Source organism: Equus quagga, chromosome 1 (assembly GCF_021613505.1).
Source record: "Equus quagga isolate Etosha38 chromosome 1, UCLA_HA_Equagga_1.0, whole genome shotgun sequence".
In the NCBI taxonomy this organism is placed as follows: Eukaryota; Metazoa; Chordata; class Mammalia; order Perissodactyla; family Equidae; genus Equus; species Equus quagga.
In genome coordinates, this window is record NC_060267.1 from 82,744,796 (window position 1) to 83,033,153 (window position 288,358).

Sequence of the window (288,358 nt, forward strand, 5' to 3'; positions counted from 1 at the left end):
ATCAGTCTCAGGAGCTAATTGCAGGCCCAAAACTGAGAACAAACTTTGACTTGATTTTTAAATTACTTTCAGGATGGATGAGACTTTCCAGATTGTGATTTTAAAATACTGAATTTCGCTTGTCCATGAAACTGGTGTATTCTGGTGTGGGGACCTGGAAATGGCCACTCCAAGATATGTCTCTTTGGCATGAGGATTATTTGAGGCTGATTGCTTTTGATAAACTGGTACAGGGAAGGAGGCTCTGAGGAGTGGAACTTGCCCTTTGTTAGGAGACATTTACATTTGTAAGGTAAATCTCTATCTGTAAAAGGTGCCTCCCTCTCTGTACCAGGAAGAAGAAAGGAGGTGACCTTCTCTCTAGAAACTCTTAGTCAATGCCAAAGGCAAGGACTTAAATCTGCATTTTATTGTACCTGTTTCTGGTGACCTCCTGTAGCTGTCTTCCCTCCCCCTCCCAATGTTGGCATTTCTTTAAGGATTAAGCATCTTTTCTTAGGCTAGGAACTGATTGCTCACCTGTGACCACCCAGCTCAAGACAATAGACTTGCCTCCTGCTACGCTCTCCAAGATAGCAGGCCACTATCTGCTATGTCCATCAAGTGCTGTGCTGACAGGGCAATCTTGTGACTATTGTGGGAGGGACATTTCAATCATATGTGAAACATCCTGTTTGGGGGTATATAACCACTCTGTGCACCCCACTTCTTCGGTGCCCTTTCTTCCTTCGGGAAGAAAGGCCCCGGGCCATGGTCCTCATAAAGCTTTGTTTAATTTTCTCTTGCTATTCTGTCTCATGTGAATTTAATTTGTTCTTCAGCCAGACGAACACACTTTGGATAGAGGAAATGTCTTCCTCCCCTACACTAGTAAACCTGGCTAAGATTGAAATGAATCTAATTAAGTAAATGGGTTTTATTTATTTATTTATTTTTTAAGGATTGGCACCTGGGCTAACAACTGTTGCCAATCTTTTTTTTTTTTTTTTCTGCTTTATGTCCCCGAACCTCCCCCCCACCCCCAGGTACATAGTTGTATATCTTAGTTGCAGGTCCTTCTAGTTGTGGGCTGTGGGATGCCGCCTCAATGTGGCCTGATGAGCAGTGCCATGTCCGCGCCCAGGATCTGAACCCTGGGCCGCCGCAGTGGAGCGAGTGAACTCAGCCACACGGTCGCGGAGCCAGCCCCAAGTAAATAGGTTTTAATATGAAAAAGTAAACTGGTACAAAAATTAGAATTTGGCTTTCTCTCTTAAAAGGATAATTTTCTTAAACTCTTAGTCTGCTCTTGATAAAGAGATTATAAAAGGCTTAGAAGATCTATGTTTGGTTAAGATAATCTCCTATGTGCAAAAAGACAAAGGTCCCTCTATTAAGTTTTTTTTTTACTGTTGTCACTTTGGTTAACTATTATGAAGCATTGTTTCAGTGACCCTTGTTTTACAATGACAAGATCAGCAACCTTTTGATCTTGTTTACTTAAGTGTTTTAAAACCTTTCAGTATTTTTGACAAGCTTCTCCCTCAAAAATATTCAAGTCCTGAATAAAGGCTTTCTTTTGACCTGGATGAAGGAAGAGAATTTCTCTGGGGATTTTCATAGGGTCCCTTGGACTTCACAGAGAAATTTGCTCTCTCTCTCTTCCTATAAGGTGGAAAATTCTAAACTAATTAGGCTTATTTGGTCTGTTAAATTATTTTGGAAGCATTGTCAGATAAGTGATGATAATCTTTCTTAAGTGGTATTATGTGGGTAAATGTTATTGATATAAGTGTTTTGAAAATTATATAACATTCCTAGAATTCTGATCTGTCCTGCCTATCAGCCATAATTCTAATTATTATTTTAAGGTGTTGTATATCAGAAATAATAAGTTTCTCTGTCAATTGTCATTTTTAAATCTTTTGTTGTTTATAGTTAGTTGTTTTACTCCGATGCTTTTTGCTTTTGCAAATATGTCTCATCTTCAGAGGGATTCATGGAAAGGACGCTGACACTTAGTCTGGAATACAAGTTTTCTGATAAACTTTCAGGTCATAAAACTGAACTGAGTAAGAAATTACAGAAATCTAATGGAGAAACTGATGACCCCATAAAACTGCTAACAGAAGATTAAGATCAAGAACTGATTATACAGAACTGAATGAACTGAGGATTATAATTTTTATGACTTTTATTTGAAATATTGTTGATTTTTTGATGTTTTGTTTTGTTTTCTCAGATTCAAGAAAATATTTTTCTCTTTTCTCTTATGCTAACTATGACTTATTATAGCAATTTGGTGAAAATTGTACCTTCATGAGCAAAACTGAAACATTTATCTTTTTCTCCCTACCTGATCCCTCCAGAGTTTGGAAACCTAGTAAGTGAGTGAGTATGGTTATTTCGTGGCAATGTAGTTATTTGCATAAGTTCAATAAGAATCTGTTCTCCTTATAACGGGACACATTTGGAAACATTGGTTATCTTGCCAAAGCTTTGACTGGAATGTCATATTTGAGAGAAACATACAGACTCAGATATGACAATACTGCCTTTGAGGAATAAGGTTGACTGTGGAAATAAGCCACTTGGAAATATGGGCCTGGTACCTTGCTTTACAGAGAGAGATTCCAGCAATCTTACCTGGTAAGTAAGGAAGCTTGCTTATCTGGCAGGTGCAAGGAACCTCAAAATATTTTGGGGAATCTCAAGAGAAGAGAGAAATCCACCCAAATCTAAGGTATTGCAGGCAAGGCCTGATGGCACAAACCCTTGGCTTAGCTTTCCTGGCCTCGAGAGGTCTTTAAAGTTCAATCTGAGATTCCTCATAAAAAATTCCAGCAAAGCAGATTTAAGAGCCTATATGATCAATTGCTATTCTTGCTGCACTTATGTAAATAATTGGGCCAAGTTTCTTGAAACTAAACTTATTTTGCAAACCAATTAGTCTTAATTTGGCTATCTTTGGTAAAAATGAGGGTGATTTTAGAGAGAAGAATTGTGTTTCAGTGAAAAACTATAATACACATTTGTGGATATTAGATCCTAGTTCTGTTAATTGTGTTTGAGGCTTTTTCTACTTGTGAACTGGACTGGACCCTGAATTCTTCTACTGAATCATCTGGTTACAAATCTGCAAACTAATGTTTTCAATTTTTTCCCTCATTTTCATTTGGAATCATGGAGAATTGAACCTGCTTTTTTCCCTGAAGCCTTGCAAACTGAAGCTGAACAACTTGATAGAAAATTAAGAGAGATTCCTGTCTGTTGCTTTGTAAGCTGCAAGCCACTCAGAAAGATACCTGAATGCCCGATGACATCATCAGAGACATTTCAAGCTGCTAAAGATGCTTCACTCTGACATCTAGAAGTCGTCTTGACTGGCTGCCTCCTGGACTGAGGAGCTAGTTTATAATTTGCTCCAACCGTTAACCTTGTTTTTCTTCTATTTCCGTAGAAATACTTATTAAATACCTGATTGCTTCCAAAATATAGGCCTAACTTTGGGAGCCCACCTGCATCGCCGCCTTCTAAAGTAACTTTAACTGGGCTGATCTATTACCAGGACTGAGAAATGTGTTCAGTGAGATGAAACAATCTACCACTCAGCTTCTGGACTGTGAAACTTTTTAGTTTCAAAGGCAGGACTGTGGGGACCTGGAAATGGCCACCCCAAGATATGTCTCTTTGGCGTGAGGATTATTTGAGGCTGATTGCTTTTGATAAACTGGGACAGGAAAGGAGGCTCTGAGGAGTGGAACTTGCTTTCCCTTTGTTAGGATACATTTACATTTGTAAGGTAAATCTCTATCTGTAAAAGGTGCCTCCCTCTCTGTACCAGGAAGAAGAAAGGAGGTGACCTTCTCTCTAGAAACTCTTAGTCAATGCCAAAGGCAAGGACTTAAATCTGCATTTTATTGTACCTGTTTCTGGTAACCTCCTGTAGCTGTCTTCCCTCCCCCTCCCAACGTTGGCATTTCTTTAAGGATTAAGCATCTTTCCTTAGGCTAGGAACTGATTGCTCACCTGTGACCACCCAGCTCAAGACAATAGACTTGCCTCCTGCTACACCCTCCGAGATAGCAGGCCACTATCTGCTGTGTCCATCAAGTGCTGTGCTGACAGGGCAATCTTGTGACTATTGTGGGAGGGACATTTCAATCATATGTGAAACATCCTGTTTGGGGGTATATAACCACTCTGTGCACCCCACTTCTTCGGTGCCCTTTCTTCCTTCGGGAAGAAAGTCCCCGGGCCATGGTTCCTCATAAAGCTTTGTTTAATTTTCTCTTGCTATTCTGTCTCATGTGAATTTAATTCATTCTCCGGCCAGATGAACCCACATTTAGGTAGAGGAAATGTCTTCCTCCCCTACACTGGCTTTCCCATGTACGTTCTGTATAAATGTATTGAATAAATATACTTTTAAAATAATTATTAGCATATTGTTTTCTTACTTTGGGGGAATTTCTAGACCTAAATTTTCTTCTAGTAATGATTAAAAGTTAGAATGGTTTTTGAGAACTTTATGCTTTAAACATGGAGACTTATTATATAAAATTACACATAATTTGAATCGAGAGAGAATTACTTAAAATCTTGTCACCTCTAACAGAACTACTATAATTTTGGTGAATTTTTCCTCTAGCTGTTATTTAGAGAATGTTTACATATAGTAAAATCAGAGTATATTTTCCACATTTCTTTTGTGTTTTATTTTGATGTTATTTCCCTAGCATATTCAGGGGACCAAATTACGTACTGATTGATGGTGATAGTGATGGCATTAAGACATGGAGATCAGGTCGAAGACAGACATGCACCATGAATCCGTAATTGAATAACTCAGAAGGAAATTTAATTAGTCTTTTTCCTGTGTCCACACAAGAAATGCTTTAATAAGAACAACAGGAAAGCCCTTATTTATTTTTTCTTGTTTTTTTAATTTGTGAGGAAGATTTGCCCTGAGCTAACACCCCTTGCCAATCCTCCAATTTTTTGCTTGAGAAAGATTAGCCCTGAGCCAACACTCATGCCAGTCTTCCTTTACTTTGTATGTGGGATGCTTCCACAGCATGGCTGATGAGTACAGTAGGTCTGCACCCAGGATCTGAACCCAGGAACCTGGGCTGCTGAAGCAGAGCATGTGGAGCTGTACCCATTTGGCCCCAGGGCAGGCCCCTATTTTTTTCCTTTAAATTGCAAATCCAGGCTTTTCTCAATGTCTTTAGTGAAATCAGCTAACCAGATACTTTTGGAAGAACAGCAATACAGCAAGTTACATCTGTCTGTTGCTTTTTCCCCATGATGGTATTAACAAGTTTTATCTGTTTCTCTATGTGGACTAGTTCACATTTATTGTATTACAGCAGCATTTTTTTGTCTTCTTAGCTCTTCTCTTCTTCAGGAAATTACTCCAGGAATTGAATCATAACAAGAGTTTCACCAGAAGATCTTATACATTTGGGCTGTGGCAGCAGACCAGTTACACCACAGCACTTGGTAAGAGCACGGGGACTGCAGGTTCTCAGGTATTTTGAAAATAAGACGCATTACTGAAACATTGGTGGTATTTAATAGAGTCACCTATGGGAAGAATTTTATTAACCTGCTTTATTTATTAGTTCACTTAGCAAATATTTATTGAACCCCTAAAATGTGCCAGACATTGTTCTAGGTGCTTGGGATACATCAATGAACAAAAAAGACAGCAATTCCTGCCCTTGTGGAGGTTACATTCTAGTATTCTTTTCACAAGTATTACTTTGCTAGGTCGTCCATAACAAAGTACCACAGACTGGATGGCTTAAACAATGCACGTTAATTTTTCTTACACTTCTGGAGGCAAAAAGGCTAAGACCAAGGTTCAGCAGAGTTGATTTCTTCTAAGGAGCCTGATGGAAGGATCTGTTTCAGGCCTCTGTCCTTGACTTGTCCATGGCCCTCTCTTCCTGTGTGTTCACATTGTCTTCTCTCTGTACGTGTCTGTGTCCAAATATCCTCTTCTTATAAGGGCGCCAGTCATATTGGATTAGGGCCAACCCTAATGACCTCATTTTAACTTAATTACCTCTTTAAAGAACCTATCTCCAAATAGAATCACATTGTGTGGTACTGGGGGTGCTGGATTAGGACTTCAATATATGAATTTTGTATGGGACACAATTCAGCCTATAATAGCATGTAGAACTATGGTATATCCAAATCTTTCCTGTTTTCTCATATCCCTATCTCTACGATATTCAAAGCTGTGTATGTTTCACTACAAAAGATGATCAGATAACCTATAATTATGAGCGATTATTTTTCTAGACATGATTTATTGTTAATAAATACAAAAAGGAAAGTTCTTGGTTAGGAAGCATTACTTTACTTGGAATGTTGCTCCATCTAGTGTCCACTATACTCTACTTTTGTCAAAGTTATGAAAACGAATAATAGGGAACTATGTTGGAGAAGGGGTTCTCTACTCAACAGGTTATTATTTGCAGGACACTAAGGACTCATGGTAAAAAATATTTTTTCAATCACTGTATGTGGAAGGAAAGAGGAGCCTATATAATGAAATTATTTGTAATAATTCAAGTAATGTTACCATTATTTGCCATCACCACCAACTACTATTTATTTTTATCCCATGAGAAAACTGAGACTGGGTTTAATCATTTGCCCAAAATCTCACAGATTATGAATGGTGTTTGCCCCAAGTCTATATGACTTCAGAGATTGAGCTCTTAATCACTCAGAATAAATAAAAAGAAAAAAAATACCTCAAACATTTCATAATGCATTCCTCAAAACTGACACATCTAAGCTTACACCTAAATGAGTACTCAAGTTTGCCTTCAATCTTGATATATACTTAACCTTTATCTTGAAATGATACTTTATTGTTCAGTGTTTGTATCGCTTTTGATATACTGTGTCAAAATGTGTCTGTCTTAGATACTGAATTTATAAAGGACATAATCTACAACCAGGTCAGTATTTTATGGTTTATTTTATTGTACATCTTTAATTACATTGAAAATTTAAAATAACTTTAAAAGTTTGGATTTTTTTTTAATTTTAAAGCATAATTTTTGTTTCCCTATCAAACAAGTTGAATGGGGCAGTTTAACCGCCTGTAGACATCAGAAAAGGCTTCTGTGGAAAACTGAGTTTAGTAGGATAAATACAAGTTATAAAAAGATGCTTTGGGAATACAGAAAAACCCTTGTAAATGCATATGAGGATGACAGAGCTCGCTATTTTTAGGGAAATGTAAGTAGTAAGATATGCAGGGATTGGGAGTGATAAGAGATGACAGTGGACTGAAAGGCATTTGCCAAACTTAGAAGGTGATTATGAAGCCACTGAAAGGTCTTAACACGCAGAGTAGAATGAATGTTTTGGACTTATCAAAAAATCATGTAATAGACAATCTGAATAGACCTATATCTATTGAAGAAATTGAGTTAATAATTAATAACCTTCCGAAACAGAAATCACCAGGCACAGATGGGTTCACTGGTGAATTCTGCCATATATTTAGGAAATTATAGCAATTCTCCACAACCTCTTCCAGAAGTTAGAAGCAAAAGGAATACTTTCTGACTCATTCAATGAGGTCATCATTACTCTAATACCAAAATCAGACAAAGACGTTACAAGAAAAGAAAACTACAGACCAGCATCTCTCGTGAACATAGGTGCAAAAGTTCTCAAGAAAATATCAACTTGATCCAACAATGTGTAAAAAGAATTACATATAAAATAGTTCACCATTTGAAAAATAGTCAATGTAATCCATCATATCAACAAAGTAAAGAAGAAAAATCGCATGATCATATCAATAGATGCAGAAAAAGCATTTGACAAAACCCAATACTCATTCCTCATAAAGCCTCTCCATAATCTTGAAATAGAGGAGAACTTTCTCAACTTGATAACATGTACAAAAAATGTACAGTGAACATCATACTTAATATTAAGAAACTTGAAGCTTTCCCACTAACATCAGGAGTAAGGCAGCGATGACCCCCCTTACCACTGCTTTTCAACATCATACTGAAAGTCCTAGCTAATGAAATAAGACAAGAAAAATAAGTAAAATGTATACAGATCAGGAAGGGAGAAAATAAAATTGTCTTTGTTTGCAGAAGACATGATTGTCTATGTAGAAAATCTGTACTTGTACTGTTATGTTATTACATAAGGAAGGAAAAGAAAGGAGGAAGTTACACAAATAAAAGACCTAGAACAAATAGTTTCACATTTAAAATGGTATTGTTAAGTTCACATGCTCCACTTCAGTGGCCCAGGGTTTCACTGGTTTGGATCCTGAGTGCAGACATGGCACTGCTCATTGGGCCATGCTGAGCTGGCATCCCACATGCCACAGCTAGGAGGACCTGCAACTAAAATATATGCAACTATGTACTGGGGGGATTTGGGGAGAAAAAGCAGAAAAAAAAAAAGAAGATTGGCAACAGTTGTTAGCTCAGATGCCAAGCTTTAAAAAAAAATGCCCCTCCTACTCTGCCTAGTGCACCAGCTTGGCCGGTCCCCTGCCAAAGCAATGGTCCTGCACCAGAGCGCTTGCGCATGTGTGTGTGACCTGCCAAGAGGCTGCAGCCAGTGGGCAAATGCAGAGGCGCTCTACCAGTACAACTTCCAACAGTCTCCATGGATTCATAAAACACAGCTCCTGTCCCCCATCAGAGGTGGCAGGTGGAATCTGTGACCAAATACTATTACAAATGCTTTAGCAAAGGATCACTTCATGAAACATCATGAGAAAAATACAGTAACACATCAGAGCAGAGGAAAAATGACAAGTTTCCAGAAACCAATCCAGAAGTCATAGAAATTTACAATCTAAGTGACACAGAATTCAAAATAGTAGTCATAAATAAACTCAGCAAGTTACAGGAAAACTCAGAAACTGACAGTTCAATGAGCTCAGGACTTAAATTAAGGAGCAGAAGGAATACTTCACCAAAGACCTTGAAACTCTTTAAAAAAAAAAAAAGCAAACAGAAATTCTGGATATGAAGAATACAATGAGATAAAAAAAAATCTAGAATCCTCAAAAAAAAAAAAAAACAGAGCTGACATTATGAAGGAAAAAATTAGTGCTTTAGAGGACAGAAATATAGAAATGCTTCAGATGGAGGAGGAAAGAGAACTAAGATTTTTAAAAATGAAGAAATTATTTGAGAAATATCTGACTCAATTAGGAAATGCAACATACAGATTATAGGTATTCAAGAGGGAGAAGTGAGGGTGAAAGAAGCAGAGAGCTTGTTCAAAGAAATAATAGCTGAGAACTTCCCAAACCTGGGGAAGAAACTGGATTTACAGGTACATAAAGCCAATAGAACTCCTAATTACATCAATGCAAAAAGACCTTCTCCAAGGTATATAATAGTAAAACTAGCAAAAGTCAGTGATGAAGAAAAACATTGAGGCCAGCAAGGCAGAAGAGAATAATCTACAAAGGAACCCCTATCAGGCTTTCAGCGGATTTCTCAACAGAAACCTTATAGGCTAGGAGAGAATGGAATGATATATTCAAAATACTGAAAGACAGAAAACTTTCAGCGAATAGTCTATCCAGTGAAACTATCCTTCAGATACAATGAAGAAATAAAAGATTTCCTGGATAAACAAAAGCTGAGGCAGTTCATCACCATTAGACCTCCCTTACAAGAAATTAACAAGGATGCTCTCATACCTAAAACAAAAAGGCAACAGTTTACAAAGCTTTGAGCAAGGAGATAAATAGACAAAACCAGAAAATTTCAGGTCTCTATCAGAATAGGCTAGCAAACAATTATAACAAAAGATAAATTGAAAGAAAACATCAAAAATAACTATAAACACTTCAATTTAGTTACAAACTCATAACACAAAACAATAATTTGTGACAACAATAACTCAGAAGGGGAAGAAGAAAGGGATGGAACCTGCTTAAGACAATGCAGATAAAAGACTATCAGAAAATGGACTATCTCATCTACGACATCTTTTATACAAGCCTCATGGTAACCACTAAACAAAAAATCAGAACAGACACAAATCATAAAGAGAAAATGGAGAAAACCATCACAGAAAAGCACCAAACTGAATTGGAAGTCAGAAATACAAGACAAGAGAAACAATGGAAATATAGAACAACCAGAAAACGAGATAAAGTAGTGATATTAAGCTCTCATATATCAATAAGCACTCTAAATGTAAATGGATTGAATTCTCCAATCAAAAGACACAGAGTGACTTGATGGATTAAGAAACAAGACCAACAATATGCTGCCTCCAGGAAACGCATCTCAGCTTTAAAGACAACACAGGCTCAGAGTGAAGGGATGTAAGATGATACTCCAAGCAAATGGCAAGCAAAAGAAAGCATATGTTGTCATACTTATATCAGACAAAGCAGACTTCAAGATAAAAAAGGCAATGAGAGGGAAAAAGGGGCAGTATATAATGATAAAAGGGACAGTCCATCAAGAGGACATAACACTTATGAATATCTATGTACCTAATACAGGAGCACCAGTATATAAAGCAACTTTAACAGACCTAAAAAGAGAAATTAACAGCAACACAATAATAAAAGGGGACCTCAACACCCCATTTACATCAATGGATCCATCATCCAGACAGAAAGTCAAAAGGTAATAGTGGACTTAAATGAAAAACTAGACCAGATGGGCGTAATAGATATATATAGAAGATTCCATCCAAAGTCAGCAGAATATACATTCTTCTCAAGTGCACATGGAACATTAACAAAGATAGACCTTATGTTGGGAACCAAGGCAATCTTCAACAAATTTAAGAAGATTGAAATCCTATCAAGCATCTTTTCTAATGCCAATGCTATGAAACTAGAAATCAACTACAAGAAAAAAGCTGGGAAGGTCACAAATGTGTGGAGACTAAAAAACATGCCATTGAACAACCATTGGATCAATGAAGAAATCAAAGGAGAAATAAAAAAATATCTGGAGAGGAAGATCGAAGATGGTGGCGTGAGTAGTCTTCTTTGTCTCTCTCCTTCGAATCTACAGCTAATTGGACATTCATCACTTAACAAAGGATATCCATATAGCATCTCAGGACGCCTGAGAGACCCATGCTGCTGTACATCGGAGGGCGGACGGACTTCCCTCTGGGGGAGGTGGAGATAGGTGAAAAGTCTCTGACCCCGACCCTGAACAGCTTAGTACCTGCAAGCGGCTTTCTTCCAGCGGATGCCCCCAGAACATGGACGCACACCTAGGGCAGGAGGGAGCACACACCAGAGGAGTGACGGTGGAAACAGGTGACCGGAGCCCTACCTAAGCCCCCTGCAATTACACCTAAGCCCAGAGGGAAGCTCAGGGGTTGCACACCTGAGTCAGCAGGGAGGACCTCTGCCCGCCATTAGCAGGCAGAGGCCCTGCCTAGTGTCCACAATGCCGGGAGGGTCCCGGAGAGAATCCCAGATGGCGCAGCGGCCCTCCAACTGCCGCCGCCAGCCCCACTGACTGCTGGGCGGGGCTCGGGACTACCGGAGATCTCCTGGGAGAGGACTGGGGCTGGGTGGAGCTCCAGCGACCGGCTCCGCAGCCTGGGGGGGAAGCTCTGGAGTTCCACCTGGGCAGCAGACAAAGTCTCTGCCTGCCATTAGCAGAGAGGCCCTTCCCAGCATCCACAACACTGGGAGGGTCCTGGAGAGGAGAATACCAGGCAGGGCAGCAGCCGGCCAGCTGCCACTGAACTCAAGATCTCCAGCTATCCCCAGACAGGGCAAGGTGCTCCCCAAGATCCTGGGGGAGAGGATTGGCGCTGGGTGGAGTTCCAGTGACCCAGCTCCATAGCCCAGGGGGAAACCCTACAGTCTCACAGCAGCCTCAGTGAAAGCCTCTGCACAGGGCTAGTAGAGCGCACCCATCCGGCAGCCACAAAGCTGGAAGACCCTGGGACAAAAGTAGCATAGCTAGGTGAGCTAACCACAGACTGCAGAAGATGCCCATAGCTCTGCTGTGACCCATAGTGGACAAGTGAGATTTTGTGGGTGCCGAGAGTGACGGAGCTGCAAATATAAGTGATCCTGCCCCTGGCCGCTGGAAAAGCCCATAACACTGCTGCAGACCCCAAGGAGGGAGCACGCCTAGGTGGTCTGCAACAGTAGGCACCAGCAGCCTGAAGCCCCCCTGCGATGGCCCCCACAGCTGAAGAGGGAACCCACAGGACCACTGTGGCTATGAGGAGGGGCCCAGGCCCAGTTACCAACAGCTGATAGGGTTCCTGGTTGGTGCAGTATAAACAGCTGCTCCCCCAGCACACCAGTAGAAACAAGTGGAAGCAGTAACTAAACTCTATCTGTATGAGAAGGCACAAATCTACAGTATCAAGCAATATGAAAAAATATATTAAATCTCCAGAACAGAAGGAAAAGAACAAATACACAGAAAACAATCCCAAAGAAAATGAAATATATAACTTAAATGACGATGACTTCAAAACAGCCATCATTAAAAAACTCAATGAGTTAAAAGAGAATTCAGATAGACAACTCAACGAGTTCAGGAGCTATGTCACAAAAGAGTTTGATACTATAAAGAAGAACCAAACGGAAATACTGGAAATGAAGAACACAAAAGAGGAGATTAAGAAAAATCTAGACGCACTGAACAGTTGGGCCGATAATATGGAGGAAAGAATTAGCAATTTGGAAGATAGGAATATAGAAATGCTGCAGGCAGAGGAGGAGAGAGAAGTAAGACTAAAAAGAAATGAAGAAACTCTCCGAGTATTATCAGACGCAATTAGGAGATGCAATGTAAGGATTATAGGTATACCAGAGGGAGAAGAGAGGGAGAAGGGGGCAGAAAGCCTATTCAAAGAAACAATGGCGGAGAACTTCCCAAACCTGGTGAGAGAGATGGAACTTCATGTGACAGAAGCCAATAGATCTCCAAACTTTATCAATGCAAGAAGACCAACCCCACAGCATATAGTAGTGAAGCTAGCAAAAGTCAACGGCAAGAAGAAAATCCTAAGGGCAGCCAGGCAGAAGAAATTAACCTACAAAGGAACACCCATCAGGCTATCAGCAGATTTCTCAGCAGAAACTTTACAGGCTAGAAGAGAGTAGAATGATATATTCAAAAATCTGAAGGACAAAAACCTAGAGCCAAGAATTCTCTACCCAGCGAAAATATCATTCAAATATGATGGAGAAATAAAAACTTTCCCAGATAAACAAAAATTAAGGGAGTTCATTGCCACAAAACCTCCTCTTCAGGAAATGCTCAGGAAAACCCTCATTCCTGAAAAAATCAAAAAGAGGAAAGGGGCTACAAAACCAAGAGCAAAGGAGATAAGTAGAAGGACAACAACAGAGAGTAGCAGCTCTCCATCAGAACAGATTAAACCATGGGACGAGAAACAAAAGAAATTGAAGAAAACCGGATAACAAGACATAAAATGGCAGTGGTAGGCCCCCACATTTCAATAATCACTCTAAATGTAAATGGATTGAACTCTCCAATCAAAAGACACAGAGTGGCAGGATAGATTAAATAACAAGACCCAACAATATGCTGCCTCCAGGAAACACACCTCAGCCCCAAAGACAAACACAGACTCAGAGTGAAGGGATGGAAGACAATACTCCAAGCTAATAATGAACAAAAGAAAGCAGGTGTCGCTATACTAATATCAGACAAAGTAGACTTCAAAGCAAAACAGATAAAGAAAAGCAAAGAGGAACAGTATATAATGATAAAAGGGACTCTCCACCAAGAAGACATAACACTTATAAATATATACTCACCCAACAGAGGAGCACCAAAATTTGTAAAGCAACTCTTAACAGAACTAAAAGAAGACATCAACAACAATACAATAATAGTAGGGGACCTCAACACACCATTAACACCAATGGACAGAACGTCCAGACAGAAAATCAACAAGGAAATTATAGAATTAAATAAAAAATTAGACCAGATGGACTTAATAGATATATATAGAACACTTCATCCAAAAACAGCAGGTTACACATTCTTCTCAAGTGCGCATGGAACATTCTCAAGGATAGACCATATTTTGGGAAACAAAGCAAGCATCAATAAATACAAGAGAGTTGAAATAATATCAAGCATCTTTTCTGATCATAATGCTATGAAACTAGAAATCAACTACAAGAATAAAGAAGAGAAAGGTGCAAAAATGTGGAGACTAAACAACACGCTTCTGAACAAACAATGGATTATTGAAGAAATTAAAGAAGAAATCAAATATCTGGAGACAAATGAAAATGAGAACATGACATACCAAATCATTTGGGATGCAGCAAAAGCAGTCCTAAGAGGGAAATTCATTACAAAACAGGCTCACCTCAATAAACAAGAAAAAGCTCACATAAGCAACCTCAAACGACACCTAACAGAATCAGAAAAAGAAGAACAAACAAAGCCCAGAGTCAGTAGAAGGAGGGAAATAATAAAAATAAGAGCAGAAATAAATGATATTGAAACAAAAAAGACAGTAGAAAGGATCAATGAAGCAAAGAGTTGGTTCTTCGAAAAAATTAACAAAATTGACAAACCCTTAGCCAGACTCACCAAGAAAAGAAGAGAGAAATCTCAAATAAATAAAATTAGGAATGAGAGAGGAGAAATCACAACAGATACCAATGAAATACAAGGGATCATAAGAGAATACTATGAAAAACTATATGCCAACAAATCGAACAACCTAGAAGAAATGGACAAATTCCTAGACTCCTACAACCTCCCCAAACTGAATCAGGAAGAAATGGAGAATCTGAATAGACCAATCACAAGTAAAGAAATAGAAACAGTAATCAAAAACCTCCTCAAAAATAAGAGTCCAGGACCAGACGGCTTCTCTGGAGAATTCTACCAAACATTCAAAGAAGATTTAATACCTATCCTTCTCAAACTATTCCAGAAAATTGAGGAAGATGGAGTACTCCCTAACACATTCTATGAAGCCAACATCACTCTGATCCCCAAACCTGACAAGGACAACACAAAGAAGGAGAACTACAGGCCGATATCACTGATGAACATAGAGGCAAAAATCCTCAACAAAATTCCAGCAAACCAAATACAGCAATACATCAAAAAGATTATACACCATGATCAAGTGGGATTTATACCGGGGACACAGGGATGGTTCAACATCTGCAAGTCAATCAACGTGATACACTACATTAACAAAATGAGAAACAAAAACCAAATGATCATCTCAATAGATGCAGAGAAAGCATTCGACAAGATCCAACATCCATTTATGATAAAAACCCTCAATAAAATGGATATAGAAGGAAAGTACCTCAACATAATAAAGGCCATATATGATAGACCCACAGCCAACATCATACTCAATGGACAAAAACTGAAAGCCATCCCTCTGAGGACAGGAACAAGACAAGGGTGCCCACTTTCACCACTCCTATTCAACATAGTGCTGGAAGTGTTGGCCAGAGCAATTTGGCAGGAAAAAGAAATAAAAGGAATCCAAATAGGTAATGAAGAAGTAAAACTCTCGCTGTTTGCAGACGACATGATCTTATATATAGAAACCCCCAAAGAATCCATAGAAAAACTATTAGAAACAATCAACAACTACAGCAAAGTAGCAGGGTATAAAATCAACATACATAAATCAGTAGCATTTCTATACACTAACAATGAACTAACAGAAAAAGAACTCAAGAACTCAATCCCATTCACAATCACAACGAAAAGAATAAAATACCTTGGGATAAATTTAACCAAGGAAGTGAAAGATTTATACAATGAAAACTACAAGATTTTCTTGAAAGAAATTGACGATGACATAAAGAGATGGAAAGACATTCCATGCACATGGATTGGAAGAATAAACATAGTTAAAATGTCCATACTACCTAAAGCAATATACAGATTCAACGCTATCCCAATCAGAATCCCAAGGACATTCTTTACAGAAATTGAACAAATAATCCTAAAATTCATATGGGGCAACAAAAGACCGTGAATTGCTAAAGCAATCCTGAGTAAAAAAAACAAAGCCAGAGGCATCACAATCCCCAACTTCAAAACATACTACAAAGCTACAGTGATCAAAACAGCATGGTACTGGTACAAAAACAGGTGCACAGATCAATGGAACAGAATTGAAAGCCCAGAGATAAAACCACACGTCTATGAACAGCTAATCTTCGACAAAGGAGTGGAGGGCCTACATTGGAGAAAAGAAAGTCTCTTTAACAAATGGTGCTGGGAAAACTGGACAGCCACATGCAAAAGATTAAAAATTGACCATTCTTTTTCACCACACACCAAAATAAACTCAAAATGGATCAAAGACCTAAAGATTAGGCCTGAAACAATAAGTCTTCTGGAAGAGAATATAGGCAGTACACTCTTTGACATCAGTTTCAAAAGAATCTTTTCGGACACTGTAACTCCTCAGTTGAGGGAAACAATAGAAAGAATAAACAAACGGGACTTCATCAGACTAAAGAGCTTCTTCAAGGCAAGGGAAAACAGGATTGAAACAAAAAAACAGCCCACTAATTGGGAAAAAATATTTACAAGCCACTTATCTGACAAAGGGTTAATCTCCATAATATGCAAAGAACTCACACAGCTTAACAACAAAAAAACAAACAACCCGATCAAAAAATGGGCAGAAGACATGAACAAACATTTCTCCAAAGAAGATATAAGTATGGCCAATAGACACATGAAAAGATGTTCATCATCGCTAATCATCAGGGAAATGCAAATCAAAACTACACTAAGATATCACCTTACACCCGTTAGGTTGGCAAAAATATCCAAAACCAAGAGTGACAAATGTTGGAGAGGTTGTGGAGAAAAAGGAACCCTCATACACTGTTGGTGGGAATGCAAACTAGTGCAGCCACTATGGAAAACAGTATGGAGATTTCTCAAAAAGTTAAAAATACAAATACCTTATGACCCAGCCATCCCACTACTGGGTATCTATCCTAAGAACCTGAAATCAGCAACCCCAAGAGTCCCTTGCACCCCTATGTTCATCACAGCATTATTAACAATAGCCAAGACGTGGAACCAACCTAAATGCCCAGAAACTGATGATTGGATAAAGAAGATGTGGTATATATACACAATGGAATACTACTCAGCCATAAAAAAGGACAAAATTATTCCATTCGCATCAACATGGATGGACCTCAAGGGTATTATGTTAAGCGAAATAAGCCAGACAGAGAAAGACAAACTCTATATGACTCCACTCATAGGTGGAAGTTAACATATAGACAAGGAGAACTGATCAGTAGTTACCAGGGAAAAGGCGAGGTGGGGGGAGGGCACAAAGGGTGAAGTGGTGTACCCACAACGTGACTAACAATAATGTACAACTGAAATCTCACAAGGTTGTAATCTATCATAATCTTAATAAAAAAAATTTAAAAAAATATCTGGAGACAAATGAAAATGAAAGTACAACATATCAACTCTTATGGGATGCAGCAAAAGCACTCCTAAGAGGGAAATTCATGGCAATAGAGGCCTACCTCAACAAACAACAAAAATCTCAAATAAGTAATCTTAAACCACACCTAATAGAACTAGAAAAAGAAGAACAAAACAAGCCTGAAGTCAGCATAAGGAGGGAAATAGTACAAATTTGAGCAGAAATAAATAAAATAAAGACCAAAAACACAGTAGAAAGGATCAATGAAACTAAGAGCTGATTCTTTGAGAAGATAAACAAAATTGACAAACCCTTAGCCAGACTCACTAAGAAAAAAGAGAGAAGGCTCGAATAAATAAAATTAGAAATGAAAGAGGAGAAGTTACAGTTGGTACCACAGAAATACAAAGGATTATAAGAGAATACTATGAAAAACTATATGCCAACAAATTTGATAACCTAGAAGAAATGGATAAATTCTTAGACTTGTACAACCTCCCAAAACTGAATCAAGAAGAAATAGAAAAAAATAGAGAATCTGAATAGACCAATCACAAGTAAACAGATTGAAACAGTAATCAAAAACTTCCTGCAAAACAAAAGTCGAGGACCAGATGGCTTCTCTGGAGAATTCTACCAAACATTCAAAGAGGATTTAATACTTATCTTTCTCAAACTATTCCAAAAAATTGAAGAAGATGGAACAGTTCCTATCTCATTCTGTGATGCCAACATCACCCTGATACCAAAACCAAACAAGGACAACACAAAGAAGGAAAATTGTAGGCCAATATCACTGATGAATGTAGATGCAAAAATCCCTAACAAAATAGTGGCAAACCAAATACAGCAATACATTAAAAAGATCATACACCATGATCAAGTTGGATTCATTCCAGCGACACAGGGATGGTTCAACATCCACAAATCAATCAATGTAATACACCACATGTACAAAATGAGGAATAAAAATCACATGATCATCTCAATAGATGGAGAGAAAGCATTTAAGATCCAACATCCATTTATGATAAAAACTCTCAATAAAATGCATATAGAAGAAAGTACCTCAACATAATAAAGGCCATATATGACAAGCCCACAGCCAACATCATACTTAACAGTGAAAATCTGAAGGCTATCCCTCTGACAACAAGAACAAGACAAGAGTGCCCACTCTTGCCACTCCTATTCAACATAGTATTGGAGATATTGGCCGCAGCAATTAGGCAAGAAAAAGAAATAAAAGGTATTCAAATTGGAAAGAAAAAAGTGAAACTCCTGCTGTTTTTGGATGACATGATTCTATATATAGAAATCCTGAAGAATCCACCAGATAACTATTAGAAATAATCAAGAGCTACAGCAAAGTTGCAGTGTACAAAATCAATTTATAAAAATCAGTTGCATTTCTATATACTAATAACAAACTAGCAGAAAGAGAATCAAGAATACAATCCCATTATAATCGCAACAAAAAGAATAAAATGTCTAGGAATAAATTTAACCAGAGGTGAAAGACCTATACACTGAAAACTATAAGACATTGAAAGAAATAAAAGAAAACATGAAGAAATTGAAAGATATCCATGCTTATGGACTGGAAGAATAAACATAGTTACAATGTCCATATTACCTAAAGCAATCTACAGATTCAATGCAATTCCAATCAGAATCCCAATGGTAATGAAAGACCCCGAATAGCTAAAGCAATCCTGAGAAAAAAGAACAAAGCTGGAGACATCACAATCCCTGTCTTCAAAATATACTGCAAAGCTATGATAATCAAAACAGCATGGTACTGGCACAAAAACAGACACACAGACCAATGGAACAGAATTGAAACCCAAGAAATAAAACAGCACATCTATGGATAGCTAATCTCCAAAGTAGCCAAGTACATGCAATGGAGAAAGGAAAGTCTCTTCAATAAATGCTGTTGGGAAAACAGGACAGGGACATGGAAAAGAATGAAAGTAGACCATTATCTTACACCATACACAAAAATTAACTCAAAATAGATTAAAGAGTTGAATGTAAGACCTGAATCAGAAAACTCCCAGAAGAAAATATAGGGAGTACACTCTTTGACTTCAGTTTTAGCAGCATATTTTCAAATACCGTGTCTACTCAGGCATGGGAAACAAGAGAAAAAATTAACAAATGGGACTCTGTTAGACTAAAAAGCTTCTGGAAGGCAAAGGAAACCAAGATCAAAATAAAAAGACAGCCCACCAACTGGGAGCCAATATTTGCAAATAATATATCTGACAAGGGGTTAATTTCCAAAATATATAAAGATCTCATACAACTCAACAATGAAAAAACAAACAACCCAATCAAAAAATGGGCAGATGTAATGAACAGACATTTTTTCAAAGAAGATTTATAGGGGCCAGCTCAGTGCTGCAGCAGTTAAGTATGCACATTCCACTTCGGTGGCCTGGGGTTCACTGGTTTGGATCCTGGGTGTGGACATGGCACTGCTTGGCAAGCCATGCTGTGGTAGGTGTCCACATATAAAGTGGAGGAAGATGGGCACGGATTTTAGCTCACGGGCAGTCTTCCTCAGCAAAACAGAGGAGGATTGGCAGCAGATGTTAGCTCAGGGCTAATCTTCCTCAAAAAAAGAAAAAAAAGATGTATAGATGGCCAACAGCCAGATGAAAAGATGTTCAACATCACTAATTTTTAGGGAAATGCAAATCAAAACTATAATGAGATATCACCTTACATCTGTCAGAATGGCTATAATCACCAAGACCAAAAATAACAAATGTTGGAGAGGTGTGGAGAAAAAGGAACCCTCATACACTGCTATTGAGAATGCAAACTGGTACAGCCATTATGGAAAACAGTGTGGAGATTTCTCAAAAAATTAAAAATAAAAATACCATAGGATCCAGCTATCCCACTACTGTGTATTTATCTAAGGAACTTGAAATCAACAATCCAAAGAGATGTATGCACCCTTATATTTATTGCAGCATTATTCACAATAGCCAAGATGTGAATGCAATCCAAGTGCCCATCAACTGATGAATAGATAAAGAAGTGGTATATATATACAATGGAGTACTACTCAGCCATAAAAAAGACACAATCATCCATCTTGCAACAGCATGGATGGACCTTGAGGGTATGATGTTAAGCAAAATAAGCCAAATGGAGAAAGACAAACACTGCATGCCTTCACTCATATGTGGAAAATAATCAAACAGATGGATAAAGAGAACAGATTGATGATTACCAGAGGGGAAGGATGTTGGGGTGTGTGCAAAAGAGGTAAAGGGTCATATATATGTAGTGACTGATAAAAATTAGACTATTGGTGGTGAACATGATGCAGTCTATACAGAAATTGATAAATAATAATGTATACCTGAAATCACACAATATTATAAAAAATTATGACCTCACTAAAATAAATTGAAAAAAAAAATAGCTACCATGTCTTAAATTTCTGTTATATGCCGGGAATCCTATTAATTGCTTTATCCAATTATCTCTTTTAAACCTCATAAAAACCCTGTCTGGCAGCTCTCAACCCCATTCTAAATTGTGGAAACAGATTCAAAGAGGTCACGTGATTTGGTCAAAGTCACACAGAGAGGCAGTGTAGAGTAGTGATTACAGGTTTTGTGGCTTTATTGCCTGCATTAAGATCCTTGTTCCACTATTTCCTAGCTTTGTGACCTTGGGGAAGTTATTTAACTTCTTTAAACTTCATTTTCTCATCTGTAAAATATAAGAGTAAGTGAAACAATCCATGCAAAGTGCTCAGCACAGTGCCTGGTACATAGTAAGTACTTCATAAATGTTAGTGGTTACTAAAAGTAATTGTATATTATACAGTCATTATATGCTATTTTTATTATTACAACAAGCAAGTGATACCACGGATTTAAACTTAGGTCTCTCTGACCCTAAATTTCCCTCATTTCCCTCTATTCAACACTGTGTTTGTAAATTTTTAGTTATTGATGAAGATAGGACCAATTCTCTTTTAATTGCTTAGACTCCGTGAAGAAAAGATTTGCCAGTTTATCAGTCAGAATAGAGTAGATTATGCTGCATTAATGAACAACTTTCATATTTCAATGATTTATCACAAAAAAAGTTTATTTCTTCCTCCCATTTCATGTCCTAACTGGGATGACAGAGGCTTTTTTTTAAATTATTATTATTAATGTTATGATAGATTACAACCTTGTGAGATTTCAGTTGTACTGACATTTTGATGACAGAGGCTTTTTATCATAGTCACCCAGGGACCTCAGCTGGTGGAGGCTCCATCTCGACACGTGCTTCCACCATCATCAAGGCAAGAAAAAAGGGGAGATGGTGACTTGTATACTGTGCCTTAAAGGCTTCTGCTTGGAAGTGACACATGCCACTGCTGCTCTCATTTCCTTGGCAACAGCCAGTAACACGGCCAGGTCTAACTTCAAACAAGCAGGGAAAGGGGCAGTTTTCTGGGTTTAGGAAAGAGGTGAGAACTAGACATCAGCGTGTAGCATTAATGACTACTGTACCAATAATTTCAACTTTTTTAGTTTCCTAAGTTGATGTTTATCTTTTTGATTTCTAAATCTGCCCCCATCCCTTATGCATATAGATTCTTCAAGTAAAAGCCTAAAAATAGTTTCAGAGAACACCTCTCTTTCAGAGAGGTATATCAGAGTTTTCTGGAGACTTTTTCAAAATCATGTGTTGAGGCCCCACCCAAGACCTAGTGAACTGAAGTACCTGATGGTCAGGCTCTGGGTATCTATATTTTGAAAAAGCTCCCCAGATGGTTCTGGTTTGCTCTCTGTCATTATTCTGCAATTGTAGACTCGCATTTGTTTTCAAGAGTTGCTCTTAAGACAGATGGGAGGAAACAGAGCTAAAAGGATCAGAAAGAGGAAAGCATGAGGGTAGAAATTATGACTCAAGTGCAGCAGGGTCATTTTTAGGCAAAGGAAACTCAGGATAAAGTGATGTATAGAGTTTGAAAGGCAGCGAGATGATGGTGGTGGCTCAGATTGAAAGAAAAATTCCAAAGATACTAGTTGACTAGTTAAGTGAACCAGGAGATCCCTGGGTATTTCATGACAGGCCTAACTAAGGAAGCTGAGCTCTGGCAGAAGTGGGCGTTGCATGGGTGGTTGAAGGACCAGTTTTCTGACCCACAAATATGGGTCATTTATTCAACATTTATTCAAGTCTTCTTTTATGCCTCTCAGTGCTGTGTGATTTTTTTAATGGTAAACACTGAGATTCAACTAAAGATAAATTAAATGTTTATTCCACATCTCCTAAAAAGTTAAAGTGGTCTAAATATAAGGTCTCTTTTAATCTGTACCGAACATAGGGGTTGTGGTTACTAAAAGCTAGTCAAACCATACATAGGAATTAAAAGAAATACTGAATCCTTTTTCCTTGCACTTTTGATGGTTTTTTGTGAAATATAAAAACAGTGACTTTTTGTCATCCCACATTTCCTCTAAACGTTGGTTTCTTGATGGAGAAGTGGAAACTGGAAGAAAAGAAGTGGAGAGCTATCGCTGTGTTTGTTCTACTTTATTATTTATTTACCAAATTTACATGGATTGAAAAGAAAATAAAAAGACAAGCTATGCACCAAATCATGGCAAACAGTCTATATTATCTGGATTTCATAAAACTAAGGGGTGATTTTACACAAATTTCATCAAAAAATAAAATTAAATTAGGCTTAGCATTCAACAAGGTGGTGGAAATTCAGTTAGTGGAACTATCATTTGTTTAAAGGTAAAGCTACCATGTTTTTATAGAGTGGCAATACGGTAATTAGTAAAAGCGTTTGTGTCGGTGATTTTTTTCCCTTGAGTGAAGTTAATCAGTTTTATGCAGTCTTTGAATCATTCTTACCTGTATTTCAGATTTTTATTCAGGTGGTGAAATCGGCACAAGTCTTTTCTGAGAATTCAGGACCTTCCAAAGTGGCAGAAAGTTAATTGTTCCCTCAACAGTACCAATAGGAGCATTGGGAAGGCACAGTTTTGTGACTGTAAGGAAAGTGAGCAGCACAGTGGTGGTATTTAGTGACGTTCACCTTGAAAAGAAGCTTCCTCTTAGAATCCTTCACGTAATCCTTAATTTAGAGCGGGTGAACCACAGTACTAACCAGAGAGCAAGGGGTGAAGTGCAGAAACGAGAGCGAAAGATGTGGTTCTGTGTCTTGAAGTGATCCTAGGCAGTTTGTAAATTGGGTACATTTTGTCCTTGGTATCCTTTCACTTCTCTTATCTGCTTCTCTTCTACTTCATAGTGCCAGGTGCTAATTACCCTGATTACCACATTGTCCCAATCCATCCAAGCATGTCTTCTCCCATCCAAGCTCTCTTTACACCAAAATTACCTACATTCCTCTCCTGCAGAGTCTCTTATATTAGAAAAAAAGTAACTTCATTGACTTGATTTGCCCTAAGGAGTACACGGTTTATTAACAGCCAACCTCTTAACATTTTCAGATATAATTGTTATTTTTAAGAAGCATGCCTGTTCACACCTAATTAATTTAAATTTGAAAGAATTTCTTTCATTATAAGGATGTAAAAAGAGATTCAGACAGTTTCAAAAGGGCATTTTTTTTTGATAGGGGTGAAAGTAGTTTGGTTATCTCCTGGAAGACCAGTTCTGCCTGTACTTAGCAACCTGAGCTGTTCCAGCTTTTCCACAGCTTTCCTCTCCTAAGCAGGTGAGCCTATAAATTCTTAAGCTCTCAATTATTTCACAGTGTCTCCTTTGAGGATGGTAGTAGGGCTGTTGGTTTTATTAGATGAGTTCTTTGAAAAGTCTTCTCTGTACCTTGGTTACTATGTTACTAGATATGTTGGTTATTAGGTTTCTGTCTCGAGAGAGTCAGGGAGGAGAAACAGATGAAGAAAAATATGTAATAAGCACTATAATAAAAAAGTTTCTTAGAGGAATTGACATTTGACTTTCTTAATTCATTCAGCAAATAATAACTTGGTGCTTACCATATACCAAGTACAGCCTAGGTGCTGGGGATACAGTGATTAATAAGATGGACATGGTCCCTGCCTCTATGGAGCTTCCTGTCTAGTGGTTCCAGACACATCCTCAGGGAAACAGTTATTACATAGAGATCAGGCAAAAGGCCAAGACTTCCTTTCATATCCCATGATAGTAAAGTAGCATTTCATACTATAAACTGGCAAAATAGCTGATCAAGTTATCTTGTAAGGTCATATGGGACTATATACGCACTGAGGAGGAAGCTGTGGGGAACCAGAAAGCTATTGCCATAAATCAATTTAAAGGGGAACAGGAGTGACTGATACATGATGGGCGCCTTTAATTACATGGGATAATTTAAAGCATGTAGGTAACATACTCAAATTGCAAAAGTGTTGCCTTAATGGAATGAAACCAAAGCCTTTATGGGATAGCAGTGGAAAAAATCTCTATTGGCTTGTAGTCATAGGGCTGAGGTAACTGAAAACCAAATTCAGAGATTGATTCTGTGGTTTCGTAAATTATATTAGTACATGGATTCACATACTTTGCCAAGTATTTTATATGAATGTTAGGTTAAGCTAGATTAGGGGAGAGTGAGGTCTTGACAAATGGAATAGCAATATATGAGAGAAATCAAGGCTTAGACAACCCCAAACTCCTAGATTTATCTAAAACAGAATTCTCAACTGTGGCACTACTAACACTTTGGACTGGATAATTTTTTGTTGCGGGGGGCGGGAAGGGGCACTGTCCTGTGCGTTGTAAGATGTTTAGCAGCATCCCTGGCCTCTACCTACCAGATGCCAGTAGCACCCCATCCTTGAGTCATGGCAATCAAAAACATCTCCAGATATTGCCAAATATCCCCCAGGTGAAGCAAGGGAGGAAATTGCCTCTGGTTTGAGAACTGTTGGCCTAAAGTGTTACCTTTTATGTAGTCTTTGCTTAAGGAAACCACGACTCATTGAGAAAGAAAACAAGGAAGTCATCTCATGCCCCATCTTTCACTATAGCTTATCTGGTAACCAGGATTAAAACTTAACATATCTCAGAAGGCAAAATATAGGATCAAAGTAGGAAAGATTAAGTGTTACATCCACAAGAGTTATAGGAATTTGCTAAATTATGTCATGAAAATATGGGGACTATTTGCAGAAATGGATTTGAGGGTGCTTGACCAAGGAAATGGAAATGGAATTTTTAGATGAAGCTGAATAATTGATAAGATTGCACTTGCCAGAGATTTGGCAGTCAGTGTGGTGGCCTGGGCAGCCAGCTGTGGTGCTAACAACGTACTGAGCTGGCTAATCCCAAATAGCGTTGAAAAGTCAGAAGAATTCGGCCTAAAAGAAGGAATAAAAAATTTTAGGGTAGAACATAGATGCAAAAATCCTCAACAAAATTTTGGCAAACCGATTACAGCAATACATCAAAAAGATTATACACCATGATCAAGTGGGATTTATACCAGGGACACAGGGATGGTTCAACATCTGCAAGTCAATCAACGTGATACACTACATCAACAAAATGAAAAACAAAAACCACATGATCATCTCAATAGATGCAGAGAAAGCATTTGACAAGATCCAACACCCATTTATGATAAAAGCCCTCAGTAAAATGGGTATAGAAGGAAAGTACCTCAACATAATAAAGGCCATATATGATAGACCCACAGCCAACATCATACTCAATGGACAAAAACTGAAAGCCATCCCTCTGAGGACAGGAACAAGACAAGGGTGCCCACTTTCACCACTCCTATTCAACATAGTACTGGAGGTGCTGGCCAGAGCAATTCGGCAGGAAAAAGAAATAAAAGGAATCCAAATAGGTAACGAAGAAGTAAAACTCTCGCTGTTTGCAGACGACATGATCTTATATATAGAAAACCCCAAAGAATCCACAGAAAAACTATTAGAAATAATCAACAACTACAGCAAAGTAGCAGGGTATAAAATTAACGTGCATAAATCAGTAGCATTTCTATACACTAACAATGAACTAACAGAAAAAGAACTCAAGAACTCAATCCCATTCACAATCACAACGAAAAGAATAAAATACCTTGGGATAAACTTAACCAAGGAAGTGAAGGATCTATACAATGAAAACTACAAGACTTTCTTGAAAGAAATTGACGATGACATAAAGAGATGGAAAGACATTCCTTGCACATGGATTGGAAGAATAAACATAGTTAAAATGTCCATACTACCTAAAGCAATATACAGATTCAATGCTATCCCAATCAGAATCCCAAGAACATTCTTCACAGATATTGAACAAACAATCCTAAAATTCATATGGGGCAACAAAAGACCGTGAATTGCTAAAGCAATCCTGAGCAAGAAAAACAAAGCCGGCGGAATCACAATCCCCGATTTCAAAACATACTACAAAGCTACAGTGATCAAAACAGCATGGTACTGGTACAAAAACAGGTGCACAGATCAATGGAACAGAATTGAAAGCCCAGAGATAAAACCACACGTCTATGAACAGCTAATCTTCGACAAAGGAGCAGAGGGCCTACAATGGAGAAAAGAAAGTCTCTTCAACAAATGGTGCTGGGAAAACTGGACAGCCACATGCAAAAGATTGAAAATTGACCAGTCTTTTTCACCACACACCAAAATAAACTCAAAATGGATCAAAGACCTAAAGATTAGGCCTGAGACAATAAGTCTTTTGGAAGAGAATATAGGCAGTACACTCTTTGACATCAGTTTCAAAAGAATCTTTTCGGACACTGTAACTCCTCAGTTGAGGGAAACAATAGAAAGAATAAACAAACGGGACTTCATCAGACTAAAGAGCTTCTTCAAGGCAAGGGAAAACAGGATTGAAACAAAAAAACAGCTCACTAATTGGGAAAAAATATTCACAAGCCACTTATCCGACAAAGGGTTAATCTCCATAATATACAAAGAACTCACACTGCTTAACAACAAAAAAACAAACAACCCGATCAAAAAATGGGCAGAGGACATGAACAGACATTTCTCAAAAGAAGATATGAATATGGCCAATAGACACATGAAAAGATGTTCATCATCGCTAATCATCGGGGAAATGCAAATCAAAACTACACTAAGATATCACCTTACACCCGTTAGATTGGCAAAAATATCCAAAACCAAGAGTGACAAATGTTGGAGAGGTTGTGGAGAAAAAGGAACCCTCATACACTGTTGGTGGGAATGCAAACTGGTACAGCCACTATGGAAAACAGTATGGAGATTTCTCAAAAAGTTAAAAATAGAAATACCCTATGACCCAGCCATCCCATTACTGGGTATCCATCCTAAGAACCTGATATCAGAAATCTCAAGAGTCCGTTGCACCCCTATGTTCATCGCAGCATTATTTTCAATAGCCAAGACGTGGAACCAGCCTACATGCCCAGAAACTGATGATTGGATAAAGAAGATGTGGTATATATACACAATGGAATACTACTCAGCCATAAAAAAAAGACAAAATTGGCCCATTCACAACAACGTGGATGGACCTCGAGGGTATTATGTTAAGCGAAATAAGCCAGTCAGAGAAAGACGAACTCTATATGACTCCACTCATAGGTGGAATTTAGTATATTGATAAGGAGATCTGATCGGTGGTTACCAGGGAAAAGGGGGGGGTGGGGGGAGGGCACAGAGGGGGAAGTGGTGTACCCACAACATGACTAACAAAAATGTACAACTGAAATCTCACAAGGTTGTAATCTATTATAACATTAATTAAAAAAAAATATTTTAATTATAAACTATTTCAAGTATGCTAAAATCTAGAATAAAACTACTTTGTTTTCAAGTGGCATGAAATAAAATACTACAAACACACACACACAAAAAAAATTTTAGGGTATAGGAGTGCAAGATTAGGTCTATCATGCAATCTGTCCATACACTCCTCGTATGTCCTCTGAGCTATTCCAGAAGACTATGTTTAGTTTTGCCACAAGGAGTGGATTAGTGAAGGAAGCATCAGAATCATTAAAAAGCACTGGCTGCCCTTTCTAGGCTGAGAATGCTGATGGGAAGGGCTGCATTTGAAATGAGAGTGCTAATTTCCATGGGGGTGTCAGAGTCCTATGACAGAAATGAACAAGTAGTGGGCATGATCACCAAATTGCTGGGTGAATGTGATCATCTAATCTCAGGGAGGTTTACTATTGTTAAATTAATTTATTAAAATTTCCTTTTGATTGTAGGAGTAATATGTGAATATTTCTTGTTGTTAAAAATTCAAGCAAAATAGATAAAGCAAACCCTCCCTAGACTCCCCTCCTCCAATCCATCTTGCTTTCATGAAAGGCTCACCAGAAATTCTCCATTGCGGAAGAGGCTCTTGATGTTAAGATGTTCATGATGGCCCCCTCTGTAAATGCCAATTCTCTTCTTCTCCAACCAGCCCAGTGCTTGCTGAATGGGTTTGTCAACACAGTGGCCATGATGTCAGTGATGAAGGCTATGCACGGGCTTCAACCTCATGGACTTCCCTTCTCCAAGGCTGCCTTGGGCATGCCATTGCTGAGGACCCAGTTTGCCAGCAACAGCAACCAATTCTGAGACCTAGACTTAGCATTCCACCTGTAGGCATCCAGCCAGTTCTGTTGGCAGATAGCTTACCGTGAATCCCTTCTGTTGTGGGGAGTGGGAGCAACAATTTCAGATCTTGTATAGTGACTTCCCTTATGATACATGAGGATTTATCTCTCATGCTGCCATCCTCTCTGCTTGCTTTCTTCATTCTCTCAACATAATTTTTGGCTGAGTAAATATTCAGTATTTACATTATACCTATGCATATGTTATTTGTAGCCAAACATCGTAATGTATTATGATCACATTTCTTATTTTTTGTTTTTCCTAAAGGTAAAAATTGCTTATTTTAAATTTTTTTTCTCGTTTTTCTTTGTACTGATTGCTGATTTAAATAGACTTTTATGTCCCAGGACAAATATTAATGGACCCCCCCACACACCACATGTCTAAATATTTAAAATTTATAAATCAAGCTACTAAATAAATTCTCTTGTCTTGATATACATACTTTCACAAAAAATCTGAAAGTTATCTGAAACCTGGGTTTTTATATGACTGAAAATCTGTGAATTATCAGACAACTGAATTTAATTTTTATTGCAAATCTCTGAGTTGGTGGTGTTTGGATGAGTAGTAAAGGCTTGCAAAACTAATAAATTATTATGTTCTTTTCCATAAATTTTATTTCCCTTGCTTTAATTTCAGCAAAATGTTACACTGAAACTTCATATGAATTTTGATTTATTGACAATAATGCTATATTAGACTTTTATTGTGTCATTGTAGACCTTACTTATTTTTCTTTTAAAACATTCAAAATTATCTATTATAATTAAAAGGCAAGATACAAATTATAATCAAAGAATAGAAAAATTTGAAAAATATTTAAAGCTGGAATTTTTAATGTAATATTTTAATTAAATCACATTAAACATTTTATAAAAGTAAAACTAATTACAATTCTAGAATCAGTATCCATCTGTCAGCGTAAAATATGAATATCTTTCTTTACATATATTACATCCAGACATATACACACACAGATTTAAGAGTAATATGAATTATTTAATATTACAAAATGTTTCTCAGCTGCCGTGTATAACAGCATCGAATAGTATGCTAATTAGTGAATATCACTGGATACTCCAACTGGAATCTGAAGTGAAGTAAAAAAAACGGACATTTGATGCTTTGAGACTTTAGTATACAAGTATCTATTTCATTCATGCTCTCAGAGAGGAAGGATTTGTTAAACTAATTAGTTTGTATTTTCTCTTACCAAAGTGCTTCTACTGTTCAAATTCTCTCCTTAGCAAAGTCTGGCTTTGAAGCAGAAGCACAACCCACACACCGACATAGGATTCAGGGACAGTCGCCTTGTATTTTGAGGAGAAAGGAGGACAAGAGCAAGTGATGTGTAGAAGCATCTCCCTGGAGCCTAAATGAAGTTAGTGTCACAAAAGGAAATATTTAAGGTTGTGGCCTGCACTGTGCCAGCATGAATTTATACATTTATTCTCTCTCTCTGATGTATAGAGCTCTTTAACATGTGGGGCCCAGGCCCAGCTCTAAGTTTGGTGTTGGGTCTTAGCATTCAGCATGCATGTGCGTAAATTCATGCTCCTGTTTCCAGTGGAGTACTTGTTCCCATAGCTGTTCTGCCATTCTGCGTTCACCAGTTCTAGTCTTCCGTGGGAGTAGTTACTCAATGTCACGAGAGAGGAGCTAGAGCTCTATCTCCTTTTCTCCTTTTTGTATTTTTTAATCTTTTTATTTAGAAATAATCTTAGATTTACAAAAAAAGTTGCAAAGATATTATGGAGTTCCTGTATACTCTTCCTCAAGCTTCCTCTAATGTTAACATCTTCCATAATCCAGCTGCATTACCAAAACTAAGAAATTAACATGAGTACAATACTGTTAACTAAATCACAGACTTTATATGGATTTCACCAGTTTTTCCACTGATGCCCTTTTTCTGTTTCAGGATATCACATTGCATTCGGTCATCATGTTCCCTTAGTCTCCAGTCTGTGACAATTGTGTGGTCTTTCCTTATCTTGCATACCCTGACAGTTTTGAAGAGTATTGGCCAGGTATTTTGTAGGCTGTTCCTCAATTTGGGTTTGTCATGATTACATTGGGAATATGGATTTTGGGGAAGACTACCCCAGAGGTGAACCGCCCTTTTCATTGCATCGCATCAGGGATATGTGCTATCAACATGACTTATGACTGGTGATGTTAACCTTCAGCACTTGGCTAAGACAGTGTCTTAGGTTTCTCTAGTTACAATTGCTCTCTGTCTATACCCTATTCTTTAGAAGAGAGTCATGAAGTCCAGCCCGCACTCCAGGGGCAGGGAATCTATTTTAAAACTGCATTCTGTCAATCCTTATGTAATATCCCTTTTTAAGCCCCCACTTCCAAAGGTCCACTTAGTTCCTGAGCCTTTGGAATATTCTTTGATATACATCAATTTAGTTTTTGGCTTTCCCCACCACATCCTAAGTCAATTTTCTGCATTCCAGCTTCCAAAATTTTGTTGCTATTGCCTCCTCTTCTATTCTCTCTATATTTATAGGTTTATAGGGTAAAAAAAAAAAAAATCCCTCGACTGTAGTTTTAGTGGTGTTTCAGAGGAATTGAAATTGAATTATTATGTTCAATCTGCCATCTTTGTCTGCAAGCCTTGAGACAAACACTTTTTATTATTTATATATTTATTTATTTGCTGAGGAAAATTCACCCTGAGCTAACATCTGTAGCCAAACTTCCTCTATTTTGTGTATGGGTCACCACCACAGCCTGGCTGCTGATGAGTGGTATAGGTCCATGCTGGGGAACCGAGCCTGGGCTCCGAAGCGGAGTGCACTGAACTTATCCACTAGGCCACAGGGCTGGCCCGAGACAAACATTTTTTAATCGTCAAAATTGACATTTAATTTGTGTTTGGATTTGCCATTTCTGTTTGTCATAATTCTACCATTGATATAATCCATGGAATGACTGAATGCTTTTTTTGTACCATTATTGTATTTCATAAAACATTGTGATCAGTCATGAAACTCAGTTCACAGCTAGAGAGGGAGGCTTCTAGTGTTGGTTGGTGTGATTACTCCTGATTATCAAAGATAATTTACCTTTGAAGCAACTTTGAAGTGAAGCAACATTTGAAGTGAAGCAACACAGCGATAGTAACAGCAGAAGAGCCCTTACCTGTAGCTTGGAGAGACAAAAGTAAGAAGGCTGTGTTACTGAATCCCAGAGCTGGGGGTCATCTGTTTGAGGCTAGGACCTCTAAGGACCTGTCTAGTGGGAGCTGGGGCCACTAAGGAGATGCAGTCACTGCCAGAGAAGTGCCTGAGATAGAAGAGAGAGGGAAAGAAATATCCTGGCTTATTCCTTCCCTCCCCGCTCCTCCAATCTTTCAGAATTCAGCTGATAGTGAGCCTGGGCATCACAGTTAACAGAGGTCAGCCCCCCTGCAGTACAGAGCAGAGCAGTGGAAGGGCAAAGAATGGATTTAGGACAAATGGCTCAGAATCTATATAGCTCACCCCTTTTGGTACTCTGCATTTAAATTGACCCTTCTACCCATGTTTAGTTCCTTCATACTTCTGCCTGTCATACACACAAAGACACTCTCCCCTTCTCCCCAAACAAGAAGAGAGACTCAAAGTCCCGTTAGTCATTGTATCCTTCTCAAGTTCAGGATCTATTGGTGATCCTCATTCCTCTCCAGCAGGTCCAGATGTGACTTTTTGTGGCCTGATGACCTATGAACTAAATTGTAAATTAAGTTCTACTAACACTCCATACAAAACTGTAGAAGAAGAGGAAGGGAAAAAAGTAGAAATCATTGATTAATACATACATAACAAAAATGTGTGTTAGTTCTACAGTCTTTGTTGCTGTAAAACGTGACAAAGTCATAGCTGATTTTTATCACTTCCTCTTCTACCACTTATTCCATATTTCCTTTGCCTTTAACTAGCACTGCATGTAGTTAGGATCCTTTACTTGACAGGGTGACTGTATCAGTCAGGATACATTCAGAACAACAGAAAACACACTTGGTATTTCAACAGAGAGAATCTAATATAAGGAATTGGTTAAGTAGTTTCAGAGAACTGAAAAAGAAAAAAGAGCATACTGAGCTAACCCAGAGATAGGAACTAGAGGATGAAGCTATTGCCCCTAGGGCTGAGGAGACAAAAAGAAGCTTGATGGAGAGGTCCCTCAGAGCTCTGTGGAGGGGCCACTGCCTAACTGTAGCTGTCTTTGATTAGGCATGATGAGGCTGGTTCTAGGAGTGCACCCCCACACACAAACTGAACACTATAATTGATAACCACTTGTCAAAGGAGTGTACATCTTCTCCCTTCTTCTACCTTGCAGAATCGAACAGGAAGTCAATTGGCAAAGCAGAAATATAATTCTGATAGTCCCAGCCCCAGCGTCACAAAGCAGAGTATAAAAAGCATGGGTTTGGACTGAGAGACAACGGCTAACCACTGGGACAGCTCATCACTTTGCCTACCTGATATCCACACACAACTTTCTACATATATTTCAACTTCCCATACAGCAATCACAAATTTCAGCTTTTCTTTAACAAGACACAACTACCCTTTGTAAAAATAGACACTCTCACCTTTTCCCCGAAAAGAAAAGGTCCCAAATGTCATTACATTTATCTCTGGGTGATGTTAATTACTCCTCAAGTTCGGAGTCCCTCTTGAATATTCTGTAACCTAAATATGGAATTGTAAAGTTAACCATTGCCATGAATTCTTAAAATTACAGTGGGAAAGGAGAAGAAAAAATAAGCTCATATATACTAAAATACATAAACACACACATATGTACACCTACATTAAGCAAATAAGAAAACAATGTTTAGGTATTTGTCCTTTTTTCTGTCTAGTCATGAGCCTGTAGCTGATATTTGTAACTTCCTTCTTCCCTACTCACTTCATGTTCCCTTTCCTCCAAGCCACCACCTCTAGCAGGTGCTGTGACCCAAAGCTTCATTCTTGAAGGCTCGGGATCTCCAGTGGTCCTATCTTTCCTTGGTTACTGTAGTTTTCCGCTAACTTTTACAGTGAGAATGTAGAGGAGGAAATGGATATGGGTGACACAAAGGAAGTAGAATCGACAGACTTGGTGACTGAAGCCATGTGGAGTGGGAGAAGAGAATAAAAAACCGAAACTCTATATGTGTGTTAAAAAGTTTACTCATGTGACACAGTTTTGGTTTAAGTTTGAGTGGCGTTCAGACAGATCTGGGCTTAACGTAGAATTACCAACTGTCCTGGTTTGCCCCAGACTGAGGGATTTCCTGGAACTGAGACTTCCTTTGCTAAACTGGGAAAGTTCCTGGCAAACTGGGACAAGTTGGTCACCCTAGACTAATGTGAACTGGTGGGGCGGATTAGTTGCATGTGTCAAAAATGAACTCAATATCTTTGTAACATAAAAGTAAGATGCATATTTGGTAGAATGTCTCCAGCTCACCTAAGATACTAGATAGATCAAATACTAGTTGAGGAGATAGATCACAAGCAATATATATCCCAACACTGAAAAACAAAGTAAATATTTGATGAGTAGTTGATAAATATTTATTTTTTCCCTTACATATATCCTTTGACATTTTGTGTGTGTGTGTCTGCCTATCTACCTACCTATCTATCTACCTACCTATCTAATCTATCTTTATTTTCTGAAGCAGTGCCTGGGTGTGTTTCTTCATAAAATATTCATTTTATGCTTCCAAAAGTATTTCCACATTGTTTATAATGTATAGATAATAACATCACCATGTATTAACATTAAATAATCCTCTACTTATTCTTAATCCAGCATAGGTAAATTTAGGTGGTTTAAAATTGCAAGAAGAAAAACAATTTATTTTGGAAAATTGCACATTTTTGTAAGTTTCTAAAACACTGAAAAATTTAATGTTTATGTTTGAGGAATTACTGTAACTCACTTATTAATCCATAAATGTAATGGTATAACCATCAAATCCTTTTTCACAGGCATGCTATCTTAACAAGTTTAACTTTTGGAAGAGTTCTAAAATTTGGATCCCAATTCTATAATTGTACTTCGGTGATAACAACTTAGTGGGTTTGTTGATTAAAAAAATGTTTGTTTAGGTGATGTGCATATATGCTGCTAAGTCCATTTTTGGTGGCAGATTAGTTGACAAGAGCAGATTATTAGCATGAGCACTGTCTCCTTTAGGGAGTGAGCAGTCAAGATTCCTTAAACTTGGCCCCACCTTTAGTGGTGCATGGACATGGTGATTCTTAATACTCCATGGTAGCTAGCGTTCAAATCCATCCCCAACCCTCGGAACCCATGGATCCAATGTGGGTTCTAGGGAGAAAGGAGGTTGGAAGTAAAATCTGTGACTCCCTCTAACAGAGTCTAATCCAGAGGGGACAGATTCTTTCTCACCACAGACCACCCCACAGCTCTGGAAGCTTGAGTGCTTTAGGGCATTGGTGGCTTCAGTTGCAGATAGGTTGGGGGGTTGCCAGGAGTGGGGAGGAGGAGCTTGATAACATGCACTGGCGCATGGAAGAACTGAAATACTTGGCAGGGTAGAAGAACGTTTATGCAGGTGGGGCATGAGTGATTGAAATTCGAGTTATTACAGCAAAGTTAACATCAACGGGCTGGGAGCGGGGAGGCCAGAGGAAACTTGGCGACACAGGCTTTTCTTGAAGCAGTTCCAGTCAGGAGGAAATGATGGGTTGATTAGGCTTACTTTCGTTGTAATCTTGCGCCATCTAGTGTTAATTCTCATGTACTTCTTTTGTCCTAGTTGATTAAACGAAGGCAGATGAATTAAGACTCTGAGGAGTTTCCAAAGTCATCAGTTATTTGTTTGTCCATTCGACAAATACTGATTGAATACCTTCTATATGCCAGTTGCTTTTCTGGACATTGGGATTACAGCTGTGAACAAAATGGAAAAACACTGAACTCATGGAAGCTTACATTCTTGTGCAGAGAAAGACTAAATAAGATAAATAAATTAAATATATAGTATGCTATATACTTATAAATGTTAAGGAGAAAAGATAAATCAACGAAGGGAGAATTAAGTTTAAAATTTTAGAGGGAGAGGAATGTCTACAATTTTAGATCAGGTGGTCAGGTTGGCCTCACTGAGAAGATGACTTCTGAGTGAAAAACAGTGAGGGAGCATTTCAGGCAGAGAAGATAATCAGTGCAAAGGCCTGGAGGTGGAAGTGTGCCTGGCAAGCCCAAGGAACAGCAAGGAGGAGTAGACTGAACTGGGGGGCCTTAGGGACCACAGTAAGGACTCTTGCATTTATTCTGAGTGAGATGGGGAATCATAACAGTTTTTTGTGGCAGAGGGGCGTGATCTTACATACAATTTAATATGATCACCCTGGCTGCTGTGTTGAGAGCAGATTGGAAGGAGGGAATGGCAGAAGCAGGGAGAGCAGAAAGAGGCTGTTTTCATGATCCAGATAAGAGAGTATAGCTTGAACCAGAGTGATGGCAATGGGGCAGGGCTGGGGGTAGTAAGAAGTTATTGATGCCTACTTTGCTCTGGCTTACCTCAAGGTTTCAGGGCTGAATTGTTCAGAAAAGGAAGGGAAGGAGGGCAGGGGCCACTTCTAGGTTTTAATTAGCCTGGAACTGGTTTCTGTGTATGGTGAGAGAAAGGGTACAGTTTCATTTTTTCCATAGGGATATTCTGTCTTCCCAGCACCATTTGCTGAAAAGATTATCTTTTTGGTTTTTAGGACCACGCACTGCTGTTACTGCCATATATAAAGTGTTCATTTATGTGTGTCATTGCATATCTTGGTTATGATCCATTGATTAATTTGTCAATTTCTGTGACAATCTTACATTGTCTCAATTTTTTACTTTATAATCAGTCTGAATATTTGATAGAGCAAGAACTCTCATCTTATTTTTTTTGAGTGTTTGGATATTCTTGGCCCTTAAGATTTCCGTAAAGTTTAAATTGGCTTGTCAAATTCTACATTAAAACCCCTCAAAACCAAAAAACTATACCTGTTGGGAATTTTAAGTAGGATTGAATCGGATTGGTGAATGGTTTTAGAGTGAATTGACATTTTTATCCTATTGAGTCTTCCAATTCTCCATTTATTTCAGTCTTCTTTAGTGTCTTTCAACAGACATAAAGGTCTTGCATATCTTTTGATAGATTTATTTCTAGATCCTTGTTTTTTTGTGCTATTGTAAAAGACATGTTTTAAAAATTTATTTGCTGACAATTTATGGCTGGAATTTGGAAATGCAACTGATTTTGGTATATTGATTCTTCATCTAGCAATTTTGCTAAACATTCCTATTAATTCCTATGGTTTATCTTTTTGCAGGGGGTTTCTACATACACAATATATCATCTGTAGGTAATTATACCTTTGATTTATTTTTCTTAAACTTCATGTACTGGCTGGAATCTCTAGCACAACATAGAATAAAAGTAGTGATATTCTACCCTTTAATTGTTCCTGATTGCAGAGGAAAAGCTTTAGACATTTAACCTTAAGCAAACCATAAGTTTGCTTTGGTTTTCTGTAGAAACTCTTAATCAGATTAAGGAAATTCTAATCTCTTCCCCCCTTTTTTGTGTGTGAAAGTTTAAATAAAATCATGAATGGATGTTAAATTCCATCAAATGTTTTTAAAATTTAGCATCTTGTGGAAATATGATTTTTCCTGCTTTAATCTTTTAATATGGTAAATTTCACTGTTTGATTTCCTAATGTTAAACCGACCTTAGATTCCTAAGATAAATCCAACTTGGCCATGATGAGTTATTAAAATATTAGAAATATTTTCTTTAACATTTTTTTGATTCATGTCTATGAGAGAGATTGACCTGTAATTTTCATTGTCTCTGTACATTTAAAGATGCCTGATAGCACTGTCAGGTTTTGGTGTCAGAGTTTGGCAGCCTTCTAAAGCTCTCTTTTTCTGTCATCCTAGAGTGTGTGTAATTTTGGATTTATTTTGCTGGAGAACCCATCAAAGCTTGGAGTTATTTTTAAAATTAATTAACATATCAAAGAGTTCACCTATTTCAAGCACATAATTCAATGGTTTTTTAGTATGGTGACAAATATGTGCAAGCTTCACCACAGTCAATTCTAGAACATTTTCAACACCACACAGAGAAACCAGGTACTCTTTAGCTGTCACCCTCCTATCCCTCTAGCCCCCTAGCCCTAATCTACCATGATCTACTTTCCATCTTATAGAATTGCCCATTCTGGACATCCCATGTAAATGGAATCACACAATATGTGGTCTTTTGTAACTGACTTTTTTCACTTACTATAACATTTTCAAGGTTCATCCATGTTGTAGCATGTATCAGTCCTTCATTCCTTTTTATGGCTGAATAGTATTCTGTGTGTGTGTGTGCACGCATGTATGTGTGTAAACCACATTTTGTTTATCCATTCGTGCATTGATGGACATTTGGATTGTTTCCACTTTTTGGCTTTTCTGAATAGCGCTGTTATGAATGTTCATGCGCAAGTTTTTGTTTGAACACCTGTTGTTATTTCTTTTGGGTGTATACCTAGGAGTGGAATTGCTGGGTTATATTGTAATTCTATGTTTAACTTTTTGAGGAACCACTATAAAGTTTTTCACAGTGGCTGCTCTATTTTACATTCTCACAGCAATGTACAAGGGTCCTAACTTCTCTACATCTTTTCCAACAATTGCCATTTTACATTTTTTTAAATTATAGCCATTCTAGTGGGTATGAAGTTCTATCTCAATGTAGTTTTGATGTTCATTTCCATAATGACTAATGTGTTTAGCATCTTTTCATGTGCTTCTTGGCTATTTGTATATATTTTTTAAGAAAAATGTCCATTCAATTCCTTTGCCCTTCTTTGACGTTGGTTGTTTGTCCTTTGTTGTTGAGTTGTAAGAATTATTTATATAGACAAGTCTAGATACTAGATTTATCAGATAAGTGATTTGCAAATATTTTCTCCTATTCAGTGGTTGTCTTTTCACTTTCTTGATTGTGTCCTTTGACACACAAAAGTTTAAATACAATTTATTTTTTCTTTTTCTTTTGTTTTTAGTGTCATATCTAAGAAACAATTGCCAAATCCAAGGTCATGATTTATCCCTGTTTTCCTCTAAGAATTTTATGGTTTTAGCTCGTTTAGACTTTTGATCTATTTTGAGTTAATTTTTGTAAATAGTATGAGGTAAGAGCCTAGAGTTATTTTTGTGGGAAGCTTTTTTTCCCCTCTGACTCAATTTCTTTAAGGTGCTCTATTTTTCAATTTCTTCCTGTCATTTGCAATTTTATATTTTTCTTTAAAGATTTCTCTTTCGTCTATATATTCAAATTTGTTGGAAATTTCTCTTCATAATATCCTTTTATTTTCTTTTAAATATCTATTCCATTGGTGATAATGTCTCCCCTTTTATTTACGATAGTGGTTGTTTGTGTTTTCTGTCTTTTTTCTTGTCGAATTTTGTGAGTGGTTTGTCAATTTTATTAATCTTTTTAGATAGAAACTACTATATAGGGGCCGGCTCCGTGGCCGAGTGGTTAAGTTCGTGCACTCTGCTGTGGCGGCCCAGGGTTCAGATCCTGGGCGCGGACATGGCACCGCTTGTCAGGCCACGTTGAGGCGGCGTCCCACATCCCACAACTGGAAGGACCTGCAGCTAGGATGTACAGCTGTGTACGGTGGGGGGGGGGGGGGGGGGGGGGGTGGCAGGGTTTGGGGAGATAAAGCAGAAAAAAAAAAAAGGAAGATTGGCAGCAGTTGTTAGCCCAGGTGCCAATCTTTAAAAAAAAAATTAAAAAAAAGAAACCACTATATAGCTGAAGAAATAGAACATTGGCAGTCATTCTTCTTTTTTAAGTACTGGTAACATTCTAGACCTTATCCTAGATAGTGATTTTACATGTATGTATTTTGTTTTTCTTTGAAATATTTTCATTTTGTACAGTCTTTGGTAGGGACAATAGATTTCATAATTTTAAAACTTTAAAAGTTAAAGCAAAAATTAACTATATTAAGCACTAATGCTTTGTTTAAGATACTGAGTGAAAAATTTCAAAGTACAAAAGACAGACATCACTTAGTAGAGTTTTTCAATAAAGTCATTTTTTGTTCTGAAATATTTCAGACATAAAAATGTAAAGGCTTTTATAATGAACACCCCAGTACTGACAACCAAGCTTAAGAAATAAAACATTTCACATATAGAAGAATACTGTGTGTCCATTTCTAACTGCATTTCCTTCCTATCACAGAGGTAACCACAATCACAAATTTGGTGATCATCCTTGCAATTCATATCTCTATGTTTTTGCCTATATGTATATATCCCTAAACAGTATGTGGTGTTACTTTGCATTTTATAAAGTAATATATAAATGGTAGGATATGGTGTGTGACCTTCCATAGATAGCTTTTGCTAAACGTTATTCAATAAATATTTTTGCTAAAGTTTTCCAATTTTTTGTTTTGAGATAATTTGGAATTTCTTGTTGGAGCTTTTTTTCATTGGCTGCTCTAGAATCCCTATTAGATAATTCCAGCATCTGATTTATCTCTATGTCGGTATCAGTTGATTGCCTTTTCTTGTTGGGACTGTGATTTTTCTGGTTCTTGGTATGATGAGTGATGTTTTAAATTGTAGTCTGGACATTTTGAAAATTAAATTTTGAGATTCAAGATGCTACTTAAATCTTTTATTTCAGAAGGTTATGTTTAGTGCATAGTCCCTGGCTTACTTTTTTGGGCTGTGGTTCCAATGACAGTATAGGTTTCAGAGCCTATAGAGCACTATTCTGGTCCACTTCATTCACCTGGCACCACCAGGGCTCCTGCTTGATCCTGCTGATGCTGTCTGCAGGGGCAGAGTGCACTTTCCCAGACTGGTCCTGCAGGATGGAGCGTGGGAGATGCTGGGCTATGGGGCAGTGAGTGCTTCCCTGAACCTGTTCTCTGGGCCACCCGGTGCCTGCCTGATCACTGCTGGTGTTGCCTGAGGGGTGGAAGGTGCTTCCCTGGGCTTCCCAGTGCCGCTAGGTGGTAGGTGCCAGATGCTGGGACAGAGAGTATCTCCTGTGGCCCTTTCTCTAGGTCACCTGGTGCCTATGGGCTTCTTACCCTATCTCTGCCAGTGCTGCTGAGGGAGGGAAGCATCACCCTGGGCCTCCTACTGCCTCTAGTGGGAGTGTTGGGAGTTACCCTTTGCTATTAGGTGGAGGCCCTGGAGATGCTAGACATGAGTCTTCCTCTACTGCTGAGGAGAGGGCCAGGAGACACAGGGTTCATTGGTCCTTCTGGGTGGAATTCTCTGCCTACTCTTTGCAGGTGCTGGTGGAGCAGGCAGAGCAGGTCAGGTATGGAGTGGAGATGGGGTTCCCCACCAGGTCTCTGCTGGGCTGCCTCTTCCCTGGGCCTTCAGCCAGAGAAAGCTCGCTTTTCCCAAAGCTCTTTTTGTCTATGCATTTTGGTGATTTTGAGTTGTGGGCCTCTTCAGTGCCCAGTCTGGGATGTACAGGAGACAAAGGGAAATGCCAGGGAACTTGCTGCCATGTTGTTCCTCAAGTCCTAAGGTCCCTAGCCAGTCTGCCTTTCTCTTTCCACGTTTCAGAGTCCTTTAATTGTTGTCTGTAATTATTTCCAGGATTTCTTAGTTGTAATTTGGGGGGAGTAACGGGAAAAGTGAGACTATGTCATCTTGTCCAGGACCAGAAGTCTCAAAGAAAGCAGGCTATTTTATTTAGTACTTCTTTCCTCAATCCATCTCTCTCCTATTTTATATAAACAGTAAGAAGAAAGCTTGGCAATCCTTTATCTACATGACCAAGCTCATCAGGTATGTGTTCTATTTTCTACAAAACTGGAGGAGGCACTGTTGTCACACTTTCTGTCACTACATAGCAAAGATCCTCCTTCTTCCAGCCTCCGATAATGTGTTCCTTGCTTTCCTTTGAGCTCTCACTGACAGTGTCCTCAAAGTCCAGATTTCTACTAACAGTCTGCTCAAAGCAGTTATCATGCTCCAAAAAATCTTCCTGGCTTCCATCCACTGCCCAGTTTCAAAGCCACTCCCAGTTTGAGGTATTTTTTATGGCATCACCCTGCTTTCAGGTACAAAAATCTCTATTAGTTGTCTATTGTTGCATAACAAATTACCCCCAAACTTAACGGCTTAAAACAACGCACATTTATTATCTCATACTTTCTGTGGTTCAGGACTCTAGGCGTGGTTTAGCTGGATCTTCTACTTCTGGGTCTCTCACAGGGCTGTAATTAAAGTTTGGCTGGAGGTAAGGTCTCATCTGAAGACTCAACTGGGGAAGGATCTACTTCCAGGCTCACTTACGTGGTTGTTGGCAGTATTCAGTTCCTTGAGCTTGTTGGACTGAGTGCCTCAGTTCCTTTCTGGCCTTTCTGGCTATTGGCTGATGACTGCCCTCAGATCCTTGCTATGAAGACCCCTCCAACACTTCAACTTACTTCACCAAAGGCAGCAAGAGAGTCTGCTAGTAAGATAGAAGTCACAATCTTACGTAACCTAACCATGAAAGTGACATCTCATCACCTTTGTCATATTCTATTGGTTGTAAGTAAGTCACTACATTCAGCTCACACTGAAGGTGGGCATTGGGGGGAGGGTGGGGACTGCACAAGGACATGAATACCAGGAGAGAAGGATCACTGGGAACCATAGGAGGTCTTCCTGCCACAGTCATTGTCAATATTCCTTATAATTCTAGTGTCTTACTAGCCAATAATCCTCACCTTTTATAGAATACTTACTAAGCCTCAGTTTTCCTCCCATAAGAGAGGATTAAAATAATAACTTATTGTGACTTTAGAACCTCCAGTTCTTCTGACTAATTTATGGAAACATAGTCCATATGACTACATAAAGATTCTTATGGAGGTGGTTACTCCCTTTCCTGAACCACTATGGCACTTTAGCCACGTCTTCCTTAGGAGTTTTAGCACTTTTAAACTTGCAAAAGAGATATTTGTGAATAGTTTTTTTTTTTAATGATTGACCTTAGGTTTATTCTGTAATTGATTTTGACTAGTTTTTGCTTTTCAGGCAATGGTTTTTTTTGTTTGTTTTGAGGAAGATTAGCCCTGAGCTGACATCTGCTGCCAATCCTCCTCTTTTTGCTGAGGAAGATTGGCCCTGATCTAACATCCATGCTCATCTTCCTCTACTTTATATGTGGAACGCCTGCCACAGCATGGCTTGATAAGCGGTGCGTAGGTCTGCACCCGGGATCTAAACTGGCAAACCCCAGGCCACCAAAGAGCGGAGTGTGCAAAAATTACCCAACCAGTGCACCTCCAAGCCAGCCCCTGAATGATTTTTTTTCTTAAGCTATGTTTTTTGGTGAGGCTCTGAGCTAACATCTGTTGCCAATCTTCCTCTTTTACTTTTTTCTCCCCAAAGCCCCAGCACATAGCTGTATGTTCTAGTTGTGAGTCATTCTAGTTCTTCCATGTGGGATGCCGCTTCGGCATGGCTTGATGAGTGCTTATAAGTCTGCGCCCAGGATCCGAACTGATGAACCCCAGGAAGCCAAAGCGGAGCACGCAAACTTAAGTACTCGGCCACGGGGCCAGCCCCTATGAATAGTTTTATCTCCCCTGCTACACTGTAGGCTGCTTGAGGACAAATTATTTATATATTTTTAACATTTTTCTATTCATGACTACACCTAGAAGAATATATTTACCATGGAGTTCAGTAGATATCTATTTTTTAAAAAATAAAATTCCTATAGCACTTATAAAAGATGAAAATATATTTGCAACATAAAAGTAAGATACATATTTGGTAGAATGTCTCTAGCTCACCTAGTTTCAATCAGATACTAGATAGATCAAATACCACTGAGGAGATTAATCACAAACAATATATATCCCAACAGTGAAAAACAAAGTAAATATTTGATGAATGTTTATTTTTTCCCTTATGTATATCCTTTGACATTTTGTACGTGTGTCTGCCTATCTATCTATCTATCTAATATATCTAATATATCTATTTTCATTTTCTGAACCAGTGTCTGGGTATGTTTCTTCATAAAATTTCATTTCATGCCTCCAGTATTTCCATACTATTTATAATGTATAGATAATAACATCACCATGTATTAACATTAAATATCCTCTATTTATTCTTAATCCAGCATAGGTAGATTTAGATGGTTTAAAATCGCAAGGAGAAAAACAATTTATTTTGGAAAATTGCACATTTTTGAAAGTTTCTAAAACACTGAAAAATTTAATGTTTTATATTTGAGTAATTATTGTAATTCACTTATTAATCCATAAATCTAATGATATAACCATCAAATCTTTTTTTGTAGCCATGCTACCTTAACAAGTTTAATCTGCGGAGGAGTTCTAAAATTTGGATCCCAATTGTATTCTGGTGATAACAACTTAGTGGGTTTATTGATAAGAAAGTATTTGTTTAGGTGATGTTCATATATGCTGCTAAGTCCATTTTTGCTGTCATCACTAACTCCCTTTCTATATCCTTCAATGAAGGTTAAAATCTTCTCGGGAGTGCCACCGAAAATTGCAGCATGGTAATAGAAATCTCCCTCTCCAAAAGGGATGAAAGCTGCCGATGCAGGTCTTCTCTCATAAGGGAAATCGTGAGCGTTTTTAAAATACCACCATGCATGAATTTGAGCTACAGATGTGCCCAGGGTTTCCACTCCAAAATCATTCTTGAAGATGTGGTTTACAGTCATACTAAAGAGAAAATCGACTTCATGCTGGATGTGTTCTATGACGTACATATATAAGTTCTTCATGTGTATGAAATTAAAGTCTTTCCACTCCTTCTCTTTGAATACAGCTAATAGTTTAAATGTACGAAGGGGACCTAACTCTATGCGAGGCAGCCTAGTGACATCATCAGTCATGATGTAAAAGATAACATTGTAGCCAATCATAAAGTGCTTATTAGCAGATTGGATGAACTTTTCCAGGTACTGAGCTGTAAACCTGTGAAACATGAACAAAAAATAGTGAAAACTTATTTTGCCAGAAATCATCAGGAGAATCCATGTCATTTACACATGCTATCTAATGAATGTGTCATTGTAGCTAAAGAACTACCGGTAGGTAAGGGTGGAGAAGTTGGACCTAGAGCTTAACTGTATTGGTGAGTGAAGGAGAGTGTAGTGAGAGCTTGGGGTTCTGAGAAGAGCCATAAAGTTTGTTCTGAAGAAAGGAAAAGGGAGCTAAATGGATGTTAATGAAAAGATGCCCAAGTAGTGTTAAGGACTCAGCACAGCTGGAGAAAATAACCACTCTAAATAATTATACAGGTCAGCCAGAAAGAATGATTAGGGCTAATTATGAGTAACTCTTTGAATGTAGAAAGTCCATGGATGCTTATCCACATTTTTCCAAAGTAAAAAAGGATTAATATTTGTAGCACCTACTTTCCAGTAGCACATACAGCCAAGCCTACGGTAATGTTCAGCCTTTTGTAATATTTTTCCAGCACCTGTCTGTTGTAAGTTCCTTCCCATATGACTGGAGCAAGCCAGTCAGTTGTTGTTATTACATCAGGACGTTTTCTGTTGAACAAACAAGAAACAAATTAAGCAGGTACCACTGTATTATGACAGCAGAAGTTGTCATCCAAGTGATAATAACTAATGATTATAAAGTACTTACGATGTGCCAGGCATGGTGATTAAGGTCTTTACATTACTCATTTAATCCTTGCAATGTGCTATAATATAGCTTCTATTATTACTCCTATTTTTCATATGAGAAAATTTAGGCACAGATTGATTGAGTAAATTGCTTAGTTTCACACAGCTGATAAATGGCAGAGTCAGGATTCAAGATCAGCCAGTTGGGCTTCAGAATCTATGCTTTAGTCATTACACCATACTGCCTTTTGAGCCCAAGGATTTTTTTCTTTGAGCTCTGACTGCAGCTAAAGTTAAGTAACCCAGTGTCTGAACATTTCTCTGATTATTGCGTGAAGCAGACAGCACCATTGTCTCCTTATGTCTTTCTTTTGTCTTCTCCTTTTGCTTTCCTCCATTCTCTTTTCCTAGAAGATCTAGAGTACTCTTTTCACCCTTGCCCTGATGCTTTAGGCCCATCACTGCAGCCTTGAAGAAAATGAGATTAGTCCAAAAAGGGAGAATGACATTAGATTTGCTTCTAATAATATCCAAATGACAGCAGAAGTAGCAGCATTAGTAATAATAAATAGTTTGGCTGGAGGTGGGGCATTAAACTATTAAAGCGAGTTAAGACCTTCATTTTGGAAGGAATTGAATTCAAAGTGAGAAGTCATTTTGCTATTGGTGATTGCAGGTTTTAGTGAAAAATCCAGACCCAGACAAGGGTAGGATTTGACAACCCTTAATAGTATATTAATGATAATATAGTAAAAAATTCTTCAAAAGTGCCACCTCTTACTTTTTTTAGAGATTTCATTAACTTATACATTTATATTTTTTTAAAGATTGGCGCCTGAGCTAACAACTGTTGCCAATGTTTTTTTCCCTGCCTTTTCTCCCCAATTTCCCCCCGTACATAGTTGTATATTTTAGTTGTGGTTCCTTCTAGTTGTAGCATGTGGGATGCTGCCTCAGCACGGCCTAATGAGTGGTGCTGTGTACGTGCCCAGGATCTGAACCGGCGAAACCCTGGGCCGTCAAAGCGGAGCGCGCAAACTTAACCACTGGTCAATGGGGCTGGCCCCTATACATTTATTTTTAAACTTTCCTTATACTTAGAATTTATGGTCTTACACTTGTATTTGACTCACAAGTCTCAAAATCTACCTTAAAACTGGCTAGATGTATCCTTGTCTCAGCCATGATGCTTAGAAATTAGGCAAACTACAGATAGAAATCAATATCTATTTGAGAAGATGAAAGGGTTTTAAGATTATCCCTCCTTCCTCATTAGATCAAAGACATGCTGCCAGAATGAAAGAAAAAGTCTCTGAAAGCAGAAGGCAATTAAAAACGTGTGTTTAGAAATTGTTTGATAAAAGGGAAGAGGAAGAAGTAGAAGACACTTACAGTCATTAGATTTATATGATAGGTATGAAACTCTTCACCTGGCAGGAAAATGCTGGGCAGAGGACATCCTCTGCAAAGGAGGCTCTCAGTAATCAGTTGGACAAGATAATCTACCCTCTGGGTGTCAGCCAAATGCCTTGCCTAGCCTCCCTTGTGGCTGGCTTAGTGTCTATGTACAAAGTGGCCCTCACTACTTGGAGTCCAATGGAGATTATGCAGGAGCTCAATGACATGGACATCCCTTACTAAGGTTGAACTACAACCAATACTGAGTGCCCAACAGCTGGGGCAAACTCTGAACCACAATATGACACCATTTCCCAGAGGGGCAAGCCAACGAACTGATGGCTGTTTGATTATATTAGACTCCATAAGGAAAGGGGTGGCAACTTTCTCATAGGGGAATGTTTCATCTTCTAGGTAGGGATTTGCTTTCTTTGCCTACAAATCTGCCAGCTTTGTTGACTTGCAGAATATCTTATGTGCCTCACTGTCCAGAGGCAGCTGGCCTGGTAGAAAGTGGAGTGGCCAGAGAAAATTTCAATTTCACTGTTAACTCACAGATAATTCCTTGAAAGGTTGAGGTTGCTTCTACCACTACTATCTAGTGCTGTCATTTCTATTAGACAAAAGTTTCATGTATTTATTTATTCTACAAATATTGAGCCTCTACTACATCTAGGCTTTTTCTAGGCACCTTCTAGTGAGAAAGGCAGATAATAAATGAATAGACAAGCAAATATATAGTATGTCAGATGTTGATGAGTGCAATGGAGAAAAAATAAAACAGGGTAAGGGAGAAAGGGAATAGGGGGTGCCGTTTTATATGGAATGGTAGGAGAAGGCTTCACTGATAAAATAACACTTGAAAGGAGTCTTGAAGGAAGCAAGAGAATGAGCCATTTTGCTATTTGGAAGATGAATGGTCCATGTATAAAGACTAGAAGGTGCAAAGGCCTTGAGGGGAGAGCATGATTGGTGTATCAGAGGAACATCAAGGAGGCCAGTGTGATTGGAGGGAATGAGGGAGACAGTTGAAGATGAGGGTGGAGATAGATGTTGGGCAGCCATTTTATCTGTAGTTTTTTTTTCATGTTTTAAACTCTTTGAACTCTTTGGAAAGGCATCTTACAAGAACACTGGTTCTTAATGTTCATAGTAGCAAAAACCTAGAAACAGTTCAAGTGCCATTAACAAGGCAGTACATGAAAAAACTGTAGTATATGTCCACAGTCAATTATTTTGCAACCATCAAAATGAATGACAATGTTATTCAATTTTTGGATGAATCTTAGCAATTTAATAATAATGGAAAAAATAAATCCCTGAAGATTACATATAGCAATGTATCCTCTTTATAAAGTTATAAACAACTAAAATTAAAAAATAGACTTTTTCCCAAATACATATGGAGGATATAAATATATATTTTAAAAAAAGAAAGCAAGGGGATGAAAAGCCAGGATTCATGATAGTGGTTGTCTCAGGGAGTGGGGAGAGAAGGCAGAGTTGGGTAATGGAAAGGACACAAAGCTAGACGTTGAAGTTATTGAAGGTTGTAATTTTTGTTTGATTAAAAATAAGCAAGCAAGGTAGTGATGTCAGCATCATGATGGAGTGAACTTGTCCAGGACTCTCTCTCCTCCAACCTACAGCAAAAAGGGGCAACCATACTCCAACAGAAGACATCCTAACAACACAAAAACTTCAGAGAGACACACAGCCACATGACTCCACAGAGGGTGGAGAGGCTGAAGCCACCCTCAGAGGAGCTGGAACAGGGTAAGAGAGAACTTTGCTCTGTCCCCTAAAGACTGCAATCTCGTGTGGGAGGATCCATGAAGGAAGGAATGGGGGAGGGGTCGCTCATTCGTGGAATCACCAAGGACTCCCTAGGGTCCTTTCAGCCTAGAGAGAAGACCTCTAATGGGGCAAAAGCTTTTGCAGGGGGTTATGTCATCAAGCCAACATCCCAGGAGACCAATGAGAGCTGTTTGAGAAAGCCCAGAGAGCATGCACAAGAAAGCACCCCTCCCCCAACCCACCTGCACCACACTACTCCACTGCCTGGGTTATCGGCAGAAAGTGGAGGGCTCAGAATGTGTGGCTCTTGACACCAACCCAGTGGCAATAGGCGAAAACTGCAACTGAGCAATAGAATGAGTAAGACCTGACCTTTCAACATCAGACACTACATCAAATCTCCAGACCAGAAGGAAAATGACAAGCACCCAGAGCTCAGTCCTGAGGACACAGAAATATGTAATCTAAATGACAAAGAATTCAAAATAGCTATCATCAAAAAACTCAACGAGGTAAAAGAGTATGTAGAGAAATAATGAGTTCAGGAGCTACTTCACAAAAGAGATTGAAACTATAGAGAAGAATCAATCAGAAATATTAGAGATGAAAGACACAATGGAAGAAATAAAACAAAATATGGATTCCCTGAATACTTGAGTGGACATCATAGAGGAACGTATCAGCATAACCAAAGATACACATGTTGAAATGCTCCAGATAGAGGAGGAGAGAGAACTAAGACTAAAAAGAAATGAAGAAAGTCTCTGAGAAATATCTGACTCAATGAGGAAATGCAACATGAGAATTATAGGTATTCAAGAAAGAGAAGAGAAGGAGAATGGAGCAGAAAGCTTGTTCAAAGAAATAACAGCAGAGAACTTCCCAAACTTAGGGAAAGAGAGGGAAATCCTGTGTGAAAGAGGCTTCCAGATCTCCTAGATGTGTCAGTGTAAAAAGACCTACTGCAAAGCATATAGTAGTAAAACTGGCAAAAATGAATGAAAAAGAAAGAATACTAAGAGCAGCAAGGAAGAAGAAAATAACCTACAAAGGAACCCCTATCAGACTTCAGCAGATTTCTCTGAAGAAACCTTACAAGCTAGGAGAGAATAGAATGACATACTCAAATCTTTAAAAGACAAATATCTTCAGCCAAGAATAGTCTATCCAGCAAAAATATCCTTCAGATATGAGGGAGAAATTAAAACTTTCCCAGACAAACAAAAGCTAAAGGACTTCGTAGCCACGAGACCCTCCCTACAAGAAATACTCAAGAAGGCCCTCATACCTGAAAAAAAAAAGGGGGGGGGGGAAGGAGACAATAAACACAGAGTAAGGAGATAAATTGGTAGACAGAACCAGAACGAGATAGCAAATATTTAACTATAGCATTAAGCTAGAGAGAAGGAAAACACCAAAAACAAAGATAATCCTGTCATTTTAACCACAAGCTTACAATACAAGATGGAATAAGATAGAAGAAAAACAACTTAGGAGGGGAAGAGGAAAGGGACTGAATCGGATTAGACTAAGGAAATAAGAGGCCATCAGAAAATGGACTATCTTATACATGAGATTCTGAATACAAACCTCAGGGTAACCACTAGTCAAAAAAGCAGAACAGAGACACAAAGAACAAATAAGGAGAAAACAAAGAAACACATCATAAAAAAAACCACATAACTCAATGGTTAGACCAAAACACACAGGACGAAAAGCAAAAGAAAAGCAGGAAAACTGGAAAACAAGTGATAGAATGATAGCATTAAGCATTGATAACACATCAATAATCACCCTAAATGTAAGTGGATTGAATTCTCCAACAAAAAGACACAGAGTGGCGAGATGGATTAAAGAACAAGATCCAACAATATGCTGCCTCCAGGAAACACATCTCAGCTCCAATGACAAACACAGGCTCAGAGTGAAGGGGTGGAAGACAATACTCCAAGCTAATGGCAAACAAAAGAAAGCAGGTGTCACAATACTTATATCAGAAAAAGTACACTTCAAGATAAGACAGGTAAAGAGAGACAAAGAGGGGCAATATATGATGATCAAAGGGACACTCCATCAAGAAGAAATAATGCTTGTAAGTATCTATGTACCCAACACAGGAGCACCAAAGTTCATAAAGTAACTATTAACAAACCTAAAAGAAGATATTAATAACAACACAATAATAGTAGGGGACCTCAAAACTCCACTCACATCAACGGATAGATGATCCAGACAGAAAATCAACAAGGAAACAGTGGAATTAAATGAAAAGTTAAACCAGTTGGACTTAATAGACATATATAGAACACTCCATCCAAAAACAGCAGAATACACATTCTTCCCAAGGGTGCATGGATCATTTGCAAGGACAGACCATATGTTGGAAAATAGGGTGAACCTCAATAAATTTAAGAAAATTGAAATAATAACAAGCATCTTTCTGATCATAATGCTATAAAACTAGACATTAATTACAAGAAAAAAGCTGACAAAGGGACAAAGAAGTGGAGACTAAACAACATGCTATCGAACAAGCAATGGATCATTGATGAAATTAAAGGAGAAATCAAAAAATATCTGGAGACAAATGAAAATGATAACCTACAATACCAACTCATATGGGATGAAGCAAAAGCCATATTTAGAGGGAAATTCATCACAATACAGGCTCACCTTAACAAACAAGAAAATTCCCAAATAAGCAATCTCAAATTACACCTAAGTGAATTAGAAAAAGAAGAACAAAAAAAAAAAAGCCCAAAGTCAGCAGAAGGAGAGAAATAATAAAAATCAGAGCATAAATAAATGCTATTGAAACAAAAAAAGGCAGTAGAAAGGATCAATGAAACAAAGAGCTGGTTCTTAGAGATGATAAATAAAATTGACAAACCCCTAGCCAGACTTACAAAGAAAAAAGGAGAGAAAGCTCAGATAAACAAAATCAGAAATGAGCGAGGAGAAATAACAACAGACTCTGCAGAAATACAACAGATTATAAGAGAATACTACAAAAAACTATATTTCAACAAAATGGATAATCTACAGCAAATGGATAAATTCTTAGACTCTTACAACCTCCCAAAGCTGAATCAAGAAGAAACAGACAATGTGAATAGACAAATCACAAGGAAAGAGATTGAAACAGTAATCAAAAGCATCCCAAAGAATAAAACCCCAGGACAAAATGGCTTCCCTGGGGAAATCTACAAAACTTTCAGAGAGGATTTAATACCTATCCTTCTCAAGCTATTCCAAAAAACTAGGGAAGATGGAACACTTCCTAACACATTCTATGAGGTCAACATCACTCTGATACCAAAGCCTGATAAGGACAGCACAAAAAAGGAAAACTATGGGCCAATATCATTGATGAACATAGATGCAAAAATCCTCAACAAAATTTTGGCAACCCGAATTCAGCAATACATCAAAAGGATCATATATCATGATCAAGTGGGATTTATACCAGGGTGACAAGGGTGGTTCCACATCCACAAATCAATCAATGTGATACACCATATCAACAAATTGAGGAATAAAACCCACATGATCATCTCAATAGATGCAGAGAAAGCATTTGACAAGATCCAACAGCCATTTATGATAAAAACTCTTAACAAAATGGGGATAGAAGGAAATTACCTCAATATAATAAAGGCCATATATGACAAACCCACAGCCAACATCATCCTCAATGAGGAAAAATTGAACACCATCCCCTGAGAACAGGAAAGAGACAAGGATGCTCACTATCACCACTCTTATTCAACATAGTAGTAGAGGTTTTGGCCAGAGCAATTAGGCAAGAGAAAGGAATAAAAGGAATCCAAATAGGGAGTGAAGAAGTGAAACTCTCACTGTTTGCAGATGATATGATATTATATATAGAAAACCCCAAAGAATCCATTGGAAAACTAATAGAAATTATTAACAATTACAGTAAAGTTGAAGGGTACAAAATCAACTTACAAAAACCAGTTGCTTTTCTATACTCCAATAATGAACTTACAGAAAGAGAACTCAAGAACATAATTCCATTTACAATCGCAACTAAAAAAATTAAGTACCTAGGAATAAATTTAAGCAAGGAGGTGAAGGATTTATACAATGAAAACTATAAGACATTACTGAAAGGAATTGATAATGACATAAAAAGATGGAAAGAGATTCCATGCACCTGGATTGGAAGAATAAACATAGTTAAAATGTCCATACTACCCAAAGCAATATACAGATTCAATGCAATCTCAATCAGAATCTCAATGACATTCTTCATGGAAATAGAGAAAAGAATCCTGAAATTCATATGGGGCAAAGACCCCGAATTGCTAAGGCAATCCTGAGAAAAAAGAACAAAGCTGGAAGCATCACAATCCCTGACTTCAAAATGTACTACAAAGCCATAGTGATCAAAATGGCATGGTACTGGTACAAAAACAGGCACACAGATCAATGGGACAGAACTGAAAGCCCAGAAATAAAATTGCATGTCTACAGACAGCTAATCTTTGACAAAGGTGCCAAGAAAATACAATGGAGAAAAGATAGTCTCTTCAGTAAATGATATTGGGAAAACTGGACAGCCACATGCAAAAGAATGAAAGTAGACCATTATCTCATGCCATACACAAAAATAAACTCAAAATGGATCAGAGATCTGAAGATAAGTCCTGAAGCTATAAAACTCCTGTAAGATAATATCGGTAGTACACTATTTGACATCGAACTAAAAAGGATCTTTTCGAGTACCATGTCTTCTCAGACAAGGGAAACAAAAGAAAAAATAGACAAGTGAGACTTCATCAGACTAAAGAGCTTCTGCAAGGCAAAAGGAACCAGAATCAAAACAAAGAGACAACCCACCAATTGGGAGAAAATATTTGCAAATCATATATCTGACAAGAGGTTAATCTCCATAATATATAAGAAATTCACACAACTCAACAATAAACAAACAACCCAATCAAAAAATGGGCAAAGGGTATGAACAGACATTTTTCCAAAGAAGATATACAGATGGCCAATAAACACATGAAAATATGTTCAGCATCATTAATCATCAGGGAAATGCAGATCAAAACTACACGAAGATACCACTTTATGCCTGTTAAAACGGCTATAATCACTAAGACTAAAAATAACAAATGTTGGAGAGGGTGTAGAGAAAAGTGAACCCTCATACACTGCTGGTGGGAATACAAACTGGTGCAGCCACTATGGATAACAATATGGAGATTCCTCAAAAAACTAAAAATAGAACTACCATACGACCCCGCTATCCCACTACTGGGTATCTACCCAAACAATTTGAAATCAACAATCCAAAGTAACATATGTACCCCTATGTTCATAGCAGCACTATTCACAATAGCCAAGACATGGAAACAATCCAAGTGGCCATCAACTGATGATTGGATAAAGAAGATGTGGTGTGTATATATATGTATACACACACACACACACACACACACACACACACACCAGAATACTACTTACCCAGAAAAAAAGACAAATTCATCTCATTTGCAATAACATGGAAGGACCTGGAGGGAATTATGCTAGGTGAAATAAGCCAGACTGAGAAAGACAAACACCAGATGATTTCACTCATATGTGGAACATAACATACACACAGACAAAGAAAATAGTTCAGTGGTTACCAGGGGCCCAGGAGCGGGGGGTGGGCACAGGGGATGAAGGGGAGCACTTTCATCCTGACAGACAAGAAACAACGTACAACTGAAATTTCACATTGATGCAAACTATTATGAACACAATTAAAAAAATATATATGTAAATAAATAAACATAAGCCAGCAAGAAAGCATACAAATAAGTAATATAAGTGGATTTGCATGAAATAAGATGAGAGTTAGTCATGAAGCAAAGATCATTATTAATCTAATTCTATCCACCTGAAGTCCATTTAAAAAATATAAATATGAAAAAGTTATTCACAGAAGATGAAATACAAATAAATAAACATATTAAAGATGCTCAAATTCAATAATCACAGAAATGCAAATTTAATTGAGATAGTTTAAGTAACAGTTTTGCCAATAAGAAAATATTTGATAATACTAGAATGAAATATAAATATACAAAACAAATAAAATGTTATTAACATTTATCCACTGTAGATTAGAAAATTAATAGTATAATTATTAAACGGCAATTTAGCAAGCTGAGTCGAAATTTAAAATGTCTGCATCCTCTTAAACTGATGATGCCATGACAGGAATTTATCTTATGGATAAATTCACACAACGGTGTAGAAATATATATGTACAAGGATATTCATTGAAACATTATTTACAATAGCCTCCAAATTGCAAACAATCAAAACCAATAGGGAATTGGCTAAATAAATTATAGTATACAGCCATAAAATAGAATACTAGGTAGTCATTATAAAGAATGAGATTCTCCCCCAAGTGTTAATGCTAAAATCAAGAGTAGTCATTAATGGCATTTTTGGGCTGCTACTGAAGAGATGTTTTCTCTCCCCTAATAAAATCAGGACTGTTAAACCAGATAACAGCTTTTCATTATGACCCTTAAATACCTAATTCTTGTTAAATAGACCCTAGGTTTATATATAAAAGCCTTAAAAGTAAAAACTCCAAGACCTGGAAACCTCTCAGGTTTCAATAGCTACAATTTGATGATGGAAAATAATTTTGCCTATTCAAATGGAGTTATATTATTATTATTTTATGAGCAGAATTTTTTGTTCTTACTTAGGATTAAACCAGTCTGAGAGCTGAGGTTCTTCTGCTTCATGATCCCTAGGTACAAGGAGAAAATCAAGTTAAGAGTAATCCATTTATTCAACAAATATATATTGTACCCTATAATATGACAGGCACTGTTTGCTGCTCGTTCTGTAACTATGAACATTTAGGTCAGCTCCTGCCCTCAGGAAGCTGACAGACTAGCAGGAAAGACAATATTAAATAGACAATATTAAATAGACAATTACAGTACAGATTGAGCAGTGCTAATAGAGAAAAACAGATTTCCATGGGAGCATATAAATGGAGCATCCAACCAGAATTTGGGGTTTAGGGAAACCATTTGGAGAAGAGCTATATAAACTGGGTCTAGAAGGATAAGGGCTAGTTCAGGAAAGAGGTGCAGAGGGTGAGGAGGTTGTGACCAAAGGCAGGAAGGCAAGGAACAGTATGATTCTTGAAGGGGGAATAAATTTTAAAAATTATAGCGCGAAAAATAATGTCTATTCAGTCAAAAACGCAGATTTAATTAATTCATTTATCAAACATTAGTAGCTTACTATGTGATAGATACCCTGTTACGTGTTGAAATAAAGGGGCTGAAGAAATGGTCCAGATGTTTGTCTTTGGTTTTCATTTAAAGATAGGACCCACCTAAGGTTTTGTTCTACTTTTAAGTTAATGGTTTAATTAACAAGGTTATGAGGGAACTTCTCTTTCATAAACCAGGAATGTTTTGTAAAAGAAGATAATTTTAGTGACTTGTACTTCCAGAAAGATGGAGTAGTACTAATTTTCCCTATTACTACTACAAGGTATAGCTGAAAACCCTGAACATTAAATATAAAGCAAGAAAAAGAAAACTCTGAAAGGTGGAAAGAAGGCTGATCAGGTAAACACCTTGACTCATGGATCAACATAGCAGTGAGTTCTCTGGGTTTCCTGCCACATACATCCCAGATTGAGTGCTGGAGAGGCCAGCAACCCAGGAATATCAATGGGTACAGATACAAAAAGAGCCCCAAGAGAAGCCTGCTTTTTATAGCTAAAGGACCAGGAAAAGGGCCACCTAGCAAGACAGAAACTTTTAGATACAACTCACTGTACTCCAGCCCAGTATCACAGAAAAACAGTGACCCCATGTCCATCCCTCTGGCAAAGGTTGAAGGGAGAGCCTAGACTTTTACCCTCGCCAGACTATAATGAGGCTCCTCTCCCCTCCTCACTGATGTGGAGTTAGAGGAGGTTAGTGGGGGGTAGAACTTTCACCACTGTTCAGCAATTGTGGCCATCCCCCTGAGGTCAGTGTCGATGGAGGGCACATGGGGAGCCTGAACTACCATCCCTACTCATTAGTAACAAGGAGCCCCTCCCCACGAGTTTCAATGGAGGCAGAGTCAAGAACCTGAAATTTCACCACTCAACTGAGAGTAACGAGGACATGCCACTTCATTTCTTAGCTGGAGCAGTGTCAGAGGATGCCTGGGAGAATACAAGATAAGTTCTAGAGTCTCATATTACCCAAAATGTCCAGGTTTCAATAAAAAAACACTTGGCATTCCAAGAATCAGGAAGATCTCAACTTGAAAGAGGAAGAACAATCTACGGATGTCCTGATAACACAAATATTAGAATTACTGGACAAGAGTTTTAAAGCAGCCATTGTAAAAATGCTGCAATGAGCAATTACAAACACTTGAAACATGAAAAAATAGAAAGTCACAGTAAAGATATAGAAAGTTTAATCAAAGTAGTAGAAGATATAAAGAAGAACTAAATAGAAATTTTACAACTTAAAAATACAATAACTGAGATAAAAACTCAATGGACAGGCTTAACAGCAGAGTGGAGAGGATGGAGAAAGAATCAGTGAACTTGAAGATAGAGCAATAGAAATCACTCAATCTGAACAACAGAGAGAAAAAAACTGAAAAAAAAATATGAACAGAGCCTCAAGGATATGTGAGACTATAACAAAAGATCTAATATTCATGTAATTGGAGTCCTAGAAGGAAAGAAAGAGGATAGGACTGAAAAAGTATTTAAAAAAATAGATGAGTACTCTCTCAAAATTTGGCAAAAGACATAAACATACCAATTCAAGAAGCTGAGTGAACCCTAAAAAAGGATAAACCTAAATAAATCCATGCTAAGTTATAGGATAGTCAAATTTCTGAAAGCTAAAGATGAAAATAATCTTGAAAGCAGTCAGAGAGAAATGATTCACCTATAGAGGAAAAACAATTTGAATGAAAGTGAATTTCTTATTGGAAACTATTTACCCAAAAAGGAAGTGGAACAATATTTTTCGGGTGATGTAAGAAAAGAACTGTTGACCAAAATGTTCTTCAGCAGGTGAATGGTTAAATAAACTTTAGTACATCCCTTCATGGAGTACTACAAAGCGATAGAAAGGAATGACCTATTGATGTACACAACAACCTGGCTGGATCTCAAGAGCATTACACTGAGTGAAAAGAGCTCATCTCAATAGATCATAGACTGTATGATTCCATTTATAAAACATTCTCAAAGTGACAAAATTATAGAGCTAAAAGTAGATTAGTGGTACTAGGAGTTAGATAGGGTCAGGGAGCGGACGTTGGGTGTGAGTAGAAATGGTAGCTCAGAGGAGATGTGGTGATGGAATAGTTTTGTATCTTGATTCCTGTGGTGGTTAGATGAATCTACACATGTGATAAAGTGTCGTATAATTAAACACATGCATTGTCCCAGCATCAATTTCTTGTTTTGCTATTGCATGAGAATTATGTAAGATGTGACATTGGGGAAAGTTGGGTGAAAGTTACCATGTGACCTCTCTGTACTATCTTTGCAACTTCCTGTGAATCTATAATTATTTCAAAATCAAATGTTAAAAAAAACTTTAAAGGTGCATTCCTTTTTGACATTTCAGAGGTGTTTTTAGCCAAAGATATTTCATTGTAGGATTGCCCAGGACTTGTGCTCTTTCAAAATCAAAATTGTCCATGCTTAACTTCATTAAAAATATATAGCGACAAACGGAGAAGTTAAAAAAAGTTCATTTTTTGGAGGATTGGTTTCACTAATTTCTCAAATCCTACACAATAAGTCAATGCTAGAAAACATGGTTAACCAAAGAGGCGTATGAATCTAAAGAAAAACCTCAACCTAGACAGCAATACTTAAACTAGAGGAAATGTCAAAAACTTGTTCTGATGTAAGCAGTTGAGGGTGTCAAATGAGCAAAATTTGGAGATGTACACATACACACGCCCATGCAAACTCATATACATGTATATGCACGTACATAGAATATTTCTGAACTGATATCCAAGAAATTAGTCAGTCGTTGCCCCTGGAGAATTCAGTCTAGTTTTCTGTTCTTTCTGACTGCGTCACCATTAAAACCCGCTTGACTCTAGCCAGTTTGCCCTCAATACAGTTTGTAGGATATTTGTAGAACAAAGAATCTTACCAGCAGAAGTTCATCTTCTGTAGGTGCTTCTTTATTCTTTAGATAAATGAAAAAGTCATTTTAGTGTTAAATTTGAATAAATGCCTATTGCTATTGGAATAGCAAATTTCTAGAATTCAGATCAATTCATTCACTCACTTGTTAGCCAAATAATTACTAACCACCTACCATAGGCCAGGCATAATGCTACAGTTCTGGAATACATGGCATCCAGTTCTGACGTGGCATTCCAGTTCTGGAACCCAGACCTGCAATAAGCTTGTGGTCTATTATTTACTTTTTGACCAAGCCCATTATTATCTTCAAAGAGATGATATTAATACTATTACAAGTGACCATGAATCCTTTCTATTAAGGTACAGCATCCCCAGAGGGTAAATAACACGTAAAACATAATACCAAAGCAATAAGGTTAACTTTAAAAGACATTCATTCCCACAATATAGCTGATTTTCAAATAGCATTCAGAAACATTGCATTGCTTATGGAAAAAGACCAAAAGGAGGAAGGCATGGAGGAGGTAAGAATTTGAATTTTTCCATGTGAGACAATTTTAACAGGTTAACAAGTTTGTTTCCCAGTACAGCTATGTTTCTACAGCAGGTGGCTTGGATCTTGTTCCTATTAAATGGAACTTAGATGTAGTTTTAAATGTATCCAAAATAGCCCCCAATACTCTCTATCATCTTATCTTGCCTTATTTCTTTCTTCGTAGCATTATTATATAAAAATACAATGCTCCTGACATTATATTATACATTTCTTTGCTTCTTGCACATCTTCTCCACCTAGAATGTAAAGCTTCATAAGAGCAGTCTCTTTGTTTAGGTTATTACTGTTTTCCTAGCACCTAGAACAGGGCCTGGCACCAAGAAAGTCCTCAATAAATATTTTAGAATGTTGAAAGAATATATTTATGATTTAATTTGTTCCCCAAAGAGGAGGTAATTTCTGATTAATTTTTTGGACAAAATTCAGCATTTTAGATCAATTCTGCCAATCATTAAAGATAATGATTCATCAACCTGTTATATTTACCGGAAATGATGCTTAATCAATGTCAGCGATAAAGCAAATGAAATCAATAACAGCATTTTCCGTTTAGAATTCATTCTCTGCTAGAAAAAAAGAGGAGAAAAAGAATTTTTTGGGAAGTAAAAACAACTCCCTTGCCACTTTCTAATAATGAATTTATTTATGAGAATTTGGCCACCAGTCCAAGTGTCTGATTCTAGAATGCTCAGCCTCAGGAAGAAGGCAGACTTGAGTCAGGGAAATCACCTATTCTGTTTGAAGTGCCTGCAGAAATCTCCCTTCGGGTGCCTACTGATCCTTTTAAAATTAGGTGCAGTGTCTTGACATTTCTTTTGTATTCCATTATCAAAGTCTGCCCTGACTGCATAAAGGAAATTCCATAAAACTCTAGCTCCATTTCACTCATGGTTCTGTCAAAATAAAATGAGGTACTTACGATGACGTGTTTACATATTGGACATACTCTGTCCCAAAGTTGATTTTTATATATTTTTTCCCTCACACAGATAGACTAATAATTTATTACAAAACTATAGGCCTAATAACCCAAAAATATAGACATTCTCTAAAAGGTATAACCTTCTAAACTGTGATTAAAATTCTAAATTGAAGGCATTAAGCTCTAAAATGTAATATTTGGCTCCAGCCAATGCACTGAGCTTGTGTTGATGGTGTTAGATAGGATTTCTGTTTACAACCATAAACTGGTTTTCAGTAGGCATCATTCGAGAACAGGTCTTGCTTTTGGGTTACGTCTTGAAGTAAAATGGAGATCTCTGATATTTACTTTTTTGAACACTTATTTAGTGAGCAAGATGTTTTAGATCTGTGCCTTACAATACGGAGGCCGCTAATGACAAGTGACTAGTGAGTACTTGAAATGTTGCTAGTCCAAACAGTGAAGTTTGAAGACTCAGTATGAAAAAATAATGTAAGATATTTCATTAATAATTGTTTATATTGACTACATGCTGAAGTGAAATTTTCGATATAGTGGGTTCATAGAAATACATTATTAAAATGAATTTCAGCTGTTTCTTTTCACCTTTTTGCAATGTGGCTCCTAGAATATTTAAAGTTACAAATGTGGCTTGCATTTTATTTCTATGGACACTTATTCTATAGATGATACCAGACTGGGAAGTCTTCAACTGGACAATTTTAGTGTTCCAGCAATGTGAAATGACCATCTTTAAAATTCAAGAACATTACAAATACATTTCTGAGGTATGACTCCATCTAGCCAGATTATTTTCTGACAATTTGTCCTCAATGACATTACTCTCAAAGGCCAATTATATGTTGATGTGTTACCTGTTTTGTACAATACACTTTTAAGGCCAAGGTTAGAAGATGGTCCCTACCTACCATTTTGCCAGACCATTCAAACTGTCATGCCGTCCTAAGAGCCTGCACTTTAGTTTCAGTGATGTGAAGAGAAGAAGTCCTAGGATGTTTTCCAAGCATCATATTTTTGGGACTTTGTAAAAAAAAAAAAAAAAAGTCAGATATCGTACAATACTCTCCTGGTATTTGAATCGTCTGCTAATGGTGATGTCACCAGACTCTTTTGATGATGAAAGCATTAGAAAGTCATAATGATATTGTCATAATGATACATCTGGTAGCAAGTTCTTCTCATTGCTGCCAGATAGTAGAACTTCATTTGAAAAATTAATGGATTTAAAGAATGTTTTGCTCTTAGTTTTCTTTGTTGAGCTTCCATGTTTTTCTTGATGACTGATTTTGACTTACAGAAATACATTTTGAATGGTGTGCTGTGTGTATATGAATAATGGAAAAGGTGCAACATCTTTTTCTTCATCCTTTATATTTCTCTTTCGGCAGCTATTTGGTAAGTACTGTTCCTACCCTCGGTAGTGAACATTCCTATCACTCACCACTCTCTAGTTCTCTCTTCCTCCCCAGGCAGATGGCAAACTCCACTTCCTAGCCCTTCTGCACTTGGCAGGGGCATGCAGTAAGTCCAGGCTGAAGCACTGAAAGGCCCCTGCGTCATTGTCTAATGTCTCTCTTCCCATGACATTGTGATTGGTAATATCACAGAGAGTGGACCCTCCATCATTCTGGGTCCCCAGGTGAAAATATGGAGAAGATTGCCTGGCTCCAACCAGCACTGGATATGTAGGGTGAGTGAGAAGCTTTTTTGTGTGTTAGGCCACAAGATTTGAGGGCTCAACTTTTCTACCCAACATGCAATTCCATAAATTCTTCCTCTGTTTAAATGAATCAGGATTGTTTTCAGTGCCCTGATACCAATTTCTAGGATTGGTAACAAAGAGAGAGGTTGTAGATAACATACACTCAGGGAAAATGGGAGGAATCTAGAATTGGTTATCAGGACTTGTTTGGGGCTAAAAGCAATTGAAAAATCACGTTAGTATTCAGAACTAGGTATCTGGCAGCCTGTGGAATATTGTAGTAAACAGCTAATTAAATTATCCCTGTGCTCCCATGAATGAGGTGCTCATCAAAGACAAACGCTTTGGGGAATAATAGTTCCTGCCATAAAAATATATGATGATGACGACAACGACTGATATAACACTGACTTATGTGCCAGACACTGTATTACTCAAATATATTAACGTTTTTAATGAAATGAAGGACATAAAGAAATTAAGGACCAACTGGCAGGTTAAATGGTGTGTCTAAAGGCACTAGAGCACGTAGAGAAAAAGCACAAAGCTCCACTTAAAGTCTCCTTTGTGATTCCAGCTTCCATCAGACCTAGCTGCGCCCTTCATCGTTGCAGGAGGTTCCAGCTCCCACTGATGGCCCTGGCTTGTTTGACCTCCTTCTTGTGCCCTTCTGGCTTTTGGAATGCTCACAGCTTCTCAGTGCCTCACCGTCCCATGTAGCTCCTTAGCAATTCCATCACCTGTGTAACCAATTCTTGAATTAAAATCCCTCATTTGAAATACTCAGATTTTTCTGACTGGATCCTGGTTGATATAGTTCCTGGTACTAGGAGTTCTCTTGTATCAATTAGCTTTTTCTGTATAACAGCACATCCCGAACTTTAACGGCTTAAAGCAACAGTGCTTTATTTTTGCTCGTGAGTCTATGGGTCTTTTGCTGCTGATGTGAGTCAAGCTCGGCTCATCTCAGCTGGGGGAGCTCCTGTATCTACAGCACTCTGGGGTTGTATGGCTGGTGGGGACTTGCTGTTCCATGTTCACATATCTGGCTGTTTGATAATGTCAGCCGGGGCAATGCAAAAAGGGCGTGGATACAGAGAAGGGATAATAACGTTCATTTTTGCCAACTCTCTACCAAAAACCCTAAGAAATTGTCTCTCAAAATGGAATTCTGGTATTGCGTTCCTCCCCTCTTTAAGGCTGACTACCATAAAACCTCCTTACAAGTAGAACCCTATTCTGCTTATGGGTTACTAGAAATCTGTGGCATGTAGTGGCATCACAATTATTTAAATTATCTTATCACCTGTTATAGCTTGGTAGGAAGTGTCAACCGAAGGGAAGACTGGGCCATGAAGTGCTTGCTGTACTCGCCATCACGGTTAAATGAGCGCAAGTTCTGTGCGATGGGATTGCTGCTTCTGACTGTTCTAGAGAGCTAACAGAAATAAAATAAGTCTAGAAATGTAAACTCTCAGCTCAAGGCACGGACACAGAACAAAATGGCTCTTACAGTGCCATTGTGTGTGCGTGTGTGCGCATGCTCATAAGGCATCTATGGCTGAGGATACAGCCTAAAATCTAATTGTGTGGTATACATAATTTAAATGTAACTCAAATATACAACTTCTAAAAGTTTTTTGTGTTAAAATTAGTGAATCAGGAAAGACTGGGACCCTTATATGTGGAATAAGAACATTTGGGTGGATTCTGATGGATCTGAGAACTTGTAATTCTAATCCTTCTGAGCTCCCCTCGTCAGTGGAAACAACTCCTCCTCTTCCTCTCTCTGAGGAGACAGGTCTTTTCCTGATTAAAGATGCTGTAATGATCCACCAAAATGGTTAATTTACAAGGTGATGCCTATTCTCATTGCCTTATACCTCGAGTCAGATACAGCATTCCCCAGGGAGAGGAGTCAGAGTCAGCTCCAGTAGGAGACAGCTACATTAAAAGAATTTCAAGCTGTTGCTAATTTATATTAGGGAAACATGTAAGAATGGATTCTAATGATGTTAGCTCAAGATGATTGGAATATAATATTAGATTGAGCTGAATCTATTGAAACAGGTACACTTACCCGAGATTCTGGATTTCCTATGTTGTCTTAGGCAGTTGTGTTTCTAAGAGTTTTCTTGGTTGTTAAACTAAAAATTGAATTCAGCGGTAGTCTAAAATCAATGACCTTACGATGTCATACCTGCCCTAGCATGATGTTGTAAAAGAAATCCAAAGGTTTAGGGAGACAGAAATGATGGAGTGAATTTATCACGTTCAAAACATTCCCTTGCCCCTAACTATGTTCCAGGGAGGAGGAGGAGGGGCTTGGAGGACACTTTCCCTCCAATAAGTCATTGAGAAACGAATCAGTGTGGGGAGATACTGACATTGAAATGGACTCTGATTTCAGTGAGAATTATGGGGTTTACATTACTAGAAAAACCCTAGGCCTATTGAGCAGAAACCTGACTTGAGTAGTCACAATAACAAATTATGGTGTCTTGCCATGTTCTACTCCTAAGCCAGTTTACAGAGCTGGAGTCCATTAATTGAAGGGGAGTCTATGTCACCTCGAGGGAGGACCTGTGATCATTTACTAAGATGACTGTGTCCTTGGGGGAAAATGTAAAATGGACACTAGCTCTGAGTTAACAATAATTTCTAGGGGCTAGAAATGGCATTGTGGTCTACTGAACAGAGTGAGGGCTTATGGATATTAGGGGATAAATTAAGTTCTGCCACAAGATTGTTTCACAGTGGTCCCAGCATATAAAGGAGCCACCCTACATTTTTTGAAGTGCTGAATTCATGTTGAAAATATTTATATTTAGCAACTGGTAGAATACTTACATCAGTGTCTGACCCATGGCATAAGGGCTATTGTGCTAAGAAGGGTCAAATGGAAGCCAAGGGAAAATGTTCTCCTACTTAAAATAGTAAATCAGAAGTAATAACACCTCCCTGTGGAGATTACAAAGATTAGTGCTACCATTAAGGACTTGAACATTGGAGGCTGTTGATTCCTATCACATCTTTGTTTAACTTTCTTTAACTGGCCAGTATAAAAGGCAGATGAATTTGGAGAATGCCTGTGAATCACTGAAGTTAATTAAGTGATGACTCCAATCACAGCTACTTTTCCAAGTGTTGTATCTTTGCTGGAGCGAATGAACACAGTCCCTGGTGTTTGATTTGCAGCTGACAGATGTTTTTTTTTATATCAATTAGTATGGATTATCAAAAGCAGTCTGTTTTCACCTGGCAGAGACATCAGTAAACCTCAGAGCAATGTGAACTCTCCTGCATTGTCATAATATAATCCACAGGGTCCTTGATCAACGACGTCTCACAGGAGATCATTGTTAGCATCATGCTGAGCATGTTGAGCAGAAAAGAGCAAGAATCCCAGATGTCATGCAAATACAAATGTATACCAGGAGGTGGAAGAAAAATCCCATAAAAATTCAGGGGCCTGACACATCAGTGACGTTTCTGAGGCACATATAGGGTTATATGCCCCAGACAAGTTCCTGCACCTTGCACCACTTACCACCAAATCAGAAGCATGAAGCTCAGTGGGACACTTTGGATATTGGAGGCAACATATATTGTATTTGAGTGTGCCACTCTGACCTATTTATTAAGAAACTGGTAACCCTGCCAATTTTGAGTGAGGCCTAGGGCAAGAGAAGGTTCTATGTAAGGCACAGTCTGCAGAGCAAGGTTCTGTGCCCCTTAGCAGATTCAAGTGGCAAATATAGATACTAGATGGAAGACTTTGCATAGTTCAGGTGGATAATGAACGCTAGACACGATGGATTCTAAATTTACTTGAGCTATGAGCTCTCCTACTCACCATGAACTTAATGCTATCTGATCCAACAAACTAAAAGCCTGGATATATGCAGCTGCAATCCATTATCAAACAGAAGTTATTTCTATGAGATTGGACTTGGGCAGATTGGAAAACTGGTGACAAAAGTCTGAGGTCCTTTATGGGCTTCTCAAATAGGCACAGAGTGTAAGGATTATGTGTATCCCTTGAAAATGCTCACCAAAGAGCAATCTCAGCAGAGGAGGCTCTCAAGAATCAAATAGAGAAGATCATCTGATCTGTGGTGTCAGCCAGCCTCTTTCTGTAGCCCATAGTTCTTGCTTGATGGGCCCATATACAAAGGGGCCTTAGTGGCAGGGATGGAGGTTATCCATGGGCTCAGTAAGAAAGACTTCCTCTATCAGTGAATATCTGGCTTTCTCTGCTGCTAAATGCCCAAGCACCCAACAGCAGAGGCCATCCTGAGGACCTCATATGGCACCTTTCTTCTGAGGAACCATCTGGCCACCAGTGGTATATTGGTTACCTTGGATCTTTCCTATCATGGAAGGGGAAGAAATCTGTCCCCAAACAAATATATTCTGGGTACAGGTTTACCTTCCTTTCCCACAGTCCTTCTGCCAGCATCATCACTTGTGGACTTATAGAATGCTTTATCTATTGTCTCTGAGAAGGAGGTAGATTTTACTGTCAAGTAAGTGCAGCAGTAGGCTTGTGCCTGTGGAGTTCACTGGCCTTACCATGTAACTCATGACCCAGAAGCAGCTAACTTTATGAAATGGCCTGCTGACGACTCAGCTAGAGTCTCAGCTGTAAGACAACACTCTGTGAGGTTGGAGTGCTGTCCTCAGTGTGGGATATGCCTTAACAAGTGGCCACTATATCATACTGTCTTCCTCACAGCCAGAATGCATCAGTCCTGGAACTAAGAGGTAGAGATGTGAGGCCCTCTTTTATAATTACACCAAATAACCCACTGGAATAATTTTTGCTTCCATCTCTGCAACCTTGGGCTCAGTGAGTTTAGAGGTCCTAGTGCACAAGAAAGGAATGTTTCTACCAGGATACACAGTGAAGATCCTGTTGAAATGGAACCTGAGACTTGCCCTGGCCATTTTGTATTCTCATCATGCTGAATCAACAGCCAGAGAAGGGGTCTCTCTGTACTGTGTGGGGGGACTGATCACAATTATCTAGATGAAAGTAGATCGCTACTACACAATAGTGGAATAAGGGTATACTTAGAACTCAAGGTGTTCCCTGGAAGCCTCTTAATACTACCTTATCTGACAGTCCTTGTTAAGGGAAAACTGTGGGAATCCAATAAATAAAGACCGCTAATGACTCAGATCCCACAGGGAAAATGTTTATGTCACCCAACTAGATGAAGAACCTTGTCCAGCTGAGCTTCTAGCAAAGGATAAGGAACATGGAATGGGTAGTGGAAGAAAGAAGAGATAAATATGAACTTGACCTTGTAGTCAGCTACAGAAATGAGGACTGCAGCAGGCATGCATGTTTTTCTTATATTTGTATTATAAAAATAAACATAAATATAAATACGTTATCTATAAGTGTATATCTTTATATGTTAACCAATTATTTTCCCTTTTTCCTTCTCCTACCACTTTTTTATGAAGTGTGTTAGTTGTTCTTTTCTTCAGAATTTAGATCAAACTGTGAAGAGCCACATACAGTCCTGAGGGAGAGGACCTAATATCATCTGGGGTTCCTGGACATGGTGAAGAAAATTATTTCAGATGGTGCTTTGTGTTTGACCTTTCTGGGAAGAAAGTGTTTATTTGTACAAAAGTTAGTTGACTTCTGTGAGGTGGAAACATGAAGTCGTTTTATGAGAGTTAGGCATGGGTAGAAGTGTGAGGATGGATGCTTTGTGGCAAAATGGGTGGACTGTGGTAGCCATTTGTCTGTTTACTCTTGGATCTCTCTCATTTTTCCCATGCTCTGCTTAATGTGGCAGGGACCTACCTACATTTCCCAGACTCCCTTGCATCTGACTATGGTATAGCACCAGCCAAGGGACAACACTGGCAGAAGAGAGCAGGATAGAAGGAGAAAAGCCTATCTATTTCTCTCTGTCTCTGTCTCCTTTGGGTGGCATCTCTAGCAGCGACTGGAACTCCACTCTCTGTTATCCCAGCTCATGCCAGGTAACTCATGCCAGGTGCTAGCTCTTTCTGGACCTACAATTTTTCCTCCAGCCCTAGAAGTGCTATTGCCTTCATTAAAAAAAAAATAGGTTTCCTCACTCTCCCTTCTGTGCTCCTCAGCTCTTTTATCACCTACATGTTGAATACCCTGTGTTGAATTCCCACTGTTTGAAATACCTAGAATAGTAGTTTCTATTTTCCTAATTGGACCCTGACTACTGATAAAATGTGTATGTGTGCATGCGTGTGATATAAGTGAATTTGTATAAAATATTATATAAGCACACGTGTGTGTGTCTGTGTATTCATGGGTGGGTATATAATTCATACAAAAGGAATATTGAGGGATAGGTTTTCCAAGGGAGAATAGAGGGGGGCTTTCAATTTTCTCTCTCTATTTATTTATTTTCTTTTAATTAGATTTTACGACAAGCAACTTTGTAGTTTTAAAACATATAGTTCGTTTTGAATGACTCAAAGTTTCCTAAGTAACTGTCTGCCCATCTGGCGGCAGCTTTAACGTCCTCACAGTTTTACATAGAAAGTATACTAGTATAGTTGCAGTGACTTTATCTATCCACACCTCTAGATAATCCCTCTCCTTAAACAATGTGAGAAATGTATATCTACTTGGATCAACAAAAATATTTCAGGTTTCATATTCTTGTGGCAGATTCTATTTTGTTTGGTGTGATCCAGCATGTTCTATTTCCTCAACATTCACACAGGATATAAAATCACTATATTTCCATCTGATGTCAATATATTCATTCTGCAACTGCTATATCCCATGTTATATGGTTCAAAATGAATGTGAGGAAAGTATGAGAATGCTGTGTTGGTGGGCTTGCCATTTTGTTAGTGCTAAAATTTGTCAACTGCTAATTTTCTAAGGAATAAGATTAAAAGGTGCTCTTAAATTCAGAAACATGAAGGAAGGGCTATAAAGTTATATTGTTGCTCTGACATATTTATAATTCTTAATAGCCCAATAGAGTTTGACAGACTTTATATCAGGATTTCGTTTTCTATCAAAATCCCAGCAATATTCTGGTGATAAGAGTTTAGTGGGTTTATGGAGAAAGAAATACTTGTTTAAGTGACTTTCATCATGCCACACTGCTTCAATGTTATTCCTCTTGTCAATCATGATTCCTTTGAAGCACTCCCTAGCAATATTGAGAACCTGAATGGGAGTGCCACCAAATACAGCAGCATGGTAATAAAAATCTCCCTGACCAATAGGTATATATGCTTCCGATAACTGACTTCTCTCATAAGGTACCTCCATAGGATTTGCGTTATACCAATAAGCATGTAATTGAGCTACTGACTCCCCCAGAGTCTCCAATCCATATTTTCTTAAGAAGATTTGATCCACGTCCATGCAGAAGAGGAAGTCAACTTCATATTGGATGTGATTTACAACATGTTCACTGATAGTCTTCATGCGCATCATACTGACATCTTGCCATCTCCTCTCTCGCTTAATTTCAAAAACTTTCATGGTATGGAGGGGACTCAGCTGTATCCATGGCATGTGGGAGAAGTCATCTGTCAGGACATAAATTATGACTTTCTGGCCAACCATAAAATGTTTATCAGCAGATGCTATAAATCTTCTCAAATAGCGCTCAAGGTATCTGTGAAGTAAATAAGAAATGATTAAGTTGCTCTTCTTATGTTTTAGTGGGACGCATCCTATTTAAACTATACTGACTGTAGTTAATCCAAAAATGCTACTAAGCAACCAAATATTCAATATGCTTCTTGAGGGGTATTTAAGTAGTATAAAATAAAGTGAAATTATCTGCCTTTACTCTCCCTGATGGGGGTCTATGGATCATAGGAGAGAAGAGGAGTTCTTCACGAGAGGGAATGAAACTTGAGTGAGATCAGGAAGCTGCACAGAGCCCAGTGCAAGATGAGAGCTAGTATTCAGGGTGATCAGAATGATGGGAACTTGCTTTGGAGGTTTCAGGCAAGGAAGGTCTTGGGTCATTGCAAGAGCAGTTATTGACATCTGTGGCTTGCTTTATGAGTAGTCAATTATGCATAAACGATCAGAGCGGGTATGATCAGTTCCCCACTTACCTGCACTGTCTTTCTTATTGTGCCTTATGGCCTTTAGTATGGTGGTAAACTTGCTGGATTAGGAAACAAAACTTTCTCATTTCCAGTCTCTCAAGCCAGTAAAAGATGCTCAGAGTAATAAATGGCTCCAGGTAAATTCAAAAAAGGAAAGGTAATCCTATGTGGCTCAGCTTCAAATAATGTGTATGTAATCATTAAAAATGAGTTCTGGATGTTGATCTAAGTGTTAAGAAATACAGCAGATGGGGTCAGGAGAAAACTAAAATTATTAGGTAAATTATGAAAAATATCACTTAAAGTATTCTACTGAGCTGGAAGCTAGTGACTCCAAAGAAATCCAATTTATCTACATTTCTTTTATGGTTAATGCTTTTGTCATGTTTCAGAAATGTTTGCCTCCTCAAGGTAGTGCATATTCTCCTACATTTTCTTCTAGTAGCTTTGTTTTGTCTTTCACATTTAAGTCTATCATTCATTTGAATTAATATTTGTGTATGGTGTGTTATAGGGCTGTTTTGCATTGGTCTCAGCCTATTGATATTGATGCTATTGGCTAGGAATGCCTGGGGACGCTCACCTGGGCTCCTACTACTTGTGGTGAGACCCCCACAGACCTTTCTCCTCTGCCAGACTCAGTGTTGTGGCTGGACTGTCCCTTGTGGGTCATCTTATGGTTTGCAAGATGCACCTCAGGCACAACCATTAGGGAACTCTGAAAAAATGAGGTTTATTACTCACAAGTCCAGGAGGGTATGGCATACTGGGGCCACATAACAAGGTGACAGGAAGAGAGAGAGAGAGGACTTGAGAGTTCTGTTTTATTGGGGTGGAGGGTGGGGTGTCTAGGGCTTCACCAGTTCATTCTTTATTGGCAAATTTAAAACATAAGAGCGGAAATTAAAGCATGGGAAAGGTTACCCAGGGCTTTCTAAAAGGGGAACTTCATGGATGGGGTGGCCTGACTCTTTATCTAGTGGTTTAGCTAGTAACTGTGTCCACAGCTGGCAACATGTTTATTCAAGATGGATGTCTTTGAAATAGATTCCTGGGCAATTAAAAGCTTCATGTCAGGCATTTACAATCAAACAAGCTTATTGTGAGGCACTTACGCTACAATGGGAAACAATTTTTTTTTCAGTTTTTAAAAACTTTCTATTTTGGAATGATATTAGATTTATAGTGAAGTTGCGAATATATTAGAGTTCCCATATCCATCTCCCCACCCTCCCCTAATGCTACTATCTTATGTAACCATGGTACATTTGTCAAAGCTAGAAAATTATCAGTGGTAAAATACTATTAACTAAGCCACAGGTTTTATTTGGATTTCACCAGTTTTCCCCCTAATGGCCTTTGTAGTTTCCAGGATCCAATCCAGGACACACATTGCATTTAGTCATTATGTCTCCTTATTCTCCTCTAGCCTGTGTCAGTTCCTCTCCTTGTTGTTCATGACCCTGATCATTTTGAAAAGAGCCCTGATCAAGTATTCTGCAGAATGGCTGCAATGTGGGTTTTTCTGAAGTTTTCTTAGGTAAAGTTAATTTTAATACAGTCACTTTTATCAGTCTTTTCCTTTATGATTAGTATTTCCTATGTCTTGATTAAGAAATCCTTTCCTAGCCTGAGTTCCTGAAGACATACTATAGTTTTTGCTTTTGCTTTTGGTCTTTAAACTACTTGGGAATTAATGTTTGTATACACTTGTATATGGTATGCTATAGAGGTACAATTTCAATCTTCTCATGTTGACATTGACTTTCTCCAGCATCATTTATGGAAGTCTTTCCCTAGAGATCTACAATATCATTGCTAATAAATATAAAGGCTTTAACATTTGCATGGGGCTTTCTATTTTGTTATATTGACTTATTTGTTTATCCCTGTAGCAAATATTTATATCTAAATGCTCCATAAAGATACTTTCAATCTATCCTCCTGTTTTCAGCTCCACCTATACCCCTAGTTTCAGACAAACTTGATGTCACTAATTCCTGAGACTTTCAGGGGTTCTTTAACACACAGAGGAGGTTTTATGGCGAAGTTAATGAGGCTTTGGTTTCAGTGCCTCTTCACTTACATAGGACCCTTCCAAGACTCAGTGCGTTCTATTGAGGGGATTGGGAAAGAAGCACAAGCTCCATATGTGTCCTGAAGGTAGGAGCACTGCCCCAGCATGGGGTCACTCTCTATGCCCTGTTACAGATCCTGGGGAAGCAACTGGGAGGGATCAGAATGGGTCTGGGGAAGAGGTACACAGGAAGCTTCTTCTGCAATTATTCCTCCCTCCCTTCCTTCCTCTTCCTTTACATTTTTTTTCTTTTTTAAGAATAAATTACGATCAGTATTTAATAATGAGTTACAATAAAGTTGATAAACTATAATTTTAATGGGTCATATGTACATTGTTCAACTTTACTCAATACTTTGTTGTACTTTCTATATATGATTTTGGTATCGGCAGCACTTGCTTCATTAAATGGATTGGGAAGTGTTTCCCTCTTCTTTTATTTTCCAAAAGATTGTGTATTATTGATGTTAATTCTTCTTTAAATATTTGGTATAATTCTCCAGTGAAACCATCTGGGCCTGGAGACTTTGGGAGTCTTTATAATTATGAATTCTATTTCCTCAATAGCTATAGGGCTATTCAAATGATCTATTTCATGTTGGGTGAGTTGTGGCAATTAGTACTTGTCAAGGTCCGTTTCATCTAAGGTGTCACATATATGTGCGTAGAGCATTTTGTAGTATTCCCTGATTATCCTTGTGATGTCTGCAAGGTCTGAGGTGACATACCCTGTTTCCTTCCTGATATTGGTAATTTGTGTCATTTTCTTTCTGTGCCAGACTTTCTGGATAGTTGTGAATTTTATTGATTTTTTCCAAAGAACCAGCTTTTTGTTTCATTGATTTTTCTCTATTGCTTTTCTGCTTTCAATTTCATGGATTTCTGCTCTCATCTTTATTATTTTCTTTCTTCTTCTTGCTTTGGCTTTATTTTGCTCTACTTTTTGCCAATTCTTGAGGTGGGATTAATGATAATCTCCCATTTTCTAGAATAAAAAGCCTGACTATAAAGGAAATTTGGCATTACCTACCTTCCCACAGCAAACACAGTCAACCCCACTGTAATTTTATGATTTGCATAATAATTTTCCAATATTCTTTCATTGTAAGTGCCATCCCACACAACCGGAGCTGACCAGTTGGTAGTAGTCAAGTTTTTGGATGCACTGTGAGAAAGATATAAGAGTTATGAACAAAACACCTTTTAGTAAAACTGCAGTAGATGTTACTAATATATAAAGCCTGTGTCTGATTGCAGCATTTTCTAACTCCTAAACCAAAGCCTTGATGGTTATGATAAACTAGAGAAACAACTTATCAGAAATGGCCAGTCATTAGAAAAGTACACATACAGATTAGTTATACTATGATTCCAAGACATTTGAGGTTACATAGTTGAAATGTCGCCCAAAGTCTAAAGTAATGATTTCCCTTATATTTGGACAAGATCTTCTGGTCTTAGCTTTTTGACATTGGTTATTTTCAGATACCATATTTTGAAAATTTAACATCCCAGTTTTCATAATCTAAAATGCTGCCAGTGCTAATATTACTGCATACCGCCAGAATCAACTTTGTCAGAATTCTGGAAGATAGACAAAGGTTTAAAGGAACCAAGCAAAAGTTAAATGAAGAAAAGGATGACTCAACAGGGTAGGAGTAGGAAAGCTTTATGGTATTTTAACTTAGCCTTGCACCAACTCCCTCCCCAGTGTGGCACTGGTATTGAAAACAGCAAGACGTGTTCTCAGTGTGGTAATCTGATTCTGGAGGGAGAAGTGGATCTGATTCCCAAGGAACTGTGTTTGTCCATTTTACCCATCTGAGAGTTCCTGGAAGGACTGACTCATAGTGCTTTCCTTTGTGTCACTTAACTCAGCACTCTCCCAGAATGGAAAAGTGGCTAAGCAGAGGGTGTTCCTTGAAAAGATTTTAAAAAGGAACACGTCCCTTTCACCTGAGGCAAAAGATTATAAAAGATTCCAAAAAAGTTGGAATAAACACTAAATATGATGAAAGCCTGGGAGGAAAAGTTTGAAAGAGGGTTTTTTTAGAAAGTAAGGGCTTTGACAAGATCCTGTGTATAACAAGGAATTGAGAAATCCATACACGTGCTCAGGGTAGGATGCATGCTCAGAAAAGATCTGTGAAGATCCTCAGCTTTCACCGCTGGGTGATATGTAGGCTCAGTGCAAGCCGGAAGTGAAGGCTAAGGCAGAGTTGTAAATAGCTGGGCTGTGTTGAAGGAGGACCCAAACACAGAGCCAATCTTCAAAGACTATGAGAGGTTTTTACTTTTTCTTTTCTTTTCTTCTGCTTTGGTTCTCCTCCTTCTCCTTCTTTTCCTCCTTCTCCTTCTCTCTCTTCCTCTTCTTCCTGTTCATCCTTTTCTTCCTCTTTCTCTTCCTCTTCTTCTCCTTCTTCTGCCTTCCAACAACCCCTCACCCCCTCAACCTCTGGCTCTAGGCATTTAAGGGAATCTCTGTCAAGCCACTAGCTGACCACAAACTAAATTAACAGAGGCCTCTTAGAACAAACAACAAAGAATACAGACTTTTAGAAAAGTCACTAAACAAACAGCTACAACCCACAGCAAGCAAGAACAACTCTGAGGAGGCGAAAGAATCCGATTTCCAGAATGACCGCATTGTAATATACAAAACCTCTAGTTTTCTACCAAACATTATGAGGCATGCAAAGAAACAAGAACATGTCACAGGAGAAAAAATAACAAAAACTGTACCTGGGGAAGCCCAGACATTGGACTTACTAGACAAAGACTTTAAATCAACCATTTTAAATATGCTGAAAGAGAAAAAGGAAAACATGGACAGAGAACTAAAGGTAATCAGGAGAACACTATCTCAGCAAAAAGAGAATATCCATAAAGAGAGAGAAATTATAAAAAGAAACCATACAGAAAGTCTGGAGCTGAGAAGTATAATAGCTGGAATGAAAAAACTCACTATAAGATCTCAGCAGCAGATTTGAGCAGACAGAAGAAAGAATCAAACATAGACATAACGCTTTAACCAAAAAATAATGGGGCCAGCCCTGGTGGCCTAGTGGTTGTTTGGCATGCTCTGTTTCGGCAGCTGGGGTTTGGTTTCTGGGTGTGGACCTATACCACTTATCTGTCAGTGGCCATGCTGTGGTGGCGGCTCTCATACGAAAAGAGGAAGATTGGCAGTGGATGTTAGGTCAGGGTGAATCTTCCTCAGCAAAAATAAATAAAGAAAGAATTTATTCCTCTCAAATACACATGGAACATTCTCCAGGATAGATTATATGTTAGGCCATAAAACAAATTTCAGTAAACTTAAAATGATTGGAAACATACAAACTATCTTTTCCATTGACAATGGAATGAAATTAGAAATCATTAACTGAAGTAAATCTGGAAAATTCACAAATATGTGGAAATTAAACCACACGCTCTTAACCAATGGGTCAAAGAAAAATCACAAGGGAAATTAGAAAATACATTGTGATGAATAAAAGTGAAAATACAACATACCAAGACTTAACGAGATGCAGTGAGCAGCAGTACTCAGAAGGAGACGTATGGGTGTAAACATCTATATTAAAAAAGAAGAAATATCTCATACCAATAACCTAATCTTCTACCTTAAGGAACTAGGAAAAAAGGAACAAACTAAACCCAAAGCAAGCAGAAGGAAGAAATAATAAAGATTGGAATAGAGACAACTGACATAGATAAAAAGATAAAATAGAATCAATGAAACCAAAAGTTGGTTGTTTGAAAAGATCAGAAAAATTGATAAACCTTTAATTAGACTGACCAAGAGCAAAACAGAGATGACTCAAATTATCAGGAATGGAAATGGGAACATTACTACAGACATTACAGATATAAAAAGGTTTATAAGAGAATACAATGAACAACTATACACCAACACATTAGATAAGCTAGATGAAATGGACAAATTCCTAATAATACACAAACTACCAAAACTGGTTTAAGGAAAAATAGAAAATCTTAATAGACATATAACAAGTAAAGAGATTCTATTGGTAATACAAAATCTTCCAAAAAAGAAAAACCCAGGTCCAGATGGCTTCACTGGTGAATTCTACCAAACATTTAAAGAATTAATGCCAATAATTCTCAAAGAATTATTTCTTCCAAAGAAATAGAAGAGGAGGGACCACTTTCTAACTCATTCTATGAGGCCAGTATTACTCTGATGCCAAAGCCAGACAAAGAGTTCTCAAGAAAAGAACGCTATAGACCCGATATTCATTATGAATATAGGTGCCAAAATCCTCAACAAAATATTAGCAAACTGAATCTGGCAGCATATTAAAATCCCACCATGACCAAGTGGAATTTATTCCAGGAATGCAAGGCTGGTTAAACATACAAATATCAATCAACGTAAAACACCATGTTAGTAAAATGAAAGAAAAACCACATAATCTTTTCTTTTTTTAAAGATTGGCACCTGAGCTAACATCTGTTGCCAATCTTTTTCTGTTTTTCTTCTTCTCCTGAAAACGCCCCAGTACATAGTTGTATATTCTGGTTGTAAATATTCTGGTTATGCTATGTGGGACACTGCCTCAGCATGGCCTGATGAGCAGTGCCATGTCCACACCTGGGATTCAAACTGGTGAAACCGCAGGCCACTGAAGTGGAGTGTGTGAACTTCACCACTCGGCCTTGGGGCCAGCCCCCACATGATCATTTTAATTGATACAGGAAAGGTCTTTGACAAAATCCCACACTCTTTCACCATAAAAATACCCAATAAACTAGAAATAGAAGGGAACTTCCTCAGCATGATAAAGGGCATCTATGTAAAACCCACAGCTGACATCATACTTATTGTTGAGAGACTAAAGCTTTTCCCCTGAAATCAGGAACAAGACAAGGATGTCTGTTTTATGCACTTCCATTCAACATTGTACTGGAAGTTTAGCCAGAGCAATTAGGCAAGAAAAAGAAATGAAAGACATCCAAATTGGAAATGAAGAAGTAAAACTATCTCTACTAGCAGAGAGAATTCTAAGAAATCTACAAAAAAATTATTAGAACTAATAAATATTTCAGGTACAAGATCAATGTGTAAAACTCATTTGTGTTTTCATACACTAGAAATGAACAATCCAAAAGTGAAATTAAGAAAACAATTTCATTTACAATAGGATCAAAAATAATAAAGCATTTAGGAACAACTGTAACCAAGGATGTACAAGATTTCTACAATGAAAACTATAAAACATTGTTGAAAGAGATTAAAGACGGCCTAAATAAATGGAAAGACATCCCACATTTATGGATTGGAAGGCTTAATATTGTTAAGATGACAAGACATCCCAAAGTGATCTACAGATTCAATGAAATTCTTACCTGTAGTGGGTTGAATAGTGCCCCCCAAAATTCAAATCCACTTGAAACTTCAGAATGTTACCTTATTTGGAAATAATGTGTTTTCAGATGTAATTAATTATGATGAGGTCATTCTGAATTAGGTTGGGCCCTAAATCCAATGACAAGTGTCCTTATGAGAAGATAAAAGGACACACAGAGCAGAGACACAGAGAAGAAGGCCACGTGAAGACAGAGGCAGAGATTGGGGTTATGCTACCACAAATGAAGGAACGCTTGGGGGCACCAGAAGCTGGAAGAGGCAGGAAGAATTCTTCCCTAGAGCTTTTAGAGGGAGCATGGCCCTGCTGACATTTTGATTTTGGATTTCTGGACTCTCGAACTGTAAGGAAATACATTTCTATTGTTTTAAGACACTCAGTTTTTGGTAACTAATACATTATCAATTTTCCAACTGCCTTTATTTATTTATTTATTTATTTTGCAAAAATGGAAGTTGAGCCTAAAATTCATAAAGAATTGCAGGAGATCCCAAACAACCAAAATAATCTTGACAAAGAACAAAGTTGGAGGTCTCACTTCCTGATTTTAAAACTTACTACAAAAAGATGGAGTGACGTCAGCATTATGGCAGAGTGAGCTTTCTCGGTAATCTCTCCCCTCCACCACACAAGGAAAAAGACATTCATACTCCAACAGAGGACATCCAAACACAACACAAAAGACATCTGAGAGACCCACACTACCAGACAATGGAGGGTGGGGAGGCAGGAGCCCCCCTCGGAGGAGGGGCGGGGTAAGAGAAAACCTCACTCCCTCCCCAAAAGACTGAGATCTAGGACCACCAGTGGCCTCTGAGAGGGAAGGAACGGGAGAGGGGACGTTCGTTCGTGGGAACATCAAAGATCCCTGAGGGCCCTTGCAGTCTAGGGGAAAGCTCCTACTGAGGTGAAAGCTAATGCAGGGGTGACCTAATCAAGCCAACACCCTAGGAAAGCAGATAGCAAGGGCAAAGCGAGAAAAGGCCATGAGCATGCAGAGGAAAGCAACCCTCCCCCACACCTTCCCAGTGTCAGCTCTAGTGCCTGTGATCTCAGTGGAATGCAGAAGGCTCAGAATATGCGGCTTTTGACCACCACCCAGTGGCCATAGGCAGTAACTGCGACCAAATAATACCACGATGCACAAAAACAGAGGCACGCCCTCTAGCAGTATCAAAAATTATATTAAATCTCCAAACCAGAGAGAAAATGACAGGTACCGAGAAATCAGTCCTGAGGACACAGAAATGTGTAACCTAAATGACAGAGAATTCAAAATAGCTATCATCAAAAAACTCAACGAGTTAAAAGAGAATGTAGAGAAACAATTCAACGACTTCAGGAGCTACTTCACAAAAGAGATTGAAACTATAAATAAGAATCAATAAAAATATTGGCAATGAAAGACACAATGGAAGAGATAAAACAAAATATGGATTCTGTGAATGTTCAAGTGGATGTCATAGAGGAACAAATCAGCATAATCAAGGATAGTCATGTTGAAATGCTCCAGATAGAGGAGGAGAGAGAACTAAGACTATAAAGAGATAAAGCCTCTGAGAAATATCCAACTCAATTAGGAAATGCAACATAAGAATTATAGGTATTCAAGAGGGAGAAGACAGGGAGAATGGAGCAGAAAACTTGTTCAAAGAAATAATATAGAACTTCCGAAACCTAGGAAGGAGATGGAAATCCATGTGGAAGAGTCTATCAGATCTCCTAAATATGTCAATGTGAAAAGACCTACTGGAAGGCATATAGTAGTGAAACTGGCAAAAGTGAATGACAAAGAAAGAATACTAAGGGCAGCAAGGCAGAAGAAAATAACCTACAAAGGAACCCCCATCAAGCTTTCAGTGGATTTCTCTGTAGAAACCTTAGAGGCCAGACGAGACTGGACTGACATATTCAAATCTTTGAAAGACAAAAACTTTCAGCCAAGAATACTCTATCCAGTGAAAATATCCTTCAGGTATGATGTAGAAACAAAAACTTTCCCAGACAAACATAAGCTAAGGGAGATCATAGCCACAAGACCCTCCCTACAGGAAACCCTCATGAAGGAGCTCATACCCAAAAAGAAAAAAGGGAGAAAGGGGTTACAAAGCACAGAGTAGGGAGATAAATAGGTAGACAAAATCAGAAAATCATAGCTATACATCAGAACAGGTTAGCAAATACTAAAGAATAGCATTAAAGATAAAGGGAAGGAAAACACCCAAACCAAACATAATCTTGTCATTTTAATCACAAACTCACAACACAAGATGGAATAAGATGTCAGCAAAACAACTTAGGAGGGGAAGACGAAAGGGACTGAATCGGTTTGGTCTAAGGAAATAAGAGGCCATCAGAAAATGGACTGTGTTATCTATGAGATTTTGAATACAAATCTCATGGTAACCACTAAACAGAAAAGCAGAATAGAGACACAAATAATAAATAAGGAGAAAATGAAGAAACACAACATAAAAAAAATACACAACTCAATTGGTAGACCAAAATACACAGTACGGGAAACAAAGGAAATGCTGGAGAACTGGAAAATGAGTGATAAAATGGCAGCATTAAGCCCTCATATATTGATAATCACCCTAAACATAAATGGATTGAATTTTCCAATAAAAAGACACAGAGTAGTAAGATGGATTAAAGAACAAGACCCAACAATATGCTGCCTCCAGAAAAGACATCTCAGCTCCAACAACAAACACAGGCTCAGAGTGAAGGGATGGAAGACAATACCCAAAACTAATGGCAAATAAAAGAAAGCAGGTGTCACAATGCTTATATCAGACAAAGCAAACTTCAAGGTAAGACAGGTAAAGAGAGACAAAGAGGGGCAGTATATAATGATCAAAGGGACACGCCATCAAGAAGAAATAACACTTATAAATATCTGTGCACTCAACACAGGAGCACAAAGTACATAAAGAAACTATTAACAAACCTAAAAGAAGATATTAATAATAATGCAATAATAGTAGGGACCTCAACACTGCACTCGCATCAATGGATAGACGATCCAGACAGAAAATCAACAAGGAAACAGTGGAATTAAATGAAAAGCTAGACCAGTTGGGCTTAATAAAACATATATTGAACACTCCATCCAAAAACAGCAGAATACACATTCTTCTCAAGGGCACACAGAACATTCTCAAGCATAGACAATATGTTGGGAAACAAGGCAAGCCTCAATAAATTTAAGAAGATTGAAATAATAAGAAGCATCTTTTCCAATCACAATGCTATGAAGCTAGAAATTAATTACAAGAAAAAGGCTGAGAAAGGGACAAAGATGTGGAGACTAAACAGCATGCTACTGAACAAACAATGAATCACTGAAGAAATTAAAGGAGAAATCAAAAAATATCTGTAGACAAATGAAAATGAAAACATACCATACCAACCCATGAGAGGCATCAAAAGCCATATTAAGAGGGAAATTCATTGCAATACAGGCTCACCTTAACAAATAAAAAAAAAATCCCAAATAAGCAACCTCAAACTACACCTAACTGAATTAGAAAAAGAAGAACAAAGCCCAAAGTCAGCAGAAGGAGAGAAATAATAAAAATCAGAGCAGAAATAAATTCTATTGAAACAAAAAAAGGCAGTAGAAAGGATCAATGAAACAAAGAGCTGGTTCTTTGAGAAGATAAACAAAATTAATAAACCCCTAGCCAGACTTACAAAGGAAAAAAGAGAGAAAGCTCAGATAAATAAAATTAGAAATGAAAGAGAAGAAATAACAGTGGATACCACAGAAATACAATAGATCATAAGAGAATACTACGAAAAGCTATATGCCAACAAAATGGACAATCTGGAAGAAACAGATAAATTCTTAGACTCTTACAACCTCCCAAAGTGGAAGCAATAATAGATAATCTGAATAGACCAATGACAAGTAAAGTGATTGAAACAGTAATCAAAAGCATCCCAAAAAATAAAACCCCAGGACCAGATTGCTTCCCTGAAGAGGATTTAATACCTACCCTTCTCAAGCTATTCCAAAAAATTAGGGAAGATGGAATGCTTCCTAACACATTCTATGAGGCCAACATCACTCTGATACCAAAGTCTGACAAGGACAACAAAAAAAGGAAAACTACAGGCCAATATTGCTGATGAACATAGACGCAAAAATCCTCAGCAACATATCGGCAACCCAAATACAGCAGTACATCAAAAAGATCATACATCATAACCAAGTGGGATTTATACCAGGGACACAGGGATGGTTCAACACCTGCAAATCAATCAATGTGATACACCACATTAACAAAATGAGGAGTGAAAACCACATGATCATCTCAGTGGATGCAGAGAAAGCATTTGACAAGATCCAACAGCCTTTTATGATAAAAAAAAAAAACCTCTTAACAAAATGGGGATAGAATGAAATTACCTCAATATAATAAAGGTCATATATGACAAACCCACAGCCAATATCATACTCAATGGGGAAAAACTGAACGCCATCCCTCTGAGAACAGGAACAAGACAAGGATGCCCATTATCACCACTCTTATTCAACATAGTACTGGAGGTTTTGGCCAGAGCAATTAGGCAAGAGAAAGCAATAAAAGGAATCCCAATACGTCGTGAAGAAGTGAAACTCTTGCTGTTTGCAGACAACATGATCTTATATATAGAAAACCCTAAAGAATCCATTGGAAAACTAATAGAAATTATTAACAACGTTAGTAAAGTTGCAGGGAACAAAACCAACTTACAAAAATCAGTTGCATTTCTATACCCTAGTAATGAACTTACAGAAAGAGAATTGAAGAATACAATTCCATTTACAATTGCAACAAAAAGAATAAATTATCTAGGAATAAATTTTACCAAGGAGGTGAAGGACTTATACCATGAAAACTATAAGATGTTATTGAAAGAAATAGATGATGACATAAAGAGAAGGAAAGAGATTCCCTGCACATGGATTGGAAGAATAAACATAGTTAAAATGTCCATACTACCCAAAGCAATCTACAGATTCAATGCAATCTCAATCAGAATTCCAGTGACATTCTTCACAGAAATGGAACAAAGAATCCTAAAATTCATATGGGGCAACCAAAGACCCCGAATTGCTAAGGCAATCCTGAGAAAAAAGAACAAAGCTGGAGGCATCACGATCCCTTACTTCAAAATGTACTACAAAGCCACAGTAATCGAAACAGCATAGTACTGGTACAAAAACAGGCACACAGATCAATGGAACGGAACTGAAAGCCCAGAAATAAAACCGCACATCTACGGACAGCTAATCTTTGACAAAGGTGCCAAGAACATACAATGGAGAAAAGATAGTCTCTTCAATAAATGGTGTTGGGAAAATTGGATAGCCACATGCAAAAGAATGAATGTAGACCATTATCTCACACCATACACAAAAATAAACTCAAAATGGATCAAAGATTTGAAGATAAGTCCTGAAACCATAAAACTCCTGGAAGATAATATAGGTAGTACACTCTTTGACATTGAACTAAAAAGGATCTTTTCAAATATCATGTCTTCTCAGACAAGGGAAACAAAAGAAAAAATAAACAACTGAGACTTCATGAGCCTAAAGAGCTTCTGCAAGGCAAAAGAAACTAGGATCAAAACAAAAAGACAACCCACCAATTGGGAGAAAATATTTGTAAATCATGTATCTGACAAAGGGTTAATCTCCATAATATATAAGGAACACATACAACTTAACAACAAAAAAACAAACAGCCAGATCAAAAAATGGGCAGACAATATGAACAGACATTATTCCAAAGAAGATATACAAATGGCCATTAAACAGATGAAAAGATGTTCAACATCACTAATCATCAGGGAAACGCAAATCAAAACTACACTAACATACCACCAGACACCTGTTAAAATGGCTATAATCACTAAGACTAAAAATAACAAATGTTGGACAGGGTGTGGAGAAAAGGGAACCCTCATGCACTGCTGGTGGGAATGCAAACTGGTGCAACAACTATGGAAAACAGTACGGAGATTCCTCAAAAAACTAAAAATAGAAATACCACATGACCCAGCTATCCTGGTACTGCATTTCTACCCAAACAAGGTGAAATCAACAATCCAAAGTAACATATGTACCCCTATGTTCATTTCAGGACTATTCACAATAGCTGAGACATAGAAACAATCCAAGTGGCCATCAACCGATGACTGGATAAAGCAGAAGTGGTATGTATATACAATGGAATACTACTCAGCCATAAAAAAGACAAAATCATCCCATTTGCAACAACATGGATGGACTTAGAGGGAATTATGCTAAGCGAAATAAATCAGACTGAGAAAGAAAAACACCATGTGATTTCACTCATATGTGGAATATAAACAAACATATGGACAAAGAAATAGTTCAGTGGCAGTGGTTACCAGGGGAAGGAGGGTGGGGGTGAGCACAGCGTGTGAAAGGGAACACTTATGTGGTGACAGACAAGAAATAATATACAACTGAAATTTCACAAGGCTGTAAACTATTATGAACTCAATAAAAAAACTTACTACAAAGATACAGTAATCAAAACAGTGTGGCATTGGCATAAGGGTGGACATAGAGATCAATGGAATAGAAATGAATCTGTAATAAACTCATATGACTATGATCAATTGATTTTAAATGAAGGTGTTAAGACCAGTCAATGGGGAAAGAACATCTTTTCAACAAATTGTGCTGGGACAACTGAATATCCATGACTATTCATGAAAAAAAAATGAAGTTGTACTCCTATCTCACACCATATACAAAAATTAACTAAAAATGTATCAAAGACCTAATGTAAGAGCACAGATTATAAAACTCTTAGAAGAAAACTGCAGTAAATTTTCAGGATCTTGGATTTGGTAATGATTTTTTAGATATGACGCCAAAAGCACAGGCATCAAAGGAAAAAAATAGATAAATTGGAATTCGTCAAAAAACAAAATTTTGCACATCAAAGGACACTAACACGAAAGTGAAAAGACAACCCACAGAATGGGAGGAAATATTTTAAATCATATATAAGAGTCTCATATCTAGAATATATAAAGAACTTTTATAACACAACATTAAAAAGTCAAACAACCCAATTTAACAATGAGCAAAGGATTTGAATAGACATTTCTATCTATATGCAAATGGCCAATAAGCACATGAAAAGATGCTTAACATCATTAGTCATTAGAAAAATGCAAATCAAAACTACAATGAGATACCATTTCCCACACTCTAGGATGGCCATAATAAAAACAAAACCCCCCAAAACATAAAGTAACACGTGTTGGAAAGGATGTGGAGAAATTCAAACCCTCGTACACTGTTGGTGGGAATGTAAATTGGTGCAGCTGCCATGGAAAACAGTTTGGTGGTTCTTCAAAAAGTTCCACATAGAATTACTATGTGACCCAGTAATTCCACTGATAGCCAAGAGAATTAAAAACACTCACTTAAATTAAAACCTGTTCACAGCACCATTAGTCATAATAGACAAAAAGTGGAAACAACCCACTGTCCATTAACTGATCAATACAATATGTCCACAAAATGGAGTATTATTCAGCTACAAAAGGGGATAAAGTACTGATATGTGCTACAACATAGATGAACCTTGAAAACATGCTAAATGAAGGAAGCCAGACATAAAAGGCCACATGTTAAACTCCTTTCATATGAAATGTCCAGAATAGGCAAATCCAGAGAGACAGGAAGCAGATGAGTGTTTTTCAGGGACCGGGCAGAGGGGAATGAGGAGTCAGGGCTTAATGGGTACAGGGTTTCTTTTTGGTGTGATGGGGATATTCTGGAATTGGATAGTGGTGATAGTTGCACAACATTGTGAAGATACTAAAAGCCACTGAATTGTACATTTTAAAATAGTTAAAATGGTGAATTTCATATTATGTGAATTTTATGTTAATAAAAAAATAGTAAACCACAGAGGCGAATATTCCATAATATATAAATAATGATGAGATTGTATCTAGAAGATAAAGAGAACCTCTTCATATCTATAAGAAAAAGAAAGACAATCCAATGGGGTGGCGGGGAGATATGAACCGGCATTTTACAAAAGTGAATATCCAAGTGGCCAATATTCATATGAAAAGGTGTTCAACCTTAATGGTCATCAAGGAAAAAAGATGAAAAATGCAATGGGAACTGAAGTGCTCTTGGAAGAAAAAGATTCTACTAACTATTTCAAACCCTGTTATGGACTGAATTGTGTCTCTCCCAAATTCATGTTGAAGCCCTAATCCCCAGTGTGACTATTTGGAGACAGGGCCTTTAGAGAGGTAATTAAGTTTAAATGAGGTCATACGGATGGGGTCCTAATCCAATAGGACTGGTGTCCTTACAAGAAGAGAAAGAGACACCAGGAGTGCATGAACACAGAGAAAAGGCCATGTGAGGACACAGCAAGAAGACAGCCACCTGCAAGTCAAGGAGAGAGGCCTTGGGAGAAACCAAACTTACTGACACCCTGATCTTTGACTTCCAGCCTTCAGAAGTGGGAGCAAATAAATTCTTGTTGTTTAAGCCAAAAAACCCCACAATGCTATGGGAACTGGATTTCATCAGTAGCCTATTTGGAGTCTATTTAAATGATGATATGGTTCTCTTCTTTGTTCAGTTGTTGGGATGAATCATCACCTTGAATTATGAAGACATGCCTTGCTTGTCTTGTTAGGGGGATTCTGTGTCAGTTATTAAGCTCTTGTCTTTCACAACTAAACCCACCACACTGTACTCTGCACTATTATGCTGAGCTGGACTCTGCAAACCACATCTCTCCTTTGACAGTGGGCACCCATTTTATAAAGTGTAATCAAAGTGCTCGCCAACCTTTGGAATGCCAGTTGTGGTATTGTTGTCATCTATTAGCTTCTATTGAGCAATCTATGGATCCACCTCACATGTGTTAGATTGGGAATTCTCACCTGGGAAGAAACCAGTCTGACAGCTTTAATTCTTCTGATTGAGTATCCACAGACCTACAGGAAAAATAATGCAGTCAGACTATATCTACTAGAGTTTGAGATAATCCAATGTCTATGAAATCATGGGCTGTTTTATAATAAGATGTAAAATGCAAAATAAGTATGAAGCATTAAGAAAAACGATGATGAACTTTGACGGTAGTGGTGTGGAAAATTCATGATTCCCAGCCTCAACTTAACTCTCTGTGCTGCCCAGAAATTTTTGCGTTTCCACAGTTCTCATTTCCCTTCTTCTAAAAAATAGCAGCCATTAGTGAAATCTCCCGCAACTTTCTACCACCTCACCTCCAAATTTACCTATAATGCTTAATTTTTTTGCTTCAATCACAATGGAACTATATTCCTACTTTTGTCAAAAGTTAGCCTTAAATACCCTGTCTGCTCAGGAGCCTTGGTTTGATAATTATTCTCAGAATCATTTCTCCTAGGCCTTCTATTTGATCAATTGATGCTCTTCTGGGCATTTCCCTGTGGCTTCAGATTTTTACGTCCAACTAGTCTTCTCCCAGGAATTTAAGACTCGTATATCCAACTGTGTTCTGAAGCCTTCTATTTGAAGTTTGCACAAACACCACACAGTGAAGATGTTTCCTGTTACAGTCTGTGTCTCTTCCCCGAAGTAGGTCCTCTTCATAGGTTGCCTTATCTCACGGGATCTGCTTGCATTGGCAAGGTAGAAATATGAGAGTCATTCTGCACTGACAGCACTCCCAAATCCCAACATCACATCCATCATTAAACCCCGCTGGTTTTACCTCCAAAACAGCTCCCAAATCCAGCCCCTATCTCCCTTCCCTGCTGCCACAGGACTTCCAGTCACCTTCATCTCTTGTCTGGGCTCCTGCAAGAGCCTCCTAATTGGTCTCACTCTTTGTTCACTTTAAAAAAGACTTAGTAGTATGAAAAATTTCAAAGGTACACAAATGTAAAGAAAATAATATAATGAACCTCCATATTCCCCTCCCCCCAGAATTAGCAACATGCTACCCTTTCTGCCTGTCTCTGCATTGCCCCTTTTCAACCCATTCTCCACATTTCCACTCTGCTTCCAGTGTTATGTTTCTGAAGCTCCAGTGTTAGCATGTCATTATTCTGTTTAACAGTGTGCAGTGGCTTCCCGCTGTCCTAAGGATCGTGTCCACATTCCTTATATGGGCATAATATTCTGCATGATCTGACCCTTCACACTGTTCCAGCCACTCCTACCTAGCCCCACGCTTATAGTTTTCCAGGTTCCCTGGCCATTTTTTATTTCCTTAAACATGCCACAACTTCAACCAGCTAATTCCCACATAGCCTTCAGGTCTCACTTTAAGTATTCCTTCCTAAGGGAAGTAGTCCCTAATCTGCTAGATGAGGTTGAATTCCCTTTGTTAATAGCTAATACATATTAACTACTTTCCTAAGGATCATCTAATTTAATCCACAGAGCACTCCTATGAGATAGGTACTATTCTTATTAATATTTTCCCATTTTACTAGATAAGGAAACTGAGGCACAAAGAGCTTTTATTGTGTTGCCCATCGTCACACAGTAGGTGGAAAGACAAGCAGGTGTACCTGAGTCCTTACTCCTCCGCCTTGTGATGTACTCTAATGGCACCCTGGCTAGGACACCTCTGGAGAGCTGATCCCAGGCTGAGCTAATGAGGGGATTGGGCAGCTCTGGAGCTGAGTTGTATGTCATGAGACTGTCTTTGTGCCTATGTACACAGACAGGAGTAACTGCAGTGTCAGGTGTGACTGAGATGTGGCATTCTACCCGGGCCCCCACTTCCGTTGACAGCGATGAGTCTAGATGACGAGTATTAGTATGTTAAAGCTATAGAGTTCCAATGCTAAGGAGGACTAATGTTACTAAGAGAACGATTGTTAGATTGTATTACATTGACTACTTTTTTGCCAGAAAACATGTAAATCCATTCCTTCTCCCAGCCTCTGCTGCAGCAGTCTTATCTTGAATGTTCCCACCTTTGCCTTGGGCTTTCCTGCTGTTTTCAGGTGGTTGAAAGTTACTGTCCCCTGTTAGCCATGGCCATATAGAGAGGAAACATACTCTGCCCAGTACATAACAACCTTCTTGTTTCGTTATTTTCAAGCATAGCACAGCTCGCCCAAGTATGGAGTCATGGTCTTAGTGGGGGTGTTGTAAATCATAGAACCGTCAGAGAGACAAGGCCCCTGAAAGCAACAAGCATCAGAAAGGGAGGTTGCTTTCACTGTACTATGTGGGTTCCCATGACTATAGGGAGAAACAGAAGAACATTTTATGATTTGGGATCTTGCACAATCTTTGGGGAAGTTTTCCTGTCTACACACATTCTGATGGCATGATTTTGTAGGTGGCATGTGGTTAATAAGTTTCTTGAGAGTCTTTTAGCAAAGACTTTACTCCTGTGTGTTTTCCCAGAGCCTTAAAAGGCCCACGGGCCCTGGAAGCTGGGTTCTGGCTCCTGTAACACGTTCCCCTAACCAGATCCCACTCCTCTATCAGAGACGGCACTCTGCCAGTCTGCTCTTTCTTTGACTCCTAGTACTCTGACCTTAAACAAATTTCTCTCTGACAAGCATCTGTAAAATTGCTTTGGTTTACTCTGCCTGCAGGAACTAAGGATTCACATGTACTCTATTGCCCTCCAATCAGGTTTGTTCTCAGGAAGGGATCATAACATATTTGTAAATAAAGACTTACCAGCACCGATACACCCTCTGTAGTTTCTTTGGGCTTAGGATAAATGAAAAGCATTATATTAGTTTTAAACTTATATAAAGAATTCCCACATTTAAGATGACTAGAGTTATATTCCATCAATCCATTCATTTTATTCCCTAATATTTAATGAACAGGTAATGTTGTGGAGGGAAAGTTTGTGTCCCCCTCAAATTCATATGTTGAAATCCTAACCCCTAATATGTTGGTATTAGGAGGTGGGACCTTTGGGAATGATTAAGTCATGAGGTTGGAGCCATCCTGAATGGGATTAACACCTTATAAAAGAGATCACAGGGCCAGCCTGGTGGCGTAGTGGTTAAGTGCGCACGTTCCGCTTTGGCAGCCCAGGGTTCGCCGGTTCGGATCCCGGGTGTGGACATGGCACCACTTGGCAAGCCATGCTATGGCAGGCATCCTACATATAAAGAAGAGGAAGATGGGCTTGGATGTTAGCTCAGGGCCAGTCCTCCTCAGCAAAAAGAGGAGGATTGGCAGCAGTTAGTTCAGGGCTAATCTTCCTCAAAAAAAAAAAAAAAAAAAGAGAGATCCCAGAAAGCTCCCTTGCCTCTTCTGTCATGTGAGGACACAGTGAGAAGATGGCCATCTATGAACCAGGAGGCTTCACCAGACGCCAGATCTGCCAATGCCTTGATCTTGGACTTCCCATCCTCCAGAATTATGAGAAATAAATTTTTGGTGTTCATAATCCAATGAGTCTACGGTATTTCGATATAGCATTTCAAACAGACTATGACACATGCTATGTGCCAAGCACATTGTTGGTTATAGAGATACAGTAATGAATATGATAAAAATCACTGCAGTTAAGGACCTCATATGCTATATCTTAAAACAAAAAACGAAAGACGATGAATTCTATGAGGTAGAAATGAAAGAGAAGCTTACTTAATATCATTACAACAATGAAATTAACTAATTGCCAATGAAATCTTTCTATTTGTCTCAAATATGTGGAGGGCGAATACATATATAGTGCCTGAAGCCACCAATATTAGGAACGTTTCTTAAAGAAGATGCCACCTATTTAAAAATGGCAGTTTCTCTGTAACATTTTCTAACATTACACTGCCATAATTACAAGGTTACTGTCTTGGTAGCTTCACATTGCTTCTCCTCACACACATGGGCCTACAAAAACTACACTTAGCTTTGATCCCATTAGAAACAAAGAATTTTTATGCTGAACCATAAAAATTTATGCTGATATATTTGGGTATCATTTGAGTATATTTGGGTCGATACATTTGATGCTGATTTATTCAAGCCTATCACCTTTCCGACATACCAGATCCTTACCAAACGCCAGAATAAAATATTCATTAATTTTTTTAAAGTTACCTGATATGACACTTTCTATGTAAGGCCCATAGAAACAATGAAAGCAATAACAGTTTAATTGTTTTTCTTTTGTATCTCATTCTTTTCTGAGAGGAAAAAAGAAACAGATAAAAGTAGATTAAATAAAGTACAACGTATACAAAGTAAGAAGTGTTGAATCCTGCCTCCCCATGACTTAAACTAGATGATTTAATAGATATTCGCTAGGATTGAAGGCACTTTTGGTCCTTGGATATCTCTCTATATGAAAACAGGGTTGAGGCGGTGGAGACACTGTTTATTTGAGCTATCTGCCCAAAGTCTTAGGACTCACGTGGTCTGAGCTGACCTTGACACAAGATGTCTCACAACCTTAATTTGTCTTTTCTAAGTACAAAGGGCTTTCCTTACCCAAACAAAAAATACAAATACCACTTCCCAGTCTAACTCACAGGGTGAGGTGTCAGAGAAAAGAGATAATTATGAACATACTTAAAGAATTGAATAGTTATGAAGGAACTTATTATTCTTAATTAAATAATATTATGCAGTTGCTCACTCCATGAAAGATGATATGACTGATAAGAGCATAAAATATATGTCCCTTCTCAAATGTATTTGAACATAAAATTGACTCAGAGCACTAACTGGAGGCTAAAGTATAACTTTTAGATTATTTGTGCATCGACCTTGGAATTTTAGCCATCAGGTTTATAAAACTCCTTTGTGGTATTTAATCTGTGCAATATGAAATTGTCTGTGTGCAGAAAAGGAATTGGATGTGGCTCACTTTTGATGAAATTCAGGACAAACTCTTACCTCTCGTTTTCCTAAGATCAGATAAGAATTTTATACAGCTTCTATCCTTGCAGATTTAACATTCATGGTACAGTGGTTTGGGAAGACGTGGAGAATCTCAAGAGGGCAGACAGTTTTCAAGCAGAACATTTTGAGACCTTTGAAAAATCACGAAGCAGATAACCTAGTGTTGGTTCTATGGCACTCTCTGGTTTGTGTGTTTATCACTTCAGGCTTCTGTGAATGATGTCATCAGATTCTCTTTTGATGATGAAAGAACTAGATACTTGCTATCATAACAATACATATGCCACTAGCTTCTCTTTGTCATTACCAGAGGACTAGATTTTGTCCCATTTAAAAAAAAATAGAGCCATTTAAATTCCTTTCTTGAGGATTTTTTTCAAGGTTTATAATCCTTTTCTTTTTTTTTTTTTTTTTTTTTGGTGAGGAAGATTGTGCCTGAGCTAAAATCTGTTGCCAATCTTCCTCTCTTTGCTTGAGGAAGATTGTTACTGAGCTAACATCTGTAGCAATCTTCCTCTATTTTGTATGTGGGATGCCACCATAGCATGGCTTGATGAGCTGTGTGCAGGTCCACGCCTGGGATCTGAACCTGTGAACCCCGGGCTGCTGAAGCGGAGCATGCAAACCCAACCACTCCACCACTAGGCCAGCTGTATAATACATTTTTAATTGAAGTATAATTTATATAAATTAAAACACATGCAATTAGGTGTATAGTTCATTGAGTTTGTTACCCATGTGCATATGTGTGTAAAACCGACTCTGATTAAGATATGGAACATTTCCATGACTCCAGTAACTTTTCTTGTGCCCCTTGAGTTACACTCTTTGCATTTGGCTTTTTTCACTCCAAGGTTTTGCAGCTCACTCAAGTTGTTGTGTTTCTCACACCATACAAAAAGTTAATACAAAATGACTTATAGGGGGCCAGCCCGGTGGCTCAGAGGTTAAGTTTGCACATTCCACTTTGGCAGCCTGGGGTTCACCGGTTCAGATCCCGGGTGCGGACATGGCACTGCTTGGCAAAGCCATGCTGTAGTAGGCGTCCCACATATAGAGGAAGATGGGCACTGATGTTAGCTCAGGGTCAGTCTTCCTCAGCAAAAATGAGGAAGATCAGCAGCAGATGTTGGCTCAGAGCTAATCTTCCTCAAAAAAAAAAAACAAAAAACAAAACCAAAATGAATTATAGATCTAAGCATAAAAGCTAAAGTCACAAGCTTTTAGACAAAAACATAGGAGGATATCTTTGTAACTTAGGGGTAAGATAAAGGTCTCTTAGGTAACAGAAAACAACTAAAAAATGATAAATTATACATCATCAAAACTAGAAAACTTTGGTTCATTAAAAGACACCTTTAAAAAAAATGAATAAGTAAGCCATTACTATTCACCAAAGATTTCAGTTACCTGAAATGATACATACCATACATGATCCATACAGGAAATAAAATCCATATCCATGTTAGAAATTTCCTATTGATTTCCATTCTTCCTAGAAAGAAAAAGGGAGATAATGAAGGAGGATAATTAAAATAAACTAATACAGAATTAGAGTCTGTTTTAGGTCACAGTAGAGTGGATTACACCAGACTAATGCTCTCATAGATGACAGTCATAAGCTCTGGATGAAATTTTTTAAAAAAAGGTTAAATAAAACTATTTGAAGGCCAAGGAGAGGGACCAAAAACAGGCTGTCTTTGAAGGTGGGAAGTGTGTTGGGTAAAATTCACGTTCATACAGCTTTTCCTTTGAGGTTATCCCCCCATTCACACAGAGCTGGGTGGCTAGAACTCACATAGAAATACTGGAGGAGTCAGAGGATGGAGTTGGTAGGTATAAAGGAGGCTGAAAAGTAATAGAGAAAATCCCAGAAAGATGGAGACACAGAGTGGGGTACCCCAAATCAGCATAGAAACTCTGACCAAAACCTTGGATAACAACATGCAGAGCAAAGACTGAAGTTTCCTCAGGAAACAGCAACTTCTGAAAGGCTATAAAAATGGAGCGATATCAGCTGATGCCCCCTACAGGAGAAATGGGGGTTGGAATTTGAGTCCAGCCCAGTTAACTATCTGTTCATACAAAAATCAGCACTTTTCAGAGGAAAATAAGAGAATCCATAGACTCTACAACATGTCATCCATAACGTCAGGGATTCATTTTGAAAAGTTACTAGACATGCAGAGAAACAGGAATATGTGACCCACAGTGAAGAGCAATGAACCCCAATGTAACTCAGATGTTGGAAGTGGTAAACAAGAACTTTAAAGCACCTATTATAAAAACGTTAGGATTTAATGTAGAACTTGGTCAAAATGAAGGAACAGATTGGAATTCTCAGCAAGAAAGGGAAGCTATTAAAAAATGGACATTCTAGAACTTTAGCTATATTTGAAATGAAAATGTTAGTAGATGGGCTTACAAACAGATTGCATACTGTAGAAGAAAAGGTCAGTGAAATGAAAGACAGATCAAGGTTATGTGAAAAAGAGAGGAAATAAAAATCTATTTACATTTAAACTGTAATCAGAAGCTACCTCAGCCACCCACGTGTGGAAGTTTCTACACTCTCTCCCATTGACAGTCTCTCCAAGTTGGGGGCCTTCTGGAGGAGGGAAAATGTAGGGGCACCCAAGGGATGTAACACTCCCTTAGACAAATAAGGTGGTGAGGCATGAACAGGCATAATAATATTTTAAAATCCGTTTTAAAGCCCATCTACTTTCAGGAAGTGTTTGAGATGGCTTATGGTTAAGAAGGTATGGTTACAATAAACAGAGAAACAATATGCAAGAATAAAAAAAAAGGAATAGAAAGAGAAACATTTATTTAGTCACTCAGGTATGTATTTTCACATGATCTTGGTCATCCCACCCACTCCATGAGAATAAAGATTTTACATTTATTTTTATTTACATTTAAAGTAATTACTGATAAGGAAGGACTTATCTCTGTCATTTTGCTATTTGTTTTCTATATGCCTTATAGCTTTTTTCATCCTTTATTTCCTGCATTACTGTCTTCTTTTGTGCTTAGTTGATATTTTTGTAGTGAAATATTTAAATTCCTGTCTTGAGGCCAGCCCTGTGGCATGGTGGTTAGGTTCAGCGTGTTTTGCTTCGGCAGCCTGGGTTTGTGGGTTTGGATCCTGGGTGTGGAGCTACACCACTCATCAGCTGCACTGTGGCAGCAACCCACAGAAAAAAGTAGAGGAGGATTGGCACAGATGTTAGCTCAAGGTTAATTGTCCTCAGCAAAAAATGAGAAAGATTAGCAACAGATGCTAGTGTGGATCTAATCTTCCTCAGCAAAAAAAAAAAAAAAAATCCAGTCTCATTTCCTTTTGTGCATATTCTTCTTCTTCTTTTTTTTTTTTTTTTTGAGGAAGATTAGCCCTGAGCTAACATCTGCTGCCAATCCTCATCTTTTTTTTTTTTTTCCTGAGGAAGACTGGCCCTGAGCTAACATCCATGCCCATCTTCCTCCACTTTATATGTGGGACGCCTACCACTGCATGGCTTGCCATGCAGTGCCATGTCTGCACCTGGGATCCGAACTGGTGAACCCCAGGCCACTGAAGCAGAACATACACACTTAACCACTGTGCCACTGGGCCAGCCCCCTTTTGTATATTCTATCGCTGTTTTCTTTGTGGTTATCATGGGAATTTCATTTATTATCCTGAAGTTATAACACTCAAATTAGAATTTATACCAGCTTAACTTCAATAACATACCAAAACTCTGTTCCTTTACAGCTGCAACCCCACCTCTTTTGGTTAGTCATGTTGCAAAAGTACCTCTGTATACATTGTGTGCCCAAAAACATAAACTAATAATTCTTTTAAATGCATTGATCTCTTAAACATGTGGAAGACAAAATTTGAAGTTACAAAGCAGAGTTATAATAGTATTAGCTTTTAGGCTAGTAATTTTTTTTAAAAAATGTATTAGTCTCTTAAATAATGTAGGAAAAAAAGTGGAGTTACAAACTGTTGTTACAATACTAGCTTTAATAATTGCTCATTTATTTACTTTCATTGAGATCTTTATTTCTCCATATTGTTTTGACTTACTGTCAAATATCTTTTCATTTCACCCTGCAAGACTCCCTTCTGGCCTCCAAAGTTTCTGAGGAGAAATTGCCTGTAATCTTATTTGCAACAGTGTATAGGATGAGTCACTTCCCTCTTGCTGCTTTCAAGATTCTCTCTTTGTCTCTATCTTTGTTTTTCAAAAGTTTGTTTATAATATTTCTTGTCTCGTGTGGGTCTCTTTGAGTTCATCTTACTTGGAGTTCATTGAGCTTCTTAGGTGTTTATAGTCATGTCTTTCATCAAACTTTGGAAGTTTTCAGGCATTATTTCTTCAAATATTCTCTCTCTCCCCTCTTTTCCTGGGACTCCCCCAGTGTGTATGTTGCTCAGCTTGGTGGTGTCCCATAAGTCTCTTAGGCTCTGTTCACTTTTCTTCAATCTTTTTTCTTTCTGTTCCTCAGACTCGATCATTTCCATTATCCTATCTTCACATTCAGTGATTCTTTCATCTGCCTGCTCAAATCTGCCTTTGAATCCCTCTAGAGAATTTTTCATTTCAATTATTGTAACTTTCAGTTCCAGAATTTCTTTTCTTTTCTTTTTTTTTAGGTTTTCTCTCTCTTCATTGATATTTCCACCTTGTTCATGTATCATTTTCCTGACTTTTTCCCCCCATGTCTTCCCTTAGTTCTTTGAGCATCTTTGATAGTTGTTTTAAAGTCTTTGTCTAGTGTATCTGCATCAGGACTTTTTCAGGAACAGTTTCTGTTTATTTATTTTTTCCTTTGAAAGGGCCATACTTTTCTGTTTCTTTGTATGCCTTGTGATTTTTTGTTGATAACTGGACATTTGAATCTAATATTGTGATAAATTTGGAAATTAGAGTATCTCCCTTCCCCAGGGTTAGCTATTTTTTGTTATTGTTTTCATTTACTGTTTTTGCTTTTTCAATTGTAGTAGCCTGTCTCTGTAGTGAGGATCAGCATAAGGGTGAGCTGAAGGTCTTCTGAGGTCTTTTCTGAGCCTTTTCCTGGGCGTGTGTGGTCATTTACTAATTTTCCCCATATTGCAGTTGTTTTTGAATATCTTAGTCTTTAATATGTGGTCCCAAAGGGGAGAAAAGGGAAAAATAAAGGGAAAGAAAAAGGGTACTGGCCTGTTAAATCCCCTGGAAGTCACTTCACCTGGAGGGGGAGGGGCTTGCAACAATGGGAGGAGATGCAACAGCAAAGGCTGCCTGCCTCTTTGTCCGCATCTCTGTGATCAGAAGCAGTAATCAGTGATCAGAGCACAGATTCCCAGTATTTGGAGGACAGGGTCCTTTTGCCAGCACAATTATTGTCTGGGTGGGGAGACAGATTCTTGGTGCTTCCTACTCTACCATACTCCCAGAATCCTCTTCACTTGGGAAGCATTTAAAAGCCTCCATGCCGGGTGGCCCGTGGCTGAGTGGTTAAGTTCCAACACTCAACTTTGAGAGCCCAGGGTTTCGCTGGGTGGGATCCTGGGCCCAAACATGGCACCACTCATTAGGCCATGCTGAGGTGACATCCCACATGCCACAACTAGAAGGATCACAACTAAAATATACAACAATGTACTGGGGGGATTTGGGGAGAAAAAGCAGGGGAAAAAAGGAAGATTGGCAACAGTTGTTAGCTCAGGTACAAACCTTTATAAAAAAAAAAGTCCCAATGCCCATCCCATGCCAACTGAATCAGAATCTCTGAGTTCAGAACCAGGCATCCATAATTAGCTCTCCAGGTGATTCCAGGATGCAGCCAAGTTTGAGAACCAGCGCTGTATGCCTCCTACAACTAAGAGACAGTCATGACTCCTAGGGGCTACTTCGGATTTTGGAGGCAGTGTCCCACACACGATGGTATCCAGCTGCCTCTCATTTGCCTGACAAGTGTAAAAGCAGTGAGCTTCCAGTGGGACCCTGAACAAGAGAAAGCTCTCCAGCTGGTCCAGGTTCCAGGCGAGCTGCTCTGCCACTGGACTCTTATGACCAATCGTATCTTACACCGTTCAAAGGGTCTGAAGTAGACTGAGATGGTGGATGAAGACTGTGGCTAGCCTTGATAGAAAACTTACCGCGGAGGCCCACGGAATTCCAGGGCAAGGAAGTACCCCTTGAGCAGGTAACCATCCTTTCCTCCTTTTAAATAGAAGTTACTATAATTCTTTCCCGTCTTCCTTCCTTATCTCTCACTACTGACTCTAGTGTGTTTGAGTGTGAGCTAAATGTGCCATTTCTTTACAGAGTACAGAATAGTCAGAAGGGCTTTCTAAGGGAGAAAGGAGAAATAATTATTATCTGGAGATGATTGACTCTGAGAAGCCTGGCCCTGTGACATTCTGTGGATTCTGTGGTCTACTATTAGGAGAGGGGGCTGTGCATAATGTTTTTGGACCATGGCAGCAGGGAATATTTTAGCTATGTGGAAAGAAGTGATTGACAGCCAGACAGCTATAAGTGGAATGTGGTAGACACCTTTGTCTTGCAACAATATGTCCTTCTCTGAGAACTGCCTCATAGTGTAACCCACCCTCCGATAAACCTACCCCATGGCACAGCTGCTGGGAGCATGAGTGGATGCTGTGCCATTTGGGTTTTCTTTTCCAGGAACTTAGAGTTTTGAAGGAAGAAACCCTGAGTCTGGAGTTGGTTGGAACTGGGTCATATTGGCAGACCTTTAGGGGAAGTTCACAATTTTCAGTTCTTGAAGCCCTTGAACTTCTCTGGCTGTTGATCATGGCCTGGTTGTGGTGATGTGCTGATAAATTTTTATACAACTAACTCGTAAAAAGGAAAGACAGAAAGGAAGGGAGAGGAAAAAGAGCCCTGATTTCTAGCATTCGCTGATTCCCATGGTGTAAATCCTCCCACCATGGCCGATATCAAGCTACCACAGTGAAGTTATTGAACAGGGAGTTGGGAAGTATTGTGTAGAGTAGGCTCTCACAAGCAGGATAAGCCAGCTTCAGGACACCACTGTCTGGTTGTCAGCTTGGCCTTGTATTCAGTGCAGCTCTCCAGTAGCCTCTCGATAATCTCCCTTTTGGTTTAGACAGCTCAACGGGATGTCTGCTCCTTGTAACCAAAATATCTTTAACTAAAACACCTGGCTAGCATGACCACCTTTCCTTCTGAACAGTTACAGTCAATTCACTAAAAGTGTGTTCCAACTGTGGCTGAGTTCTCACAGCCACATACTTTAAATATTTATAGCTATTTTCATCTATATGCAAAATTCCTATCTATTTATACAAATGTGCAGTCATCACCAGGTCTAAATAAGAATCTTTTTAATCCCTGCAGTTGCTTAGGGTAACAGCGTTGTTTGGGGACATTTCTTCCCTCTAGTGGCCGCTATAGGGAACTACTTTTGTTTTAACTCTGCAGGTTATGGGAGGACTAAGGCGAGGTGAGCTGGAGGCTCTTGATCCCCGTCAGGGATTATTCCCAGAGTACAGAAAGTGAGGATTATGCATATTGGCTCCCCCATGCTTCTTTCTTAATGAAGTCCAAGGGAATTTTACAGCAGGGTTTCTCAACCTCATCACTTGACATTTTGAGCCAGATAATTCTTTATTGTGGGGGCCGTCCTGTGCATCGTAGGATGTTTAACAGCATCCCTGGCCTCTACCCACTAGATGTGAGTAGCATCCCCACCCTGACTTGTGACAACCAACGATATTTTTAGACGTTGCCCAGCGTCCCTGGGGTCAGGGCAGGGGGGAGGGAGTGTGCAAAATCATCCTGGTTCCGAACGACTGCTCTACACTGACGAAGCCAGCGTGTCCCAGGCATCACTGGCCTTGAGCAGCACCGAGCCTGGGAGGTTATGGCACCAGGTTAGAGCCTGAAGCTCAGGCTGTGACTCCTGAGTTCCCATACCATGTACTACAGGAGGAAAACTTCCAGGGACCAGATATTAAGGCATCTGCTTTGTAATAGGACAGAGTCCACAATGAAAGTTAAAAATTTTTTAAATTCAAAAAAGCGCTTCTTATGAGGCATGATAAGAGTGGGTGTGATGATTGATTGATTCATTCATCTAGTAGATATTCCTTAAGCAGTGCCTCTGAGATAGGTGATGTAACACGTGCTGCAGCTGATGCAAAAGCAGACTATGGTCCTGCCTGTAAGGAGCTAACAATTCTAAAAGGGTTCAATGGGGATCTTTGCAGTTATAAGAGAAAGCTCAGCTCCAAATGGCTTAAACAATAACGGGACTTTATTGGCTCACACATTTGAAAAGGCGGCAGGCAGTGCAGGCCTTTGGTAAGGCCAGTGTCTCAGGGTTGTCATCAAGGACTAGGTTTCCTTCAGTGTCCCTGCTCTTCCTGTCCTATTGTCAGCTTCATCCTAAGGTTGACCTCCCTTGTGGTCACCAGAGGTGTTAGCAGCTCCCAATGTTACGTGCTTCCTCGCTTCCTGAGGGGACCTGAGATTCACCTTGATTGGAATAATAGTTTATGTCACCTGCCCACCCCCAAATCAATCACTGCCTCTGGGGATGGAAAGGGCTGACTGGCGTAGCCTGGGTCACTTGCTCCAACCATGGCACCAGAAGTGCACCACAGAAATCACATGGACTCCATAAAGGAGACCAGGCATAGCTGGGAGGGGAGAAAGAGAGCCACAAATGCTGGGCGAACGTGGAGTCCTCAACCAGCCAGAGCGCTCACTGGGTCTTTGCTGCTTTTCACACAGGCTCTGCCAGATGAGTTCATCCAGACCCAAGGCCTCAGCACCATTTGCGTGGGTCTCCAAGAGTCTTATTAAAGTCCTCTGTGCTTTACATCTGCTGCTTCTCCCTCCGAGACCTCATACCATCCGCACTCCTCACAGGGATCTCCTCTTCTTTCAAAGCTCAGTTCAGACCCAGCCCCTCTGAGGCCACTTCCACCTCCCCACACAGCCTTCCCTCCTCCATCCTCCCTCAGCCTGGAACTTCCCTGGACCTTGTATTGCTCAGGGTTCATTTGTCTGCTTCTCCAGCTTGGTTCTGTGATGGGTTTAGACCCACATTCTGCCTCTGAAGAGTTTTTGTTCTACTCAGTTCTCTCTTCAATGCCTAATAAAGGAATTGAGTTGTTTGGGGTGATTCCTTTGGTGTCCTCAAATTTGAAAAACAAGATGATTAAAGAGTGTGTGTGTGTGTGTGTGTGTGTGTGTGTGTGTGTAAGTAAACATATGTGAAAGAGAGTGAGAGAAGCAGACTAGATCTGTGGAAAGAGCAAAGGATTTAGAATGAGGCGACGGCCCTGGGTTTGAATCCTAGCTCTGCACCTTATAGATCTGAGGCTTTGACAGTGGGTCCCACTTAACCCTGTTTCCTCTCCAATAAAAAGTATGCATTGTATGTTAAGCACTCATGCTTTCTATGACATCTCACACTTGTGAGTATGCTCTCATGCCTGTGGTATTCACTTACATAGGTACCTTTTATAAAGAGTACATTTAATATATGTAAGTGTCGCCGTAGCTGTAGTACCCTCATTAGTAAATCACATGGTGACTTTGTCTGGGAGAGATTAAAGATGAGTTACTCCAAGAAGGACCAGAGAAATCAGGCCCTTCTAGCCTTAAAGAAACTTCTCCCCTTCCAGCTGCGTGTGACCCCTAGATTACAGGTGGGGTGGAAGGAGGAGGCATGGCTGCCCCTTCCACTCGCCCTCTCTGCCCAGTCAAGCCCTCCAAGGCACTGCCTTGGCGTAACAGCTCAGTGTGAGCCCATGGGGCTTATATAAGGCCTGCATGCACAATGTAAAGAATGATGACATTCTTTTATTCTTTTTACATGATCCATTTTAACTAATTACTTTGGAATAGGTTTAGTGCATAGAAAGCTGGAAATAATACAGGCCTGGGAACCTATCTAGTTTTTAAAATATTAATTCTGGGGGACTAATAACCCCCAGATATGGCTATGACATTGTTTTCTCCCTGTGCCCTGCTGCCCCACCCTAGGGCCTTTTCCCACTGGTAGTTAATTACTTCCGTGCATCATCACTTTGGAAAGCTCTACATAAGCATTTGTTGTTTTAAAAGTTTGGGAATCTCAACCATGTCCTTTCTTTGTAATAGTGGATACATTTATAGAAGGACATGAAGACTTTTTCGAGTCTTAAAATTTTAGATTCTATAGTGGACAATTCTGAGCATGTTTGGGAGAAATTGCACAATCCACGACCAGACCAGAATATACTGAAAAAATAATTTATTCAATTGTAAATCAGGAATTTTATTTCTTAAAGGTTTAAGAATAACTATTAATGAGATTTTGAGTTTGTCCATTTGGGATTTAAATTTAAAGGAATGAAAAAAAATCAAGACTCCACAAAAGCAAACACCAACCCTTTTTCTCTTTTCTTTCACGATAGATCATTTCTTTGGTTCAGGATCATTAACTCTCCCTACTCCAGAGTGGATCCCATAAAACTTGAGTTAAAAACTTTTATAAAGTCTATTTTTTGTCAGCATTTTCGTTGGTTTTGTTTTGTTGCTGGGTTGTGAGATTTCGGGGCAAGAATTGAGTAGGAGGCACAGTAAAGCGGTAGAGAAAATGTAGGTTTCATTTTATCAAGGAAGCTCATTGTGCTGAACATCAGGCCAGTGCAATGACTCTTCAAATAAATCGCTTGAAAATGGAAACAAATGTTCTAAATTGGAACACAAGCAAAATATAAATATACCTGCATATGTAAATGTTACCTCCTAACTTCCTTTACATTGAATTGCCTAACTTTAAATACTATGTAGGACTTCATAGCTTCTCTTAGAGAAGGGAACTGAATGTTAAGCTGTTCAGTCGTGAGGACTGGGTCTCCGACTGCCATCCCCTCTACTTGTGATAAAAAGTCAATTAACCATTTTATTGAATGCATCTGGTTGTTACACTGCAGTAGCGCAGATGGAGCAAGGAAAACCAAGAGGTCACTTGATGGGAGGGCTTTTCCTCCGCTGCTCTCTGTGATGTCAGCCCTCCAACTTGGGGCATGATGGGCTGAGGGACCCTGAGGGCTAGAGCAGGTGGTGTGGGACTTGCTGATGACTGATTGTCATGAAGCCCAGGTCAAGGAAATGTAACTCCTTGCAAGCCTCTTCAATCCACTGCAGTCCTTTGCCTTCCCTGATGCCATCCACTTCCTCTGGCCAAGGATCTGAAGACATAGGTTACAGACTTGGGCATACTGAATGTGACTTGAGCAAAAGAAGAAGCATCTTCCATTCATGTCGCCACTGCTCTGGGTGTTGTGGGGTCGAGGAGGCTGGAGAACACCTACACTGCCTCCCATTCAGCTCCTGGGACCATGCTGTGTTTAAGTGCCAGCCCCATACCCTGTGCCCCTCTGAGGTGGCATTGCGCCACCATGATCAGACCCTCTTTCCACTCTTTGATATTCCATGGCAAACTCAATTTGAGGCTGTGTTTTCACTTTATGCTGAGCACCCACTGGCTCATTCAGATTCCCTGTGACTCCAAAGATACACCACCATGGTATCCATTGGGAATCTCCACCAATCCTTCCCACAGAAACCAAACAACATCCTGATGAGAAAAGCACATGGACTACAAACGGCCTGCAGCAGTCTGCTACTGAAACCATTTGAGGCTTGCCAAGATGGACTGTGTCCTTACTGAGAGTTTTCCTGCTGCAAAGCAACTCTATGTTGCTTCAGACTCAGCAAAGACAGGAAGGTATTGAAATCAAGGGGAAAACCCTTGACAATTCTATCTTCTTGCCCAACACTTCCCTGAGCACCTTTTTCTCCAGTACATTATCTGGCACATGTAGAGTGTTTCTGGCTTTTCTTTGCCCGTGACAAATTCTTTTTGGCTCAGCTGATAGTATTTCCCCAAACCCAGAATAGATAAGAAATCACTGGGAATTTACATCTGATCACCATAGGTTCATTCTCCCATATTACAAGGCTCAAAGTTACAAGGAGGAATAGTATGTACTTGCCATGTTGGTGTTTTGTTAGTATGTTTCTTTAAGTTAAAATTAAGTGTTACTTTTCTGAGGAAGTAGCCAGAATGATACTCTCTCAAATTCAGACACCTACTGGCACGATTTAAAGTCAGACATTATTTCTAACCAAATTATACTCTTTTGTCTGCCAAGATATCTTGACAACCTTAATTTCTGAAGGCCGGCCTATATGATAATCCCAGCAATATTCCGGGGATAAGATTTTAGTGGGTTTGTTGAGAAGAAAATACTTGTTTAGGTGGCTTTCATCATGCCACTTGGCTTCTATATCATTTTCCTTGTCCTGGAGGATTCCCTTGAAGCACTCCTGGGTGATGTTTAGAACCTGAATGGGTGTTCCTCCAAAAATGGCTGCGTGGTAATAAAAATCCCCCTGGCCGAAGGGAATGTATGCTGCAGACTCCTTCCGCCTCTCGTAGGTAAACTCATCAGGATCTGCCTTGTACCACCACGCCTGTAGCTGAGCCACTGACTGGCCCAGCGTCTCCACCCCAAAGTTGCCTTGGAAGACCTGGTCTACATCCATGCAGAAGAGGAAGTCGACTTCATGCTGGATGTGGGCCACAATGTGGTCCCCAATAGTCTTCATGCGCATCATGCTGATGTCCTGCCACCTCTTCTCAGACTTGATCTCAAACACTTTAAAGGAACGCAGAGGACCCAGCTCTATGAAAGGCATCCTGGAGACATCGTCCACCATGATATAAAATATGACTTTGTGGCCAACCATGAAGTATTTATTAGCAGATGTTAAGAACTCCTCCAAGTAATGCTCAATGTATCTGAAACAAAGCAGAAGGGGATCAATGGAACCTCTGGGATTTCTGCAGGAGACTACGTGCTATTCTAATCATCTCATCTGCATTTTGCAGTTTAGGAGAGGAATGGTTTTTCCCCATCCCAGACATGTTTTCATGTGGAGGGACATCTGTTACTGTAACATTCCTGGCCGCTCTCCACAGAGTCACTCAACTTTGAGGAGTTGGAGTGATGACTCTGCTGATTTGGAAGGGTGACTGGGCACATACAATCCTGCCCAATTCTCTCTCACTCTCGGAAGCCGGCCAGTTGGAGAGAGTGTGTGTTCTCAACTGCTCTGGGCCTTACAGTGAGCTTAGTGGTACAGGCCCTACTCCCACGTCCAGAGGCCTGCAGTTTCTAGTGCTGTAGGTGCCTGGATGCCGAACTCTTTCTAATTCTGTGGTTCAGTATTAGGAGGCCCAGGGCCTCCAGCCTGCAGATATAAGCCACATTCTCCAATACCAGCTTTAAATGTAATGACGGTGATATTTACTATCATCTGCCTTACTTAGCCTCTTGTCTTATTTATCAGTTGTTTCAGACTTTGGGCAGGCAAAGAAGGGTGCTGTTTTTTCCTCAGCTTTCTTGAGTTATAATTGACCTATAACATCATGTAAGTTTAACGTATACAAAGTGTTGATTTGATACACTTACATATTACCAAATGATTACCATCATAGCATTAGCTAGCACCTCCATCACGTCACGTAAATGCCATTTCTTTTTTGTGGTGAGAACGCTTAAGATCTACTCTCTTAACAACTTTCAAGTATATAATACAGTATTATTAACTATAATCGCTAGGCCACATATTAGATCCCCAGAACTTACTCATCTTGTAACTGTAAGTTTTTACCCTTTGACCCACATCAGGGAGTGCTAGTTCTTGAGCCTCTCTCAAAAACCCCAACCTATTCCCTTAATGTTGCTACTGACCTATCAGATGCAAGGGTGACATGACCCTTGGATCCTTTGGGGATGCATTAAGCCTAACCATTGCCACTTTCTCCTCCTCTGGGACCCAGAGATTGGGTTATGGGACATGGATATCCTTCTGTATTACATAGTCACCCTGTTAGCCTCCCACTGGTCATGCAAAACACCAATCCATTGTCCGGACACCACCATTATAAGATCCATCCAAATACTAGGGCAAACAATCTCTGATTTAACCTTATTTTAACTATTTTTTCCCTTTTTTAAAAATAGATTTTATTTTTTAGGGCATTTTTAAGTTCACAGCAAAACTGAGCTGAAAGCACAGAGCTCCTGTATACTCCCTTGCTCCTTCCTGTGTCCCACAGCTTCCCCAACTATTGACATCCAGCACTAGGGTGGTACATGTGTTGCAATGGATAATCCTACACTGACACATCATTATCACCCCAAGTCCATAGTTCACATTAAGGTTCACTCTTGGTGTTGTACAGTCTATGGGTTTGGACATATGTATAGTGACATGTATCTATCATTATGTATGGTATTATACAGAGTATTTTCACTGCCCTAAACACCCTGTGTTCCACCTATTCATCCATTCTCCCACTCCTAACCCCTGGCAACTACTGATGTTTTTATTGTCTCTATACTTTTGCATTTTCTAGAATGTTATATAGTTTGAATCATACTATATATCTGTAGCCTTTTCAGATTGGTTTCTTTCACTTAGTGATATGCATTTAAGGTTCCTCTGTGTCTTTTCATGGCTTGATAGCTCATTTCTTTTTAGTGCTGATAATATTCTATTGTCTGGATATACCTCAGTTTATTTATCCACTCACTTACTGAAAGATATCTTGGTTGTTTCCAGGTTTTGAATTATGAATTCAATTACACGTAAACCTGCTATAAACATCTCTGTGCAGGTTTTTGTGTGGACATAAGTTCTCACCTCCTTTGGGTAAATACCAAGAAGTACAATTGCTGGATTGTATGGTAAGAGTATGCTGAGTTTTGTAAGAATCTGCCACACTGTTTTCCAAAGTGGGTGTTCCATTTTGTATTCCCACCAGCAATGAATGAGTGTTCCTGTTGCTCCACATTTTTGTCAGCATTTGGTGGTGTCAGTGTTTTGGGTTTTGTCCATTCTAAGAGGTGTATAGTGGTATTTTAGCTATTTATCTATTCCTTCAAAAACCATCACATTGCTGTCTTCTGTAACCCAAGCTACACACTATCTTGTAAAGCCATGGAGATCAGAGAAGAGGAAGGAGTAGTCAGATGGTTTAACACAACTCATACAAACTCCAGGCTCACGCTCAGGAATGTGGACTGAGTTTCATTTGCTGGTCACACTACTGGCCAATCATAAAGTTTTGTGAGTGATAATAACTGGCACTTCTTTTTGCTTGTTGGTAGCTGCTTGGATTCCCTTTCTTTACTACAGAAATAAAGTGTGCTTTTAATGTTGGCCTGTGGAAACCCAAGCATTTACAGTATTGATTCTTTAAATGGAGAGAATGTATCTGAGCAATATTAAGAGGGACTTAGACAAGACTCTGTGGCTGGTGGGCAGGAAATTCTTTGGTGCTCTGGAACTTTAAAACAATCTATTGTGCCCTGAAGCTTGGGAGACAATCCTGGGAGGAGCGGGGATGGGAGGTTTAACATTGTTTAGACATTACAGCACTGCTGTTGGCTCTGTGCCTTGTCAAGCAGAGCCAACATCACACGTCCGACGGGTCCAGATCCACTCCTGCGAGCATCTACTGCCGCTGAGCTCAGTCCTCTGCTGCCGCAGAGCTCAGGGCACAGGGTTTTCACCTGGACGCACGATTTACAGTTTAGCTCTGCGGAGCCGCAACTGGATGGCTGAAGCCAGTGTGCAGCAGGAGCCAAAGGTCTGTTCTTTTTGGAAACACCAGGATCAAATCAATCTGCAATGTGCTGGCTTGTCCCGTCTCGCGCCAAAGGATTAGGTGAGCTGAGCATCAGCTCCTGACTCATAACAGAACGGGTTCTTCTAGTAAAAACGTCAAAACCCCACAGTCACCCTTCTCCATTAGAGATGACACCTAAGCCTCTGGGATCAGTGCAGTCAGTGACATTAGGACTTGATTAGTATGGTGACAGCAATGACTTCTGGGCTCTGGGATGGAGAACGAGCTTAGGAGCTCATCAGATCTTCACAGAGCTCTCCTTTGGGCCCTACAGTGGGCAGAGCTCAAGCTCAGATCAACACGGGCTTTCAAGTCTCTTTGTACCTGCAAAGGGATCAGCTCTCTATGTGGCTTTCAGGAAAGATACAGATAGAAAGGCCCAAGGTGTGTAGGTGGGTGGGGGGAGCGATGAGGAAATAGGAAAATTGAACTTATGCATTGGTTTTGGGGAAAAAAAATTTAAAAATTCACCAAAAGAGCAAATTGGCTTATATTTTAAAATTAATATTACAGCTACTAATGTCAAGTAAGAATGATTGCAGTTTTGGGAGAAACGATCTGAACTAGGAAATGGAAGCTGAAAAAGGGACTTCTCCAACCTCTGGAAGAGACGGTTCTGGCCAGCCAGATCTCCGGGGGCCGAATCTTCCAGGAGAGATAGGTGGAAGGGGCCTGAGGACCCCATGGAGGAGTGGTCAGCCACGCTCCAACGTGGAAAGCCACTGCACTTAAGTCACCTTTGCCGAGAACCTGCTGTAAATCCTTCTGTCCTTGGTCCCGGGTCTTGGGAGCGTGGGAGAAAGAATGATGCACATTTGGGCTGTCTAATAGCTGGCATTTTTGGAATTTCCAGAGAAAACCATGGATCGCAGGGAGGGAAAGGTGATTACGGGTAGACACCGGGCTTGGCAGGTGCTGGTCCAGGCATTTTTCCTGCAACCTGGGACCCTCACTTCAAGGTGGGAAGGAGTCGACCCACCTACTATTGTTTTGTTCTCAGCCTTTGGGTTCTCAGCAGAAATGAGACTGAAATGGTTGCATTAAAACATTCTCCTATCTAATAATTCAGACAAGTCATAAGCACCCTCCTAAGCCAAGGGGGCCCCTCACAAACATTTTGACAGTGAAACAAGAAAAAGCTGAGGTCAGTTTTATTAGTGACACCTACCTTCCGACAGCAAACACCGTCAGACCCACGGTAATTTTCTGTTTGGCATAATAATTTTCTAAGATGGCACTGTTGTAAGTGCCTTCCCACACGACCGGCGCCTTCCATTCGGTCACTGTCACAACCTCTGGGCGTTCCCTGGTGATGAAACACAGAGAGCCCCATGAGTCGGGACAGCTTTGCTGAGGTTGGGCAGTGAGCATCTATGGAAAACGTGGGGTCAGCTACGATTCGCGGTGACTGCCCTTGCATCCTGATGGTAGCTTAACTCCAAGCATTGGCTGGGCAGTGTGACATCTGCAGGGGCAGCATATTCTGGATAAAGGACAGGAGTCTGTGGCCTAGGTGCCTCTGAGGGCTGCCTTGGGGCCCTTATGGGGACCTTGCATTTCATACTGTCTGTTCCCTTTCCTGATCTCTTCTTCCTCCTAAACCCCTCCCCCTATCTCCTAAGCCCCTTACTAAGCTGCCAGCGGCATCTTTGGGTGTTGTGTATCCCTCTGGGTGTCATCTGAGCCTAAAAAGGTCCTAATCCTTGACACATGGGGATGAGACAGTGACATTAGAACAGAAAGGGGAAAAGCTATTTTAATTTGCCTTTTGCCAGAAAGGGATGGCTGGGAAAGAATCTGGTTTCAGGGCCTGACTAAGGGGGTTCTGGTGTTATTATTCATTTTACAAACAAGGAGACAGAGTCACTCAGGAAAGAAGCAACTTGACAGAGGCCCACCAAGGCCAAGGCTGGAACATGGGCTTAGACCCTCTCCTCAACGTCCTTGCTTCTTTACTAGGACCACAGAGCGGGGAGGGGGAAGCCTGCCTCTGCACTCCCAGCGCTTGAAAGGGACTTGGCAAAGCCAATACAAACACAGGAAGCCACGGAAGAGCAACGACAAGCAACACACTATACAGGGCAAGTGCAGAAATGCTGAGGAGCAGCTGGGGCCAAAGAGAGGGTGGAACCCAAGCAGGAGGGCATGGTGGAGCCTCAGACCTGACCCTCATCTGCTCAGGAAGTGGGTGCATTTTCCCCTGTGGGATGCAGCAACTGAAACACTGTCATTTAGATTCAAAATCCAGCACACAGGGGCCTGGTCCCTGCTAGGCATTTGCTTGTACTTCATCCACTGCGGGAGAAGGCCAGACTGGGGCAAAGTCCTGGGGGTCCCCATTGGGTCCCTGCTGGCTGTACGCATGTGGCCCTAGTGAGGCTGCCTGGGAGATGTTGGCAAATAGATCAAGAGGGCAGGTTTTCACAAAGCTGCCCCTATACATCAGCAAAGCCCGGGTTTTCCACAGTGAGGCTGGGCAAGGCTGAATCAACCCCCACCTCACCCCAGCCCCAGCCCCAGAGTGGAAAAGAGCCTCAGTAGACTCGCCCTCATGCTTCCTGTCCCTCTGTCAAAGCTCTGCCTCCAGTTCTTGAGCTGGCTCTGCCCTCCTGCCCCAGCCCTGTGCTCAGTTTCCTGCCTGCTTCCTTCCCCGCACAGCTGGACTCATCTCCAGAGATGGGGAAGGCGGACCCTCTCAGGCTGCTCTCCTGGCCCTCCCCATCTTGTCTGGAGTCTCACACTGAGACTCAGCCCTGCCCTCACTCCCCAGATGTGCCGGCTGTACAGAGGACAGCTCTTGCTTTCCTTCAATCATGAAAGAAGCTGTTTTGGACTTTGCCCCAACCTGTGCAAGCCCCCTTCACCTACACTTTCTCACTTCGTCCTTGCAACAGCCCTGCCATGTATTATGTCCATTGTACAGGTGAGGAAACCAAGGCTCAGAAAGGCTTGTTAACTTGTCCAAGGCCACACAGCTGGCCACTGATGATGGTGACTAACATACAGTGAGCACTTCCTGTAGAACCACGCAGTCTGCTAAGGGCTTCGCCGTTCAGAGGTGCGGGCTATTTTGATTCCCATTTTATCAGTGAGGGAACTGCAGCACAGAGAGGTTAAATAACTTGTTGGAGGTCAAACAGCTTGTAAGGGGCAAAGCTGGGATTTGAACCCAGATAGTCTGACTCTGGAGTCCCTGCTCTGAGCCGCCATCCTTTATTGCTTCTTATATGAATATTTACTTGCTATGCTGACGAACCTGGGGTTAAAAACCAGGGTTGTCATCATTTCCACTCAACTCACCTACTTCGGTATTTTTATCAGGGCAGAATGAGAAATGATGATCTTGTATTTTGTTTTTAGAAGCTTATGTGATGCTTTAAGTCACATAAAACCCCCAGCTTTGTTGAATGACAGGATTTCAAAACCAAAAATCCACACACACACACACACACACACACACCCTGCTATTCTTCTATAACCAACGTTTCTGAACTCGAACTCTCCCATGTATTGTCGCCTCATTCACTGCAGTCCTTCGTTCTAGCCTGTGAAGGATCTCTTGGTAGTTTTGACCCAGCCCACTAAGTCAGCCTAGCTAAGTCACGCAGCTGGTTGGAGCTGGACATTTGGTAAGAAGGTAATATTATTTGAAAAAAAGGAAGAGGAAGAGGAGGAGGAAAGGAAGGGAATAGGTATATTATTTAATACCTACAGTGCGCAGGGCTAAGTACTTGACTCTCATTCTCTCTTTTAATCCTCACAACCATCGTAAAAAGTGGGTGCTACCATCACCTGCACTTTACAAATACAGAAAGTGGGAGCAGAGGGAAGGAGAAGCGAACTGTGTCTTCTGCCACTGAGTTTATAGGAAGGGCCAGCCCAGGGCCCTCCATCCCTCCGTGCACATTTGCTAAGTTCCTGCTCTGTACCAGGCCCAGTGCTGAGCATGGAGATCAGAGAAATGGGACCCCGTCCTACCCGTGAGAATCCCACAGTCCCCACAGGGGGTCAGCCTGCTCCACACTCCTCAAATGCACGACCACTCAGTCCACATCTTCTAGAAAGACTGAGTCAGAAAACCAGTGTCCAGTTTGGTTACTTGGCTGGGAAGATGCCTTCAAGCAGGAAAAAAAAAATAGCAATATCAAAAATTAATGTTTAATTAAAAATTAAAATGTTCTATTTCCCAGCTGTTAATTATCAAATTCCAGTGGCAATTCCAACATGTCAGCAACCTTGACTAAGAAGCCAGACGACAGTCTGAAAAAGCAGGTGGTGGGGACGAAGGGGTGGGGGCGGAGGATGAGATAGAGATCGGCTTCCTGCACGAACCTCTGCTCAAAACCCAGAAACCACTCCCCCCAAAAAGTGACAGAAAGCAGGCTGCACACGTGTAACGGCTAGCTGTTGCCAGTGTCAACTGCCAGAGATGTCCCAGGTCACCACAATGGGGCTCTAAAAGGAGGAGAAAGTGCCAGGAAAGACTTGAAGCTGCCCAAATGCCTTCCTTCTAAGCAAGACACCTACCGTGTTATGCTGGTCTGTGCAGCTCCACCAGCACAGGCCAAAGGCTTCCCACAAAATAAAAGGGCCTCCAGAACCAAAACACACACCTACCTAGGTTATTGGTGGCTTTTTAATTTTATGTACTTATTTATGGGTACATTGTGGTCCCCAAGGATTGGGTAGAGGAAGTGTTAAAATTCTGTGAGTCAGGGGCCAGCCCAGTGGCACAGCAGTTGAGTGTGCACATTCGGCTTCAGGCAGCCTGGGGTTTGCCGGTTCGGATCCCGGGTGCAGACATGGCACTGCTTGGCAAGCCATACTGTGGTAGGCATCCCACATATAAAGTGGAGGAAGATGGGCATTGACGTTAGCTCAGGGCCAGTCTTCCTCAGCAAAAAAGAGGAGGATTGGCAGCAGATGTTAGCTCAGGGCTGATCTTCCTCAAAATAAAATAAAATAAAATTCTGTGATTCATGCAGCAGGTCAAAAATGATGTGGAATACATACAACACTGTCTGATGTGGAATACAATAAAGATGTGGAATAGAATATTTACTGAACTCCTTCTGAGCAGCAGCATGCTAGACAGTGATCCAGCAAAGAGCTGATGACAACATGAACAAGGGTGGTGGCTGTGGAATGACGAGAAGGTGATAATGTGGGGAGAATCTTGGAGGAAGAGTGAACAGAACATGTTAATGAATTAGACTGTGGGGTGGATGGAGGAAAAGGATGAATCAGAGACGTCTCCCAGGCTCTGCCTTGAAAAGAGAAAGGAGAAGAACAAGAGTGGGGTGGAATGGAATCCATTTGGGTCATGTGAGATATGCAGAGATGTCAACCAGGCAGTTAGATACAAGTCAGGGCTGTGAGGAAATCTTTGGGCTAAAGATACAAATGTGGATGGTATCTAATACAATGGAAATGGATGAGAGCACATTGGAAGATGGTGTATAAAGAAAAGAGATGAGGATACTGGACTTAACCTCTGCAAATTCTAATATTTGATGGCTGGGAAGAGGGAGAGATACCTATCAAGGAGACCGAGAAGAGAGAATGGAAAAGTGGAAAGAAAATTCAGAGGATTTGGTGTTATAGAAGCTAAGGGATCTTGAGGTGGAAATGTGACACGATATACTGTAAAATGTTTTAGGTGGTTTACAAGAAAGGATACATTTATATAAATATATTTATTTGTTCATTCAATCATTTATCTAATCATTCATTTATGCAGGAAATATACTTTGGTGCCCTGAGAAGGTTTAGATTTGGTGCCGCTACAAACCAATATTCTTTAAATACCTGGTCACCATTTGTTTGGGGGAGAAGCTGAACCATGCATGAGGGAGAGTGGAGAAAGTGACAGCTGGTAGCTGTGATCTTTCTTCTCTGTCTCCAGTAATTCAGCCCTGGCCCCACCTCCTAAGTCCCTCTCAGCAAAGCACAAGTGTCACAGTAAAAGTGGGCCACCCTTCTTAGAAGGGAGCTTAGTGGAGAGGTGTCAAGATGGCGGCATAGGCAGACTCTGAACACACCTCCTCCCACAGACACAACAAATTTACAACTATTCTGGAAATAATTACCCCTGAGAGAGAACTGAAAACTGTATAAAAAGAACCCCCACAACAAGGGACAGTCCTGACTGAAGTGGAAGAGGCAGAAATTCCTTTCTGTGGAGAAAAAAAAAGCCACCTTCACAAGCCACAGTGCTTCACATCTGGCCGGGAGCAATCTTACAATATGCAGCATTCCCTGGAGGAGCAGGGGACCTGAGCAGGGCAGTGTTACCTCTATAAGCATCCTTTGGACTCAGCACAGCCGAGATGAGTGTCATAATGTCTGGCTTTGCTGAATACTAACAACAGTGGGGAATACCCCCAGAAGAGCTATCAGATAAGGGGAGAAAAGCCACTTCTTAAAGGGCCCACACACAAATTCATCTGTTTCAGAAAGCAACATAAATCACCAGAAAGAAAGGTGCACAGTCCTTTTGGTGAAAAGAGACTCACCTTATCTGCTCTGGATGTATCTCAGTGAGAGGTGAGACCTCTCCAGGGACTGAGACATTGGTGGCAGCCATTATTGTGAGCTACTACAGGCATGCTGACAGACACCAGTGGAGTTCTTCTCCTGGCCAGTTAGCCCAGGGGCTGCCCCACCCACCAGAGCACCAATTTAATCCAGCTCAGCCAGGCCAGGCGGCCTCCCCTAGGCCCACCCAACAGCAAACCCTCAGGCAACTTGTGGGCCTGCATAGACTGGGTGCCTGGATCCTCTTCAGCCGGGGAGTGGGTCTGCCTCTGTGGGACAGGGCATGCACAAGGAGCAGGTGGCATGTGTGGGGCATTGGTGAAGTGTGTGGGGCCTCTGCAGTGGGGTGACTGGGTCCACTTGAGGGGTTTGAGGCATGCACATAGGGCAGGACTGTGTTGACTGTGTGAGTAGCCCTGTGGGTGGTGTGGCTTGTCAGCTGCAGAAGACTTGTGTTTCTCAAACAGCCACATAGGGGATCAGTCCTACCTTCCAAAGCCTGAAACAATTGGGTGCTCCCATGCTTGGGGCCAGTCCCACTCACTTGCAGTCCTCAGACAGCTGACAACAGCCTTGCAGGCCAGAGGTCTACTGCAATTTTAAGCCCCTGAGCCTAGCAACCAGCCATGCTGGGGGCCTACTCACTTAACAGAAAAACTGCAACAGGAATGTGCTATTAGACCTTGCAGCCAACTGTGCTGGAGCTCGCCACACACAATAAAGTGACTGAAGGGTCCATAGCACCCACATGCATTACAGCCAGCCAGCTAGGAGGACAGCCTAGCCTCCCTGGGCACCTGAAGCAAGAGCAACCCTGCCACAACAGAAGGACACACATAGTCCACATAGGGGTCACTCCTGGAACACGTGGAACTGGTGATGAGAGGGAAGCACACTGCTGGGCCTCATAAGGCATCTCTTACATAAGGCCGCTTCTCCAAGATCAGGAGACATAGCTCAGCCACCTAATACATAGATATAAGCACAGAGAAAGAGAAAAAATGAAGAGGCAAAGGAATATGATACAAGTAAGGGAACAGGACAAAACCTCAGACAAAAAACTAAATGAAACAGAAATAAGCAATCTACCTGACAAACAGGTTCAAACCAAAAGTCATAAGGATGCTCACTGATCTTGGGAGAAGACTGGATGAATAGAATGAGAAAATCAAGAAAGAGTTGGAAAATATAAAAAAGAACCAATCAGAAATGAAGAATACAATACTGGAAGTGGAAAATTCACTAGAGGGACTCAATAACAGAGTCAATGATACAGAAGAATGGATCAGTGAGCTGGATGAAAGACTAGAGGAAATCACCCAAGCTGACCAACTGAAAGAAAAAAGCATTAAAAAGAACAAGAACAGTCTAAGGGACCTCTGGGACAACATCAAGTACACTAACATTTTATTATAGGTGTTTCAGAAGGAGAAGAGAGAGACAAAGGAGCAGAGAATCTACTTGAAGAAATAATAGCTGAAAATTTTCCTAACCTAAGGAAGGAAACAGACATTCAGGTACAGGAAGTACAGAGAACACCAAAGAAGATAAATCCAAAGAGGCCCACACCAAGACACATTATAAGTGACATCATAATTAAAATGTCAAGAATTAAAGATAAAAAGAGGATCCTAAAAGCCGCAAGAGAAAGGCAACAAGTTGCAAACAAAAGAAACCCCATAAGGCTATCAGCTGACTTCTCAGCAGAAACCTTACAGGATAGAAGGGAGTGGAACAATATATTTAAAGTGCTTAAAGGAACAAACCTAGAGCCAAGAATACTCTATATGGCAAGGTTATCATTCAGAATGGAAGGAGAGATAAAGAGTTTCCAAGACAAGGAAAAACTAAAGGAGTTTATCATTAAGAACCAGTTTTACAAGAAATGCTAAAGGGACATATTTAAGTGGGAAAGAGAAGGCCACAAATAGGAATAATAAAATTATCAAAAAAAAAGAAAAGGGAATAAACTCACTGGTAAAGGCAAATATACAGTAAAAGTAGCAGATCAACCACCTATGAAGCTAATATGAAGATCAAAAGACAAAAATACTAAAATTACCTATTTCTGTGATGAGAAGGCAACAGATACATACACACACACACACACACACAAAGGGTTAGATATGATATCAAAAACATAAAATGTGGGAGGAGGGGAGTAAAAGAGTAGAGCTTTTAGGAAGATGTCAAACTAAAGAGACTGTCAACTTAGTATAGATTGCTATGTATATATAGGTTATTATATATGAACCTCATGATAATCACAACCCAGAAACCTATAATAAATAGACAAAAATTAAGAGAAAGGGACCCAAACATAATACTAAAGAAAGCCATTAACCACAAAAGAAAAGGAGAAGAAAGGAACTGAGAAGAACTACTAAAACACCCATAAAAAAAGTAACAAAATGGCAACAAGTACCTACTTAGCAATAGCTACTTTAAGTATCAATAGATTAAATGCTCCAATCAAAAGGCATAGGGTGGCCGATTGGATAAAAAAAACAAGACCCATATATATGCTGCATACAAGAGAAACCCTTCAGATGTGAAGACAAAAACTGAAAGTGAAGGGATGGAAAAGATACTCCATGCAAATGGCAATGAAAAGAAAGCTAGCGTAGCAATACTTCTATCAGATAAAATAGACTTTAGAACAAAAACTGTGGGGCCAGCTCGGTGGCACAGTGGTTAAGTTCACACATTTGGCTTCGGCAGCCCGGGGTTCACCAGTTTGGACCCCAAGTGCGGACATGGTACTGCTCGGCAAGCCCTGCTGTGACAGATATCCCACATATAAAGTGGAAGAAGATGGGCACAGATGTGAGATCAGGGCCAGTCTTCCTCAGCAAAAAGATGAGGATTGGCAGCAGATGTTAGCTCAGGGCCAATCTTCCTCAGCAAAAAGAGGAGGATTGGCAGCAGATGTTAGCTCAGGGCCAATCTTCCTCAAAAAAAAAAAAAAAACTGTAACAAGAGACAAAGAAGGGCACTACATAATGATTAAGGGAAAAACCAACAAGAGGATGTAACACTTGTGAATATCTAGGCACCCAACATAGGAGCACCTAAATATAGAAAGCAATTATTAACAGACATAAAAGGAGAAATAGACAGTAACACAATAATAGTAGGGGACTTTAACACTCCTCTTACACCAATGGATAGATCATCCAAACAGAAGATCAATAAGGAAACACTGGCCTTAAATGACATATTAGATGAGATGGGCTCAGTAGATTTACACAGAACATCCCATCCCAAAACCGCAGAAGACACATTCTTTTCAAATGCATGTGGAACATTCTCTGGGATAGATCACATACTAGGCCACAAAACAAGTCTCAATAAATGTAAGAAGATTGAAATAATACCAAGCATCTTTTCTCCCCACAACAGTATGAATCTAGAAATCAACTACAAGAAGAAAATGACGAAAGCCACAGATATATGGAGATTCAACAAAACACTACTGAACAACAATTGGGTCAATGAAGAAATCAAGAGAGAAATCAAAAAATACCTGGAGACAAATGAAAATACAATGTGCCAAAATTTAGGGGATACAGCAAAAGCAGTTCTAAGAGGGAAGTTTATAGCAATACAGGCCTACCTCAACAAACAAAAAAACTCAACTAAACAATCTAACAGTGCACTTAAAGGAACTTGAAAAACAAGAACAAACAAAGCCTAAAATCAGAAGGAAGGAAATAAAAATCAGAACAGAAACAAATGAAACAGAGACTAAAAAGAAAATAGAAAAAAATCAATGAAACCAAGAGTTGGTTCTTTGAAAAGATAAACAAGGGGCTGGCCTGGTGGCACAGTGGTTAAGTTTGCACATTTCATTTCTGCGGCCCGTGGTTCACTGGTTCAGATCCCAGGTGCAGACCTACACATGACTTGTCAAGCCATGCTGTGGCAGGCATCCCACATATAAAGTAGAGGAAGATGGGCAAGGAATTAGCTCAGGGCCAATCTTCCTCAGCGAAAAGAAGAGGATTGGTGGTGGATGATAGCTCAGAGCTCTCTTCCTCAAAAAAAAAAAAAAAAAAAGATAAACAAAATTGGCAAAGCTTTAGCTAGACTAACCAAGAAAAAAGAGAGAAAGCTCAAACAAATAAAATCAGAAATGAAAGAGGAGAAATTACAACAGACACCTCAGAAATACAAAAGATTATAAGAGAATATTACAAAAAGCCATACGCCAACAAATTGGATAATCTAGAAGAAATGGATAAATTCTTAGAGTCATACAACCTTACAAAGCTGAATCAAGAAGAAATAGAGAACTTGACTAGACCAATCACCGGTAAGGAGTTTGAAACAGTAATCAAAAACCTTCCAAAAAATAAAAGTCCAGGACCAGACAGCTTCCCTGGTGAATTCTACCAAACATTTAAAGAAGTCTTAATACCTATAATTCTCAAACTCTTCCAAAAAATTGAAGAGGAAGGGAAGCTTCCTAAGTCATTCTATGAAGCCGACATTATCCTGATACTGAAACCAGAGAAGGACAACACAAAAAAAGAAAATTACAGGCCAGTATCACTGATGCTCATTGATGTAAAACTCCTCAACAAAATACTAGCAAATTGAATACAACAATACATTAAAAAGATCATACACCATGATCATGTGGGATTTATTCCAGGGATGCAGGGGTGGTTCAACATCTGCAAATCAATCAACATGATACACCACATTAACAAAATGAAGACTAAAAATCACATGATCATCTCAATAGATGCAGAGAAAGCATTTGACAAGATAAGGCATCCATTTATGGTCAAAACTCTGAATAAAATGGGTATAGAAGGAAAGTACCTCAACATAATAAAGGCCATATATGACAAACCCACAGCAAATATCATTCTCAATGGAGAAAAACTGAAAGCTATCCCTCTAAGAACAGGAACCAGACAAGGATGCCCACTGTCACCACGCTTATTTAACATAGTATTGGAAGTCAGAGCCAGAACAATCAGGCAAGAAAAAGAAATAAAAGGGATCCAAATTGGAAAGGAAGAAATGAAACTATCACTATTTGCAGATGACGTGATTTTATATATAGAAAACCCTAAAGAATCCACTAAAAATCTTTTAGAAATAATAAGGTCAAGTTGCAGGATACAAAATCAACATACAAAAATCTGTTGGGTTTCTATACACTAATAACGAAGTAGCCAAAAGAGAGATTAAGACTACAATCCCATTTACACTTGCAACAAAAAGAATACAATACCTGGGAATCAACTTAAGCAAAGAGGTAAAAGATCTGTATGCTGATATCTATAAAACATGGTTGAAAGAAACTGAAGACACCAAGAAATGGAAAGATATTCCATGCTCTGGGATTGGAAGAATTAACATAGTTAAAATGTCCGTACTTCCTAAAGCAATCTACGGATTCAACGCAATCCCTATCAAAGTTCCAACATTTTTCACAGAAACAGAACAAAGAATCCTAAAATTTATATGGAACAACAAAAGACCCCGAATAGCCAAAGGAATCCTGAGAAAAAAGAACAAAGCTGGAGGCATCACACTCCCTGATTTCAAAATATACTACAAAGCTATAGTAACCAAAACAGCATGGTACTGGCACAAAAACAGACATACAGATCAATGGGACAGAACTGAGAGCCCAGAAATAAACCCACACATCTAGGGGATGCTAATTTTCGACAAGGGTGCCAAGAACATATAATGGAGAAAGGAAAGTCTCTTCAATAAGTGGCGTTGGGAAAACTGGACAGCCACATGCAAAAGAATGAAAGTAGACCATTATCTTAGACCATACACAAAAATTAACTCAAAATGGATTAAAGCTTGAATGTAAGACCTGAAACCACAAAACTTCTAGAAGAAAACATAGGCCGTACGCTCTTCAACATCAGTCTTAGCAGCATATTTTCAAGTACCATTTCTGACCAGGCAAAGGAAACAATAGAAAAAATAATCAAATGGGACTACATCAAACTAAAAAGCTTCTGCACAGCAAAGGAAACCATCAACAAAATGAAAAGACAACAAAATGAAAAGACAACCTAACAATTGGGAGAAAATATTTGCAAACCATATATCAAATAAGGGGTTAATATCCAAAATATATAAGGAATTCACATATCTCAACGACAAAAAAACTAACAACCCAATTAAAAAATGGGCAAAAGGTCTGAACAGATATTTTTCCAAAGAAAATATACAGATGGCCAACAGGTACATGAAAAGATGTTCCACATCATTAACTATCAGGGAAATGCAAATCAAAACTACAGTGCGATATCACCTCACTCCTGTCAGAACGGCTAGAATTAACAAGACAGGAAATAAGTGTTGGAGAGGATGTGGAGAGAAGGGAACTCTCATACACTGCTGGTAGGAGTGCAAACTGGAGCAGCCACTATGGAAAACAGTATGGAGATTCCTCAAAAAATTAAAATTAGAACTATTATATGATCCAGCTATGCCATTGCTGAGTATTTATCCAAAGAACATGAAAACACAAATGCATAAAGATACATGCACACCTATGTTCATTGCAGCATTATTCACAATAAGCAAGAATGGATGCAATCTAGGTGCCCATCAAGGGACAAATGGGTAAAGAAGATGTGGTATATCAACGCAATGGAATACTCAGCCATAAGAAACAATGAAATCGGGCCACTTGTGACAACATGGATGGACCTTGAGGGTATTATGCTAAGTCAGAGGAAAAAAGTCAAATACCATATGATCTCACTCATAAGTAGAGGATAAAAACAACAACAAACAATCACATAGAGACAGAGATTGGATTGGTGGTTACCAGAGGGGAACCGGGGAGGGAGGAGGAAGAAAGGGGTGATGAGGCACATGTGTGTGGTGATGGATGGTAATCAGTCTTTGGGTGGTGAACATGATGTAATCTACACAGGAACTGAAATACTATGATGTACACCTGAAATTTATATGATGTTATAAAACAATGTTACCATGAAAAAAAGATTTTTTTTAAGTAAAAAGATTGAAAAGATTTAGAAAAAAAAAAACAAAAGGAAAGGAGCTTAGTGACCATCTCTGACTCATCCAGCCACCCCTTGGGCTATGATCTTCCATATTCTTACATCTCTAGTAATAGTTTAACATCTCATAGATGGCTACCCTGTTGTCCAGCTCATCAAATGACACATGAGGGGCCAAAATGCCCATCCTTCCACACTGGTGCAGATCCCCTATCCCAAACAATAAGAGAACTTGCCAGAACATATTCAGTCTTCCCAGAGCCCAAGATCCCTCACACCAGAATAGATGCTACTCACTCTCGATCCTCCTCCTACCTCTACAGCTGTTTCTCCTCCTTTTCACACTTCTCTTCCTCCGCCAGCCCTTTAAATGCTGATGTCAGACAGGGTTCGGGTCTACTCCTCTACCTCGGTGGCCTCATCCAGGCCTGCAGATCCCATTGCCACAGGTACTCTGAGGCTCCTCATCTCACATCTCCACCACACATCTTCTGCTGAGCTCACGGGCACTGCTATAGATGGAATGTTTGTGTCCCCCACAGCTTCATATGTTGAAACCCAATCCCCAATGTGATGGCGTTTGGAGGTGGGGACTTTGGGAGGTGATTAGGTCATGACAGTAAAGCCCTCAGGAACAGGATTAGTACCCTTAGAAAAGAGGTATTTTGTTATAGCAGCTGAAGGACTAAGACAAGGACTCTGTAAATCTCCTTACAGATGCCCCACAAGTACCTGACTCCACATACATCCCTAATCGAGTTCATCACCTCCCCCCCACTCCCAGACCTGCATCCCCTCCTCCAGTCCCTTTCCCGGTCAGTGGCACCAACACCCACCAGTCTCTCAGGCCTCACAGTCATCCTGGGAAGCTCCCACCTCCTTATTCCCCAAACCACATCCTTCTAAGTTAGGTTTCATACCTCCTTACCAATCTTGGTAATTGCTAGTTTCACATCTAGAACCCTTAGAAGACTGTGAACTACTTGACAGTGACCATATTGATCACCTTCTCCCGTCTCCTGTACCTAACACAACAGCTAGTATAGAATTTTTGACTACAACTCACAGTGAGAAATACACTTTACACCACACCAAACACATGCACGTACACATTTATACAGAAACCAAAATTCCACAAGTCCAGCATTGGTGGTATAGTGGTGAGCAAAGCTGCCTTCGGAAATTCCTCTAAACCATGTTTATCCTTACTTCATGGAAGGCCCTCTGATTTTCTATTCACTTTCAATTCTTTTTTAAAAAGCTGGTTTTGACCCATTATGCTAGTTTCTAGACATATTAATGGATACTAACCAGTAGTTTGAAAAACACCGGCTAGCATACCGTAGGTGTTTGATAAACATTTGTTGTGTGCTTGCTCAATGAATGCATGCATGGCCCGGTGAGATTTTTTATCATCATTGCCATCTTACAGATGAGTTAACTGAATCTCAGAGAGAATTTTCTTGCTCTGACTCTAGATCCTGTGGCTTTTCACAACACCCTGTGGCCTGGAAGACCCCATCCAGCCCCAGTATTTTGTGATTCATCTGCTACGATTAGCCACTTGCTGCCAGGATCACTGTGTTATTGTTCAAACATCTGAGTCAAAACATCCAGACTCAGTTTCTCATCTAATCTGTTGTTAAAGGTCTAACACGTGCTAAGACTATTTCTCCCCAGTCAGGAATGTTCTCAAGGGTGCTGTTGCCTACACAGCCCCGCCACCTCCTGCTGAACTGGTTTCCTGTACAGGGGGCAACACTTTTCTTACTGTGGATTAAACCAGTCAGAGAGCTGAAGCTCTTCTTCAACGTCTTCCTTTTCTTTGTCGATGTCTTCTTCTTGGTAACTGTGAGTCCTACGTACAAAGGGAAAGGAAGCTGAGTGAGGCAGGGAGAGCGATCTTCAGTGTCGGGACAGTTGGTGAATATCTCGTGAAAATGTGTGCCAAGGTGGAGAACACGTGTCCCAAGTGAATGTCTGGAGGAAGGTTCCTGATCCGAAACGTTTCCTCATAAAGACGTACGTTTGGCATAAAGGTGCGCCACTCACCCATCTTATTCTCCCTCCAGATCAGCATAGGTAGTAATTTACTGACCCAACAACCCTCAGGTTATTAGCTGGTTATTTAGCAAGGAAACTTGCTAAAACAGTCCTCATAAGAACATTTCAGCTTAAGATAGTCTTCCCTGCAATCTAACCTTCATTCCGAGCCCAAGTTAAATGGAAAAAACAAAAACAACAAAAAACCAAACTTAAATGTCCTAGTCCCAACCATGACATAGATTCCCTGTGTGATTTCAATCAGCCAGAAAGATGAGTGACTGAGAAGGTCATGGCTGTGAAATTGTCTTACTTGGGCTCTTTATGAGCATGGGATGGACAAACTGAGACGGCCGTCCCACCGCCTTACCCATTGTTAAACCAGCTCGGAAACCACCAGCCCTTCTGAGCGCTGCTGCCCCCAACTTCCGGGTTTCTAAGGAGTGAAAAAGAAGACAACCAATTTTAGAAAATGAGGCAGTCCCAAACTAGGGAGTTCCCAAACACTTCTGATGGCAGAAACCACTTAAAATTTTTTATTATTTTAAACTACCAGTTTGTAAAACAGACAGAAGTGAAGATACTGTAGTTGAATCAGAGAAGATGGACCTGACACTACCTGGACCTCCCCTCCCTTGAGTGGCCCCCAGAACGTAACTCATCATCCAGGGAGCCCTTGAAAAGAAAGAAGCAGCGAGAAAGAATGACAAGGTGGGGGCATTGAGACGTAAACTGAGCCCTGGGCTGCCACTTACTACTTGTGTGACCGGGATAGGACATTTTCCCTCTCTGAATCTCGATTTTCTGCTCTGAAACGTCAGATAATAATAATAATAATAAACCTACCATGAAGGTAGACTAAATGAAAAGGCCTGCATACATTCACAATTACTCTAACAAGTCGTAATCTTAATTAAAAAAAAATAAACCCAGTGCACATTTCCAAGAATGATCTCTTCTGCTAAACTAGGCAAACTCGGGGTGCTACAAAGGTCAGCAGTGACAGCCTCGGGAAATCTGAATGTCTCTGAACCAGAAACTCAGGAAACTGTAGTCAGAAGCCACCTTGGCTACCCACACACAGAAGTTTCCACGCTCTTTCAGTGTGAGAGTTTCTCCAAGGTCAAGGTGGGGGCATTCTGGAGGAGGAAAACACAAGGAACCCAGGAGATGCGACGCCCTCCGTTTGGACAAATAAGGCATGAACGGATGTAATAATACTAAGAAACCTGTTTTAAAGCCCCCTATACTTTTAGGAAGTAGTTGAGGTGGATGGTTTACTGTTACGGTGTGGTTACAATAAAGAGGGAAACGACACAAGAATAAACAAAAGGGGACAGAAAAAGAAACAGTCTCTCGGGTAGTTATTTTCATATGACCTTGTTCATCGCAGCCACTCATGAGAATAAAGGTTTTACCTTTATTTTCACTTATGGCTGAGATATTGACTGAGTGGGTTTGGACAAATCGCCAAGATCCCACGGCATTTTGCAAGCATAAAAGCCCAGATTTAACACCAGGGGATAAATTATATCAGAAATGAGGCTGGGGAAAGTACAAGCAGTTAAGCACAACACTTTGCTCTGGCAACCAAGCCAAAGATAGAAAAATGAAGGCTTATATAGTTCTCACTGCATTTAATAATTATAGTAATAACAATAATACACATACTGTTCATCAGGAGACCCAAATATTTTCATGACATGTCCTTTATCTCAAAGACAGTTCTTGCAAGGGTCTTTATACAACATGTACTGGGCAGCATAAAGGACAATATCTACCCTGATTCTTTTAATCAGCAAGGCAAGAATGTTCTCCAAATGACACCACTTAAAGAGACCCTTGATGAGAAGCAAGGACAAAGCACAAGTGGTGGTTCTATAAACACAGGTGTGGGGGCCAGGGGGATGTGGTCCAGATCTCTGGGAAGCCCCAACTTTGACCAGAGCTCCACCACCAGCTGCCACGTTAAGAATGGTCTGTAGGTGGGTAAGAGTGGATGTGGGACCATCCCATAGACATCTAGAATTCAAAGCACTTACTTTGAGTGATAGATCCACAAGAAAGAGCCTTCTGGGCTAAAAGGAAATGAGAAATGAAAACACATCATGTTACTGTTTGTTTGGAGAAAAGCTATTTGCAACCATTGTCATTGAAGCCCTGGGAAGAGTTGAGAGCCTGGGTTTTAGCTACCCCTGGGTTTCCACTTTCCTTTGAGACATAACCAGTGATATCAAGAGACTGGGAATTTCCACTTGCATTCACTTCAGGATTACCCAGACCAGGGGGTGGGAAGGAGGTCTCTGGAGACTCTCAAATGTTAGTTAAAAAAAAAAAAGATGCCAGCTCTCCACTGTCCAGCGGTGACTTCAGTGAGGGAGAGAAGCTCCAGAGATGGCTCACATACTCAGAAACACCACAACCCCGCCTTCCCTCACCAGGGATTTATCTTCCTCCAGAAAAGAAGACAGTGACTACAGAGCCTAGTACCACATCCAGCTCAGAGCCTTCTAGAGAGCAGCCTCAAAAGGCATTTCTTAAGCTAACAAAGGCAGTGAGACCATCTTAAGGCACCTATGGGGCTGCGCCAGTGACTATATGACCCCTCTAGTGGACCACTTCCATTCATTCAACAGAGACTTGCTGAGCGTGATGACACGTCAAATGCTGAGAGCCCATGTTGGCTAAGACAGACACAGCCCCTATTGTAACCATGGGCCCTCTAGGACCAGTTAAACGGAACTCATCTTATCCACAGAGTAATTAAGAGTGGTTTTTCAGGAACTGAGACCCCTTGTCCAGTTCAGGCCAGTTGAGACCATCAACCCATCAACTGGGCCTGTGCAAATGCCCAATAAGTGACCTTTTTGAAGTCAAAAGGTTGAAAACTCCACCCTCATATCATGGTAACACCACCATTTTGTGAATATGCGTCCTGAGAAGACCCATGAAGCTTGACCACGCTTGTGCAGGTCATCAGTTACCACACTTCTCCTTACCTCCAATCATCTATGGCCACACTTCAGACTGCCCTGCCCTGCCCCGCGTCCCATAAATTTTGCCCCAAGCCCTGGATTGGGGAGATAGATCTGAGCGCTGAGGCCTCCTGTCTCCTTGCAGATGGATCTAGCAATAAAGCTGATTTCTTTTCCCAAAAGCAGATGCTGTAATAATTGACTTTTTGTATGCCATCAGGTAGGAGAACCCCATTTTTGTGTGGTAACACTATGTGTCCTTGTGGCACACACAATCTAGCAGGGAAGGCAGACCTTACTGAGATAATCACACAGCTACAGGACTTCAAACTCCAAGAATGGCTACCAAAAAGAAAAAAATCATAAGTTTCTAGGAGCACCTAACAAAGTCCTGGAAGGCTTCCCAGAGGAGATGTTTTAGCCAAGTTCTGCAGGGTAAATAGGAGTTAAGCTGAAGAGAAAGTAGGAAGAAAGTTCCAAACAGAGTGGAAATATATGCAAAGGCCCTGAGGAAGGAAGGAGGCATTCAAATGTGCAAGAAAATAAAAGATAAGTAGCCAGAGGCCAGATCTTGCTGGGATCTGCTGGGGATTTTGCCTTTGAAGGGTTTTAAGCAGGGGAGGGAAGCAGTCTTATTTGCATCCAAAAAAGGTCACTGGAGAATAGATGACGTACACTGTGAGCCTCTTAGGAGGTGATGGCAGTGGTCCAGGCACAGATCAAGGCAGCCTTGGAGATGGAGGGAGAGAAGTGCCCTGACTTGAGAGACAGTTCTGGGGTAAAGTGACAGGATCTGTCATAGAGGATTACCCCACTGTCAGTGCAGGGAAGCTGTGCCCGAATGCTAAGGCTGACTTGCTCACTTCTCCGCCCTGTGAATAAAAGGGATGTAGCCTGGTAGAAAGAGTTCTGGAGTTCGGCTAAGGCACCTGCCCTGGCTCGGTCCCTGCTGGCCCCAGCTCTCTCATCTCTGAAAAAAATAAATGACCAATAGTTGTTTCAGACTCTGCCAAGGCTCTTTAACCTCTTATCCCTCCTCCTGCTGGGGGTTCAAATCTCCTTGTAGGAATAAAACATAAGCTGTTTCAGCACCTACGGTTTCCCCTCTGAGCTCAGCACTCATGGACCACGCTCTAAAGTTCCCTGTTTCTATATCGATTCTGACAATACTCATAATAGCTAACACTTGGCCAGGCACTATTCTAAGCAACTGACATGTATCAGCTCATTGAATCCTCACAACCATCAATGAAGTGGCTTCTATGCTTCCTCATCCTACAGAGGCTCAGAGGCATTAGGTGATTTGCCCAAGGTCACACTGCTAAGTGAGGAGCAGAACCAGTATTTGAACCTGAGGAATCTGACTCCAGATCCTACAAGTGGGGGAAGGGAGAAGGGAAAGAAGAGAAGGGGGAGGGTCCACCTCAACCCAGCACTCAGACCCCCACCTGGCACTCAGGGCACCAATTTGTAGGTTCACGCTCACCACCTTGTCACATCTCTTTAATAATCCCTCCTTTTTCTCCTCCCCCTCCTCTCCCGGAATCCTGCAACATCTCAGCCGTCAGAGCAATATCCACGCTGCAGTGTATGGCATTTAACATGTATTCATCCTTCAAGGCACAGCTCAAATGCTACCTCTGCTGTGCCTTCCTTGATCCGATCCTAACCCAGTGCCCGGCAGATAGTAGATGCTCAACAAATCTTCCTAAATGAAGGCAAAAATAGATCCCCCTCTAAGCCAAACGTCAAGTTTTACCTCCCGGAACTGTCACAGTTCCTTTTCTCTACCTCTGATACCCTCCCTCTACTTCGTATCATTGGTTATTTACACACACGTCTTCTTGCTCCATCTAGACCAGAACCCCTTGAGGGGAGGAGTTGTGCTTGGCTCCTATTGTATCCCTCACAGCACTCGGACAGACAAGTAGCGCGAGGAGTCCCGGGTGACGGATGAGAAGATGTGCGTTCTAGTTAGAACTTGCTCATAAATTCACTAAGTCACTTTACCTATTTGGTCTCCACTTCGTCACTTGAAAAATGGGAATCCCTTGACTAAAGGAAGGAGTGTGCAGTGGGTAAGTGAATGGGCTGCAGTCAGACAGCCCTGGACGTAAGTCCTCCTGAAAATGTGACCTTGAACATTAACACTGACATTGTGGAGACTCTGTTCCTCATCTAGAAACTTGGGCTAATATTTACATTGCCGGGCTATCGCAGAGCTGGAGGAATGCATGGTGCAGTTCCTGGCACCTGCCAACACTCAATAAGTAGTAGCTGCTAGCATCGTAATTGCCATCAACTTCATTATTATTTTATCAGAACTTTTAAAGTTTCCTCCAGCTCTAAATTTCTACGATTTTTTTTTTTGTATCCAGCCTCACAGCAAACACTGTCCTGGATGACATTCTTTAAGGACGCTCTTCTCACAACAGTTCTCTGTCCTCATCAGTTGATGTGTTTGATTGGGTTATTTAAAAATCCTTTTTAGCTCAGTGCTGTCTACCTGTCTAAGGTTTGTGCCCTTAGTTCACCTCAAACCATTACATGGCCAATGCACAAGGTGGCAAAGGGTCTGCTGCCTTTTTAAGCCTTTTGAAGACGTTCAAGTAGCTTCCTCATATTGAAGAATGATGTGGTCACAGTCTAAGTGCCAGACTATGGCCCCTAAGAGCAGCCCGAACCTGCTGTGGCTACTGTGCAGAGAGTGTGCCCAGCACTGCAGAATGACCCTCATTATGGGAGGTCAGTGCCAAAATGCACATCTGTGCCTTTGGCTCCCATATTTTAATTCTGTGACTACCCAAAATCTGGAAGTACAACCTTGGCTGAGATTCACAACACCAAGGTTATGCAGTCAAGCCTTCAGAGCTTGAAGGTTATCCACACAAGCATTTTAACTCAGGGCAGGAACCCCAAAGGGTGCTTCTTGCTCTTTTGGATTCTCCCCACTGCTAGAGCTCTTCCTTCTATTTACCCAAATTCCCTGTCCTGTTCTGCCCTCTGGGGCAGATGATGAGGTGACGATGCAGCTAGCATTTACTGAGAGCTCATTAAGTCTGAGGCTTTGCCCTAAGTGCTTCATACACCATAACTTACTTAATCCTCCCAACAACCCTATGAAGCAGGTACTATTACTATCTCCATCTTTAAAGATAGGGAAACTGAGGAACAGAGTGGTTGAGTAAGTTGCCCAAGGTCACAGAGGAGGTAAGTGGTAGCACAGGACCAGCCCCAGACAGCCTAGCTCCAGACTCCAGCAAGGAAATTTCCTCAGCCCTCAAGTACCAAAGGAAGACCCTGCACACAGCTCTGAGTCATCCATCTTTCCTTTGGACTAAATACCCTCGGTTTCCTCAGTTTGAAAGAGCTGGTTTCTAGACCTCTTTAACTTGGTCACACTCTAGCTGGCTGTGTTTTCTTAAAATGAGTTGTTCAGAATGCAACAGAATGACACTCTGGAAGTGGTTAGATCTATGCAGCACCCTAGGTAACAAGAGCCCCCATGTTGTAAAGAGTCCTCCTTCTATTGATGGACCAAAAGGTGCAGATCCTTTTTTAGTAGCCAGGATGGTCCTGCTGGGTCATCAAATCTCAGAATTTAAAAACTGAAAGAGATATTCAAATGTTAATCCAGGCCATCATCTTGCACTTGGGGGCTAGTAAAACACTTCACCATGAAAATATTAATGGTGCTGTAGGGGAGCAGAATTTGCCACTCCAAAATGTGTCCCCTTGGCTTGAGGATCATTTTGGCTGATCATTTTTAAGAACAAAGACTCAGGAAGAAAGTTTAACCTTCCCCTTAACTGCCTAGAAGAATTTAAGATGGAAGGCCTATTCCAAGAAGCATAGATAACCATAACATGACATGAACTAGGTGTGGAAGACAGGGAGGAACCTAGGAAGAACATTTGATCAAAGGCCTCTCTCTGTTCCTAGATGGCCCAATAAACATTTGTTTACCAAATATTAATTCTTTTCATCTTCCAGTAAATTGCCTCCTTTCCTTTGAAGGCCCAGCTCCCTGCCCCCTTCTCCTTAGTCCAGAACGATATGTATATCTCATTTTGCCCACCTCTGGAATTTCTCATGCTTATATGACATCTCCATGTGCACCTATTGAACTTTGTTTGATTTTTCTCCTGTTAACCTGCCTTATGTCATTTTAATTATTCAACCAGCCATAAGGCCTCTTGGTCTTGAACCAAGAGGACAAGAGGGGAATTTGCCCCTCCCCCGCAGTGCCGAGACAGGTCTCCCTGCCCAGAGTTGGACTTTTTGAACAAAAGGCTGAGCTGCACCAGCACCTTAAGTCAAAGGCATCATGCATCTTTTGTAGCTGCTTGCAAAGGTTTCTTTCTGTCAGAAGCCTCTCCAGCTGGAATCTCTGAGGCATTGTAGTTTCCAAAAGCACAGAAGCAGCTCTTGCATTTGGGGTGAATCACGGATGAATTTGAAAACTCAGAAATGTTTAATTCATTTTGCTTTCCAGAGTTAAAAAAACAAAACAAAACACCCCCAAGTTTTAGCCAGGCACAAATGAATCACCAGCAATTCAGTATACTTTGCAGCAAAAGTCAAGAACTTGAGTTGCTCCTTGAAACTCTGCAAATATCTTAGGATTGCAAAAAGCAGGGTGGATTTCTCATAGAATTCAGGGTGGCCTGAAATTTCTTCAGGTACTTTCCATGTCTGCTCATATGAATAATTTAAAATTACATTTTGGACTAAATATGATCTTCCTGTTTCTGGATCTAGCCTACCCAGAACTGCAAAGGTACAAAAATCAAGACATTAGGAACATGGCAGGAAGGAAGATAATTAATTAGCCAGGAGGTACTTGGAGAGCTAACCATTTTAAAGACAGTCTAAGACTCAGGGATACAGCAAGGGAGGAATCCCTTCTTTATGGTCTCAGCGAATCCTAATTTTAATTCAACCTGGTGACTTGGTGAATACCAAGAGATTAGAGTCAAAGCCATACTTTCATCAGCATCATTTCATCATGTTTCATAATTACCTGTTGATGTATTCCCAAAACACAACAATTACAGTTGAGACAACCAGCATTGACAGAATCATTTTTCCTTTGACGTTCATTATTTTCTCCTGGGAAAAAAAGAAGGAGGGGGAGAATAGATTAAATAAATCCAGAGCAAGATAATGGTTTGTAAGAAATAATTCTACCTATATTTTCTCTAAAAGGACACGTTTATAAATATTTAACTAGAGCTAAGCAGTGTTCTATCTTAAATTGCGGACATCTGCACTGGCAAATTAGGTCACTTCAAGGAATTCACAGGGCAGCCTGTGTTGGAAAGGATGCTGAGGCCACTTTGAGGCTCAGAAGGAAAGTATCCTGACTGATCATGAGGTCCACTATGGATGTGGGAGCATGAGGGAGTCACTGTAAATGGTTCCCATGGACCCCAGCTGCCTCCGACTCACATCGCCCCAGCTGTTGGCACGTGACAGAGGTGAACTATCCATTCCCCAGCTCTGCAGACCTCAATATACTGACTCCATGCCCCATCCTCAGACTGGAAAATGACCCCAGTCCTTTACAGTCTAGGCTCACCCACTTCCCAGCCCCATCCAGCTTTTCCCCACCCCACCCACAAGGAAACAGACAATTGGCACACAGTAGGTGAATGAATATTTCTTTTCTTTTTTTAAAAAATTTTTTATTGAATTAATGATAGGTTACAATCTTGTGAAATTTCAGTTGTACATTGTTGTCTGTCAGTCGTGTTGCAGGTGCAACCCTTCACCCTTTGTGCCCACCCCTCACCCCCCCTTTCCCCTGGTAGCCACTAATCTGTTCTCTTTGTCCACATGTTTAAATTCCTCATATGAGTGGAGTCATACAGAGATTGTCCTTCTCTATCTGGCTTATTTCACTTAACATAATTCCCTCAAGGTCCATCCATGTTGTTGCAAATGGGATGATTTTGTTCTTTTTTATGGCTGAGTAGTATTCCATTGTATATATATACCACATCTTTTTTATCCAATCATCAGTTGATGGGCACTTAGGTTGCTTCCATGTCTTGGCTATTGTAAATAATGCTGCAATGAACATTGGGGAGCATGGGACTTTTGGAATTGCTGACTTCATTCTCTTTGGGTAGATACCCAGTAGTGGGATAGCTGGATCGTATGGTAGTTCTATTTTTAATTTTTTGAGGAATCTCCATACTGTTTTCCATAGTGGCTGCACCAGTTTGCATTCCCACCGGCAGTGTATGAGGGTTCCTTTTTCTCCACAACCTCTCCAACATTTGTTACTATTTGTTTCAGTTATTTTTGTCATTCTAATGGGTATAAGGTGATATCTTAGTGTAGTTTTGATTTGCATTTCCCTGATGATCAGCGATGATGAACATCTTTTCATGTGCCTATTGGCCATCCATATATCTTCTTTGCTGATTTGGGATTTTTCTTGTTTGTTAAGATGTGCCTGAATTGCGTTGAATTTTCCTCTTAATACAGCTTTTGCTGTATCCCATATGAGTTGGTATGGCATGTTATCATTTTCATTTGTCTCCAGGTATTTTTTGATTTCTTCTTTAATTTCTTCAAGGATCCATTGCTTGTTCAATAGCATATTGTTTAGTCTCCACATCCTTGTGCCTTTCTCAGCTTTTTTCTTGTTATTAATTTCTAGCTTTATAGCATTATGATCAGAGAAGATGCTTGTTATTATTTCAATTTTTTTAAATTTGTAGAGGCTTGCCTTGTTTCCCAACATATGGTCTATCCTTGAGAATGTTCCATGCGTGCTTGAGAAGAATGTGTATTCGATTGTTTTTGGATGGACTGTTCTATATATGTCTATTAAGTCCAACTGTTTTAGCTTTTCGTTTAGCTCCATTGTTTCTCTGTTGATTTTCTGTCTGGATGAACTGTCCATTGATGTGAGTGGGGTGTTGAGGTCCCCTACTATTATTGTGTTATTTTTGATATCTTCTTTTAAGTTTGTTAATAGTTGCTTTATGAACTTTGGTGCTGCTGTGTTGGATGCGTAGATATTTATAACCGTTATTTCTTCTTGATGAAGTGTCCCTTTGATCATTATATATTGGCCCTCTATGTCTCTCTTTACCTGCCTTATCTTGAAGTCTGTTTTGTCTGATATAAGCATTGCGACACCTGCTTTCTTTGTTTGCCATTAGCTTGGAGTATTGTCTTCTACCCCTTCACTCTGAGCCTGTGTTTGTCCTTGGAGCTGAGGAGTGTTTCCTGGAGGCAACAAATTGTTGGATCTTATTGTTTAATCCATTTTGCCACTCTGTGTCTTTTTATTGGAGAGTTCAATCCATTTACATTGAGGGTGAGTATTGATGCCTGAGGGCTTAATGCTGTCATTCTGTTGCTCGTTTCCTGGTTTTCCTGTGTTTCCTTTGTTTCTCACCCTGTGTGTTTTAGCCTACCCATTGACTTCTGCAATTTCTTATGCTGGGTTTCTTAGACTTTTCCTTATTTATGTTTTGTGTCTCTGTTCTGTTTTTTAGTTTAGTGGCTACCCTGAAGTTTGTATTCAGAATCTCGTGTATAACATAGTCCATTTTCTGGTGGTCTGTTACTTCCTTAGCCTAGAGTGTTTCAGTCCCTTTCCTCCTCCCCTCCTAAATTATTATTTTCATCTCTTATTCCAACTTGTGTTGTGAGTTTGTGGTTAGAGTGATAAGATTGTCTTTGCTTTGGTGATTTCCTTCCCTTTATCCTAATGCTATAGTTGAATACTTGCTATCCTATTCAGATTCTATTTGTCTCCCTACTCTGTGTTTTGTGACCCCTTACTCCCTTTTTCTCTTTTTTCAGGTATGAGGATTTCTTGAGTGGCGATCTTGTGACTACAAAGTCCCTTAGCTTTTGTTTGTCTGGAAAAAATTTAATTTCTCCCTCATATCTGAAGGATATTTTTGCTGGATAGAGTATTCTTGGATGAAGATTTTTATCCTTTAAAGTTTTGAATATGTCACTCCAATCTCTCCCAGCTTGTAAGGTTTCTGTACAGAAATCCGCTGAAAGTCTGATGGGGGTTCCTTTGTAGGTTATTTTCTTCTGCCTTGCTGCCCTCAGTATCCTTTCTTTGTCACTCATTTTTGCCATTTTTACCACTGTATGCCTTGCAGTAGGTCTTTTTACATTGACAAACGTAGGAGATCTGAAAGCTTCCTCCACACACATTTCTCTCTCAATCCCTAGATTTGGGAAGTTCTCTTCTACTATTTCTTTGAGCACACTTTCTGCTCCATTTTCCTTTCCCACGCCCTCAGGAATTCTGATGATTCTTAAGTTGCATTTTCTCATTGACTCAGCTATTTCTCTGAGATTTTCTTCAGTTTTTTTAATTCTTAGTTCTCTTTCTTCCTCTGTCTGGAGCCATTCAGCCTGTTTATCTTCAATTATGCTAATTTTCTCCTCTATGGTGTGTGTACGGGCATTCAGGGAATCTGTATTCTGTGTTATCTGATCCATTGTATTTTTCAGCTCTAGTATTTCTAATTGATTCTTGTTTATAATTTCAATCTCTTTTGTAAAGTAACTCCAGAACTCATTGACTTATTTTTCTCTATTTCCCTTTACCTCATTGAATATTTTGAGGATAGCTGTTTTGAACTCCTCTTCACTTAGTTTACCCATTTCCAAGCCCTCTGGACCTACTTCTGTATTTTTATTGTTTTCCTTGTGGACTGGAGCTTTTATAAACTGCTAGATGGTAGAGGAGTGGGTTTTGCACATGCTGCTATTATTCGGCTGCAGTTACAGCCTGTCGCCACTAGATGGGGGTCTAGAGCCACACGTGCTGAGCTCTGCGCCTTCAGCCACAATGGCGGCTCGCAGCGTGGGTGGAGGGAGGAGGGACACTTTCACTCACGCCAACCTGGATTGGATCAGCTCTGGGGCCCTGGCTTGCTGGGGCTCCCCCACGCGAAAGCTTTCCCCTATTAGAGGGTTTCTGCTGCTCTGGCAGTGGGAGTCCTGGACATCTCTGGATGGCGGCCCCTCCCCCGCTCCTTCCCGCACCCTCTGCAGCGATCCCAGTCTCTAGGGGCGCGAGTGCAGTTCTCTCCTACCCCGTTCCAGCTCCTCCGAGGGCAGCTCCAGCCTCTCCACCTTCCGTCCTTTGGCTGCTGTGGGTCTCTTATGATTTCTGTTATTAGGATTTTGTTTTGGTTGGAAAGCAGTTGCTCTTTTTGGTTGCAATTTGGAGGGGAGAGAGTCCCGGATAAGCTCACGCCGCCATGTTGCTGACGTCCTGAACGAACATTTCTTGATTGCTGCATGAAATTGTGGTTGAAGGGGGAGGGATACTGGGTGGGGAATAACAGGTTGGGAAACACTGTAACTTGGGTGGGCGGGGAAGGCCTTGCTGGGGAGGTGACTTTCAAGCTTCCCCAGGGATGAAGACTGGAGGGAAAAGGATGAAAAGCACTGTGACAAGAGACAAGAATATTTCGGGAACAGCATTGTAACAGGCTGACAGGAGGGAAAGCTTCTTATGTTTGGGGGAAAAAAATCTGAACAAGAAAAAAATACTGAAATTCTCTCACCTCAGTGTGGCTGGATTAAGGGAGGGGTGGTGGTGGTCTGCAGTCAGAGGGTGGGCAGGGGCAGACAGCCTGGAAAGGCGTGGAAAGAGGGGTGGGGAGTCACAGAGGCATCTGAAGCTGGAGAATCATCTGATCCAACTTCATTCACAGAGACTAACCTGGGTGCTGAGGTGCGGAGAGTGGAAAAGGGGACAAGGGCAGACATGAGGAGGTGAGGCAGCAGACTATTCTAGTGGCCAAAAAGAGGGGATGGCCTGTGCTAAGAAGGTAGTTTAATTCAAAATATACTTTGGAGAGAGGATTTGGCTGGTAATTTTTTTTTTTTTTGAGAAAGATTAGCCCTGAGCTAACCTTTGCTGCCATCCTCCTCTTTTTGCTGAGGAAGACTGGCCCTGAGCTAACATCCATGGCCATCTTCCTCTATTTTATATGTGAGACACCTACCACAGCATGTCTTGCCAAGTGGTACCATGTCCACACCCGGGATCCGAACCGGCAAACCCTGGGCTGCCGAAGCTGAACATGCAAACTTAACCACTGCGCCACCAGGCTGGCCCCTGGCTGGTAATTTTGACATCAGGGATGAGGGAGGGAAAGAAGCAAGGTTTCTGTTCAAGTGGGTAGGCTGTAGCATTTCCGCAGATGGAGTGGAGGGAGAGCAGGTTTGGGGCATAAGAATCATGAATTCCCTGCTGGACATGTTAAGGTCGAGGAGTGTGTGAACCCCTAAATGGAGATGATGAGCAGGCAAGGGGACATTCAAGTCTGAAGTTCATTGGAGAGGTGTGGGCGGGGCATGCAATTGAAGGCATTGTCTGTGGACCATGGACAGTATTTAACGTGAAGGGGATGAATTCTATTGCTTAGGGAGAGAATGTAGAGAAAGGAAAAAAAAAAAGGGAAGAGGGCCCTCGGCTGAAGAAAACATGCAGAGGTAGGCTAGAGGAGGAGAGGGGAAGGAGAGGTCCAGGAGGTGGGAGGAAAACCAAGAACATGGACACCTGGAAGCCAAGAGGGGAGAATGGCCAGCTGTGCCATTCATCAAATGCCATTGCCTTTGTGAAGCCATTTCCCACCCTACCCTCACCACCAGTGAAGCATCCCTTCTCTCCTTGGGGTACCCCATCACTCTGTTCACACTGCGATACACATCGCTTTGGGAGGTGGCTCACATGGGAACATCTGCATATGGCTCTCCTCTACTGGTTAATTTGAGCTTCCTGAAGGAAGGAGGGATGTCCTATTCAACCCTGGACCACTCGTGCCCCACACAGAGCAGGTGAAGCCCTCCATAAATGTTTGGTGAGTGAATGAAATAAGATGAGAATGACACTGGAATTTGTCCCTTCAGGGGACAGATTATTTTCCAATTCTTTTCAAAGAACCTTCTTAGATTGAGTCTAGTCTTGGATCTCATGTGCTACATTGCTTTTTATTATTAAATCCAGTTAAAGAAGAGAAAGGACAGGATTATCAGCATTGACACTCTATTCCTCCTTACCTAGAAAGTGAGCTCTGTTTGGAACTGGAAAAGCCACGGCTGAACTCAGTTTCATAACTCAACCTCCAGCTTTTGGATACAACTATGACGGGGGTACTCCAGAGACCTCAAGAAGATGGGCCTGCTGGACCCCATGTAAATCTCAGTCTCAAGCTTCTCTGTGAATACCTCCTGAGCCGGCACATGTGGCCCGGGGCCCATGACAAAGTCAAAATATGCGGATGGCTGCATGCAGCTCGGCCCCACTGCTGGAAAAGCCACCATAGTGCTATGTCAATAGCACTAGCATTGAGTGCTAGAAAAGTCCCGGTTTGGGAGCAAATAGATCTGTATGGAGACCACAGCCACCTCTCCACGCTGGTGTCTTTACTCCCAGGGAAGTGTGGATGGTGATAAAACACATGATCTTTGGAATGAGGTGGGAATTTTAGTCCCAACTCTGACACACACAAAACTGGGTAACTCCGAACGTGTGGCACTTCCTCAGGCCCTCATCTGAGACTCCAAAAAGCTCTGAAAACTGAAAGACTTTTTGTAACTCAGTTAACATCAAAGCCCTAAATGACATGAGGCTATTTATAATCTTTATCCCACTTAGTGAGACTGTTTCAACGTTTCTTTGCATAAATATTGATGTATTTTATTATGTGGTGCTGCTGCACTGGGGGTGTTACATAATATATGATGTATAATCTGCATCCAAAAAACTCTGAATTCCAACCTTTCAGGCCCCTAGGGTTTCAGAAAAGGGACTGTGGAGCTGTAATAAATCTTATTAGGGGCTGGCCCGTGGCCAAGTGGTTAAGTTCACCCACTCCGCTTCAGCGGCCCAGGGTTTTGCTGGTTCTGATCCTGGGCGGGGACATGGCACCATTCATCAAGCCATGCTGAGGTGGCATCCCACATGCCACAGCTAGAAGGACCCACAATAAAAAATATAGAACTGTGTACCAAGGGGCTTTGGGGAGAAAAAGGAAAAATAAAATCTTTTTTTAAAAAAATCCTATTAAATTGGTTTCCTTGTCTTTAATATGGGCATAAAAATGGTGATAATTGCAAGAGATAAAGCCCATAAAATACTTACCATTGTGCCTGGCACTTTGTAACCGCTCAAAAAATGCTAGTTCTTATTACTGGTATCCATCAAATGGGATGTTGGTATCCAATGAGATAGTACAGTGCCTGGTACTTAGCAAGTGCTCAAAACCTATTTGTGGGAAAGAAAGGAGGGTTTGGAATAAGAACATGTTATACAATGAAGTGCAAATAGATGCAAATTAGGGACTCTACAGGTTTCCCCATGTGTTCTGTGCTGCAGCCTGATTAAGAGCTTCTCCGAAGTGGGATGAGACTTTGATCAAGCCCAGCCCTGCTACAATACCCTGTGTGTCCTGAGGAGGTGACAGCACTGCCAGATGTGTGTCCCAAGCTTTATCAACCCCACCGGCTGAGGATCAAATGCAAATTGTTTCCCAGCATAAAAAATGTTAAAGGGAGAAACAGGCAAATTCTCATAGTGGAGAACACTAAGGCTGACATCAGGGAAAGCCAAAGTCAGACACACCTCCTAATCCCCTCTCCAAATATGTTTATGATTTCTTAATTTCAGAAGTTAGCATCAGAGGCAACTCCTGAAGCCCATTTCTTTCTGACTTCACAGATTGCTTGAATCTGCTTACTTTTTGCTGTGTCGGTTGTCTTTCTTGTTGGAGACTTACAATTGGAAGCTGCCCAAATGAGCCAATATCGCATCTGTTAGCAAAGCACTAGAAATGGGTGCGTACATGCTTCCTGGAATCTGGAATCCAGGTCTCCAGGGAAGGATGGGTTGGCAGGTGGCCAATGGATCTTTGAAAACATTTAAATTTTTCTCTCTGGACAAAAATGAGGCCTTGGCCGCCAATGTGGGCTAAAAGTCCTTCTCTTATGTGTTTGTCTCTCAGAATTTTCAAAACTATATAATTCTGAAGATTGGTGGTTGACTATCTTACCCACCATGTATGAAACAAGAAATTGCTTCTTTTTATTCTTTTATTACAGTAATATTGGATTATAACATTATATAACTTTCAGGTGTCCATCATAATATATTTTGAATTCTGTGTAGATTACATCGTGTTCACCACCCAAAGACCAATTACCATCCATCACCACACCCATGTGCCTAATCACCCTTTCACCCTCCTCCGTCCCCCCTCACCTCTGGTAACCACTAATCCAATCTCCGTTGCTATGTATTTGTTTGTCGTTGTTTTCATCTTCTGCTCATGAGTGAGATCATATGGTATTTGACTTTCTCCCTCTGACTTATTTCACTTAGCATAGTACCCCCAAGGTCCATCCATGTTGTCACAAATGGCCAGATTTCATCATTTCTTATGGTTGAGTAGTATTCCATTGTGTATATATACCACATTTTCTTTATCCATTCGTCCCTTGATGGGCACGTAGGTTGCTTCCAAGTCTGGGCTATTGTGAACAATGCGGCAATGAACATAGGGATGCATGTATCTTTATGCATTTGTGTTTTCAAGTTCTTTGGATAAATATCCAGCTGTGGAATAGCTGGATCATATGGTAGATCTATTCTGAATTTTCTGAGGATATTCCATACTGCTTTCCATAGTGGATGCACCAGTTTGCACTCCCACCAGCAGTGTATGAGGCTTCCCTTCTCTCCATATCCTCTCCAACTCTTGTTGTTTTCTGTCTTGTTAATTACAACCATTCTGATTGGAGTGAGGTGATGTCTCATTGTAGTTTTGATTTGCATTTCCCTGATAGCTAATGATGTTGAGCATCTTTTCATGTGCCTGTTGGCCATCTGTATACTTTTTTTGGAAAAATCTCTGTTCAGACCTTTTGTCCATTTTTTAAATTGGTTGTTGGTTTTTTCGTTGTTGAGATGTATGAATTCTCTGTATATTTTGGATATTAACCCCTTATCTGATATATGGTTTGCAAATATCTTCTCCCAGTTGTTAGGTTGTCTTTTCGTTTGTTGATGGTTTCCTTTGCTGTGCGGAAGCTTTTTAGTTTGATGTAGTCCCATTTGTTTATTTTTTCTATTGTTTCTCTTGCCTGGTCAGACATGGTATTTGAAAAATATGCTGCTAAGACCAATGTTAAAGGACATACTGCCTATGTTTTCTTCTAGAATTTTCGTGGTTTTCAGGTCTTACATTAAAGTCTTTAATCCATTTTGAGTTAATTTTTGTGCATGGTCTAAGATAATGGTCTACTTTCATTCTTTTGCATGTGGCTGTCCAGTTTTCCCAACGCCATTTGTTGAAGAGACTCTCCTTTCTCCATTGTATGTTCTTGGCTCCCTTGTCAAAAATTAGTTGTCCATTTATGTGTGGGTTTATTTCTGGGCTCTCAATTCTCTCCCATTGATCTGTATGTCTGTTTTTGTGCCAGTACCATGCTGTTTTGGTTACTATAGCTTTGTAGTATATTGTGAAATCAGGGAGTGTGATACCTCCAGCTTTGATCTTTTTTCTCAGGATTCCTTTGGCTATTCGGGGTCTTTTGTTGTTCCATATAAATTTTAGGATTCTTTGTTCTGTTTCTGTGAAAAATGTTGTTGGAACTTTGATAGGGATTGTGTTGAACCTATAGATTGCTTTAGGAAGTATGGACATTTTAACTATGTTAATTCTTCCAATCCAAGAGCATGGAATATCTTTCCATTTCTTTGTGTCTTCTTCAATTTCTTTCAACAATGTTTTATAGTTTTCAGTGTACAGATCTTTCACCTCTTTGGTTAAGTTTATTCCTAGGTATTTTATCCTTTTTGTTGCAATTGTAAACGGGATCGTATTCTTAATTTCTCTTTCTGCTACTTCATTTTTAGTGTTTAGAAACCCAACATATTTTTGCATGTTGATTTTGTATCCTGCAACTTGACTGTATTCATTTATTATTTCTAAAAGTGTTTTAGTGGATTCTCTGGGGTTTTCTATATATAACATCACATCATCTGCAAATAGTGACAGTTTCACTTCTTCTTTTCCAGTTTGGATCCCTTTTATTTCTTTTTCTTGCCTGATTGCTCTGGCTACGTATGAAGTTGCTTCTAAATTCCCCATTTAAGGGGTAGAGCACAGAATAAGGCCCTGCCGAATATTAACACCATGTCTCATGCAGGAAAATGTAACTCCAGGTAACCTGGGGCCCACTCCTCAGAGGACCTGGTGAACGTAGCCAGGTTTGGTTCCATGGGAGCCCTCCCACCATCTCTCAGGCCCTCTTATCATGGGGCTTGTGGTTTCTCTCTGAATCCATCCTACCAACCCCAGGGGATGCTCCTGGGCCACTCCCACAACTCAGCCCCTGTAACAGTTCCCAGGTGAAACCACTCGCACACCCCTCCAGGACCGTGTGCAGATTGTGCTAACAATCTGGGGCATTTTGCAAGGCAGGGTCACCTTCCTGCTCTACCCTCCCTCTCCACTTTTTCTGCTTCTGTTTCCTTGGAGTGTCAGACAGACATCCATGTGGCTCAGAAATTAATTCTTCCTTACCCCCCCTACCTGTCCCACACAGAACAGTACACACACATCCTTCAGAGAATCTCATAGTTCCACCCCAACTGGGCTAAGACAAGGTGTTCCTTCCAAACAGAATTCCTCTCTGAAAGGAATTCTAGTGGCCCTTGTTTTCTCCATCTCATGTCAGGAAAAAAGGTGAACGTCTCAGCTGAATAACAGAGCACTCAGGAGCCCTGGAAAAGCCATTATCTCGGGAGAACGGGAATCGGGCAGGGGGAAAGCAGTGGCAGAGGAAACCAAGCCTTCCAGCAGCCTAAAGAATCCTCCTGCTAGCCTGTGATTCCTCCCCCAGGCCCTGGACTCTGTCCCTTCCTCCCCGCAGAGCTGGCCCTGCTGGCTCAAGCCTTGGTCACTTCTGGACTACTGAGGCGGGTCAAGGATACACAGGTGCTTCAAAGGAAAATAGCAGGTAAGAAGGCGGAGGAGGGCGCAGGAACTAACTGGGTGTTAATGACCTGAGACCAAGCTCTTATCTTTAGTCCTCCACCGTAATGTTTAGATCCAGTATTCCAGGTGGAAATTAGGCCAGCCCTAAGACCCTTAAAACAGCAGTCTAAGCTGTATGGCTGGGGCACATTCTCTGAGCCTCTATTTACACATGCAAAATGGCACTACAAACACCCTCCTCATAGGGTTCTTGAAAGGACAAAAGGACAGGGTGCTTCATTGCCCAGTGGTCAGTGAATGCTCCACACATGGCAGCCACATGATGATGATGCTTTTTCCCGGGAGAGACTCAGAAATTCAGGCTCTGAAGGCAGAGCTGTGGCTTCACCTGAGAGAAGACTCTCGGACCTCCAGGGCAGCATCACATGAAGAGTGGAGGGTGAGCCCACCCCCCACACTGTGACCGTGTGATACTCAGCTCCCCTCCCCACTGCTCCCAGCTCAGGGCCCAGCTGCTCATCACACTGGTCCCCACTGCCTGCTGCTCAAGGTGGGCAGGGAAGGAGGGTGAGGTTCACGGCTGTAGGAGACCTGCAGGTCGGCCCCAGCTCCCATACACAGCCGGCTTTCTAACCTGGGGGCACGGGTTTCTCTGGCCTCAGTCTCCCCGTCCGTGAAACAAGTCCTTCAGGCTTAACTTTCCCTGACAGGCTTTAATGATGGACCCGGGACATGGATGAAAACTCATCCACGGAGCTGGAGTCCCAGCTGACGAGGGCAGTGCACTCGGCCATGGGGGGCCCACATTGCTGCAATGGCCCGCGTGGGTTCCTGAAAGCGATGATCAAGTGATAGGACGACCAACCAATACCAGTTGAGCTGCGCCCAGAGGCCAACTTACACAGAAGCTAGTGCAGTCTAGGGTCAGGCCCCCTTGCAAGACTGGGCCTGATCTCACCATTGGGAGTGGGGGTGGGGTGGGGGTGGGGAGGGGGGTGCTGGATAAGACCCCAATGCTTCCCAGAGGCAAGGAGTGCTGTTGCCCCTGAGGGAATCACTCCAGCCTTGGTGCCTGTCCTGGGGCTGCAGGTGGGGCTGAGGGACTGACCCCGCTGCCTGCACACCCACCTGGGTCCCAGTAACAACCTGCCCCAGGTGGACCTTGTTAAGCACCCAAGAGTCTCCCGTTTGATCCCCAGGAGAAGGAGCTGAACTAGACGAAGCTCTGCTCCCTGCTTAGGGGTCATGATGACCCAGCCCTCACAGCCACCTCGTGCCCACATCCCCCACCCCATTCAGGACCAAAGAGCTGAGTTCTCCAGCCCTATGGCCAGAGCCACCTGAGCAAGAAACTGCCAAAAGATTTACAGATGTGGCATCGCCAATAACAAGTCGTGAAGCTGAAAGAACCCTTTCTAAACTCTCAGTAATAAAAAGTAACCGCTGATTAACCAGCTAGGGGTAAAACTGATTTTTCTTTCTTTTGTCTCCATTGAAAATGTTACTACAAAATCACTGTCAGATAAAGAGGCAGTCCAAGAGAAGGCAGCCAAAATGTGGCAGGTGCAGTAAACAGCTAAGTAATACTAATCAATTTCTTATTTCACATCCTTTTATTATCATGTTGTTTTCTGGATCTCCTACTGGGAGAATTCGTCAGTTTTTGTTATCTCTTGTGCCATCTCTTCTCATATTCTAAATATTCACTTCCACACCTAATACTGTATAGGCAACTTTGCATTCTTTTTCTTAAAGACGGTACTGAAAATTTAGTAAGCTTCAGGCCCTGCAACACCTGAATGTTCCCCAACTGAACCAGGTCAGGCCCGGGGCTAAACACAGCAGTCTCTCAGTTAACTCTCACAACGACCCTGCGAAGTCATTCTAGTATTATCCCCCTTTTACAGATAGGAAAACGGAGGCACAGAAAGGTTAAGTAACTTGCCCAATGTCACACGACATAAAGTGGTGGAGGTGGGATTCAGGTCCAGGGAGTCAGCCGCCAGTGCCCACCCTTTCAGGCACTCTGTTCTCAGTAAACATGAAGGCTTGTCCATGGACTAATCACCCAGGTCTCTTGGGCACATCTTCTCATTTTGCCTCTCACGATTATCACACAGAGACTGACCCAAAACTGGCCAATCACGGGGTGGACTCCCTGAGGGGCTAGCTTCTCCTTGGACCAGCTGACGAGCATTGGCTCAACCCCTCTGGTGTGCATGGTGTGGGCCTTTCTCACTCACCCCATCTCCGTCATCCCTCATCAGGGGCAGAGCAGTGGCTTTTCAGCTGAGGAAACTGAGCTTCAGCAAAGGCTGAAGTCACTGGGCTCAGAAGAAGGGGGGTCGAGTTTGAAAAGCAGACCCTCTGCCTCCCAGGCCCAGCTCTTGGCATGGGGAGGGTGCTGGGGTTGAGGAGGCAGAGTGCTGTGTTATCTTAAAACCTCTCTAAATGGGTCATTACAAGGAAATGCTCCCCCTTGAAAGAAACATGGAACAATTCCTGAAAAAAAAAAGTGCATGGAAGGCTGTTTCCGATTATGTTTTTCATTATGAGGGTCAGAGTAAACACAGATGAGGAGACCAAGAGACAAGTCTCAGACTAAATACAGGACTGTCTCTCCAGCCGTCACAATCGGAACAACCTGTTCTCGGAGGTACATCTCATCGGGCCTTTTCTTGAATCCCCTTCAGGAAATCTGAAGCCTGGATCCAGCCAGTTTTTCCTTGCGGCCTGGCCCAGAAATCACTGTGCAAGGCTTTTTCCAAGAGGAATAAGGTAAGGTAAATGAGGGGGCCGCACTGCCCTGAGAGGTCTCTGCAACCACCTGCACTGCCAGCCCCAGGCCCCAGGACTCGCCCTCCTGCCCCTGCACTGTCACTTTGAATCCTGCAGAGAAAACCTCAGGCCACAGCCAGGCTGGCCAAAGCCCTGTGAGGTCCTGCCAGGGGGAGCAAAATAAAGCAGAACTTTCAGTGGAACTACTGAGGGGACCACCAAGGGGTTAGGGGGACATCAAGCTTCCTCCCCTAGGGGATCCACACCACAGCCTGCTCTGGATCCCCCCCATGACCCTGACAACGCAGAAGTAAATCATTTCAACATTTCACATACCTCATCGTCTGCTCCTCTCCCCGCAGAGTAAAAGACAAAAGCAATTGCTATTGAGCTCCGGTCTGCAGAAGGAGGCAGGGCTGGGAGGAAGGGTAGGTGCTGTGTTCCAACTCCTGTCAAAAGAGTAAACAGCTGTTTCAGGAAGAGGGTAGACAGATCCCACAGCAGCCAAGGGCTTTGTTCCTTGATGGCCCCAGGATATGGGCTGGTTATCAGGCCTGTTGAATCAGAGCCGCAGGCCAAGGCAGACATGTTTCTCTCTGGGCCCATGAACAGCCCAGCTTCCCTCACCAAGCGAAACTACAGGTCCAAACTAGGCCTGGTGTCAGAGGAGGGAAGGCCACCACTCTTGAGAGGGACATACAGGCCGCCCATGTCACCCACTCCTTGGCAAAAATGGGAACTGTTCTGAACCCAAACAATCCCAAGTGACTACTAGCAAGAACAGCCAAAGGAGAAGTAAAAAACAAGAAAAAGGGGGGGGGGGGCCGGCCCCACGGCCGAGTGGTTAGGTTCCCACGCTCTGCTTCGGCAGCCCAGGGTTTTGCCAGTTCGGATCCTGGGCGCGGACCTGGCACAGCTCATCAGGCCATGCTGAGGCGGCGTCCCACATGCCACAGCTGGAAGGACCCACAACTAAAAATATACAACTATGTACTGGGGGGCTTTGGGGAGAAAAAGGAAAAATAAAATCTTAAAGAAAGAAAAAGGGGAGTGGGCTGGGTGGAGGGAGCCCTCAAGACTCTTGTTGAAATGCTACCCACGCGTTCCTCAAAGTTAAGCCTTTCCATGACATCCTTTAGGTTTCGGAAGTTGCTTTGTTTGAACACTATTTTTATAGAATGTTAGGAGATCTCCGGCATCACAGACCACGCTATGAGAACTTTAAAAGGTCACTGAGGTCCAACCCTGCCCTTTGGTTGAATAATGCTTAACCCTTCCCGAACTCGCCTCCTGCTCCCAAAATAGAATTTCCCAGCTGGAAGGGGGCTTCGAGCAGTGGATTTTCAAACGTCGAAACAGTGAAAACTTTTTCAAAAAGCACATGAAGTCATTCTCAGAACTCACTAGGTAGAACAGAGACCCCGAGTGTGTGGCTGAAGCAGGGAAATGAAGCTCGAAGTCCCCTACCCTGTCCCTCCCGAGCGGCCCCGACAACTCCCGGAAGTACAGTCTGGAAACCCCAGACTAAGGAGAGGGGACCAAAACCCAACAGAAAGGAGCCGAGGACTGCCCCCCACCCTCCAAATGATGCCCAATCTAGCCTCTTCTTCCTGTTCTCCAAAGGAGATTTTACAACCCCCTTCTGGGGCCACGTGGTAGTTGACTGCAATCTTTAGGTTCTGGAAGTCCTGCCCAACAACCTGCTTAAATTCTTCCTGCTGGTATCTACTCCAGCTGCACAAATGCCTACCTTGTGACCCAGTCATTCCACTCCTCGTCTAGAGACAAAGGAACATGTACATAATCTCAGTAAGAGACAGGGACTGGAGCATTCGGAGTGCACCCAAACCTGGACGACCCAAGGCCCATCATCAGAACAGATCAGCTGGGAACCAGCATGGGATCCTATATAAGAAATGAGAATGAACCAACCACAGCCACAAACGTCAACAGGATGAAGCTCACACACACAAACCTGAGCGAAAGAAGCCCTGGATGATTCCATCTACTTACAGTTCAGAGACAGGCGAAACCAATCTGGGGTGCTGGAAGTCAGGATGGGGGTGGCAGAGACTGGGAAGGGGCTCAGGGGAGTTCCTGCTAGTGGTTACACAGGTGTGTCCGCTTTGTGAACATGCATCACGAGTGTGCCTTTCCAGAGTGTATGTTAAGAACAAAAATGAACCGAAACCTTGCTGCCGGCTGACTTCTCTCAGGCCTTCTTTCCTCCCCTGACATTGGCTCCAGGGCCACAGGACCATGGACAGGCTCTGCTTTTTCCTTCTCTTGGGTCCCGGCCCCAATCGCGAGCACCACGGGGCATCTCCCCAGGGGCTCAGGGAAGCTCTGCTGCATCAAATGGTCCAGGAATCTGGACCTTTGGTCAATGTGGAAGGAAAGATAACAGAGGCTTGGAGCCTCCTGGGAGGCTATGGAGCCGGGCTAAGATAAACTGGTCCTTTCGACAAGCCAGCACTGATCACTGGTCACAGGGGTCTCCCACTCTACAGTTTACAAAGCAGCCTCTCCCGCTTATCTTGGGGATCCCAGGGCTCACCCACAAAGTTGTCAGGGAACAGAGGGAGGCTCTGGGGGCCTCAGTGACTCACTCAAGGTTGCCAGCCTGTGGGTCAGGGCTCCTCTTCCTCCCTGGCTGCCTCCAGGGGACACGCTACAGGTCAGCAGAATGAGAGGCCCCAGGCTGGTTAACCACAGCTTGACAGAGCATGCAAACCTGGAAGGCAGAAAATTTACCTTCCAGAGAGCCAAGGTGATCTTCCTCCCTCCTTAACACCCTCTCATGCTCACTCTCAAAACAAAGGAGCCAGGAATGTCGTGGTCATTCCTTCGTGAAGAGGCAGAGAACCCTGGCAAATGAGCCTCGGGCCAGCTAGCTCTGCTGACCAAAGGAGGCCAGAGGTCGCCCAGGTAGGAGGCTGGCCCACTGCCCAGCCGGGCGAACTAATCTCATCATTCCATGGTCACCAGGCCCCTTCCAGCCCTAAGAACCCATCGGAGAGCACCGGCATGCAGTACTTGTCCATCTGCACACCCAAGTCAGAGAGGGTGCGGCCAAGGTGGCTGCAGCCCAGGGACGGGGTGCCCTGGCTTCATACCACCTTCTGCTGGAGACATGAGCATCCAGATCCCCGCCCTGCTTATCTTTGTGGCAGGTGAGGATTAATGTTCTTGGCTAAGAATGCTGTAGACACAGAGGTTGCAGGTTGTCACAGTTTAATCCTAAATAGGTTTAGGGAAGTCACAAGAGGCTTTTTCGCCCGATGCTTGTGAGTGATGGAGCAATTTGGTTGGTGTCCTTTTCTCTGTAGAGAATGATCATAATCCCCACATCTCAGGGTGGATGAGGGGCTGAGAGCACGGTGGCTACAAGCATTCACCCTGGAGCTGAGCTGCCTGGGTTTGAGTCCTGCCTCTGCCCCTCATGCTGTGCAATCCTGGGCAATTTACTTAACTTCTCTGTGGCTCTGTTCCCACATCATAAAATGGGAATAACAGAAGTTAGATGGTAGCTGGCACATTACCTATCATCCATTCCTGCAAGAATTAAAGAGATGCTTCTTGAAAAGGACTCAGCACAGTGCTTGAGGTACTCAATCATTGTCAATCTCTGGTGTTCCATTAACCCAGTGTTGCTGTTCCCTCGATTTTACATTTGTGTATCAAATATACATTTTGACCATGTAGTCCTGCGGGTGGGGGAAGAAGAGGGAAGGAGGTTTCTCGAATGATGTTTCCACAACCATTAAGAAACGCCACAGACCCGAAAGTATCAGGTGAATGACCTTGGCGAAAGCCCGTCCAATAAAAGATTGCAGTCAGAGGAGTTTCACCTGTCAGTCTATTTCCTTGAGAAGACCTACAAACAGGAAATCACGATGACTCTTTCCAGGCAATACGTTGCGAACCATCTTGAGATCTGCCTCCGTCCCATCCCCCTCCAGGACAGACCCCACCAAAGCCATGCTACGGTGCCCCCTCTCCAGCCACAAGCTTCCATCCTGAGGCTTGGCCACCCTCCCTCACACCAGGAAGTCCCTCCCTGGGGCTAACCCCTGTTCTTCATGCTGTGGGTCAGACTCTTTCTAGAGAAGGAAGAGGATGGCCTTATGATAGCTTGGAAGATAATGAGGAGCTCCTAGTGAGGGGTGAGGTCTGGCCACAGATGACAGCCTGGGCTTGAGCGTCTCACACAGGTGGGTGGAGGATGTCCCCACCCAAGGAGTCTTTCCTCTCCTCCTGCCCTCCCTGGGGTCCTCTCCCCACTTCCTCAGGCTGATGACCCCAGATGGGTAAGAGGCACCTGGTTGTTCTTCTCACGGTCTGGCAGGGGTACCAGGGGGCGCCCTAGAACTTCTCCTCCCCTCCCCTGGGCGGAGAGAGTCTTGGGAAGCCATGTAGGCCAGCCCCCTGCCTTAGAGCAGAACTTCTTCTTGAACAGGTGAGAAGCTCAGTGTCCCTCAGGGTCACAATCGAGCCCTGTTTGGAGCCCACTGCTGTCTACAAGCACCATTTGACTTTCACACAACCCTTCAAGGGAAGTCAGATAAAGTACAGTCCAGGTGATAAAGGGAACTGAAGATAAGAACTTCGAAGTTGTATGGGCTGAGTCATCAACCCTGGAATGCAAGACAAGTTTGGGCTGTTTCCATGATTCCATCCCACCTTAACCTCTTTTACCCCGGGTGGTAGACAAGCCGGACCAAGCTAGGGATGATGTTAATAGATGCAGAACAAGACAGGGGCCATGAAGCACGTGCCACTAGAAGGCAAGCACTATCAGAGCAGAGGCACTCGACTTCCATCTTGGTCGCCACTGGGTTTTCCCAGCACCTGGAACAGTACCTGGCACCTATTAGATGCTCAATAGATATTTGATTGTTGAGTGAATGTTGAGGGAAAGCCTACAGGGGCCAAGCAGGTAGTGGAAGTGTGTGAATTTGACCAGGTATACTGCAATAGGGAGTGATGGGGTCTGTGGTAAACTGGGGCACTTCTGCCAAAATCAGATCAAAATCAGATTTTTAAAAAAAAAAAATGAAAAAAACAACTGTGTCCAAACAGCACTTCTCTGATTACAGGATGTGGTATATTGGGCATAGATGACTCCCCTTTTAGGGGAAATAGTTTTGTACTGAAAGCTTAAAGTACCATGTTTAAACCCCTGTTGTGCTGTCACTGCCTGTGTGATGTAGGCATGTTCAGTCCCCATCTCTGTGCCTCTGTTTTCTCATCTGAGGAGTGCAGGGTCCCTCCCAGCTCCACTGCCTGGGCCTGAGCCTGTGGATACAGCCATGAATCGGGCTCCTATAGGAATCTGACTGGGAGAATCTCAGAAGCCTTCATGGAGGAGGTGGCATGACTGGACCTTTACAAATGGGCATTGAACACTTCTCCTGCCTCCCAGGGACCTGTGTGTACCGGCCTCAATCTTTTCTCCCTTCGCAAGCTTCCTGAAGACAGGCTAGAAAACTAACCTGCTCTGGACGGTGAGGCAGCCCTGCCCTTCAGGAGTCATAAATCCTCTGCTGCTCAGGTCCCAGGAGGTCCTGCAGCCTCATCTGATGAACCAACCAGGTTTGGCCTTCAGTGAGGGACCAGATGCCGCAGACCTGACAGCCCACTCAGGAGTCCCTCGGAGCCCTCCCGAGGGAGGCCTCCAGCGCACCAGACAGAGAAAAGAGGAAGCAGAGACACCCAGCTGAGAAAGGGGAAACCAGCTTCCAGAGAGGGGACTTGGGTGTGGTAAAGCCACAGAGAACTTTCTCCCAGCCTGAGTCACTGCAGAGGCCAGGATGAGGACCCAAGCCATTGCAAAGATAATGAGGCAGGCAGCCCTGCCTGGGCCTCCCTCCCACCCAGCTCAGCCCGGGAAGCATTCCTTCCCTCGTCCAAAGAGCCTGCCGACAGGAGTGGTTTGCAGTTTAAAAACTTTTCTTAAAAATTAAGTCAATACTGTGGCTGGCCCCGTGGCTGAGTAGTTAAGTTCGTGCGCTCCGCTCCAGGCGGCCCAGTGTTTCGTTGATTCAAATTTGGGCGCGGACATGGCACTGCTCATCAAACCACGCTGAGGCAGCGTCCTACATGCCACAACTAGAAGGACCCACAACGAAGAATATACAACTATGTACCGGGGGGCTTTGGGAAGCAAAAGGAAAAAAATAAAAATCTTTAAAAAAAAATAAATAAGTCAATACTAATAATATGACTAGATCAAAGAAAGTCCAGCAAAGTGCTTTATGAATCCAATGACACAGTTCCACAGGCCACATGGCCTCAGGCAAGTCCTTTTCTCTGTCTGAGCCCCACCCCCACCATGTGGGCACTGACAGCGTTGAAGCAGAATGCTCCTCATGGCTCCTGGACTTGGCGGGGACCAATGTGGGCTCAACGGCTGTAAAGAGCCTGTTCTCACTTGCTCTGAAACCTAGCTGAAGAAGGTGTAGCCTTCAGAGCTCAATGCTACCTCCTCAGAGACCCACTTCCCGGCCAGAATGGGTTCTCTCCCCAGATTCCCGCAACCATTGTGTGGCGGCCCGTTTCATGGTGCCTGGAGCACAGGGAGCTGGGCATGTGTCCGTCTTGCCCTCCGCTCAAAGTTCTCAAGGGCAGCAGCGAGGTCTGATTTAACTCGAGGTGGCCGGTGGCTCTTCCACAGGGCCCGGTACAGTGGAGGTCCTGAGGAATGGTGGACAGGTGGACGGATGGACAGATGGAAGGTGTACTGGCTTGCTAGGGCCATGAAAACAGAGTACCACAAATTCGGTGGCTTACCACAACAGAAATCTATTCCCTCACAGTTCTGGAGGCCGGAAGTTCAACGTCAAGGTGTTGGCAGGGTTGGAAGCTTCTTAAGGTGGTGAAGGTGGATCCATGCCATGAGTCTCTCTTAGATTCTCGTGGTTGCCAGCAACCCTTGGCGTTGCTTGTGGCAGCATAATCCAACTCTGCCTGCATCCTCACATAGCGTCCTACTTGTGTGTCTGTGTCCCAGTCTTCCTCTTCTTATAAAGACACTAGTCATTGGACTGGAGCAGACACAAATCCAGTAGGAACTCGTCTTAACTCGATTATGTCTGCAAAGAACGTATTTCAAAAAAACTCAGATTCACAGGCACCGGGGGTTAGGGCTTGAACACATCTTTTTGGAAGACACACTTCTACCCACTAGAGACAATTATTGGCTATTGGTTGGGAACCTGTAAACTCTAGTGGAACCACATATGAGGGCCGAAACACTGGATACGATTGTGGAGTTGAAAGCAAAAGCGAGGGGAGAGAGGTTCCTGTGAAAGAGGAAGGTTGATGGCATCCCTAGGGCATCTCTATTTGACCAGGATTTTCTGGAAAGGGACTGAAGAAGAGAGGGGTTAAATAGGAAGAGGAGAAATGCCTTCCCTGGGACAGGTCCTATGCTAGGTGCATGCGCATCTCGGGAGCCTGTGGGATGTCCAGTAGAGATGCTGTAGGTCTGTCAAAACTCAGCTCTGGGCATCACAGAGATGTGAGTGGATGAGATCACCCTGGAAGGGGCAGGGTGTGAAGAGATGAGAGGCCCCCAGGACAGCTGGCATCAACAACCAATGGAAGCATGGAGCTGGGTGCCAGTAGGTCAAGGAATGAACCTCAGGTGATGTCAGTAAGTGTAGGGGCCTGTTTCCAGTAGCTTGCCTTGGGAAGGATTGGAGAGAGGGTGCCAGCCAGAGAGGCCATGGAGAAAAAGGGAAATACTCCTGAGTACACTGCTGACAGTGGGAAACCCTTGACGAGATAGAGCCAAGGAGAGAAAGAGTTTGAAGATTCAGAGAAGGGAGAAGACAGGTGCTGCAGAGCATCTCTGCTGGGGAGGGTGGGGTGTCCTTCCCCCTGCGGGGGAAGATGGAGGGTGCCCTAAGACAGGCAGATGGTGCTTCCCCTTGTGCAAAAGGGAAGGAGACGAGGATGGGTGGGTTGGTGATAAGTTTGGGGGACAAAGCGGGAAGTCAACATGTCCCAATCCAGAGCAGCTCAAGTGTGGAAGGCGAAGTGGGTGGCGGCGTGTGGGAAGCGGAGAAGCTGGAGAGCCCTGCAGAATCTTATCACCAGGAGCCTTGAATCTCCACTATGCCGAGGAGCCTGCATTTCATCCTGAAGTTATTGGGAGAATCCTTGAATGAATTAGGCAAAGGGAGTTACCCGATTTGCCTTGCGGAAGAATTACTTAGCTGCAGGGCGAGAGTGGGTGGGAGAAGGAAAATCTCCAGCCAGCGAGGCCAGCCAGGAGGCTGTGTGTGGCCGACATCCAGGTGAAAGTGGAGACCCAAACCAATGGAATGAGCTGGAAGACAAGAGAGCAGCAGCAGTTTGAGAGAAACGAAGGAAGGGGCCTTTGGAGACCTTGGGTTACATGAAATAAATTCTCTTTAAAACTCAGCTTAAATATCACCTTCTTGGTGAGACCTTCCAGGACGTAAAATGACTCTCTCTTTGTAGTTTACTTATTTATCTTTTAAAGTTCTTTCTTCCTCTACCAGAATGTCAGCTCTGTGGGGAGATGCTTTTCTATGTTTTGCACCAGTGTAAACAAACCTATTATAGCACTGAGTTCTCAGTACATCTTTGTAGGCTAAAACGCATGACTGGTAGAGTTCTTGGCACCTAAGCCTTCAATAAATGTTAAATATTTTAAAAATGGATGGCAATAATAATATCAATAATAATAGTGTGCAATGGGATGAAGGGAGTGAGACGGAGATGAGTCTAGACTAGTGCTACTTGTGTGGACTGCAAATGACCAGCAGTGTCAGCATCACTTGGGAGCTTGTTAGAAATGCAGAGCATCAGCCCTAACGAACTGGGATGTCCGGGGGGGGCTCGGGATGTGTGTCTGCTCAAGGACTCCAGGTGATCCAGACACCTGCTAAAGTATACTGAGCTCTGCTCTGGGCTGGTCCCCGGGTTTCTGGTTGAAGTAGGGGAGTGAATGGTGTTGCTGTTGACTGAAAAGTGTAAGGGGTTGGGAGTGGGGGAAGTTGGTGAGTTCTGTTCTAGAAGCATTGAGTTTGAAGAATCAGCTGAAGTCAGCTCAGTAATGGTGTCCAAGAGAGCCCAGGTGGAGGCTGATTTGGGAGTTGCCAGCATGCAGGCAAGAGCGGGCAGGTCTGATGTGTGCTGAGTTGGGGGGAAGCATTGAGGGCAAAGCGGCGCATCCTTACATCATGAATGCCAGGAGAAGACCACCATGCTGCCAAGGGAAGCTACACTTGAAGTCCAGTCCAGATTCTCAGCTTGCCTCCACCCACGGTGCTCTCCTATGACCACCTCTGGCCCCACTTGCCTCCAGAAGAGAGAAGGTCATAGACATGTGCCTGGGCAAGGTTGTTGCTACCTGAGAATCCCAAGGAATGCCAGGCAAACAAAGGTGTGGCAACCAGCAGGTCTGTTCCCTGTTCTGCCTCCAACTCTAGGCACCCCCCCTGCCCCCTCTGGCAGATGGAGAAGTTGGGCTAGTGTCTCTTACTCTGCATTGCATCCCAGCTCTGGGGGTTCCCAGCACCCCTCATGGCCAGCCACAGAGTCCGGGTGAAGACCCCCTGCACAGGAGCAGTTGGTGCTCTTAGAGCCGTGGGCACGTGATGAGGTTCCAGAGACCAGAGTCAGAAGGGGAGACCACAGCCTTTGGGTGGAGGAAGGGCGCTCCGGGGAGGAAGCCAGGAGCCAACAGGTGTGCCTAATCCAGGCTTTATCCGGCTGCCATCAGAGCTGCTGAGAGTTGAGTGCCAAACAAGCCGTCTCCTGCCTCAGCCAAAATGGGAGGCCCTCGAACCAGCAAGGGGGTGTTTCCCGTGGGAAGATGTGGAAGTTTTCAGGCGGGGCCCCTGCCTGTTTCCTGTTCTCTCTCCCAGAGGCAGATACCATCTCTCAAGGGGCCAGCTCCCAGTCTCAGCTTCGTTGCTGCCATGCACTCCCCTGGCTGGCTGAGGGCACAGTCTTCCAGGTGATGTGAGAGGAATAAACAAGGCATTCACATCTGCAGGATTTCAAGTCCCACAGATTTTTATGCCAGTGGTAATCAACTCTCCCAGTGTCCCACTAGCCTAGCCTCCCTCCCAAAGGTGGTCACTTCATTTACAGCATCCGTGCCAGACAGCCTCAGCTTGAAGCCTTCTAGTGATGGGAAACTCACCACCTCCCTGGGTAGGGTGTCATCTCTGGACTATTCTGATTGTAAGATACATCTTTTCAGTGTGGAGCTGAGCTCCACTTCCCGGAATGTTATTAGTAATAATAAAGGCTGCCATTCATTTACATACACCATCTCATTTAGCTCTTACTAGGATCAGTAACCATCCTCCCTGTTTCCCAGACAGGGAAACTGAAGCTCAGAGGTTAAGTAACACGGACAAGATCACAGAGCCAATAAGCTCTACCTGTCCATGTAGCCTTGCCTTCCCCATTGAACCTAACAGCTCCTCAGAGAGGGGGTCCCTGACTCCTTCCTCTCCGGGAAAAACACCATCTTCTCTGGCACACATCTGGAAAGCCATGTCCACAGGCATTTATTCCACCAAGAAACATTTTAGAGGGCATTTACTCAGTACCCAAGACTGTGTTGGGACTGGGGACAGGAATAAAACGCATCAGACTCCCTCCCTGTACTTTTCAAGTACAAGTCTGGTGACAGGGACACGTGTGCCCACAAACGCCAGATGCTATCTGCAGACCTGTTACTGCCGTCACGCAGCTCGGGCTGGGCTGGGCACAGAGCCCAGGCTGCGTAGGTGTCCGCTGTCAGAAGTCACCCCTCCTCTACCTCCGGGTCCCTTCTCCTGTTCTTATGTCTTGTTTTACCATCTTCCTGTTTTTGCTATTTGTGCTTTGCCTCTTCACAGCATCCGCCCCTCGGGGAAGGCTGTGTAAAATCAGGACGACCATATAAATTGCTTTCCCTAGGGCACTTCTGGTTTACACCTGTTGTGGATCCATTAACAGGTCAACATCTTAGTGTTCCCTTTCACTCGCAAAGGCATGCCGGTCTGGAGGATAAATCATAAGGTCACTCTGTGTAAAAACAGTTCAATAAAATTAAGAGGGTTCCATGAAGTTGTCTTCAAGATCCCTTCCGGCTCCGACGCTCTAGGATTCAGGGCTAGTGTTTACCACCTTAGGAAACCCCTCTTCAGCATGCAGAGCCTTCCCCACAGCTGCTCAGAGCAGGTACAAGCCCAGTCTCTCTGGATGTATTTCTGCCTCCACCCCCAGCTCCAGCTGTCCTCCTCAGTGCCTGCGGCTGGGAGCAGCTCAGCTCTCCCTGCTCCCTCTGTGCAGGCCGGGAGGTATTCAGTCTAAGAATTTACTGGAAAATCCTGAGATTGTTTGTCTTGGGTTTTTTTTTTTTTCCTCCACTAGATTTTCTTGGATCTCTTGTAATAAGTTGACTGGAGCATGAAAGTCCTTCCAAGAATTCATCTCTAAAGATGAGGTTCCCAGAAACCTAGACGTAAGCTAAACAAGACAAAACAAAATGACTCTCAGTGGAGTCCACCATGGAGATGGCTTTCTCTTCTCCTGTTCTTGGAGTGAGACGGGCCTGAGTTCAAATCCCAGCCCTCCTACTTTCATGCTGTGTGATCCTGGATAAGTCGCTTCACACTCTCTTAGCCTCAGTTTACTCATCTGTAAAATAGGGATAATAATTCCTTACTCCTTGGGTTGTTGGAAGGATGAACAATGACATGTGTAGAGTTCCTGGTAACTGGTAGGTACTTAGGAAAAGGCAACTTTTGTTGTCACTGGTCCCTAAGAGACAGGTACTGTTTCCACCTCATCACGGGGTCAGGAGGCACTATAGCATAGTGGTTACAGCTTGCATTTAAGTGACACAAGCCTGGGTGTTGACTAATTATGTGACCTTGGGCAAGTCACCTGAGCCTTCTGTGACTTGGTTTCTCTCCTCTGTAAAATGAGAATAACAATGCCTCTCTCTTAGACCATCAATTCTGATATTGGAGCAAGTGCCCAATAAATGGTAGCTCCTTAATTCCTAATAACGATTATTCCAGAACTCTCCACCTCACAGGTTCTGGCACCAACTGCTCTGTATCCCAAAGAGCACACCATGTTCCCATGTCCTAAAAACAACCAGCCCTTCCTTGGCACGAGATGTTTTCGAATCTTCCTGCCTGCTGGAGCCTCCACCGCCTGTGAGGCTGGATGGATGCTGCCCTCTCCCCCACTCTCCAGAGGAGGAGTCTGGTGATGTGCCCAAGGTGACTCAGCTGGTCCTGGAAACTGGGTTTGAGTGGAGTTAAGAATTTCTCCAACCTCCTCCTGCCCCATAGGAAGTCCGCAAGTCAATGATTCAAAGTTGAAGGGAGTTACGTGTTCACTTGTTTACTCATTCATTAAATAAATATTTAGTGCCACTACTGGCCCCTACTATCTGCCAGGCACTGTTCAGGCTGCTAGGTCTACAAGGATTAGCCAATATGGCTTCTCTCTCACAGAGCTCACTGTCTAGTGGGAAACCGAGCCCAGAATCCAACTATCATGCCACCGAATGCATTTCTGCAGCTGAGGTGAATGTCCTGATGTCCTGTGACAGCAGTGTCAAAGGGCACCCCCAACATTCAGTCACTCCTTTACTTTGAGCCCCATGGATGTCTGGAGGACTCAGAGAGCAATCTCAATGCCACCTTGCCCATGTGGCTATAGGAGTACCCTCACTACCCAGGTCCCTCTTCTCTCGAGCATGTTCCCAGTCTTCTGAGCTGCTTCATTTTACAGATGAGAAAATAGAAGCGCCAAGAAATGACTTACGCAGGGCCACCCAGCAATAAAGTGAGGAGGCCAGGGCTGGTACCCAGGTGTCTGGCATCTCTCCAGGGCAAGATGCCTCTTAACCTCAGCACAGGAGATTGGTGAGCTCGGGGAAGGGGCTAGGGGCTGCAGTCAACGGTCTTCTTCCTGAGTTTCCTTATCTGTGCCCAAGAAAACCCCAGAAGCCTCTGCCAGGGATGCCATATCACTTTGCATCCCTTCTCCCACACCTTCTGCCCTTGAATGATTTGGTGATGCCACGGTAGGCTTTCTGATGTGGGCATAGAAATGCCACAGGGAAACGGTGAGTATCGTGTGCGGACTGAAGATAAGTGAAACACCCAATTCAGAAAGCACATCCCTCACTCAAGCATAAACATAAAATAGCTCAGAAATGGGGTAAAAACGCCTAAATTTGTGCTCCACTTAGGAAACATTACATGGGTCTGTCATGAAGAATGTGGTTTGGAAACCCGAATTCGATCTCATTGCCCCTGCCTTCCCATGTGTTTGGCACCCAGAGTTCTTAGCAGGCATTACCTGCCCTCTTCATGGTTACTGCATTCTTCACCGAGCTTCTACCTCTCGTCCCCCAAGAGGGACCTTTTTGTCTCTCTGCTTAGCACTTGGGGCTGAAGTGGCATTCTCAGAAGGGGTTTTTCCTCTCTGGGTGTGGTTTCCCAGCACTCACAACGGAAAGCCCACAGGTTACTCTGTCTGTGCCCCGCAGGCTGCTTACCTCAGCTTGCTGAGCAGATGCTAGCACGCTAGGTACAGAAGGGACTCTCCCACCAGGGGTACCCATTAATGCTGTTCTACCAAGTATTTCCAGCTCTCCACCTTCATGGCAGGATTTCTTTCTTGGTCCACTTGTGGTTGGGTAGAGCCATGTGACAAGTCTGGCTAATAAGATACAAGTGAGTCCAAGCATTTAATTGCCAGTGCAAGACCCTCTAGGGCTCTCTTTCTCTGTGCCATGGAGTACATTCAGGAAGGTGACTGCTCCATCAGCCTGGCTCCTTGAATGAGGCACACAGCCCCTGGCTGACCCAAGATGCTCATATTAATAAGAGTAAGAAAGAAATCTTTATTGGTTTGGCCCCTAAGATTTAGGGGTTATTTGTTACTGCAGCATAACCTACTCCATCCTGATTGATACACTGCGCATCTCACACAAAGCAGGATATTCTCTAGATATTGGTCTAGCTCTTCCCTATAAAATCTTTACTCTCCTCATCAATGAGAGCCCTCAAGAAGAAAGTGAAGTGGAGGCAAGAACGCTTCTTCAATGTCCTGGAGAAATTTTTTTCTCCTTAAGTCCCAAAGACGGGTGAACGTTCAGCCAAATTTGAAAGGAGTGAAAAGGAAGTTCAGAGTGTTGTTCTGGGTGGTCTCCCTTTCCAGTGAAATAGGATGCTAGCTCACTGGATAAGAGCAAGTGAGGCTAGCAGCTTGAGAGCCCCCCAGGTGAGGAGCAGATGCCATGAGCACTGGGAGACACTAACCAGGAATGAGGACACAAGGTGCCAAGCAGCATGGCAACCCTGCTGGGGTTGTACCCGAGCCAGCCACATGGTCCCATTCACCAGCCCAGGGACAGTGGCAGAGATGGCAACTCGCTAGATTCATCTGCAGCTAGGGACTGACTGGTCAGGATGGTGGCCAAGAAAGACAAGGAACGGGATGTGGTTCAACACAACGATGGACACGTGATTTAACTGTCCCATGGGAGGGAAGCAGGCAGAGCTTACAGCATCCCTGTAAAGCAGATTCTATTATTATCCCCGATTTACGGAGAAGGAAACCGAGGTTCAGAGAGGTGATATCTCTTGCCCAAGCTCAGACAGCTGAGGATCAGAGTCAGAACTAAGCCAAGTCTAGCTCGCACAAAAGCTTAGCCATTACATGGTACCCCTTCAGCCGGAGCCAGCTGCCTCTTTAGTTCTACCTTTAATTACTGTCATCTATGTCCACGTCTATCTATATCTATATCTATTTCTGTATCTATAGCTATATTTATATCATCTCCTATTCCAGACTGTGAACTCCCGAAGAGCAGGAATCTGTACCTTATGTAGTAATAATCATAACAATAATCATAGCAAATGCTACTATTTATTGAATGCTTACAACATGCCAGGCCGTGTTCTAAGCACTTTCGCCTCTTTATTCAATTCTCACTAAACTCTGTGAAGTAGGCACCAGAACCACCTCCATTTTACGGATGAGGAAACATCTCAGTTTGAGCGGAAATTCAATTCCTAATATTAATATTTTAATAATGATACTTCAGTATGAGGCATTTCCTCTATAGTCCTATTTACTTTTTACATTGTAGAACATTCTCAGAAGGGATCTACAGGCCCCTCAGAGGCCCAAGGCGTTCATGGCACAAGAAAGGTTAAGGACCGCTGTGGAGGCAGGTGCCAGGAATCGAGAGGCAGGACTGTGTCCTGATCCATCCCACAGAACCCAGAGTTCCTGGCTGGTAGGGTGAGGGACCCCATACCATCTTCAAGCAAGAGTGGGGAGTGACTACTTTAGCCCACCCACACGTCATAAATACATATATATCATAAATACTTTCATTTCAGCAGTGCGAGCCCATTCATCATCATAACAAGACACTTGTTTCCCTAATTAAAAAAGAGCTTTAAGCATCCAGTGTGCTCACTAGAAAAGCATTAGCTGTCGGTCACAAGTTGGGATAAGAGGAGGGCTTGCAGCAGCTGCCTGTGGCTATCCCGCTGCCTGACCCCAGCCCCAGGTTATGCATCCTCGAGAGCAGACTGGCTGACCCTCCCCACTAGACTTGCTTTCTTAACACCTGCGCCCTGGCTCAGTCTATGTTGCACTAGCATAACACCGCATACCGTATATGCTGAAGTTTTAGAACGTAAATTCTGGTGTCCAAACAGGTCCGCTGAATCACAAACCAGGCAGAGCTCTCTGGATTTCAGAAAACCTGGGTTACTGTAGGCTCAGGAATAAGGCAGCCGAGGCCGGTGCTCCCTGCCCAGACCAGGCAGCTGCCCTCCTGCCAGCTGGCAGATGCCCAGGGCTGAGCCTCAGGACACCTGGGTGCCAGTCCTGACACTGCCCTGATGGCGTATATGACCTTCCGTAAGTTGCTGACTCTATTTAGGCCTCAGTTTTCTCATCCTCCAAATATGGGGGCTGTACTAGATTCAAGTCCAGTCAATACACAATCGCAAAGCACCCACTGTGTGCCTGGCACTGTGGGAAATGCAGAGATTACACAAGCTCCCTAAGGCCATGACATTCTAGTCAGGGATCCAGGTCTGGAAGCAATTAACTATTGTACATGACAGAAAGAAGTAAGGGTGAGTGGAGATAGAAGTCCCACGTTGTGACCTGGGGCCACAGAGGAAGGAGTAAGCCATCCAGCATGGGGCTGTGCAGCCAGCCTTCAAAGAGGAAGGGGCTACATTTGAACTGGGCCTCGAAGGGTGAGGAGGAGTTCCATGGGTGGGGAGGGGCATCCGGGGTCGAAGGACAAATATCTGCAAATGCAGGGAGGCTGGAATGGCAAGCATGCCACAGAGCCCAGTGTATACTGTGGAGCTGAGAGTTCCAATTCTGGTCTCCCCACAGCCACTGCTTGGGAGTGTGGAAGGAAGAGACCCATGACCTGTATTTTAAACAAGCTCCCTAAGTGATTCCAACATGCAGACAGTAGCTGCTGTGTGTTGAGAACAAAATGAATGAGAGGATATAAAAATGAACTTGACCTCAGGAAAGTCCCTTCCTCTCTCAAGATGTTTACCCTTCTGTAAAATAAAGGTGCAGCTTGGGGCCAGACTGTGGCCAAGTGGTTATGTTCGTATGCTCTCTGCTTTAGCAGCCTAGGGTTCGGAGGGTCAGATCCCGGGCATGGACCTCCACACAGCTCATCAGCCACACCGCAGTGGCACCCCACAAAGAACTAGAATGACCTACAACTCAGATATACAACTATGTGCTGGGGCTTTGGGGAGAAAATAAATAAATAAAGGTCCTGGGTCAGCCTGGTGGTTTTCAAACTGTGTTCCGGAGAACTGCAGAATCTCTCTCAAGTCCCTCAGAGACCACAGAGATGAGATGGGGAGGCGGAGAGAGCAGGACCCTGAGCCCCATCCACACCGTTTTAGATCATCTCTGCTTTTTTCTGCTTGCTAGTATGTGCTGCGCCTCTATCCACTATTTTGTTTCTAGTAAAGTTTCCTTGGCTACAAAGAACTTTTAAAACCACTGAATTGGATGATTCCCAAGAATCCCTAAGCAGATTTAAAAATTTCTTGAAGGCAGCAACCTATCTTTGTTGGGTATTTCTCAAACAAGTATGGATAGAGCATGAGGTCGTTTACCAGAAGCAAGTTACTTTATCGCTATAATTTAAAAGTCTTTGCTGTGGTCCAAAAATCAATGAGTAGAGGGGGAAAAATCTGGTATAGCAAAGCAATGGAATATTATGCAACCTTTAAAAGGTGATGTTTTTGAAGAATAGCTAATAAGATGGTAAAGTAAGTGAGAAAAGTCAGATACAAAATTGCACATAGACTGTGATCTCAACTATGGATCTTATACATCAAAATTACTGGACAAATATGGCAGCTCCTCAAAAAACTAAACAGAAATACCATATGACCCAGCAACCTTACTTCTAGGTATATACCCAAAAGAATTGGAAGCAAGGACTCAAAGAAATATTCGTACACCAACGTCTAAGCAGCATTATTCACAACAAGCAAAAAGGTAGAAACAACTCAAATGTCCATCGATAGATGGATGGATAAACAAAATGTGGTCTATACAACATACAACGGAATGTTATTCAGCCTTAACAAGGAATGAAATTCTGACACGCTTCAATGTGGATGAACCTTGAGGACATTATGCTAAATGAAATAAGCTGGACACAAAAGAACAAATATTATATGTTTCTACTTAGATGAGGTACCTAGAGTCGTCAAATGCACAGACAGAAAGTAGAACAGAGGTTACCAGGGGCTGGGGGCAGAAAGGAATGGGAAGGCCTTGCTTAACTGGCACAGAGTTTCTATTTGAGATGATGGAAGAGTTCTGGAGATGAACAATGGTGATGGTTGCACAGCAACGTGAATGTACTTAATGCTACTGAGTCATATACTCAAAAAGTGTTAAAATAGTAAAGTTTATGTTATATATATATTATCACCAAAAAATACTGGCCAGAACTACTGTCATGTGGTAACAGTGGTAAATTCTGTGCTATTTAATTAAATAGGTCTGATGGTTCTCTGACACTTTCCAGAAATGCATTGTTGTCTTTTATGTAAATGCAAGCAATACTTACTGTACTTACTTAGTAAAAGGAGCCAAGCTCAAGGATGCCAACTAAAGTGTACACCAAGCGCTCAGTCAAAATAAATGACAGGCACAGTGGTCCTCTTTTCTAAGAGTAGTTGTTCTCATCTATATTTAAATAAATTTCAAATAAAAATAGAACCAAAATAAATCCTGTAATGAGCCACCCAAGAAGCTGTCTGGCGTGGAACACTACAGAAAAGAGGGGAACAGCCAACGTTTTTTCAGGACATTAACTCCCTGCAGCTGGGAAAGCGACTTATCAGTGAATTTCTATCCCTTCTTCTTCTGGAAAACGTCCTTGTGTGGAAGGAATTCAGAATCCAGAAGAGACCCATCGTTTGTATTCACTGCAAATCCATTTCCTCCAGCACTCCCACCCCAGGTAACTGTTGAACAAATATTTCAAGAATATTGGTTTGAAGGGCAACCAATGCATCTGCCTGCCAGGGTGCCCTCCACCCCAGGCCACCTGGCTCCTGGTCCCTCTGCTCAGGGCTGGGTCAAGGGCAGACAGACAGGAACATAGGCTCCAGGATGAGGAGGAGGGGGTCTACTCCCAGAGTGGCCCCTCACTGGCTACGTGACCTCAACTAACCTTCAGTGTCCTTACCCAACCCAATGGGACGAACGGCACCTTGCAGGGTGGTAGTGAGGGTTAATGCTGCCGCCTGTGTAAAGTGTCAGACATACAGTAGGTGCCCATGAGCTTCCTCCTTTATTTCCTAGAAGTTCACTGTTCACGAGTCACTTGTGTCTGGGTGGGAGGTGGAGGGAAGTGGTACTAAATGTAGTTAACTCCGAGTGGCGGATTAAAGGATTACAATAAAACCATGGCATGGAGACAGGACCCCTCAGACCTGGGGTTCAGAGGCAGCCCTGGAGGAGCCTTGGAAGGGGGGCGGCCCAGCCTTGCCCTGGCTCTAGCTCCCACACTGACTGCTGAGCACAAAGCCCTTTTGCAGGAGTCTGTGTGAGATCCACAGAGCAGGAAGATGGGCTCCATTTTACAGATGAAGAAACAGAGGTTCCAGGAAGCTAACTGTCTTATTCAAGGAAATACCCATTTTTAGGATTTTCTAAAATTCCCTTGGCGTGCAGAGTGAGGGGGCTGGTCCCAGTAACCCCAGCTCTGCCACTAACTCTTTTTTCAGTTACTGGTTTACCTCCTGCCTCTTTCCTTTAAATAAGTTTTTTAAAAGGGAGGTGGGGAGAAGAAAGATGCTTTGAGATGCTAAACTGGATAGGTTTCCAATTTCTGGGCTTCAGTTTTTTCATCTATAAGATGAGGCACTTCCTACTTTGAGACCTTTGCACATGCCCTTCCCTCTGCCTGGGACGCCTTTCCCCACCACTCACGTCATCCACCTTGTCCCTTAGGTTTCAGCTACAACGTCACTTCCTAAGGGAAGTTTCCCCCACGTTGTTCTTATTCTCCTTTGTGGCATCCTGGTCTTTTGCTTTAGGGCGCCTACCACTATTTAGACACACACACGATTATTTCGTTAATATATGCCTCCCCACCAGATGGAAAACTCCTCGTTAACCAGCATCTGGCAGAGAGGTGGCATTCCACGGTGTTTGTTGTGTGCTGCTTCAACAAAACGAGTTCTCCTCAGGGCTCTGCCAGCAGTCAGTTCTATGATCTTAGAAGAAGCCCCCTCCTGTACCCCCACCTCCACCCAGGTCCCTGGTTCTCATCCGTGCGACACAGGGAGGTGGGCAGAGGCACCCATTTGATTTCTGCCAGCTCAGGTATTCTATGATTTTATCATCTTGAAAAAAATCAATCCAAACCAAAACCCAAACCCAAAACCATTGTGATTCCAGCGCGCTCTGTGAATAACAACAGGTTCTTACCTTCTGGAGACCTCAATTTCCCCATCCGCAAAATGAAGCATTTAGGCACAGTCCTCTGGGCTCTTTTCACCCCAGCCATCGTAATTCCCTTAGGGAAGGCTCCACCCTCCCCTTGTCCTTCACGAGCTGTTCCCCAGCCCAGCCACACAAACAGGAAATGGGGCATCCAGGAGCGGATGAGCAGCTCATTTCTCTGCAGCAAGGGTGAGCTGACTAGGAAACAAAGAGTTTCTGAACTTTCCAGCTAAAGCCAGTACTCCATGCCTAAGATCCTTCTCAAACAGTAAGGGCGGAGGACGCTGGTGGTCTGGGGCTGGGCCTCCCATGCCACCCCCACCTCGGTGTATTCACGGGGCGCCCCACAGCACAGAATTAGCAGATCGGCTGTCTGAGGATGTTACCTTGTGACTGTTCCTCTGATGCTTGACCAAGGTGGTAAAACCCCAAGACAGTACAGGACTCCTGGGCTCAGCCAGGCCCTGTGTGACCTTAGGGAAGCCCCACCCCTCTCTGGGCTGTACTTGGGGCTGTGCCAGCTCCCTGCTCTCCCTGATGTTTTCTTTCTGAAAGCAGTATGGTGCGCGATGAAGGGCACCATCTCCTTGCCCATGTCTGAGTCCCAAATCTCTCCCTTATCATGTGGCCCTGGGAAATTTCTTAATTTTTCTGAGTCTCAGCTTCCTTATTTGTAAAACTGGAGTTTCTGGATGATGAAAAGGCAGGCCTTCTGGGAAGCGCCTAGAACAGCGTCTGGAGTGAGTAAATGCCCGGTAGGCACGAGCCGTGATTGTTTTGACTCTGGTTTCTGCATCTGCCCTTTCCCAGATTGCCCATCTTTCGAATGGGCAGGCAGAACCCTGTTGGCCCTGCAGACCATGTCCCAGCCCCATTCCTCAGAGGAAGCAAATGTGAATCTCAGTTTGAGCCAAACACTGCAGGGAAAAGGAAACTGTAGAGGGAAAGGCAGAACATCCTCTGATGCTGACCCGATGCAGATGGATTTGGGCGTCAGCTGCTGCCCCAGGTTGCTGGGCACCAGGGAAGGGCTCTGGCTGCACCAGATTCAGTAGCGGCGGGAGGGTCCCCAGCCTATCCCCAGCTTGCCCTGGAGAAGACCACCTTTGGAGATGAGAGCAATGAGATGCAGCCGAAGATGCTGGGCCTGGGTTTATCTCTGTTCCTACCTCTGCCCTAAAGCTCGTGGGTAGAGAGGAGGCTGGACTCAATCGTCTCACCCTGAGAAGAAAGGAGAATGGATGACTGTCTGACAGGACTGTTGGTCTCTCACCTCCGGGGTCATGGAGGTGTGGGCGGCACCACCTCCCTCTACTTCTCACAGGAAGGGTCCAGAACCCCACCTCAGTGTTCTCACCTGTGAAGGGAGGAGACTCAAGTACCTACTCCTGCCAGCCTCTGTAACAAGGAAAGGAGCAGTGACAATGGCCCCCAGGGTAGTGGCTCTCAAACTGTGGCCTGCAGATGTTTCCTCCTGTTTGCTCTCTGCTTGCTGCCCCACGAGGAGGCATAGAAATGGACAGTAATTCATCTTTGCTGTATTTTACCAAAGTATCAGTCCACAGAGGATTAGAAATAAAGAAAGAAAAAACCACTAGTCTTCTATCACACTGTCCTAAGATGCAAAGAATGACGCAAGAGCGAGGGAGGGCCATCGTTCTGCCTCCTGGGGCTGCCCCTCCCTTTGGCTCGATGGGCTCTGTGTTCAAGGTGGAGTCACCGGGCCCTGTCTTGCTGGAATGACTCACCCAGGCAGATCTCCCTCCTTGACCCGAGAGCATTTCACCCAGGGGCCAATGCAACAGGCCTCGAAATGTCTGCTGCCACTGCACACAGTGGGCCCGGCACTCTCTCAGCACAGACCAGGAGGCTGGGCTGGGACCAGTTATGGACGCTTAGGGAAGCCACTTTACACTCAGCATTAAAAGGCTGTCCACAGAGGCAAAGAATAAAACCGACAGTCCTAAGAACTGGTGCACTAGCGTCCACCTGGAAGGTGCTCAGCTGAGAACCCTGCCGCATGTGCGGAAGGGATGTCTCTATCACGTAGAGAGAATTTTACAGCTGAAGGGAAACTTAGGGGTCTCTGCTCAAACCTTTTTCTTTTACAGATGAAGAAAGAAACCTTTTCTAAAGGAAAGAGGCCCCTCCTAGCAGAGGCAGGATTCGAACCCCCGAAGGCTCCTTGCCTTACCTCCATTCGTTCGCTCAATCCCTGGTTATTGAGGGCCCACCATGAGCACGCTGTGCTCTAAGCACTGGGGACTGGGCGGTGAACCAAAGAGGTGAATATTCTGTTCTCACAGACTTTCATTCTGGTTGGTGAATAAATGAAATTAATAATTACAGTTCACAAATAATTAATTAAGGACATAATTTCAGGTGGTGAAAAGGGTTTTAAGCAAATAAAAGACATTGACATGTTAGAGAGTGACTGGCGGCGGGCAGAAGGTCCTGTTGGGGGGCAAACTCTTTGTGCTGGCCTCTCTTTCGGGTCCCCAAGGACCTCCGAGGCCAGCAGCATGTTGGAGTTGGCTATGCTGGTCTGCAAGAGCCAATGGTTAAATTTTCAGGAATTTGGCAAGCAAATTGTTAACTACAGCCATTATTAAATTATATAAATTTACATTACGTTACATATATAATTACATTAAATTATATAAGCTTGCAACTAAAGGACTTCTATTCAGAACAAAGGTAATCATCAAAACTCATCACTTGCTGATTGTCTTACTACCTGTTCTACTCTTGAGGCTACTGACACCTATTGTACCAGACATAGCGGAAAATACCATATAACAGTATGCTCCCACTTCCACAAGTGGTAGCTTGAAACTGGTCATAGTGGAAATATTTAGACTATAGAAATTGGCAAATACCATATACCAGGGCTTTCATTTTTCAAAGGGTGAGTGATGAAAGAGTTATCATCAGCACACCACGGCCTCAGCTCTAATCCAGGCCTTCTGTGTTTGTGGGAGTCTGTGTTCTTCCAGCCAGGGGTTGGTGATGCACAGCCCAACTCTCCTGGGGATGCAGGGGAGGAAAAGTGGGGTCCAGTCACGTGGGCATGAACTTTCCTCTTCCTTTTTTAAGGCTTCCACCAGGAGGAAGCAAGTCTGAGATCTCTAAACTGATCTGTCTATTCCTGCAAAAGAACTCCTCTCTCAACACTATTTATCAAGGGTCTGCAAGATGGTGATTCATTCATTTAGTTGTTTGTTTATTTACTTTTGATAAATTAACTCCTATCATAACTATCCCAAGCAGGTAAAAATTTAAAGGAACCCTGCAGAGACTCTCTTTATAAATGTGTATGGTCACTTCTAAATTCCTCTAGATTCTCATATGTTGGGTTTCCTTCCTTCGAGAACATAACTGTTCTGATAACAGCTGAGTAAAGTGACGATCATTTCTACTTCTAATGATGACAACAGTAGCTGCCATTTAATAGTCCCACATGTCAGGCGCTAGATACTGATATTATCTCTAAAATCCATACCAACCCATTTTACACATGAGAATGCTGAGGTTCAGAGATTCAATAACTTGACCAAGGCCAGGCTGTCCCTCTGAGAGTTCCCAGAAGACTTTCCTCTCCTGCAGGTGTGGCCATGTGACCCTCCTCAGAGCTGCAGGATTTTGTGGCACCACAAGGCCCCCATCTCTGGTGGCTCAATGGCCTTTGTGGCTACTCAACTTAGTGGCCGGAACCCCCTCCCACCACTAGAGTAGAACAAACCAGATGCACCTGGAATGCAGGAGCGTGACCCAGGATGGCCCGTTAGCAGCTTTGCATCCTAAAGAAGTGACACTGAGTGAAATGTTAGAGCAGCTCCAGTGGTGACAAGAAGTAGCTAGAATTAGCTCCCGTGCAAGACCCTGTGTTGACTATTGCCTGACCTCTACTGATTCTAGCCAGCTTGTTTTTCCAGCCTCCCAAGGGAGGAAGAGGGTCTATGAGCAAGAAAAAAAATCCTTCCAGTGCACGCCTCTTCTGCCTCAGTGAGCTGAATCCCCATCTGTTGCTTGCAGCCATGATTTCCGACTGGTACAGCTTTTCATGTGCTATTCAATATCTCAGGCCCAAATATTTACTGCGTATTTTCATGCCAGGGAATGAATTCCTGAGCACTCAATTAAATTTTCACATAGGAATATTAATTCTTCCTTCCTTTGCCCAGCTCTGGCTAACATATGAAAATAGGATTTACTATACAAAATACCAGTTTAGAGACAACCATAGATTTAGTCAGCCGAGAGCAAACTTAGACCCAATCCTTGCTTCAGGAGCCATATCTTCCTTAAAGAAAACCCTGCCCCTGATTTGGAGAAGTGTCTTGGCTTTCCCACAGATGCTAAGCAAGCTCCTCTTGGGGACAGCTGGCTGGCCACTTGAGGACTCATGGTTTCCCTGAGGGAGAAGAGAGGAGGGCAGCTGCTCTGCACACAGACACTGCCAATTGCAACGTCACCCTCTGGGCAGCCGGCCCATTGCCCCAGGCTTGCTCCCTCCTGTGCATTCCTCTGTGCCCTTCCAGCCACCAAAGGTGGAGACATCCATCCTTCTTTCAAAGCCAAAACTTCTCATTCCTGCTCCTCTAGCACCTTGCTCTATTGGCCATCCCTTCCCTCTCCCGGACTGAATCCTTCCCGCGACCCTATATATCTCATTTGTCTTTTCCATGCTAAAATCCCCTCCTTTACCCTGTCTTCCTACAACGGCAGCTCAATCTCTCTCCTGACCTTCTCAAACAAGCTTCTTGAAAGAGTTGACTGTCCTCCCCATCTCCACTTCTCTCTCTCTCTCACCCATCAGCAGCCTAGCTTGCCTGCCTTCCACTCCACCCAAAACTGCTCTCAGTGTATTCCAGTAACCTCCAAATTGCCCAATGCATATTCCAGTCCTTATCTTCCTAAACTGCTCCACATCCCACATCATTAGCATAGAACTAAATTCTTTATCTCCCCCTCCACCTCCAACATTCCTTTTTACACATTCTGTCAGCTAGTGGCACCATCATTCATCCAGTGACCCATGACAGAAAGCTAAAATGAGATAATGAATTCTGTTCTGGACTTGTTAAGCTTACCGTGCCTTAGAGACTTCCAAGAAGAGATGCCCAATGGGCAGTTAAACATGAGGCCCCAAAACAGAGGTCTGAACTAGAGATAAAGATGATCGTTACAGAGGTAGCAGAATGAGTGAGCACGAATGAACCTGCCTAGTTTATAGAGTACAAGTCCTAGGTCTTTGAATCCCAGGTGGTACATAGAGAGCTCGCCTGAGCACAGAAATTTCTACTCCTAAGGTCACAATTCCCTCCACATTTGGTTCCTTCCTTCTCAAGTGCTGGCTCATAATGGCCTCCACACCACCATCTTATTCCACATTCTGCCCCTGCTCATGTCGTCTTCTCCAACAACTCTTAAAATTCCATCGTAAAAATAGGAGGTAGAAGGTACCGCTACCCAGTCACTAAAATGGCTAAAATCAAAAGACTGACAACACCAAATATTGTCAAGGATGTGGAATAATCATAAGTCTCGTATATTACTGTGGGAATGTAGAATGGTATACTGCAACAATTTCACTCCTAGGTAAAAAAAAAAAGTCCACAAAAGAATTCTACAAGAAATAATAGCCCAAACTGGAAATAAACCAAAAGTTCATCAACAGGAGAATAAACAAGCAAATTGTGACACATCCATACAATGGAATACTACTCAGCAATAAAAAAGAATAAACTACTCACATAAGCAACAATACAGATGAATTTAAAAAACACTATGTCGAGTGAAATAAGCCAGGCATGAAAGAGACATACAGTATGATTCTGTTTATGAGAAGTCCAAGAACAGGCAAAATTCATCAATGTGATAAAATCAGAAACCAGTCGCTTGGAAGAGCAGAAAGAAAATTAATCGGAAACGGGAACTTCTAGGATGATGCCAGTGTTTTATATCTCATTTTCGGTGGTGGTTATACAGGTGTAAACAACTGTCAAAACCTGTTGAACCAAACATTTAAGATCTGTGGGTTTTGTGGCATGTAAATTATACACTAATTAAAAATTAGAAAAATAAAATATTTTAAGTATCTATAAAATCAACCCTAAAATAAAAAGAAAATGCAAGGCAGAAAACACATTCATTTCAAATAAAATTATATTTATACTGTGGATGTACCAATATGAATGCCCAGTCCCTGACTTAACGCTGTCTCCTTTCAGCTGTTCTCCTCTCACCCTTGCCCCCAGCTTGATGACAACTGTCCATTAGCCATTTTCTAGCCATCATGAGAGATGATGTAATGGAAAGAGCACAAGCCTTAGAGCCAGGCAGAGCTGCGTTCAAATCCCAGCTGCGATTTAAGAGCTGAGTGCCCATGAGTGAGCTACTTGGCCTCTCTGAACCTTCATTCCTCAACTAGAAAATGGGTTAGTGATATCCACCCTACCCTGTTGGGCTGGGCTAAGAAAGGGGCAGTGTGCTGACCAGCTCCTGGGGAACCTAATTCTTTTTGACCTCAGCCTGTGAAACTAACTCATATCAGAGGGTCCCACGAAAGGCCTGGAAAAGCTCAGAGCATGAGGAGACTCACCAGCTTCTTCTCTCAGAAGGGTAAGGAGGTGGCCCTGGGGCCCTGGAGTTAGATCTAAGTGAGCTGGGGCTAAGAGCTGCAGAAATGTCTGCTCAGAGCCACCATGGCCAGGGTAGGGGGGTCTTGGCCTGTGACCTAGGATACAGGTGTCCTGGTAAGGTTCGGCTGCTAGAGGGTCTTGCCCAAATCACTTTGCACGCCTGACTCAGTTTCTCCACTGAAAATGATCAGATCAGCCTAGGTTTGAGGAATTGGATATCAAAAACAGTCTCTGGGGTTTCCCGATAAGTAGAAGAGATAAAGGCAGATCTGAACTGAAAGAAGGAGGGGAGGGTCAGAGCCCTGCCCCCAGGCTCCCCTCCCCCACCATGGTGGCCCCTGAGGCAGGATCCTGGGCCCCTCAGGGGCACAGTTTGAAATCTCCTGGACAAGGTAAACCTTAGGGACTCTTTCAGCTCTGCCTTCAGTCACTGACCACCTGTTACTTGTAACACTATCTGAGATCTGCACCTGCCCTCGCCCCCCCGCCCCCAATCTGGTAGAGGAGGCAAGGTGCTCAGAAATAAAACAAGAGAAAGCGCTTAGGGTAGCCAAGGTGGCACAAAAGTGCAACAGAATAACCATATCCTCTTCCGGCTGCACCCCCCCCACACACACACACACCCCCACACAAGCCCCTCCACACTTGGCATCTCCTTACCCTGAGCAGGATCCCTATTTCATAGTTGTGGAAACTGAGGCTCTGCCTGGGAATGTGTCTCCCAGCTAGGAGGCGGCCAGGCCAGGGCTCCCCGCCCCATCTCCTGCCTCCTGAGACACACCTATTTCCAGGTAAATGAAGGAGGCAAAGAGGACGGCTCAGGAGGCAGGAGGAGTGCAAAGGACCAGCAAAGCCACGCAAGCAATCGCCTGGGGCTGGGTTCCTTCCTGGGGGCGGAGGGGCGCTGACACCCTGCGCGCCTTCCCCCTCCCTCCCGCTGGCCAGCGAGATTAGGGAATCACAGGTCGCTCTGCTTTCTCTCCTCGCGCGCTGACATTTCTTCCCACTTTACTGTTTCTTGGACGCCTTTCAAGAGTTTGTGCAATCATGCTGTTTTTCTGCCATTTTCAAACACGGGTGGTGTCCTTTTCGAGTGGGAACGGGGTGGAGTGAAGAGTTGAGAGACACTTTCGCCTCCCATCACCCCAGTGCAGCAGGCCTTTTTGCCGCCAAAGTTACAGCGTCTGAAACTTTCCCCATGCCAGGTTTTTGGCTTGGTCCTCCGCTCTCCGAGCTCTGTGACCGCTCCCACTCTGTGCCCCTGCTCTCAGGGGTTCGTACGCCCCTCACTACACCCTCCCAGGCTCCTTCTTCCCAGAGGCATCCTGTTCCCATTTTGTCCTCAGGCGAGAGCCATTCCTCCGTCCTGCCCCACAGACGGGGACAGACCCCTCATTCCTTTTGAGACTTCCTTGCTGGGTCTTACCCCGTCCGCCCCCCCCCCTCCCCCCGCCCCCGAGCCTCCCGTCTCCTGCCCCCGCCCCACAGACCCCGAGGGGAGACCTCGGCCCGCAGCCTCAGGCCCGAGTCTGGAAGGCTGGGCAGAGGCAGTGACGGGGACAGGATGGGGACAGGGGCTGGGTCAGCTTTGAGCACAGATACAGCAACACGAACAAAAGCAGGGACACAGGCAGGGCAGCAACAGGGCAGGGCCGGGGTGATGGCCAGCTCCCCTGCCCCCCGCCATCCCTACCCCTCGCCCGCAGCCCCCGGGCCGGGGCCCCGCTCCTCGCGGCCTCCAGGGGTTCGGGCGGCGCCCCGCGGGACCCACCTGATCCGCAGAACCCGTGCGCGCTCGAGTCTGGACCGCGCCTCGGCTCCCGGCCCCGGCGGCGCCCTCGGCTGCCCGCACAGTGGCCGCGCCGCCTCCGCCCGAGCCCGGCGGTGCGTGCCGGGGCGGGGGTGCCGCTGCGCTCCCGCCGGCCGGCCGCCGGGCGCTCCTCCGGGGCAGCGGGCAGCGCGAGCGGGCACGGGCGCCAGGGAGCCGGCGAGCGCTCGACAGCCGGTGGCGCGCTCCCCGCTCTGCGCGGCCGGCGGGTGTTTGTGCAAAGGCGGTCCCGCCCCGGACACAGCCAGCGGGGAGGCCGGCCCGCGGGTGCGTGAGCGCGGGTGCGTGTGTGTGTGTGTGTGTCTGGTGGCGCGGAGGCGGACGGGATGTTTGTTTCATTTTCACTGAGGCAGAAAAAAGCCTGAAAGCAGCAAAAAAGAAAAGAAAATCCCTGGTGAGGGTAACTGGGCCTCTTTGCCTTCTCGGGCCTGCACGTGGTGGGGGTGGGGATGGGGGGGACCCGGAGCGTTGGAGGGTGGGGTGCGGTCTGTCACCCTGTACTGCAGGGAGGGGCCTCTGTGCCCTGGCGCACCGCCAGACACTCAGGAAGCGGAGAGCCTGGGAGGTCTTGATCCACCATTTGTTTCCTGGGGAAGGAAGACGCAGATGTAGACAGCGACCAGCCGGCGGGCTCCAGCCGCTCTGCCCCCAGCCCCGAAGTCCTGAGCTCCGGAAGTGAGGAGCTGGTCCCTGGGCACCTAGCGTGGGTCTTGCCCGTGCTTGTTCACAGACTTTGTGATCTTTGAGCCCGGAGTTTCTCAAACCGGATAACACACACCCCCTGGGGTTCCCTACTAAAATTCTTTAGAAGGGAACAACAACAACAAAAAAATCTGTTTCAGAGTTTGTGCTCCTGTGCCCAGGAGTTCGCTTCTGGTGAGCACATCCGGCTGCCCTCACTTAGCCTGTCCTACTCTGGTAACAACAGTCATGGCACTGCCACCCTTGGGCACAGGACCATCTATTTTGTCCGTGGAAATAAAATTTCCTTCTGCCAGGATCATTTGCCCTTGAATGTCAATTTCAGAGACTTAGAGATTAGCTTCTTAAGTATCTTAATGCATTGGAACTGTAATTTGACACCATGAAAATGGCACAGAACGCGGACCTGATATATAATTTTGTTTCTTGTGAGCAAGAAAAGAACAGAGGCCTGACTGAATACTTGAAGGATGCCCAGAGGCTGCAGGGCCGGCCAGGTGATGTTTGGAGCCTGGGAGAAGGAAGTTTTCCTGTGGGTCTAGTGGAATAAAGTGGTGGGAGCATTGAATCATCAGCCCCACACAGCCGCTCAGGAATGAGGAGGTCCATGGCAATGAGCACAATGGGGCCTTTGCTAGAACATAAATTGCGCCATTATTGTCTTGATGAACACACTTGTAGTCGTTCATGAGTAGTATTACAGTAAATACACAATGAGCAATGTTATTCTAAGCACATTATTTCCCATTTTTCATTATTGCATTGGAGAATGCGCTGTCTAAATTGCTGGGCCCATCTAACTGGATTATAAAGGAGTTTTGGTTGGTTGGTTGTTTTTTTTTAAGAAAACAATGACTGTAACTCTGACAATGGCTCAAGTGATGGCTGATCATGATCAAATCAGAAGATGCTGACACAGGAAACGGAAAACATGTAAACACATTACTCTGCTACCATTAAACCCGATGTCAGAGGTTTGAATTCAGCAACACGTCATCAGTCGCATTAATTTAATGTTGTTCATTTGATTTTATTGGGTTTGTGGTTGCATTTGTATTTACTTAGAAGATTTGTTTTGGTTTTATGGGTAGTTTATAGAGCTATGAGCGTGAGGAGTTCTTGCTTAATTTTAGGTTTATACCTATTTCAGTAGCAATAAAGTAAAAATAATTTAAGTCAGTACTGTGGGCCTGGAAGTTTTTTGGTTTTGCTTTCTTTAGTTCTCAAAATCTAACTAGCAATTCTATTGAATGAATGTCTCAGCTGGAAAACACCTTAAAGATTGTATATGTAAGATTGTGGGTCAGAAGTTCTAGATTTAAGGCCTTATATGAGTCATTCTTCCTCTTTGAGATTCATATGCAAAATGAGGATAAGATGACTAGCTCATGGGAGAGGTCGAATAAAAAGAGAGATAACTATTAATGAGAGGGCTTTGGAGCCTACAAGACCAAGGCAGGAGTGTAAGGCTGAATATTCATGGAGAGGCAGGGCAGGGCCAGTCAACACAGGCAACTCAGGCTGCTTTCCAGGCTTTGCTCCAAGTGCTTCACACACACCTGAGCTCATTTAATCCTTAGCATGCCCTGTCACATACCCATTTTCCAGGTCAGAAGGCTGGGGCACAGGCCAGTGGAGTAACTTTGTTCACCATCTCTCTAGGTATGGCCAAAGTGCTTCCGGGCCAGAACACCTTCCTTCCTATACTCTTTCATTCTTTTAGCAAGTATTTATTGGCACCCTCCTATCTGTCAGCCCCTGTTCCTCAAGCTGAGGACACCAAGGCAAACAAGCAAGACAGCATCATAGCCCTGAGGGAGTCTGCAGCCCAGATATGAAACCATGGACCAGCCAATTAATTATTTCAGGACAATGTGATCAGGGCTCTGAGGGAGAAAGACAGGGCGAAGAGGACCCTGAGACTGGAAGAAGGAGGAGTTCCTCGGTCAAGAGTTGAGGGAGAGTGACCCAAGCAGAGTCACGTGCATAAGTCTCGAGGTAGAAGGAAAAGGACCCATGTGTCTGCTGGAAAGCTTCAACATCATCAAGATAGCACTTCTCCTCAAATCAACCGATCAATTCAAAACAAAACCCAATGGAGTTTTTGTGCACTTGATGAGCTGCTCCTAAAATTCATATAGAAGGGCAAAGGGTCAAATTTAATCAAGAAGGTTTTGACAAAGCAGGAAGGGGAGAGTTGGACACTTGTTCCACCAGATATTGAGACGTCCCGTGAAGCTCTAACAATGAATGCAGGGTAGTGTTGGTGCCGGCATGGATTGTTAGGCCAAGGGAACAGAATAAGGAGCCTAGAAAGAGACCACACACGTGTGGAAACTGAGTGTCAGGCAGAGGTGGAACTGCAGATCATTCGGGGAAAGAACAGACTATTCAAAGACTTGCTAGACCCAAAAGAATTGAAAACAAGTGTGCAAACAAAAACTTATACAGGAATGATCCTAGCATCGCTATGTGCAATAGTGAAAAAGTAGAAACAACCCACATGTCCATCAACGATGAATGGGTGAACAAAATGTGGTACATCCATACAATGGAATATTATTTGATATAAAAAGGAATAAAATACTGATTTATGCTACAACATGGATGAACCTTGGAAATGTTATGCTAAGTGAAAGAAACCAGACACAAAAGGCCATATATTGCATGATTCAATTTATATAAAATATCCAAAATAAGCAAACTCATCGAGACGGAAAACAGCAAAGTGCTTGCCAGCGGATGGGGGAGGGGAATGGGATTGTTGTTTAATGGATACACGGTTTCCTTTTGGGGTGATGAGTAATGCTCTGAAACCAGACAGTGGTGATGGTTGCACGACACTGTGAATGTAACAAATGCCACTGACCCATGCACTTAAAAACAGCTTAAGTGTTTTAAATGTGAATTTTGTGTTCTATGAATTTTACCCCAGTTTTAAAAAGTGTTTCTGGGCAATTGGCTATCCATCCAAAAAGTAAAATAAAATTAGATTCCACACATCCACCCCACATCATAGATGGGTAAACGACCTAAAGGAAGAGAGCAACTTTAAACTTTTAGAGAAAAATATCATTATTACCTCAGAAGAGGTGAGGGTTTAGTTAAACACACAAAACACAGCACTGACCATAAAGAAAAACATGGATAAATTTGACTACATCAGAAGGCAAAACGAACAGGGAAGATATCACAACAAATTAATTGACCAACCAGGGAGCGGGAGAAGATGTCTGCAGCTTAGATAACTAAGAGAGGATTGGTTGTATAAGGAACTCTAGCAAATAAACAGGAAATCCAGAATATACAACGAATTCCTGCAAATAATTATTTGCAGGAAATATTATTCTTCCGTTTTCACACCTGACTAAACTCCTAGATGAAATGTCCCTGCGTCAAGGTTCCAGTATGCCCGTTTCAGGGCACTTATAACTTATAACCCTGTGGACATAACTTTTTGTTTAGCAGCATGCCCTGTAAGTCAATGGCCACATCTGTCCTGTCACGTCCCCAGCACATCCCTGGCACACAAGTGACATGCAATGTCTGTATGTTGACCAAATGGAGCAAAGGGTGTATCGATGGCTAAAGAACATGTAATGAGGTTCTTAATCTGCCTGCCTCATCTAGACGGTGAGCCAGCCTCCATCCTCTGGCCCCAACCTCCTCTCTGATCGAGGTCCCTTCTTCAAATCCTCCCTTGTCAGAAACACCGAGGCGAGGTGACCTCTGGCAGGCAGGGTTTGGAATGCGAATCCAGACGGCTCTTGGCAGGGAAAATTGCCTCCTTAAGGCCTTGGTGGGGAAGAGAAATGTCAACAAGGGTGGGCGAGGGGGGAGGGGGGGTGGCAACGGCAAGGTTCCCAGACTTTGATGAGCCTTTCCCACAGAAATACCAGATGACAGAAATGTGAAACTTTCCCAGAACTAGAAAAACACACAGCCCGGGAGCCCCGGGAGATGGCTAGTGGAAGCCCTCAATGTATGGATGAGGAAATGAGCTTCAGATGGGGAAGTGACTTCTTCAAAATCACCATCGAGGAATTTCCAGAGCTGGGTTTCATTCCCAGCTCTGTCACGTGCTCCTCAGCCCAACACAAGTGGAGAAACTCCCAGATCCAGAGGGGAAGGTATTTTAAAGTAGCGACCGGAAGTGGTAGAGTTAGTCAGGAAAGGCGGAAGGTGGATGTATGAGCTGAGTCTTGGAGGAAGTGGGGAGGAGAAGAGAGCAGCAGGAGGAGGGAGGGTTGGAGGTAACAGGTAGGGAGAGCTGCATGTGCAAAGGCACAGGGGAGCTGACAAGCAAGGGCCACACAGCAGGACGCTGGGCAATCAGCCCCAGGGCTCCAGGGGCCAAGCTGAGAGTCATAGCAGAGAAGATTTGAAGGGGAAGACCAGGGATTCACATTTTATCCTTTCCGCAGAAGGGAGCTTCCAGAGGATCCCCAGGAGGCAGGGTGGCCCGATGGAGGTTGTGTCTGAAGAGATGACTCCCAGCCCTTCGATCACGGTCACTAGGGAAACATGAAGTTGAGAGGGAAGGAAATAAGGAAGGGAGAGAGTGCGAGGAAGGAAGACAGGAAGGATGGAAGGAAGAGAGGGAGCAAGGGAGAGAGGGAGAGGGAGGAAGGAAGGAAGGGAGGGAGGGAGGAAGGAAGGGAGGGAGGGAGGGAGGAAGGGAGGAAGGGAGGAAGAAAGGGAGGGAGGAAGGGAGGGAGGGAGGAAGGGAGGGAGGAAGGGAGGGAGGAAGGGAGGGAGGAAGGGAGGGAGGAAGGGAGGGAGGGAGGGAGGGAGGGAGGGAGGGAGGGAGGGAGGGAGGAAGGGAGGGAGGAAGGGAGGGAGGGAGGGAGGAAGGAAGAGAGGGAAGGGAGGGAGGGAGGAAGGGAGGAAGAGAGGGAAGGAGGGAGGGAGGAGGGGAGGAGGGAGGAAGGAAGTGAGGAGAAAGGAAGGAAAGGCTTTCTGACTTGGGACTGGCGTCAGATAATTGCTTTTCTTCCAGCTTGACAATAAATAAGATGGGAGGAATTGACAAGCCCAGGAGACAAAAAGCTGCCTTGGCTCCTTAGAGGCTCATCAACTTCTCTTTTATTGAACCAAGGAAATGCTGTTAAAAATCTTCATTTCCAGGGGAGGAAATATCCTATCTTTTTACTTGGTTTTGTACTTGGAAGTCATTTGTTTTCTTATGATAATAAATCCCACCTCTGGCATTTACATATATCTAATTTTAAAAGGCAGAAATAGGGAGAGAGCCAAGTATTTTAATGCTCTTGGATTCACTTTTTAAAATCGTCAGTGCCGCCAGGGCCAAAGAATTCTGGCAGCTGAAATAAAATTTTACCTACGCAACCAAAACTTAGAAAGTTACATTCCTCCAATTTTAAAAGTGTGCTCCTTCCAAAATCTTTAAAAAAAGGTCATAGAGATAATCTGCTTGCATGGAGGAGAGGGGTGGGTGGGAAAGTTTCCCTGTAAACGCTTTTATAATTGGATTGTTGTTCTTTAAAAATGTCTTATCTATTTTTAAAATTAAGTACAGAAATAAAATAAAAACACAACTAAAAAAAGCCAACGTACTGGGTCTTCTCAAAAGTTCATATGCTGTTTTCTTGGCAAGAGAAATAAAATTTGTCATAGAAGAAGCCTGGGGTCAACCTGTGTAAAGGGGGTCTAAAATAAAATAAGACGCCAAATAAATGTGAGCTCCCACCATCAGTTACATAAAGAGATTCTCTGAATTCTTCAGTCACTAAACCCAGCAGGAATATGCCCCCCTACACACACACATCATGCTTTCTCTCTGCACCTGGTTACCCTCTCCTCACCCTGCAGATCTCAGCCCACACACAACTGGTTTCCTGGTCCCTCACCCACTCTTCCCTGCTTCCTGGCCTCCTTGGTGCTGTCTCTCAACCAGGTCAAGCACAGTCCAAACCTGGGCCTTTGCACCTGCCATTCCCTCTGCCTGAGATGCTTCCCCCACCCAGTCACTCCTCTACTTATTGTAAGTAGGTACTTCTCAGATGATTTTTATTAAAAACAAAACAAAACAAAAAGTCTTCTTTAACTAAGTCTATTAAAATCTGTTTCCATTAGTCCTGACTTCTCAGCTACGGAGCTGTCAATAATGCATGTGCTGCGAGCCTGGTTCATTTTTTTCTGCTTCGTAACCCTGTGGGGAGGTCCGTGCCTGGAGGCTCTGCGCCTGGGTCTGTATGCGCCCCATTCGGCAGCTTCATAGTTCCCCCCAAACCCCAGGGCTTCACCTTGTATTTTACCACCCCTCGTGCCCCCAGGCTCACACACCTGACTCCCTGGAGGTGTCCCACCAGAAAGCACCACGCCCCCTCATTTCTGGATGCAAAAGTCCCAGCCTGGAGGACCCCGAGTTATCAGTGGCAGTCCTAGTAAAGAGAGAAAGTCCTGAGTCTAAGAAAGCTGGGTCCCCATCTTGGCTTGACCATTACTAGCTGGGCTCTTTGGGCAAAATGCTCAGAACCTCAGTCTCTTTATTAGTATAAAGAGGAATCCTTCCTTGCAGGATCCAACAAGATGTGGTATGTGAGGCACCTGGCAGTAGATGATGGCTATGATTATTATCAGGACACTGAGGAATGGATCTCAAACGGCGGAATGTCAGGAATTGAGAAACGCAATTGGGAAGATATAGGGGGTGGATGAACATCTTCAACTATCTCAAATCATAACTCAGGGCAACAACCAACTTCTGGTACCCAAGAATCCAGTCCTGCGCCTCTCTTTGCACAGAAGGTGGGGGGACAGTCTCCATTTTGAATGCTCACTCTGGCACCCTGTACATTGCACATGCTAGGGTCCTGGACAAAAAATGAACTGCTGCCTTGACCACGGATCACTTCTAGAGGACGTCAATGCTTTTGTCCATCATATAGGTGACTATAACTATGCTTTTTACCTTCTGTAAAGTGGGCACAATTCATTGAGCACCTACTATGTGCCAGACTCGATGCCTGGGATACAAGTTCACACACCATGTGCAGAGTGTGGGCAATCTGCAAGTTGACAGCATATTGACCTCTTTCTGCAGCCCTTGGGCCCAGTCTCTCTTCTAGGACAGGAGAACCAGCACTACCTGAGCCCCTACTGAGTGCCCAACTTTATGCTATAAGTTTGGCAAGTAACGTTTCGTGTTAATTCTCTGACTGACTCCAGCTCCTAAGTCCAACCAAGCAAAACTTAGCCACATCTTCTTCTGTCTTGGAGAGCCCTGGCTTGATTGAATGTCAGCATAGGAGCTCTCTCTGGAAGGGACTCTGCCACATCTTGCTGTGTGACCTGAGCAAGTCCCTTCCCGTGGGCTCCAGATGCCCTATCTGTACAGTGATCAAGCAGGATGGAAGGGTCTCCCCAGGCCCTCTCTGCTCTGGCATCCTGCCTATGGGGCATCTATGAGTCAGGGTGTTATTATCTGTTATGTGATCTTGAGCTAGTGATGTCACCTCTCTCTGCCTCAGCTACCTCATCTGAAAAATGAGGATAATGGTTAACTAAGAGTTTAGAACAGAGCCTGGCATGAAGTAGGCACTATATGTGACTCATACCTTCATCACCACCCCAATACCACCATCATTACTATCATCACCGCTACAGCCACCATAATCATCATTATCATCACCATCACGGTCATCATCACCATCACCACCATCACCATCACCATTATCATTGCCATCATCATCATCACCATCACCACCACCATCACCACCAACACCACCATTATCATCACCATCACCACTACTACTACCACCATCTTCATCATCCAGCCCCCTTGGGCTGTGGGTTGATGTGGCTGGTGTGGGGAAGATTGCCCAGAACAGGACAGATAGATGCCTGGGGACAAGCCCTTAATCAAGCAAATTTCTACCTCTTCCCTCAGCTTTAATCCTTTCTTCCTAAAGTGAAAGGATTGGCCCTGATAGTTGGGGCAAGGAGGGTACCTTGTGACCAAAGACCAGACCCTTTCCTTGTCCCTCTAGCTTGCCAATCAAATTCTTCAAACTTTGGGTTCCAGAACAGATTTCACTCTTTTTTTCCAGGAGGTCATTAGTGTCTGGCCCCACCCTCAGTTAAAAGCAGTCAGATTAATATGAACAAAAAGAAAAAAGGTTGGAACAATGCAAGGCAAGAAAGAAGTCCAGGCCAACGGGATTTCAAGTTGAATTTCTTATAAATGTGTCAATGCAAATAATCCATAATCACTCTATAAATCAAAATTGGGGTGGGTTTATTATGAGCCAGGTTTGCTGACTACAGCCCAGGGCCTTCCATCCCCAAGGAAGCAAGGGCACCAAAGAAATGGGGTGTACAGAGTGGTTATATGCCATCTTGGAACAAAGAGCGTACATCACATATAACAGGAATATCTCTTTTACTGCTGTCACAAGATGCTTAGCTGGCACAGCAGGTCAGTGGTCATAAGATGAGCACAGCAGGTTGGTAATTAATCCTTAGTTCCCAGGAAGAGATGCTTATCCTCAAAGAAATGCTGATATGGGGGAACGTTACATCCCTATCTTTAAGGGGATCATTCTAGTCTTTGGGACATAGTAAACGCTTAAAGCAGATGTACAATGCATTCTCGACAGGCCACATCAGTCCCTTTTGGAAAGACAAAGTCAGGCTGATTTAGTTTTACACTCAATGGTTTCCTCATATACTCCAATATATCCTTTGCTTTTCATTTATTTACCAAATGTAACTCAGCATTGTAGCCACCCATCCCCTGAGAAAGATAGGAGACAGACAGGAGACAAGAGAAGAGGAGACAATAACAGGGAGGGGAGAGCAAGAAAAAGAGAAAGGATGTGGGAGGGGCCTGCAGGAAAAGGACCAAGGCAAGTGCTCTCTAGAAATGACATCCCTCCATCATCTTCGCTGACTGGGAAGTCAAGCTCTGTGTGGTCAATTATGTCTCAATAAAGCTGGGAAAAAATCCAAACTGGGTGTGTGCCTGGAGGGCAATTGTGTGTATTTGTTGTCTCCATGTGTGTGAGTGTGTGGGTTGTGTCTGTGTCTTTGTGATTGTGTGTATGCTTGCGTGTGCATCCATGTATGTAGGGAGATGTTTGAATGCATGTCTGTGTGTCCAAGTGTCTGCATGGCATGTCTAGACAGCTCCTGGCACATGTTAGGCACTCCATCAACATCTGATAATTGAATATGTATGAGAGCATATGTCCCCATGCCTGAGCGAATCTGTACAGTTATGCACATATGCGGTTGTGTGTGCATTCCTGTATCTTCAGCTGAATGTACCTGTTTGTGCCTTGTGGCGAGGGTGAGGCCCGGGTGCATACTGGTTTCTGGAGGTGTGTTGTAAATGTGTGTTCGCACCCATAGGTGTTGGGTGCATATGAAATGTGAGTGCACATTTCAGTGTGTGCGGCTTTGTGGTTGAGCATGAGGGAGAGGGCGCTTGTGTGCATTTGTGAGCTTGTCTGCAAGAGTGGCACAGGAGCGCCCCTTTGGGTGTGTGCTGTGAGGGTGTGTGCATGCACACGTGCCTGCATGTATGCTGTGAAGACATGGGCACCTGGGCACCTGCATGTGCGGGGATCCTGGCAGCCCTGGGTTTGTTTCCTATCCCCGAGTCGGGAAATGCTGTGGTTTGTAGGACTGGTCAGTTCCCCTTTCACTTCGATGGGGGCCATCAGGGCCCCGCCAGCCTCTCAGCAGTTCTCACCCTCCCCACCCCCATCCCCACTTATGTCTGCTTTCTTTGTGGGAACCAGAGGTGTGAGTTCTCAAGAGCTCAATTAAAACTGGTCGACCTGCCCTGACACTGAGGGTCTGGAGGAAAACTCCATGACTCCGGCCTCAAGGAGGGAACCCTGTTCTGCTCCCCTCCCACGGTGCTCCCAGCTCCCCTGCTGGGTGAACCTCGGCACCTGCAGCAGGAATGGACAGGGCATGAGAGACAGTCAGGTGTCCCCGAGGGCTGTGGGTTGGGGGGAGCTAGACTTGTGTAGGGAGGACAGAGAAGGCTTTCCTGGGCACGCGATGGCGGAGCTGGCTTCTGAAGGATGAGTGGGAAGTCACAAGGGGATGAGAGAGAGAAAAGCGTTAAGGAAAGAAGCAACAGAAAGTGCGAAGGCCTGTGGTAGGCAGCAAAGACGGACGGCACATATGTGGCACTCAAAGGAAGCTGATGAGGTGGGTTAGAAGACAGCCATGGGGACAGCAAGGTGGGATATGGCCGGGAGGTAGGAGGGGACCCAAATTTACTGCGACCCTGAGCGCAGTGGAGGCCTGAGGCTTTGGGGCAGGGCTCTCCTCATTCAGATTATCAGTCTCATCTTCCAACTCTTCTCATGCGAAATGAATGTCTACCTGGTTGCGACATCCTCTTTCCCACTGGGATTCCTCTGCATGCTCCAGCAGTCCCCCTACATGCTTTCCTCACCATCCCTAAGTGACTCAGAATGTAGGCATTTTAGGATCTCAAAGAGACACACCTAGAAATGACTGCTGGCACCTTACGCTGCATCAACATCCTGGGTCTCACCCACAGCCTAAAGGTGACCACGTGGCACAGGGCCCTGGAACAGACAGACACGTCTGAGAGTGAAGAGGACCCAGCTGAAAAGCCTGGGGTTCCCCTCTTGGGCACCCTGCCTGTCTCCCCACTCCCTACAAACAAAAATACCTCCTTCAGACCTGGGTTTTAATTCACCAGCCACGTGGCCCGCACTGGCCCTGCTCTAGGGTGTCTGGTCTCTGAGCAGGAGGAAGGGGACATAGCTGCTGAGGTTGCAGGGGAAGGCGGCCCTTTGGAAGCAAATGGGTCTGTGGAGCGCTCACCAGGAAAACCCCTACACGGCTCCACCTGCCCTGCTTGCTCCCAGTCCTCGCCTCCTGCCTTCCCACGGCCCAGGTGTGGAACGCAGACTCCTGGGCCACAGAGAGTGAACCCACCCATGTCTGCAGGGGAGCCCAGGAACTTGCATTGCAAGAAGATGTGGAAGCAGAATACTGGCCCCCCAAAGACATCCAGGCCCCAATCCCCAGAGCCTGTGAATATGTTACATTACACGGCAAAGCGAATTGAAGTGTTGGATGGAGTTAATGTTGCTAAACAGCTGACCTTAAACGTAAAATTTTAAAAGCTGGATTATCTGAATGAACCCAAGACAGGAGTCTTTAAAAGTGGAAGATGGAGGGAGGCAGAAGAGGAGTTCAAGAAGGAGGCAGAGGTTGGGGTGATGCAAGGCAAGGGCTCAACCCCTCATCACTGGCTTTGAGGATGAAAAGAGACCACAAGCCAAGGGATGCCGGCAGCCTCTAGAACTGGAATCAGCAAAGAAACAGCCTTTCTGCTAGGGTCTCTGAAAAGAACAAAGCCCTACTGACACCTTGGTTTTAGCCCCGTGAGCCCCAAGTCAGACTTCGGACCTCAGAGTGAGAAGATAATGAATGTGTGTGTTTTAAGTCACTAAGTGTCTGATAATTGTTTCAGCACAGAAGGAAACTAACGCACAAGGGCTTGGATAATTCTGGTGCAGTGGTCAGGAAAGTGCAGGCCCCCTGTCCAGCCCAGCCCCCGCTGTAGGACAGTGTGCCTCTAGCCCAAGCAGAGGCAGGACTGGGGAAAGAGGCGTCTGGTTTTGAAAAGACATTGCTCAGGGGGCCCTGAATGGACGTAGGCATGTTCCAGGAGTGCTTGCAGTCTGTTCGCGCACTGTCCACATCAGTGAGTGCTGGTGAGCGTTGATCGTCGCGTTGCCCTGAAGATTTGAGGAATGCAGTGATGAGCAAGCAAGGGCCTCAGCTTTTGAGGAGCTTCTGGGCAGGAAGAGAGACAGATGTGTGAACCAGTTGGGAATCAAAAACCCACTGAGACCCAGAATGATGGAGTCCTAATGGCAGATTATCAGACAATGGCACCGAACGCACAAAAGACCTTCCTGGCATCGGCATAAACTACATGGCCTGCTTTGAGACAGGAGTCCTGTCTGTCACTGGGTAGCTACGTGACCTGGGCAAGCTGCCTCCCTTCTTGGGGCCTGGATCTTGGATTCTCCCTCACCCTGCCCCGCCAGATACTATGGGCTGACCTCCAGCTGGAGTTGTTTTCGACACACGTTTTCAATTATTCCTCAAATTCCGTAAAGCAGTTAAGTGAAATAAGCTAGACATGGAGGATAAATATTGTAGGATTCCACTTATATGAAGTACCTAGGGTGGTCAAGTTCATAGTGACAGAAAGTAGAATGGCGGTAATCAGGGATGACAGGAGGGAGGATGGGGAGTCATTATTTAATGGGTACAGAGTCTTGGTTTGGGATGGTAAGAAAGTTCTGGAGATGGGTGGTGGTGATGGTTGCACAACAGTGTGAATGTACTAAGGCCACTGAATGGTACACTTAAGCAGGACCGAAGGGGGCGCTCACCTCTTCAAAGGCCATTTACAGCAATCCCTCCACTCTCCACCCTTCACACCACTCCCTTCCCTCTGACAGCCATGCTTTCCAAATTCCGAATTGCTCCCGCACGTTCACTTTCCACAGCGTTCCCAGCCAGCCCTGCTGCCCACTTCCTCCAGCCCTGCCAGCTAGAGCTACTCTCCCTCAACTTCCTGGATTTGCACATTGGAGCAAAATGGAACCAACACCCGCATGTGACACTGGTCTGACGAAAGTGGAAGTTCTGAAACAAGTTGGTACAAGCTTCACTCTCGGTCACCGACAATGTAGATGCCTAAATGCAAAGAATTCTGCATAAAAACAATTACATAACCATGAAATTACAAAAAGAAATAGATTTTAAAATATAAACACATTTTGGTATATTCTGCATATATCCTTTGGTTTTTTGAATTTGTATTACATACGTTCTACAGATAAAACTGTATGTCACACTGTGAAGTCATGAAGCTTTGTAGCGAAGCCAACATCTGCACTTCAACCACATGCCTTAGACTCCACCACGTGGAAGCCACCGATGTGGTCAAAGCCACCTGTGTTCCCCCATCCTGCCCCCTTGCCTCCTCCTCAGCTCTAACTGCCACCAAAAGTTGTGTTTCTAATTCCTTTGGTTTTCAAAACCGGTTTTAGCACAGATGTATCCATCCTAAACAACATTTTCTTTGGTTTTGCTTAATTTTGAAACTTGTATACTCATGGTGTCAAGCTGTATGCCTTCTGTGATTTGTCTTTTCCTCTTGATGTGGCATTTCTAAGGGTCATAGCGCTGTTGTTTCCAGTCCTGGTACCGTCCTGTTCACAACTTTGTAACAGTCCATTGTGTGAACAGAAACTGGATACATAAATTGTGATACAATCTTCTGGTTGTTTTTTCCCCCTTAGTATGTGGTTGATAAATCATCTCTCAGGAAGGGCTATGAGTATGCTCTTCCCTCCTTGCTTGGTGTTAAACTTATGTTGATACCCAGAATAATTTTTTAATTTAATTATACTGGTTCATGAGACTCAGAGCCTGGAGTCTGCTGGTCCTCAGTATCCCCATCATTTAGTCATCCACCTGCACTACAGTCCTGTGGGCCCAGATGCTCACTGTTTCCTGAAGGGTTCAGCTCTAGAAAGTTCTTCCTTGGGTTGAAGGGGGATCTGCCTCCCATGGCTTTCTCCCATTGGCCCCACTCCCTCCCCACTGCTCTGATGCTGTAGAATATGTCTGCCCCTTCTGCACTATGATAGCCCCACAGAAGAGGTGAATCGTTCTCTCCCACCCCCAGCATCACTCCATCCCCCGCCCCACCTATATCCGCTTCCCCTCCCGAGACTCCACCAATTCCTACATCCTCCCTTCACGTAAGACAAGATTTCTAGTTCTCTACTCACCCAATTGCTGTCCTTTCATCAGCTCCATCCTTACTTTGATGTAACCCAATGTTCCAGGTCTTGTAAACTGTGGATATGGATAATGTCCCGCTAACAGTTAACCTTCAGTTCTACAAGTTGGAAACCTTCCACGGTTCATACAAAAACTCCAGCCCCAAGGAGTATGACACAATCACTCATGAGTCAGTCCTGGCTGCCACTCCATGTCACGGCCTTGGCTAAGGCTCTCAGAGATAGAAAATGACTGAAGCCGATGGTGACACTGCTGCTAGCTGAGCAGGAGATATCATCTCATGCAACTCTCCCTCTGCCTCTCCAAGGCTCTGCCATCAAGATTCAGCCTGGAGCACTGCCACTGACACTCGTGCAGCCTGCAGGGCTGCCATGGCTTGTCATGCAGCTACAAAAGAGAAGGCTTCCTCCCTTCTGGGGAACACACTGTCTCGGAGCCCCCAGCAAGGTTGCTTAGGCACTAATGTGTTACAGAGTTTAGTAAGACAGCTCCTGCCATCCCCATGAGGACCACTAGGATGAGGGCAGGTTCCAACAGCATCACTAACCCCCGGGGTCCCCCTCCTTGGCCTTGTGGCTGAGTCTGCTTGGCCACACGGGAGCCCTTGCTCTCTGGAAGAAACCCTCGAGTGCCTTTCCAGCTGGCCCCTCTCTCCTCCTCCACCCCACTCTGCCACGCATCCCTGTGTATGTCCGAACCTTGGTCAGGGACACAGGTTTCCCTCCCAGGTAGCTCCAAGGCCCCGAGTAAATCAGTGGGTACAAATAGCATGAGGCTGGATGGAGGATGTTGCCTAACTGGGCACATGTCCAAAGGTGTCTGGATCCCACCTCTGAGCAGCCAGGACCCCCGGGACACAGGGATGACAGTCTCCGTGTCCCATCCCCTGCTAATAACCAGATTCACCCACATTTTTAGGTAAACGAAGACAAGAGGAAAAAAGTTTTTGGAACTCCTGTTTTGTTTAGTATAAGCCCCTAAGAGGTTTTTGCCTCCCTTTGATAAAAAGGGATGAGCATTTTCAAGTCAATCCAGGAAGCAACTGCCTTGGGAAGCGGAAGTACAGAAGAAATGTGGTTTAAGAAAGCCATATTCTAGCTGAGGAAATATACGATTTTGCCAGCTCTCCACCTGTGGTTCTGACCACTCGCTGCCTTCGAGTTCCTTCTTCACATAAGAGATTTAACTCATACATGCCTGTGAGCCTCAGAGGCTGGGGGGACCCATGTCTGACCCTCTCTGTATCTCTCCCAGGACCCAGTCTGGGGCTTGGCTCATAATAAACATAAAATGATAGGAATTAAGAATGTTAGAGAGGGAAGGAACATCCAGGATCTGGCTGTGTCACTTCCCTGCTCAAATATTTTCAATGGCTCCTCATTAACAGCAGGATAAATTGCAAGCCCCTTGGCCAGATATTAGTGACTTTCAGGTCCCGGGGCCCCAGCCCATCTCTCTGTCTTCACTCTGGTCACACACCCCCGTGTTCCCCGCTCTCCAGCCCCTAGTCGCACAGGACTCACTGTCCCCGTCGGGGTTCCTCTGGAGAGGCAGAATCCCTAGGAATGATAGCGAATCGGGATAAATGATAGGGAGTTGACTTTGCACAATTATAGGAGCATAACAGCCACATAGATGGTTTATGCACAGCTGTGGCCACTGCATCTGGTGCCAGGTCTGAGGTCAGCAGGGCAGGCAATAGAGAAGGACAATGGTCAGAAGTTGTGGAGAACAAGGGCAAGCTGGACCCCCCAAGAACAAAGTGGAACCCACACTGCTCTCTTACTATGTCTGAGCCTCTGGCTTCCATCATGCAGTTGACCTGGAGGAGAAGCTTGAGACTTTGTTAAAGAAATTGACCTAAGCGATGAAGAAATTGAAGAAAATCCAGTGGGAAGTGGCACAGGTGTGGGCCCGGCAGCTACATCACACCAAAAAAAAAGAAAAAAGAAAAAAAAAGAGCTGGTGGGTCTATGCCCATAAACATGAGTTGCAACAGTGTCTGTACTGATCGTCTGGGCATGTATATGCTGCGTTCACTTCCACTTTCCAGACCTCGTGCAGATTTCTCTGATGGCTGACTCTAAAGCGGAGGAAATTCCAGAAAAACTAATTCCAGCTTAGCTAAATTTGACCAGGCACAGACTTCCCCAGCCTGTTTCCTTTGCTAAGAATGTTTTTCCTCATTCTCCTCCTAAATAACTCCTACCCATCCATCAAGGCCCCACGCAAATGGCTCTTCATCCCTCAAGTGTCTCCTGTCGTCCTGGGCAGACTTCAGTCCTTCCCTGTGCCCCTGGGGCCACTCAGTACCAGTCTCCACCAGAATCTTCACTCGTCACGTTTCAGAGAGCTAACACCTATTTACATCCTCATGTGTGAGGCTGGATCGGTGTCATCTCTGTGACCTGAGGGACTGGAGTACTACACGTTATCTCAGTCAATCTTTACACCAACTCCTGAAGCAAAGTGATGTTATTATCTCCATTTTACAGCTGAGGAATCTGAGACCAGGAGAAGAAATTACTTGCCTGATGCTGCACAGCTGATCAGGGTTAGAAGCAGAACTCAGCTGTGGTCTGTCTGACTCTAGAGCCTGAATTCTTAATCACCAAGGAATTTTTAAGGCAGAAAATATTAAAAGTACAGTGAGAGTGGGGTGACCAACTGTCCCGGTTTGCCTAGGACCAAGGCGGGGGGGTCTTGGAATATTGGATTTTCGATTTTAAAACTGGGACGGTCCCAGGCAAACTGGGACAAGTTGGTGACCCTGGGAGAAAGTGCTCTCTGGCTGTTCAAAGGTGGGAGATGCGCTGCAGAGCCAGGGAGGGGCCGTCCTGAAGCTTTGAATTTGTGCCACTCCCTAAGACCAGAACAAGAGGGGAGTTTTCGGATTGTTTTATTATGCAATTTCTTCCTTCCTCAGGAACTCAGCCCTCTTGGTTATTTGTGAAGCAGTTTCAGGGCCTCATAATTCTATGGTTGCTGGCTGCACATGAAACTGGTGGGAGAAGATGTGGGGTAAGGATGGCAGGGAATGCGGTCTCCTTTCCTACAAAGCCCGTCATGAACCTGCAGACTGGGGCTCAAAACAGAGACTCACAGGGCCTGCAGGGGCTGGGGGCGCTTCTCTGGGTCCTGCCCACCCCCCCCCCCCCCCCCCCGAGATGGCTACAAAAGCCAGCAGGGTGATGGAAGTAGAATTCCAGCCTCCGAAACATCAGCCTTGGGAGGAACTGCTCAATGCATCCACTTCTGTTCAGCCCTCAGCAGGGATTTATCTAAGGCCACAAAGGCATCAGGAGCAGAGCTGGAGCTAAGACCTGGGTTTCCAGGCTTCTGCCCCCAAGTGGGGAGACTGCCTGGGGAAGGGAAGAGTGGCCTGGCACTCTGCTAACTTCAGGCCAGCTGCCTCTCTGTCTCTGATGCTCATTCTCTTTCTTTCTTTCTTTCTTTTTTGTTGCTGAGAAAGATTGCCCTGAGCTAACGTCAATGCCAATCTTCCTCTTTCTTTGCTTGAGGAGGATTAGCCCTGAGCTCACATCTGTGCCAATCAACCTCTATTTTTTGTATGTGGGACACCTCCACAGCATGGCTGCTGAGTGGAGTAGGTCCACACCTGGGATCCAAAGCCATGAACCCTGGCTGCCAAAGTGGAATGTGCAAAACTTGAACTACTTGGCCACTGGGCAAGGCCCTCTGATGCTCATTTTCTTTTCTTTTTTCTTTTCTTTTTTACTTTTTATTAAGATTATGATAGTTTACAACCTTGTGAAATTTCAGTTGTACATTATTGTCAGTCGTGTTGTAGGTGCACCACTTGACCCTCTGTGCCCTCCCCCCACCCCCCCCTTTCCCCTGGTAGCCACCAATCAGTTCTCTTTGTCTCCATGTTTAACTTCCACCTATGAGTGGAGTCATACGGAGTTCGTCTTTCTCTATCTGGCTTATTTCACTTAACATAATACCCTCAAGGTCCATCCAGGTTGTTGTGAATGGGACGCTCATTTTCTTTCTTAAATCAATCAGTCAATTAATGATTTATTGAAGTCACATTGGTTTATAACATTATGTAGTTTCAGGTGTATGTCATTAGGTTTTGACTGTAGGGACTGCATTGTTCAGCCCCAAAGTCTGGTTTCTATCGTCACCGTACACATGTGCCTTTTCTCCTTTTCCCCCTTCCGCTTCCCCTTCCCCTCTGGTAACCCCCAATCTGTTCTCCAAATCAGTGTGCTCGTCTTTTTGTTTATCTTCCACACATGAGTGGAATCATATGGTAATTGTCTTGGCAATTGTCATTCATTCTCCATCTGAGATTTTGCTTAGCATCATACCTACCCTCAAGGTCCATCCATGTTCTTGAAAATGGCATGGCTTTGTCTTTTTTTATGGCTGAGATTCTCATTTTCTTTATCTGTAAAATGGGGAGAACTTCTGGGTCAAATAAGAACCATCAACCCCTAGAACCACGCAGACCATCTAAGAAATATCAGTGCCCTTCTTCAGCCACACCTGGCCCACAGCCTGGCGTCCCAGAGCCCAGGCTATTGGCCAAGTCCACTCCATTACTTACGAGCTGTTTAATTAAGCAAGTTCTTTCCTTCTCTTAGTGTCAGTTTTCTGCTAAGTCAGGTGAGTAACAATGCCTACACCTGGGCTTACTGAGAATGTAAACAAAGAAAATTATCTTAACATCTAGCACCTCTTATTTTAACAGCTGGGAACTGTCTTTGGGGAAAACACCTTGATAAGCGTCTGGGAGGCTCACCAGGCTCCGTGGGCTGGGTGTGATAAGGTGAGCACCTCTTCAGCTGACACACCGGAAGGCTCTGTCTCGGGCTGGGGGCTCTGGAAAGGTAAGAGATGGAGGGGGAAGTGAGGGAGGGGGCAGGCAGAAGAGCCAGCAAGGTGGAGAGAGTCAGCCCCAGGGACAGGGCCAGCCAGACTTCCAGCGAGCCATGGGGTGAGCAAAGGAGAGTTTTAGAAAGATAATACATTGCCACTCTTCCCCAGAAGTGGTTTGTAACCCTACCCCATGCCCTCTCCACCCTTAAATCATTAGTAACATCTGCCAGTCCCACAAGTGCCTGACACAATAGAGTGAGTGTGTGTGTGTGTGTGTGTGTGTGTGTGTGTGTGTGACTCAAAGAGAGCTAAGTTTCCTGTTTGAGTCAAGGCAATTTGAAACGCAGACCACACATAAGGAAGAAAAAGCAGAGGATTAGAGAAAGCTGGGTTTGGCAGAGACCACCAGCTCTGTGTGGATCCATTCTCCCCCTTTCTGGGCTCACAGCTCTCTCCGTTCCCCAGCCCCGCCTTGCAGCTGGGTGTGGCTGAATGATGGAGCTGGAGCCAGTGGAATGTGTGTGGAAGCGATGGGTGCCATTTCCAGGCCTGACCCAGAGCACCTCCCACCCCAGCCCTGCTCCCGCTCGTCTCCTTCCTGCTTGTGGGATGGCTTCGGGAGCCATGTGTCGACGCACACACATCCACTGCCAGCCTGGGCCCCATCCCCACCTCAGCAAGCTGGAACCTCCTAGATCTTATTATGAGAGAAAAATAAACTTCTATGGTGTTCGCTCATTTCATTCTGGGTTTAATTGTTAAAGAAGTTTAGCTTACTCAAAACAATAAGCTTGCAGAAGGCTTTAGACTTCCAGGGACAATAAAATCAGGTTGGAGAGCCAGGCTAGCAGCTGCTGGGCACATTTCAGCAGATCTCCAGGATGGGCAGCGCCACTGTGCGGGAGTTACACAGGTGAAGTGTTTTGTATGCACTCGGCAAACGACGGCTGTTCTGATTACAGTGCTCTCATTATGGAAGAGCTGGTCTATCTCTAAAATGGACTCACATGCTCCACCTCTCATGGGGGCTGTGGATGTTGTCATTCGCATGAAGAGAGAACTTAACTGGAGTTTTGTTCTCTCCGTGCTGGGGAGCAAAGTCTTCACTGAGCTGACAGGAGCTGGTGTGTGTTGCAGGAGGAGAGATTTTGGCTCAGGAAAGAATGTTCTCACCCTCTGGGAGGCCCTGAGCACCCCCCTTATGAAGGAGAGTGTACAAGCCTGGTGTGTTTCTAAGTTCCTGGCCTTCCTGATAAGTCCTGAAGACCCACATCAGAAAAAGAGGTAAAACATGCCCTTAATGTTTCTAGAGAGTGGAAAGGAAAACCCCCTGCCTAAGGGTGGGCTCCTGGGGCTGGGGAGGGAGCTGCCATGGAGCAGGGTGCCAAGGGGTGCAACAGCCTGGACCCCTTCTTCCTGCCCCTGAGGCCGCCCCACTTTTGAAGTGTGGGCACCGAGCCCCTGGGGACTCGCACACCGGTGCCTGAGCTCGGCACGGTGGGGATGAAGTTGCCAGCTGAGTGTCTCCTCTTTGGAAGGGTTGCGGTGCCCTGAACCAGAAGCCGGGCAACATGAGGCAGCCACAGTGGACAGATGTCAAGGACCCGCGCCCAAGCAGAACCATGCAGCGGCACATTGACAGCAGTGACGAGCCAGCCGGCAGCATCCCCGAGTTCCTGGACAATCCAAGAGTGTGATCCAGGCTTCCTGTCAGTGTGGGCTGAGAGGGGGTGCGGCTGGTTTGAAGTGAACTTGAAGAATGGAGCTGGGATAAGATTTGCTGCCAGAGGGGGTGCAAGAGTCTCTATTTGTCACACCAGAACTTAGAAGAAGAGAGGGCTGCTGGTTCCTGGTGACACCTGGGGGAATCAGGGGCAGGTTGTGTCCACCCACCCAAGCCAAGCACCTTGTCCCCCACCCACTTCTGCTCCAAGCTGTGACTCTCAGCATCTCTCGACCTCTCAAGCCTCACAGGAAACTCCGAGACCTGACTCTGCATGAGCAAAGCAGACCCAGGCAAGGAGGAGGCCACGGGGCAGGGCTCAGCCCCCAATCAAGTGTCCTGGGGCTCTGGAGAAGCCACAGAGGTGGCAGGGAGCGGGAGGCTGTACAGAGAGCAGAAGGAAATGAGCTGCCAGCAGTCTGTGAAGACTCAAAATGACTTATGAAGGGAAGGTCCTGGCGGGGCTGGAACAGGGAGGGTGTGAACAGCATTGCCGAGACTAGAGGTTCAGAAGGCCACCAAGACTGTTCGTCTTGCAGACAGGCCGTTTCTCCCCACATTGGCGATGAGGAAGAGCAAGCAAAGATGTTAGGGGAGCCGGCCAAAGCTCTGTGCAGAGAAGCTTAGAGTGGAAATGTGTCACCTCTCCGGCTCACGGTTCCTCACCTTCTAGAAGCCAGTCAGCATTCTTGGTGACCTTGACTTCCAGGCCCCGTGTGGTTTCTGTCGCTAGAAGAACACAGACTCAGCAGTCAGGCCAGCGAGTGTCTGAGTCGCAGCTCCGTCACTTACTAGCACTGCTTGGGCAAATCACTTGAGCTCTCTGAGCCTCAGTTTCCCCATCTGTAAAACGGGGATTATAATATTTGCCAGATAGGGCTGTCGTGGAAGTCAACGGAAATAGAAAGTGAAAGCAATTTGTCATAATTGTCTCTGATCAAGACTTAAGGAATGAGCATTTGCTCTGTGCCAGCCCTGCTCCTGAATTATCTCATCCAGTTCTCTCTGTAGTCTCTCTTGACAGATGAGAGAGGCAGAGCCCAGAGAGGCAGAGTGATTTTCCCAGGGTTTCTCAGCTTTAAAGTGGCCGAGCCTGGCCTGAAACCCAGGCAGTCCAGCGTCCAGGTTCTGGATCTCTCCCTATACTTCGGATACAAAGCAGCTTGTCATTGGTGCCAAATGTGAGGCTGCAATCTACAGTGGGAATATGAAGAAAGGAAGCATCGTTTTGAGAAAGCTTCTTGGAAGGTACAGGATGTGAGCTGAAATTTTCCAAGGAAAAGCAGGATATCAGCAGGAGGAAGCGGGAAGGGGAGGCATTGCCAGGCAGCGGCTGCAGCTGGAGCAAAGCAGGGAAGTGGGGGCACAGAGGCAGACTGGAGAGTGACTGGTAGACCATGTGGCTGCAGCTCCGATCTCCAGGCGGAGAACTGAGCGGGAGCTTCACAGCTGGAGCTGTGTCCTCACAGAAAGGAGTGGTCCTTTTTCTCTCCATCCTCATTGCAAATCCATCAGACTGTAAGCTCCATGAGGACAAGGACCGGGTCGGTCTCCTCCCGTGCTGCAGCCCCAATGCCCAGCCTGGTGCCTGGCCTGTGGTAGACATCAGACAAGCATTTGCTGAAAGAACTGGAAGGGGGAGGGTATGTATTCTCATCCATCTCTTATTTTGGCAGAGCTACACCTCAATTACCATACAACCCCCTCTCCTCCTGCACAGGAACCAGACTGTAACTGGGGGGGATGGGGGCGGGAGGTTAGGGGAGAAATATGGATGGAGCCCGGCCCCACTGACAAGAGTTTATCTCAGGGTACTGACTCCAGGGAACAAAACCACAGCTGTCTCCTCTTTCCTGCTCCTGTTCACAAGGGTATTGTTGGGAGACGATTAGCTGTGAGTGTCTCAAATCTTGCAAACAGAGCCACTGACTGCCTTTTGTTCTAGACCATCTTTTCAAAGATGTTTGTATGGCCAACAGTCTTGGAAAATGGAAAGAGTCTCTCTGAATCAAAGGGCAGGGATGTTTAATGCCCACTATAAAAGTTTGAGTTCTCTAAGCTCAGGGCTCATCTCTTATATTACAACCCACTGCCTGTGAGGCATTCAGCTGGACCCATCTATGTCATGCTTGTGTAGAGCTGTCTATTAAAATATCGAACACCCAGTTAATTTTGAGTTTCAGATAAACAATGAATACTTTTTTAGTATAAGTATGTTCCATGCACTATTTGAGACATACTAAAAAAAGCGTACTCGTCATTTGTCTGAAATTCAAGATGAACTGGGTGCCCTATGTGTTAATTTCCTAAACGGGGCAACCCCACCCCCGGGAGACCTAAGGGTAAGAGGAACTGATGCAAATATGTGGTGCAGCCGTAAGGTGAGTCCCTTGTCTCTGACCCAAGAGTCTGTGTTTCCTGCCAGCATCTGTGAGGTTGCAGGTACAGCAAAATCTCGTATCCTTCCCAGTTCTTGCTGGGTTTTCCCAGCCTTAGCTTGGAATCTGGCATGGAGTTGGCAGCCCAAAATATCTGGGGTGTGAATGGTTGTCAATCCCTAGGAAGTGCTGCCAAGTGCACAGAATTCCTCTGGGATTTAGAGTTGGTTCCTGGTGGTTGGTGCAACAAGTTTACATTTCACCAACTCATTGTGGTTACTATGGTTACTGTAAGTACATAGGGCTTCACAGCCGGCAAAGAGCCTTTTCAGGCATTAGCCTATTCAATTTCCCAATGACTCACTGAAATATGCAGGATTATTCTTAATTTAGGGATTGGAAAGCTGAAGTTCAGGGTCAAGAAGCACATTGCACAAGGACACACAACCTGTAAGTGGCACAGCTGAGATCATTCAACCAAAGAGGATTTCCTAAGACCTACTATGTGCCTTGCACTGGGCTAAGCTCATTATATGCTTATCTAGTACAAATTTTGTAACTTCCTTATAATATGGGCTTAATCAGCCCCAAAGGGGCTTATATTTTATAATCCACCCAGATTCACATAGCTGAGGAGTGGCAGAGTTAAAGTGAGAATCCACTTTTGTTTAATGCCAAACTCTGAACAAAAAAGGTAGGAGGTCATAGGGGATGGGGGGAGAGCAGGGCCCAGCATTCCAAAACAGCATTCCAGGGAGTCACCATCTTTAGAGTGGTTTCTCAGCCAGTAGAAGGAGGTACAAGGCAGGGTGTAGGTCCCAGGGACCATAACTTGCAGTGACTAGACTGGTCAAATGTGCTGGAGTTTGAAACAATAGTCCCATTCTTGCTGGTAGCTGCAGCACTGGGTGGGGAAACTGAGGCATCTCAAGTATACAGGCTGGACCAGCTCAGCCACCACATATCCTAGGACTTCAACAAATACCACAGTTCATTCCAGGGCCCATGGACTGCTAGGCTGGGCTGCCCCAGGCTCTCAGAGATGGAACAATATTTTAAGCTGGGAGGTATAGGAGGGGAACTGAGATGTTTTCTATGTGTCCTTGGGAAAGTTGACTTTTTTGGTAAAACACGACCTTTTGCACCAGAGTTTCCCAAAGTGTGTTTCCTGAAACATCAGTTTCAAATAAGGGGAAAAGGAGATTCTGTAGTGAAATAAATTTGAGAAATGCCACAGCCCATCTCTCCCTCTTGGATTTACAGTCTTCAGTGTATTAAAGGCTCTGACAAGTCCTGCAGCAAAGGAGCCTGTTACATTTTACTTAATCTGGAATTTCCTGAAAATAGCCGATTGGAACATTTCTCTCTCTCTTTTTTACAATAACTTTTTTCAGTAATAAGTTTCTTTAAGGCCTTTTGAAAAATGCTGGAATTGAAAGAATTTGGAGACACAACGTTTCTTGAACTTCTCGCTTTTCCTTATTTTCAGTGGAATGAAGCTTTAATCTTTGGCTCAGGAAATGGAAAGAGGCAGCATCGGGCCACTGATCAGGGCACAATTTCAGGACTCCAGTGGAGAGCACTCAGAGTTCTCCATGTATGGTCTGTATCCTGGAGTTGTGTGAGGCAGCAGCGGAGAGCAGCATTTATCATCAAAAAGAGGTTATTCTGACAGAGGATCCGCATCTCTGCCACTTTTTGTAGATTTCCTGTAATGCCTTGCAGGGGACATTTTTTAATTCAAGGCATAAGTGAAACTATATTTAGCGCTTGCCTCTTGAGCTAGAGGAAATGCAGCTGAGGGCAAACCCCCGCTCTGTGTTAAAGGGGAAGGAACATGGTCTTGCCACTCCGAACCAGCTGCAGGAAGTCATGTGGACTGAGTCTGAAGTGCAGGGGGCCAGGCAGGTCCTCGTGCCCTTGCTTACTCTCCTGACAGCCCTTCCAGGATCCGAAGCTCCCCGTCAGAGCTACTCTTTTGGCTCACGAGTGGTTTCCAAGTTGTAGGGCTCCTAGGTGACAAGAGATTTTCACACATTGAGATGTATGGGGTAACTATTCGAGTTCAAAACTGATTGGGCTTGAACTGGAAAGCCTGACTTATAGCCTATCACCATACATTGTACAGCTGCTTATCCATTAAAGTGAGGAATCTCTCTTGAGATAAAGAATGCAGACTTCCCCTCCTACGCCCTGTTGGTAACAACACCCTATTGGTAAATAAGCCCGGAGTAGTCCCTTTCCTGGCGTGTTGCTCATGTTGACCTGCTAATTTCCAACTGAATATGTCTTTGAAAATGTAGCCTGGGTGTCTTTAATGTATCTTCTTTTTTTTTTTTCCTTTTTCTCCCTAAATCTCCCCAGTACATAGTTGCATATTTTAGTTGTGGGTCCTTCTAGTTGTGGCATGTGGGACGCCGCCTCAACATGGCCTGATGAGCAGTGCCATGTCCGCGCCCAGGATCTGAACTGGCAAAACCCTGGGCTGCCAAAGCAGAGCCCAAGAACTTAACCACTCCGGCCACCGGGCTGGCCCCTAATGTATCTCCTTTGTTCTAAAAAGATCTAAGACTGTGCTGAAATGCTCGCTTCTCTGGAATGCCTTCTAAGGCCTTCCCGGGTTATAATCTTCACTTTGGCTCATAATAAACTCACCCCAATTTTGATCATGGATTATTTGCCTCAACATAGGAAAATGTAATTACTCCAAGAAGAGAGACCCTCTTGGGTAACATTTTCCCTAAAAACCCAAGGGCAACATTAGTTAAGGTATGGCTCTGTAGGGGAGGAAGAGATTCTCCTCTACCTTCTAAGTTCTTCTGGCTGGTCTCAGAAGTAAATTGATGTGAGACAGAAGAACAGGAGAAAATCAAACCAAGTTAAACAACGTGTATATGTGGAGAGACCCAGGAAACCTGAGTAACTCAGCAAAATGGCTGAAGCCACCGCCCTAAACATCATCTTCAGCTAAAGAGAAAAGAGGATGTTGGGGGTAGTGGTTTGGGACTTCAAAGGGGAGGAAGGCAATTCACATGGAGATGGGAAAGCAAATGTTTAGTAAATAAATGTTTGTCACAGCCTGCAGAGGCAATGGGACACGGAGAGGACTTTGATCCAGGGGCCTTGCTGGGTTCCTCTCCGGCTATACTTAGTTCACATCGTATTATAGTCATCCATGGTGATAACGTCTTCCTGAAACAGGCCTTCTATCTTAAATTCTTTTAGGCAGTTAAGGGGAAGATTGAACTTTCTTCCTGAGTCTTTTGTTCTTAAAAGTAATCAGCCTGGGGCCAGCCTCGTGGCTGAGTGGTTGAATTCACACATTCCACTTCACTGGCCTGGGGGTTTCACTGGTTCAGATCCCAAGTACAGACAAGGCACAACTTATCGAGCCATGCAGCACAACCAGAGGTACTCACAACTAGAATGTACAGCTACGTACTGGGGGGGCTTTGGGGAGAAGAAGAAAATAAATAAAAATAAAAAATAATCAGCCCAAAATAACCCTCAAGCCAAAGAGACACATTTTGGGATGGCAAATTCTCCTCCCCTACAGCCCAAAGAAAACTAATACAAGGGATGTTAATGAATGTCATGAGAAAAAAATGTTTGCGTGCTCAGCTAAGATCAGGGAACTCAGCAATGTGTGGCCTTCTGTGGAAAGTCACAGAAGTTTGATTATTCGAGCATAGAACAGCTATTTCTTCGCCGGGCCAAGGGCAATGCTGTGTGGGACTCCACACAGCACACACTCCACAATTTAGAACCACACAGCCTTGGGCAAGTTAGTGAACCTCAAACGCTTCGAATTCTTCATCCATAAAATGGGAATAATAAAATTTCCTTCCACAGGTGGTTTTTGTAAGGATTAAATGAGATAATGTACGTGGCAAGTGTTCAATAAATAGATGTAGCTATTATTATTGTTGTTGATACTGTTTTTTGTTACTACTTATGGAGATAGAGTGGAGAGATAGATAGTAAGAAGTGGGGGGGAATCAAGAAAAATGAAAGGGGAAAAGGCCAAATATACATTTCACTGCCTTAGTCATGGCATCCTATAACATCAGAACTGGAAGAACCTTCCCTTGCCTACTGAAGTCCAGAGACACAAAGAGACTTTCCCCAAATCACACAGCAAGTTAGCTTCCAGCCAAGAATTCATTCATTCCTCAACTCTTTGCTACGTGGCAGCAATTTGCGTAATCTAAGAAATAAATACAGTGCACACCAGAAATCTCATGCTTGGAATTTACCTTATAGAAACTTTGGCAAAGTGTTTTCTTTTTTTTTTTTTTTTAAGATTGGCCCTGAGCTAACATCTGTTGCCGATCTTTTGGCATCTTTTTTGGGCAATCTTTTTCTTCTTCTCCCCAAAGCCCCCCAGTACATACTTGTATATTCTAGTTGTAGGTCCTTCTAGTTGTGCTGTGTGGGACGCCGCCTCCACGTGGCTTGATGAGTGGTGCTGGGGCCACGCCCAAGATCTGAACCGGTGAAGCACTGGGCCACTGAAGCAGAGCGTGCACTCAGCCGTGGGGCCAGCCCCTGTCAAATGTTCCCAAGAGAAGTGTAATTTTAAAAGGGACAGAAGAAAATAAACATGTATCTACTCTTTTGAGCAAAAGAAGTGCAGTAAGGATAAACCAGGAGCTAACAGGATGGGTTAACTACTGGGATAGGTGAGAAAAGGGTGGAGGGAAGGAGGATTGAGAACAGAGTAGGAGAAAGGAAGAGTGATATTTCTCTGAGTCTCCCTTCTGTGAGGCTCTGACTCTTAGAACCATGGTCACGCTTCACATACGCCAAAACTAAACAAATAGTAGCTGATGAGGATTTTTAGGCTGCTTAATTTTAAAACAGTTTATGATGAGGATTTTTAGGCTGGTTACTTTTAAAACTACAGATAAGAAGCAGGCTCCGAGGAGTGGAATTTGTTTGCCCTTTGATCAGAGACAATTGCATTTGTGAAGGAAATCTCCATGCCTCCCTCTCTGCGCCAGGAGGAAGGGGGGATGGCTTTATCTCTGGAAACTCTTAATGGGGAAGGCAAGAACTTAAGTTGTTTACTGTCTGGCAACCTCATGTAACTGACCCCCCACCCCAAAATCCTCCTTTGTCTTTAGCTGAAGATAATATTTGAGTGGTGACTTCTGCCATTTACTCAATCCGGTTTGATTCTTATCTAAAAGTTGTGGGACCGCCCAATGGCCGGACCCTACCGGCACTGGTACCATTTTAACTTTTTTTCCTTTGTCTTGTAAAGAGATGACTCACATACCTATGCCTTAAATTTAGCCCTAACCCTCAACTCGGGGCAGCAGCAGGAGCTCTGACTGCCCGTGGGTCCTGTCCCCACACACCAGCTCTGCCTGCCCATGGGTCCTGTCCCCATGCCAGCGGGGGCAGCAGAAGCGGTGGCAGCAGAAGCTCTGACTGCCCATGGGTCCTGTCCCCTTGCTATCCCACACTATTCTCTAAATAAAAGAGCACTACTGCCAGATCTTGAGAGTCTAAGAAATCTTTCTTTCGACTCCTCGGCTCACCGACCCCGCATCAGTAGCAACTAGGCTGTAGGGGGAACCCCAACTGGAACACCAACAGTGACAGATGACAAGTGAATTATATCACCACACTGAAGGCGGTGGGGAAGTAAAGAATTAACTTAAGCAACTTGGGAAAACAGTTGTTTTGACTGGGTATGTAAGACTGAAGACAAACAGAACCACACACAATTATTGTATTTCAGTGAGTAAATCTGATTTTCACAGGCGTGTGGGTTAGCAATTCAGAAACTACTGCATGTGTATCCTAAGACTGAGCCATTAAGTAAATTTACTGTGAATCTGCGAGCTGGGTTTCACTCTATTGGAGAAAGGAGTTGGAAATAAGTAAAGGAAGAAGGTTAGAATGAATTCTGTGGTGTTGGAGTGGAATTGGAGGTATGAGTACGAAAGCTTGGCCTTGTACGTGCATATACAGAGAGAGAAATACAGATGTGTGCATGTGTGGGTGCCTGTGAACATGTTTCCTAGCTCTGTCTGCCCAGAGGGACTAGAGTCATTGACACTCTGTCCTACTCTGTTTGGGCTGCAATAACAAAATATCATAGACTAAGTGGCTTATAAACAGCAGAAGTTTATTTCTCACTGTTAGGAAGTCCAAGATGAAGGCATCAGCAAATTTGGTGTCTGGTGAGAGCCCACTTCCTCGTTCATAGACAGCGCCTTCTTGCTGTGTCCTCATATGGTGGAAGGGGCATGGGAGCTCACTCAGGCCTCTTTTCTTTCTTTCTTTCTTTTTTTTTTTTTTGAGGAAGACTGGCCCTGAGCTAACATCCGTGCCCATCTTCCTCTACTTTATATGTAGGACGCCTGCCACAGCATGGGTTGCCAAGCAGCTCCATGTCTGCACCTGGGATCCAAACCAGCGAACCCTGGGCCAACGAAGTTGAACGTTCGCACTTAACGCCAGGCTGCCCTCACTCAGGCCTCTTTTCTAAAGGCACCAATCCCATTCATGAAGGCTCTGCCCTCATGACCTATTTACCTTCCCAAGGCCCCATCTCAAAATACCATCATATTGGGGGTTAGGATTTCAACATATGAATTTTAGGGGGGCACAAACATTCAGACCATAGCATACTCCAATAGAAATGAGGACACTTGGTGCCCAGATTTTAGCTTCTAAATCCTATTCTCCAGTAAAAGAAATCAGGCATCCTTGGAGAAATCATTGAGTCCAGGGAGGGGGCAGGGAAAATACAAGATGAGCCTGGAAAAGCGTGTGGCGCCAGAAAACAAAGGAGGACTCAAAGTTTGGGACATTTTGAGTAACAAAATAAATAATGATGCAAATAGATTATAACTCATAGAATAAAATAAATATTCATAAGTTTATGGTGCTAAATGATTGAATAAATAAACGAAGGAGAAGGGACAGCTTGTTCTTAGAGTAAAATTCCAATGAACAAATGTAGATGGAATAATGGAAATATGAAATAACTAATAGGCAAACACCGCAGTATTAACTGAGGTAGGCAAGAATCTTTGGTAGATGCTAAAATTAGTGGGCCAAAGTGTGATGAGAAACAGGATATTTGCATCATCTGAAAGTACCTCCCCATGAGACATTTACGAATGACAAATGATAAATAGTAATTTTCTGGGGGAAAAAACATGGCAGATGCCTCCTGACCCAGGTGAGCAAAGTTAACATCACCAGTAATACGGACATCGTGAGCACCTGATATGGAGGACACAAGATCACTCCTGTGGTATTCTTGCCCAAAATACACAATTCGACCAGGAGAAAACATCAGATAAGTGTAAATTGAGGTACATTCTGCAAAATAACTGACAAAACGTCTCCAAAGGTGTCACGGTCAGGAAAGACAAAGAAAGACTGAGGAATTATCACAGATTAGAGAAAACTAAGGTGGTGTGACAACTAAATGCAATGTGGCATCCTGGATTGGACCTTACTAGAAAAAGGGCATTCATGGGAAAACTACAGATTACTATTGTGTGTATGACGTTACTTTCCTGATTTTGGTAATGGTGCTGTGGCTATGCAATGTCAGCATCAGGAGAAGCTAGGTGAAAAGTGTACCATTTTTGGCAACTTTCCTACAAGTCTAAACTTACTTCAAAAGAAATCATTTTTAAAAAGATAAGGGCAGCCCCATGGCCGAGTGGTTAAGTCCTCGCGCTCTGCTTCAGTGGCCCAGGGTTTCGCCAGTTCAAATCCTGGGCACAGACATGGCACCACTCGTCAAGCCATGCTGAGGCGGCATCCCATATGCCACAACTAGAAGGACCCACAACTGAAAATGCACAACTATGTACCAGGGGGCTTTGGCGAGAAAAAGGAAAAATAAAATCTAAAAAAAAAAAAAAGATAAATGTATAAGAATGTTCTTTGCAGCTTAATTTGTAGCAGTATAAAACTGTAACCAAGAAAAGTGATCACCAGTAAGTAATCTTTATGTGCATAAAGCTTTTTTCTGGAAAGAATCACGAGAAACTAATAAAGAGAGAGAGATTGCTGGGAAGAGACTCAGTTTTCATTGTGTCACTGTCTGTATTGTGCATTTTCTAACTTTATTTATTTATTTATTTGGCTGGGAAAGATTTGCCCTGAGCTAACATCTGTTGCCAATTTCCCCCTTTTTTTTCCCTTCCCCAAAGGCCCAGTAGATAGTTATATATTCTAGTTGTAGGTCCTGCTAGTTCTTCTACATGAGCCACCGCCACAGCATGGCTATGGGAAGACAGACGGTGTGGCTCCACACATGGGAACCAAACCCGGGCCACTGAAGTGGAGTGGACCTAACAGTAACCACTGGACCATCAGGGCTGGCTGTAATTTTATTTTCTATTTTTGTTGAGGGAGATTAGCCCTGAGCTAACGTCTGCCACCAATCCTTCTCTTTTTTTGCTGAGGACAACTGGCCCTGTGCTAACATCCACACCCATCTTCCTCTACTTTATATGTGGCATGCCTGTCAAAGCACCGCTTGACAAGCGGTGCATAGGTCTGCACCCGGGATCCAAACCAGTGAACCCCAGGTCCCTGAAGCAGAACATGTGAACTTAACTTCTGTGCCACCAGGCCAGCCCCTAATTTTATTTTTTAAATATGATTTTAACATTGATTGTCTGGAAAACAAGTTTATAAGACATATTTGTTTTCTTCTTTATATTTCTTTGTATGTATTTTTTAAGTCTTCCCTTCTTTATCTGACTTCTCTGGTTTTAATTGAGCATTTAATATGGTTCCCTGGTCTCTCCTCTCTTAGTGTATCACTTATGCTATTTAAAAAGCATCTTTAGTGGTTACCCTAGAGTTTGCAACATACATTTACAACTAATCTAAGTTGGCTTTCAAGTAATACTATTTGAAACTACCTTATAACATTGTATCCCAATTCTTCCATCCCTTCCCTTACAATATTGCTGTCATTTTTTTTCACTTATCCGTATGCAACAATTACCCAACACGTTGTTGCTATTATTACTTAGGTTTCTTTTGTTTTGTTGTTTTTTATTGCAGTAACATTGGTTTATAACGTTACATAAATTTGAGGTGTACTTCATTACATTTTGATTCCTGTGTCGATTACATCATGTTCACCACCCAAAGACTAACTACATTCCATCACCACACATGTGCCTCATCACCCCTTTTGCCCTCCTCCCTCCCCGATTCCCCTCCAGTAACCACCAATCTAATCTTTATCTCTTTGTGATTGTTTGTTGTTTTTATCTTCTACTTATGAGTGAGATCATACGGTATTTGACTTTCTCCCTCTGAGTTATTTCACTTAGCATAATACCCTCAAGGTCCATCCATGTTGTTGCAAATGGCCGGATTTCATCATTTCTTATGGCTGAGTAGTATTCCATTGTGTATATATACCACATCTTCTTTATCCATTCGTCCCTTGATGGGCACCTGGGTTGCTTCCAAGTCTTGGCTGTTGTGAACAATGCTGCAATGAACATAGGAGTGTATGTATTTTTACGCACTCTTGTTTTCATGTTCTTTGGAAAAATACCCAGTGGAATAGCTGGGTTGTATGGTAGTTCAATTCTTAATTTTTTGAAGAGTCTCCATACTGTTTTCCGTAGTGGTTGCACAAGTCTGCACTCCTACCAGCAATATATGAGAGTTCCCTTCTCTCCACATCCTCTCCAACACTTGTTGTTTCCTGCCTTGTTAATTATAGCCATTCTGATGGGAGTGAGGTGATATCTCATTGTAGGTTTTTTTTTTTTTAAAGATTGGCACCTGAGATAACAACTGTTGCCAATCTTCCTTTGTTTTCTTTTTCTCCCCAAATCCCCCCAATACATAGTTGTATATTTTAGTCGTGGGTCCTTCTAGTTGTGGCATGTGGGATGTCGCCTCAATGTGGCCTGATGAGCAGTGCCATGTCCGAACCCAGGATCTGAACCAGTGAAACCCTGGGCCACCAAAGTGGAGCGTGAGAACTTAACCACTCAGCCACAGGGCCGGCCCCTCACTGTAGTTTTGATTTGCATTTCTCTGATAATTTATGATGTTGAACACCATTTCGTGTGCCTGTTGGCCATCTGTATATCTTTGGAGAAATGTCTGTGTAGATTTTTTGCCCACTTTTTAATTGGGTTGTTAGTTTTTTTGTTGTTGAGATATGTGAATTCCTTATATATTTTGGATATTAACCCTTTATCTGATATATGGTTTGCAAATATCTTCTCCCAATTGTTAGATTGTCTTTTAATTTTGTCGATGGTTTCCTTTGCTGTTCAGAAGATTTTTAGTTTGATGTAGTCCCATTTATTTATTTTTTTCTATTGTTTCCCTTGCCTGGTTAGAAATGGTACTTGAAAATATGCTGCAAAGACCAATGTCAAAGAGCATACTGCCTATGTTTTCTTCTAGAAGTTTCATGTCTTACATTTAAGTCTTTAATCCATTTTGAGTTAATTTTTGTGTATGGTTTAAGATAATGGTCTACTTTCATTCTTTTACATGTGGCTGTCTGGTTTTCCCAGCACCATTTATTGAAGAGACTTTCCTTTCTCCATTGTATATTCTTGGCTCTCTTGCTGAAAATTAGCTGTCCATAGATGCGTGGGTTTATTTCTGGGCTCTCAATTCTGTTTCATTGATTGTGTGTCTGCTTTTGTGCCAGTACCATGCTGTTTTGGTTACTATAGCTTTTCAGTATATTTTGAAATCCGGGAGTGTGATATCTCCAGCTTTGTTCTTTTTTCTCAGGAATCCTTTGGCTATTTGGGGTCTTTTGTTGTTCCATGTAAATTTTAGGATTCTTTGTTCTGTTTCTGTGAAAAATGTTGGAACTTTGATAGGGATTGCGTTGAATCCGTAGATTGCTTTAGGAAGTACGGACATTTTAACTATGTTAATTCTTCCAATCCCAGAGCATAGAATATCTTTCCATTTCTTGGTGTCTTCAGTTTCTTTCAACCATGTTTTATAGATATCAGCATACAGATCTTTTACCTCTTTGCTTAAGTTGATTCCCAGGTATTGTATTCTTTTTGTTGCAAGTGTAAATGGGATTGTAGTCTTAATCTCTCTTTTGGCTACTTCGTTATTAGTGTATAGAAACCCAACAGATTTTTGTATGTTGATTTTGTATCCTGCAACTTGACCTTATTATTTCTAAAAGATTTTTAGTGGATTCTTTAGGGTTTTCTATATATAAAATCACGTCATCTGCAAATAGTGATAGTTTCATTTCTTCCTTTCCAATTTGGATCCCTTTTATTTCTTTTTCTTGCCTGATTGTTCTGGCTCTGACTTCCAATACTATGTTAAATAAGCGTGGTGACAGTGGGCATCCTTGTCTGGTTCCTGTTCTTAGAGGGATAGCTTTCAGTTTTTCTCCATTGAGAATGATATTTGCTGTGGGTTTGTCATATATGGCCTTTATTATGTTGAAGTACTTTCCTTCTATACCCATTTTATTTAGAGTTTTTATCATAAATGGATGCCTTATCTTGTCAAATGCTTTCTCTGCATCTATTGAGATGATCATGTGATTTTTATTCTTCATTTTGTTAATGTGGTGTATAATGTTGATAGATTTGCAGATGTTGAACCATCCCTGCACCCCTGGAATGAAACCCACTTGATCATGGTGTATGATCTTTTTAATGTATTGTTGTATTTGATTTGCTAGTATTTTGTTGAGGATTTTTTCATTGATATTCATCAGTGGTATTGGCCTGGAGTTTTCTGTTTTTGTGTTGTCCTTGGCTGGTTTTGGTATCAGGGTAATGTTGGCTTCATAGAATGAGTTAGGAAGCCTCCCCTCCTCTTCAATATTTTGGAAGACTTTCAGAAGGATGGGTATTCAGTCTTCTTTGAATGTTTGGTAGAATTCACCAGGGAAGCCATCTGGTCCTGGACTTTTACTTTTGGGGAGGTTTTTGATTACTGTTTCAATCTCCTTACTGGTGATTGGTCTATTCAAATTCTCTATTTCTTCTTGACTCAGTTTTGGAAGATTGTATGATTCTAAGAATTTATCAATTTCTTCTAGATTATCCAACTTGTTGGCGTATAGTTTTTCATAGTATTCTCTTTTAATCTTTTGGTTTCTGATGTGTCCATTATAATTTCTCCTCTTTCATTTTTGACTTTATGTGAGCTTTCTCTCTTTTTTTCTTGGTTCGTCTAGCTAAAGGTTTGTCAATTTTCTTTATCTTTCCAAGAATCAGCTCTTGGTTTCATTTATTTTTTCAATTTTTTTTTAGTCTCAATTTCATTTATTTCTGCTCTGATTTTTATTATTTCCTTACTTCTACTGATTTTAGGCATTGTTTGTTCTTGGTTTTCCTGTTCTTTTAGGTGCACTGTTAGATTGTTTATTTGAGATTTTTCTTGTTTGTTGAAGTAGCTTGTATTGCTATAAACTTCCCTCTCAGAAGTGCTTGTGCAGTATCCCATAAATTTTGGCATGTTGTATTTTCATTGTCACGTGTCTCCAGGTATTTTTTTTTTTTAAAGATTTTATTTTTTCCTTTTTCTCCCCAAAGCCCCCCGGTACATAGTTGTATATTCTTCGTTGTGGGTCCTTCTAGTTGTGGCATGTGGGACGCTGTCTCAGCGTGGCTTGATGAGCAGTGCCATGTCCGCGCCCAGGATTCAAAGCAACGAAACACTGGGCCACCTGCAGCGGAGAGCGCAAACTTAACCACTTGGCCATGGGCCAGCCCCTCCAGGTATTTTTTTTAATCTCTCCTTTGATTTCTTCATTGACCCAATCGTTTTTCCATAGCATTTTGTTTAATCTCCACATTTTTGTGGTTTTTCTGATTTTCTTCCTGTAGTTGATTTCTAGTTTCATACCTTTGTGGTCAGAAAGATGCTTGGTATTATTTCAGCCTTCTTAAACTTATTGAGACTTGTTTTGTGGCTTAATATGTCATCAATCCTGGAGAATGTTCCAAGTATCTGTGAAAAGAATATGTATTCTGTGGTTTTAGGATGGAACGTTCTATATATCTATCTATCTATTAAGCCCATCTGGTGTAATGTGTCATTTAAAGCCAATGTTTCCTTATTGATCTTCTGTTTGGATGATCTATCCATTGGTGCAAGTGGAGTGTCAAAGTCCCCTAGTAGTATTGTGTACTGTTTATTTCTTCTTTTATGTCCGTTAATAATTGTTTTATATATTTAGGTGCTCCTATGTTGGGTGCATAGATATTTACAAGTGCTATATCCTCTTGTTGGATGGTTCCCTTTATCATGATGTAGTATCCTTCTTTGTCTCTTGTTACAGTTTTTGTTTTAAAGTCTATTTTGTCTGATATTAGTATTGCTACCCCAGCTTTCTTTTCATTGACATTTGCATGGAATATCTTTTTCCATCCCTTTGCTTTGAGTTTGTGAGTGCCTTTAAGTCTGAAGTATGTCTCTTGTATGCAGCATATATGTGCGTCTCATTTTTTTATCCAGTTGGCCACCCTATGCATTTTGATTGGAACATTTAGTCCATTGACATTTAATGTAGCTATTGATGAGTAGGTACTTGTTACCATTTTGTTACTTTTTTTCTGGGTGTTTTAGTAGTTCTCTGTTTCTTTCTTCTTCTCTTGCTCTCTTACCTAGTAGTTTGATGGCTTTCTTTACTATTATGTTTGGGTTCCTTTCTGTTAATTTTTTTGTGTATTTATATTATGTTTCTGGTTTGTGATTAGCAAGAGGTTCATACATAATATTCTATGTATTTGGCAATCTTTATTGAGTTGATGGTCTCTTTATTTTGACCTTTTTCTAAAAGCTCTACTCTTTTACTCCCTTCCTCCCTCATTTTATGTTTTTGATATCATATCTAACCTCTTTTGTGTGTGTGTGTGTGTGTATCAATTACCCTCTTATCATGGAAATAATTAATTTTAGTACTTTTGTCTTTTGACCTTCAGATTATCTTCATAGATGGTTGATCTGCATGCTTTACTGTATTTTTGCCTTTACAAGTAATTGTCTTGCCTTTTTATTTTTTTTTGGATAATTTTCTCATTCCTATTTGTGGTCTTCTCTTTCCCAGTTAAATAAATCCCTTTAGCATTTCTTGTAAAACTGGTTTCTTGGTGATAAACTCCTTTAATTTTTGCTTGTCTGAGAAAATCTTTATCTCTCCTTCCATTCTGAATGATAACCTTTCTGGGTAGAGTATTCTCGGCTGTAGGTTTTTTCCCTTTAGCTCTTTAAATATATCTTGCCACTCCCTTCTAACCTCTAAGGTTTCTGCTGAGAAGTCAGCTGATGGCCTTATGGGGTTTCCTTTGTATATACGTTGTTGCCTTTCTCTTGTGGCTTTTAGGATTCTTTCTTTATCTTTAATTCTTGACATTTTAATTATAATGTGTCTTAGTGTGGGCCTCTTTGGGTTTATCTTGTTTGGTGCTCTCTATGCTTCCTGTACCCAGATGTCTGTTTCCTTCCTTAGGTTAGGAAAGTTTTCAGCTGTTATTTCTTCAAGTAGAATCTCTGCCCCTTTGTCTCTCTCTTCTCCTTCTGGGACACCTATAATACAAATGTTAGTGCACTTGATATTGTCCCAGAGTTCCCTTAGACTGTTCTTATTCTGTCTAATTCTTTTTTCTTTTATCTGTTCAGCTTGAGTGATTTCCTCTAGTCTTTCATCCAGCTTGCTGATCCATTCTTCTTTATCATCTACTCTGCTATTGAGTCCCTCTAGTGAATTTTTCATTTCCAGTATTGTATTTTTCATCTCTCTCTTTTTTTTTAAAGATTGGCACCTGAGCTAACAACTGTTGCCAATCTTCTTTTTTTTACCTGCTTTTGTCTCCCCAAATCCCCCCAGTACATAGTTGTATATTTTAGTTCTGGGTCCCTCTAGTTGTGGCATGTGGGATGCTGCCTCAACATGGCCTAGCGAGCGGTGCCATGTCCGTGCCCAGGATCTGAACCCTGGGCCACTGAAGTGGAGTGCACGAACTTAACCACTTGGCCATGGGGCAGGCCCTCTGTATTCTTCATTTCTGATTGTTTCTTTTTCATATTTTCCAGTTCTTGGTTGACATTCTCGCTGTGTTCATCCAATCTTCTCCCAAGATTAGTGAGCATCCTTATGAATTTTTGTTTGAACTCCTTGTCAGGGAGATTGCTTATTTCTGTTTCATTTAGTTCTTTTTCTGGAATTTTGTCCTATTCTCTTACTTGGAACATATTCCTTTGTCTCTTCATTTTTTCTCTTTCTCTGTGCTTCTATCTATGTATTACCTGGCTGAGCTATGTCTCCTGATCTTGGAGAGGTAGCCTTATGTAAGAGATGCCTTATGAGGCCCAGCAGTGAGCTTTCCTCTTGTCACCGGTTCCACGTGTTCCTGGAGTGACCCCTGTGTGGGCGATGTGTGTCCTTCTGTTGTGGCAGGGTTGCTGTTACTGCAAGTGCCTGGGGAGGCTAGGCTGTCCCCGCAGCTGGCTTGTTGTAATGCTCAGCTGCATGGGGCTGTTATGTGCTCTTCAGTCACTTTATCAGGCATGGGGAGCCCTGGCCACAGTTGGCTGCAAGATCTAACAGCACATTCCTGTTGCAGTTTTCTGTTAAGTGAGTATGCCCCCAGTGTGGCTGGTTGCTAGGTTCAGGGGCTTACAATTGCAGTAGGCCTCTGGACTACAAGGCTCTCGTCAGCTCTCTCAGGATTGCAGTTGAGCGGGGCAGGCCCAAGACATGGGAGTAACCAATTGTTTCAGCTTTGGAAGGTGGGACTGATCCCCTATGTGGCTTTTTGAGAAGCACAAGTCTTCTGCAGCTGACAAGCCCCACTACCCTCAGGGTCACCCACACTGTCAACACAGTCCTGCCCTGTATGTGCGCCCTGACACCCTGAAGCATAGTCAGTCACCCCAGTGCAGAGGCCCCACACACTCCATCAAAGTCCTACACACACCCACTCCTCGCGCATGCCCTGCTCTGCAGAGGCAGACCCACTCCCCAGGTGCAGAGGATCCAGGCACCCAGCCTATGCAGGCCCACAAGTTGCCTGATGGCTTGCTGTTGGGTGGGGTCAGCCCCTAGGGCAGGCTCTCTGCCCTGGGTGAGCTGGATTAAATTAGTGCTCTAGTGGGCAGGGCAGCCCCTGGGTGACAGGCCAGGTGAAAAACTCCAATGGTGTCTGCCAGTGTCTGTGTCAGCACACCTGTACTAGGTCATGGTAATGGCTGCCGCCAATGTCTCAGTCCCTGGAGAGGTCTCACCTCTCACTGAGATGCACCCACAGCAGATCAGGCAAGTCTCTTTTTTACCAAAGGACAGCGCACCTTTTTTTCTGGTGATTTTAGGTTGTTTTCCAAAATGGGTAAATTTGTGTCTGGGCCCTTTAAGAGCTGGCTTTTTCCCCCTTATGTCTGATAGCTTTTCTGAGGGTATTCCCCATTGTTGTTAATAGCCAGCAAAGCTGGATATATCATGACACTTATCTCAGTTGTGTTTAGTCCAAAGGGTGTTTATAGTGGGAAGGCTCCCTTGCTCAGGTACCTCTCTCCTCCAGGGAAGACTGCGTACCTAGGATTGGTCCCGGTGAGCTGTGAAATGCCATGGCTTGCGAAGGTGGCTGTTTTCTCCCCAGAAAGGAATTTCTGCCTCTTTCACCTCAGTCAGGACTGTCCCTTGTTGCAGGGGTTCTTTTTATCCAGTTTTCAGTTCTCTCTTAGGGGTGATTGTTGGCTTTTTTCAAGATTTTCTCTGTCTCTGGTTTTCTGCAGTTTGAATATGACTTGCCTAGGTGTCAATTTTTTGGCATTTATCTGTTTGATGTTCTCTGAGCTTCCTGGATCTGTGGTTTGGAGTCTGTCATTAATTTTGGAAAATTCTCAGCCATTATTACTTCTAAAATTTCTTCTGTTCCTTTCTTTTTCTTCTAGTATTCCCATTACACACATGTTACACCTGTTGTAATTGTCCCACAGGTTTTGGATATCTTGTTCCCGCCTCCCCTTTTTTTTTCGTTCTTTTTTCTCTTTGCATTTCAGTTTGGAACATCTCTATTGATGTATCTTCAAGCTCACTGATTCTTTACTTGGCTGGGTCTAGTCTATTGGGGAGCCTATCAAAGGTATTTTTCATTTCTGTTACAGTGTTTTTGCTCTCTAACATTTCCTTATGATTCTTTCCTAGAGTTTCCATCTCTTCTCACATTACCCATCTGTTCTTGCGTGCTGCCTACTTTTTCCATTACAGCCCTTAACATATTAATCGTAATGATTTTAAATCCTTTATCTGATAATTCTAAAATCTGTATTATATCTGCCTCTTCTCCTGGTGCTTGCTTTGTCTCTTCACACTCTATTTGCGTGTGTTTGTGTGCGTTTAGCATTTCTTGTAATTTTTTGTGGAAAGCTGGCCATGATGTATGTGGTCCTAGGAAGTGAGGTAATCAGGCTTCAAGTGTGAGGTTTTGTGTTAATCTGGCTAGAAGCTGGACTGGCTGTAACACTTGCTGCAGCTGTCTTGCCAAAGGCTTCAGTTTCTTCTAGTACCTTGTTGGGTTTTCTCTCCTGCTGCCTTTGTTTTTTCCTAAGAATTCTTTCTTAAATAGCCTCTTTGGCCTGCAGCTCTCTCAATTGTAATCTACAGTTATTATACCTGTTGATGTGGTGGCAAGTGGTTAGGGAGGGGACATTTTATAACTCAGGATTAAATTATAATTCTTTTTTATTTTGTTTGTTTTTAGTGGGTCTGAGTCCCTGGGCTGTGACCTTTGGGAGCATTTCTTCGGTCTCCTCCCACCCCTGTGTGAGACAGGAAGGCTGGAGGAGGTTGGAGTTGTCCAACTGCACTTCACTCAGATCAGATAAAGCTCTGGTAAAGCATTTTTCCTGGGGCAGCCCTTCGTTCCAGACAAGGATCTGGGTGTATTTCAAAATGCTTACTCTTCCCCTCCCCCGCCCCCGTCATCATCCCGTCCCCCCCCCGCCCCCCCCCCCCACAGGAAACATAAAGTGATTTCTCTCCAGTCTTTTTGAGGAGAACCTGGCAGCCTTCTGGAGATGAAACCCACAAACATGTGGGGGCGCTGTAAGACTAGATCTGTGAGATAATGGAACATATATATTGGTCTTTGCCGCCGGTTCCTGGCACAGAGCTCCTAAAACCTTTGTAATTTCTTAAGCGATAAGAACTCTAGGAGCATCTTTTGTTCTGATATGGGTCTTTGACCTCTGTTCCTGGCACAGGGCTCTTGAAACCCTTGGAATTTCCTGGGTGATAGAAATGTCTTTTGTTCTAATGAGGCAACTCTGGATAAGCTTCCAGGATGGCTCCTGGATGACGGCTGGTTACTGGAAAGAGCAGGTCATGATTAGAAGCTTGGAATTTTCAGTCCCTGTCCTTTCTTTGTAGGGGAGAGGAGCTGGAAGTGGAGCTAATAATTGATCCTGCCTACGTGAGAAAACCTCCAAAAAATCCCAGCAGTATAGGGTTTGGAGAGCTTCTGGGTTGGTGAACATGTGGGGGGTGCCGAGAGAATGACACAACCAGAGAAGGCGTGGAAACTCCCCACCTCTCCCCACGCACCTTGCCCTATATACCTCTTCCATCTGGATATTCATCTGTATTCTGTATCATAGCCTTTATAATAAACAGGTAAACATATGTTAAATGTTTGAGTGCTGTGAGCCACTCTAGCAAATTAATCGAACCCAAGGAAGGGGTCCTGGGAATCTCTGATTCGTAGCCAGTTCTTTAGAAGTACAGATAACAACCTAGACTTGCGACTGATGTCTGAAGTCCAAGGAGGAGGTTAGTGGAACCCTCAATCTATAGCCGTATATACTCAGTCAGAGTACAAGTGGCAATCTGGGCTCGTGATTGACATCTGATGTAGGGGCGGGGCAGTCTTGTAGGACTGAGCCCTTAAGCTGTGGGATCTGATGCTATCTCTAGGTAGATAGCATGAGAATTGAGTTGAATTGTAGGACACCCAGCTGGTGTCAGGGAGAATTGCTTGGTGTGGGGAACAGCCTCCACACATTTGGTGACCAGAAGTGTCAGAAGTGAAGTGTTCTGTGTGAGTAGTAAAGGAGACACATGGGAAAGAAACACAGTTGGGAAGAACTGGGGTTTTCCTTTATAGGGCCCCTAGGAATTTTTAACTCTCAATCTAGTCCACACTGAACCTCCAGCAATCTATCAATTACCACCAGAAGCGTTCCTGCTGGTTACGACACCAGCGGCTCCAGCAGTTTCTGCTTCTGCCCCGACCCCACGGAAGCTAATGGGGCAGTTTCTCTGTAATCCCTGTAGCGCCGGTTTTTAGGGTGGGGTTTGCCCTGTGACCTCAATTCTCAAATGGATCTCAGATTTGCAGTTTACTCAGCTTTTTCTTATTATGAGAATGGAAGGGATGACTTCTGAGCTCTTTCCACGTCCAAGTTGGCACTGGAAGTCTGTTCGTATGTATATCATATTTTTTAAACACTTAGTAAATGTCATCCTAAACATTTTTGGTTACTGTTATTTGCAAACAGAGTGCCCTTGGAGCACTTACAGTTTGGAGGGCGAGGCAGAGACTAGACCGATCATTGCCTCAGTAAATAAATGCTATAAATGGTGAGAGGGGTCAAAATGCCCCAAGAATGTCTAGGAAGGAACCCAAGCCACCGAGCTGGGGGGTCAGCACAGCCTGCCCTGCGGCAGTGACAGTGCAGGGGGGCTGAAGGTGCTGGGGCAGAGAGGAGGGGTGGAGGGGCCGGCCTTGAGGAGGGGGGAGGCCCCAGCTTTTCCACGTCCTGGCCCAGTGCTCTCCTTCCTTTCTTTGTTTTGTCCCTATTAGTCATCTTCACCTTTAGCTTGACTTCTCAACTCGACTGCGTTCACCTGGGCTGCTGGGTGAGAGGTCGTTTTCACAGTGGAGATGCTGTCTGGAGCCTGTGCTGGGGGTGGAGAGTGGGGTCTGACAACCTCCTCCTCTCCTATCTGAATAAAGCTGCTTGGGCCTGGTTACGGATTCTGGAAGAAACCCACCAGGAGAGCTCTGGTCCCCAGGTTTTGCTACCACCAGCCTCCAGAAAGGCAAGCGAAGGTCAGAGCCAGCATTCTGTTGGCTGCTGTACACCCTTGATGTGTTAGGCACTCTTCTTTGATAGCACACCCTCTGAGATAAGCATTATCATCCCCATTTCACAGACAAGAAAACTGAGGTTCAAGAGGGGTGCTCATTTGCCCAGTCTCCAGGCAGCTAGAAAGATGCAGGGCTGGGATTCAAACCTAAGGGTCCTAACTTTAGGTCTGAGCTCCTCCCCTCTACCCCTTCCCCACAAAGACCAGGCCTCCCCAGTGTGAGAGAGCCATGCTCTGTGTGGCCTCAGCTGCCAGCATCTGTCCCCAGATGTACAGGCAGATGCTGTGGGGGATTTAGCGGCAGGCTTCATGGAAATTTGGCTGGGAGCCTCCATTGTCTCAGCATTTTGTAATCTGGCCCTGGGCAGGGGGCTAGGGGTGGAGGCCACTTTTCCTGGGAACTCAGGCGACGAGGGGGTGTGAAGCGTCAGACTGGGACCCAGGCCAAGAGAGCAAGAAGAAAGTTGGGCCTTGGCCAAGCTCTGGGCCCTTGGGAGCAGCCAGCTGGATGAAGCCACGCAGGCTGGGCCAGATGCGGGCCAGGGAAAGTTGCAGAGTTGCTGGCGACTCCTTGTCTGATGTGACAATACAGAGGGTGAAGTGATGCCATCTAGGGAAACACAGGGGCCTCTGGTCCCCAGGAAAGGAGCCCAATCCATTATGAGGGAGCACAGAGGCTTCTGGGAGGAGGGAGCCACTGTGTGCCGAGGCCAAAGAGATGAGCAGAAGTTGGCCAGGTCCTTCTGAGGAGGGAAAGCAGTAAGAAGAGCCTGTTGATGAGGAAATGTCTGATCCATTGTGGGGGTTTCAAGCTGTTCAGTTGGTCCCAAATGTCAGATGTGAAACATAGCATAGCAAGAAATGAGGCTGGGGTCCAGGTGGAAAGGTCCAGGTGTCAGATATAGCATGGGACATAGTTAAACCATAAAAAAAGATTCATTGATTATCTGAAATTCAAATTTCACTGGGCTTCCTGTATTTTTGTTTGCTAAATCTGGCAATTCCAGACTTGGGAGCAATTGGACTTAATTCCTAGGTAGTGGGGAGCCATCAGAGGCTTTGCAGAAGGGGGATGACATGATCATATTTACATTTTAACAGGAGGTGGGCACAGTGCGGACTGAACGGGGCAGGACTGAAGAAGGAAAGGAGACCAGCCAAGAGGGAAGCTATAGCGATGAAGAGTGGGTGGACAGATAGGGATTTATTAAAGAGGTAAGGTGATGGGCCTTGGTGATAAACTGAATGTGGAAATTGAGAAAACAGGGCATCAGGATGACATCCAACTTTCTGGGCAACTAGACAGACGGTGGTGACCTTTCCTGAGCTAGGAGCAAAGGGAGAGAGGCAGGTTTTGGAGGAGAGAGAAGCCAAGTCCAGCTTTTGACATGAGACCATCCTAGAAGAGATGTCCAGGAGATAGCTGGAGATGGGGGTCTGGAATTCAGCTGAGAGCCCAGGGCTGGAGGTCTGCATTTGGCAGTGGTAAGCTTTTGGAGCGAAACCACTGGAAGCTTGGGAATGGAAGAACGTGCTCAGGGAAAGAGTAGAAGGGAAGGAGACTGAGAATGAACCCTGAGAACTAGCAATAGCTTAGGGGAAGTGGAAGGAAGAGAAGCCAGCAAATTAGACACAGAGGCTGAGGCCAGAGGTTTGGAGAAACACAGGAAAGGTCTTCACGACACTGTGCCCCCCACCCCCACCCCCAGAAGCTAAGGCAGGACAGAGTGGGAAGAAAGAGAGAGAGTTCGAAGGCGTCAAGCACTAGCAAGACATCAAGTCATGTGAGGGCAAAAAGTAGCCTGGTGGATTTGGCTACTAGAGACCTGAGGAGGAGTGTTTCAGTGGAGTGGTGGGGGCAGAAGGCAGGTGGGAAGGGTCAATGAAACAGTGAGAGGTAGACACAACTCTTTCCTGGACTTTGGCTGTGAGCCACTGAGACATGGTTAATCCACCAGTCATCCTCTCCTTCCCCAGACCCCACCAAACTGACAGTGAAGGAATAAAGCAAGGATAAGCCAGCCCATGATGACAAAGATGCCAGGAGAGGAGGCACCAGCAGAAAAAAGATTTCAACAAATCTTTGGAAGATGAGATGCTAATAGAGAAGTGGCAAGCAAATTCATGGCTACAACCTCAAGTGTCTGCAGAGGGCATAAGGAGGAGGAGGGAGCCAGATGTGTCCTGAAGGATCCCCAAGAGGCCCAGGTCTTGGATGGACCAGGAATGGTTGGAAGTCTGGACACAGAGCAGTTGTTCCCCAGGTCTTATAGGTATAGATGACTATACCCACAAGTTTAAGGGCATCAGTTTCTTCTTGGAGGAAGAAACTAATCCCCAGAGTATGGACTTCCACTGATGATGATGACAGGTCTGCACATCCTTCAATCACCTTTCAGTGGAGCCCAACCATGAGCATCGAGCTTCCAATGTCCCCAGGGTCACTGGTGCCTGCCTCCTTCACCTGGGTTGGCTCCATTCTCCAGCTCTCTAGGGTGACCCCCAGTAGCTCCCATCACTTCAACACCAAGTCCAGTGGAAGGGACAGTGCTCTTCCTCTGTATCTCAAACCAAAATCCTGGCATCAAGCCCTATTGGTCCTGATTAGTCTGACTTAGGTCACGGGTCATCCCTGAACTGATCATGGCCAGAATCACGGAAAGTACTGATGGGTTCAGCCCAGATCACATGTTCCACCCCCCAAAAAGGAGATGGAGTTTGTGACTATGAAACACACGGGCTGGGGCACAAGTTCCCCCAAAGCCACATCAGGGTACTTTTGCCCCAGGAAGAGAGAAGATGCTGGGCAGCAAAAGTAACTAACATCTAGGTCTGCCACTGGGTCCTGATTCTGGGATCCCTGAATTCTGGGGACCCTTGCTTCGAGGCCCTCAATACATGTTTGTGGAATGGACAGAAGGACAGATGAACAAGGCGTCTGTCCAGCTCCCAGTGAGAATTAATTATTTCCCCTCTTGTGCCTCTTTTTTATTTACCTTTACCACCAGCCTAGCAGAAATTCATATCTTTGTCTTGTCCATTTCATATCCTTAGCACCCAGCACAGTGCCTGGCACAGAGCAAGGGCTCAGAGAATATCTGAATGAATGAAGAAACTCATCTACAGGCAGAGCTCCCAGTTTGGCCACTTACCCTCTGAGCCTCATTTTCCCCATCTGCAGCCAGTGGATGCTGCTCTGGAAATCAGGCAGCCATGACAACACGAACAGTGGCTCCATGAAGAGGAGCACTGAATGTGGATGTCACCAGTCCCAGCAGGAGCAGCCTCTCACATTGATCACTGACCTTACAGGACACTCCCAGCCCTGGCATGGAAGCAGTTAATTGCCCTCCTAAACTACAGGAAAACTGCAGCTGCACGCCACCTCCTCTTGTTTGCCAGATCCAGAATCTAATTTTGCTAAGGTTGGAGGACTAATCCATTTAGCAGAAGTCATGGGGGAGGGAAGTGAGAAGTTAGTGATGGCCCCCAGGAGATCGAGGTTTGGAATACGTTCAACTCTCGGCTGGAAAACTCTGGGAGATGAATCGTGGCCCTACGTAGAAAGGGCATTGTTGTGGCCAGAACTGAGCAGGGCTAGAAGGCGCAGGGCTCCTTCGGAGGTGGAGACTCCCCCATCACTGGAAGCATTCGTAGGGTACCCACTTAGAGAGGATGTTGTACATGGGATTAGAATGAATGCTTACTTCCCTACCCAGTTCTTAGGATTCCAAACCAGCCCACGGTGACAGGGCATCTTCTGGTTGCTGGCCACTGTCCCAGGGGCTGTACACCAGCTGGCTCCCTTAATCCTCCCAACAGTCCAGGAAGGGAGTTGTCCATAGATCCATTTTGCAAGTAAGAAAACCGAGGGGCCAAGTTGCTTTCATCTGGTCCCTCCAAGAAAGAGCAATAGTGATAGGCAGCATTGCTCAGAACTGGAGCCCAGGTGGCGGGCTGAGCACGTTACTCACATGAATTCACTGAATCTTCACAACTATTCTATGAGGTAGGCATCCTCTCCCCATTTTACAGATGTGGAAAACTGAGTCTTGGAGAGATTTATTTGCCCAACCTCAGAACATCAGTGAGCAGCAGCACCCAGATGCTAACTGAGGTCTGCCTGACACCAAAGTCTAGGATTTTAACCAGAGCAGTCATTGCAAACTGAGGTTTTCGGTTTCTGTCTGTTGTTTTTCTGCTGAGGCTCACTGCTGGGGATGGTGCAGGCTCCTGGCAAAGTGACCCTCATGCTGGCTTTCTCTTTGGGGAGAAGAACCAGAGACCAAGGGGAAGTGGGACCAGCTGCAGCTATTCCAACCTCCTCTTCCCACTCCCTGCATTGCACCATGGAAGAAGCAGCTACAACAGACAAGGCTCGGCCTTGTCCAGCAGGGCTCTGTCCTGCAGAGAGAGGGGCTCACAATGCCAGGGAAGAAACGCAGTGGTGGCAGCATGGTCCTGGGTTGGACCCCAGACCCTGGTCCTTTAAGGAACGAAGCTGCGCATTCCGCCAGGACAACATGGGGAAGGAGGGTCCCAATATTTCCTGAGCACCTACTGTGTGCCAGACATGGAGCACATTCCATCTATTCTCTCATTTATTCCTGACATTGACCTAGAATACTTATTCAACATTAATTAGCCCAGGAGGCCTGAGGATCCCTCCAGCCTGCGGGACTCTGATGCTGCCATTTCTTAGCTTCCTTCTGCCCTAGCCCCTTTCTCTACAGTCCCCAACGTCTCCATCTGTAGCTACTGTCCACCCACTACCTGAGGTCGCCCTGGCCCTGACCCTGGCATGACATTTGGGAGCATCCTAGTGCCACCTGCTGGCTGGTGCTGGAAGAACAAGGGGCCAGGGTGGAGAGTCCTGCAGCCTGGGTGTAGGCAGGCGGGTTGATTTGCTCACTGCCCTGCTGCAGAAAGCATCTCAGGCATTCCAAGGATGCGTAACATACAACCAGAGCAGAAAATAAGAGTGTGGAAAAAGAAGAAAGAAACACAAGGACGGGAGCACAAAGGAGCCAGGGATGAAGTTAAAGTATAGACTATAAGGATCTCCTGCAGTGGAAATTAGGAAATTTTGAAGATGCCTTTTATCATCTACTCAAGGCACAAAGAAATGAGGGGAGCATCCACGAGCCATGGCCAGCTGAGAACTCATGTTAGTTCTCACTCCATCAGTTTTACAGGTTATACACGGGTACAATGCACAATTTCACGCACGAAACGCACACACACACCCCTTCACCACCTCCTTCCAGAAATCGTGTTGGGATGTGCAAGGAGAGGGAAAGCCTTACCATGCAGACTTGAAAAGTGATTCAAGGCATACATTTTAGAAAGGAGAGTCACAATAAATAAGATAAGATATTCACAGGAAAAAAGATTCAGATATACATTTGAAAAGACAGTAATCTTTCAAAAAAAAAAAAACGGGAGTATAATTTTGAAGGAAAACCCATTAAGGATAATTCTGCTAGTTGGGTTTTTAACTTTTGGGATATAAGGTATGAAGTTCTCTTTTTTATTTTTAGGTATACTTTTTGGTGAGGCAGATTGGCCCTGAGCTAACATCAGCTGCCAATCCTCTTTTTTTTTCTTCCCAACGCCCCAAAGCCCTAAAGCCCTGGTACATATCCTGGTTCTATATCCTAGTTGTAGGTCCTTCTAGTTCTTCTATGTGGGACGCTGCCACAGCATGGCTTGATGAGTGGTGTGGAGGTCCATGCCCTGGATCTGAACCGGTGAGCCCCCAGCCGCTGAAGTGGAGTGCACAAACTTAACCACTATGCCATGGGGCCGGCCCCGAAGTTCTCTTAATGTGAGGGGGCTGGGTTCCCTTCCCACTATACTCTTGCTATGGAGGCCACACCTCAGCTCTAAGCCACCTTGCAGGTGGCACAAAAAGGGAAATGCAGCCATTTACACAATCCCCAAAGTCTACGAATGAAGACAAACCAATTATTCAGGAGAAGCATGACTTAGGTACTAAGATAAAAATAAGTTGCTCCCAGACTGGGTGAGGGGTCCCAGAGGAAGAAGATAGAGTGGAGAAGATGAGTGACGTCCTCCGTCACAGCCTCCCCACAAGCCACTTCATGGGGCATCACACCCAATCCAAAGATGGGACCACTCTTCTGATGGGGCCAAGACCATGCTGTCCTGGCCTGGGCCCTGGAGATGTCCAGACTGTCAGGAAAGTTGGTTCCCCTCCGTAGGGTTTAATTACAGCTGGGTTGTGAGTGCTTTGGGCCTGTGCTCTCCCTGGAAGCCTTGCTCCTGGTCTGTCCTCCAGGGGCTGGAGTCTCTCTCCTAAGCCCTGAGCTTGTGGGAAAAGCTGAGTCCCACTCATCTGCCTTCCAGGGCTCCTCCCTGAAATGGATGAGTTTGGAACCCTGCCTGGGTGGCCTTGTCCTCTGATGCTGTGCCAGGCTCCTCTGAGGGTCCAAGCCCTCCACCACTGAGTCAGTTTCTTGGGTTCTACGTTCCTTCCAGGCTGTGCCGAGGGCCTCTCTGTTTTGCTGCAGCTGATTTGGTTGAAACGAACAGAGGCCTGCTCAGACCAGCTTACCGAGGGGAAGTTCATGACACCCACACAGGAGGGGCTGAGAACCTCTTGACACCCCAAGATCAAGCAAATCAAGGCCCTCTACGATGCAAATGACAAAAACCCCAAGTCAACCTCAAGTATAAGAAGGAAGAGGAGGAGAGACTGGCTCAGAGCTGACTTCAAGTACAGCTGGATCCAGAGATTCAAACACCGGCACCAGGACTCAGTCTTGCGCCCCCATCTCCTCCTCTCCCTGCTGGCTCCATTCTCAGGCAGTGTCCCCCACAGGGAACAAGATGGCTGCAGCACATCTGGCTCAGTTCCACCCTCCCAGCATCCCAGTGAGCAGAACCTTTCTCTCTTCCCATCAGCTCTAACCAAAGTCACGCCAGGCTCAGGTGTCATTGGGCCAGCTTAGGTCACATGTCCATCTCTGAACCAACCACCGTGGCCAGGGGGAAAGAATCACACTATTGGCTAGGCCTGGGTCCCACACCCACTTCCAGTCAACCCAATCATGTGAACTGAAATTTTAGTAATTTCTGAAGGAAAATAGGGGATCTATGGCAAGAAAAGAGAATGCTATGCAAACACAGATATGTTTGTTCCGTCCGGGAAGCCCAGTATTACTGGCCTCACAGGAAGCAGAGCTGGGGAGCTGGTGGGGGCTGAGGTGGCCCTGCAGGGCTGTGGGTCCTTGTTCCTCCCTTGCATCTCCCCTCTCCTGTCTGTGCTAAGTCCCCCTTTGATGAGACGGAGATCCAGGCCGACCCAGGGCTAGGTGGCACGGGCTCATGGAGTCAGTGCACCTGAGCTTGAATCTTGGCTCTGAGCTTCTTAGCGGAGGGACATGGGACATTTTACCTCATCTGTCTGGATCTCAGTATCCTCCCCTGAGAAGTGGGGGTCAATGGCACGGCCAGCCTCCTGGGTGGCAACTGCCAGAGCTTCATGAGATAAGGCACTAAGAATACTGAGCACAAGCCGCTGTGGAAAACAGTCTGGCGGCTCCTCAAAAAGTTAAACATAGAATTAGCATATGACCCAGAATTCCACTCTAGGGTCACACCCCGAAGAACTGAAAGCGGGGACCAATGTCTGCACTCCAACATTCAAAGCAGCATTATTCACAATAGTTAACAAGTGGAAACAACACAATCTCCACCAACGGATGAATAGATAGACAAAATGTGGTCCATCCGTACAATGGAATATTATTCAGCCTTAATTAAAAAGGAATGGAATTCTGACATGTGACAACATGGATGATCCTTGGGAACACTATAGTGAGTGAAATAAGCCAGATTCAAAAGGACAAATATCGTGTGATGCCACTTATATGAGGTACCTAGAACAGGCAAATTCATAGAGACGGGAAGCAGAAGAGAGGTTACCAGGAGCAGAGGCCGGGGGAAATGGGGAGTTACCATTGAAAGGGTACAGAGTTTCTATCTGAGATGATGAGAAAGTTCTGGAAGTGGATAATGGTGATCGTTGCACAACAGTACGAGTGTACTTAATACCATTGAACTGTACACTTAAAAATGTTTAAAATAGTAAATTTAAAAAATTTTTTAAGTAAAAAAAAATATGATCTTAACAAAAAGAAAATTTAGCACAGAGCCTGGCACACAGTGGACACTCAGTAAGCTGTTGTTCTCATCCGCATTCATAGCCTTTACTCACATTTTTTTAGCGTTTGCTCCCACTGCTGGGTTGACCAACTGTGTCCGTTTCCTGGGATGCAGGAGTTTCAGTGCTAAAATCAGGAAAGTTCTGGGCAAGCTGCAACAGGTGGTTACCTGGCCTGCTGCAAATTCTCTCTTCTCTTCGTTTCCCAGTTCCAAAACTCAGAGGGGAAGATCGGTTTGGTCCTGTTCGTCTTTTTAAGCCAAGCTGCCCAGGTCACTAACAGAAGGTGTCATTGGAGCCAGGGTTCACCCTTTGTAGGGGGTCTGGGGTCACCAGGGTGGGAGTTCCCTTTGAAGAGCCTGTGGCTGAGGCAGGTACCAGAATGGCTCCAGGTTAAGACCCAGGCCAGGTTGGCAGCCACTGACCTGAGCCAACCTGACCGGCAGACACCAGCCTCAGAAGCCCACAATTTTTTTTTTAATTTAACTTTTTTGAGGAAGCTTAGCCCTCAGCTAACATCTGCCGCCAATCCTCCTCTTTTTGCTGAGGAAGACTGGCCCTGACCTAACATCTATGCCCATCTTCCTCTATTTTATATGTGGGACACCTGCCGCAGCATGCCGCCGCATGGCTTGATAAGTGGTGCGTAGGTCCATGCTTGGGATTCGAACCGGCGAACCCTGGGCCACCGAAGCGGAACAGGCAAACTTAACCACTGTGCCACCGGGCTGCCCCTAGAATCCTGCACTTTGAAAGCAGACTCCACTCTCGCCTACCCCTGGGCCATCCTCCAACCTGGTTGCTGGACTTTGCCCACACACTCTCTCTCACTCTGAAACCACAGCCTTGCCCAGGAAGAACTCAGAGGCCCCGCCACGCTGAGCTCAGGAGTGGCAGCTGCTATGGTGCCACAGGGTCCCTTCCCCTGGCCTCCGGGCTCACCTCAGCCTCTGGCCTCCGTTGGTCAGTGTTAGTCACTACGGTGACCACAGGGCCTCCTGGGTGCTGGATGCTTAACCTCATTTCATGGAAACCTCACACCAGTCCTGGAAGGACGTTCACAGGTGAGAAACTGAGACCCAGAGCTGCAGGTTCACTTGCCCGGGTTCATCCAGCTGGTCTGTGGCTGAGCCAGATTTGAACCTGGTCGGTGTGACTCCAGAGCATGTGTTTTTCCTGACTTTCTGCCCCCCAAAGTCACTCCCTATCCGGAATTCAGCCTTTGGGATCCAGGCATCAGGGACAGGGCCTCGACTCCCCCCACACCCCCACCTCAACCACGACCCCTGGGAGTGGGTATTTCTACAGTCTCCGCTCACTGGTCCCCATTTCCCTCCTGTGAAGGGAGATGTGGGCTGGGTGGTCTCAGAGCCTTCTTGCAGGGGTGGGAGGGTGAGAGGGGCAGAGCTGCAGGAGTCAAGGGAGCGACGGAGACGCTCAAGGGAGTTCTAGATATGCGTGGCCTTCCTGCCTCCTGCTGACCGGTGTGGAAGAGCTTTCCCAGCATCCTCCCAGAATCCTCACAAGGCCCCGTGAGGTGGGCACCGTTATTACTCTCTTCATTTTTGCAGATGAGGAAATGGAGGCTCAGAGAAGGTGGTCAGACGGCTGCAGACCACACACATAGTATGAGGTGAAACCAACATGAACTCAGACATCTCTCTCCAAAGCCCAGCCCTGCCCCCACCCTCGGACCCTTTGCTCCCCGCTCCCACTTCCTTGCCCCCCGCCCCGTCACCCTCTGCAACCCCAGTTCTCCATTCCTTAATGTTAGATAGGAGCCAAGTTTCTCCTTGGCCACTCAGGCCAGCCCATCCCTTCCTACTCCCACCAGGGGGAGTGCGAGCTCCTTGCAAAGATCTCAGGAGGAGAAAAGGGAAAGGTCTGGAATCGGAAGCCCAGGCAGCAGGAAAGGTGGTTCGTGCAAGGCGCATGGGCTGCAAGTGGGGCGGGGCAGGTGCCTGGCACCTGGGACAAGGCCACCTGGCTTGAAGTCCCAGCCCTGCCACTGCTTTGCAAAGTCCCTCCCCTCTGCAGGCCTCCGTTTCCTTGTCTCAAATGGGAGGTGGGGTCCACCAGAGCAGGGCTTCCCATCTTCTGATGTGCATGGGAGTCACCTGGGAGCCTTTTGAAGGCAGATCCTGGTTCAGTGGATCTGAGATGGGGCCTGGGAAGCTGCATTTCTAATAAACTCCCAGGTGGTGCTCATGCTGCTGGTTCTTGAATTTATCTAAGAGACCTACCAGCTCTGACAACAGTTTGTTTTTTTGAGTCGAGCAGGGAAGACGCGCTGGGGTTCCAAACCCTTCAGCACAAGTGGGTGTTCATGTGTTCATTCACTCACTCCTGCATTCGTTCAACAAGCATTTTCTGGGCCTCTCTCTGTGCCAGGTCCCTGCCTGGTGCAGGGGATATAGAGATGGACAAGAGCCAGTCCTGCATTTGAGAAACTCATGGTCACAGAACCAGAGAGACAGCCCCACCTGCCCAGTGCTGGGGGAGAAGGAAGCCTGGGGTGGGGAGGTTGTGGGAACACTAGAGAGGCCCCTGGCCAGACACGGGAGAGTCAAGGAAGGCGTCCCAGGGGAGAAGACTCCTTGCCTACTCTAATGAATGAGCAAGGAGCACCAGGCAAAGGTGAGGGAGGGAGAGGGCAAAGGTGTTCCAGGCAGATGAGATGGCATGTGCAAAGGCCCGGAGAAGGGAGCCAGGCTTATTGATTGTGAGGTGAGAGGGGCCACACACAGACACACAAGGTGATCACACAAGTGCACACACACACTCCCCTCAGAGGTGCAGATGTGGGTAAGAGGCAAAATCCTAAATGACGAGAGAATTTTTATTCAGGGAACCTCCATGAACTCCAGTTGAGTGGGTTGTTGTGGAATGGTTTCCATGGCAACTCTCTGCTTTCCTCCCCAAAGACTCTGCAAGGACGGCTTCCCAGGCTCCTTCAACGCCAGGGCCAAGTCTCCCCTAGCTGCCAATTCCCAGAGTCCACCCTCCACCCCCACTCTGGGCCCCCCAGGCTGGGAGAACCCAACCCCAGGGAGTGTCCTCTCACACACAGGCCCATACCTACCCTACCCTGTCTGCTCCAGACCCTGCCTGCTCTTCCCCACCCTTGGCCCCATGCTGTCCCCCAAAAACTTTGGGAGGAAGTTCTGGTTCCCTCCTTTGGAGGTGACTGAAGCTCAGAGAGAGGCAGACAACTATCCAGTTTGGATTCTTTCCCCCTGGGGCTGGGGTGGGGAGGGAGGGTGCTGTCTATGAAAGGTCAAGGTCCTAGATTCTCCTTGCCTGGCCTCCACCCCAATGCCAGAGCATTCATTCATTCAGCCCTTCCATTCATATCTACTGAGCATCAACTGTGCATCCGGCCCCATGCCAGTCCTCAGGGACACAGACCCAGGCCCAGGAGCTCATAATCTAGTGGGGAGACAGATGTTGAGCAAAAAAGCAAATGAACACATCAAGGCCCTTAGGGTGTCCATGGGTGTATGGGCTCTCCCACTTCTGGATCCACTGAGGAGGACGAAGAGGGTTGGGAGTCTTGAGGGAGAAGATCTGAGAACACAAGTCTAGGAGGTTTTAGGAGGAACCTAAAACCCCATTGCTATGGACTGAATGCTTGTGTCCCTTTGTGAGGACAGTCAAGCAGCCCCTATAGAGAGATCTCCATGGCACTAAACTGAGCCCTCCTCAACTTGAAGGTTTTGCTAATTGTTTATTTGCTTGTTCTATCTGTTCCTGAAAGAGGGATTATGGTGGGAGTGAGTCATCTTGGAAACAAATCCTACAGCCCCAGCCTGGCTGACACTTGATTGCAAACTCATGAGAGACCCCAAGCCAGAATCCTCCAGCCTAAGTTGCTCCTAGATTCCTGACCCACAGAAACTGCAGAATAAAAAATGTTTTTTGTTGTTCGAAGCCACAAAATTTTGGAGTAATTTGTTATGCAGCAATAGCTATCTATTGTTCAAAAACATAAAGAAGAGTAAAGATATTTAAAAAATGATGAAAGCCAGATTTCTCACCATTGGAGGAAGGAATTTCAAATATGGAAAGGGAGAAAATTAGAATGAACCATGTGGTTGGATAGAAATTAGAGTTCACGATTGTCAATATCTATAAATACACAGATGTAGAAATAAACACAGACGCAAATGTGTGTGAATGTTTGTAAATATACACATGTATAAACATATATATTCCCATCTCTGTCCACTGAGAAGACCTCAGAGTAGTGACATTCCAAGAGCTGTGGGCATACCTAGGGCCAGATCTTGGTTTCTAAATATCATTCTCCGAGGCTTCTTAGGGAAATGACTGATTCCAAGGCAGGGAAAGTATAAGATGAATCCGAAATGTCATGTTGTGCCAAAAAGTAAGGAAGTGTGCAAAGAACAAGGGAACAAATCAAAAGAAGTGCCCACTGGCCAAGTCTAGAGAAATCTGGGCATCATAATGAATATTGATTGTAATACACTGATATTGGTCCTATGGCTATATTGATATAACCCACTGAATGCAACAGGAATCCACAAGTCTATGTTGACATAAATAAACAAATGAATAAATGGAAAGTTTGATAAAGAGTTGGATATTTACATATTTCAAAGTAACTCCCCCACAAAATACTCGTTAATTACAAATGGGAAAAGAGTAATTTTACAGCGGGGAAACCTAGCAGACATCATTTTAGTTAGGCTATCAGAAATGAGACAAGCAAAAAATCCTGAGGCACATAATAGGATGCCATAAAAAGAATGCAGTGTCACTCCTGTGGTGGTCCTGCAGATATTTGAAGTTCTCACCAATCTTTTATCTGCTTGTGCTGTCAATTACTGAAAGAGGGATTGTGGGCTGTCTCTTTCTCCTTTTAGTTCTCTTGAGTTTTCCTTTATACATCTTGAGGCTATGTTATCAGTTGCATGGAGATTTAGAATTGTATCTGCTTGATAAACTGAACGTTTTCTTCACTGTGACTATCTCTCTTTATCTTTAGCATTGCTTTTTCCATTAAACTCTACTCTTGCTGATATTAATGTAACTACACCAGTTTACTTTGGGTTAGTATTTGCGAGGTATAACTTTTTCCGTTCTTCTACTCTCCTCAGTTCTGCATCCTTATATGGGACATGTCTCTCTTGTAAGCAGCATATGATTGGACTTATTCATTTTTTTATCCAATGTGTTAATGTTTGTCTTTCAATTAGAGTATTTAATCTGCTCACATTTAATATAATTGCCATATATTTGGCTGTAGCTCTCCCATTTTATTGTTTTCGGTTTCCCCCACTTATCCTCTGGTACTTTTCTCTCATTTCTTGCTTTCTCTTGCCAGCCTGAAATTACATACCAAGCGAAAAATAATCTTCGAAAATGAAAGTTACACAGAGATATTTCAGACAAATAAAAACTAATAATTCATCAACAGCTCACCCTCATCAAACAAAGTAGTAAAAGATGATTTTCAGACACAGAAAACAGATCCCAGATGGAAAATTGGAGAAGTAGGAAGAAATGAAGGCCAATGGAGAGAGAAAATATGTAGTTAATCTAAACAAATATTGTCTGTATAAAGCAATAATAAAATTCTCTCGTGGCATTTGAAATACATGAAGAATTAAAATGCCAGATGGTAGCAGATGACAAAAGCATATAGAGGGGATAAATGGAGTTTTAAGTAGCCTAATGTTCCTGCATTTTCCCACAAGTGGTAAGGGTAGTAATTTATATTAAATTTTAATAACATAAGGATACATATTATAATCTCTAGGGTAAGTATTAAAAGAATATAAAACTAACACGCTAGTAAAGGGATAACATGGATTAATAAAAAATACCAGATCAATCCAGAGTAAGGTGAGAAAGGAGAAAAAAATAAATACATTTTTGAACTGAAAAAAAACCCCAGTAAAACGTAAAAGAAATTTCAAAGGTAATAAAAAGCTTCTTAAATTGGGTGGTGAGCACACAGTGTTCACTTTGACCTGATTCATATACTTTAAACATATTAAATATTCTTTTCACTCTACTCCATAGTTAATAAAAACATATTTAGAAACCAAAGCAAAGGGTGGATCACGAGGCACATATAATATGACCTTATTGGCATAGATATGTATATATACATGAAATAAGAAAGAAAAAGAAACAAAACAGGTGGGACAAATAGAAACATATGCATATATTTTTTCTGTAGAAAAAAAAAAATTTGGAAGCCTTTTTCCAAAATGCAATCAGCGGTTGTCTGTGGGGGTGGGGAACGGAATGCTGGAGGAAACCGTCTATTTCCGCCTACATATAGTCTATGGAGTTTGCATATTTTTTTCCGTAAGCATGTATTACTTAAAGAATTACAAACAAGCCGCAAATATATTTCCACTTTGAAAAAATAAATTTTAAAAATGTGATGGGAATAGGACCTGGCGCGCGTGGCAGCTGAAAAGGCGGCTTACGACGCGGGTTGCTTCCCTCGGCCCTGCGCTTAGCGCTCAAGTTGAGAGGCCGACCTCCTGCTGTCGTGACCCGCCTCTCCCACGCGGTGGCGCTGCGGGGCAGGCCCAGCCGCTCCTGGCAGGGGTGGCGGGGTGGCGGGGTGGCGGGGTGGGAGGGGGTGGGTGCTGTCGCGGTGGGGATGGGGCGGCGCATCTTCAGGAACAGATTTATTTCTTCAGCGTCCAGCCGACAGCCTTACCAGGTGGCATCCGAGCGCGGGCACGCAACAAGTCAATCGCCCCCGGAAGGTGGCTCCGGAGCATTTCAGCACAAGCTGCCAGGGCCATTATGCGCGCGGTGGTGCCGCCCAACCCACGTCGCCACGCTGAGTTAAGTGCCCTCTTGTCTCCCAGTGATAAGATTGGATTCCAGGGCATGGCTGCGGGGCCCTCCTGGGGCTTGTTAAATCATCGTGGGGGCCTGTCTCCAGAGGTAGTGGGTTCTAGGTGCCTGGAAGAGTGCAAACCACGTTGACCCACTTCAATTGTCAAGGGAGCTACAATAGGGTGGAGGGGGATCTTGCTTTGGATGAGATGACCCTGGGTCCCTCTGGGCTGAGAGTGGGTATTTCTGATCTGTCTCTGAATTCTCCCACATGTGAATCTGAGCAAGTCACTCTGCTTAAGACACTCCATAGCTCCCCATGGAGAAGGTCCGAGTTCCTAAGCCTGATTAGTGAGGTTCTTTACCACCATCACACCCTCCAACCACCCCCACCTCAGGGTATCCCATATTCCATCACACTAAATCCTTTCATTCCCTCCCACCTGTCATGCTTTCTCTCACCTCTGAGCCCACGTTGTTCCCATTCACTCAAACACTTTTCCACTTCTTTTTTTCTTGGCTAACTCTGACTCATCCTTCAAACCTATAGTTTGAATGTTGCCTCCTCCTGGAAGCCCCTTTGACCCCTAAGGGCCCCCGCAGGCTTCCCTGTTCTAATACCACACCTGACTTGAATTGTATGTTTATTGTTTGCCTCCCCGTTGGCTGGTGGGCCCCATGAAGTCAGGGTCCTGCTTGCCTGGGTCATCACTGCTCCCCGGGCAGGATCGTGGGGTACCTAGCGGGTGCTCCATAAATCACTGTTCTGTGAATCGGTGTTTGTGTGCATGCATCGCGTGGTGGGGGCCCCTTCCTTTGGGGGTGCCCGAGGGCTGTGGCAAAGGCGCTTTGTGGGCTATGGGTGGAACAGAGATGGGAGGGACAGGGCGCAGTCACAACGCCTCGTCCGGAGGATCCACTGGGCTCCCCTTGGGCTCCTGCTGCCTGGGCACACCAACAGCAATGGCTGGTAGCTGCCAGGGCCCCTCCCCAGCACACAGTGGGCAGCTGGTCACAGGCTGACCTCAAGCGGCACCAGGACAGAGGTAAATGCAGGGCTCAGCTCTACTCACCCAGGACACTCTGCCTAGCATCCTCCCTACACATGCGGTTGTCTTCCAGACCCTGATGTCCAGCCCACGTGCCCCACTGATGTTGGACATCTCCTCCTGAATGTCCTCAGCACCCTAAACTCCTCTGAATTCATCATCTTTCTCCAAATGGCTTCTTTTCCTGGTTCCCCATCCCCCAAGCCACCACCCCTTTTCCTCCCTCTCCCACCTACTCACCCATCACCAAAGCCCGGTCTCTAATCAAGGACCGCCCCCCCATCTGCTTTACTGACCTCTCTAGGGTCCTGTGAGACCAACACCCCATCCCCATCCACCCCTCACCCATATTATAGCCAGGCTTATTTTCAGTTCCCCAAACGAGCTGCAACTGCTCTATCCTCCTGGCCTTTGTGCTGAGCCCTCTGTCTGGACATCCCCTTTCTACCTGGTGAATGTGCATACATTCCTCATTTCAGCAAAACTCTCCTTGAACTTAATGTGATACAATTCAACTTTTTCGTCAAATGGAGAGTCTCCTGCTGAGACATCCCTCCCTCCAGGAAGCTGTCCCTGGTCCAGTACCCCTCCTTAGGGCTCCCATGGTCTCCTGGGCTTCCCCCATCTCTGCCCAGGTTGCGCTGTGCTGCCAAACCTGATGGTCAGTGTTGTGTCCCCAGCTCACTCGGCTGCTCAGCATCACCTGACCACTGGTCATGCCCCCCTTGCCAAAATCCCTTCTCTTGGCTCCCGGGTCCCTGCTCTCGAGTTCTCCTCTTCCTGCTCGCTAGCTGCACCTTCTCGGGTCTCTTGACAGGTTCTTTTATCTCCCTGCCCTCTAGTGTTGCCACGCCCCAGAACAGGGCCCCCAGACCTCTTTTCTCCTCCATCTACTCTCTCCTTTGGTGCCAGCATCCAGGAACATGGCTTTAAATGCCATCTGCATGCTGACAACTCCCACGTTTCTATGTCTGGCCTGGACCTGTTCCGTGACTCCAGGCTCCAGGCTGTAACCTGTTCCTCCCCTCTCTGTTTGATGGCTAATGCACACCTCCAACTTAACAGATCAAGCTCTCGGTTCAAACTCCCTTCCTCCAACCTACTCCTCTTCTGTAGCCCCCATTCTTCTGGTTCATGGAGCCAAAATCCTTGGTGTGGTTCTTCATTCCTTTTTGTCACCCCACATCCAGCCATGAGGAAAGCCTGTGGCTACCTTCAAAATACATCGGAGTCCCCCCCCTTCTCCCCACTGCCACCCAACCACTTGGTCCTAGATTTCTAGTTGGGTCAAGTTCGGTGGCCTCCTGACCAGTCTCCCTGCTTCAGTCCTGGTCCCCTGCCGTCTATTCCCAACCCAGCAGCCAGCCTGTAAGTCAGGTCATACCCTCCTTCCACTCCAGACCTTCCATGAGCCCCCTCCTTACCCGGAGTAACAGCCGAGCCCTTCCCTGCCTATAAGACCCCTAGGAGCTGATGTGCTCTCCCATCACCCCAACGCTGGCCTCCTTGGCTGTTCCCTGAACATCTCCCCCTCAGAGCTTTGCACTGGCTGTTCCCTCTGCCTTTGACATTCTCCCCAATATCTGCACAGCTCCATCCCTCCCTGCTCTCAGATCTCTGCTCACAGAGGTCTCCCCGACGAGTCTGCACACAACTCGACTCCCAGTACTTCTCAGCCCCTTCACTCTGCTTTGTCTTCCTTACCAGGCCTTGTAACCACCTGAGATATCATATTTATTTATGTGTTTATTATCTGTCTCTTCCACTAGAATGTAAATCTGAGAGGGCAGGGATTTGTTCTCTTGTGTTCCCTGTGTATTCTCGGTATCTGGCACATCTGGTGAAGGAGACCCTCTTTCACCAGACAGTGAAGACTAAAAAGCAGGAATGTGATTGTATTCATGACCAACACCCAAGTACTCAAGCCATCATCAGTGCTCATTAAATACTGAATGAGTGAATGGGTAGATGGGTGGATGGTTGGGTGGATGGATGCATGGATGGAGGGGTAGGTGGATGGATGGGTATATGGATGGATGGATGGGTGGATGGATGGGTGGGTAGGTAGATGGATAAATGGGTGGATGATTGGATGGAGAAAAGGATGGATCAAGGTGTTGACTGGGCAGGTGTCGTCCCAGGCCCGATTCTGCAGAGGGAGGCAAGTCTGTCCACCTGGAGACACCTGAGCCCCAGAGTCATTTCAGAGCACCTGAGATTCTGAGGGCCCACATCCTTACCGGCTCCTGTGGGACCTCCCCAGGCCCTAGATGATTTGCAATGAGAAATTGCTCCAATATGCCACCTTGATCCACATTTCAAGTTCTCATGCCATTTGACATAGCATTTCTGCTTCTGAGAATCTCTCCAACAAAAATGCCAGCACCAGTGCACAGAAATAGACATGTGCACTGTGAGGATCACAGCAGCACTGCTTGTATTCACATACAACAGGGACCAGTCTGGATGTCCCTCAGTAGAGGACCACTGGGTGAATGGTGCCACAGCCCACCTTACAGCACTTGGTGGCCAATACAAAAATCAAAGAGGATGGATCCACGTGTTGAGATGGGAAGATTCGGGGTTGACTTGTTAAGTGACAAAAGCATGTCATAAAACAATCATCTAGAATGAGCCATGTGCTCTGTGTGTGTGTCTGTATGTCTGTGTGTCCATGTGCATGTACACTGGAAAGGGGGCTGGACTCACTCATCCACTTCCTAACCATGGTCACCCCGGGGGAACAGAGTGAGAACTGGAAGGGAAAGTCTATATACTTCCTATTGACTATTCTTTTAATAATAAGCTTGTATTCCTATGTAATTGCACACAATTTTAAAGAAATTGTCCCTTTGTAGGTTTCAGCTCTTGATCTGAACACATGTTTTCCTGCTTCTTGGTGGCCGGCCATGCTTTGACGGTAGTTGGGCAGGTGGTGGGTGGGTTGATGGGTTAGGGGCAAGTTCATCACCCAGGGCAGCGGGTGTGGGGTCTGTTACCAACCTCTGACCAAAACAACCCCCAAATCCTCGCCCTGACACTAGGGCTCTTCTACCCAACGTTCAAGCACAATCTCCTGGTTTTCCCAAACACACCTACAGAGGGGGTCGGTGAAACAGCCTGCTGGCCAGATCAGCACGTCACCTGTTTTTGCACGGCCTGTGGGCTAAGAGTGCTTTTTACATTTTTAAATGGTTGGGAAATGATCGAAAGAAGAATACTATTTCATGACACAAGAAAATCATATGAAATTCAAATTTCAGGGTCAACAAAGCTTTGTTGGAACACAGCCAGGCTCACTCATTTATGTATCGTCCATGACCGCTTCTGAGCTACAACGGCAGATTGAGTGGTTACAACAGAGGCTGGGTGGCTCGCAGAGCCTCGGATATTTACTGTCTTTACAGGAAAAGTTTGCTGATCCCTGATATGTAGTATCTTCTGTACCAAGCAAATCAGCTGCCTCTGTGGCCCCACTACCTGGCGTTTGCTTTCTCAGGTCCTTCTGTCCTGCCTGCTCTCTCTCTCTGCCACCTCCCCTTGTCTACCTGCTGGAAAACCTGCCGTCCTAAAAGCTCTTTTCCAACCCTGCCTGTGACAGGAGGGCGTGATCACTCCGCCCAGCTATCCCTCTGCTGGCCGATGGGTACACCTCCCTACCCGCCCCCCGCTACCCCCGACCTCCTGTCCTGGTGGAGAAGATCCTCTTGGGCAGGGACTCTGATTCATTTCTGTGTCTCCAGCCCTTGGCACCGTCTCTGGCTAAAGTTTGCTGAATTGCATGGACTGCCGTCATTGCCGTGTGGGTAAAACGCTTCCAGGCTTCTCTGGTTTTTCCTGACTCACCACAAAACCTGGAAATTAGCCAAGAAGCATGGGGGAGGAGGGGTGGGTCAAGTGGAGTGCAGAGAGCTGAGCTCATGGCGGGGGGTTCTGGTGATCGCAGGGGCTTCCCCCAGGGTCGAATGGCTCTGTGTGACCACGGAGAAAAAAGCTAGGACCAGTGTGGGGCAGCAACAGGAGGACATAGGATGACTCCTTTGACGGGGAGATCTTACTTGGAATCAGAGGGAACTGACTGCGAGACAGGGAGTGATTTCCCCATTTTTGGAGGTAAGCAAGCAGAGTTTGGATCAAGGATGCCACGGAGGAGACTCCTGCCCTGTCAGGGGGGTGCACAGGATGACCCTCCAACCTGGGGCTCTCGGAGCCTGGGGTTCTCTTGGGGTGATGAACAGGCACTTGGGTACCACCAAGGCCAGGCTCTGGGGGCTCAGGGAGGAGTCACAGAGCACTATCCCTGCCAGCTGCTGAAGATCTCCCTCATTTCAGGCCAGCCCGTGTCCCAGCCCTACTGCCGGAAGGCAGGGCGTGCCAGCATCTCCAGGGCTTCTCGGAACAGGAGGACCCAGCAGCCAGGACATCTCAAGTGGAGCCCCACGTTCATCACAAAATTGATGATTTCAGGGAACTCTGAGGACCCAGACCACCATCCCCGTCCCCTCAGCCCTGGAAATCCCCTAACTCCTGGTGTTCATTTAGGGTTTGCCTTCTTCCCGGAAAGGTCTGAGGTTCTTTAATGATAATTCAGATCACATTTGTGTGGCATGAGGCACCCACAGGACATTGTGGTTGAGAGTCTGGGCCTCGGAATCCGCTGCATGACCACCGGGGCAAGTTACCGAACCTTCCAACAGCGCCACAGAGGACTCAGATTTCTAATCCGGCCCCAGCAGTGGGTGCGTGGGCCCCAGAATCCAGGCCTTGCTCCTGCCACTTCCTGGCTGTGTGAGGTTGTGAGCACTTCCCATCTCTGAGTCCTGGTGTGGTTAGGATTCCCTGAGAGCACGCGGGGACTCACGAGGGCCCCGAAGCGTGCACGGAGCTGCTGTCGTAAGAAGGAAACCAGCCTCTCCTCGCCCTGGTGGAGCTGGTGAGAAGGCAGCCTGTACCATGCCCTTGTCCCCTGCCAGCTGGCTCAGAACTTACTAAAAGGTGCCACCCCTCGGTTTCATGGCCTTTGAACAAGACAAGAAAGCAAAGCCGACCCTCTCCTTAAACACAAGAGACGGCAAAGGACAGTTGCTTGGAGCGGCCCAGGATGTAATGTAGGGTTACCTGGGAGCAGACCAAAGGCTGGCCCTGTCCCACCTCTGAGCCTGCTTGCCACCTCCACCCAGACACACTCTTTTCGTTTTGGGTGAGGAGGCACCGCTGGGTGCTACAAGGGGGCCAGCAGGGCCCTCCAGTCAGGAAGACACAGTCTCAAATCCCAGCTCTGTCACTTCTCAGGGACTCCGTATAGCCTCTTGGGTTTCCATCTGTGAAGTGGGACTCAGAAAACCTATTCTGGAAAGTTGATGTGAGGTGCACGGAGAATACAGGCTCACCGCACGGCGCCCCCAAGTAGAAGACCCCTTGGTCTCCTTCTCCCATTCTGACCCTGGAGTCCCAGCCCTTAACTAGAAGGGAGGACCCAGTCCAACCAGATATGCATTAAGATGCAGGGAGAGACACAGACAGGAGCATCTCCATGCGAGATGACCAGGTACTCAGTGAGGGCTCCTGGACCGTGTGCTGTTAAATCAAGGCAGGAGACGGTGAGGAACAAATAACAATTACAGCTAACACTTAGCCCTTCCACAAAGATTTCCCTTCTGCTGGGCACTGCTCTGGGTGCTGGGGGTACAGCATGCAGCTTGAGTGAGAGCAGGGGCTGGCGGATGATATGCAAATAAATACATAGTATAATCAAATGGTACCCGCAGTGCCAGGAAGAAAGCTCAAGCTGGGGACAGGGGGGCTAGAGAGTGACGGGAGGGCAGGGAGCATGATATCTTAGAAAGGGGGGCTAGGGAAGGCTTTCGAGGAGGTGGCGTTTGACCAGAGACTTGAACACGGAGAGGCGTGAGGATCCGGGGAATTCATTCCATGGAGAGGAAGCGTTCAGGCCCTGCAGTGAGAGTATGCGGGGCAGTTCAAAGAAAAACGAGAAAAAATGAGGCCAGCGGGGTGGAACGGGAGGGTTTGTGCTGCTGCGGGAAAAGGGCAGTGCTGTGGGCTGGTGGGCTGGGCTGCGTCGGGAGCTTCGGCTCCCAGATCTGGACCCACTGGCCCCACCGCTCCTCTGAGCTCCCATCCTGCAGCCAGAAGGGACCCCTCTACATCTCCATGTGTCTGTCTGAATTTCCCACCACTAAACTCGAGATCCCCATCCTCAAACTCTCCCCTCCCGGGCCTCCTATGGCTCTGTAAACCAACTGGTCACTCAGGCCAAAAGGCTCAGAGTCACCCCAGACCGCCCTGGTGGAGTCCCAGCATCTTTTGCCTCAGACCCCAGCCGTGTCTTATCTGGCCTCCCTGAGTCCGCTCTGGCCCCTCCTGGGGCCACTCTGCACACAGCAGCCTTTCCTGTCACTCTCCTGCTTCAATCTGCAGTGGCTCCCACACTCCCCTGGCCCACAAGGCCCTCCATGAAGTGGCCTCTGTGGCCTTTCCCTTCTCTCCGACTATTCTCCTGCCGGTCTGCTCAGCCTCAGTGGCACTGGCCGTCGTTCTGTCCCCCTGCTCACCAAGCTCACTCCCACCTCAGGCTTTTTCGGTAGCTCTGCCCACTCCTGGTTGCTCTCCCCAGAGCCTGCCAGTCAGGTCACTGTTCAGATGTCACCCCCTCGGAGGGGTGTCCCCTGACCACCTGACCGCAAGCAGCAGTGCCCTCTCAGGCTCTGCATGTGGCCCGGCTTTTGCTCTCCGACTGGCCCTCCTCTCCTTCCGCCGGTGTGTGCGCCCGCCCCCAGGTAGAATGTAAATGCCACCAGAGCAGGACAGCGTCATCCCAGCCGCCAGCACAGGGCTGGGCACAAAATCAGCGCTCCATACTGTTGCGAAAGGAGCTGAAGAACGAGATGGGCCTTGAATGGCCGTCACTGCCTCGTGGGGAATGTACAAATGCCGGCCCTTTCTGACCGAGCGATTTCACATCCTTGCTTTTACCCTGGGAGGTCATGAGACAGATGTGTACAGAGTATTTGAGATGCATGTCACAGTGTTGCTTGTGGTCGTGAACAACTGGCAACAACCTAGGTGTCCAGGGCAACAGCTCAAATTAGGTACAGCACAGCCGAAGGGTGGAACATCACACAGCCACTAAACAGGAGACGGGCTGTTTACACTGTCGTGTCACCAGGGGAAGGAAGCAGAGCCCAGTGCTTAAGACAGATTTATGGTGAATGAATTCCTGGAGGCTCAGAGCTCTGGCTGCTCTTAAACACGTCTAATTCATAAAAAGAAGGCGATGGGCGGGGAGGGTGGGAGCTGCCCGGCTAATCCAGCTCTGACCTTGACCTGTGAGAAGCGAGGCTTGGGGAAGGAAGCCCCAGGCCTTGGCTCCCACAGGCAGGCACAGCCACACTGGGGCCCAGGTCCCCCTCCCATCAAGCCCCACCGCCCACTCTCAGCTGGTTCTGGGGGCACAGCCTGGTGAGGGGGGCATCGTGAGCCTCACTGTGAGAGCCTCAAGGCAAGTCCCTTCTTTCCGAGCCGCAGCTTCCTCATCTGTAAAATGGGCCCATCTCTTCCCACCTCCCTTAGCTCGCTTAGAGACGATAACTGTTCGGGTCAGGATGAGCATTACCCTTGACGGAGGGTTTAAGACACAGCCTGCTGGGCCGGCCCCAAGGCTTTGCTGCACCTTATCCCGTCTAATTGGCACAACCACCCTGTGAGGAAGGGCTGCGAGCAACCCCTTCTACCAATGAGACCCCAGGGGTGGAGGGACCAGCTCTGTCACCCAGCCAGGAAGTCGTAGTCTGGGTAGGAACCCAGGTGGTCGACTTCAACCACGTCCTCTTCACTACCACACGCTAGCTGGAAAGAGACCACAGATGTGCAAATGGGCCCCCAGAACCCCCAAAAGCTGGGGGCAGCACTGAACCTGAAATCACCTATGGGCTGGTGGTCCGAGGGCCCGACCCCCCACTCCCTCCCCCGCCTCAGCCTGTGCCAGCCCACCCACCCCGGGCCCCCTGAGTGGGAGAGCCAGGGAGCCTGGTGCCTGCAGCTGCGGGGGGAGGGCCCAGCCTCTCTGTAATTAAGGCAGCGGGAGGTTGGGAGCTGGGATCTCTGTCATCCAGGGTTGGAGGGAGGGGTGAAGGGTGACAGAAGGAACTTCCCCGAGCCCGGGCCAACCACGTCAGCAGCCACTGGCTGCTCTGGGAGCAGCTGGGCAGCAGTGGGGGGCTGGGAGGGACCCAGGTGGGTATTTCCCTCCCCGCCACCCCTGGCCTGGGCTTCCTGCCTGCCTCCAGGCTTGTCTCCCTATCTCCCATCTCCCTCCTCTTGATGTCCCTTCTGCCTCAGCACCAGAGCCATGTCTCCAAAAAGCTGGTCACTGAGGCTTGGCTTCCAACGTCCCAGCAGTGCTGTGGGGCAGAAAGCTTTCTCCTGCTGTAAGTGCAGGGCATGAAAGAGAAGACTGGGCAGGGGCCGCCCGCGGGATTCCCAGGCATCCAGTGGAAAGCGGCCCATTCTCTGGAACAAATGCCTTCAGAGGCTGCCTGTCACCCCTGGCCCAAGCCTGCCCTCCCAGGCTGTCATCCCAGGTCCTTCTCATTCCACCCCAACCCGAGATCTCCCCTGACGTTCTCCCAGTCACTTCTCGCTCCCTATTGCGTGTTACCTTCCTGCCTCCATGCCTTTGCTTGGGCCATTCCCTCTGGCTGGAATGCCTTATCTTCTCCTGCTCAGCCTGTCCAAATCCTTCTCTCTCTGCCCAGTTCACATGCCTCCTCATCCAGGCAGTCTTCCCTGATTGGTCCAAATGATACATTCCTTCTCCCACAAGCCTAGGGTTCCATTCTGTATTCTGGGTCTAATGTAGATTGAATGACGGCATCTTTGTCCTCCCCCTGTCCCCCAGCACCAAGGCTGTGACCTCTCTGGGGTCTAGGCCTGCCCTGGAGGCTATTCATAAGCCTTGGACAAGTCACTTCACCTCTTAAGCTGATTGTCCTAATCTGTAAAATAAGGGAACTGGAGTTTCCAGCAGAGGGATCACCGAGAGTTGCATGGGACAACCTGGACAAAGGCTCAGAACAGAGCCCAGCCCTGGGGGCTGCTTAATGAGTGGTACCCAGTGTTATTATGGCTGTTCCTGTAGAGGCCGCTTCTCCCTCTCCCCTGGTGACTTGACAGCCTCCCCACTCCTGTCCTGCCCCAGCGCCTACCCTCTCTTACAGCAGGAGTAAGCTTTCTGCCCCACAGCGCCTACCCTCAGGCCTGAGGCCATCTTCTGTGAGGCCCTACATGCCCGTCCCCTGCTCCCCTCCTCCTTCTCCTCTCTCTGCACCACCTCCCCCTCATCCACTGCTCCAACCACCTGGAACTGTTTTGGGGGCACTGAACACCCCAAGTGACTTCTCATTTCAAGGCTTTTGCACAGGCCACTCCCTGCACCTGGCACACCTTTCCCCCTCGCTCCCTCCTTCTTCTCCTGGCTAACTCCTACTCATCCTTTAGGCTCCAGCTTAGGTGCCCATTCCTCCAGGAAGCCTTCCCTGACCTTCTCCCCCAGCCAGGTGAGGCATCCCTCCTTTATGCTCCTGCAGCCCTTGCCCCACACACTGCATTGCGCTGACTTGTTTACCTGTGCGTCCCGGGAGGCCAGACGCTGCGCCTTGCTCCCTGCTGCAAATCCAGTGCCTGGCACTGTGTCTGGCGCCGAGTAGATGCTCAAAAAAAATTTAGTGACTAACTGAATGGATGGATGAGTCAATTTCTGCATCTCCCACATTGCAGGCAATGTCTGTAGAACAGATTTGAGTGGGAGGTTCCAGCAGGGCCTGGGAGAAGCCCCTGGGGTTTGGGCGCTGGTGGTGAGCACAGCGGATCCCCCATCCCCTCCCACGGGTGGGTCAGCCTCCCTCCTTCCCATAGACCCCAGGGCCCCAGAGCCAGCTTCCAGATGCTAAGCCCCTACTCAGCCTTACCTCTTAGCTTTTCCGTCTGCACAGCCGGCCAGATCCCCACAGCCAGCGTCGCGGCCAGCCAGGCCAACCGTCCCCGGCGTCTTCCTATTTTAGACATCTCGCTGCCTCGGTCCCTTCTAATGTTTCCAGCCAGGCTGCGGGGGGAGGAAAAAGAGGTTACTGCTACTTTAAATGTACTGTATGAAGGCAAGGGCTGGAAAGGGGCCTGCTTGCCGGAATACCCAGTCATCTAGTTGGAAAAGCCGCCAGATGGAATACAAAAGGAGAAACCCAGACGCTCATGGAGACAGCCTCAGTTCATAAATCAGGTGGGGCCAGGGGCTGGGGGCCCGTACGCCATGGAGCCCGACTCTCTCCTGGACCAGGACGACTCCTACGGTAAGACGGGAGCCTGTAAAGTGGCAGAGTTGGGGATCCAGCTGCTGCTCAGGCAGACTTTTCTCTGTTTGCTGCAGGAATCTGAGTTGAATGGGGGAGGCGGTCAGGCAGCTGGGCACTGTCTCGTCTTGGGACCCGTGGGTGGGCATGGGTGCCCAGGGTTACAGGGCACAGGGCTGAAGGGTCCTCAGCAGAGCCTCTGGGCAGCCCCCCCGGCCTCTGGGCGTTGCTGGGGTCGGGGAGGAGGAAGAGAGAGTTTCAGCTGCTTCTGCTTTGCTCTTGGCCAAGAAGGAAGGGAAGGAAGTTTGCAGCCCCCCTGCCTGCCTGCCTCACGCGCGGTCCCCAGGCCTGCCGGGTGCTGTGGGGAATTTAATTAGCGAGATGCTGTAGATAAATACAGATGGACCAGGCAACAGGAACGCACCCTGTAATTAAAGCCAGGGCCCCAGGGGCTGCCACCGGGGAGCTGCCCCTGCCGCAGCCTCCCAGGGAGGCCTGGGCAGACTGTTGGGGAAAAGTTGTTTGGCACAGAGCCCTTGCCAAGAGCCCCGGGGCAGGGATTTGTAAGACTCGGAATGGCTCGGCTGGGGCAGTTTCTGTAGGCTGGGGGCTCCAGGGGTGCAGGTCACTAAGACCCCGACCACACAGCCTGGCCAGGCTGCTGCGCCTTCGGCTAGGATGCCCAGCACACTCTGGCTGTCTCTGGGCAACGGGCAAAGGAGGGAAGCAGGGTCAGGAGCGTGGCTGGGGGACTGAGGCAGGGCGTGGAGGCAGCAGGTTTTAGGGCTCAGTACAGAGAGGGCCATGTTGGCCTTCGAGAGGAGGCCCGGTTCAGGAGCAGCCTCACCCCAGCTTAGATCGGCCTTCGGGGGGACCAGGTCCCTGCTGAGAAAGCTGAGTTCTTCTCCCCCCTCTGGACCCTGCACCCCACCCCAGCCAGGCCTGGCGGCCGGGCACAGATTCAAGGCCAGATATCCTTCCTCCTGCAGGAGCTCAGCTCTTCCCAGGGAGAAGGGCCCTCTGCCGCTTTTGGAGCTGCGATTCTCAGGGGAGCTTGGCACGGCCCAGTCCGTGGACCTGGCCTCCGTGGGCAGTCTCGCTGCCCGTGGATACACGCTGAGCGGCCCCCCATTTGCCAGGCTCTGTGTCAGCAGCCTCACCAGCGGTGCAGGAAGAGCTCAAGCTTCAAGAATAGTTTGTGCTTAGTGAATAGAGGCAGGAAAGACAGAAAGAGAGGGAGGGAGGGAAGAAGGGAGAGAGAGAAACAGGCTCCCGCCCTGGAAGAGCGCCCAGACTGGAATGGGAGACAGACGAATGATATGAGACCGGATTCAGAGAGATGAGCTCCTTGGGGGAGGCTGGGGGCAGACAGTCTGGGTGTGTGACAGGCCTGCCTGCCTGTGTTCACCTGAAGCTTGGCATGAGGATGCCTGGATGCTCCCCCACGGAGGGCACAGACCCTTGTCTGGGGAGACCAACCCATGGCCAAGCACGGTTCCAAAAGCCCCGGAGCTCCATCGCCCCCCCTAGAACCCAGTGGGGTCTCAGGAACCCACAGCCCCGACCTGCTGTCCTCTGGTTTGCTAGTGGCAGCCTCTGGGCAGAGCAAACCTGGGGCCCCTGGACACTGGGGCTGCTTACACTCTATTGTGGGTCCACGCACAAGAGGTCTTCACCTGTTGCTGATCTTCTGGAAGCTGGTGGGGCAGTGAGATGCCCAGGGTCCAAGAGGAAGAGGCAAGGGGTCAGACGGGGCCTCGGGAAGGGGTCAGGCAGGAACGGAGGGGAGGAGCCCCAAGTCCAACCGGAAGGGGTCTGGCTTCAGCCTGCTTCAGAGATCTGAAGCTGAAGGGGCCATCCCAGGCCAGGGCAGTGAAGGAAAACTGTGGCCTCAGAGTCACTTCCTCTCTGGGCCCTGGGTCTACATTCCTTCATTTCACAGATACTACTTCCAGGTCCTGCACTAAGTTTTGGGGTTGGAGAGACAAGTCAAACCTTTGTGATGTTCCCAGGCTAGTCTGGGAGACACATGAGCCCTCCGATGGGGGAGGCCAAGGCAGTGTGGAACCTCTACCCCAACATGTGGAGTCCAGGAAGGCTTCCTGGAGGAGGCAACTCCTCCACTGAAGATAGTCGATGACTCCTTCTTGAAACACTTTCTTCATGTGGCTTCTGGCATAGGCCACTCTCCTGGTTTTCTCCTACCTGTTCTCAGTCTCTTTCTCTGACTTCTTCTCCTTCCCCCCTCCCTCTCCCTGCTGCCCACATGGTCTCTTCATGAAAGTCTGCTGCTTCTGCCACCCTGCATGATCTGACTCTTTCTCTCTCACCCCTCACTCTCTAGGCTCCAGCCATAGTGATCTGACCTTCCTCACACTCTCCCAACTAGGTATCACCCCAGGGCCTTTGCACATGCTGTTTCCTTTGCCTGGAACACTCTTCCTCTTCCTCTTCACTGAACTAACTCCTCCTCCTTCTCCTGATCTCAACTAAAAAGTCACCTCCTCAGAGAAGCCTTCCTAGACCATGTTCCCCCAATCCGTCAAATGAGATCCCACTCTCTTAGTCTCTCTTTTCCTTTACAGGACCTGTTCCTATTTGCACCACACGTTATTGTAAGTGTGTGTGTTTAACTTCTGTATCCCCTCAATCTCTAAGCTCCCTGACAGCTGTTGTCCCCAGAGCATAGCTCTCTGCCCGGAGTGTAGGACGTGTCCAACAAATACTTGTTGAATGAATGAGTGAACAAATTCAGTTGGCCCTGGCAAAAAGGGGAGGAAGAGCATTCCAGGCAGAGGGAACAGCAGCTGCAAAGGCACGGGGGCTAGAGAAACTTGAGAGGGTTCTCTGACACTTCCAATGAGGGTGATACTTTTGGTCAGGGGTTGGCGAGCTGAGCTCCTCGGGGGGCTCAGGAGCCTCAGTGTGGACAGAGCTGGGAGAGACAGAGCTGGGGGTGGGGCTTGGGCCTCCCCTCCCTGCTTCAGGCTGAGCGACATCTCTCTTCCATCTGGTGGATATCCTGAGCCCTGATTCCATTCACCAGGTGCCCACGGGCTGAAAGGAGCTTGGCCACATCCCCAGCCGCTGACACTAATGTTCTGGAGGCCTGAGCCACATTCAGGGCGTCTTAGCAGACAGGGCCGAGCCGAGCCCCATCAGGTGGTCCTGGAGAGACCCCTAAGTGAGGCCAGTGAGGGCTCAGACCACAGTGGGAGGGAGTGGCTTATGCAGGGGCAGTGGTTTCTTTTATGCCACAAGCAGAGGCAGGAAGGCAAGGAGAAGAAGGGAGCTTGGGGACAGTGTACTAACCCCAGCAGAGCCCTTGGTGGATGGGCCTCAGTTTCCCCATGTGTAAACTGGGGCAAGGGTCAGATCAGATCTGACTGATGTCCTGTGGCACGGGCCCCTCAGAGCTGTGTGAAAAGTCCAGCTCAGAGAAGCACCTCCTTCCCATCCTCCCCATGGCCGGGAGGCCTGACAGTGGGCCAGATTAGGGGGCAAGCCTCACTCTGGAGAACATTCTCTCCTGGGGTCCTCACAGGGCTCTGCCATCCCCCGCTTTGCAGATGTCGCCTCCCTTCCATGCGCTGCAGCAGCTCTCAGGGCTCCCCCAACCAGGGCGTGTTTTTCTTGCCTGGTTTCTGGTCTGACTCCCACCTAGGACCATGAGATCCTCAAGGGTGGGGGCTGGGTCTTGTCTGCCACCGTATCCCCAGGATGTTGCACAGCCTGGTCCTGAGAAGGTGCTCAACACACATTCACTGGATGGATGGATGGTAGAATGAATGAATGAATGAATGAATCCAGCTGGATCCTGCCCTTAACTCGCTCCGTGCCCTCAGGCATCTTCCCCCTCTCTGGGCTCCTGTTTTCTTAGCTGTCAGTTGAGGGTGCTGCACTCCATGGCCCAGAATGTTCCAGCTCCGACCATCTGAGATTCTGAATCCGACTCAGCACTTGGCACCCTCTTCCCTCCCTGTGGCCTCCCTCCCAGCTCCCTTTGCCATCGGGTGGCCTGGACCAAGTCCGCGCTCCTGCTTAGCATCAGCTTCTTGGTCTGACAAATGGGCAGACTCAGCCCAGCCCTGCCTGCTTCCCTGGATGTCCCCAGAGGAGGGATGAGGTAAATCCTCGTGAGGCTGGCCACCTGCTGGGGGGAGCCTGTGATTCATCGAGGAGAGAGTGGGGCTCAGACAGACAGCTGGGATAAAGGCTGCTCCAGAAGGGGCTGGTTGCTTTGAAAATCCTGGGGGCGGAACAGACAGCTCGGAAGTTTCAGCTTCTTCCCAATGATAATCAGCAAGGACACCTGCCTCAGTTGGGGGCGGGGGGAGCGGCGTAGTAGAGGGGCAGGTGGAGGTGATATTGTCACCTTCCAAGCTCTCCAGGTGTACTGAGCAGTCCTCCAGGTGACAGTCCATACAAGGTCCTTTATGTACGTTGTCATCTTGAATCTTCACAACAAACCTGGTGGGTTGCTGTTAGCTCCATTTTCCAGATAGGGAAACTGAGGCTCAGGGAATTAAGTGACAGTGAAGACCACATCAGTGAGGTCAGTGATTTGAACCTGGGTGGCTCCAGCGACACAGCCCTGGGTCTTTATTTTGCTGCAGCCTCTGAGAGCCGCCACTGTGCCAAAGCTGCCACCAGGAGGCCCCTCCATTTGTCCCTGGAAACTCTGCCTCCTCGGAGGGTTTGTCGGAGCAGTTCAGGGGATGAGCAAGACGTGGCAGGAGCCACGGCCACAGGCAATGTCAGCTCAGTTGGGGACAGAAGCAGCTGCAATGGGATGGGATTCATCTAAGGAGAGGGCTATTTTGGGCTGGGAGCTGTCAGGGGGCCTGATGTCACCACTCCCTGGCCCTTCTCGCGAGAGGGGAAAGCTGAAGATGTCATCAAGCGGGTTGGCCTCAGCTAGTAACAAATGGAAAATAATCATAAAATTATTATGATTATTTGATTGATTGATTGATTGATATTATGATTATTATGATCCCAGTCACGTGCCTCACATTCATCATCACACCTCCGCTTTCCACCAACCTGTGAGCTTGGTGTTAGTATTCTCATGTTAGAGATAAGGAAACAGTTCAGAGAGGCTGAGTGACTCACTCAAAGTCACACAGCTAGTGAATGGCCAAGCTGAGAGTCATGTAGGCTCATTCTACCCTGGAGTCCATGCTCTGAACCAGTGCCCACTAGGCCCTTCTCTGAGGCCTTGTCTGTGTGGACGGAGCACTGGGAGATGGGTGCTGTTCAAGCCTGCCCTGCAACTCTGGGACGAGAGCCTGGGGCCTCCTCCTGGCTCTGCCACTTAGCTAACTCAACAGGCCCTGGGCAGAGAGCTGCACCCTCAGCAAGCCTCAGTTTCCCCATCTGTGAAATTGAGATAATGATGCCCAACTGGGGTGGGGAAGGGATGCCAAATCCAGAGTCCTTCCATCTTGCTCTAGGGCTCTGCCCTGCACCAGCTGGCTGGGCCTCAGGGGATGGAAGACACAGGAGAAGCCACACTCCCACCTGAGGTCCTTTCACAGGTGAAGAACTGAGGCCAGAGAGGCAGAGTGGGGTGCTGAGCTCTGGCTACATCCCTGGCTCTGTGCTAGGGGTTCCACAGGGAGCCACTGACTCCTTAAGCCCATTGCTCAGATGAGACAGTGGGGGCCTAGAAGGGCCCAAGGCCACCAGCTAGTGGGGGCACTCGAGATTCAAACCTGGGACTCCCAGACTCCTGTGTGTCTGCCCGCCACTCTAGGCTGCCCCCTGGCTATCCTGGTCCCCGATCCACAGACCTTCCTTGGGTCCAGGACAGCCTCAGTCCTGCTAGCCGGGCACGCCTGGGCCTCTGACCTTCCCCAGCTGGGCAGGTGGCTGAGTGGTGGCGCCCCACTTCTTGCCCCATGGGACTCTGGGAAGAGGCTAAATCAGGAAGAATAGTCAATAAGAAGAACCGCGAGGACGGATGGGAGGGGCTTAAATGCCGTACGCACTCAGGCCTGAGCTGCTGGCTGCACATGAAGGCCAGGGAGTGAGGTCCAGGGAGAGGGGTGCAGAGGGCAGCCGGGCAGAGCCAGGAGAGAGCTCAGGAGAGAGGAGCTGCTGTCCCCCAAGGAGAGGGGCTCCTGATGGGAGAAGGAGGGAGGGGCTCAATCGGGAGCTCCTGTTGTTCAGAAAGCAAAGGTATTTCACCCTCGTCCTCTCCTCAGGCTTCTGGGGGGCGGCCTCCTGAACTACACTCCCCATGCACAGGCTGGGGCACCTGCTGCCCTCCCATGGGCCTGGCCACGTGGTTCTCTGAGCCGTGACCTCCTCATCAGAGGGGTGGGGACAGTGGTAGCTGCTTCACAGGGCTCCCACTCTGGTGAGGACGATGTGGATAGATCATCCCTTCTGGTATTGTCCTGGATGGTGACTGCCTCGGGCTGGCCCCTCCCTCCTGGGGCCAGGTGTGCAGATCTTTGTTCAGTCACTCAGCAGTGTGGACCAGTTCCTCTAAGCTTTCCGACCACCTGGTGTATTTCCCACTGCACACGTTAAATCCCCATTTTATAGATGAGGAAACTGAGGCACTAGGAGGTGAGGTCACTAACCCAAGACTCAGTCCTGCAAGTGATGGGGCCTAACTCGCACCCAGGCTGCTGGACCGTAGCGCTGGCTCTCCCTATTCCTAGAAGGCCGCTGGCCCTTCCCGTGAGGCCCAGGGTGTCCCCAGCACCCTCTCACTGGCTGGTCTCCCTGGGCTGGCCGCTGCGTGCTCCGAGTCCAGCCCTTTGTTGCCACTGCCCAGCCCATGCCTCCTGCTGGGGGGACGTGTCCGGGCTGCTGACCCCACCCCAGGCCTTCCAAGCTAAAGCTGTGCCCCTCCCAGCTGGGATTCCTCCCAAGAGGTCACCTTGGGAAGCCCGGGGAGGCTGGAGCAAACAGGAAACGGCCCGAGGTGTGAGGAGGCACAAGGGAGAGGGTCTTCCTGGTCCTCCCGTCCAGCCCCCATTACATGGTGTGAAGACAGGGCCTGAGAGGGGAGGAACCAGCACCACCCTGGTCCGTTCTGCCTCCTACGTGGTCCTGAGATCTGCCTTGACTTTCCCTCTCCCAGCCCCCACCTCAGACCAGGCCCCACCTTGGACTTCTTGCTGCCTCCTGGGGCTCCCCATCTCCACTCGTCCCCCAAATTCATCCTCCACGTGCAGCCAAAGAGGGCCACTCACAGGCATCTTAAAGTTCCACAGGGCGCCCCATTGCAGCAGGATGAAGTCTCAACTCATTAACACAGCCTCAAGGCAGTCCCCCGTCTGACCCCGGATGACGCCTCTGGCCGTGTCTCCAGCCACATCCTTTCTTTCTCTGCACTCCGTCATCATGAATTAATATCCGCCTTGAATGGGCCATCCTCCCTCTCCTCCCTCACCTTTGCATTTCCTGATCCCCCTGCCTGGAACACTCCTCCATCTTAGCTCTCCCCACCACCCCCCTAACCTGGCTGCTCCTGCTCATCCTGAGGTCCCAGCTCCAGAGTCACCTCCTCCAGGAAGCCTTCCCTGACTTCCTGGTTTGAGCTCCCCGGCCCCCCGGGCTTCCTGCTATGCTACTGCACACTGATGAGTTTCGTCCATTTGCTGCCCTGCCTGTCTCCACCTCCAGGTTTTGACCTGCTCTGTGAGCTAGACAGCAAACTTGGAGGCTGAGGAGAATGGGGTGAGGAGGTCGGGGTGACCTGACCCTCTGCATGGTAGGAGCATTGGTGTCCACACTGAGAGGGGGACACAGGTGGAAGAGCAGATTTTGGATGGGAGGGGGAGTGATGTCCTGGGCTGGCTGTGTCGGAAGGGCCCGAAGGGCCATCCAAGGGGATTGTGTAGAGAAGTCTGTGATGGTCCTTCCAGATGTGACCTCCGGAGAGACCCCAATGCCAGAGTGGAGGACGGGAGCACGGGGGGCCTCCCAGCTGCCTCAGTACCACTCCCTTTCCTAGGCTTCTCGAAGCCTGCACTCAGCTGCCCAGCCAAGGTCCTGCCACCTCCCCCAGGAAGCCAGCCCTCACCAGCCCAGCTGAGGCTGCTCTGTTCTCTCCTTGACCTCTTGGTCCTTAGCGCCTCTAGCCCTGGGCTATGTCTTGGAAGTCTTTAAGGTGGGGCCGCATCCCTCCATCTCTTGTAGACTCCACATTGCTCCCCACAGGGACCGACACACAGAGAAAAAGTCGTGTGGCCAGGAACTCTGCCCCCTCGCCCAGGCAGAGTGGGGTCTGCAGTCTCTGCCAGCGGGATTCTGGGGAAAAGCCAGCAGAGGCCTCGAGAGCCTTTGGGTCAGATTGACACGGGCTGGCGAGCAGCTGGGAGGGGCAGGCGGAGGGAGGGGGCCTGTCTGTCCACTCTGGAGTGTGTGCCCGGATGCCTGTATCCTCACGAGCCCCGGCCCCAGGCGCTCCAGCCAATGACCTACATCCCAGCGTGCCTCCACGCAGCCGCATGTCTGTGTGCGCATGTGTCCATGCACACGAATGCGTATTGAGGGCATGAGCGCCTCGCCAGGAGAACAGAGTGCCTGTGTGTGGGTCTCTGTCTCTGCTGGCTGTGTCTGCAAAGCCCATGAGCGAGCTGGTGAGGGTGTGGGGAACCCAGCCTCCCACCTGGGGGTTCCACAGGCTCTGCACCCGAGTGAGGGGGTCTGTGCTCCAGAAAAGTCAGCTCACTGGATCGCAGTTCCTGAAATGGCTGGAGGTGCCTGTCCCCCAGCCTCCAGCCCCACCTCCGCCCAGGACTCTCTCCCTTGACCCAAATCTCAGGCAAAGGCCTCCCCTGCCTTTGCTAATGGTGAACATTAGGCATTGAGAGTGGAGGGCGGCAGTGGAGGGAGGGGCCCTGAGACCACAGGATGAGGCTGTTCTAGAAGGTAGCCAGAGAGGCCAGGAGGGAAGGGGGCTGGGGGGCTCTGGCCTCCTGAAGCCGGGGGTTGGGGGTTCAGGCCTCACTCAGGAACACCTGTCCCAGGTCTGCCCCCAGTGTGCTCCCGGGTTGGGGGGCAGGGATAGATATCCTTCTCCTAGGGAGACTGTCCTTGACCAAGTGGCTGTGCCAACTCTCTGGCCGGGAAGCCAGGGTACCTAGAAATAGGCCTGCTCTGAGACCCTTTAGTCTTTCCTTTAGCCAGCTCCGTGGGGGGCCGGGTAGGGGTGGCTGTGCTCCCCCTTCTGGGGCTCTTCTCCCAGACTGGCCTCTGACAGCTCACAGGGGATGGACAGTGACCCGCTCAGAGTCTCTCTCTACTGCTGTCTCTCTCCTTCTGTCTGTCTCTGTCTCTCCATCCATCTCTCTGTCTCTCTGCCTCTCTCCTGCTGGGCCGGCCCAGCTCACAGCCTGGCCCCTCCCCTTCCTGCAGAGCCCCCCTCCTCATTCAGTCGCACAGACTCAGGGGCAGCAGGAGAGAAGCGAGGCTGGAGCTCCAACAGCTTCTCCAGGCCCCTCCCAGCCCGCTGGATTCTGTGCTCCAGGTCTCCCCTCCTTCCCTCAGCTCCGAGCTCTGTGGCCCTCCCTCCGCCTGCCTGGGGACCTCCTTGTCAACCCTGCACTGGCTCTCTGCTTCCTTCAGCAAGTGCGGCTCCCTTCCTTCCTCCACACCTCAGGCCCTCAAGCCCCCTCCTCCTCCACAGTCGAGCCCCCCGCCAGGGCCGACTTGGCTTCCTCACTGCCCACAGGTCCTCAGTGCCACACCCTGGCCCTAAACTGCTCCAACCAAGGCAACCAGTGGAGCCCCAATTGCTGAATCCAGGACGTTCTTGGGCACCATCTTACCTGCCCTCTCAGCTGAGAGGCCCTGTGGGGAGGGGCGGGGTGGGATGGAGTTGGGGGAGGTCAGGGCGAGGTCCCTGGAGCCTGGCAGCCCAAATCCACATCACTTTCTCTGGGACAATTCTGTAACTTCTCGGAATCTCCGTTTTCCCATCTGTGTTATGGGATGATTGCACTGGGTCTCGTCTCACGGGTTGTTGAGAGGAGTAAACGTGTTAATACCTAGAAAACAGTCCTGAGAACGTTCAGGCCGAGTTAGCACTCAGTTGACATTGGTTGTCACGATTGTTATTACTACTGTGCTTGTCATTGTTTGAATCTCTCACCTACCCCCACGCACAACCCTCACGCCCTCTGGTTTCCCTCACGCCTCTCTCCCCATCCCCTCTCAGTCCTCCCTGCGGGTCCTCTGCCTCTTCCTCTGGCCAAGCCACCCAGTTGCCCACAGGACTCCCTCTCCCTCCACAGCCCCCACCCTTTCCTTGCACCTAGGGGGTCTCAAACTCGTCTCCCCCGACCCCCGTCCCCCACACAGCCTAGTTCACATCCCTCCTGCACAGTTGCCAGCCCCCACCTGGGCCTCCTGTCTCACCCTCTGCATCCAGTCCCCACCCCAGACCAGGGGACTCTCTAACAAGTGCTCCTAACACCCCTCACTCTTCTCTGGTCCCCGAGTCAGTTCCACTCAGGGTTCCGAGGGCAGCCCTGTCACGCCCAGTGGCCTCATCCATTAGCGTGTCAGTCAGTTTGTCTGTCGCAGCTGTACCTGAGAGCTTCATCTCTGCACCCTGGCAGTTTTTGCGGAATGTTTGTTGAATGAATGACTGGTGCAAGCTGTCAAGGGCTCCTCTGATCCATGCAACACATGGGGGGTCTTAAAGAGTATTGGAAGCCTCCCCTAGGAGTCAGCTCACTTGACAGGGGCGTCCCCTGCACCCAGGTTGGGGAGGGGACATGGGCTGGCCCAGGTCATGCAGAGAGTTCTCACTCTCACTGTGGGTCGAGATCACACGAGTCTCACCCCTAGAGATTTGGATTCAATTTGTTTAGAGGGGGCCTGGGCTCTGGAATGTTTCAATCCCTCCCCCTCCTCCCCTCCCGCTCCTCCCCCACCCCCACCAGGGAATTCTAAGGGGCAGCCACTGGCAGTGAAGGAGGGGTGCTGGAGCTGGGGGGGCCTTCATTTCCCGCCCACGTTCACTTCTTTTAAATCACACTGGGCATTTCCTCTGGGCTAGCTCCATGTGGGGCCCTGGAGGCCCAGGGAAGCACGAGCCTGGGGGTCTGTCCTCAGGGAAGCGCTCAGGACAGGCACCCACAATGACCGGGGTCAGGAAGCCACTCTGGGGAGGGGGACCCTGAGCTTAAAGATACCCAGGGCTTGGCCTGGCAGAAGGAGGCTGTGAGCGGGCACGGGAACTACAGGGGATGGGTCTGGAGGTCAACAACCACAAGTGGCCTACTGGAAACCTCGAGCAATTCACTGAGGCTGGACCCAAAAATCCACATGGGTGAGGAAGGGGGTAGGGGCCTGGAGAGGTCTGCAGGGCCAGGCTCAGGGACTTGGGTTTTATCCTGCACCCTGGGGAGCCACGAATAGTTCCAAGAGGGGGTTGGGAAGCTGGGAAGAGCACATACTGGGAGAGAAGTCAAGAAGGTTGGGAGCCAAGAGGGCAGCAGCGCTCCCGGGCTGGGCCGCAGCTTACCCAGGTCTGCTCAGCCTCCTGTTCCTGTGTCTGGGCTTCAGAGGTCTCTGTTCCCCAATGTCCTTGGCCACCAGTGCAAGCTCAGCTTCTAGGGAGAAATAGGAGGGTAACCCTCTAATCCTCCTCCTCCTGGCCCCGACAGTAGATGGTTCTTGATCTGAGATGGCCAGAGAAGGGGGTGCACCTTGACGAGATAAACCAGCCTGACTGTTAGGGAAGACGGGGAGAGAAGGGACGGTGCACAGCTCTCAGAAATCTCACTGGAAAACCTATCCCCATTTTACAGAGGAGGAAACTGAGGCTCAGAGATCTTTGGCCATTTGCCCCTGGTCGCACTGCTAGAAAGTGGCAGAGCCAGGATTTGAACCCTGGTCCTGCTGGCTCCACAGTCGGTGTGCATCCCACTGTGGGCCACTGTGAGTCTGCACTGAGTACCCCAAGTGCCTGGTCTTGTACCAGGGAGAGGCAGGAGGGGCTGTTTCAGAGCACAAGGGCCCTGGGGGCTCCACTGACTTCACCAGCTCATTGCATAGATGTGCGAAATGCGACTCTGGAGGGCCAAAGCTGGCAGGGGCTGATCAGGGAGGAGAGGAGTGAGGGTGTTAGCAATCAGAGTCGGCTTCTGGGAGGAGGCAGCTGGGGCTTGTGCAGCTAGAAGTGGGTGGAGAGAAACGAGGTTTGGGTTGGTGGAGGGCAGCAGGGAGGGCGCCCCAAGAGGGAAACAGCAGGAACACAGATGCAGAGGCGGGATGAGTGTCTGGAGAGTCCCAGCCTGAAGCAGGGGAGTGATGCCGGGAAGGCTGGTAGGCCAGATGAGGGCGTGCGGGGGTCGGGGGTTACTTCTCTGGCAGGGTTCCTTGACCTCAGCGCTATGGACAGTTAGGGTTAGGTAACTCTTTGTAGTGGGGCTGTCCTGTGCATGGGAGGATGTTTGCAGCATCTCTGTCCTCGACCCACCAGACGCCAGTAGCATCCCTGCCCCTCACCCCCAGCCCTAGTGGTGGCAACCAAAAATGTTTCCAGACCGTGCAAAGCGTTCCTTGGGGGTGAAAGTGCCCCCAGTTAAGAACCATTGTCCTAGAGTCAGCAGGAGCCATGGAAGCGATTTGAGCAGGAGAGGGACAGAGCCCAAAGCTGCAGCCAGAAATCACCTGGGCTCCAGCCGCTGTCCCCAGCCCCTCGATGTCCACTCCACGCCTCCTCCTTCAGCTGACCTGGGGCTCCCTGAGTGCCAGGAAACCCTCCGCCAATGCGGATGCACGGCTGAGGGCCGAGCTGAGTGGTGGACCAAAAGAGCTTGTGTCTGGGGATGGAACCTCCCACTCCTCGGCCAGGGCATGGTCAGGGGCAGGGGGGTAGTGATCCAGGGCCAAGAGCGGCTGCGAGGCTGGGGCAGGAGCTTGTCAGAGCCGGGATTTGGATAGAAGGAGCTGGAAAGGGGTGGGGAAGCTAAGCTGCCTGAGTCCCTGTTCACAAACAGGCCCTTTTCAGAGGCCCTGAAATCAAAGCATCCCAGCCAGTCGGGATGGAGTTTCGAACTCCTGACCGGTAGTCCTGGGAGTAAAGGGGTCAAGGGCAGCCTTCCAGGCTGGGAGGCCAGGCCAGGGTGGCAACACCCTCTCTTCCTGCTGTCCACGTGCTGTGTCTCAGAGGGAACCAGGGCTGCCTGGAGTGTGTTGAGGAAGGGTGGGGGCTGTGGAGGTGACAAGGGGAAGAGAAGCCCCATTTTCACCGTCTCTCCATCGCCAACCGTGTGCAGCCAGATGAGCTGCTAAAATGCACCACCAGCCTCCCCAACTCCCCTGCCCAAAACCTCCACCTGCTCCCCATGCCCCTCAGGATCAAGTCCACAGCCCTTGGTCTGCCCTTCAAGGATACATATCTCACCCCACCTGCCATGGCCCCTCAACTCCATGCTTCACCCAGGCCCAGAGGCTTTCGGGCTTTCTAGGCCCCCACAGTTTCCAGGCCTCTCTCCTGAACCTGGTACGCCTGCCTCCTCCCCACCTACATGCCCCCAAACTTGTTAACACCTACATGTGTCTCAGTGCCCCTTCAGTCACCACTGCCTCCAGGAAGCCTTCCTAGCCCCAGTGAGTAGGTGCCTGGTACGCTGGTGGCACCAATCCCTCCAGGATGCAGCTGTCTCTGTGTGTGAAGTCTCTGTCCTGGGGACAGCACTCGAGTCCTCTCATTTCCCCTGCAGCCTTAGGCCCAGAACAGAAAGCTGAGCATTTGTTGAAGGAAAGAGGGAGAGGGAGGGATGAAAAACATGTTTTTAGAAAAGAGAGAGGACAAGAGAGAGCAAACAGTGAGGCAATAGGGATGAGGGGAGTAGCCCTTCCTTCTGGCCACGAGCAAATGTGGCAGGACGGACTGACCCCACAGGCCTATGTGGAGAAGCGGATATCATTTCTGTGGTGGGACTGCTGGACGGCTCATTCCCCCAGAGGCAGGGTCTTGGGCAGCGCCCGGCCTTGCTGACAGCCCCTCTTGAATTTGGCCCTTGATGCCACCAACAAGGCAGGACAGGAGTTCAGGGGAATGGGGGGGCCTTGAACTGCCCACAGTGCACTTCGCCCATCACCGGCCGTCAGTGGAGCTCAGATTCCTCGGTTCTAAGAACCCCAAGATCCAACAGACTCTGTCGGGGCCAGCGGTTTTCCAACTGTGTAGAGGAGTCCTGGGGTCCCAAGGAGAGGCCCAGATGTTGCCAAATAGGAGACACCCACCCCCCCTTCTCCTAACACAGTTCTGTCCAGAGCAAATGCTAACGTTGGGCTTGCCTGACAATTTTCATTTGAAACGAGGGTTCTGTGGCTGAATCAGTTTAAAAAGCAGCCACCCCTTCTGGAACAGATGGGAAGACCAAAGCCTAGAGAGGAATGGTGTGGCAGAGCCACGTCGACCTCCCGGCCCTTCCCGCTGAACCCCACAGCCCTCTGCGGAAAGTGTAAACATGAGTGAATGACTAGGAATCTGACAGTCGGTTTTGTTTGGTAACATGGAATGACAGCAAAGGACATTTGGTTTCTGGGGCGAGGGGTGGGGCATGGGGAGGAGGAACTGCCCTGAAGTGGGAAGGGAAGAGCAGAGCATACTGTAATTACACCATACCCAGCCTGCTTCAGAGCTGCTCAGAGATACCGCACAGACTCCTGCCTTTAGCCAAAGTAGCACTAGGTATGAAATCAGAATCTCAGGTTCAAAGCCCAGCTCCTCTGTTTACTCACTGCATTGACCATGGCCAAATCAGCCCCCTCTTGAGACTCAGTTTCTTCCTCAATGAAATGGGAGTAACACCACCCTCATCCCAGAGTTGTTGTGAGGGGTCAATGAGAGCACAGAGTAGGGGTTGAACAGTTCCTAATGGACTCAGGATTCTTCCTTGTATGTGACCTTGAGGACGTTCACGGGCTCAGGTTCAAATCCCAGCTATGCCCCTCACCAGCTGTGTGACTTGAGATAAATTTCTTTTTTTTTTTTTTTAAGATTTTATTTTTTCCTTTTTCTCCCCAAAGCCCCCCAGTACATAGTTGTATATTTCTCATTGTGGGTTCTTCTAGTTGTGGTATGTGGGACGCTGCCTCAGCGTGGTTTGATGAGCAGTGCCATGTCCGCGCCCAGGATTCGAACCAACGAAACACTGGGCCGCCTGGAGCGGAGCGCGCGAACTTAACCACTCGGCCACGGGGCCAGCCCCTTGAGATAAATTTCTTAACCTCCCTGCCTCAGCTTTGCCATCCGTAAAATGGGGATAATAGGGGCACCCACCCACCTCACGGGGTGTAATGAGTTAATATGTGTAAAGCAGCTAGAACAGGGCTGCATCACTGTTTCTTATCAATATTTGTACTCAAATAATAGCAGCGACGAGGTCTTGTGGAGCAGCAACCTCAGAAATGGAATAAAAGAATGAATGAGATAATGAATGAACACAAGAAAAGTTAGAGTTCTCCCAGGGAATGCCTTAGGGACCTATCTCACCCAGATCCTCACCCATGAGTGTTGTCTTCTAGCCATTCTTTCTCAGCTGGGAGTTCCCCTGGCTCCCTATCGCTGGGCCTCTGCCTGCATTTTTCTGCAAACACGTAGAGGTAGGATTCTATTTTGCCCCTAGATGCCTTTGGGTGATAAAGAAGTAACTTCAGCCTCCTTGAATTGAATCTTCTCTCCAGAATGTGTAACAAACCTGGAAATTAGAATTGCCCTGGAGCTGATTACTCTGGGAGGGCACCTCCTGGCATTAAAACTAAATTAGATCAAGGTACCTCTGTTATTAGCAAAATAATTCCCTATGATTACAGAACGCAGCCGTGAATCCTGATGGCAGATGAACTTCAGGTGACTTACTTGAGACAAATAGCTGTGCAAAAATCACAGACTCATCTAATCGCTTCTCTACAGCGTTGCAGTTGGGTAATTATGCTAATGGTCATAAGAAATCACCTTTTGCTGTCTGGGGTTGGGAGGGCTTGAGACAGAAACATGTGGCGGATATTTCCCGCTTCCAGCTGGAGAAGCTGGGCGCCATGTTTGGTTCCCAAATGGACCCTTTCTGGGGAGCTGGTTTGGCCCCGTGTCAACTGGGAGAGAAACCTCTTATGAATCAGAATTGCAGTGGCTTTGTTATTCGTCTCTTTTCAGATCATCTTTATATAGGAAATTGAATTTGTCTAAGTTCCACTGTTGGGCATGGTAATTCCAAGAGACAAGTTAAACTCTAAAAGCTCAGGACCTTTGAGTCAATTCAATGCAGCAAACGTGTGTTTGTGCCCACTGGGTGCCAGATACTGACCTAGGCACAGGCGGGGGGAGCACCAGCATTTAAGAGTGTTGCTTTCTTGACATGGTCTCTTGTCCCCTTAGCAAGCTGAGAGAGGCAGTACCGTTCCCATTTTAGAACAAAGAAATGGAGGCTCAGAAACGTGAAATGACTTGCTCAAGGTGCTACTGCTGCTAATCAGTGGAGATCACTACTTCCTTCCACCAGAGGGATCTGGGCGGCTTCCTGGAAGAGTGGGCCTAGGGGAGGGCATTGTAGGTAGAAGAGAAGCTGAGCAAAAAACCCAGAGGCAGGAGATTAAAGGGGGGTGGTGTTCATGTATGGGGGACAGGGTTGGGAGAGTGGCTGAATATCATACCATAGAGGGCCTCAAATGACCAACTGACGGTTTGGACAACGGGGAGCCACTGCACGTGTTTGAGCAAGGGAAGGATCTGATGGAATCTGAGAAGTACCCTGGCTGCAGGTGGGGGATCTTCTAGGGGGCTGCTGGCAGAGAGGGGGTCAGAAAGTGATGAGATAAATAATGGATAATTTTTTAGTATAAATATGTCCAAATAGTTCATAGGACGCACTTATACTAAAAAATTATTTGTTGTTTATATGAAATTCACATTTAATTGGGCATCTTGTATTTCATCTGGCAATCCTACCCCAGCTCCTTACACCATCTCCAGCCGGGTTCTGGGCACCAGCTGTGTCCTCTGCTTGGTATGAGTTTCCCCACTGGGCACACAGTCTGGGGAACTCCTATCCACCCCTTGAGGCCCTACACTCCTTAGTATTTATCAGGTACTGTGGTTATTACTTTCTCTCTTTTTCTTTTTTTGTGAGGAAGATTGTCACTGAGCTAACACCTTTGCCAATCTCCCTCTGTTTTATGTGGGATACCACCACAGTGTGGCTTGACTAGCAGTGCTAGGTCTGTGCCCAGGATCTGAACCTGTGAACACCAGGCTGCCGAAGTGGAGTGCACGAACCTAACCACTATGCCACTGGGCCAGCCCCTGGTCATTACTTTCTTGTGTAATTGTTCTAATGTCTGTCCCTCCTCTTAGCAGCCAACCTTACTTCCGGCTGCATAGGAACAAAAAGTTAAGGCCGTGACTCCCTGCATTTCCTGACCCCATCTCCACCCCAAATTGCCTCTAACTTCTGCTTCTGTCCCAGGATGAGCCAGTCTCTCCATCCCTCCTGAGGCCTTGCCTGTTCCCTTGAGTGTCGCTCACCTCTCTCAAGGGCAACTTGAAAGTCCCACTGTCTCTCGGGTCATTCCCACCAGCCAGGACACACAAGTGCTTCCCGTGCTCCCTATCACCGGGTGAGTTCGCCCGGAAGCAGGCTCTGAGCCGTACCAGCATGCAGGAGGTTTACCAGAGCCTGCCCCAGGGCTCAGTGCCTGTGGAAGGGAAGGGCAGGAAGCAGGAGAAGTAGAGCTGCTGTGCGGTCTCAGAGCAGGTCTCGGCCCACCCTATGTGGAGGCAGCGGGTAGGGGTCCGGAGCAGGGATGGCCTTCAGAGCTGTCCTGAGTAGTGTCAAGGGGCTGGGCCTTTATGCCCCTGGGGTGATTGGCCACTGATGTAGGCCACCCTGGGACGGAGGTGTCACCTCAGGTGCAGTGGCTCATCTCAGCAGAGGCCACCCCCAAAGAGGGCCATCTTGCAGCAGCCTCCCCACCCTCGGGGCGTGAGTCCTCTGTTCTCCAAGGAAGGATCTGGGTTGCATGTCCCAGTATCCACCACGCATCCCCCCAAACCCAACCATTCCCCTCCACGACCCCTAATCTCCTGAATTCCTTCTGAGCAAAACCCTCTGAAGAGCTGTCTGTCCTCCCTTCCTCACTCCCAGGCACCCCTCTTCTCTGAACGCGCTCCTGTTAGCCTCCAGTCTGGACCCTTTAAATCGGTCTTCTTCCTCCAGACGAAGGGATTTCTGTAAAACTCAAGCATTGACTGCGCCTCCCCTGCTTAGGGTCTCCCAGTAGCTCCCCCAAAGTCCCCACTCCTGGGCATGACAGTGCGGCCCCTCATGACCCAGCCCTGCTTCTTTTTCCTGCCCCCTCTCTCACGGCTGCTTCACTGGAATCCTTGAGCACGCTGGGTCCTTTCCAGCTTGTCGTGCTTGCGCATGGGCTGCTTCCTCTGCCTGGCTAACTTCCCTCTCTGCTCCGTAAAGACACACTCAGAGGTCATCTCCTTGGAAGTCCTTCCGAAAACCATCGCTTCAGCCCACCAGCCCAGACTGGCATCAGGGCCCCCGCAACCACCTACGTACTCCATCATGAGCACACTGGGAGCTCCTTACATTTGGGTCGCGGGGAAAGCACCCAGGGGTGTGCCATGGGTCCTGGTGGACTTGTTGACCATCTCTTCCCCTGCACATGTGAGCAGCTCACTGCTCTGTTTACCTGTGTCCCCAGCACCAAGCCCAGAGCCTGGCGCAGAGCCTGACATTGACTCAGGCACCCGGGGAATCCACGGATAGCAGGGGTGGGTGTGAGAGAAGCTGCAGAGACAGACTCAAAGCATCGGAGGCTGACTAAACTCACACAGGGCTGCGCCCCTCAAAACAGGCCTGCCCTGGGAACCGGAGCCGTCCTCCGTTCATAGCGTCAGACGCCAGACACATTCTCTCTGGGTGTGGAATTCTCAAACACCTCAGAGCCGGAAGGGAGGTTTGCACATTTCTACTGTTTATTCTCTGTGACCCTCACTGCCCTGCACGCACGCTGGATCAGGGCTTCTCTCTGCTCCCCCCCACCCCCATTCACGTCATCCCTGCCCTGGGTTCCTGTGGGCCTGTGTGTTCACCATATGATATCTGGGTCGATGTGGTTTTGAATCTCACTTTCATATCAAGTGAGGGCCCACCACCCCAATAAGAGATTAAGTACTAACTGGTTAGTTTGTACGACTGTAAAATAGTGCATGCATGAATACAGGTGTAGCACAGTGGTTATAAAGCCTAGGATCTGGAGTCAAACAGACATGGGTTTGAGGACAGGCTCTGCATTGCCATGCTGTATGATGTTCTGCAAGTTGCTTAAACTTGCTGAGTATCAGTTTCCTCATCTGTCTGTCAAGTGGAAATAGATAGTAACAGAACCTCCTCAAAGGTGTTTGTGAACATGATGTGAGAGAAAACATGAAGAATCTGGCAAAGCACTCACACTTGTGTACATATCCATGTGCACAGATGTAGAAAATTCTGGCAATTAACAGTGTCCAAGAATGATAAACAGAGCCTAGCATTGGAGGTGTGCAACCAGACTTGGATTCGCTTATTCATTCAACAAACCTTCAGTGAGCACTTCCTATCTGCTGAGGTCTTTGCTGGGGGTGGAGGAGCTGCAACAATGAACAAGACCAGACATGGTCCCTGTGCTCAGGAATGTCCAGCCCCGGGAGGGTGACACATTTATCCAGTGATCACACAATAAAGGTACAGTCACCAACCGTGATGAACGCCATGAAGGAATGGGACTCAGGCCATGGGTGTGTAGTGTGCAAGGCCAGGGAGGGCTGCCCTGAGGACATGATGCCTAGGCTGCCATGGGAGGAAGTTAACCGGACCAAGGAGTGGAGGGGACAGAGGAAAGTGTTCCGGAGAGGGGAACCTGTTGTGCAAAGGCTGTGTAATGGGAAGCAGCATTGCATATCTGGGCACCTGGAAGCTGGCGGGAAGAGGGAGAAGGGAGATGGCAAGAAGTGGGGCTGGAGAGGTGGGCGGGGGCCGGACCACCCAGGGCCTGGTAGGCCACCAGAAGGCAACACGAAGCCATTAACAACTTTTAAGCAGGAGTCCAGGTGATATGATTGGACCTGTGCTTTGAAAACCTCATGAGGAGAATACGTAGACAGGGACCAATAGAGAGAGGGGCCAAATGGACGCAGGAAGCCAGCTCCGTTCTTACTCAAGTCCAGAGATGACAGTGTCTACACTGGCCTGGAAACACACATTTGGCAATCACCAGCATAAAGCCAGTGGTTGAAGCCACGGGCCTGGATGCAGTCGAAGTTGCCTGTGGAGAGAGTCTGGAAGGATAAAAGGGACTCGGACAATCTCCAGCTCCAGCTTTTGTAGCCCAGGAGAGTAAAATGAGGAAGCCAAGGAGAGGAAGAAGTGACTAGAGAAAAACTGGGAAAGGATGGTGAGATGGAAGGGATCAGAAAGTTTCCAGAGGATGAATTATGTCCAAGGGGTCAGGTGAGATGAAGATGGAAAGGTGTCCTTTGGCATTACCAACAAGGAGGTCATTGGTGACCTTCCTGAGGAGCATTGAGATGGCAAACCTTAAGCTGGGTGAGATTCCTGTCTTTCATGGCCATTTGCATGGGACAAAGTGCCAAAAGTGGCTAATGTCCATGTCACCAGGATAATATTACATTGTCCAATGCAATCTGGATCAAAGAGGATCGGCTCATTCGCCCAGAAGGTCTCATCTGAACCCGTGAAGTACACAGCGTTGTTCCTTTCCAGGGACCATATAGCCCTGTCGACTTTATATATTTGTTTGCTTGTACAACATGTAACACTGGCCAATTCCTCCTCCAGAGTCTGGACTGTAAGCAATTTGCAATCCTGTATGTTGCCTTGATGGAAGCTCCCGACAAGCAGACATATGTGGATTTTGCATATACAGTGCAGACAATGCACTCGGTAAACCGCCTCAGACACGTCCCTGGGGAAGGTGCTGCAGGCTCTGTCACCCCTACAGATGGAAGCTGGCAAGGAACAGACGGGTCCAGATTGGGATCCCTGGGCTACATGCGAGAACAGATTGGAGGGGACCAGAATGGACGTGGAGAGACGGGGAGGAGGGTCCGTGGTTATGAAATGCGCAGACCCTCGCCCAGGGGTGGGAAAAAGGACAGGAGGAAAGAGCACCAAGGGCACTAACTCAGAGCACACTTCTGACCCTCCAGGCTCCTGTTACATGCTTTTGTTCAGAACTGGAGAACACCCCTTGGCATTTTTTTAAATCAGTCTCCCACTTTCATAGTAACCCAATCGTGTTCCTCCCACCCCCCCCCCAGCAAACATCTTCCTCTTGGCCAATATTCACATAATTGCTACCTGTTCCCAAAACAGGGCCACGCACTTTGCCTCTATTATCTCATCGAATCCTTGCAAGTACCCCTAGCAATAAGCCCTGGTCACATCCTGGTTGTACAGACACAGAAATTGTGGCTCGGAGGGATGGAGTAGCATGGCCTTGGTCACAGAACTGGCAAGTGGCTCAGCCTAGGTGTGAACACAGGTCTCTCGGATCCCAAAGGTCACAGTAAGATCCAAGAACACTCAGTGAAGACCAAGCGGTCAATCCGCATCGTGGGATTGTTTTCCTTTTGAGAGTTTGGCATGACCCCTTTTTGTTTCTTGTTTATTTTTTAATTTTTTTTTATTCTTCTCCCCAAAGTCCCCCAGTACATAGTTGTAGATTCTAGTTGTACGTCCTTCTGGTTGTGCTGTGTGGGATGGCACCTCAGCATGGCCTGATGAGTGGTGCCATGTCCGCGCCCAGGATCCGAACTGGCGAAACCCTGGGCTGCCAAAGTGGAGTGAGCAAACTTAATCACTTGACCACAGGGCTGGCCCCCCCTTTTTGTTTCTCAATATTTGGGTCCCCTCACCCCTTTTATTCATTCAACAAACCTTCCTGAGGCCAGCCTTTGTGCAGGTGGCAGGGCTGCAGTGGCGGCTCAGATAAGCTTCGTGACCTGGAGGAGCTTACAGGGGCAACAATCCACAATGTGCTAAACAAGGACGGTGGGGTGGGTGGGTGCTGTAGGCATCCTCTGCTTGGGAGAGCAGACGCAGACTTCCCAGGGGCTTTCCATGGGCTGAAATGCCTGAGCTGGATCGTAACAGGAGAAACAGGTCCTGGCCCGGCAGAGATAGGGAGGACAGGCATTCTAGGAAGAGTAAACAGTTGGTGCCAGAGCTTGAGGGCATGACAGAGCTTGGGGGCATTTGGGAACCGGGCTGCATGATGCTTTGGAGGGAGAGTCTCAGTTAGCTGGGACTAGGGTGTGAAAGGTCCCAGAGGAGAGTGAGGAGCAGGCTATTCATGTTCTTAAGATTTACCGAGGGCTTCACCATGAGCCAGGTTTGTGCTGAGCACTTCATAGACACGTGTTACTATTCACGGACTGTATTATTTCAGCAAAAAAACTGAAGTTCAGAGCAAGACTGGATTTTATACCACCATGCTTGCTCTGTACCTAAAAAAAGGTACGAAGAGGAAAACAAACAGCTGTGTACCCACCACCCTGGTCAAGAAATAAAACCTCACCAATCTGGGTGAAGCCCCTTTCCGCCACCCTTCACATCTCCCTTTCCCCCCCAGAGGTAAACAGCTCGCTGAATAGTGTATTTATCATCCCTCAGAGTTCTTTATACTTTTATCACATTCCTAGCAGTGTATGGTATCATTTAGTTTGGCATGATTTAAAAATCTGTATGAATGATACTATACGATTTGATCTTCAGCAACTCGCTCCCCACTCCTCCACTTAAGATTCACGAGGAATCTCTAGTCATTCATTTTCACGGCAGTATGGAATTTCATTGACCAATTGACAATTTGTTCACGCGTTCTTCCGCTGATGGACACTGAGCCTGTTTCAGATGCTTTACTAGGATAAGCCCTGTTGCAGTGGGCAAGCAAAACGTTCTCTAGTTTTAACTCAGAAGCCAAGTCTCTGGGTCACTGGGGTGTGAGCATCTTCAACATTTCTGGATGCTGTTAAATTCTTTTCCAGTGCAGTGGTACCCATTTCTCCTCTCACCAGGTGTGCCTGAGAGCTCCATCCACATCTTCGCCAACACTCTCTGCTGTCCTATTTCTTTGCTTCTCGCCAACCTCACAGGTGTGCAATGGTGCTTTCCTGGGGCTCTATGTCGCATTTCCCTGATCAAGAGTGAGACTGAATATCTTTTCATATATTTATTGGCCGTTCTGTTTCCCCTTCTTTGAATCGTCTGTTCATATATTTTGCCTGATTTTTTCTTGCTTCTTTTGAAAACAGATTTGCAGATCTTGTACATTTTGGATATTGTGTTCCAAATATCTTCTTTTGATAAACAGGAGTTTTACACTTTAATTAAATGTATCGATCTTTATTTCGATGGTTTGTGCTTTTTGGGTCTTTAAGAAATCTTTCCCTATTACAAGGTTTTTGCGTTTAAGTCTTTAATCTGCCTGAAATTGATTTTTTTATGCATGGTGTGAGGTAGGGATTTCATCTCATTTTTTGCCAATATGGACAGCCAGTTGAGTCCATAAAATCACCATTTATAGAAAAGTCCATCCTTTCCCCAGTGACCTGCGGCACCACCTCTGCAGGTTATCAAGTTTCCATACATGTGTGGGCCTATTTTTGCAGCCTCTATGCTAGTCCATTGGCCTATTTATCTATCCTTGGGCTAATATCATATGGTCTAGTTGTACCTTTTTAGGCTCTTAGCACTTCCTCCCTTGAATTAGAAGGGCTAGTGGCTTCCTGAGAGCAGATCCACGTCTTATTCATCTTTGCATCCCTTTCATGACTCATTATGTGAACCTCCATGTCATGCTTTTGTCGGCAAAGCATTTCTCACGCTTTGTCTCTTGGGCTCCTAAGACTCCTTTATGCAGAAGAGGAAACTGAGGCACAGAAGTAAGATTACCTGCTAAGGTCACATAGCCAGAAGGGGTTGGTTAGGGATTCTGTAAGATTTCAAAGCCATCCTGGGCATCCATCCCATGTTGCCCGGGCTCTGAAGACCTCCACTTGACCCCTGGGCTCATCTCCTAAGTGATATTCACTCCTTCCTCCCTTCATTCAACCGGCAGCCCCTGAGGAATGTGTGTGTGCCAGCTTTTGTCGCTGCAGGGTCCCAGACCCCATTTCTGGGGGCCTCTTCCCAGTGCTGGAGGCCAGCAGGGAGGGAAAGTCGTCTGAGGCTTGGGGTCAGCGGGAGGAAGTCTGGGGGGGGGGGTTTCAGTCATTGAAAGAACCCCAGCCCAGACGTGCGCGCGGTCCAGGCGCTGCCTTCACAGAGGACGCCGGCTTCCCCCAGGAAATGGAGGCGTCCTCCCGCCCTCCCGCCTCGCCAGGCAGGAATGCGAAGGATCAGCTTTCAGCAGAGCGCAGCTGCCGTTCCGGGGAGCTTCTGGTGCAGGCCCTTCCCGAGCGGCCGAATTAACTGGTTCTGTCTGTCCAACTGGGAGAGCAGCTCTCGCTAAAAATAGCGCCCTGCCAAGCGGGCTCTGCGCCCGCCGGGAGCCGGGGCCTCGACTGTGGGAGTTCGAACCGCGAAAGTGCAAGGAGCCCAGGGAGCTCCGCGCGCCCCGACCCCGGGCCTGGCCCGGGTGCCACCCTCCCAGGCCGAGGCCGCGGGCACGGCGCTGTCCTCACAGGTGCCGCAGAGGGTGGAAGGCCCGCGAGCCGAGGAGCGGCCCAGGCCGTCCGGGATGGGAGCCGACAGCGCGGCTTCCCGCGCGCTCGCCTGGGCCTCGCTGCCCCTGCTGGGGCCTCCCGCCGGCGCGCTCTGCGAGGACACGCTTGGCAGCCGAGGTAAGGCCGGCCGCCCGCGGCCGTACCCCTCGCTCTTCCCAGGGCCTTGCTGGGGCCTCCTTCTGCGTCCCCACCCGAGGTAGGAGGCGGGGGACGAGTGGGTGGTCGCACAGGGCTGGGGGAGCAGAGCCAGGCGCTGTTTGCAAACTCACCTTTAGTTTGAAAAAGTCACCGTCTCGCTGCCGCGTCCCAGAAGCGGTCGCCTCTTTGACCTCAGTCTTCCTATCTGGAAAATGGGACAATAAAATCGTCAAGCTTTAATATTTTGATCCCAAGATAAGTTAGGGAAGCCGCGGCAGTGGATCACAAGCGTGCTGGAGAAGTCTGGCAGAACCCAGATGAGTCCTCGAGAGCCTGTGTTGGCGGGAAGGGCTGGAGGTGCCTTCTCTCTGCCGTCCTCCCCACCCCGCCGGCCTCTCCCAACGCTCTGGACCTGGCATCGGCCCACGTCCCGCGCGGCCAGAGATCCAGGCGCGGCGCACAGCAAAGTTTAAAGGGTCAGCGGACGCGCGAAGATCCTTGCGGGACAGCAGGTGTAGAGTGGGAGAGGGGTGAGCGAAGCAGAGTCGTGGTCCACTCCCCGGTCCCATACCCCAGAGCCCCCGGGCTAAAGCAGGGATTTCTCTCTGAAATCCTGGAGGCCAGGGAAGGCGCGCAGTCCAGCCGCACAGAGGGCCTCCGCGGGCCGGCTGAGACCGCTGGGCCCGGGAAGGGGAGGAGGCATGTGGCCTGGCCTAGATCCCGGGCCAAAGCGGGGACAGGGGGCGTGTGCCGGGAGCTGAGAGGTTCGGCCCTGCCCAGTCCGGCCGGGCGGGGTGGTAATAGTGGGGTCGATTGGCCAAACAGGTGCGCCCCCGCCCCTCGGCTCCCCGCCTCCGGTCGGTCCCGGCCGGGCGGGCGGAGCTGCGGGTGGCGGGGCCTGCGATTGGCGGGGCTGGGCCGGCCGGGTGGCCGGGGGAGCCCGGGAGCCCGAGCGCCGCGGCGCAGGCGGAGGCGCGGAGCCGGCCGGAGCGCGCCCCTGCCCGGCCCCCGCCCGCTTGGCCCGCTCTGCCTGGCTGGCGCTCCGGAAACTTTCCTGCCTCCCTGCGACCCCGCCACCTCGTGACCCTGGCCCGGGGCAGCTCGGGCTCCGGCGCGTTTGGGATGGCAGCGTCCAGCGGCCCGGCTGGCGCGTAGAGGTAAGAACTAGGGCCCCCGAGTGGGTATTAGGGGCCCCGGGGACTTGAAGGGGTCCCGGAGGGATCCGGGGTTCAGAGGATCTGGGGACCCTGATGGGAGGTACGGGGATGCCGGACTGAGGAGGGGGCCTCAACTTTGTTTTACTTACTCCTCTTCTACCCCACAGCCCCCTCTGCCGCGAGGGTCTTTGCGCGGTGCGTTGACCCTTTGAACTTCCCTGTGCGCCCTGCCCAGATCGCAGGGTCCTTGGGAGAGACCCGCGCGGGGTGTCAGGAGGAAGGCACCCCCGGCTGGGGCCCGCAGCCGGCGGGGCTGGGGGTGGGGGTTTTCTCCAGCCTCCAGTGGTCTCCCAAGATCTCAGACCCTCCTCAGCCCATCCTCGGGGTTGGCGATTGGGCAGACCCTCCCCTCTGCCCGGAGCCAGGCACCCCGGGGCACCCACGTTTGGAGTGTTGTTTTGTTCAACCCGTAGCCACTCCTCAATTTTCAGGGGGGGCGGGGTCGTTGAAGTGTAGTCGCTTTTCGGTTTCCTGGACTGCCTGGAACCCCACCCTCCATGAAAACACCTTGAGCTAAGCCGAGTGGGACTAGAGACCCAAGACATCTAGGTTCCCATTTCCAGCCTGGTGGGAATGATGGTGGGGTTTTCTGGTTTCTGGAAGGTCTGTTCTTTTGAGCTGTCAGGCTTGAGTCATATGGAAATTGCACCCGTCTCTTCCTGCCCCCTCCTGCTATTTAGAGGGGAAGTTAATTTTTATTTGAATTTAATTTTGATTAAGGGTAGATAAGTAGATAGCTTGTCACAGATGAGGATCATCTTTAACATTATTTCCCCTCAATGTCAAAGCCAGACTCATTTCTGGGTTTTCTTGGCCTAAGACAGTACACCTGAGGGTTAAAAACCAAACCAAACACCCCCTCTGGAGCCCAGAGAACCTGGGTTCAAACCCCAGCCCCACGGCTCACTAGCTGTGTGTCCCTTGGGCAGGTTTCTTAATCTCTCTGAGCTCAAAGGTCCCACTCCGGGGGGCCATAGTCAGGCTTTTACAAGGTAAGGTGTGGAAGGCACCTCGCTCATAGGATGACAGCCTTGGGCTGCCGGGCTGCATCCTGGAGCTTAGGCCCTCTGCTGCCTGAGGGGCCCAGTCCCTTTGTGCCTCAGTTTCCCCTCCTAACCAAAGTTGGTGTGGACCAGCCCCACTTAACCGGCTCTTTCGAGAAAAGTGCACAGATCCACATACCTCCGAGGCATATGATTTCAGTGGGTTTGTAGGCCTCAGATTTAAGGTAGCCCCGGCCATCCCCCTCCCTGTCCTGAACTACTTGGAAGGTGCCTGTAAGGCTTCCTGTCTTCGGCTGACCTCTCCCCATTCCTTTGGATGCTTGGAGGTAACGGTTGTAAATATTAGGGAAGTTGCAAATGCACTAATTAACCAGCATAATAAGGAGGGGGCTGACCTGCAAAACCTGGCTCAAAGTCACCTTCAAGACCGTCCAGACTACCCTCTGCTCATTCTTCCTTCCCTGGCGCTGTATCTCCACCCAGTGAACATCTAGTCTTTTTTCCTGGGATCCTCTAGTGACAGTCAGCCCACTAGGCAGCTGGTTTCATGACTGGGCAACTCCATTCTGTTAAAAATTCTTCCCGTTTGGAGCAGAAATCTGTGTCCCTGTTACTTCTACCCGCTGGTTCTAGTGCAGCCCTTCAGGCGTCTCTTACTGGCTCAATTATTCACTGTGGTCCCCTGGTGCCTGGCATTCTGTTTCTTCCTTTAGGCATTCGACACACTGAGCTGAGCTTGGCAATGATCACGGCACATTTATTGAGTGTTTATTATATGCCAGGTCCTGGGCTGAGGGCTTTACACATACTATTTCCTTGCATCCTGAAGACAGCCCCACGCGGTTGATTCTTTTCTTACCCTCGTTTTGTATTTGAAGAAACAAGTTTAAAGAGGTTTAAGAGATTTACCCAAGGTCATACAACCTGTAAGGAGCTGGCTGCATCCCAAACCCAGCATCTGCCTTTAGAACCCAGGCTTCCAATTGTTACTTTTGTTCTGTGCTGGCGTGCATGCCCATGAGTGTGTGTGTGTGTGTGTGTGTGTGTGTATGCCTGGGTCTGTGGTGTGTGCTGGCAATGCTTTTTTCACAGTCACGTGAGGCACCTGTTGAAATGCAGATTCCTCATCTCCGCTCCAGGCCTGGGAATCTGCACTTTGTAAACCTCGCCAGGCCGTTCTCAGGTATATCACTGTCTGAGACCCACAGCCCCAAGGGATGCTTAGGGAGAGAATGTGGAGTATGAGTTCCAAGAGATCTGAATTCAAGGCTTGGCTTCACTCTCTTGAGCTGGTTACTTTTGCCTTCTGGGGCTTTCTCCCAATTGTCAAACGGGCATGGTGTTACACCCACTGGTGGGGTGTTTGCTGTCTGTGGATGGGCTGTGGAAGTCTCCGGGGTGGATGTCAGGTGTTATGGTCAGGCCCTCAGAGGACAGAGCTGCCCTGGTGAGGCCTCTCCTGCCACAAGTGGATGTGATGGCAGCCAGCTCGTGGCTCCCAGGAGGCCCTGCTCACCTCCCTCCCCCTCCCCCAGGCCTGTGGCCTCTGCTTTCTATAAGGATTGGTGCACCTTGGATGAGGCCCTTGTGCTCAGATTTCTCAGCTGGGCTGGTAGGGACTCAGGAGAAGTGGGCAGGGCCCCCCAACAGACCTCTTCCTCCTCCGTGGCCCCGTGAAGGCCTCTGACCTCCCAGACAGGAGGGGCTGTGCCTGAACTTCTCAGGGAGGGGAGAGGGGTGGGCCTGCTACATTTGCCTCTGTGTTTTAAATCCAGTAGAAATTCCTTCCATTCCGTGGAGGGCTGCTCTGCTGGTCTGTGGGCAGCTCTGGGGAAAAGTCTGACTGGAGGCTGGCTGGGTCCAGCTGGCTGCCAGGTGGGGTGAGGAGTAAAGCTGCCACCTGCATGGACCTCAGCAGCATCCTGACCTCCCAGCTCTGCTGCGCACAGAGCGGAGCTGCGCCTTCATCCCGTGGGTCCTGCTGAAAGCACAGTGTTGTTAAACACCCATATTATAGAAGAGATCACTGGAGTCCAGGAAGCTGCAGTGACATGTCCAAAGCTCTGATGTCTGTGTGCATGGGGACGGAGGTAGAGTCAGAACTTGAACCCAGGTCCCCTGACAATAAGCACAGGTTTTTTTTGCACTGTATCCCACAGCTCATTGATTTTCTGCTCCACCTGGATGTGGCTTTGGTGCCAGAGCCCTCCTTTGCCTGGAAGCTTAAAAGTTTGGGCTCTGACTTGGCCACTCTTGGGCTGTGTGATCCTGAGCAGGGCTGGCCGTCTCTTAAAACTTTAGCTTCCTTGTCTGTAAACGGGGGATGTTAGATCTCTGCGATTCCTTCCAATCTTGGCATTCACTGATTAGCCTTTTTTCTGCATTTCTGGGGAGCGGGCTCCATGGGCGAGTTGTTGGGTTGGGTGGGAGGGCAGAGAGCTGCACTGGGGCTTGTTAGGAGGCTAGTCAGAAAGGCTTCTGTGGGCTCAGAGTTCAGGGGGCTCAGGGGGCTGGCGGTGGGGGCGGGGCCGCAGGAGGAAGCCCAGGGCCCGTGAGGTTGCTTACCTCGGACTTAAATAGTATTTTGCATCTCTAACACTGCAGGAGTGTGATGGTGGGAGGGACTAGGGTTGTGGATGGGAGTCGAGTGGAGTGTGGGGCTCTGAGACCAACCCAGCTGAGCCCCCTCTCACCCAGGATAGCTTTGGCTGAGAGACCAGGAACATGTGTAATAGTCTCTTTTCTCCTGCCTGAGCCACCACATGTCTCTCCCCTGGGCGTCCCCAGCCTTCCTTGAGTCTGGTCCCTCCCAACTGGTGTCTGTGCCCGGGTGGCTGTAACCTCTCACTGGAGCGGAGCAGCTGGCTAAGGGAATGTGCTTGCCTGCTCTCTGTGCCCAGGACGGGGCCCCAGCAGCCTGGCTTCCTAAAGCAGGCCCTTGTTAACAGCAGCCTCCGCCAGTCACCTGCCCTTAGCTTCGCCCTCCATCCTCCTTTTTCCCTCCCCGGGGATGGTTCCCTGTTACCCACTCACAGGATCAAATCCACGCTCCCTGGCCCGGCAGTCAAGGCCCCATGCCTGTTCCAACTTTCCTCCCTGCCTCTTCTCCCTCTGCTCTTCAGGCTGCCTGTTTCCTCGTCTCTGCCTGTGACTCCTGGACGCCCTTCTCTCTCGGCCACTGCTTCATTGCCCAGATTCTTCCTGCCCCTCTGGGTCTGGCACAAATGTCACTCCACTTGTTCGCATCACTCTGCTGAGGGTGAGCCGTCACCCTGTGTGGTCCTGGCTTGTAGCTCCTATCGACAGCCTTGCCTGCTGTACACTTTGTCATCGGCTTGCCTGTCCTCTGAGATGGGCTCTGAACTTCATGAGGGCAGGGCCCTGGCCTTCCCTCTCAACTCTGTGCCCACGGAGTGGGGTGAGGCCTGACAAAGGCCTCCTTTGGTCTAGTAAATGCTCATAAAGCCTTGTAGAGTTGGACTGGCTTGTAATTGGGCTTGATTTCTCTGCTTCTGGCTCAGAGCATATTGCCTGCGCCCTGCGCCCTGCTTCCCAATGCAAACAGGTGGGGTCCTCTCAGTGTGTGCTCTGGGCCAGGCTGGCTCCAACCGATGGACAGACAGATGCCTTTGGTTTGTGGAAAGACTTCCTGCGTCCTTTGGATCATTCTTGATTTGCTTTCTTAAAAAGTTGATTCTGGCTTTGTGGCACCAAAGACGGAAAGGCCTGGAAGCAGTCTGAAAAGGGCGCCTTGTCAACTCTCCCACCTGCAGGCTGAACTTCATGTCTCAAATGAGCATGGTCCAAATTCACCTGATTCCCTAGAATTCACAAGGGAGTCTGTAAAGCCCTTGCGAGGGTCCTCGGGGGTCATTGGGATTGTTGGGGGCCCACAGACGTGGCCCCAGAGGCACCTAGGGATCACATGACTTTTCTAGGGTTGCACAGTTATTTGTGGTCAGAACCCCCAGGGAAGCTGTGCCTGAGTTCAGAGAGGGTCGTTGAGCCCCAGAGGCAACAGGGAAAGAGCGAAAATGCGGAGAAAGAATTTACGCGAAGACACAAAACGTTTATATAAAACTTCCTGGTTTGTAAAGAGCTTTCACTCCCAGGGTCTTGTTTCATGTCGTCCTTCTCTCAGTCCCCAGGGGGCTTTCTGCTGAGGAAACCGAGACTGAGAGAGAGGCTTGGCTGGGCTCACGAGGCCCGGAAAGAGGTGGCCTGGGGCTTGCGTTGGCTTTCCTCTCTCCGAGCCCAGGGCTCTCTGCGCTCCGCAGGCCTCCGAGATAGCAGGGCTCCCCGAGACAGGAGGAGGCTCCCTGTGTTGAGGGCTCCCCATGCAGAATGAGGCTTTTTCTTTGAAACTCTTGTGTTGGGGTCATTTTCCCTCTAGTATCAGTTGGTGAGAGTGAACTCAGGCAGTGGCAGGGGGGTGAGGTGGGGCCAGGGAGAATGGGCAATGTCCTTATGAATTGAGCCCACACCACACAGGGGGGCCAGGTGACCAGGTCCTGTCCTGAGGTAGGAAGCTCCCATCTCCCTGTAGGTCACGGTGGCTGCTTCCTGTTCAACACCCATCTTGCTGAAATGTCCGAGGGATGCTGGGGGTGTAGGGGGGAGAGGGGCGAGCTTGCTGATGATCTGGTTTTATGTTCAAATGCTGCTCAAGTCCCTTGCCCTGTTAGAGGCTGACAAGGGCTGGTGGAGCCCCATAGCCTCCCATCAAGCCTTTGTTACTGAAGGTCCTGCTTACTTTTGCTGTATCAGTTTACCTTTCTCCACCGCTAGCCTGAGCATCCTACACAGGTGCCTCATGGTCGACTCCTCTGGGTGACCCTAGAGCAGGCCCCACCTCCTTGAGGGGGAGGGGAGGGAATGTGGGGTAAATGAATCAGTAAATGAATGAATGACTCTTCTCAGCATCTTTGGTGACCCTGTTTGGCTGTCACTGGCCGGAGAATATGTGACAACTGAGTCAACCAGGAAATGGCTGTTTGACGGGGACCGTGAGGACCCAGCCAGACATAATGGAAGCTGGCCCTGGCTGGAGCAGGGCCCTGTGAGCCTTTCCCGGCAGAGGGAAAGCCATCAAAGCTGGCGCCGCTTCCGGGAGGAGAGAATTCCCAAAAGACTCTGCCAGCGCCCCTGATAGGGATCTGCAGGGTGTGTGAGGGATTTGTTTTTCGGCCAGGATGTGGGGAGTTAAAAATAGACATCCTAGTCCCTTGGGTTCGTGTCACACTTGAGGCTGTGCAGAGCCCTTTGGCTCCATTATCTCACTTGAGTGGCTCGGCAGCCGATGACGTAGGCAGAGGTCTCACTGCCCAGTTTATAAATGAGGACGTGGAGGCGTGTGCCCAATGACTCGCATGAGGCTGTACCCAAAATTTGGTGGCAGAACCTAGGTCTGTTCCCCCACCCCCTACGTCTGCGTTGTTCTTTACTCTTGCTGACGGGGAGCCCAACTAAAGTCTAAAGTCGACAGGCTACAGGAGGGGAGGGGGTTGGTTGAAACAATAGGGGTAGCTGCTTCAGCAAAGCTGCAAAGGCATTGGGAAGACTAAGGACAGATCAAAGCCCCAGGGGACAAAGGCTCACGTTGGGGTTGGAGAACAGTGGGAGGCTGTAGGTAGCTGTAGGGTGTGGGGGCAGGGGAGGTAGTAATAGGAGGGAAGCATAAAAGTACCATCCTGCAACCCCAAATCGAGGACCTTGAATGCCATAATAAAGAGTGTGAACACGATGCTGTAGGCAACCGGGAGCCATTGAGGATTCCAGAGCTGAGCAGTTGCCTGCTTTATCAGCAGTGCAGTGCCGTGGCCTGTTCCTCCGGCTTTGCTACAGGTGTCATTTTATTGTGTTTGGTAGAACAGGTTTTTTAAAAATCCTCAGAAGACACCCTGTCCATCCCCACCTCTCCTTCTGGAAGCCAGCACCATGGAAGAGAGAGGACCCCATTTTCTGCTGCCTCTGGGTTCTAGGAGGAGCCTGCTCTGGGGCGAGGTCTGTACCTGGGTTTCTTGGCTTTTTCTGGTTTTGAGCCTAGTTCTCCTGGTTGGCTGGCTGTCTGTCTTCCCCGCGGTGGGAGGAATTAAGTGGAGAGGAGGCAGTGGCTGAGGCTCCGGGGGAGGGCTCTGCTCTCCTGGCCTGACTCACTGAAACTTTCACAGGCTGCTCTACTGCCTCTGACACAGGGCTCCTTGCCCGGATCAAGCTTCCAGACCCCCAGGATCAGTTTTCCCTTCCTCCCAGCTCCACCCCTCCCCTTGTAGAACCCCCTCCCCCACCTCTCCATCAGGCCCCTGCTTCCCCAGGCAGCCTGCACCCACCACCCCAGCAGCACTGGTGTCTCCTGCACATTTTAGTGCCCAGAGCCCTCTCCTCCAATCTATGCCTTTATTAACTCTTTGCTCCTTCCCCAGCGAGGCCAGAGCCCCTGGGGGGCAGGAGGGGGCCTAAACCCGATCTGAGCAGGACACACCATTGGAAACCTGTAGTCTACCCATTTTAGAGCTGGGCGGACAAAGGCCTTGGTTTGTCCAAAACCCCTTGAGAAGTTCATGGCAGAGCCGGGACTTGAACCTGGATCTCCAGCCCCATCCTGCTCTTTGGCTGCAACACCACCCTGCTTTCTGGAACCACCTTGCTTCTCGGCTCCCAAAGCAGGGGTTCCCAGCTCTGCAAGAATCCTGGTTGTGCAGTCTGGGCTCCTCCCGGGGCTGGAGCCAGCATGCCAAGCCCGAGGGTTCCCAGAGAGGGCTCTTGGCGTCGGCGTCGGCTTAGTCACAGGGTGAGGTCACTACTCACCTCTGGATGGGGGAGGATGCCAAGGTTTGGAAACTTTCACTCTGAGCCACTTGTCCATTTCGCGTGAGCCTAAGAAAAACAAACCTGTTGGTTGGAACTTTGTACTTGGCCTGTGAGCTGCAGGCCTGGGGAAGCCACTGGGCCATGACAAGCTCCTGGGCTGTGCCATCTTGCAGGTTTCCAGGAGAGTCACTCTGTGTTGAGAAAGGGTTAGAACCAGGAGCCAGAACCTGGCCTCACATTGGCTTTGTGACCCTGAGCAAGGTGCACGACCTCTCTGGGCTCTAATGGTAATACCTAGCAGCTCACACTTTCCAAGTACTTCTGGTGGGCCAGGCCCTGGGCTCAAGACCTTCCAAGTAGTAGCCCATTTGGTCCTCACAACAGCCCCGTGAGGTCCTAGTGTCCTCTCCATTTTGCAGATGAAGAAAGTGAGACCCAGAGAGGAGGAATGACTTGCCTAAGGTCACCCAGCTGGGAAGGGGCAGAGCTGGAGTCTGAATGAAAGGCTTCCCCGCTCCACAGCCTGAAGTGTCAGTCACTCTGCTTCTGCTTCTCTGCCCTCCAGCTGCTGGGCTCACTCTTGTGGGATTGCAAAAGTATAAATACAGAGAAATTAGGTGTGATTAAGCAGGTGAGGACCAGGAAGGGGATGAATGAGCAGTCCTTTTCTAGAATGACATCATCCCCCATATTCCCCGTCCAACACGGTCCTTGAGCAGTCAGAGAGGGGGAGCAGACGTGAGCAGGTACGGCTATGTCCGGGCTCCATGAGGGAAGGGCACATTGGAAGCCATGTCTCACAGACAGCCAGTCCTGGGCCCGGCTCTTTCCATCCGCTATAGCTGTTGGCTTTTTTGACGTGGATGTTAATTCCTTTCCCATCCTCCCCCAGAAGGCACCTTCAAGGCAGGGGGCATTTCCCCTTGAGTGGAGTGACCGATGAGATATAGATTCAGATTTGGAGCAGGGGTCTGTTGATGGCCACTGAATCCTGGTCTTGGGCTGAGAGGTGAGGGAAGAGCCAAGCAGCTTGTTCCCACCCCTGAGATAACTGCAGAGTGGCTAAAGGTAGGGGTTGGTCTGGGGTTTGTCAAACAGACCTGGATTTGAGTCCTGGCTGCTCCACCTACCAGCTGTGTGACCTTGGAAAAAGTTACCTCACTGCTCTGATCCTCAGTGTTCTCATCTCTAAATTGGGAAGAACAATACCTGTCTCCTAGGGTTGTTGTTAGGTTATAGTTGGGCACGGGGCTGGAGAACACAGTACACCATCTGCACATTGTAAACACTCAGTAAATGCCAGTGTGGTTGTTACGACTTTTTATTTGCTTGTTATTATTTTTTATTTGCTTGTTATTACTGAGGATCTTCTCAGTCCACTGCACATTGGTCTTGGGCTACTCTGGCCACTACCCCTTTCCAGAACTTACTGTCTCTGGTGAAGGCAGCTCTGGTTATGGAAAGGTCTGAATTAAAGAGACTATATGAATTACCTATTTATTTTTCTTGTAAAGATACACAATGATTCAAATCGGCCAAACAAAAAGGTTTTTGAATATGAGTTTTTAAGGAGCTACGGTGATGACTAGAGCAAGGGATAATAGAGGAAGAGATTTCTTTAAGGCACTTGGAGTTCGTCCTTTGCATGGCACTCACATTCCACTAAAGCCGTGTCTGCGGTTTAAGGCTCTGGCATGAGTGTGTGTTGAAGCAGGCCTGCTGGGTGACAGCCGAGAGGAGCTGGGCTCCAACCAGCCTGAGGTTTGGCTCCTCCCTCCCTCTCGAGACCCTCCAGGTCCACCCTTAGGGAGAAAGCATGCCCAGCCTTTGGAGAGGCCACAGGTTGGTGTGTGGGGAGGGGAGAAGTCAGGGGGTGCTTCCTGGAGGAAGTGTGGCTGGAGCCAGCCCCAGGAGGACAGCTGCCTGGTTTCTGCAAACAGAATTGCAAAATCACTTCTCCCTGCTTGTCTGTTTCTCTGTAGCAACCAACCCTGCAGCCGGGTCAGCTGGGAGGCCCAGGCCTGGCAGTCAGGAATCTTGGGGAGGGTGGAGGTATCTAATCCTGCCTCAGTTTCCCCATTTGGACCACAACATCGCTAGAGCCCGTTTCTCTCAGGCATGCCTCTGGAGAGGGAGGGGAGGGGTGTGGATGAAGATGCAGGTCTGAAATCAGAAATGAGTTAGTCACTTCCACTGTGCACGCTCCAGCAAGTCCTTTCACTGCCTGGGCCTCAGTTTCCTCATCTGCCAAATGAGGATAATAGTGACACTTACGTCAACGAGCTGTTTTGAGGCGTGAGTGAGGTAATGCGTGTAAAGTGCTTATCGAGGAGCTGGCACGGGGTCAGTGCCCATCATTATAAACTGCTGCCTGCCGCGGTTGTGTTTAGCTGGCGACACACCTCGCCGCCCTCAGCTCTCCCCTTGCCGAGTTCCTGTTGTTGACATCCTCCTCACCGACTGGTGCGGGGATTTTAAGTATTTATATCCCTGCTGGAATGTCTCTTTGCATTGTCTAGTTAATTACCTAATTGAATTAAGGCAAACAATTTCACTTCCTTTCCCGTGCAAGGGCAGGAAGTGGCCTGGTGCCATCTTTACTGCGATGGAGATGATTATTGAAGTATTTGATGGTAATGAGACCGCCCTCCCTGGAGAGGCCTGCTCCCTCTTAGAATTGCTCCACAGGCCCCATAAATCAAGCAGCAGCCACGTGCTTGGGAAGCATAAATCCTGTTGAGGATGTTGATGGTTCAGCCACATGTTGCCGGTGGTACCAACTTGCTGTTTTGGCACCTTCTTGCCCATTCCTGGAGGGATGGTTGAAAAGACTCCTTTTAAATATTTAGCACTAATGACCTATGTATCTATTTGGGGGGTACTGACTGATGGAGCATAAATCGAAAACCAAGGCATAGCGAGAAGGCTTCTCATGCTGAGGCATCATAGGCTTTTCTCCACACCTTGAGGGTGTCGGTGGTCTTGGGTTCTCCCTGTCCCTCCTGGCTCTGGGTGGGGAAGCACAGTGGTTAAGGGTATGGGTTCTGAAATTGACGTGCCGGGCGCTTCCACTGCCTGCCCTGCCACTGAGGAGCGTTGTGAACTGGGGCAGCCACTTATCTGGTCCTTGGCCCTAAAGTGAGGGATCCAGTGGAAGCTGCTTCACAGGAGTGTTGTAAGAATTGTGCTTTCACGATGCCAGCACCCAGTAAGTGCTCAGACAAGGAAGCCATCATTTTTACTCAAGGACCTTAAAAAGCCCTCCCCATGTTCTTTATCCCCAGATTCTCCCCATCCTGCCTTTCCAGCCTCACTTTCTTCTCTCCACATAACACCCAGGACCCGCATGCCCAGGGCTCTCCCACCTCCGGGCTCCTGCTTTGGCAGTCCCCTCTATTTGATTGTCCCTATCCCATCTTTGCCTCTTCTTCTGACTTTGGAACTTATCTCAAGCACCATGCCTTCCCTGAGATTTTCCTATAGCTCCCAGCTAGTCCCCTTTAAATGCCTGGTGTCATCCTTGTGAGGCCTTATGTCTGCAACCATAATCGGCCCAAGAGTGTTCCGTGGAAGGGCAGTCTGAGGATATGCTTTGTAAAAAAGGAGTTTTAGAAAAGGCTGTATACTTTATGCCCATTTGTATAGTACCAATCTATTTAGCAATTTTAAAGGCTCTGAGAAGTCCTGCAGCAAAGAAAGCTGCTGCTGAATTTTGTTTACCCCAGAACTCACCAAGCCTCTGACCATAGGACGCTTTCCTTTTGGAATTCCTATGGACAAGGTTTTGTGATATCCTTGCAGATGTGGTGTTGTGACATCTCTATAATAGTTTGATGCTCTCTCCTCATTTTACAGTCAAGGAAACCAAGACCCAGAGGGCTCCGTGACTGGCCCCAGGTAAACCTGTGTGCCCCTCCATCACCTCCTGGATCAATTGACCAGTCCAGGGTGACCAATGTGGGTGTCCAGGGCCAGGTGGTGAGGAAGGGCTGGGCATGACGGCTAAGGCCCTGCACTCAAAGAGCTTTTAGATAAGATGGACGAGTGGACTAGGGAGAGATTAACTGTCAAATCGTGTATCTCTGAGCCTGTGTGTAACAGGAGCCCGGGGTTCTGTCTGTGTCCCTGCCCAAGGAAGGACACGAGAGTCAAATGTCCTCGGAGAACCCGGCGCTGTCCCGGAGCCGGGGACCCTGGAACTTGGCCCACCTGCCTCTCAGCTGGATCCCCGGGCCCCCACTGTAGTTGAGTCCTGCAGGGGCACAGCCGACGAAGGGAGAACGAGGGCAGCAGGAAGAGAAGAGCCTTCTGTTCATCAAGGCACTGTCTCACCTACCTTTCTGGGAGAAATTGCTCTCTTTTCGATTCCTCTTTTATTATCTGAAATTCTCGGGGGAGCAATTACCTGTCGGTGGGAATTATCTGTTGTCTTTATTCTAGTGCCCGTCTGCCTGAGCTCCTTCTTGGAGTAATTGATTTTGGTAATTCAGAGCTGCTGAATCTTGTTTGAGGAGAGGGTGCTGGTGCAGAGGCCGGGGGATGCCCACGAGGGCGTCTCTAAAGGTGTTGGCGGCCAGTGGCGCTGCTGGTGATGGTTATGGCTGGGGTGGGGCAGTGGCTGAAATAATGTATTTCTCACCTTTGAATTTGTCCCCTCCTGTACTGAAGGTCAGTGGGTTGCACAGGAGCTCACCTGACTGTGGACGTGGGGCAGGTTTACTGGAGGAAAAGGGGGAGCTGAAAGGCAGGGGTCGGCTCTGATGGGTTTGGCTATCCCTTGCCACAGGCAGGTCAGTCCTGGGCATTGGCCCCGGCCTGACCCTGACCCTGGCCCTCACCCTCTAGCCTCCGCAAGGGCTGGGGGGCCACAGTGACTCCTTGCAGAGCCTTTAGGGAGAGTAGCTGCTGCGAAGAGGCCTGACCTTTCCTCTGGGCAGATTGAGGTGCTGGCTCTAGACCCTGCCGCCCGTGGTGCCACTGTCCCCTGGGAGGGGAGGGCAGGTCAGGGCGCCTGGCTTCATAGGGGCACGGCGAATGTCACAAAGGGAGGACTCAGCCTGGGAGGAGGTTTTTCTGCTCAGTGGATAAAAGGTCAGGGGGGGCATTTCCTCCAGAAATGGCCCCAGTTTCAAATGAGTGTATTCTCTGGAAGTGAGAGGACAAGCTGAGACTGGAAAGTTCCTCAGGTCCCTCTCATCTGGGGCTTGTGTGGAGGAGGCAGCACGTGCGGCAGCCTCTGTGGAGTCTCCCTCCATCCTCACAGGAAAGGAATCTCCAGACCCGTGGAGCAGAGTTTGGGTCCAGCCCCACAGGTGGCCTGTCCTTTGGCATAACTACCACCCTCCCCTGTGAGGCCGGGACACTGCAACTCCCTTCCATAGCCTTCAGCCTGGGTGTCATGTGGCGTTTTCATGCCCATTTTACAGACGAGGAAACCGAGGCCCAGGGCCATCTGTCCAGGTTCCCACAGTGAGTTAGCAGCAGGGCTGGACCTCACACCGGTCTCCTGACTCCTGGTCCAGGACCCTCCGTGGGCTCCACTGTGGGGGTTGGGAGCTCATCAGCTGCCGTCGAGGAGGGGTTGGCTTCCAGGGGGAGAGGAGTGGTTTCTCTGGTTCCGTCACAGCTTGTCGCTGGAGCTGGTGCTGTGACTGGTGGCTTGAGTCCGTCTAACCACCTGCTAGACTGGGATGCTCCTGAAGGACAGGGACCCTTTGTCACCTTGGCATTACCCCTCAGTGTCCAGCTCCATGCTTACACGGGGGTCAGCCAGGGCTCTTTCAGGTCAAGAGACAAAAGCCCGCCTGAAAGTGGCCCATGTTAGAGGTTTTTTATTGGCTCGTGCATCTAAAGAACCCACGGAGACCCAACGAATCCTAGCTAAATGAATTAGTTGGGATGTGGCATCTGCTTTTCTCTTCTGACTCCCCCTACTTGTAAGCTCTCTTTCTCCACTGAACTTGGAGTGAGGAAAGGGGGGTCCCCAAGGAAAATTGGGGTGCTGGCCCCAGAAGATGGAAGAGCAAACACAGACAAAAACAAGACAAGACCTGTCAACACAATGTGCATGCCGTGAATGTTTGGTAAATTCAGTGGATTTTTGTAGACCCTTTTTTTTTCCCTCCAAAGAAGGAATTTCTGTTGGAGGCGCAGTGTCCAGGTGGTATGCACGTCATCTCCTATGAGCAAAGCAAAGCAGACCCTGGGCATCGAGGAGGCTCTGAAGCCATAGTCCGGCTCAGCCGAAAGGAGCGTCATAATTGGTTAGCGATATGTGCCCGAGCCTTGGTGGTCGGCATGGCGGCAGCTGCGTGTGCTGTGCTGGCTTGTTTATCATCCCTCGTCTGGTCTGAGTGTTGGTGTTATAGAAGTGCTTTTAAGGATCGAAAACATTTGGGAACCTAATTAATGTTAAAAGTTTCCTCCAAACTTTACAGGGCCAAATATATGTGCTTGGAAACCCTTTCTGGCCAGATACATTATCCTACAGAACCGACGGATAAATTATAATGTGATGGGGCAGGAAGAAGGGATGATCGTTGGAGGGTGGAGCTCCTGGCACTCCGAGGCTCCAGGGAGGCCTTCCTGTCCTTTGACTGTGACAATAGTGAGCTCACAGCCCCTGCCTGGAGGGGCACATATTTATTGAGTGGCTACCATGTGCAAGGCACTGTTTCCATGCAGGAGCTCCTGCAAATTCCACCGTTAGTGATTGATTCCTTTGGGTTGAATGTTGCCCTTTCTAGCTTAAGTGTTAGGTACTAGTGGGACGCTGAATGGGGATCTCATTCATCTCTAAGCCCTCCATGGATTGGAAGTCATTATTTGGAAATGTGGACATAGAGGAGTTAAACAGGGGACCAGGATACAACATCGGGCTGGCGGTGGAAGTCAAGGTTCGTGCATCGTACGTCATTGTGCTACCCCACCCTGAGTGCTAAACTTAGCAACAGTCAAAAATTTTAGTCATCAAATCGCTTTGAGCGGTTATTGTTTTCCAAGTTTGGATCCTAAGGGCAGAACAAGAACTAAAGGTCCTTCCCGACTCTGGCCCCCTGCTGCAGCCTTCCAGATCCTTCCGCTCAAATCCGGCTGCCTCGGCCAGCTGCTGGAGGAAGTTACCCGAGCTGCCCTCCCACCCTTCCAGGTGGAAGAACAGTTGCCTGTCTCCACCTGGTCACCTTCTGGCCCCTAGGAACCCCTTCCCCAGTGAAAATATCTGCCACTGACAGGTCACGGAACACTGACCCTCCCCCTGCCCCGTATGGTGGGCTCTGGCGTCTGACCAGGTTCAGGACTTGACCAGCGGGGTGACTGAGCCACTCTTTGCCGACTTTCCCATCTGTAAAATGGGAGAATAGTACTAACCCCAGTGGATTTTTGGAGGTGTCAGTGGGGTAGATGATGCTTGTCAGGTCCCTAGTTCAAGGCTGGCATGTAAAAGGAACTCAGTACACGGGGTCTTTGATGATTATAATATTGTTACTGCTTGGGGCCTCGGCCGACCTTCCCAGGGTGGCTCCTGGCCCTCCAGCCACCCAACCCTTGCCTTCCCAGGGACCACCCCCTCCCGGCCCCTTGTACATTGATGTCCCTGACCTTCAGAGGGTCCCACCCCAGGTGCGCTCCTCTTCTTACCCACCAGCTCTCACCTGGGAGCCCCGTTCATTCCTGGGGTGTTGAGACCCCTGAACCTGGACTACTCGAAATCCCCATTGTAAATTGCTCACCCTAATCCTCTCTCCTGAGTTCCAGATGGAGAAGCGATTTTCACCACATGTTCTAAAGGCGCGTCAACCGGTCCAACAGGGAAGTCCTTTCTCTCCACTGAAACCACGTCCTCGCGCCAGAATCACCCCACCCCTCCCCCGCCCCTGACTTCCATCTTTCAGGTGAAGGCCGAACTGGCCAGCCCCCGGGCCAGGGAGTGCCAGCCTGGTGGTTTCCCGCCTTTCCCTCCTTCCTCCTTCGTGCGGGACTGGCAGTTCCCCTTGGGCGCTGACTCTCACCCCATCCTTGCCTCACAGTCCCCTAGGGGGAACCCGGCTGCAGCCTCCTATCACTTGGCCTGCCTCCCCACCTCCCTCCCCCCACCTCCAGGGGCGCTTTCTAAACCTTGGTCTGATGGGGTCACTCCTCTGCTCAGGGGTCTTGAGGGGCTCCGGATTTTCCCTGAGGTATACTTCAGACTTCTGAGGTTGTTTGTAGGGTCCTCCAAACTGTGGTAGGAGCCTCCTTGCCCACAGCTCCTTTCCCTGCACCCAGGAGCTTAGCCAGCTGCACGCTCCACGGCCTCCCCCCTACACAGTCCTGTTGCCATGACTTTGTTCTCAAGGTTCCCTGCCTGGAATGCCATCCCCTCAGCCTTGTGCCTGCTTGTCCAGATCCTCCCCTTGTCCCATCTGATTCACCAAGCCAGAGAGGATGCAGGTCCCCATGCAGTCCAACCTCCACCTCCAACCAAAATAACATGACTATTTATGCTTCTGACCCTTCCCCTGGCTCCTGGGGAATGTTCCTTCCATAGAGTCTACACTATTTGCATCTTGATTGATGGGGGCTCAGCCCGGAGATCTCTGGGGTCTAGAAGAGGAGGGTCTGGCCTGGCTAGGAGGGCCACCTCTCCAGGGGCAAAGGGAGATGCCTACGGAGGGGCGGGGCTTGAGTGCGCCCACATCGGGACCACAGAGCTAGCTCAACTTAGGCCGTGTGGGTTTTGTCAGATGCAGGGGCCTCGTAACTGCAAGTCCCACACTGCCTGTGTGCCCCACACTGCCTGCTCGAGGGGCCTCTGCCTCCTTGTCTTTCTGCTGGGAGGTAATGTTTCCACTTCTCAGGGCCGGGGCTGCCGCTGGATTGAGCAATGGTGCGGGTGGAAGCAAAACAGAGGTGGACAAACTAATAATTAACAGATGTCAATTGTTAATAGCTTAAAAATACCACTCCCCTACCCGCCTCTCCCGGGGGAGGAACTGCATGGTCACTTGGTCCCTTGGAAGAGATTGGTTCACAGCCAGCTTGGCATGGGTTGGCAGAGAGAGGGAAGAGGACTATAAAGTGTGTGGGGGAGGGAGCAGGGATAAGTGCCATTGCCAAGGCCACTGGGCTTTGACTTTGACTCTGAAGTTTTCTTGGGGCAGGACAGTGGCTGCTGAGTGAAAGGGGACCATGGGAGGGGTGCTTGGGGAGTACCACGAATCCGTCCGTGGTCCCCGCTCCCTGGTTTCATCCAGCTCCAGGCTGCTGTCTTCTCTCCTGCCTGACTGCTGGATGCTTCTAACTGGCCTCTCCTGTGTTTGCTTCTCCACCGTCTGCTCTTTACTCAGTAGCCAACGTGTGTGTGGTTTTTTAATTTAACGTAGGTTGGTTCGCGTCGCTCCTGGCTCCCACTGCTCTTAGAGGTACGTGTAGCCCGGGCCTTGGCCCCACGGTCCAACCGAGCCTGCCCGGCTCACGTCCCCTTCCCCGTCCTGGCGGCTCTTCAGCCATACTGGCTTTTCCTTCCGTTCCTTTAAGACATGTGGACTTTGTCCACCTCTGGACCCTGCCTAGGCTTTTCCTCGGCCTGGACACCTCTTCTCCTTGGAATGTCCTGCCTCAGCTCTCACCCTGAATGTCCCTCCTCCAGGACCACGTGTCTAATAGAGGGTGACTCCTCACCCAGGGAGTCTCTGCCTTGATTTCTGTTTTTTCCTTTACAGCATCCATCACAGTGTTAACTGATATGTGTGTATGCATATGTGTGTATGTGTTGTATTTATAGTTTTCCAGTGCTTGTGTTTGTGTGTTTCTACTGGACCGAAAGCCCATAAGAGCCGGCTCCCTGTCTGGCTTTTCACCATTAGCACCTGACATGGTTTCTAGTATGCAGTAGGGCCTTGGTAAATATTTGTCAGATGAATGCATGAATGAGGAAATGAAGACCTCGAGAGAGGCCAAACTCTGGGCTAGGGTGACCAACTATCTTGGTTTGCCTGGGACCGAGGGGGTTCCTGGGATGTGGGACTTTGAGTTTTAAAGCCAAGACAGTTGCAGGGAAACGGAGATGAGCTGGCCACCCTGCCCAAGTGTCCATCCCTAAACGAGAGGTTTTTCGAGGTCTAGATGTTAGGTAATGTCCACAGCTCTTAGAAGCAGTCCAGGGCAGACACATTCCCGAGGGTGGATGTGTGGGTGCCTGGGGATGTGCACAGGGGGTGTTGGGCAGGTGTGCTCCCTCTCCCCACCTGGCTGCTCTCTGCCTAATCTGAGCTTTGTGCCATCCCTGTGAAGTGAGCGGCCAGCTCTTCCCACCCCGACTTTGCAGATGAAATTTACTTGACATGCCCAAGGTTGGCTCCAGAAGCGTCCTTGTTCTGACTCAGCACGTCCCGTCCCCACATGTGTTAGGCTCTTTGGCTGCCATAACAAAACACTGCAGCCTGGGTTGCTTCAACAGTGGACATTTATTTTCTCATAGCTCTGGAGGCTGGACGGCCAAGATGAGGGTGTCGGCAGGGCTGGTTACCTCTGGGGCCTCTCTCCTTGGCTTGCAGACGGCTGCCCTCTCACTGTCTCTTCACCTGGTCATCCTCTGTGCACGTGGGCCCCTGGTGTCCTTTGCTGTGTCCAATTGCCTCTTCTTATATGGTCACCAGTCAGATTGAACGAGGCCCCACCCCAATGGCCTCATTTTAATTTAATCACCTCTTGAAAGACCTTATTTCCAAATATGGTTACGTTCTGGGGAACTGGGGGGTGGGCCTTCAACATGTGAACTTTAGGGGAACGCGTTTCAGCCCATAATACCACCCTAGGCCTGAGTCACACCCCCTCCCCCAAATATAGCATCTAGGGTGGTGGTGCCCGGCCGGTGGAGCTTTGCCCAGGGCAAGAGGCCTCCACAGCTCAGGGGCTGGGGGAGCCCAAGGACAGGTGTTAAGCTCAAGTTTGCTTCACCTCTATGACCTGTTTCTTTCCTTTTCTTCTGCGTTTGCATGTTCTCTCAAGAGAGAAACCACCTGTTGGTTTTCTCACCTGTCCTGGGCCAAGCCCTGTTGGTTCCCTCTGGACTACGGTTCCCAGCTG

General features: G+C 45.4%; 4 protein-coding genes and 1 long non-coding RNA gene across 22 annotated transcripts in view; 1 reads left to right on the forward strand and 4 right to left on the reverse strand.

The window, feature by feature from the left end:
• Window positions 1-44,400: 44,400 nt before the first annotated feature.
• Window positions 44,401-57,000, reverse strand: LOC124247537 (N-acetyllactosaminide alpha-1,3-galactosyltransferase-like 1). The gene is made up of 4 exons (XM_046676960.1): window positions 56,927-57,000; window positions 55,664-55,711; window positions 45,511-45,648; window positions 44,401-45,067 (listed from the first exon to the last, which is right to left on the reverse strand). Exons 1-4 carry the CDS (start codon window positions 56,998-57,000, stop codon window positions 44,401-44,403), a joined length of 927 nt encoding a protein of 308 aa, XP_046532916.1.
• An 11,560-nt stretch (window positions 57,001-68,560) lies between these two features.
• On the reverse strand, window positions 68,561-96,016 carry LOC124235464 (N-acetyllactosaminide alpha-1,3-galactosyltransferase-like). Of its 3 annotated transcripts, XM_046653520.1 has the most exons (8): window positions 95,848-96,016; window positions 93,196-93,264; window positions 91,764-91,900; window positions 90,966-91,051; window positions 89,586-89,618; window positions 86,834-86,887; window positions 73,516-73,650; window positions 68,561-69,963 (listed from the first exon to the last, which is right to left on the reverse strand). In XM_046653520.1, exons 4-8 carry the CDS (start codon window positions 91,043-91,045, stop codon window positions 69,270-69,272), a joined length of 996 nt encoding a protein of 331 aa, XP_046509476.1. In that variant the 5' UTR covers window positions 91,046-91,051; window positions 91,764-91,900; window positions 93,196-93,264; window positions 95,848-96,016; the 3' UTR covers window positions 68,561-69,269. The 3 variants fall into 3 exon arrangements, with proteins under 3 accessions (XP_046509476.1, XP_046509470.1, XP_046509484.1); XM_046653514.1 differs by lacking the exon at window positions 91,764-91,900; XM_046653528.1 differs by lacking the exons at window positions 90,966-91,051; window positions 91,764-91,900.
• A 6,010-nt stretch (window positions 96,017-102,026) lies between these two features.
• Window positions 102,027-173,599, reverse strand: GGTA1 (glycoprotein alpha-galactosyltransferase 1 (inactive)). 9 transcript variants are annotated; one of them, XM_046664478.1, is made up of 11 exons: window positions 173,301-173,599; window positions 151,641-151,942; window positions 150,344-150,523; window positions 148,391-148,725; window positions 147,458-147,582; window positions 145,185-145,297; window positions 131,090-131,178; window positions 125,134-125,169; window positions 123,462-123,527; window positions 122,820-122,906; window positions 102,027-104,600 (listed from the first exon to the last, which is right to left on the reverse strand). In XM_046664478.1, exons 4-11 carry the CDS (start codon window positions 148,486-148,488, stop codon window positions 103,907-103,909), a joined length of 1,308 nt encoding a protein of 435 aa, XP_046520434.1. In that variant the 5' UTR covers window positions 148,489-148,725; window positions 150,344-150,523; window positions 151,641-151,942; window positions 173,301-173,599; the 3' UTR covers window positions 102,027-103,906. The 9 variants fall into 9 exon arrangements, with proteins under 9 accessions (XP_046520434.1, XP_046520453.1, XP_046520472.1 ...); XM_046664497.1 differs by lacking the exons at window positions 151,641-151,942; window positions 173,301-173,599 and adding exons at window positions 108,667-108,804; window positions 146,599-146,753 and having other exon boundaries at window positions 150,344-150,499; XM_046664516.1 differs by lacking the exons at window positions 147,458-147,582; window positions 148,391-148,725; window positions 150,344-150,523 and adding exons at window positions 108,667-108,804; window positions 138,215-138,337 and having other exon boundaries at window positions 173,301-173,590.
• A 57,685-nt stretch (window positions 173,600-231,284) lies between these two features.
• LOC124236331 (uncharacterized) lies at window positions 231,285-269,057 on the reverse strand. 7 transcript variants are annotated; one of them, XR_006887703.1, is made up of 8 exons: window positions 268,832-268,968; window positions 268,392-268,465; window positions 254,893-254,980; window positions 253,190-253,421; window positions 243,018-243,151; window positions 242,675-242,833; window positions 236,713-238,984; window positions 231,285-232,108 (listed from the first exon to the last, which is right to left on the reverse strand). It is a non-coding gene; the product is annotated as an uncharacterized LOC124236331 (long non-coding RNA). The 7 variants fall into 7 exon arrangements; XR_006887695.1 differs by lacking the exon at window positions 253,190-253,421 and having other exon boundaries at window positions 231,287-232,108; XR_006887698.1 differs by lacking the exon at window positions 253,190-253,421 and having other exon boundaries at window positions 231,287-232,108; window positions 242,667-242,833.
• Window positions 243,234-288,358, forward strand: part of DAB2IP (DAB2 interacting protein) — a 194,479-nt gene continuing 149,354 nt past the window's right edge. The window contains exon 1 of one of the 2 annotated variants that reach the window (XM_046655211.1): window positions 243,234-243,395. In XM_046655211.1, coding sequence (XP_046511167.1) covers window positions 243,356-243,395 — 40 coding nt within the window. In that variant the 5' untranslated portion in view covers window positions 243,234-243,355. Of the gene's footprint in view, window positions 243,396-266,865; window positions 268,240-288,358 lie in introns of those variants that run through there. The other variant, XM_046655201.1, reaches the window with a different exon arrangement.

Bases quoted from the DNA above. Each gene is read 5' to 3' on its own strand.
- LOC124247537 (XM_046676960.1), bottom strand. From the start codon at position 57,000: ATGGTAGTTCAGGCTCCCCATGTGCCCTCCATCGACACTGACCTCAGG. The intron at 55,712-56,926 runs GTGAAAGTTCTA...CCTTGTACCTAG, and splicing joins GCCACAATTGCTGAACAGTG to GGATCATGAAGCAGAAGAAC. The intron at 45,649-55,663 runs GTAAGAACAAAA...TTTGTTCAACAG, and splicing joins TCAGACTGGTTTAATCCTAA to AAAACGTCCTGATGTAATAA.
- LOC124235464 (XM_046653514.1), bottom strand. The intron at 89,619-90,965 runs GTAACTTTAAAA...ATTTATCCTAAG, and splicing joins CATAGAAAGTGTCATATCAG to CCCAAAGAAACTACAGAGGG. The intron at 73,651-86,833 runs GTGAGAATTCCC...TCTTTCTCACAG, and splicing joins TCAGACTGGTTTCTTCCCAG to TGCATCCAAAAACTTGACTA.
- GGTA1 (XM_046664461.1), bottom strand. From the start codon at position 148,488: ATGGAACACCAGAGATTGACAATGATTGAGTACCTCAAGCACTGTGCT. The intron at 147,583-148,390 runs GTAATGTGCCAG...TCTGCCTTCCAG, and splicing joins CTTGCAGGAATGGATGATAG to GTTTGCATGCTCTGTCAAGC. The intron at 145,298-147,457 runs GTGAGTCACTGA...CTCTTTTGACAG, and splicing joins CCACAGGCTGGCAACCTTGA to GAGTTGGAACACAGCACCTA.